This window comes from Ochotona curzoniae, unplaced genomic scaffold (assembly GCF_017591425.1).
Source record: "Ochotona curzoniae isolate NIBS_2020 unplaced genomic scaffold, NIBS_Ocur_1.0 contig_1302, whole genome shotgun sequence".
NCBI classification, from domain to species: Eukaryota; Metazoa; Chordata; class Mammalia; order Lagomorpha; family Ochotonidae; genus Ochotona; species Ochotona curzoniae.
Genome location: NW_024465035.1, coordinates 8,063,970 through 8,352,327, shown reverse-complemented (window position 1 = coordinate 8,352,327; position 288,358 = coordinate 8,063,970). Strand labels below are relative to the sequence as shown.

At 43.3% G+C, this 288,358-nt stretch overlaps 5 protein-coding genes across 13 annotated transcripts; 3 read left to right on the top strand and 2 right to left on the bottom strand.

The window, feature by feature from the left end:
- Positions 1 to 102,498: 102,498 nt before the first annotated feature.
- On the top strand, positions 102,499 to 117,418 carry SGO1 (shugoshin 1). Of its 3 annotated transcripts, none has more exons than XM_040963568.1 (8): positions 102,499 to 102,587; positions 104,853 to 105,001; positions 105,084 to 105,280; positions 108,480 to 108,556; positions 110,099 to 110,166; positions 111,325 to 112,164; positions 116,078 to 116,267; positions 116,479 to 117,418. In XM_040963568.1, the coding sequence occupies exons 2-8, from the start codon at positions 104,860 to 104,862 to the stop codon at positions 116,591 to 116,593; spliced, it is 1,629 nt and encodes a 542-aa protein (XP_040819502.1). In that variant the 5' UTR covers positions 102,499 to 102,587; positions 104,853 to 104,859; the 3' UTR covers positions 116,594 to 117,418. The 3 variants fall into 3 exon arrangements, with proteins under 3 accessions (XP_040819502.1, XP_040819511.1, XP_040819494.1); XM_040963577.1 differs by lacking the exon at positions 102,499 to 102,587 and adding an exon at positions 103,057 to 103,466 and having other exon boundaries at positions 111,502 to 112,164; XM_040963560.1 differs by lacking the exon at positions 102,499 to 102,587 and adding an exon at positions 103,057 to 103,466.
- A 1,806-nt stretch (positions 117,419 to 119,224) lies between these two features.
- Positions 119,225 to 202,314, bottom strand: KAT2B (lysine acetyltransferase 2B). Of its 5 annotated transcripts, none has more exons than XM_040963518.1 (18): positions 201,956 to 202,314; positions 178,306 to 178,432; positions 163,727 to 163,872; positions 158,840 to 158,932; positions 157,382 to 157,563; positions 154,847 to 155,038; positions 151,548 to 151,654; positions 147,093 to 147,218; positions 140,641 to 140,777; positions 139,380 to 139,588; positions 137,788 to 137,914; positions 134,095 to 134,205; positions 132,224 to 132,367; positions 128,490 to 128,604; positions 126,366 to 126,402; positions 126,089 to 126,152; positions 125,903 to 125,987; positions 119,225 to 121,569 (listed from the first exon to the last, which is right to left on the bottom strand). In XM_040963518.1, exons 1-18 carry the CDS (start codon positions 202,223 to 202,225, stop codon positions 121,376 to 121,378), a joined length of 2,466 nt encoding a protein of 821 aa, XP_040819452.1. In that variant the 5' UTR covers positions 202,226 to 202,314; the 3' UTR covers positions 119,225 to 121,375. The 5 variants fall into 5 exon arrangements, 4 of the variants coding, with proteins under 4 accessions (XP_040819452.1, XP_040819476.1, XP_040819469.1 ...); XM_040963542.1 differs by lacking the exon at positions 201,956 to 202,314 and adding an exon at positions 182,090 to 182,474; XM_040963535.1 differs by lacking the exon at positions 132,224 to 132,367 and having other exon boundaries at positions 201,956 to 202,240.
- A 17,333-nt stretch (positions 202,315 to 219,647) lies between these two features.
- Positions 219,648 to 228,182, top strand: PP2D1 (protein phosphatase 2C like domain containing 1). The gene is made up of 3 exons (XM_041003865.1): positions 219,648 to 219,828; positions 221,957 to 223,020; positions 227,338 to 228,182. The coding sequence occupies exons 1-3, from the start codon at positions 219,806 to 219,808 to the stop codon at positions 228,180 to 228,182; spliced, it is 1,932 nt and encodes a 643-aa protein (XP_040859799.1). The 5' UTR covers positions 219,648 to 219,805.
- A 135-nt stretch (positions 228,183 to 228,317) lies between these two features.
- On the bottom strand, positions 228,318 to 244,562 carry RAB5A (RAB5A, member RAS oncogene family). Of its 3 annotated transcripts, XM_040963500.1 has the most exons (6): positions 244,259 to 244,562; positions 239,965 to 240,214; positions 234,140 to 234,291; positions 232,538 to 232,660; positions 231,543 to 231,636; positions 228,318 to 229,710 (listed from the first exon to the last, which is right to left on the bottom strand). In XM_040963500.1, exons 2-6 carry the CDS (start codon positions 240,125 to 240,127, stop codon positions 229,595 to 229,597), a joined length of 648 nt encoding a protein of 215 aa, XP_040819434.1. In that variant the 5' UTR covers positions 240,128 to 240,214; positions 244,259 to 244,562; the 3' UTR covers positions 228,318 to 229,594. The 3 variants fall into 3 exon arrangements, with proteins under 3 accessions (XP_040819434.1, XP_040819427.1, XP_040819443.1); XM_040963493.1 differs by lacking the exon at positions 244,259 to 244,562 and having other exon boundaries at positions 231,543 to 231,683; positions 232,534 to 232,660; positions 239,965 to 241,077; XM_040963509.1 differs by lacking the exon at positions 244,259 to 244,562 and having other exon boundaries at positions 239,965 to 241,073.
- Positions 244,563 to 250,066: 5,504 nt separating this feature from the next.
- On the top strand, positions 250,067 to 287,933 carry EFHB (EF-hand domain family member B). Its single transcript, XM_041003854.1, has 13 exons — positions 250,067 to 250,954; positions 259,563 to 259,625; positions 260,075 to 260,218; positions 261,069 to 261,249; positions 264,477 to 264,587; positions 267,276 to 267,405; positions 272,261 to 272,344; positions 272,898 to 272,965; positions 275,819 to 275,973; positions 280,407 to 280,614; positions 284,401 to 284,613; positions 285,995 to 286,176; positions 287,607 to 287,933. Exons 1-13 carry the CDS (start codon positions 250,067 to 250,069, stop codon positions 287,778 to 287,780), a joined length of 2,601 nt encoding a protein of 866 aa, XP_040859788.1. The 3' UTR covers positions 287,781 to 287,933.
- The last annotated feature ends 425 nt before the right edge of the window (positions 287,934 to 288,358 follow it).

The window sequence follows — 288,358 nt, the reverse complement described above, 5'->3', positions numbered from 1 at the left end:
CTGAGAGGCAGCAAATGATACCCCATGCAGTTCCATCCCTGCTACCCACAAGGTAGACACACATTTAGTTTCAAGCTCTTGTTTTCAGTCTTATCCAGCACCAGCTCTTAGAGGCATTTGGGAAGTGAGCCAGCAGATAGGAGACAAGTCTATGTAAGGGTGTGTGTGTGTATGCATTTAAAACAAAACATTTCCTCAAAAGCTGTGAGGAATTTTTCTCGGTAAGAATTGTTACCCGACCACAATTTTGAAACTCCATTTTGCTTTCCCATCACTAAACATCAAATTAAAGCAAATGTTCACTAAATGTCAATCCCAGAGGATAGCTTCATATTATTCATAACAGCCAAGGTCTGAAGACCTTTTTTTGTGAGGCAGATTGTGGAAAAAGTATTTGGAAGAAGCATCAAAAAACTTTCAGATATCTTTATCCTAATAGGTTTTGATTCGCACAGGTGTCTATATAACTCAAAACTGAATGACTGAAAACTTGATCACTATTTTATATATATAATCTCATAATACATAAAATATAATATATAATATTCATACATGTAGAATGTCATAGTCTAATGATGTGCATGATGTGCATACTGAAGATGGATTTGTGTACATATAAATGAATGAATCAATACATATGTAATAAAATAAGGATAATAAACCTTAACTGGAGGTGTAGTGTCTGACGCAAAACAGACGTTCTGGATACACTACCAAGATCTCCTTCCTTAGGCCACTACACTCACTCCCCTCCCTGTACATGCTGTTGACAGCAGCCCAGAGGCCTCTTTCTACAGTGAACCGCCTTGAGCAGAAATCACCTCAACCAAATTACAAAACTCTCTTCAACCACCCCAAGCAGACAGTGGCCAATGCCTAATTCTAGATACAAAAGATAGCACATCAAGGTGGCTCTAACTTCGATGTAATTTGTGCAGAACAAGGACCACAGAGATAAATTTGCAGTCAAGACCACACCTTATCTTGGTTTTCCTCTGCCGCCCTATCCTGTTTCCTTTACTTTCCTTCTCCTAATAATATCTCTCAATGCTCTTGGCACAGAGTCCTCAACTGAGACTCAGCTTCTAAAGAATTCTAATAGGAGACAAAAATAGAGTTGAACTTTGATTGTATCATATGGTATCTTTCCTAGAACAGTTTGGCAGGTACGTGAAGACTGTCTCTTCTGTTGGCTGATCCCATACTATTTCTGGCGCCCTACTTGTCATTGTTTCCCCAGTCTTGTTCCATCTCTCATCTTGTTCATCAGCTTCTCCCCAGGATCAAGGAAGAACTAACCTTTCCTCATTGTCTCTGCAGAATCCACTTCCCCCTAGACTCCTCTTTGTTTAAAAATAGCGTCAAGTTTTCATTCTTTATGAGATGTTCAATTCCAAAAATACGTTTAGTGGGGAAATTTTTATCTTTTTCATGTATGGCAATCCTAAGTGCGGGCTTTGAACTTTTCTGGAAGTAGAAATATCTCCTGGTAAAATCTTTGTCAAGGCAAGCATGGAAGAAAGCGGTCCTTCCATTATTTTTCTCAAATGAGCTTGGGGAAAAAAAAAAAGTCATTCATTTCATTAAGTTAAAATAAGAAAACTAGGGGTAAGTATTTGGCATAACTCTCAGGCCACCACTTGGAATTCCAGGATCCCATGTCAGAGTGCCAGTGGTCACTCCCCCAGCTCTGTTCTCCATTCCAACTTCCTGCTAATGCAATCCCTGGCAACTGGCAGGTGATGGATCAAATATCTGTGTCCTATTACCCACATCAGAGACCTAGACCGAGTTCCTGGTTCCTGACTTGAAGCTGTCCCAGCCTTGGCCACTCTGGGTATTTGGGAGATAATCCAGTCAGGGTACGGGAGATCTCTGTCTCCCTCTCCCTGTCTTCTCCATCCTCTCCTTTCAAACACATAATGTTGAAACAAACAAGGGCACAGCAGGCTAAGTCACACTGCTTCTGAATCCAGCATTCCACATTGTTCAAGTCCCAGATGTCTTGCTTCTAGTCCAACATCTTGTTATTGCATCTGGAAAGGCACTGGAAGATGGACGAGGTACTTGTCCCCTGCCATCCGTGTGGGAAACCAAGGCAGAGCTCCTGGCTAGAGCTTGGTCCAGACCTGACTGTAGAGACACCGGGAGATTTCACTCTCCCTCCCTCCCCTACTACTTTCCTCCTACCCCACAATTTACCAATATTTTAACGCAAAAAAAAAAAATCAAACTGAAGAAATGAATGCAGTCAATCAGAAATCACATTATTTAAAACACTGTAACACTTTGTTAGTGCTTTGACTAGCAAAGCAAAACGATAATTCGTTGGAAGTTATGAAACAGTGTTAACATATCCTATTCAATTCTGGCTAACATTGATGATCCTTTTATTATTAACCACTGTGATTCAAAGTCAAAGGTTCTAAAAGCAGCTTGCTGAAAACATCACAGTCTTGTGGCTCAAAAATATACTTCAGTCTGCTGGAAAACAGTTGAAATACTGAAAACCTCAGATCTTGCTAGTAATAAGTTTCCCTTGGAAACTGATGGGCTAGATTTTACACTTAAAGCAAACATAATATTGAAAGAAAAAATATGATCATGGGGGTTATGACTCAGTGGGGAGGGTCAAGGAAACAAAGAAGAGTAAGGGGGATGCAAAGATAAACTGCAAGTCAGATCCTCTGCCTCCCACAGGGTAATGTACCAAGACCCTTCTTTTCTTCTCCATGCACATCCTGAACACACTGCTCACTAGATTGAGAGACTACATTAATATCTTAAACTGAACCAAGAAATGTCAAAGGGTTGTAATAATTTCTAAAACGACTTTAACATACATTCATTGATAAAATCAAGGGTTAAGTGTCTACAGGTTTAGTCCCAGTTCAAGCCCCTCACAGAGTTTCTGAGGCCCAGTGTCCACAGTTGTAATGAAACAAAGATGTCATGTCACTGAGATTTAAAGTTAACGTATTTTGGTAATTCTATAGTTGCTGTTTTATAAGATCATGAGTACAAAGAAACTGGACCCCAAAGTGACTGGTCCGGACATAAAGAAAGCTTTTTGAGAAAAGCTTTTGTAGAGGTCAGATGCCAAGAACATCTACTGCTGTCAGCTCTAATGAATATTTTAAGCTTAGACATCTAAAAATTTTGAATAAATAGAAATTGCCACAAGGCAATAGTCACATAGCTTATAAAACATTTTCACCTTTTTATGTACCAATTTGGCTACCTCCAGAAGTCATTTTCTTAATGATTTAGAAAGATAGCTATATGAAAGGATGAATACCCTTCACAGAAAAATGTTTTGCCATCTAAAAAACAGGTCTCGTTGTTCCATTGCCAAAATCCAGCCCATTCAGTAAAATTCAACAATGAGAATAGTGCTAATATGTACCTAGCCCCAACTTCAACGATCCAGGTAAATTCTCACATAATTTAACACTTGTTCTTTCCATTTGTGTTTCTCCTAAACAGTATCTGAGTTTACTTATAGTATATAACCTTGTGGAAATACAAGTGAAGGAATATGAGATTCCCAAACTTCCAGTGTTCCTGCCAAATCCTCTGCCCTAAAAATTGTTCTATGTATTTCCGTGAAGGACGCCCACGGCTGATGCAATCATGCACAAGTTCATTACTTCCTTGGATATTTGCAAAGTCATTTTCCCACCTAAGATGCAATCTCAAAGACTCTGGTCAGGGAATACAAGGAATCTTTTCAGTATTTCCCTCCTTGCTGTTTACGTTAATGGTGATGTTCATTAGGTTTGAATTCTGACATAGGATAAAATCCTCCCTGACCTACCTTTGAAAACTATTATTTTGACCTGGAGATCTCAAGAAAGGTATCAATATTAAAATTCTATGCTGATGAACTTATTTTAGAGCCTTTAAAAAATCTCTCAGGGGGCATTCAACCTGGTGGTTAAAGAGTCAGAAAGAAGGTCTTTGTTTCACATCAGCGTGCTGGGGTTCAGTACTTGGTTCCTGACTCTGACTTAAGCTTCTGGACAATTTGGACACCTGGAAGTGCTAGGGCGGGAGCAATTTATCTCCTGGCACTCCATGGGAGACAGAGTTTCAGTTCCTGACTCTGACTACATCCAACTGGTCTCTCTGTAAGCCTCTCAAATTTAATATTAAGCATCTTAAAAGCCTCAAGATCAGTTTTAATTTTTTTTTTAAGTTTGGCAAGGAATTCCAACTCAAATACAGGGCCATCAATCACAAAGCTTAATTGTCCCTCCCCTGATAGCATTAGCCTTCTGGATGAAGACATGCAGTACTACATAGAAATGCTTTAAAGAGAGTCATTAGAATTTAAATACTTATGTGGCAGAGGGTCCGTATTGGACTAGAATAATACCTGGAATAACTTCCCCTTAATATTAGCAAGTACTCAATGATTGTGAGATATAGGGCAAACAATGTTCCTTTCTTTCTCAACATTGTTTATTTTTAATTAATACTTATCACTTTTATAGAACCAATAACATTTAGAAAATAAACACAAAACACAGAGAATACCCAAAGTAAACTATAAGACCAATTAGTGGAAAATGAAAGGTAACCAATAATTAGTTTTGTTATATCTGTGCAGGGGAACATGATGCATCTTTATCCTCCACACATAGGAAACAGGCAACTCCATGGTAAAAACAGCAAAAGAAGTGAGGAGAAGTGAAATCCAACTTGCACAGAAGACTCGAGGCCCAGGGCAGACAAATAGCAGAGACAAGTCATCAGTGACAGCGTTAGAAGTAGAAGAAGCACCTTTCCCAGAGCCCCAAGAAATGTCAGACTGACATGGATTCAGCATCTTCTTATGGCCTGAAAATAGGATCATTCCCTCCTACAGAGCTGTCTCTAGGTACAGGTTTAACAGTAGCTAGAACAGCAAATTAGAAGTTAATGCAACTAGATTCTGCAGGGAAATCTGGCAGATCCTTTACTTTCTGCTGCTATTTCTCTATTCACAAAATGAAGCACCAACCCTCCATCCTGTGGGAAGGGAACTGACAACTTGTGATCTTTGATTTGACATGAGGCCCTGCACTGAACCCCTTACCACATGTGTCATTTCATCCTCACAACATTTCAGTGTGGTAGAATTTGGCCGTGCTTTGTAGATTACTGTGTAAGTTAAAATAGGTTAAGAGCCTTGTACAAGGCCACACATCTGTCCAAAGCCAAAATTCAAAAGCCATCTGTCTGCCTTTGACCTCTGTGTGGCTAAGTAGTTGCCCAGTGGAATAAATGGATCTCCTTTTTACCAGGGTAATATGAATCCAACCCATTAGAAGTAACAGTTATGTATTCAACTGTGATAAAAATTGTGAATCAAAAAAGCCCTCACTGAAATTCCAACATTAAGATTTAATCACTATAATATATAGTCTAGAAATAAATGTTTATGGTAATTTATATTTTAAAACATTTATTTAAAAGGCACAGTTACAGAGTGAGGGGGGAGAAACACACAAACACACACACATGCACACATAATCTTTGATCCACTGGTTCACTCCCAAAGTGGCCTCATTAGCAAGAAGCCAGATTAGAGGTGGAACAGCTGAAGATTGAAGCAACACTCATATATATGGGCAACAGCTTAACTTGCTGTGCCATAACACCAGCCTCAGTAACTTGTATTCTTAAGAATTTCCCTATAGTTACATCCATGAAAAGATAATACACAGAATTAGATAACCTCTGAGATGAATAAAAGACAGAACTGTTATGCCTGGTGGAGAAGCCAAGAGTGATTTTTATGCTTACACATACCAGAGACCACAAGACAGTAATGGCTTGCCCCTGCCATCTCTCCCACCCTCTAGTCATGCCACTCTTCTATAGAAATGAAATCCCTCCCTCCCTGGAAACATTCAAGTTGAGGTAGCAGGAAGCACTGATTAAACTCTTTGATGTGATGAAACTACTGCCGGCTTATTGTTGAAATTCACATTAAGTGCACTGTGGGATGAATGCTGGTTAAGAGTCTCCTGGTGGCTCAAACTGGGTATATTTCTTGAAGTTCTTTGGAATGGTTGGGTATGGCAGAAAGGCCTGGGGAACATTTTAGGTTTTCACTAGGGTCTGCTGTGGAATGAAGGTAGAAAGCTGATGCTGGTGGCTTATATAGGCAAGCTTCACAGCAAATCCTTACACTGAATGGGGCTAGAGCTCAGACCAAATCCTGCCACGATATGCAATAGGACAGAGACTCTATGACAAGTTTATTCACTCTGCAAGCTTTTGTCAGTTAGTTTGGATCAAATCCTTTTTGGGTAAAATACATGAGATAAACTACTTTCTTTAAAATGCGGATTTAAAAGAAAGCAGAAGACAACCACATCACGACACTGTGGATATGGACAGCTTGCAAGGTGTGAACAGGGCACAGAGTACTTTAGTCATGATGAAGAAGATCAGATGTGACTCTCCAGAGACAGTCATCCCGAGGAGTTTAAATTCTCCTTGTACCACTGCACTGCGGTGAACTTAGGCATGGTGCTAAACATCTGCTATCAATTTGCTCATTAGTAAACATGAGATGATAACTGCCTCATAAACTTGCCATCAATGTTATTAGACAAACTATTCTTACTAAAGTGCCATAAGTGTACAGTTAACTTCTAGCCTCGTGTCCACCATCGTCCACACAGAAGTGCTTTAGAAGGGATTTGTTCCTACTGCTCCAAGCATTTGAAAAAAGCGGATCTTATTAGCTCAGCACCTGCAGTTCAATATCATGAAAAACTTAAGTGCTTATTTTTGTTCTAAACCTTACGCATCGCTAAGACACGGACCATAGGATTGTTGAGAACAAAGCTATCACATTCATCTACACAAACCCAGTCAATACACATTGATTTGTGTTCTAATATTCATGAAGCAATGGCTCAGTTCAAAAGCAAGCCTCAGTATTTGGGTCCATTCTATGCTGCAAATGAAGAGCTAACACTCCATGGAATACTACTCAGCTATTAAAAAAAACAAAATGCAGTTCTTTGTGGCTAAATGGGCACAACTGGAAACTATAATGCTAAGGGAAATGAGCGAATCCCAAAAGATTAGATACCACATGTTTGCCTTGATTTAACCTGTAATTTTTTGTTTGGTTGTTTGTTATTTTTTGAACCTGTCATTGATACTGTCTCAACCCAGATGTTTCGAAGAATGGAACTTGCATTATTTTTAACATATTGTTTACCCAATACTATGTCAATTAATTCCATAATGTTGTATATTGATACTGAGGCCTTGTTGGGGCTTTTAACTGACCGGATCTTTACTCTGTTAGACCTATCTTCAGACCATAGAAGGTCTCCCCAAGAGGCCACTGAACTTATCTGGACAATAAGACGCTGAACTTTATGCTAGGCATGTGTTTGCAAGCAATGAATCTCAACTGAACTTGAACTATGGTTATGCAACAAGGTGGAGGAATCCACCATGGGGGGAGGGGTATGGGAGGGGTGGGGGGAATCCCCAGCGCCTATAAAACTGTACTACATAATACAATGTAAGCAACAATAAATTAAAAAAAAAAAAAAGAAATGTAATACAGCAACAAGGTGGAGGAATCCACTATTGGGGGAGGGTACGGGGAAGGGTTGGGGGAATCCCAGAGCCTATGAAACTATGTCACATAATGCAATGTAATTAATAAATATATATATATATATTTAAAAAAAAAAAGAGCTAACAGTTGTAGTTAATGATGGTTGCCTCTGAAAGAACACTAATGCAACAGCCAGATTGATCACAAAGAGCCTTGCAAGAAACAATCCCTGCGGAACCCTGACAGAAATTAATTTTGCCTACCTCTAATATTTTTTTCTGGAACCCACTCTGTTTGTACTACTGAACTGGGTAGAATTGGTAGGTAACAGATTTCATTAAGATTTCTAAACTTGCAACTTTATAATCAACCTAGGTTCACTTCGTAGTCAGACAACCAAGCGGCAGATATCTTTCATTTTTTTTTTTAAAAAAAAAAAGGCAATAAATTTTCTGTTAAAAAGTTAAATTGATTATTTTCTGAAAAAAAATAAATAAAATAAAAACCTGTCACAAATTCTCTGGTTACCATTCCTGTCAGTGGCAGAATGTGTATCATTGCCCACTGAACAGGGTGCGCTTCTCTGACTGTTCCAATCAATGGAATAGGATGGAAGTGGCATTCTGCAATGTCTGCAGCCTGGTCATGAGTTCATATGATTTACCCTGACTCTCTTAGAATTCACATTCTCATAGTACAACAGCTTTCAGTTTCCCAAAGCTTTGACCTTTAATGCCCCGTAAAGAATACTGTATATCATTTGTTGATGAATTTTAAAATGTTACCAATCTGCAAAATAAAGAGTTAAGTGTTAAGTGAAAAATGTGAAACCAAAGTCTTCCTTGGAAGCTTGTTCCTCTAAAAGGAAGTAAAAGTGAACCAGATACGTTTCTATTTTATATTTTTTTAAAGGCATTTGTTCTGATGTCTATTCCATGAATAACCTAATGGGGTTGATTCGGGGGAAACGGGAACATTTTAAATGTCTTGAACTAAATTAGCTAATTAAAAATACGAATGAACAAAGTCCACTGAGGTTAAAAGGAAAATAATCAGCATTTATCACTCACTGGCCTGTCCGGGATTTCAGGATACCTTATTAATGGAGGCAGTTCTCATTTAGATTCATTATGTGATGGAGTGGTTACTGATCCAACAGCTGGCCTCAATCCAAACACAGTGTGACAAGATCATCCCACACAGTGTGCCTGCAGTCCTTGACAGTTGACCAAACAGCTAATCCCTCTTCACTGTCATTCCATTTCTATTGATGCTTCAGACTTCCCAGAGGCTTCTTATCTACTTTATGTCCATTATTTCTGCTTTTCCTCTTTAAAAATTATTTACCATGCTTTCAGAAAGGAAGCTTTAATACCGTCCAAATGTTTGGGGGAGATGAGCTTTTCTTCTGCCCTGACAGGTCCAGTGTACCCAAAACTTAGTGTACGGGTATTCAGAAATTTTTTGGTGTACAGGTGTTCACAAAAAATGTGAATGTCAAAGAAATGGTTAGACCTAGGGACTTATGTACCACTCAAAGAAAGAAAAGGGGGTTGGTCTTAGACTAATAATTGGAGAAGTCAAAAATATATGAAAGAAGCTAATAATAGGTAAGAGTTAATTTAAGAAGGTTTGTCGAAGAAGAATCATCTCAAGGCAAAATCTGATCTCTAAAACGAGATGTTCTTCTCTTCCTAGCTTAGAGTACAAAGGATGCCTTCAAAAAGGTGAATTTATGCTCTGCTTATAGGTGGGAGAGGAGGGGCACTAGAGAAGTCTGTATTTGTTACCATCACTTACCTTCAGCTCAAAATCATCCTACGTCAATCTGCCATATTTTGGAATGCCATATCCTGGCCTCCTTCAAATTCCATGCCTTCATTTTGTCACATCCCAATGACAGTGACTAAAAATGCCTTCTACATCCCCTCTGTAACATAGTAATTTGACAAAGGGGAAAAACCTGGACAGTACATTAGTTGCAAAAGACTAATTTTCAAGAGGAATACAATAGGCATGAAATCAATGGTTTCAGAACGTTTTCTACTAAAAATTCATGTAGTGTCTGAGAGCACTAGGCTTCAGCAATAGCAACACAATGCCAAAACATCTGGAGAGGAAGTGCAAAATACAAGCAATTGTCCACATACTGTGTCTGAACGTCTAGATGTCTGCCAGACCAAACATTTAGATTATAGAATTCCTTCTATTTCTATCTGTGCATGAACAGTTCTCATCTATTCTTATTTTCACAATGAGTCATAGCCTCCCAGCATGGGATGTGAAACAAACGATCCCTCCAACTCCATGTGTTCTTTCTGTGATATGTGTAGATGTTTAAAAATACTAATTAGAGTAAAAATACAGCCTGCTGTTTATGTCATCCCTGAGCAAAGTAAGTGCGGAATGGGGTCGTTTGTATGTTCCTTGCAGCACCTAGCACACCAGGTGCAGTCAATAAACATTAAGCCATCAAATAAATCAGAATTCCAAACTGTGGTCAGAATTGAAGAATACATTACAGTCAGCTGCTTTTGCAGCAGGGCAAATTTCAGAAGAAAAAAAAAAGTTCAATTGATTCATTTTTCTCAAATGTTAATGTTCTCAACAAATTGCCTGTCAATGCTTTTTAAAAAGCATATCCTGATCCAGTAGGTCACAGCTGAGCTCAAGACAAGGTGCTGTTCCCAAAGTGCCAGGATGCACTGAGGTCGGCTTCCAGCTAAGAAGAAAATGGATTGTAGGAGGGAAGATAATCTGCCCCCTTCACCAATTCTAAAGTCTGTCTGTAGAAAACAATAATCCAAAACAATTATCAAAGGAAGCTTTTTGAAATGTAAGCTCTTTTCAAAAGAAAAAAATATATATCCTAATAAAGCCTCTAAAGATACTCTTCTAGTCCAAAAGCAATGCGAAGAGCTCCAGCTGTAGGGTAACTGCCTAGGTTGCCTTGTACCTGGTACACTGCTGGGATTAAACCAGCCAATAGCTGTTTTGGAAATTCTGGGACTAGTTAATGCCAGATTTGTGTTAACTCTACCAGTATTCCAGCACAGTTGCCTGTTGTTTCTTTTTTTAAGAGATGTAAGTAAGACTTGGAATGCTGGGTTCAGGACACAGCACCCCAGTCACTGGGAGAGGTGAGGGTTTATAGAATGCCAGGGGGAGTGGGCTTGGGGGGAGGTGAGGGTTTATAGAATGCCAGGGGGAGTGGGCTTGGAGCTTGGGGTTTGGGAATATTTTGGAGCAGGAGCAGCAAGGGACATTTCACAGGGGAGGAATGACTTCTCAGGGCATCTGGACTGGGCTACTGCACTCACAGGAAGCAAGGAAGCCAAGACAGGATGGTTTAGAGGAAAAACCACATGGCATGTCTGGGTCAGGGAAAGGCATCTACCCACCTAGACATGGGCTGAGCTAAGCAGCACTGCCTGCCATCTGCCAGTGCACACAAAATCTGGGGCTGGGGACAGGCCTAGTTGAGTTAGGCCATTAGTACCCACCTGTGAGTGTCAGGCAGGAGGTGAGCCATATTAAGTTGGGCCTTAGCACCCACCAGAATATGAGAGAACCAGATATGAGGGCAAATTCTGTATGAGACTTGTAGGTCCACCTGTGGCTAGTATGACAGCTGGAGGTTGTGACAGGCTGAGTCAGGCTGGACCACAGAATTCACCTAACACTTGGAGAAGCTAGCCCTGGGAAAAGGCCAGGTTGGCCAGCTATAGCACGCACCAGCATATGCAAAAGCCAGAACTGAGGACAGATCATGCCAAACAGGTCTATGGCACCTGCCACTGTGTGTGAAATCTGGAGCTGGCAGTTGGATGATAAGAAATTTGGGCAACTCCCCTGCTAGGCTATAGCTACCACTAGGGAATATGCAAGTCAGCGTTGGGGGTAGGCCAGACCAGGCAAGGCAAGGCAAAGCTTGAGAACTCATCGCATTTGTAAGAGCCAGGTCTGAGAATTGACCTGACTGGAACACGCCACAGGACCCAATGATACACGAGAGCCAAGAAAGGGTGTGTGGGCCACCCCCAGCTGGGCTACCACTAACCAGCAAGAGATGGCAGGCAAGCCATGCCAGGCTGGGATGAAGCACCAACCAGCACATATGAAATTCACGGCTGGGAACTGGGCTAAGAACATGCCTGGTTGGGGAACTCTGGGGACTACCCTGTGAGGCTACAGCTCCCACTGGTGGTGCTAAAGCCAGAAGCTGCAGGCGTCCACAGCACCCACAGGTCATATGAGAACCATGTCTGATGGTATCCCAGCTGAGCCAAGCTATAGCAACCACCAGTGTAAGCCAGAATGGATATGGGCCATTCAGGTGAGGCCACAATATCTGCTGTGACTGCCAGGACTGGAGACCGGCCCTGTCAGGTTGGCCCACAGTACCCACTTCACACACAAGACCCAAGGTTGGAAATAGGCCTGGTAGGTGAATTTGGAGAACTCCCCTACTAGGTTGTAACTCCTGCTGCTGTTCATGAGAGCTGAGAGATCAGGTCAGGCTGGACAACAGTACTCATCAGCATACATGTGAGCCAGATCTGGGGGCAGGACAGGCCTTGCCAGTCACAGCACACACTGGCATGAGCAAGAGCCAGGATGAAGCATAGGTCAGACAATATCCAGCAGCTCACATGAGGGCTTGTCATGGTCTGGAATAGGTCCTAGACCTGCTGGTGAGGTCTAGGACTAGGAGTTGGCTGGGCTGAGCCATACTGCAGCACCGTTGGTGAACGCCAAGACTGTGGGTCAGGCCATCTAAGACTGGGCAGCAGTACCTACTGGCACATGCAAGACCAGGAACTGACAACAGTCCTGGTCTGGAGCTTCAGGGACTTGCCTAATAGACCATTGCTTCCCTTGGTAGGCATGAAAGCTGACACTGGTAGTGGGTCAGTCAGGGCAGAGCTTAGTGCCCATCAGCTGGAATATGGGCTGGGTCTGCAGGAGGGTCAGGGTGGGATGGGCTGCCATACCTGCAAGTCTGCACAAGAATGGGTGGAAGCCAGTTGGGATAGGCTGCAGCAAGTGCTAGGACTGGGTGTGAAGCAATATCCCATGGTAGGCACAAAATCTGGGAACAGGCCTTGCAAGGGAACTATGGGAACTCCTCCACTGGGCTGCAGCTCCTACTGGTGTATAAGAGAACCAGGGCTGGGAGCAGGCCAGGCTGGTTAAGGTGGCAGCATTCATCAGCTTACATGTGGACCAGGTGTCGGCGTGGGTCTGGGTATGCATGAGAGCCAGATGGGATGCAGACAGACAGGGCTAAGCCATAGCACATTATGGCACACACAAAAATTGGGTCTGGTGGGGATTTCTGGGGGTTACCCCAACTAGGCTGTGGCACCCATTGATAGCCTATGGTGGTTGGGCTGGGCTACAGTACCCATCAGTTCACATGAGAAATAGGGCTGGGGAACAGAACTAACCAGGCAGCTGCATCCACCTCTACGTGCACTGGCTGGTTCAGGGGATGGAAAAACCTGACCCTGCACTGGCTGGCACACACTAGAGTCAGGTCTGAGGTTACCTGGCTATAGTCAGCTTATCTATGCCATCAGAGGATGTCAACTGCCTCATCAGAGGATGGAAAGCAAAATAGGTTGGACAGCTTCCTGGCCAAGCTTTAAGACATGTTCCTGGGTCTGTAAGATGCACTAAAGTGGACTTGATCAGCCAACTGATCCTGGAAAGATTTTTCTCAACTCTGGTAAAATGAAACCAATGACATCTCAGAACTAACAAAATCATTCAAGTAGCATTCTCGATACACTTACCCTGGGATATCAAAAGTCATCAAATGATCTTTCCATATGAGCGGCCCAGGTGCTGCCATACTTTACCAGCAAGCAGCAGCCCCCCTTCCCACATTGTGGACACAAGAGAACTGAAATATTTGTCCCATCTACCTTCCTCCATACCTTGACCATACCATCCTGATTGGAGGCCAACATGGGAATGCATCCCTCTCAATTATATAAATATTAAAAATAAAAGTGAAAATTAAAATAAAAATGTAAATGGATATTTGTCTGGGGTTTGGGGGGACAAACATGGCTTGGGAGAAAAGTTAAGAATTAATATGAAAGGAACAGAAAGATAACTCTTAAGCTAAGTGTTGCTACACATCCTGAAACTACCATGTCATCAAAAATACTTTCAGGTCTACTTGTGACAAAAAAAAAGGAACAATTAATTACATGTTCAAATATAAAGAGTAAATTATAAATATCTGATTTTAATTGGCAGACTGGAACATCTGTTTTAAATATTTGTTTCAATATGATGTAAAGTTATTTTCTAAATTGTTTCCTTCATCACTCTAAATCATCCCGTAGCTCATGACAAACAAAAAGCCATTGATTCAATCAGTGCTGAACAGAATCGCTTCAGGGAAACAGTGCGGAGGCACTCGCTAGGGCTGCAATTCTGACCTGGCATGAGTTCAAGAGCGGCTCATATACAACAGGGCAAAAACATTCCTACGAAAATAAATAGGGAATGTAGTTGAAGTGCTGTAATTTCTATAAGAAATATGCAAATAGTGTGTTTGGAAATTGAACAAAAACATTACGCCTACAGCTAGACAACCATCCCTCTTGAAAGATTCTTGAAATGAAATACCTGGACAGAGTATTTAGTTTTCTGAGAAGACTACTAGGTCCAATAATATAATAATCATGAAAATTTTCTTTTGTGTATCCCTTCAGAATTTAGTCCTAAAAGGATGAAAATCCCAAAATACCACATTTTACGGGCAGCATCCAAAACTCCCCAAGTTAAAACCTTGCAATAATCAGATTTGCAAATCTGCTTCGCAACTAACAATCCACTTTGACAGTGAGATGAGCTCTGATTGACAGTACTGATTGATTTCTACAGCATAAATATTTTGTGATTTATTTCAGGATACTGATATCAGGTCACTGAACCCTGAGCTGGAAAGATATATTCATTATCAGGCCTCATGATGACACTGATATTGACAGGTGAAGAAAGCAGGCTCTGGAGAAAAACTGGATTTGAATTTTGATTTCAAGATTAGTCAGCTATGAAAACTTCAATAGATTACTCACCTATCTTGGTTTCAGTTTCAGCTCTTATCAATAGAAAATATTGTTAAAATCTGTATGTTGTAAGAAATAAATTAACATGGGAATAAAGTATTACTATCACTAAACACTCACTATATCTTTTTCTATTTTTCTTTTATTTGAAGTCATTGCTACATAAACAGACATATCCCCCATTAGCTAGTTCACTTTCCAAATGCAAAAGGTAGATCTGAAGTCATGGGGAAGTCAACAGCTGGGAACTCAACCCATGTCTCCCGTAAGAGTGACAGAGACCAAAGCACTTCTATCGCCATCTGCCCCAAAGGTGTCCATTAGTAGGAAGTCAGAACTGGGATCAGACACAAACCTACGCATTTGGATATGAGATCCAGGTTCCCTAGAGAGATGTCTGTGATAAATGTACTGCCCCAATCACTGTTAACCCAACAGTTCCACTGAAAATCATGAAGTAACTTTCCAATCATAAACTCTGGTCAGGACCTTCCTAAAGTCATATTTCTTATGTTCTGTGTTAGAAACAGTCGCACCAGGCATCACCAGTTTGACACCAAGAACCTAAATCCTAAAATAAACTGATCTTCACAGTCAAGAAATTACTGGTGCTCAGGACCATTCCATGGTCATTCTAAAAGATTTAACAAACACGTCCACTCAGAACTGAATCTAAGAAAACTTCAGACACAAAGTGCTTACAGATGCCACCACTCGCTTGGCATTGGCATGAATTCTATTTCATCTTGGTTTTCAATTACATAATTTATAAACAGACTATGACCTTGAATTACAACTCTTCATCCACACTGCCATTCCTTTAACTTACAGATCGAATCATAAACCACTTTGGGACAGAGTTAGGCACTATGTGTCCCTTCCAATGGCTTTGATAAGTGTTGAATTGAGATAACTTTTTTTTTCCAAAATAAGTTCGATTAATCAATTTCCATAAGAAACAAAATGAGAATGCTTAAGCCAAGATACTGGGGAAATATCACCTCAACTCTTTGGAGAAACATATGGCAGATTAGCATAATAAAACATCTGCAAAGTTTTGCAGCTAAGAAACTGCATTAAAATTGTTCAACCTAAAATGTTCTATGCAAGACACTCCTATTCACAGGGTAGCTATTAATGTTATTATCCAAATCCAGACATTTAGGAGTGTAAAATCTAACTGGAATACTCTCATTAGGAAATAAGCACTAAATTGGGACTATACCATGAAAACATAGAAGTTGTCCTTATGATTATCATCTAGAGATGGATAGAATGATGGAAATAACCACAGCTATTATTATATTGATCAAATTTCAGTCAACAACGCTTAACTTTAATCCCTCATTTTGATGGATGAGGAACATGAGATCTGAGGGCAGCTCAATTATGTTCCATTGACAAGTATTCTAGAACTCAGATGTAGAAGTGTGAGTAAAATTCAACTTTTTGGAAACCTCAAATCAGTTTTGGATCTATCCATTTCTTGAGTCCTGAAATTAGAACTAATTGGATATATTTCCAGGAAGAAAACTATAGATTTGCATGCTTCTCATAGATTATGTTGTGTTGTACCCAACCTGAGCCTCTCCTAAAGAAGTGCAGCCCTGACAGCTCTGCTAAGCAACAAATTTTATTGAGGAGGCAGGAAAACCAACTGGCTGGGGTCAGCTCTCCTTTCCTTCAGAGAGTGACCCTGAGGTGAGGGTGACAAGGGCTTTTATAGAAAGAGAGAGTTCTACAGCCATGAGAACCAGGTGAGTTGGGCAGCCACGGGAGGCTGCCCAGGGAACAATGGGTGGACAATGGGTAGGCCATAGCAACCAAAGGCAGTTGCCATGGGAACAATGGGTAGTCTCAAACAGCCACAGGAGGCAGTCATAGGAGCAACGAGTGAATAAATCATACAGTACTGATTCCTGGAACCCAGGGTTGCTGGCAGGGCTTGTTAGCCTAGTGATCTGGCCCCAAAAAGTAGGAAACTGGGAAAGCATTTTATATAGAAGCATAAAGAACAGGATAGCAAACTGATGCAGGCCTGAACCAAAGTAAATCCATTTTGTGATAGGATTTTACAGTTACTTCACATAGGAAGTACTGACTACATAATAAACTTAAATGTAAATCAGATGTCCAGAATGGACCTCTTATTTCTTTGGGGATTCAGGAAGGCTCATCTCGAGTTTCCAATTCCATGGCCTAGAACAAGGCCAATATTTCCAAAATATATGCAAATTCCCGCTCGTCTACTTCTCATGGCCTCCTCTCCCATCTAGGTTCACATTTGCTTTTTGATATGCTACATCAACCCAGACATAAAAGATTAACACAATTAAGCTCCCCTAAAAATATATGCTTTTGGGCCCAGCATGATAACATAGTGGTTAAGGGCCTCGCATTGCATGCGCCAGGATCCCATATGGTCGTCAGTTCTAAACCCGCCAGCAGCTCCACTTCCCATCTAGCTCCCTGTCTCTGTCCCCGGAAAGCAGTCAAGGATGGCCCAAATCCTTGGGACCCTGCACCCACGGGGAGACCTGGAAGAAGCGCCTGGCTCCTGGATCGGATTGGCTCAACTCCAGCCCTTGCGGACGTTTCCGGAGTGAATCATCAGATGGAAGATCTTCCTCTCTGTATCTCCTCCTCTCTGTATATCTGCCTTTCCAGTAAAAGCAAATAAATCTTAAAAACAAATATGCTCTCAAAATTTCATAAAAGATTTTGAAAACTTAGATTTCTAAGAGGGCAAAAAGACCACATTTACTTCACAGTAATGCAAATAAGAATTATATTTAACAATTGCGTTCTTAACAATGTCAGTGACACTCCATCCTATGATTTTTGCCCGTCTCCCATCTGCTGTTTTTTAATCTCTTCTCCTCCCTTCTTTTTCTTCTATCCTGCCTCCTCATCCCTGCTGTGCTTTTAACAATTGTTTTTCTGCTATGCCAATTCTAAACAATAAGTTTCCCCTTTTCCTGTTGTAAGGAGTGATTCGAACATCCCATCCTGAACACTGCACCATTTCCTCTTCCTCACAGCTCACAAAATTCGCGCAGGTTCCTCCATCCACCAATCAGATATAACCGGCATTTCACCTGAGAATCCCACCCTCAATCTCTCCTGGCCCCGCCACCAACCTCGCCCACTTACCAATCATCCTTAGGCAACCCTCTGTGACAGTCTCAGGAACCAATCCACTGGGGCCTGCCCTCAATCCCTCCCAATTTCCTCCGCTCACACCTTGCGGACTCACCTGAATGACATAAAGGGCCCCCAGGTGCCTGCCCTCTCTCTTGTTGCTCTCCCAACACCTCCTTCCCCTTCCTGCCCCACTAGAATACACTTCCTAAAGTACCTCGTTGTGTCTGGTGTTTTCGGCTCATGGTGAAAAAACTTGGCTGTGGGAATTAGCTGCGTGTAATAACGTAGGAACTTCACGAACTTTAGCTGCGTCTAAATAACTAACACCTGCGGCATTACCCTAACCTTAACTGCGAAGTGACGTGGTACAATGCGGTGTATGTGCTGTGGGTCCACAGCTTCCGTTCCGACCAGTCTTTCAAAGGAGAGCACCATTAAAAGAATCCTAGTGAGAATAATATTCTGTGCCTCATTAAGCAATTCCATAGCTCAAGCAGGAGGTAACTGAATTTAAGAGAAATTACAGTAACTTGGGCTGCGCTGCTCAGCATTGAATGCAGAAACAAACAGGCAGATTTAAGAGACCCTTAGGATTTAGAAGCCACGTGTACTTGGGGTTGAATGAGCAGGCAAGACTGAAGATCAATCAAGTACAGCCCCAAGTTCTGCAGCTTAGGCAGATGGAGAGTTCCTGGCCTCATTTGGAAAGATGGTGAGCCCCAGCAGACAGCAGGACCTGCAAACTGTAGGAAGCAGATTTATAAATGCTGAAGGTGAAATCTCCTCAAAACGACCTCTGCTCGATGCTTTTTAGACAGCTAGATTGGTGTATTTGGCATTCAAGAGAGTGATGTGTGAGGACACCTGTGTCCAAGTCCTAGCTCTCATCTTGATAGGCTGGGGCCTTGAGCAACCTACTTAAGTCTCCATGTCTGTCTTCTCATCTGAACAATCTGGATGATGGCTGTATAGCTAGGTTTGAACAAATCTTGATACCTATGATGACGCAACATGCAGCTACTAGCACAGCTCAATAACAGTAATTCAAAAATATCTCTTCAGTGAAGCCAGAGCTGTGGTATATTAGATTAATCCTCAGCCTCTGGAGCCAGTATCTCATATGAGTACTGGTTTGAATCTTAGCTGCTCCACTTTCAATTCAGCTCCCTGCTAATGGCCCGGGAAAGCAACAGAGGACAGCCCAAGTGAGTGGGCTCTTGCATCAACGTGGGAGACCACAAAGAAGCTCCTGGCTCCTATCTTCAGGCTGGCCTGCCCAATTCCAGCCACTGCAGCCACCTGGGCAGTGAACCAGCAGATGAAGGAACGTCTCTTCTTTGTGTGCAATTCAAATAAAACAATTTTCTTAACAAAAGTCTTTTCAATACCTCATCTTCCAGACACTGTTCTGAGGGCTTTATTTATTTCACATCTCCAGGAATCTTCTATCAGATAGTGTATTATCTCCATTTTACAAATAAGGAAACCAATGTAAATCAGTTTGTAGAATTTATAAGGCAAGAAGTGACAGATTCAAAACCAAGCAGTCTGGCTCCAGACACCCCTTGGGCTTTTTCTTAAAGGTGTTAAATAAAATCTGCTTAAATATAAATTTGGAAGTCACCAGAAAATGACAGGGGAGTGCTGAAGAGTTACTGAATGATAACACTGACCGTAAATTTCGGGGTGATCTCTTTTGAAGCTGAAGAACATTTACCCTACTGATAGAAATGACCTCTCCTCAGCCTCAGCCTGCTAGTGTCACGGTACTAACTGTGATCAGAGATTTACTCCCCAGGAGAAACCAGAAATCTACAAATTGGTGAAAAAGAACTCTCAGTTTCACGGACTGAAAAGTTTTTCCCAAGACAGAACCGTGGGATGTCTTTAAGCATAGAAGTAATAAGATCAATTCTCTATTTTAAAAAGGTTACTTGGGCATTCATAATGTGGACTGACCAATGAGAATTATAGATGCATAACAAGCCTCCTATTACAAGAGGCCGATGCAATTGGACTGTTAAGCTCCAAAGAACCTGATAAAGATGTAAGGTTGCAAAGCAGTTTATGATCGAGAAACATTAAAACAATGAAAGGATTGGTCTTACAAAATGGGCAGGGGCTAATAAACGGAAGAAAGAAGGAGATGTTGGTAACTTTTTTTTTAACTAAGTCACATTATACAAAGTTAACTGCACTCAATTTTAAAAATGTTAATCAGAAAGTATATGAAATATTTAAAAGGTTATTAACCCAATAAAAATAAAAGCATTAAAAACATGTAACGACTTGAAAAAGTAATCTCTCATTAGTAAGTGGGTAAATGACTATAATACGTATCTTTGCTATGATTAAAAGAAGCTCTGTTATACAAATTATATATTCAAAGAATAAAGCTAATTTTTAGACAAGAAAAAAAAATTTTATTTGTTGAAATCACAGAATTTTAGGTGATTTTTCTTTATACCTGTTTTAACATGTTCTAAACACTGTTTTGCTGTGAATAATGAAAAGATAGCCCATGGTTTTTGTGGAATTTAAGAGAAGGTTACCATAAACTAAAGAATTTAGGAAAGGCTTGCTGGAGGAGATAAGGCTGCAGCAAGGCCCTAAAATATTACAAAGCAATTATTGCCTAAAGACAAATGTTTCCCTTTCATTAATATGAAAAAATTGCAGCTATGTCAAGGAACAAAAACCACAGTTCTATTTATACAAAGCCATTCACAACCTTTAAATTAATCTGACTTGTACCTATAAATACACTCCGAATGTTCAACAGATGAACCCATAGCTTTTGTATAAAAATATCATTTGATATAATGGAATTTTTTTTGAAGATTTGGAAATTAGAAAACCTGGATCTACCACAGATAGGACCTTTAATTAGCAGTTGTTAAAACTAAGCTATGCTTTATCTCTGGGCCTTCATTTTTTCTCTTTTAAAGCATGGTAGTTCAATTTTATTTCTTACATTTCTATGTGATAAAATACTTTTTATTTGTTGAGAATATGGTACTCAGACCTCAATAAATCTCAAGAACCTATCAAACTTGCAATTGTGTGTTAGTTTAGGATTGATTAAAGGAAAACACTGAATTAGAAATGAGTTCAGTGCTCAGAGGCAGCCAACCCAAAGGATTAGAACGAGCAGGACTAGCGGGCTAACCCACTGCCTGCAATGCCAGCAACACGTCACACAGACACCAGTTAGAGCCCCAGCTGCTCCACTTCTGATACAGCTCTCTGCTGATGCACCTCAGATGAGAGCAAAGAATGGTCCAACTACTTTGTTTCTGGCACCCATGTAGAAGACCTAGAAAAAGTTCCAGGCTCCTAGCTTCAGACAAGCTATGGCGGCATTTGACATATGGCACTCCGATTTCTAAATGTCTGTGCCCTCCAAAAATGCAAAAGTGTAATCTCCAACCCTCTAAATTACATTATATTGCAAGAAGATGAGGGTCTTTAGATCACAATGGTCAAGTCCTCACAAATGAAATTAGTGTCTTCATAGAAGAGACCTCAGAGATATCCCATCCCTTCCATTTCATGAGGACATACAAGTCTGGGTCCACAAGGAACAGGCCCTTACCAAGCAAAGAAATCTAAAAGAAAGTTTATCTTTGACTTTGACAGCCAGAGAGAACTATTTCCTTTGTTTACAAACCAACTACATTGTGTTACTTTGCTATAGCAGCCCAGATGGACACAGATATTACAAATCCAATAATTGAATACAAAAATCCAAGGACAAAGAAGAAATTGAAATCTCTCCTCTGGTTATTACACTCAACTCTCTTGTATCTGTACCGCCTGTCCCTCAACTCTAGCCTCTAATGGATTATAGGCCATGAACCATACAGGAAGAATCCTCCAAACACAGACACAGTGATAGTCTCATTAAACAGCAGGGTGTAGCTACTGCTTGACTAATTTGGACTCTTCATGACAGCATCAAAGACAGGGGCTATTATGCCAGTCAAATAATCAACCTTGATTATCCTGGGAAGTTAGAATTGCATCTATACAGTGTGAGCTAGCAGAAATATTTTTGAACACAGGAGATTCATTAAAGCATCCCTTAGTACTGCCATGCATGCTAATAAAGGTCACTGGCCAACTGTGACAACCACAACCCATTTACAACATGACAATACAGAGATTAGAATCATCAGAATTAAGGCCTATGTCACCCTACTAGGAAAGCAAAAGGGAAAAGGAAACCTATATTGCACCAGGCAAGAAAGAAATATCAGTAATTAATTAAAAAATAGCCACGGTAGCAGAGACTAACTGCTTTTTACTGACCCTCTCACATTAACTTTTGTAGGAAAATACAACTTGAAGATGACTGGACTTGCAGGTACACTTCTTGGCAAGCTGTGACAGCCTCCTAACAAAAAGTATTGTTCTTGTGCTTCAGTTTGCAATTCAAATGTAATTGTGGGACAAAAAATATAAGTGATGTAAGTGGTGACTTAGACACATTGACCTTTTTTTTTGTATGTTTTCTGATCGTACTGATTGTACTGGCATCTCTTACCTTCCATATCTGTCACTATCCATACTTAGGGAAGACCCATGATTGATTAGTTCCTGAAATCAGCTGGTTACACTACACTCTATCATTCTCCTGAAGCTTTCAGATCTCAATTTGGATGAAATGACATGACATGGAGCACTGGTTTTCACTTGAAATGCTGCTGAAGGTATTGGACAACATAAACCAAGAATGTCTAGGAGGCATCCAATTCCAATATGAGGCAAGCTTTGACCAAAGGTAAGAGATGGTGCCGGGTCCATGAGCCCCAGGAGTCAGGGGGTTTGGCAGGGCCTGGGTTGACTGGCCCAGGTCCATGGCCCACCTGCATGGTAGCTGTTGCATACATGAGCCTCGGGGGGGCTGGGGGACAGAATGGCAGGGCATGGGTTACCTGGCCCAGGTCCTTGACTCACCTATATGGCAGGTGCTTTGTCCATGAGCGCCAGAGATGGGTGGTCTGGCAGGGCCCTGGTCACCTGGCCCAAATGCTTGGCCTACCTGTGTGCTTGGGCCTTGTCCATGAGCCCCAAGGCTAGGGCAGGGTCCAGCAAGGCCCAGATCGCCTTACCGGGGTCCTTTGCCTCCCTATCCATTGGGTGCTGGGTCCAGGAGCCGTAGGGGTGGGGAGTCTGGCAGGGCCCTGGTCACCTGGCTCAGGCCCTTAGTCCACCTGCACAGTGGGCACCGGATCCATGAACCTATGGAGTGGCGGGGCCCACAGGGCCTGCAGGGCCCAGGTCGCCTGGTTAGGGTCCCTGAGCCAACTGCAAGAACTGGTCCTCCTCAGTAGAAAAGACAGAGTAGCAGACAGCTGGCCCAAATCGACACAGAGGATATGGTAGCCTATTGAGCCCTGTAGGGGACATCTATACCATCCCAGAGGCAGGAAGACAGAACAAATCGGAAAATTATCCCAGCTAAACAATGACAGCAAATATCTAGGTGAATGGAGACTCGGAGACTCGGGGGTTGACTATGTCAGCCAGTGGACATTGAAAGGGTCCCCTCATCCTTGGATCAGTGAAATCAACAACATTTCAGAACTACCAAAATCGCCTGGGCAGAACCCTCAGAGTACGTACCATATTGGGCCCCCTGGCTTGATACCGAGAGGCCATTCTTCATCCCTGAGTTCTGGAGCAGGTGGGAAGCTGGGAATGGCTTCTCCCCTTCTCCATTTTCTCCTAACCCCCCCACCCCCGAAACAAGAAGAAACAGAAATTTTGGAAACAATGATCACACCTGCTTTTCCCTAACCCTTGATGCATCGCACTCTAATCAACTATGCTAACATTATCTAAAATTAAAAATAAATGTAAAAAATACTTGATACTGGTAGTGAACAAATATAAACTTTATTTCTCACAATTCTGAGGTTGAGAAGTTCAAAGCAAAAATGGCAAGTGGCACTCTGAATGCTGCATCCTCATGAGCTGTGTGTTCCGCCCTTGCAGAAAGCAGTGGGTTTTGGACAGCCGAGTTCCCTTGAGCGCTTTTATGAGGGCATTAATCCATTCATGAGAGCAGAGCCCTCAGGTTCCATCTCTTGGTACAATCATGTTCCATTAAGTTTGAACATATGAATTTGAGAGGATATTCAGACCATAGCAACCTCACTCACTGCAGTGGCATGTTCTGAATCATAATTGAACTATGTAGTCTGTCCAACCAGGCTGCTGCAGAGGATCTTGCCATCTCTGCAGTTTGCTGTGCGGTATCAGCATGTCACCCTGCACTGCTTACTAACCTCCGCTTGTCTCATTTCCCTTTTCTCTCACTCATGTTGCCCCAGATTTGCTTTCTCTCAGATAAATCATTACCACTCAGCCCCTGTCTCGGATTCTATTTCTAGAGAATCTAAGTTAAACAACTGCATCACCTGCTCCTTTGAAGTTAGATATGCTCATGCAACTAAAGTCTAGCCCTCGGAATATAAGATATTACAACTATACTTTCCAAATTTATTATATAAAAATGTGAATGAACATTCAGTTCTTCTCTCTACCCCACAAATTGTTTTAAACAGTGTCTGTGGTCAGGGTGGGAAGGTGGCAGGAAGTAAACCAAAACACCTAGGAAGTAGATATACTCATATCTCAAAATAGACTTCCAGGCAAAAGCTGTTAAAAAAAAAAAAGAGAGAGAGAGAGAGAAGGCTGAAGGCTGTAGATGATTAAACTGAGGGGTCAGTTTCAACAAGATGTGACTGTTGTAAATGCATATGCACCTAATGCTAAAGCACCCAGTTCAAAAAAAAAATTAATGCAAGTAGAGCAGTGTGAGCAGTCTGCAGGTACAGTTCCAAGAAGACAATGACAGCTTCCTTCACACTCCTGCACCCCTCTCATACTCCTCCCTAACTTTCATCAAATTATGTGACGATCTAGTTATAATCCACTCCATATTTACAGGCTCAATTAGCCACTAATTATAATATGCAAAAAATAAAATTAGGAAGAGCACTTTTGACTGGAGCATAAACATAAGTTAAGAATGACAATAGTATCCCAGAGCGGCCATTTCATCCCTACATGTTTTTGCATACCATAAGCTGCCACATATCAGAAAACATGTTTGTCTTTTTGAGATATGTTTATCTCATGATGAATAAATATCAATTTCAGCATCTTTTTTTCTAGCTCTTAGAAGAATACCACTGGTATTTTGATTGGGATCACATTAAATCAGTAAACTTCTTTGGGTAACATGGACATTTGATTGAATAAATTCTCCACTACAAACACAGGAAAGATTTTTCTATTTTTTGTGTGCCTTCTTCTATTTCTTCAATGCTTTGTAATTTTTGTTGCAGATATCTTTTCACATTCTTGATTAAATTTATTCCAACATATTGTGAGTGGAACTGGTCTTACAGGTTCCGTCTTAGCCGTGCAATTGTCTGTGTATACAAACGCTACTGATTTTTGTGCATTGATTTTATATCACTTTATCAAACTCTTTTATGAGTGAAGAGTATCTCAGTGGAACATTTTGGTCCCACTGTATAAAGAATCACCTGCAAACTGGGATAATTTGACTTGCCTTTTCCCAATTGGTATTTCTTTAGTTTCATTTTATTGCCTAATGATTCTGGCCAGAACTTCTAGAACTATCGAAATTGTAATGATGAAAATAGACATTCTTGCTAGTTCTGAATATTGCTGAAAATGCTTTCAGCTTTCTCCTTTCAGTATGATGCTGTCTGGATTTCTCATATATTGCCTTGATTGTGTTTAGATATATTTCTTCTATATCTGATTTCTAAAGGTTTTTTTTCTTAATCATAAAAGGTTGCTGTAACTTTCAAATGTTTTCTCTGCAACTATGAAGCTAGACATATTTTATCCTTCAGTTTGCTAATGGGATGTCCTACATTTATTGATTTCTACGTATTGGACCAACCCTATATGCCAGTTATTAATCCAGGAAGACACCCAGTTTTATACAATGTATGTTAATAGACTTGAAATACACCTCCAAGTCGGTAATAATGGGTGACTTCAGCATCCATTTTCATCAACGGACAGTTCAGACATTAAAAAAAAAAAAAAGAAGCACCGTCGGCCTACAGTGTAAACCAAATGGACTTGATAGACATCTAAAAATATTACTTTCCACAGCTGCTGCAAAATATAATCTTTCCACCAATACATGGAATATCATCTGCTAGTTTATAGCATATAAAAAGTCTCAACATTAAAAAATGGAATCACATCATATATCCTTTTCTGACCCCAATGAAAAGAAGTCGAAAAGTAACAAAAGAAACTAGAAATTCTATAAACACAGAGATATGAAACAGCATGCCTCTGAATGAGGTGGGCCATAAAACAATCAAAGGAAATAAATCAAAAACTTCCTTGAAATTAATAAAAAAAAAAAATGGAAGTAAGATATTGAAAGCTGTGATACAACAAAAATTTTCTAGCAGTAAAATCCCACAAAACAGAGATGCCAAATAAGCTAACATGCCTGCTCAACAACTAGAGAAACTGTCAAACCCAAAACTGGTAGGAAAATTTTAAAAAATAAATAGGAAATAAAAACCATGCAAGAGCTTAGTGAAGCGTCACATTTTAAAAAAAATAAGCAAAATTGATAAACCATTGTCCCACCTAATGAACAAAACAGGGAGAAGACTCGTATCAATAAAATGAAAAATGAAAACAGATGCCACATTAATACAAAAATAACTAGGAACTGTTATGAAAACTATGTATCAATAAATTGAAAAACTTAGGAAAAATTTATTTTAGGCACATTATTAGTCAAAACTGAAGCACAAAGAGAAATATTGAGCAATATCACTGAGAAAAATGATGCAAGCTGTCCCCACCACCCTCTTGGGACAGTTAACAAAACTTTAGAGTCAAAACATACACCCCTTCCTGCCCGACTATCTTCCACAACGGGAGCTTCAAGTGCGTCACATCAACATTCTTTCTTGCTGAGCAATTCAAGTTATTCTAATTCTTCTATTTTGGTACATTTAATTTCTCCCAAAAAGCCAGTATATGACTATTTCTAATAATTCCCATTCCTCATTCATATTATTCAACACACCAGGCTTACTCAAAGAATCATGAATAACTATCATTTCACAAGCTATTATTTACCTAACTTTTACTCTAAAAATGAACCTATACCCTCCTTGTCCAAAGCCATTCCCTCCAACCAGTATTTCTTTAACTTCCCAACTCCCATGAGAGACACTGCCCAGTGCTAGGCAGGGTGTCTCCTGGCAGAGAGCCTTTAATTTTACTTAACTCAGCACTAAATAAATCCTGGAACCTGATACTGAAAGCTTCATCTAATAAACAATTATTAAGCTCTAAATATATGACATGTCCCCAATCTACAAAAATAGATTTAATGTCAACCTTGAGGAAGGTCAAAGTCTGGCAGTAGAGATAAGTGAATAAACAACTACAATAGATTTTTTTTCCATGTAGACAAGCATACTAGATAAAGTGGCAGCATCAATGAATATAATTGCTTTGATTTCTCAACAGTAGAAGGGAATCTAAGGCTTCCAATGATAATTAAACATTTTACTTTAGCTCTACAGGTGGAACAGCAGTTTGGCAGGCCTATAAATAGAATTAAAGATGCACATGAGAAAAACTGCATGAGACTAAAATGAGTAAAAGGAAGTCAGAAGACATAAGGTTGATGAAGTAGAATATGAAGGTTCTTAATGGTATAAATTTCGAGATTCATCCACTGGAAATAGAAAGTCACTGAAAGCTTTCAAGGATTTGAATTGTATAAAATTGCACTGGAATTCAGTGGTGGCTGACTTTGAAGGTCTTGGGTGAGGCACTGAAAGCAAACCTCGGTAGCCACACGACAGAGGTGGATGCACACAGGGAATAGGCAGACCTGAAGAGAGGCCATGGCAGGGAAGAAACACTGAGATGATCCACAAATGAGTTCATTACCCTGATCTAAACCTTGCAAGAGGACGTTTCTTCCAAGTCACCTCGAGAGTTTCTTGGGAAAAGTCTGGCAGCAGATGACAAATAACAAATGTGTCCTGTGAGCTCTATTAATAATTCCATACAGAATTTCTCCTTTTACTCTCCACCCTAGAACACCCTCAGACTGGCCAGTTTACATGTTTGTGCTAATGATCTCCCAGCCATTTCTTTCTTCCCAATTTTAAGTCCAGCCTTTACTGTTCAACCTCAGGCTCCTTGTTCTAGAAACACAGCCAATTGAATACATTCACCACCTGAATGAAGATGCATATGACACTGACACACAGTTATTACGACAAACCAAAGTTAAAAGTTTAAAAAAAAAAGAGAGCGAGAAAGAGAGAGAGAGATTTACTTGAAAGGCAGACTCACAAAGGGTGTGGGCAATGGAAACTAATCTTGAATCCACTGGTTCATTCTCCAGATGGCCACAATGGCCAGAGTTAGGTCAATCTGAAGCCAAGAGTCAGTGCTTCCTTCTTGGTCTCTCTAGGGTGGATGCAGGTGCTTAAGCACCGGGCTATCTCCCACTGCTCTCCCAGGTACATTAGCAGGTAGCTGGATAGTAGGTGAAACCACCAGGACTCAAACTGGTACCCATCTGGGATGCCAGCACCACAAGTGGCAGCTCTGCCTGCTTCACCACAGCACCGGCCCCACTGAAATCTTACTTGACAAGAAAGAAAGGTTTCTGGGTTGTTAGTTGGGATTTTGGAACTTGGGCAAAAAGCAATTGTGTGTCATAAAATTCTTCATTGCCCAACTGAGACCGAAGGCTATTTAGAAAAATGAACCATTTAACAGTGATCATTCATACACCAGAATTTTTTTCAGTTGGCTGCTCTGAAATTTTGATCATTTTATTTCTAAAGTTTAACAAAAAGTTAGATTGGGCCAAGTACTTTCTATACTTTGTAAGAAAAGCAAGTTCCAAGTGGAAAGCTCATGTATGTATTAGCATATAGAGATTTCAAAAACATCACATAGTTAACTAAGTACGACTGCAATTCTTTACAGCAAATAATTTCAGCATGGAGGCTCGGGTAACATTTGGTGATTTGCCCAGCAGTATACCTGTTGTCATTGTGAAGCTTATATCTGTTTTGGATATTTCCTCTTTCCCTTTCACTGAGCCTCGACCATGTCTGCTCCTTTCCACGTCTCTTCCGGGATTTCCAACTCAGGGGCTGTTTCTACTTCTCCTAAGCTTACATTTCCCTATGGTCAACACCTTTTCCAAAATGCTCCTTAATCTAAAATTGCCCACTCCCCCTTCTCCATTTCCCTCTAAATAAAACCACCAACTACTTCATCTTCTAAGCTAGGTACTAGGATAAAAGCAATCAAATGCTTAATTAAGGGGAGAACCAAGATGGAGCAATAAGGTGAGGACACACTTAAACAGATGGAGAAACTAGATTAGCTAGGGTGAAATAGAGAGTGCACATTCCAGGAAATAAGAGAGGGCAGACGGACAGCAGAGGGGCACCTGGAGACTGATGGACATGCGAAAGCAGGGGATAAAAAGTGCCGTGTTGCAGTGACCAGATATCCCAGCAGCATTCAGTGAGCAGTGATCTGAGATCCGCCACTGGACAGAACTCCACCAGCAACCAGGTGGGAAGGAGAGTTCACCAGGAGCTCAGGAGGTGAACTCAGGCAAAGAACTGCCCATCCTGCTGGTTTGTTTGGTTTGACCAGGAGCACAGACAGAGCAGCAGATCCCAAACAGGCAGTGCGGGAACAGGGTATTTCACAGCTCAGACACCCACTAGAGCTGAATCAGGGATCATTTTGCAAAGGGAGACAAAGGCTATGGGACAGAACTGTGCAAGTCTAACATAAGAGTCCAGATCTGAGAATCACTAGATGGAGTGGCACAAATGAATATAGCGAAAGAACCAGGTACCAAACACAATAGGTAAAATCAAATTGTAGACCTGTGGGTGACACAGCTTAGAAACTTACCCCCAAGGAGAAGAATCTGCTAACTAGAAGTACATTGACCAAGAGCAAATGAAAAGACAAAGGCACAATGAATGTTACTGAAGACTCCCCTGCAAAGGAGCAAAACCCTATCCCAACCTCAGAGTTAACTGAAGAATACACTGAAAAAAAATGGGGGATACAGAATTCAGAAAACTCATTATAAAGGTTTTTATCAAAAATAAGAAACACATACAAGAGTTCAAGGAATTTAAGGAGCATGTCACACAGGAAATAGCAACGCTGAAACAAAATTAAGCCAAATTACTGGAAATGAAGGACACAACAGAGGAAATATAAAAATTCCGTGGAAAGTCTCCATAACAGAATTAAGGAGACAGAAGAAAGATTCTCAGAATTGGAAGATATTTCTTATCACACTGGGGAAATAATCAAACAGCTGGAAGCAGAACTGGGTCAAGATAAAAAAAAAGTGTTCAAGAATTAAGAGACACAATCAAAAGGTCAATATAAGAGTTATGGGAATTCCAGAAGGTGCAGAAAGTGAAGCTGGGTTTAAAAATATTTAATGAAATAATAAGAGAAATTTTCCCTAATCTGGAGAAAGAATTAGGAAACAGCATCCAGGATGAACACAGAACTCCCAACAGGGTTGATCAAAAGCAATCTTCACCACAAAACGATAATCAAGCTCTCTTCAATCGAAAATAAGAAAAAAAATCCTTAAACGTGCACATGAAAAAAGTCAATCGACATATAGAGAAATGGCAATTACATTCACAGCTGACCTCTCGCAAGAACCTCTACAGGCCAAAAGAGAATAGAGGAACATATTCCAGATTCTAAATGCAAAAAGTTGTCAGCCCAGAAAAATGTACAGCAAAGCTTTCCTTTGTCTTTGAAAATGAAACAAAATTCTTCCACAATAAGGAAGACACCTCTTCCAAACCTGCCCTATAAATGATACTTAAAGATGTTCTCTTGACAGAGAAAAGGAATAGCACCCACCAAAATTAAAGGTAAATGTGAAGAACATCCCAGTAAAATAACAATAGAAGACTAAATCAATGACAACCTATTGCTAAAATGGCAGAACCAAATGCCACCTATTCATATTAACCCTGACTGTAAATGGCTTAAACTCATCATTCAAACATAGAGTAGGAGACTGGATTTAAAAAGATAAAACTTATATATTTGTTGCCTACAGGAGACACATCTCACAAACAAAGATCATGAATTTTTATGCTTTTGTTTTAGTTTAATTTCTTCAAACAGTTTTTTTCCATTAAATTCTTCACTGACACATAGGTCATACAGTAGCATTATTTTCTTCAAGAAGGTTTTTGATTTTCTTTTTCATTTCTTCAGTTACATATTAGTCATATAGTTGCATGTTATTTAACTTCATGGTGTTGTAAATTTCCTTTTTTCTTCCTGTTGTTGATTTTGTTTTGTGGCTCTTCATTTAAGAGGATGTATAGTAACTGTGTAATGGATACTACCATATCCAAATGTATGGCACAATGCAATATGCATCTCTACTTTCAGATCAAAGAGGGACTCCCAATGAAACTGTTTACTGTATCTTGACAATAGCATACTGGACTCTGCCATTGTCCATGCCCACAATGATGGACTTATGACTGTTTATGAAGAATTAAACTACTGTAATAATATAGGGAAAATCAGTGGAGAGGGAAATTGGAGAGGCAGTAAAGGAAATCCCAGGGCTTATAGAACTGTATCATAAAATGATAATAATAATAATAACAGTGATGATGAAAAATGCTTAATTATGCCAATTCACACTAAGGCATAAATTATAGGCTTAACTTTCATGGCCGTTTTTAGAAAACCCTGTTATTCCAAGTGGATTCTTGATTGGAGGGATGCAAGTATTACTTTTGAGGTATACAGTTTCATTTCCCTTTTGTGTTCATGTTAAAAACCAGAGCTGTTATTTTCAATTTTCCTTTCCAACAGAATTATTTCTGAAGTAAAGCCAACGCATGCCAAAGTGCTAAGTCAATAGATCATAGATAAACAAGCTTAACAGAGAAGCTGGCTTGGTTTTCCAGGTCGTACACTCTGTAGTGGAATTCCTTCTCTAGAGCCATGTGTACACATTTAAAATTCGACTAGATAGGCTTTTACAACTTCTAGTAAAGATAATAGCTATTGACTTTCTGTGGCATTTTTATCTTTTTTCAAATACCTAAGTACACAGCTGGGGAAGCAATATTAGATAAAAAATAGTAGCAGGATAGTGGTCAGAATGGATATTCTTGGTGAAATAGAAAAATCACAAGCATGGACATTGCTTGGCTCACCACGGCTCTACATTATAACATCAACTCACTGCATATGGACAGATGTGACCACAGAAAATCACTGACTTCACCATTACAACGGAGTTGGGAAACACTCCTGTAGTCAGTTCTGCCTCCAGTTTTGGTCCAGATTGCTATTTGCTCAGTGTGTAAGTCACATGGCCTCGTGTTCTGTATTGAAAGGCTGCAATGTAAGAAACCTGCTGGGATCCCAGCGCCAAGCACAGTGAGAAGAACTCCCATAGGTCAAGTGTCTGCACAGGGGACACTGACTGCTTGAGAAATCCCCAATTCACAGTATCTCTAAACTAGAGAGGCAGAGCACGAAGGGATGACGAAACAGAAGAGACTGTCCCTCCTGCGTGGCGTGGCAGAACTCAGCTCTCACACCTGATGTCCTGAGGCCCGACCTGTGCTACATCCTTGCTGCAAAAACTGAAGAGCAAGTCCAAAACTCACAACAGTCCCCCTGGAAAATCAGATCTGGTATATAAAGCAAAGTTCCACTACCTTATTCTCTCAGCAAATCCTTACTGTGCTACATCTCTGAGCTGGGCATTAAATAGGCTCAGGTAATACAAAAGTGAACCATGAGGAGTGTAGACAATGCTTATGTGGATAAGCATGATGCCTCCTCTTTAAATTTTAAATAATCCAGCATGGAGAGTGAGTGGTTAGCCTAGCAGTTAAGACACCGCGTCCCACATCAGAGTCCCGCAGTTCTAGCTACCCACCAACACAGTCACTATGAGAAAGTAAGTTATGGTTCAGGTAACTGGATTTCCGGTACTCAGGTGGGAGATAGGTACTGTGTTCCCAATCCCATGCTTTGTTCCCTGGCCCAGACCTGTATGCGATGGGTATCTGGCAAATGAATTAGAGGACAGGGTTTCTGTCTCTTTCTGCCTCTGAAAGGAAACTTAAAAAGCAACCCTCAACCCTCTAGTATGCTTCCTAAAAGACAGGAAATTTTCTTCTATAACCTACAAGTAACAAAATAAGGAAACTAAAGCCCAAATAGTACTACTATTGTATCTATAGATCTTGGTCAAAGTTCACCGACCATCCTAACGGACGTTTCACAGCAGAAGAAATGCCAAGGTCAAGGAGGGCATTTGGTGTGACAGCTGAGCTGCCACTCGGAATGAAAACATCACATGCCACAGTGTCTGTATTTGAATCCCAGTCCTGCGTAGGATCTCAGCTTTGTGTGGCAGGAACTAATGGCTTATCTCAAGGAGCTGAGCAACCCACGTGGGAGACCCAGACGAAGCTCTAAGCTCCTGGCTTTGGCCCAGCCCATCCATGGCTGATGCTGTCTTTCGGGGAATAAAACAGTAGACAGGAGATGTGTGTACTACATGCATGAAATAAAAATTAAATGAATTATCCACACCAAACACTGAATTCAGTTGTCACCACTCTCTTTTAGTCTATCATGTGCAACAGTTCTAGATTGTGTTTCTCTGCCATGACCTTAACAGTTTGTTTATAACCTTTCAATAGAAAGTCTGATATTTGTCTGATGTTACCTTATTGGCAGGAAAGTAGAAGTTTTATGCAGAAATACTAGAGGTAATATGTTCTTTGACACGAGTTTTGAAGAAGGAAGTCTGCATAACCTATTGCCATAGTAATTTAGTTGTACATGCAGATTTAGGAGGATGAAACATAAAAGCAAGGAGACCAACTCCAATATCATTGGGCAATACTTGTCCCAGGAACTGTTCTAACACATTGCACACAAGTAAATTCACCATCGTCACCACACCCTCGGTGCAACTCTTCTCATTTTTGAGGTGACGAAGAGGCACAAAAAAGATGCAGCTGCCATGTGGAACAGTCAAATTCAAATTCAAGTGGACTATAATAAGGTGTGTAACCTCACCCTTGTCAAAATGGTTATCATGCAAAAATCAAAATTCAAGTGGACTTTTTTGAGCATTCTATCAACAGAAAAAAATGGCAAAGGCAAATGCTTAAAACAAAGAAAAGAAAAGAAGCGAAAGGAAAAGAAAAGAAAGGAAAAGAAAAGGTTCAGCACTTCAGAACCTGTGCCTATAACAGCGTGCAACTAACCCAATCAACTACTACTGAGAGGTTGAGGCTCACGGCTGTGGTGCTCCCGCCCTCTGCTGGCTGCAGCCACTTACTGCATACTTCGGCTGACTTGTTCAACTGTAGAGAAACGGTGCAAAGGAAACCTCCATGCAGAGCAATGGCCAGAGACATTTCTGCATAATTCCTGAGCTGGGCCTGACTTACAAGCCTGCAGCAGAAAGAATTTGGTCCTCCGTGTTGCTCTCTGTGCCCCCATTCCACCACATTCTAAAAAAAAAAATGCCGGCAAAATAAACCCTTAGCCCTGTTTCACTGACTTCTTTTATGAAACTTCCCAGGGGATTTTTTTTTTTTTTCATTTTAAACCATGATATATCTGGAATCCACTGAAGCAGTAAGAAGCAAAAGCTGAATTAATCAGAATAGAATCCCCAGACAAGACAATCACTGCAGCTGAGGAAACCTGTGGGGATGATGTTTGTCCTTGGAAAATATTTGAAAAGAATCCGGCAGAGCTGAAGCAAAGTCATCTCACAGCGCGCGCTGAAGGGCCAGGTAAGATTAAATCACTACGCAAATATGATGATGGAAAGCAAAATTTTCTCCGAATGAATCATAAGTAGCCTCTGTTTTCAACCAAATCCCCTTCTCTTTGCAGGTAAAAACCTGCGCCTCTGAGACTCCGAGCCCCGCAGCGTCCGATCACTGTTTGCCCTAGCGAAGGGGAGAAGAGAAAGCAGAACCGTTAGATGAGGGATACTGGCTCATCTCAGTACACCAAGGACAGACTTGATAACGTGGAAAGAGGTTCTTAGAATTTCTAGATTATACTTCTATGGGCAGTTTTGGTTCATTCTGTCTACTGACATATGAGCAAGTCCGTAACTAATATTAAGCCACTCCTGATGTCCCAGGCGGCAAGCTCCTCGCTGAGGGTTTTGCGAAAGCTGACTCAAGAAGGACCTGTGTGCACTAAGCTGCTAACCTCTTGGTGGTTATCTGTGTGCCAGGTTGAGACAATCACACGCATATTTGCATGCCACCACTGTCACAAAAGGGTTGAAACCTGTGTCCTCATATCCCGTTATCTAGGTAGATAAGTTTCTCCTTGGAAGTGTCTGGCCCAAGCAAACCAGTCACACCAGTCACTTCAGGGGATCATTTATTTCAATAAAGCATCGAGAGGTACCTGAAGCATTTGTCAGCTATCCACAGCTTTGCTCAGACAGGAACTAGTTGCCTGTATCAGTTATCTGTTGCCCTGAAGATTCCACATAACAAAAGCACAAGTCACCCGTGGGGCGCAGCATCAAATAAACATCACCCACACTCCTGGCCCGTCCCCTGAGGGGCTCTGCGGATGTCACCTGGACTGCCATGGCTTGGGGTTGTGAGGCTGAGACTCTCAACCAGCAAGCTGGGCCAGGAACGGCATGAGGGCGACTCCTTCACAGATCAAGACGAAGCACACATCTTCTTGGGCCTCGGCTGGGAAATGGCGTGCTATTTACGTCATATTCCATCCACCAGAGCAATTCCCAAAGCAAGCCGAGATTAGAGGAAACTGACTGTCTTCTGGAAGACATGAAGCCACAGGCAAAGAGTACGGATAGAGAGACGGGGAAGAATCAGGTGTAACCCCTGGGATCCATCGCAGGCCCAGAAAGCCGATAAAATCACTTTCCCACATACTAGAAACACTCTTAATGGTTGATACACAAACACAGGCCTCCAGAGTATCCTGGCAAGACTTCAGAGAACGTTCTTGAACCTGAAGGACAGCTTTTGTTCCTGAGTCCTCGAACACTCCAGCCATCTGAAGCATTGCACCAGAGCCCTCAGATCTGGTACAAATTGCCATCCATCGCCATTAGCCTCACCCAAACTTCATTCCAGAACACTGAATAGCTTAAGAAAACAAAACATTTCCTTAATTTTTTTCTCTATTTCAATCTTTAGTCAAGAAATACATATTCATTTGTTTTCTTAATTTTATTGTGTACAATGAAGTTTTTAAAATTAGGTTTCCACAGGCTAATCTCTTGATCAGCTGCAATAGGAATTTTCCTAGCAAAACTTAAAATACACATTATCTGGAAATTCTTTTAATTTTAAGAAGAAGCTCCAGAACATTTCATTGGTTTGTGACTGACCATACCAAATTATCTTACATCAACTTGTTTATATCATGACTGCACAATTCTCCAATGACAGTATTTCAACAACCTCATTATATGACCTGCCTTCGCAGACTTTTTCCTTGTTTTCCATTCCAAAAACATTCTAATACCTCCCTAGAAAGAGTATATAGGTAGAATATATTACAAGACACTTCTTTGCTCAGTTTGTAAATCTATAAATGTAGTTCAGGGGAGAGAACTAATATTTTATTATCTTTCCTTTGTTCTACCCCAAATAATATGCAAAGAATAAGTGTAAAATTGAACCTCGGCCTGGGACAAAAGAGCCTGGTTGCTAAAGTCGTCACCTTGCATGCACCGGATCCCATACAGACACTCGTTTGTGTCTCGGCTGCTCCACTTCCCATCCAACTCCCTGCTTGTGGCCTGGGGAAGAAGTAGAGGACAGCCCAAGGCCTTGGGTCCCTGCACCCACATATACTTCTTTTGGAGACCCAAAAGCAGCTTCTGGCTCCTGGCTTCAGATTGGCTCTGCTCTAGCTGTGGCAGCCACTGGGGGAATGAACCAGGGGACAGATCTTTGTCTCTCCTTCTCTCTGTTAATCTGACTTTCCCATAAAAACAATAAATAGATAAATCTTTTTAAAAATCTTGTTTTTTTTCACCTTTCTAATCTAAAACTAGAGCCGCATCATGGTAATGTACAAGGACTGGTCATGCAGTCCAATCCTCCCCAAAAGAAAGGGACACATTCAAAATATTAGTTCCTTAAACAAAGGCAAATGTAAAAGCACTTTCAGATCTTGCATCTCCTTCTAAACCTACTCAATCTCTAAATAGAGCCTTTTAACCAGCAATCATCTCATTTCACTGTAAGCTTCCACTGTATCTGACAACCTACTTTGCTTGTATACTGGAATGTAGACAACAGTTTCAAGAAATAAAGCCACCTCCTGTAAGTTAGCTCTGCTTTACCTGTCACACTGATTGCTTGAACTTTGCTAAGTCTGCCAACCAGACGGTGTGTAAGGTTTGGGGATTAAACGTGCTGACTTCTTTCCTACCTCAAATTTAAATTCTAACTATCCAGAATGAAATGTGCAGACCCTCACGCTGTCCCCACTTTGCATTACTCTGACATTTGGACACCACTTATTGATGGAATTTTTAGCTGCTGTCATTCAAAGACAACCAGCTTCAGCTGGAGTGGCGTTGGAATGGCAGACTCCCAAGGGCCTGAAAATGACCCTATTTGACATGAATGTCTCCTCTTTCTGTGGAAATAAATGAACTCAACTAGGTCATCAATTTAACTGAAAGCTCTCATCCAGTTGGGATCACACAAACAAGAGGATAGGTTTAGTAACTGACTCAGTCAGAGGTAGGGACTCTTTACTTTTCAACAGAAGAATCCTTTAGCTCATTTCCAACTATTTTGGGTGTGAAATGCATTGACTAAAATCCATTGCTAACATGTTGATCAGTTGTTTGTCTTGTAGTGCAGAATCTGTATGCATGAGCATAACTCCCCAAAATCATCACAAAAAAAATTTAAATAATGCCCGTGGCAGGGGGGAGGGAATAATCTGCCAAATCTGATTATGATTCTTAAAGTAACGTTGGCTGCATATAAATTGAGTTCTTCTAGCTTGCAATTAAAAGAATTTATTTTTCGAAAAAAAAAAAAGCAAAGCACTTTTAAAATGTCAAATGGTATTGAAATTAAACACATTGCTTAACTCGGGCAGCATATCTGCTCCTCATTCATGACCTCCAAGGTTAATGCCAACTCTTCCACTTCTCAACCACTGAGCGAGTCACTCCTACCTGATCACCTGCACAGACAGATAGAGGTTACAAATACCTCCACTGATGGAAACGATCACTGAACACACCGACCCCTATACCACTCAGACGATGACACTTTCATCACAACACTTAGCTGGATTCAGTTTCATGTGTATTGCTAATCTAAGACACTACCTTCTATTAACTTTGAATGGTTTTTCCCACTGACATGCAAGACTAAGTTGTATATTACAAATCTCAACCTTTATACCCAAAACACAGCTACGGTAGTTAAGTTGTGGGCCACTTTTATTGTGGTGTTACTACTGTGTTTGGAAGAGCATTCCCATTGTACATTAAAATGAGAATGTAGAGAACAGAACCAATACTTTCTGCCATGAAGGAAGAATTCATCTTCCATGACCAGTGGTGACAGGTGTAATCTACTAACATTGGCTCAAGAGTTATCTGCTTCTCTTCCCAACTCTGTGTTCAGTGACATCATGTCAGGAACTTTAAACAGATCACAATGAAAGCATAGGACGAAACCCTATGGACTGCGTTTTCTGAGATCCCAAAGCAAATCCCATTGCTGCTTCTTGGCAATTCTCTTCTTAAGGTTTGGAGTTAAAACTACAAGAAAGCTGTCAAGTCTCCTAGTTCATCTCTTCTACAGCCCTGGGAGCTGTATTCCTGCTATGCCGTATGCTACTCACAGATGTCCAATTTAAGGAGTTTCTGCTTATAGCACCAGCTGTTTATGAAAACGGCAGAGACCAATTCCTTTCTCTCAGTTTCACTCTCTCTAGCCCTCACACTTTTCAGCAGAATACACTAAGAACACACACGGTGAACCAAAATAACCCCCTCTGTGCAAGTTCATATACATTACAAATGTAGAAGCTGAATGACTTTCTTTCCCAGAAGGGAGATGGTATAAAGAGACATTTCTCCATGTGTGAATACATCCATTTGAACAGATGAGACACCCAGGAATTCCCATCACAGGAGTAACCGATTTCTTAGAAGCTTCTCTAAGCATGTTTTAATTTGGGTTGAACTAACGAACAATAAAAGGCATCACACTTTCTCCTGTTCTTGTTGCAGCCCTCTTCACTCATACAAGTAAAATGGAATTCAGGAGACCATTCTAGAAAACAATCTTGAGGGAACTGGTATAAGGGACAAGGTTAGTCCTCAAGACGGAAATAGAGCTAAAGGGGTATGTAATTGATTCAAGGGAAACTGCAAAACAGAAGAAATGCAGGGGGTCTACTTTCAAGGCTTCTGAGTTCACTTCTAATCTGATATTTCCTTCTTTTCTAAGACAGACTTCATTTATTTCTAATTGCATGGTTAGGAAATCAGGAGATATTTTATTGAAAGAAGTATCAAACTGTCCTTTTACCAGATCAAGGGCATTTTTAACTACAGGGTAAAGAACTTCTTGACTAAGGAAGAATTCCTTACCTTTCTTCAATGAACAGGTGCTTAAATCTAAGCTCAAAGCAAAGCGTTGGATAAATAAACGTGTAATATTTACTGTTTCCACTATGGATTGTTTGTATACTTTAAACCTAAATTGGCCTCGAATAATCCTATTAGTGGTTCAAACAAAGGATGTGTGTTCAAAATACAAATTAACTTTAAGGTTAACCTGGAACAAAATATCTGGAAATGTTCAGATGAATTGTTTCCTTCACATGAAAACAAGCTAAAAATTTCTAATATGCTCCTTAATATTTTTACAAACCCCATCTCTCTGCTGTGCAGGAAATTGAAAATTGACTTACTTGTCAAACATTATTCATACTCCCAAACCTCAGAAAGAGAGGTAAAACTGAGACTAATGACCTGTCTATAAATTAATAAAGATTTAGATGATTTCACCCTACACATACTCTATACCAAGAAGCCCCCAATTTTTCTCTTTTCCTTTTTCATTCTCCCATACCATTTTTTTTATACCATGTATATTCATGAAGTCTTATAGCCACTTCTTTGTTATACCTTGCTAATCTTTAAATGATACATACTTAAAACAGAGAGGAAGGAGCCAAACACAGTAGCCTGATTCCTAAAGTGCTTGCTTTGCATCCACTGGGATCCCACATGGGCGCCGGTTCGTATCTTGGCTGCTCCATTTTTCATTCAGCTCCCTGCTTGTGACTTGGGAAAGCAGTCAAGTATGGCCCAAAGCCTTGGGACCCTGCACCAGCACGGGAGACCTAGCAAAAGCTCCTGGTTTCAAGTTGGCTCAGCTCCAGCTATTGAGACCGCTTAGGGAGTGAACCAGCAAATGGAAGATCTTTCTCTCTGTCTTGTCTTCTTTCTGTAAATCTGATTTTCCAATATAAATAAATAAGTAAACAGAGAGGAAAAGTTGACACAGAAACTGAGGGTTTACATGGGTTCCATTAACCATCATTTACAATCACAGCGACAAAACACAACTGTCCTGATCCACAAAAGATAACGACAACGACAGAATTGGATACCAAATGCTAAAGTTTCAAAGTTCATGCATTAAATTCCATGAACCAGAGATTTCCTTGAAAATTGTAATTCCAACAAAAGAACTCAGAAAGTATAAGATGGCAGAAGTTTCTCATTCTAATGAGATCCAAATGTCAACTAAGCTTCCCCTAAGAACTATTCATTACAATTATCAGCTCTTGCTAGCTTACAAATAGGTTAAAGAGGAAATTAGCTGAAGTAGATTTTAATCACTTAAATGGCTTTTTTTCTCCCTTCAACAGGTGATTTGTTTCACCAAAAGCAAATCCTGCCAGGGGAATTAGATAAATAAGCAACCTGTAATTGAATGGCTCTTATCTAGTCTTCTTTGGAAGTTAGCAAAATTGGACTCACAGTCTCTGTCCCTTTAGCTATGGAAAAAGTTAATATTTCAACTATACAGAAAAGAAAGCAAGCTAATAGTGGAATTTTTCTTTCTTCTATCTTCACTATGTGCAACTTTTTTTTTAATAACATTGTATTATGTGACACAGTTTTATAGGTACTGGGATTCCCATTATCCCTCCTATAACCCTCCCCACATGGTGGATTCCTCCACCTTGTTGCATAACCACAGTTCAAGTTCAGTTGAGATTCCTCCATTGCAAGCATATACCAAGCATAGAGACCAGCATCTTATTGTCCAGATAAGTTCAACGGCTTTTTGGGGAGACCTTCTCTGGTCTGAAGGTAGAGCCAACAGAATAAAAACCCAATCAAAAGCCCCAACATATCATCGGCAACAATATACAATGTTATGGTATTAATTGATGTAATATTGAGTAAACAATCTATTAAAAATAATGCAAGTTCTTAACCGCATCCTGTGACTACTCCATTGACATTTCAGCAATTGAGGTGTATAACAGTTATATTAGGGGTGAAGCACAAGGTTTTGAAAGTATAGTAGGTTTTATAATTTTTCAAAACACATGGGTTGAGACAGTATTAATTACAGGTTCAAAAAGAAGAAGAAAAAATTACAGGTTAAATTAAGGCAAACATGTGGTATCTAACCTTTTGGGATTGGCTCATTTCCCTTAGCATTATGGTTTCCAGTTGGGCCCATTTGGCTACAAAGAACTGCATTTTGTTTTTTTCAATAGCTGAGCAGTATTCCATGGAGTAGATGAACCATAGCTTTCTTATCCAGTGTTCTGCTGATGGACATTTTGGTTGCTTCTATGTTTTTGCAATTACTGATTGTGCTGCTATGAACATAGGGGTGCATGTTGGTTTGTCGTGAAACAGGTGTTTTGGATATATTCCTAGGAGTGCTATTGCTGGATCATACGGTATGCAGATTTTCAGTTGTTTGAGTGTTCTCCATACTGGTTTCCATAGAGGCTATACCAACCTGCAGCCCCACCAGATCTTCATAGGGTGCTAGGTACGTTATTAAACAGACGAGAGCTGTGCTGCCATGACTTACTGCTGCTGCTGAAGCCAAAATACCATTCTTGCAGCTGGCTTTTTAATTTCTTAAAAATACATAGTCCATCACTGCCTACTAGCCTTGTATCTAATATACACTGCATTAATAATTGGTTTATTTCTTTTATCACTGTTTATATGTAAAAAAAATACAGAAACCTAAATATCTAAAAATGGTATTACTATCAAATTGTGGTAGTGCAATGCACGGTAGCAAGGCACCCTATAATTGCTGTCTATGAAAAGGTACTTCAAAGGTACTTAACGAGATACTTTATAAAGTTCATGGGCTGGCACTGTGACACAGCAATTTAGCCACCGCTTGTGCGGGTATCCATATCAGAGTCCCAGTTCAAATTCCAGCTGCTCTATTTCCACTTCAATTCCCTACTGACGTGCCTAGGAAAGCAACAAATAACAGCCCAAGTGCTTGGGTCCCTGCCACAATGTGACAGTTTCAGATGGAACTTCTCGCTTTAGGTTGGCTTGGGCCCAGTCATTGTAGGCATTTGGGGAGTGAACCAACACATGAAAGATCTCGACTTTTCCAAGCTTCATTTAAACCTATTGATTGATTCCACTCTGTTCTGAGTGAGCAGGAGAAATAAACAGGGAAGGTTTGCCCATCAAAAAGCCACAGTAGTCATAACCTTGAAAACTCTGATGACTCAGTGAGAATTCTCATTGAAGATAAAGATGTGGAGCAAATACTCAGTCAATATGACAAGTACTTTGATGCATCAATGTGCACAATAACACCATCAACCCAGCTGGAGAGGTACCACATAACCTTACATTCACATGATCATTGTCAGGCCCGTTAGGTCACACCGATGATGTACAAGACATATTTCCTGCAGATTTTGGTCATGGCCCTCAAGCCAAGGTCTTCTGATGCTTCAGCCTGTTCACGGCCAACTCCTGACCAAGGATGACATACAGATCCTCTCCTCCATGGCTACATTACAAGTGAGACCTCTTCCTTTGAGGATCCTCCAGCTTCCTCTTTCCATTTGCCTAGTTGTTTTGGGCTCAATGAACTGCACTAAATCCACAATGAAAGACTGACTATTGCCCTTGGGAAACTGAGACTGGAGAGGAAGTCATGACCTTGCCCTTAGTAAAGATGTCTTCTGAATCCATAGACATCTTCCTATCCCTGTTGCATTGTGCAGTTATCCAACTGAGCCATGAAAAAAAAAATTTGTCTCTCTCCCTATCGCCCTACCTTTCTTAAATTTTCATCTGAAAAACCTATTTGGAAAAAATATTTTTTTAAAATCCACATGTATGCATTTCATGATATACATTTTCCAAAAATGTTTCAAGGTACCATATTAACTTTAAAAACATAAATTTAGATAATATGCTAGATATAGATTTATATGTGAAAAACAGCACAAACAAAATTTGCTATATGACATTCTATATCCCATTTTTGAAAAGGTTTTGAGCAAATCCACACCTGTATGAATAGTCCTTGAGAATACATGCTGAAGATCCAGCACAAGACATATTCCCTCAAAGTTATGTTTTCGATTAACCTCTGACTCTCATTAAGAATTATGTGGTAGTGAATGGAACATTAAATTGGTAAGCTCGGGCAGCAACACTCTAAATAAATCTTCATTTGGAAAAAAAGAATAGTTCAGAGCACAAATGTCACAGTCAACAGAGGACGAGGTGACAGAACCAACAGAAAATTGCCTACTGGAAACATGAGGCTTCCGGTACATTTAACAGTCTGGGTTTGGAACAAACCAGTTTGGAGTGACTGAGGTCTTTTTTCTGATCCCAAGTGTGAAAGAAAAACTCAGAGTAGCCAATATCCCATCCCTGTCTTGCTATGTGTTAGCATTACAATGGTTCCATGAATATCCTTGCTTTACTAAGCTTCTTCGAGTTTTCCCAGGCTCTTCTGTCTGGAAAACCCTCCCATACTTGTCTGAAAAATCATTCAATGTCAACTCAAAGTGACCTTTTGAACAAAAATTCCCTTCATTCTCCCAGCAGAAGTTAGGTTTTCTTGTCTGGGGACTGTCAACATCCCACTATTCTACGGTAACACAACTCTCCTTATCTTGATTTCCCCTGGGAAATGGTATATTCAAGATGAAGCTTTCATCTGCTATCCCCTACACTTAGCAAACTGCAGGCATTGATTATTTTATGAATAAATGGAGCAACAAATGAAGTTGTGTGATAGAATGAAATATATTTTGCTTTAGATTATGAAGTTATAGGGCCATGGTACTTTGGGATGCCTAATTCCTAATAATCAGTAATACTCCCAAATTTAAAAACAAATTTAATCAGTAATACTCCAAATTTAAAAACAATTAAAAAATACAGTGACTACTAAAGTAACTTTCTTTATAAAGTATGAAAAATGAAACAAATAATCCTTAATTACAAGAAATGGTAAATAAATTAACACCAATTTTCACCTAACAGACTGGCAAAACAAGACTTTTACAATTGTGTAATGGTTGCAGTCCTATGAGGAGCATGAAAAATTCGATATCATGTAAAACTACATTTCTGTACAAACAGATTAAACACCTAACAGCTTAAACCAAAAGATTCATCTTTAGAAACCAATCCTACTGAAATATCTATACATGTTTAAAATGGCATAATGAATAATATCAACTGTGAGGCTGGTGTTGTGATAGCTGGTTAAGCCACCATGCATGATGCCAGAATCCCATATGGATGCCAGTTCATGTCCCTGCTGCTCCGTTTCCATTCTGAATGTCTGATAATGGCCTGGGAAAGCAGGAGATGGTTCGGTGCTTGGACCCTTTCTAGCATTTGGAAGACTCAGCAGAAGATCTTGGCTTCTGGCTTTGGCTTGGCCCATCACTATGACCTCTTGGGGAGTGAACCAGAAGACAGACAATTCTCTTTCTCTCTGACTCTCCCTCTCCCTTTAACTCTGCCTTCCAAATGCCTTTCAAAGTCTTCAAAAAGATCAGTTTCTGCACAGTTGGATGCCTGAAGAGGTTGGAAAAATCACTGCCATCTTTTTTGTAATATCCCTAAATACATTTGACAGGCAGAGAGATACAGAATGAATTCCCATCACTAATTGCCCAAATGCTCACAACTGTCCAGCCTAAGCCAGGCTCAAGGTGGGCACCAGGGATGAAGTCCAGGCCTCCCACATTGGGGGTGAGGGAGAACCTAAGCTCTTGAGCTGTCACTGCTAACTCCTGGGGCACACATCAGCAGAAGTTGTAATCAGGAGCCAGACACCGTGATGTGCGACACCAGCCTTATCTGCTAAGCCAAATGCCCACCATTCCACGGTCCACAACAGATAAAATATGTCATGGTCCACCTAGAGCCAAGGTTCCAAAGATGACTTGTTAGAAATACCAATTCATATACCCTACCCCAGACTCTGCATATGACACTTGGAGCTAGAACTCCAGCAGTTTGTATTTCAGTAAGCCCTGCAGATAGATGTGCATATCTGATAACTGGAAAAACGGTGTGCAAAACAAGGAAGACCTCTGCAGCTTAAAGGAAAACGAGCAAGAGCTCTATGTGGCATGAAGAGAAGAGCATTTGTGAGCGAAAAGAACAAGCCATAGAAGAGTATCTGTAAGATGCTACCCTTCCTGTTGGAAGGAAGAGAAAAGGAATCACATTTTTGTTGGACCTTACGCAAATTTCTTCAAACTCCTAAAATCTGAGAATGAAAAAAATTACAGAGATTTACCTATGGCTCCAGCTATTTGGGAGACAGGAAGCAAGGAACAGCAGAACTGTTATACTCTGATTTTTTAAAAAAAAATATGCCCATAGCAACTATGCTAGACTGCCTCTTCTCCATGTATATTTCTGATACAGTTTCTAGAAAAGATTACTTGAACTAACTTCTTCCAACTGCCTTTCTTCAAGACACTGCCAAGTTGTAAGTAGTTATGATTTTTTTTCTATGAGCTGCTGCTGGATTGTAATAAAGTCACGTAAATAAGACACAGGCCCACAAAAGGTCCAGTTGCAGCATTAACTAGGGAACTTATTTCCCAGTGATGTCACCAATTACACAAACTGCCTACCTGGACTTGAGCAATCACTTACATACATAATAAGGATTCTTAGCAAGGTAGCATGATAATAACTAAAGCATGCATCTACTGTATGGTTTGTTATCCCATAAAATGAGTAAATTCCAATGTATCACAACAAGCTCAAATCAAGAAGTGTTTTGTGGCTCTTATACAAACTGTGCAAATAAACTACTGTGGTTAATTTGATGTGTGAATCTCAACAATGACTAAGAAATCCATGTGTCCTTTTCTATTTAAAAAAAACTCACTGGAATGTGTTAAGAATTAGGGATTTTTAAATTTGACAATATTTTTAGCTCTTCAGTTCCAGACATTATACAAAAAGCAAATAGCCTTGTCATAAACGGCTTACTATTTTGTCCTATTTTCAGTAGAGTGACAGTCAGTGAAGTCCCGAGATGCTTCCCTGCTGCCAAACTTCCAAATGGAATCAACAGCAATGACCTCACCTCAATCTCCAGAAGGACTGGAAAATTCCAAGTCCAGGTGGCTCTTTCAGGGGTATGTCCTCAGGAGACCTTTAAAGGCCGTGCACTCCGGAACCTGAGCCCGGCACTTGGCATATTTACTGTGCCACTCGCTTTGATCTGAATCTGCTTCCAATAAGTACCTTTGAAGTCTGCAGATTTCCCAAGACTACTGCCCTGCAGATGCCCAAAATGAGACATGAGAACCATTAAACTGTGTCTTGACCTGCTGTAGAAGCTCCAATGAACCATCAGTAATAGGATGTAAGGAAGCATGGAAGATCAGAGCACTGATAGGTGCAACTGCTATCAAGGTACTTCTTATCTATTTCACAGACAGGCTGTAAAACTTCAGAAAATGTTTGCCAAGTGCTTTTAGTCCTATAGGAAAATACACACACACACGAAAGAACAGAGGGATAATGGAAATTCAATTCTGCAAATGCTTGCTGAGAACCCACCAAGTGCTGATACCTGGGTTTAGTTCCTGTGAGGTAGTTACGGGACAAGGCCTGGAAAGAGCATGGGAGGACATATTTCGCAGCAACAAAGTAGGTTGAAATGAATTTCATCCAAGAATTGACCCTGTTGTTTTCTGTGGTTTTTATTTTAGTCCCTAGTGACTACTGTTGCGCTTCACACTCTGCTCAGTAATACAGGAAGATATGTGTGAGCAAATGTTCATGATCAGGGAGAAAGAAGCTTGTTTCTCATGTCCTGTCTCAGTTGGTCCTCCTTTCTGCTCATTCCCCAGCCTGTGACTTTAAAACTCCATTTATCACTTAAACAGTGTGTGCCTTATAGAAGCATTATTCTGGTTTTATTTAAATAAACTTGAAAGGGGGAGAAACGTTTAATAAATTGAAGAGGGAGAAAGAGCTTCCACCTAGTGGTCCTCTCCAAATGGCCACAACAGCCAGAAACGGGCCAGGCAAAACCAGATTCTAGAATTCAAGCCAGATATCTCTCACTGCCAAAGACAGTCACCCACTGCCTCCAGGCTGCACCAGAGACACAGAAGCTGAATAAGCAGGCAATGCAAGGTAGGATGTAGACCATCTGAGTGGCATTTTGAACACTGCCCTAAGCCTGCCCCAAAAGGCATTATTTGCAGGGTTAATCTTATTCATGCTGATCCAATGGTGTAATGTAGGTAAGCTGCTGCTAGCAATGCCAACACCCCATGTCTGAGAACCAATCCAATTCCCAATTACTTTGCTCTCAAGCCAGTTCCCTCTCTGGGAGGGCAGAAGATGATCCAAGTATTTGGGTCGTTGCTGTTCATGTGGAAGGTCTGGATGGAATTTATTTCTCCTGGCTTCAGACTTACCTTGACCTGGCTTGGTGGCCATTTGGGAGCATCTGATAGAAAAATCAGTGTGTACCTGTCACTCTGCATTTCAAATAAATCAATCTTTTATATAACATTATTATTAGTTGAAAACTCTCACTATTACCTGGCCACCTTCAGCAAAGGGAGATGCTTGGAACCAATTCTAAAATAATTGGTTTCACGTTAAGAGTAAGAAATTCCCTGTTCTATTTTGCCCTAGAATTTTCCCCAATTCAGCAGTGAAATCCTGCATTATAAGATACATAGTTCAAGGAAAATTGGGATGGTTGGTCACCATAATTAGGGACTTCCTACAAACTTTTCCTTAAGTATTCTCCCTATAGTTTAGTGTCAGAAAATTAAAAACTTCAGGTCAACTTTCTTGAATATAGATTAGCAATTTCCCTTTTATAATACTTGAAACTCTTCCTCTCATTTCCCTTCAAAACGGTCACACATTTTCACTATCTGATTCCTATAGCTCTCACTCACAAGGATATCTTCCTAGTTGTAATAAAAGTTCTACAGTTAAAATAGACTAAGGAGTTTACTAACCTAGTTACTATAAAACATTTTTTGTTCATTTGAAAAGCAGAGTTAGAGAGGTCTTTCATCCACTGGTTCATCTCCCAATGCCCACAGTGCCAGGAACTGCATCAAGACGGCAAGGATGCAAGGACTTGGACCATCCTCCACTGCTTTCTCAAGCAGATTAACAAGAAACTGGATCAGAAGTGGAGCATCCAAAACTCAAACCGGCACCCACATAGGATACTGGCATCACAGGCAGTGGCATTAGTCACCATGCCACAATGCCGGTCCCCCTCATCCACTTTCTATAAGTTAAGGAAATTTGAGTCCTTAGTGACTAGCTAAAGTTGAGTCTTTGAGTGATTAGGTAAAGCTATACAACTTTTTAGCCAAGAGAAGAAAGCAAGTGCTTCAATTCTCCCAGTTTCTAACTTGGGACTATTTTTCTTACAGGTAGCTATTAAAAATTATTCTTTATGCTTAGTAAGTTGAAATTAAATTTTACATCTAATGCAGACCCATACTAGGATACTTTGAAACATTCATGACAGAACAAATTATATGAAATATTTTTAAATCTAGGCAGTTTTTTTATAATGGACTTTTTCCATGAATTTTTTGGAGATCCTTTCTTAATTCTTTCTGAATTTCAGTTTCTAACAAAATCCTTCAAATGTTTGAAGTCAAAATCTTTTAAATGCTTGAGATCAATTTATAGCATGACCAATGACACCCTCATTTTAAGCACAAAATTTAGCTAATGGAAATTCAAGAGAAGCAGAAGTTCTTCCATTCACAATTGTAAAAACCCTTTATTCTTTCAATGAAGCAGGAACTTTTAAAAGCACATTTCCATTTTGTTGGTGAGCAAGTGCGTTCTTCTGCTTGCCAGAGCCCATTACAGCCTGCTGGGTTTCATGATCTAATAAAATTAAGACTAACTCCCACAGCATCAGCTTTTAGAAACCATGTCGGGCACTGGTAGAGGATTACTTGTTCCTATAGATTATAGTTAGAGAAATAAATTTCCCTGTGAGACATGTTCCCCCCCAAAAAATATTCAAAGCTAATTAAAGATCACAATTGTGCAAGAAGAAAGCTGAAAGATACTTGGCAGTCAAGGTCACTTGACATCTTAGAAGCTGTCAGAGACATTTGCCTATTCAAAGTAGAAGAGCCCTTAAGAGGAAAAGGGTACCCAAGACCACTCCTATCCTGTTAAACCATTAAACCATGAAATCAGATGCCACTATTTGGATCCTATTCCCATTCAGCATTATGACTTAGGCTTTTTTACCTAATAAAAGTTTGTTAGGGTAGGCCAGGCGTGGTAGCCTAGTGGTTAGATCCTTGCCCTGCATGCGCCAGGATCCCATGTGGATGCCAGCTCACATCCTGGCTGTTCTATTTCCTGTGCAGATCCCTGCTTGCAACCTGGGATGGCAGTGGAGGACATCCCAGGGCCTTGGGACCCTGCACCCAAGTGGGAGACTGGAAGAAGTGCCTGGCCTGGCTTCTGATCGGCTTAGCTCTGGCTGTTGCAGCCACTTAGGGAGTAGGCCAATGGACAGAGGGTCTTTCTCTCTGTCTCTTCTCTCTGTGGATCTTCCTTTCCAACAAAAATAGAAACATCTTTAAAATAAAAGAGCTTGTTAGGGCAACTTACATAAGGAATTCCAGATCAGGGTGGGATTCCACGAGACAAATGGGCAACGTGGGCATTGCATGTAACAAGGTTTACTCCTGAGCAGGGCAGCATAAGAGGTGAGGTTTTATACAATCAGTAAGGATTCAGATAGTATTATCCTATTATATAACCTCCCTTGTACTGTTTTTAGCAGTTAGTCCCTCAGGCATACTGCTGGTTTTGCAGGCCTCATCAGCCATGCATGTGATAACAACAGTTGCAACTTTATGATTAGAGTGCCACAAGCTAGGCTGGCAGTGTGCCAATCAACATCATTCTGAGACTGGAAATAGAGCAGGGATACTCAAGATGGTGGCTCTGAGATTTGCCACACACCTAACTCATAGTAAATACTCAGTTATTAAGACTGAGTTTGAAACAGAATTGAGGATATTTCTTATCATATATTTTTCAGCTGAATCTCAGATAGCTTTTGTCTTTATTATAAATTTACCATTATTGACAGATCTTAATAAAGGTCTGGAATCCTGGTTTTCTTTTGTATTTTCTTCAGTAAAGCTGTGGATTTAACTTAAAAGTCTTTGTTTTCCTTGGATGAAATACTTGTACCTCCGTGATTATTTCAGCTTAATTCACAATAGCCAAGCTATGGAATCAAACAAGATGTCTATCAACTGATGATGTGATAAAGAAAATGTACTATATGGACACAACAGACTACTCAGCCACAGAATAGAAAGAATTCTGTCCTTTGTAACAAAACGGATGCAACTGGAGACCATTAGGCTTGGGGAAATAAGTCGATCCCAAACCTTTTTTTCTATGATATGTGGCAATTAATACAGAACACAAAAAGACACATAGAAATGAAATGGACATTTTGTGATATTACTTCCTTTTAGCCCTCGTTTACATTCCTGTGTAACTGTGGTCATCTACCTTTTATTTGTTCATTCTAGTTAGTGCTGAGTTAAGCCTGTGATTATAGAGTGGATTAAAGTATGTCTTTGCAAAAACTAATGGAAGGAGGATACAGAAGCAGGAGGGAGGCAGGGAGGGGTGTACTTCAGTACCCCTATGCATGAAATCTGTTCTCTTTATATTAAAAATGATTTTAAAAAATCATCATCAAAAGTCTTTACTTTTCACTTTCAGTGTCAGAGTTATTTCTTCCCAGGAAACAGTCTCACAAGACAATGGTGTATTCAATTATTCAACCCGAGAAGTTTTCTGTGTTCTTCTTTATGCCTGAATTCAGGAAGTGACACCATAAACTCAAGAATGATACATAAGGCAGAATGTCCTGTCTCAATGCACAGTATAACTACATGTTTCTGCCAGCATGGAGTTCGTGTTTCCTTTATTTAAAAAATCTGTGTGAGAAAGTAAGTTGCCAGGGTGTAGAGGTGCTCACTGGTGGTATATGAGCAGTATGCTAAGAGAATGGGGGTGGAGTGGCTGTGCATTTCAAACACTAGCTTGCAGTGGACACAGCCTGTACTGGAGGAACAGGCAAGCAGCTCCCGCGCTAACAAGGACAGAATGTGGTGGTAGGGGTAGGTCAGCTGGAGAGGAACCCAGGATGAGGTTAGCTGCCATGCAACCAACAGTCACTGTGTTCCAGGAACAGTAAAAGCATTCATTTGTCAGTCTAACATCTCGCCTCTACAAACTGTAGACCTAACCATCTGTCTTTAGAATCCACATTTTTCCTTTTTATGAAAAGTAGAATGCATCTTTCATTTATCATGCAATGATAAAATTTCTTCAATTGCAAAGTGGGGAATAAAACAATTTTGAACACCTAGAATATGTCAGTGACTTCAGCTAAGTCTGAAGTCTTCAATGTATCTATTGAGCTGTTTGAGGTATCAGAATGCATCTCTCAAGCAGTAATCTCAATATACGCAGACGGCAGTTCATTTCATTTATTTAACAAACACTTAATGGCTCCCTATCACGAGCTCACGTGGCATTTCTTCTGTGCCGCTGAAGAGCGCAAGCACTGGAGTAGGCCACCTAGAGAGTGTTGACCATCACCGCACTGTGTAGGACAAAATTCGTAAATCTCAGCACCAAAGACATCCAGATTTAATGATTCAGCTACTTGGCAGTCATGTGGCAATGTGCAAATTACTGAACTTCTCCAGGACACACACTTTGAATCTACCAAACGGAACCAATATCAGTCACTTTAATGGGTTGCTGGAAGGCGTTAACCAAAAAAAAAAAATCCATATTAAGTGCCTGATCTATGTGGATTCTCAATTCCCATTTGACCTTTAGGTGATCTGATCCATAAACTACAGGACTGTGCTGCACCCCTTTTTCAAAGCCAAGATGAAGTGCAAAATTCTAAACATAGCATTTACTTTTTTTTTTAAAGATTTATTTTTATTATTTTTTTATTGGAAAGGCAGATATACAGAGAGGAGAGACAGAGAGGAAGATCTTCCGTCTGATGATTCACTCCCCAAGTGACCACAACGGCCGATGCTATGCCAATCCGAAGCCAGGAGCCTCTTCCGGGTCTCCCACGCAGGCGCAGGGTCCCAAAGCTTTGGGCCGTCCTCGACTGCTTTCCCAGGCCACAGGCAGGGAGCTGGAAGGGAAGCGGGGCCGCCAGGATTAGAACCGGCGCCCATATGGGATCCGGGCGTGCAAGGCGAGGACCTTAACCACTGCACCACTGCGCCGGGCCCATAGCATTTACTTTTTTCCCTACTCTTGAAATATAGAATTTTGCTTATACACTGTTTAAAGTAGAGGGGGAAAGCATATCAAAAAAGACCAGATAGAAAATGGTTTCCCAATAAAGAGGAATTTTACAACAATGAAAACCTAGCAGGCCACAAAAGAGAACTAGCACTAATGTCAACAGGGCAATGATCAGTTACTTGAATTTTTCCGGCACTGTTAATCACTGAACTTAAGTTTTTCCTTGAATTCCACGCAGATCTCACACTATAGAACAATTTAACTATAAAATATCAGCTTTCTAAACATGTTGTAGGACAAGCCACCACCAGAAACAAATCAACACAAACATGTTGGGTTGAACAGTTGCAAGAGCAGGTAATACATATTATGAAGCATTCTAATAAAGGGATTGAGTAAGCTGTGAGCAAAGCAAATTAGGAGAGTCGGGGAATTAGATATTTTAAATATCAATAATATGGGACACAGCCCCTATTCAAATCCCAGAGACATGGGCAAGTTGCCAAGAAGAGCTGTTTGATTAAAAAACAGGACATATTTCATTCCTTCAGAAAAAAGACACAGGAATTTCAGGAGCAATTAGAAAAAATCAAGGGAAATACTCAATGGAAATAAAGCTTTGCAACTCAACTGTCTCAGAGCTGGAACACTTGCTGTTCATCCAAGCCATGATGTCCCTTCTCAGCAGGAAAGTCATTAAACAATGACACTACTTTTCACATACTCCCCGAGTCCAAAGCCGAGGACTGAGGACTTGAGCAGCCCCAGAAGACCTGTGACAGCAGGTTCACAAGGTCCTAAATTCTGACTCAAACAGAAAATTTCCTGTCATGTCATCTTTTGCATTTTGTCTTTGCGGGGCAGGGTTAAAGATGTGTTGATTTTTATCAGAAAGGCAGATTTATAGAGAGGAGAGACAGAGAGAAGAATCCTGCACCCACTGGTTCAATACCCAAATGGCCGTAACAGCCGGAGCTGAGTCAATCGAAGGCAGGGACTAGCAGCTTCCCTCCTGGTCTCATACTCAGATATGCAGTTCCCACAGCTTTGGGCTATTGTCCACTGCTTTCTCAGACCACCAGCAGGGAGCTGGATGGGAAGTGGAGCAACCAGGACATGAACCAGCAGCCAAATCATATCCTGGCACTTGCAATGGAAGGATTAGCCAATTGAGCTGTCACACCAGGCCCTACCTTTTATACTTTGGAATATAGAAAGTTTAAAAACTCAAGGCATTTATTTGTCTAAATGTATTCTGCCAAAATTTCACATTAGCTTAAAATTTGATTCGGTCTTTACATTTCTCTGAGGTCCCCGATCTCAGAATATTTCACAAAAACACTTTCTCCCGCAGTTAGGGTGACCAGCATCCACACAGCAGGAGCCCCATGGGAAGCCAAATAGATGTTAATACTACTCTGCTACAAGATAAAAGCTCTTAGCCCAAACTTACTGGAAAAGAAGTGAAACTTCTGGCAAATGCACAATTTCCTAAGAAGTACTTTGTGCTTATGAAAAGAAATCAGTGAGAACTCTAAAGCTGTAAAAATGAAGAACTTTAGAGGGAAGTACGTGATTTGCAGTGAAGAATTCAGATGACGCTCTTATGGTCCAGTTATTAAGACTCTCGCTCTCCTTGTGGGCCCTCATTAATTAGGTGTCAAAAGCCTTCATCTGGGCCCAATGTGGTTGCCTATCGGCTAAAGTCCTCACCTTGTGTGTGCTAGGATCCCAAACGGTGGCCACTTGGGGAGTGAATCAGCGGACGGAAGATCTTCCTCTCTGTCTCTCCTCCTCTCTATATATCTGAGTTTGCAATAAAATAAATAAGTATCTTCATCAGACTCAATAGCAGAGACTCGCTGACCCAGGTCAATATGTCATGTCAGCTTAAGTTACCACAGTGACTGACGTCACATATCCATTACTGCCTTCTTCCGCTCTCTGTGGAACAGGCATAGCAGCCCACACCCAGCTCCACCTCCATCTTCTCACCCCACCCCACCCCGAAACATGGCATTTAAAATCATGGGACAAGTCATTTTCACGTGTTTGGAAGCATCACTGGGCACTTCACAAATATGCATAGTTTTTTATGCCAGCTAAAAATCAAGGAAAAGTAATGCGATTTTATACATAAATTTGTGTCAAAAAAAATCATTTTTAGAGTCTACTGAGAGACTACAAACCCACAATCCTAGTCTCATTTTTCTTGCTGTTGTAATCAGTCCCAGTGAGCTCCATCTTCTCTGTCCACACACTGACATGTGTAATCATAGGGTTGCTCTGTGTAACCAGAGGATATGGTCAAAGTGACGCTGTGGGACTTCTCAAGTTAGGTCCTGAATATTGTGACTCCTGCATCCCTCTAATTAGATCACTTAGGATGTGTGGCAGACAGCTGGCCCATGCTGAGGACATTCTTACTAATCTATGGAGAAATCTCCACAGCAAAGATGGACTCTTCTGCCAAAAAACAGCACTGAGAGGGCTGGTATGATTACGTGGCTTAAGCCACTGTCTGCAATGCTACTTTTCCATAGAGGAAGCAGTTCAACACCCTGCTGCACCACTTCTGATCTAATCTGCTAAAGAGCCTGGGGAAGCTGCAAGAGCTGGCCCAAACCCTTGGGCACCTGCACCCGAATGCAGTTCCAAACTCATGGCTTGAGCCTGGCCTACTCCTGGTCATGGCATCCTTTGGGGGGAGAGAATGCGTGGCTGTGACAGTTTTCACTCTTCCCCACATATCCCTCTCCCTGCCTCTGCTTTCCCTTTTCTTGCCACCCACTGTTGCACAAACCTACTGCTCAAATAATTTTTAATCTTTTTTCTTTAAGAAAAAAAAAGCCATTTGCTATCCACATGGCAGTGGACCCTCTAGTAACATTATGGCATTTAACCCAACAAACACCAAGACTGCAACCTCAAGAGAAACCCTGGTCAGCAGAGAACCACCAAGCTAAGCTACTCCCTATGTGGAATAAGAAATTTTTGGTAAGTGTTGGGGCAAAATTGCTTTGTGCCAATAGATAGCTAGAAGACATGTAACCGACCACATATGGAGCCAATAACTGGTAGCCAAATGTTTTCCAAGGCTCAAACATGATACAAAGACCTGTTTTCATTTTCTAACACATCTCAGAAGTTTACTTTGCAGGTACTTGTTTCTGCTTTTTTTCCCCTCTTTGGTTTATAAAAGTGCCAGCATGATCAAAGGTGGTTCTACTACAAAAAACCAGAAGTGCTTCAGAAGAGCTAACCTCAAACTTTTAATTCATTATCATTCCAGCAAACAAGACAGAAAATTAGTTCTTAGCTTTAGGAAGTTCAAAAGATACAGTGTACACAATTATTGCACTACAAACATAAGACAATCCACCAACAGGCAACTGCTTCCTTTGTGCAGGCAAAACCATGCACTTGGTTCCACAACCACTTACTACATTGCAATACTATCTAACCTACAGAGACAAAAATTAAACAAGTCACAGAGTTTGTCTTTATGAAAGATGGATATCAAAAATTAAAATTAAAGAACCTGAGAACTGGGATGGCATATTACAGTACGAAATAAATGAGCAAAATTTTGTAAGAAAATTTATCTCCTTAGCTAAATTTAATATACATTAAGTGCTAAAAAATTAAACTCATAATTCTCAAATTCTATTACTCTTTTATACTTTGAAGCCCTCAATATTGCATATTTCATACCGATATTCATCCATCCATACACACACACCCGCTCTTCCATAACAAAATTTAAATAGTTGAAAGAACGAAGTGAGAATTCAAATTGTTTTTGTTATTAGTATGCTGAATGAAAAGCAAACTGTAAGTTAAACTTAAGTTAAAATCTACATCCCCAACTGCAAAGACCGCAAGTAGATCTTATTTTAGTTCTCACAAAAGACTTTCAATCCCTTTGGTGCCTGCTAAACTGGTTTCTACATTTATAGAACTGGTTGTTTATTTCTACCCATCCCAGGAGGATTAGCAAATCTGGTACCTGCTATTTACACAGCCATATTCCCATCACTGTGCCACAAGAGACCCGAGCCACTTTAGAGAATTTTTCCTACAAACTCTCCCATTGCACAGCAAAACCAGGTTCTTCACTCATAGGTGTGAAATTTCTACTCTGTGATTATTTTTATGAAATTACAGCCCACTGGCCCAGCACGGTAGCCTAGCGGCTAAAGTCCTCACCTTACAGCACACACCAGGGTCCCATATGGGTGCTGGTTCTAATCCCAGTGGTCCCACTTCCCATCCAGCTCCTTGCTTTGTGGCCTGGGAAAGCAGTCAAGGACAGCTAAAGCCTTAGGATCCTGCACCTGTGTGGGAGACCCAGAAGAGGCTCCTGCTCCTGGCTTTGGATCAGCTCATCTCTGGCAGATGGGGTCACTTGGGGAATGATTCAGCAGACAGATCTTACTCTCTGTCTCCTCTCTGTACATCTGACTTTCCAATGAAAATAAAATAGATCTTCAGAAAAAAAAGAGAAATTATAGCTCACGCCGGTTCATGTCCTGGCTACTCTACTTCCCATCCAGCTCTCTGCTTGTGGCCTGGGAAAGCAGTTGAGGATGGTCCAAAGCTTTGGGAACCTGCACCTGCATGGGAGACCAGGAAGAAGCTCTGGCTCCTGGCTTCAGATTGGCTCAGCTCTGGCCATTGTAGCCACTTGAGGAGTGAACCAGCAGATGGAAGATCTTCCTCTCTGTCTCTCATATTCTCTGCATGTCTGATTTTCCAATAAAAATAAATAAATCTTTCAGAAATAAATAAATTAAATATTTTAATGGGGGAAAAAAAGGTGAAGGCAATTCTGTCTTAGCATCTGCAGGTCTTTGAGAAAGAACATGATGCATCATGTGGCTATGAGAGTAGCAGTTAGCTTGTGCCGGAAAGAGAATGAAGGCAAACAAAGCACCTGTGGAAAGGACCAAGCAGCCGCCAGCACCTCAGAAACACGCCACTGCAGCAGCCCAGTGTTTCCCATCAAGCCACTCTGCCCACACTCCAGTAACTTCATAGTTACGGCAGGCTTTTCCCAAAGACAGGTGAACCAGAAGCATCCTCTGTCCTGAGCCAAGTGGGAGACATCTCACCAATTGTAAAACCAGCCAGCCCTTTGTTGGTGCACACGGAAGAGGAGAAAAGGGAGGTGACTGGAGGAACTAGGCCTCCCCTCCGTTATAAGCCCGTCTGAACGCAGCCTGCACTGTCAGCTCTCTGACTGGACGCTGCCATGTGACTCAGAAGGTGCTCAGCACGCTCTCCGTCTCATGTCTGAATCCTTCCTTACGGGAACACAAACGCCTCCCAGCAGTCATCTCTGCCACCATCATTAGAGGTACTTTATTTTCATTTCAAGTTTATTTATTCTTTCTCTAGTGAGTTTTACTTGATAGGCCTATTTTCAAAAATTTTGAGATAATTTCCAAGTTATTTGTTTGGTTCCCTACCACTCTGAGCAATAGCCCTGAAATGATGGTATCCACGTCCCATCCTGCCCACACATACAATAAAGCCGTCATGTAGCACTGTTGTCTAAGTTGCACACGGTTAGGTCTTTCAGGATAAAATCTGATTGAGCAAATTGCCTTTTTAGACGTTTTATCTTGCCATAATGAAATCTGAAACTGAAGCAATGTTAAAGTGAAGGACATTACGTCAGAGAATCAATGAGGTCTCTGGACTTTCTGCTAAATGTGTTGTTCTCTTTTAAGAAATTTTACCTTTTCATTTCATTTTTAATCAAAACAGGTCCAAAAGGTCCAGTAGTTTCTGAAATAGAATTGTGGGAAACTAGGCCACACTAATAGCAATGCAGCATAATTTGATGCTCCCAAAATACGAACATTCACATTTCCCATACTCTGTTAAAAATAACTATGTTAATGGGGCAGTGATTCTTGGAGCCCATGGCATTCATAATACTGTTCAAATACAGAAGCAATAAAATACAGGAAAATGTTAAAACCGCTTTTCAGGTTCTCTCACCCTGGGTTCAAACGCTTGCATGCTCAAACTCATAAAGTAGTGTCCTTCCTTGATATTTTATCAGTGAAAGTCCAACTCTAGTACCAATCAGTGTCCCAAATTCTTAGTCCCAAATTCTGCCCGAGGGATACGCCTCACACTGTCTACCAGAAGCACCTGGACAACTCAGAACACAGACTGCTGGGCTCCACTGTCCAACCTCCCAGGAAGCCTACGGTTGGAAAACACGTTGATAAGAAACGCTGCTGGTGCACCTGGGAGCAACAGCAGCCACAGGGAACGGGGCCCGAACACAGCTTTATGGGGTATTCCACAGAGTCTAGTAGGGCTCAACTACTGCTAAGCACAAGAATATGTGTGATGTGCTAGTCAGCATTTCATCTGACTAACAGAGAAAAGCAACTTCAGAAGAAAGAACGTTCATGTCGACTTGGGAGTTGGGAGTTTGGAGAGTCCAAGGTCAGATGGCCCCACAGGTCTGGTAGAAAGCAAGGACCACACAGCCACCCAGGCAGCGGTCAGAGCTTCCATGGCCAACCCCCTTGTATAAGCAGCTCTCTCACGAGAACTACAAACTGCTGCTTAAATGCATATCCCAGTTAGCCATAGCCTAACGAACTAAAAACCCCCAGCTGAGCCCACCTTCCAACTGCCACGATTAGGCCAATCCGGTCTTCCATGCTTAATCACTAAACTTTAATACAAAATGTTAGGGATTAAGCCCCCAACATATGGATTTCTGTGGACCCCTAAACTATTACCCAAACCATAACACCTGAGCTTTTTAAATTCAACGCATGCCATGACCCAGACCACTACAATCCTAACTGGTGAGGGCCAGCCCAACTATCAATTGCTTTTAAAGGTCCTCAGGTGATTTCAATTTGCACTCCAAGCTGAAAAACAGTGAAGGTCCTGCAACAATGATTCTCACTCTTAAAAGCACACTGAAATTATCAGGGTAAAGGTTTAATGTACTGAAGACCTCCAAGCTCAGACATTCCAAGAACCAAGACAGTATAAGTTCCTAGGTGATTCTAATATGCAACCAAGTTTGGGAAGCACTAGATTTTAACTTACTCAAATTCTCACAATTCTCACCACTAATGTTAAGAAGTCATCAAGTTAAATTATTGATGTATTTTTTATTTTTAATTGAAACTTTTTAATGTGAAAAATAGAGAGAAACAGACATGTATCTCACCCACCAGTTCATTTTGTAAAATGCAACAGCTGGAGCAGTGACAGACAAAAACTGGGAACACAAAACTGAATTTTTGTCTTCCATGTGTATGACAGGGATCCAATTACTCCAGCCATCACCCGTGCCACTCAGGGTGAGCTAGCAGGAAGCTGAAAACCGGATCAGATCCAGGATTTAAATCCAGAAACTGAGTTAGGATGAAGGTGTTTGGAGGGAGAAGCTATAGGACTTCTGTGGGTCAGACATGGGCACCAGCCCATGTGGGAGATCTGAGCTGGCTAGTTAGCATGGATTACAGCTATGCATAGGAGACCCAGATGAGACCAAGTGGCTAAAGTCCCTACCTTGCACTCCCCGGGATCCCATATGGGTACCAGTTTGCATCCCGGCGGCCCCGCTTCCCATCCAGCTCCCTGCTTCTGGCCTCAGAAAACAGTAGAGGATGGCCCAAAGCCTCAGGACCCTGCAGCCATGTGGAAGACCCTGAAGAGGCTCCTGGATCCTGGTTTCGGATCAGTTCAGCTCTAGCCATTGCGGCCACTTGGGAAGTGACTCAGTGCATGGAAGATCTTTCTCTCTGTCTCTCCTCCTCTCTGTATATCTGATTTTTCAATAAAATTAAATAAATCTTAAAAAAAAAAACTTTTTTCTTCAGCATATTAATGCTATTACATTTAACACTTCTTTTTTTTAAATTTTTTTATTGTTATTAACATTGTATTATGTGACACAGTTTTATAGGCACTGGGGATTCCCCCCACCCCTCCCACAACCTTCCCCCCATAGTGGATTCCTCCACCTTGCTGCATAACCACAGTTAAAGTTCAGTTGAGATTCCTTCATTGCAAGCATATACCTAGCATAAAGTCCAGCATCTTATTGTCCAGATAAGTTCAGTGGTCTCTTGGGGAGACCTTCTCTGGTCTGAAGGTAGAGCTAAAGTTATACTGCTTTGCCTATGTCAGTATATATTCAAATGCAGGTCATAACAAAAATAAAAGACAAGAAACATTTTTACATAAATATCCATAACATTAGTAAAAAGAGCTTAAAATTTAAAAAAGCATCAATTGACAAGTGGTAAACATAAACATGGCCTAACCTACATGATTTGACCAGCTACAATGACAACATCCATGAGTTTCCATTCCCAGACTCACGTAAAGGCCCTGGGCAGAGTTCCTTGTTCAAAACGAGAGTCTCCAGCCGCTCCTCCTGCCATCCCTCAACGCGCCACGCACAGCGACAAGAAAAACAGCACTGGAACTCACGGGTGTGGACTGTCTCATGTCATCTTGCATTTAAAATTACTACAAAGTGTGATGTTGATTTCCAATCTGTTTATGCTATAGCTGATTTACAACAAATCCTGTTCCCTTGAATCCTTGGGAAATCCAGGATTAAGGAAACAGGTGAAAATCTGAAGTATATCTAAATTCCTTAAACAGTGACCAGAAAGAAAAGATCCCTAACAGGAAAGTGATTTTAAGGAGAATGAGGGGACAAGTATCATTAGGTAGGGAGCCTCAGGACCATTTAATTAACAAAAGGAAATGTGAGACAATTAGTAGACACTCTCCCAAAGAATGTGGGTAACAAACACGTGGTTTTAGGGACTGTCTTCTCTGCAGATCATCAACAAGGACAGCCAAAAAATTAATGCCTACATGAGGTCATAAACAAAGTGGCGGATGATAGGCTTTCGAGATGCACAGCAATAAACTTTTTTAAATTAAAACTTGATTTTTTTAAAGGTTTATTTATTTTTATTAGACAGATATAGAGAGAGGAGGAGAGACAGAGAGGAAGATCTTCCGTCCGACGATTCACTCCCCAAGTTAGCACAATGGCCGGTGCTGTGCCAATCCAAAGCCAGGAGCCAGAAACCTCCTTCAGATCTCCCACGTGGGTGCAGGGTCCCAAGGCTTTGGGCTGTTCTCGACTGCTTTCTCAGACCACAAGCAGGCCAGGATTAGAACCAGCATCCACATGGGATCCCAGCGTATTCAAGGCGAGGACTTTAGCCGCTAGGCCACCGCACCGGGCCCTAAAATTTTATTTTTAAAGTCAAATATCTATATAATGGTCTGCTCATAAAACTGCATGTAGGAGACATTTTATATTGAATGTCTACACCTATACTTGCTTGTGAGTACAAAGTTGATTTCCACCATGCAATTGACCATTTTCCCCATAAGAAAGCTTTAGATATTTCTGCTTTTTTTTCATTATGTTGCAGAATTTGACAGACACTACTTTTGATTAGAATGCCAGTATTAAATAGGGGTGCTAAGCAAAGCTGTTTTCCTACTCAGAGTTTAATGCAAACAAAACTATTTCTGACTTCCTGCTCAAGTAAGAAAATGTAGTACGTCCAGAAAACGCTGCAGAAGCAGGACTAGGAATCTAAACACTCCTGACGAAACTCACTCCTCCTTCACCCACTCAGGTCTCGGCTCCCAAGGTTAGGGCCTGGCCAGCTACTCTCTCTTCAGTTTCTAAACAGCCTCTCTTCCATCACCCTCCTTCTCTGAAAAAAAAAATTATCGATTCTATACATGTTAGTAAAGATGAACTGAGACAAATTTTTGCTTTAGAGATTAGGATGAGAATTTTGCCAAAGTCCTTCAGATAATTAGAAGCACCAGGGAGGGTTAGCATGAGGACACGCTGCCTGAACCACATTCTCAGCCAACAGCAGACATATGGTACAGGGGGCTGCTTCTTAGCAGGAAGCTGCTGTCAACAAGCTCAAAGGGACTGTCATCAGGGCCCTGCACAGGAGGTGACATAATGGGCGATAATGCCTGGTTACATTTTCCCAAGAGAAAATAGAGGGTAATTCCTATGCCCTCTTACAACAATCCTGCATGTTAAACAAATGCAAAGGATACTCCACTTAGGAAGTTAACATGAAGACATCAAAAATGAAACTACATTAGCTCTGTACTCAAAAGTCAACAGATAGCCAGTTAACATCGAAACATTGACGTCTAGGAAAATGGAAGCCTCTTAGGAAAAATCAGGGATGGAATTTCTAAATCTAGACACATTCATTTTATTAATTGAAAGGACAACACATCACATGTTTTGTGGCACCAATAGTTTTACTATGAAATAAAAACGAAAAATCTGTGGATTTAATAGCGTCTGGGACCTCAGTGTACAGAGTTGAGTGGATGCAACTGACAATCGCCAGCACACTCTAAGTTTGATGTCAATAAACCTGTCACTTCCGTGAATTAAAAGAGGGTGTTTGTTCCTGTGCACCGGTGTACATAAACACAATATGGATATTGCTCTTGGTGGGTACAGTAATAAAAGTCTACCTGTAAATAATGGGAGCAGGCATGTGTTGGGAGCAATTTTAAAACAGCAACCTGAGTTCTTTGCTCAAGTAGGGACGAAGCGCATTTGACACAGTTCTCACAGTAGTCAGGAGAAATTAAAGTTAACCCGCACAGGTGGATTGAAGGTATGAAGGGTCTGGACTTCATTTTTTTTTAAACAAAAAATAAATGCATCCTTCAATTCCATATCTCATAAACTTTTTGCGGTCCCCTCATATTTTTAATCTCAATGAAATTCCTCCTTTCCAAAGTTGTAGCCTCATTCTTCATACACGCCTGGAAACCTGAAGTAACTTTTTTGGTAATAAACGAAAGTAATACCTTGTCATTTCTCAAACTAAGCTATAAAAAAATGACTTCCTACCGGCATTTTGTTTCCCGGGCCGTGCCCTGAGGACACTCCAGCAGGACTGTGGGGCAAGTCCATGAAGGGAAACACCTCACAGCCACGAGAAGCCGGCAGCCTCATGAGTAACACACCCTGCAAGTGTCTTCGCTCTGCCCGTGCCTCGGATGAAAGCAGAAAAGGGCATCTTTATGCCAACTTCATGAGAGATCCCAGTCAGAATTACTGAACTCATCGCCCGCAGGAAGAGCCGAAGAGCCATTACTATTTAAGTCAGTAACTGGGGGAGTCATTTCTTACACAATGACAAATAAATAAAAAGCAGATATTTGGTTAACATGTTGAAGGATCAGCGTTTTTAGACACTGAGTGTCGATGTGCCTCCAACACTGCGCGCCCTTGCTCGCGGCCACCACACGTCCACTCCACACTGACGGGCTGAAGCAGAGATGCTCACAGCCAGCCTAAATACTCTCCGGAAATGCAGCCCCCAAATTAACGCAAATGGAGCATATCCTCAAGAAAGGAACTCAATTATTGTCCTCTGATTATTGAACACTTTAACTACCTGTAAATTAATGTTTTAATAATAGTGGGTGAAGTATGAGATATCACTCTAATTAAGTCTCATAATGTGTCCTCCAATTACCTTCAGGATAAATACAAGATTTAGCATAATACTGAAGATACTCATGACTTATCTGCAAAGAAAGCTTTATTCTCCATCATGCCTCTCCTCATCAGCTATACATCACAGAAATGATTACTTAACTTCTTTGCACACACACAAAAAAGGGTCAGCAAAACTAGTAACTGGTACTAAAGGACTATACTACTGTAATAACAGGGAGGGAGATGGTGGGAAGGAAAGCTGGTAATGCAAAAAGAGAAGGGAGGGCCCAGTGTGGTAGCCTAGTGGCTAAAATCTTCGCCTAGCACGCGTCAGGATCCCATATGGGTGCTGGTTTGTATCCCAGCAGCCCGGCTTCCCATCCAGCTCCCTGCCTGTGGCCTGGGAAAGCAGTTGAGGACAGCCCAAGGCCTTGGGACCCTGCAGCCACGTGGGAGACCCGGAGGAGGCTCCTGGCTCCTGCTTCAGATTGGTTCAGCTCCAGCTGTTGCAGCTGCTTGGGGAATGAATCATCGGACGGAAGAGCTTCCTCTCTGTCTCTCCTCCTCTCTGTACATCTGACTTTGTAATAAAAATAAATCTTACCAAAAAAAAAGATAGACTTGAAAATAACCTTCAAAGTAGATGACGATTGAGCTCAAATTCGTTACACGACTAGCACTGTCACAGGTCAGGAAAGTTTGGAGGATCCTTTGGTTTTTTTTATTTTTCTTGTTGCTAGTATTGTTCTCAACATACAGCTTTCATTAATGCACTTGGGTCAATCTAAAATAACCACTACAGTAGCTTAATTTTATTTTGCATTCCACAGTTTTTGATAAACGCAAATTAATTTCTATAGCTGCATTTGATAAAAAATGCACTGATGGAAGTCATATTTCACATCATTGACTATAATGAGCTATTTTATCAAACTGTCCCTATGACAGCATTACAGAGAAAATGATAAATTTACTAATTTATTCACTTGAGATTCCATCTGAAACTTTAAAAGGAAAAGATCAATGAAGTCAGGTAATTAGACTTTCCCGAATCACGTCCGGGTCTATGCAGAACAACTGCTCTAACCACTCCTGATCTTAATGAAATTCTAACATTAAACAAAGGTTGATTAATAATTGTTGTTCATAAAATCTGCAATAAAAAAATAGGAAGCTACGCAATTTCTTATCAAGAACACACATGCAAGATGTTCACTAATAATCATTTGCCACTGCCATGATAAAGAATTCACTTCTTCTTTCATTTCAACCAGACATTTCATTTTTATTTAGTTTTTAATTTAGATATCAGTATGTAGGTAAATCAATTAATACATTAGTTATCAATAATTTTTGCAGAACCTTAAAAAAAAAACCATTGCAGTAACTGCACGTTGTACCCGTTTCTGGGATTCTGAATCGCCCACTGAGGGCAGAGCGCTGTGGAAGCGGATGGAACCCACCCAGCTGGGGATATTATCTTGTCACATCTCATGCTCTGCAGCACTTACGCTCTCCGAACTCCAAAAACAGTATTAACCTGGAGCAGCTGAGACTGTCTGATGGCCTGGATAAATGAAATCCAACCATTATGGGACTATGACATTTTGTTTTAGAAACTTTCATGGGTAGGAAAAGAATTCATTATTTTTTCCACTTACAAACCATCAACAATAGAAATCATTGCAGTAACAAATTATTTAACATGGCCTCTTCCTTAGGACTTCATTCTTCCATCAATGTCTTCAAAACAACACATAAATACAGTAAGATGACCTTCAGCGACAGCTGTGTTCTCCACGAGCGTTCACGGGGAGCCCATGGACGCTGTCCCAGGCGCACGCTCCTGCCTTCCTCACCGCCCTACTGCGGAAGCTTCCCATCACTTGTCCCTCAATGCAACCCGCAAGTACTTCCCTAAATTGAACCTTATGAATCCTAAAAGTAACCTTTCAAATTATAACAACATGACATTCCTAAGAGAATTTGATTCAGGAACAAGGAAATTACAATTCCTGGGGGCGGGGGAGAAAACTCCATTAAATAAATAATTAAGAACAGTTTGAGTTGAGAAACGAATGCGGAGTGCCCATATTCTCTAAGGCTATCAGAGTTGAGAAAAAAGTCTTTCAAAAATAAACTGCTGAGCCTGGCACGATGGCCCAGGAGCTAAAATCATCGCCTTAAATGCTCCAGCCACTTGGGGAGTGAAAGAGCAGATGGACGATCGTTCTTTCTGTCTCTCCTTCTCTCTGTAAATCTGCCTTTCAAATAAAAAATAGATAAATCCCAAACCAATCTGAATATGAGGCTTTTGATTCCATCATGGCATCTAATAAAATCTGAGTACTCGCTGTTGTTCACTTCAAACTCTAGGAAGTGATGAGATTGGCACTACGGCTCAGTTAGTTACTGCTCTGCTGGCATTCCATAGGAGCCCCGGTTCGCGTCCCACCTGCCCCCTTCCCATCCGGTTCCCTGTTGTGGCTTTAAAAAGCAGCAGAGGATGACTCAATATCTGGGGACCCTACAACCATGTAGAAGGCCCAGCAGATGCAGCCGTTGTGGCCACTTGGGGAGTAGATCCATGGACAGATGATCTTCCTTTCTGTCTCTTCTCTTCTCTTCTCTGCATATCTGACTTTGCAATAAAAATAAATCATTTTTTAAAATGGCAGTTTTATGGAGCAGGAGGAAAACAGAGAGCTCTTCCACCTTCTGCTTCACTCTCCACAGTGGACAAGAATGGACCAGGTCAAAGCTGGGAGATTCAACTACGTTTCCTACTAGTTCATGGGCCAGAAACTTGGGCCATCTTCTGCCACTTTCCCAGGCACAGGAGTAGAGAGCTGGGTCAGAAGAGGAACACCCAGTACACCAATAAGTGTGCATTTGTGATGCTGGCATCACAAGCCACCTCTTAACCCACTACACCACAACACCAGCCCCAGAATGCTGATGTCTTAACCAGTAACTTAACCACTATGCCAGATGCATGCCTTATAATTGCACCCTTCATCTTCCTGTCAGTGAACAAAGCAATACAGTTATTAAAAAGCTGAATTATCTACTAGAAAGGAGCACTTACAGAGCAAGCAGGAGACACAGAAAGAGAGATCTCAGATGTATGGGCTCCCCGTACAAGACTACAGTGCGCAGGGCTGGGCAAGGCAGCAACCAGAAGCCGAGGAGCTTCATTGGTGTCCCAGGTGGGTGGCAGAGGCTCGGGTACTTGAGCCACTTTTGCTGCTTTCCCAGGAACATTAACAGGGAACGGGGTCAGAAGTGGAAGAGTGGACGTTTCAATGAGATGCTGGCACTGCAAGCGACAGCTTAACCTATCATACCACAGTACTGGACCCAACAACAAAGATCTGCTTTTCTTTTTTAACAGAGATCTTAATGAAATGATTCACACCAGAATCCCTTGCAATCCAAGACACACTAACGAGGAGAAATAATGAGATTCAATTTTTTAAAAATCTGTAAATAATATTTAGCAGACTAGGTAAGGAAATGTCTTTCTCTTTCCCATGAAAAGACAGAATTTTGGCAATCATATGTGAGCAAGGCATGGACTTGAGCTACAACGCCGTGGCCCAGATGCTATTCTTACTGTCCTGACTGTATTTTTGGTGTTCTTTTATAATAAGCTGCAGGAGTAGGCATCTGGCTAAGATGCTGCTTGGGCTGGATACATCCCACATCAAAGTGCACAGTTCAGGTGGCTCCACTCTCGATGCCAGCTTCCCGCCAACATGAGCCAGGGGAGACAGCAGGTGATGGCACAGGTTCCTGTATGGGAGGCGTGGCTTGGATTCTCAGCTCACAGCGTTAGTCCCAGTTAGAGGCTGTCCAGACGTCTGGAGAGTGAGCCAGCAGATGGAAACAACTTCCTACCATCTCTCTCTCTCTCTCCCTCTTAAACAAATACCTTATTCTATACGTAATGGCATTGTGTCATATGCAGACAGTTAGAAAGGTTACGGTAACGAAGCAAATCAACAATTCCATCATCTCATCTCCCTTTCCCTTTCCCTCAGAGTCAAGCGTTTTGAAGAAATCGTCCAATCCAATGTTTCCATATGCTGATCCGTAGGCCCTACTCAGTGTCTCTCGCCCACATTTCTGTCGTTTCTCTGTAGACTCTAGTCACAGGAGGATAACAGAAGCCTGTGGACGAGCGCAGTAAGACTCCTTTCTTACCTGCTGGATATCTCCATGTGCCTGAAATCCCTGCTTTCTCCATCAAAATGTGCTCTCTTCTGGGATTCAGTCACCCTCTGCTCTCCAGGTGCCCTCCATCTAATCGGCTCCTTTCTAGCCGTATGTTTTAGTCCTTCTATAGTAAGAAGAACAATTCTACACAGATAATATTCATCAACTAGGAGAAAATGCATAATTGGAGAGAGACCGAGAGAGATCATCCATCTGCTGGTTCATTCCACATACAACTGCAAAGCCCTGAGTTGGACCAGGCTGTAGCCAGTAGCCTGGAGCTCCATCAGAGTCTCCGATACAAGTGGCAGGTGACCAAGCACCTGGTTCATCTTTTGCTTTCTCGGGTGCTTTTTCAGGATGCTAAATCAGAAATGGGGCAAATATGGCTGAGACGGGCAGCATTGTGAGATATCTATGTTATAGGAGGCCGCTTAACTCACTGTGTCACATTGCCCACCCCTTGCCCATTACTAGGACTTGGTCACCAACAGACCTTGGGAAAATTTGCTGAACTCTGGTGCAATGAAGTTAATGACACCTCAGAGCTATCAGGATTTTTTTTAAAGAGTTATCTATTTTTATTGGAAAGCCTCAAGCAACACTTTCAGAACACTCTTCCCCACATCAGGGTCTCTGAGGCATCAAATGGCCACCCAACATCCCTGGGTGCTGATATAGTTTGGTAGCAAGGACGCCCCACCTCCCCTTCCCCTACCCCGAACACAGGAGAACAACAAAACTGAGGCATTTGTCCCACACACCTTCGTCCATATCTCCACCCTTCCCACCCACATGGGCATGCATCCCTCTCAGCTACATAAACAGCATTTAATTTTTTTTTAATTTTCAGATACTACTTTACAATAAGATAATAAACTTTTGCTACTTTTATAATTGTAGGAAAAGTTACATTTAAAAAAAGAAAAAAGAATATATCAGAATCAATATGATCCGCCATTGAACGTACTGTAAAGATAATTCCTGGGCAGGCATTTGGCAGAGTGACTGGGATGCAGCTTGGGGTGCTGGAAACCCATTATCAGAGTCCTTGGGTTCAAATCTTGGGTCCACTTCCACTTCAACGCACCCTGGGAGACAAGTAGTGAAGGCCTCAACTCTCAAAGGGGAGACCTGAATGAATCCCCAGCCATGGCAGCGGGGGAACCAGTATAAGGGAGCTTGCTTGTTCTCTCCCTTTTAAATGAAGAAGTATACCAGTAAATATTAAAAGTAAAAGATAATGTTATACATTTGGTTTCTGTCAGGGTGACTTATGCTTAGATATGGCTTGAGTTATATTTTTCTCTTTATGATAAAGATAGTGGAATGATAGTCCACATAAGCATGTTACAGAATTCTTCAAGGAGATAACTGCTTGTTTCTTTATTGAAAAAAGAAGCAATTGGCCTTTACTTAAAATTGCAATCAATAACATCTAGAAAATGCATGTATGTCTCAGATACAGTCTTTTGTCATTTAAGTGAATTTTCCATTGTTTTAGCCCATTTTACATTTTAGAATTTAGATTATAGGAGGTAACCCAACTCTGCACAGAAAACACCCCATCTTCTTTAACACATCAATTTGCCTTTATAAGCTTATGCATGTATAGTAGATCATTGCTCTTCTACTACTTAAAACTATTTTTGAAAGTATATAAAGGAATAGACGTTCAATGTAAAAGCCACATATATGATACCAAAAACTACCAGATCAAGCTCTAAGGTCAGAGTACAATCCGATGTTTTGCAAGCATTCTAGATAACGCAGCAGAATAAAAACCCTGGAAAGGGGAGGGAATCTTATTGGGAAAAAAAATTACAACAATTAGATAATTTTTCCATTATTCAGTGGAGCCAGTGACATTCAAAATTAAAGCATTTTACCATAATTATTGATCCTGTCTGTGTTTTACAGAACATAAGCACTGGAATAAACAGGCATTTATAGAAAGAAATAGACTTGATTATATTGAGCTAAACATATAGATTGATATTGTTAACAAAAGCTGTCTGAAAATTATGGCTTGGATGTCTACAGTCTTAATTAAAATTCCAGGAAACCTGATGAGGCAAGGAAGCTAAGAAAAAAAAAACCAATAATAATTCCAACTCCTGGCCAGCTCCCAAACACCAATGTTCTTCCTAGGAGATTATGAAGCAGGTGTAAGATTTATTGGACACCACACTATTAGAACTTGTGCCCTTTCTCATTTTGCAACCTCCCCCCCTCCTACTGATGAACCCAATTAGGAGGGTAGGCTGCCAAAGTCCTAAGAAAGTTCCTTATAGGTTGTATTTTCTACCTACTTCGCCATGGTAGATACCTTTGGGCAAACTTTTCCCACACACCTAACAAAAAGAGCTGAAGTTCCGATCTCAGATCTATATGGCACATTTACCTTAGTTTCCTAATTTCCACAATCTATCTTTTCTTACTAAATACCTACTTCTCCCTTCTATTTCTGATTTTCTACAAAGTCTTCCCTTTCTATCTCAAAGAGATAGACGTTAATCTTGTCTGACAACTATTTGTTAATAAATTACTCTAAAAGTTTTTCAGATGCCTTATCCTGCAGGGCTGACTGCTCAAGTTTACTTCTCTTGTAAATTACTGCAATATGACAGATGTGGGCATGACAACTGGAGACTCAGAGCTCAAAGCCAGGTTTTCCCATAATACTTCTAAATAACTGAATATATCTACATTTACTATAGTTTAGTGCACTTATAGAAAACTCACATACCAACAGTACAGATAGCTTTAAAAAGTGGAAGTGAGTTGAAGGAAAATTTTCAGTATCACCTTCATTTAACCGCTTCCAAGACCGTCTTTGCTTTCTTCTTTTCTATTCTGCTAGTAACCTATAAGCTTGCTAGGATCTTAGTCACAAAATAATTAACACAAGAACACTGGTCAGTTCCTACAAAGGATGTCCTGAACCATTCTCAGAACGATTTCAGGCAGTAGATCATAAATTATTCTCTAATCAAGAATTGCTGAGTCTTAAAGGCCAAGTTAAATATCCTTGGCAGAAAGGTAAGGTGAACATTCATCTGCAATATGCCAAGATGCGTGCAGGCTGGCGCTTCCTATAGCCTGGCACGCATGTGAGCACTGCTCAGGAGCTATTAGCCCTTAATGTCATTTTACTAGCCTACTTCTTTAGCAGGAGACAACGGGAAAACATATCTCTCTACGACATTACTATCCATTAAGTATAAATTACAAAAATCCTCAGACAAGACGGCCAACATACTGAGTAATATTAATGTAGTTGAGTCAACAAAACAATGACTACTGACAGGCAAGTTCAAGCAGTAACATGATGATGATTAGCTAAATGTTTCATGGCTGCCAACACAACGTGGATAAGGCCAGCATATAATGGCAATCCTCTTCCTGTGCGTGTACTGCACCTTTGGGCTGGGGCTGGGAGCCCCTGATACTCACCTCTTCACAGCCTATGTTCTTACACTAGTTAAGAGCTATAAAATCTTCCAAACTCTGTAATTGCAAGCAAATTTATTACAAGTTTAGGTAATACATACTTGATCAATAAATATGCAGATTTGTCTGCTTGTTGTTAGTAACTTTATATTATTACATTAACATACTAATTTCAAGTACATTTAACCAATCTTAAAATGAATGGTAATGACCGTATTTGAACCTTCCTGAGAATTTATTGTCTTTTTGCTAAGAAGTTTTAAGCCATCTGTTAGTTTCCTTCATCAGATTAAATAATGATCTGTACTTTTTCTTATTGATATTGAAAAGGTTCTTATATATTAAGGAATTTAATTCTTACTACAAAATACTTTTAGCACCTGCCACTTACTTTGTATATATTTTGAGTAGTCATATTTATCAAATACATTGTTTCTCATTGAAATAAAAATTGATTAAATTAAATAGACCTATATTCTTCTAGGCTGAAAAAAATCTACACATCAAGTTTAAGACAAAAAAAATAAAAGGAAAATATTTTTCAGTGGAAGACTATATCTTGAATAAAATATATCTGAATAAGAAAGCTGCAGACATAAACAGAAAAAGGCTAAAGGACTAAGCAATTTACAGTAAAAGGACATATATTATAAATATATTTTAAAGACAGCCTAATGAATATATAATTCGTCCATATATTTTAATATCTTTCATGGGTCTTTTAATATTTAAATCTTTAGGACCCAGAGCGATAGCCTAGCAACTAAAGTCCTCGCCTTGCACGTTCCAGGATCCCATATGGTCGGCGACCCCACTTCCCATCTGGCTCCCTGCCTGTGGCCTGAGAAAGCAGTCGAGGACGGCCCAAATCCTTGGGACCCTGCACCCCGTGGGTGACCCGAAGAGGATCTGGGCTCCTGCCTTCGGATCAGCGCAGCACCAGCCGTTGCAGTCACTTGGGGAGTGAATCATCGGACGGAAGGTCTTCCTCTCTGTCTCTCCTCCTCTCTGTGTATCTGCCTTTCCAATAAGGATAAATAAATCTTTTAAAAATATATTTAAATCTTTATCTAGAAATTGATTGTGATGTAAACTATGATGCAGTAAACCAATTATATTTCCCAAGTGATGAAACTCGTGTTCTTTTTATTTCCTAATTAAATTACAGAACTGCATATTGTCTTTTCAATATACTATTGAAAGATAGCCATAATAAAAGTTATTTCCGTATTAATAAAAAGACTAAAGAGGTGAGAGCTATGTAGGACTTCAGATACCTACCCTGTTACTTTCTTGCTAAAGACACAGACGCCAGACTAAGCGACAAAGACATGCACCTGCTTCATGATCAAATTAGAAGCTGTAATCCGCAATTTCCATACTTTTTATTTAGTAAGAACAGGCTTCCAATTAGTCTTTTGCTAAATCTAAGATAAGTGAACTAGTAAGCCTAAAGACTGTGCAAAAGTGAATCAAACATTAGACAAAATATTTTCAACAACTTTTGCGGGATATCTAACTGACGTCTCTACTAAAATAGCCCATATATTATTTACAAAATTGGCATAGAAAGAGAGATTCTATTAAGAATTGTCCCCCGTCAAACATTTTCTCTTGCTATATTTCATGCAATAGCATACAGGAGCACAATAAGGTTTAAGATGATCAGATCTGTGTAGCAAACTAATGATGCTGGAGAAACCTACAAGGAAACTGTGCTTTGTCAAGCCTTTGTGAATCCTAACACTGCAATAAACTAAAACCTCTCTGAAATTTGAATTGCACTCAACACTGATGAAATATAAAGCAGATTTTCCGAGAGCAGGCATTGAAAGGCCTATCATAGTCCAAAGTATTTCTTGAGTAATCTCTTTTTACAAAATTAACAATTTGAGGAAAAGCCAAATTAATTTTAGTTCTCAAAAAGCATTGAGGCTAAGATAATACCTGGCTAGTAGTATCGTACAAAGACTTACCCAATTGCCTTTTAAAATGTTCACAAAACATAGAAAGACAGAAACACAAAGCAATACTAGACTGGATGAATATTAGTTACTACAAAATCTGTATCCAGAATTCATAACCATAATACAAAAAGTGCTGCAGTGTTACAGTCTCTGTATAATTTTCTCCAGACAAAGAAGAGTAAAGAAAATTTGGAAAAGAAGCTAGATAAATCAATGGCCCCACATTGCTTTCCTCTGGTCATGGATCCATGTTTGTATTAAACATAGAGCTATGACACTGATCTAAGCAGTCACTTGAGAACCGTATTCTCCCTCATATTTAGACATATATTCTAAGCAGAACAAAAACCAAAGAGTTGATCGTTTGAGAAGCTGATCACCCAAAAATCTATCAGTCATCTTCACTATTTCTCAACCCCCTCATGCTTTCACTTGTCCCTTTACTTAAGTCATGCTGTGAATTTCTATAATCACCCTTTATCCTTTTACTTTATTTTATCATCTGGAAAATTCCAACCATGAGTACATGTGCTACACATAGCTTGTGTTCCTGGACACTGATAGAGAAAAATCACTGATTAGACTTAACTTCTCACCAACTGCACCTAGGCAATCCTTCATAGCATGCATTAATAATGCCTCACACCCACAGTTCGCTCAGGCACCTGGCTTCCTACTCAACTGTATGCCTTCTGTCCTCTCCTCAAATCACCCACATCTTCCCCATGATTATTCTTGGCTAAAACACAGAAGGAATTAAAGACAACTTCCATCAACTGTACCCAACACATCTGTCCATCAATCAACACCCACGCCCATTACGCTCTGCCTTCCTCAAACCCAACCAATGGCCAATCCATTGAACTATATTTGACACCACCGTGGGAAATGGTTCTTTCAACTGCCATGCTCTTTTCTGCAGCTACTTTCCTCTACCTGATTATTTCTCAGCTCCCATTTTCATATATTTCTTACACTGTAAAAAAAGTTTCTCCTCATATTCATTCGTATCATCTAACTAAAACCATTCTCTTCTGCCCTCAACACTGGAAAATTCCTGGGGATGCTGTCTTTGCTCGGTATCTCTGAGCTCTTTCCTGTCACCTCCTTAGAGAGCACTCTTCACAACACCACTCCAAGCACTCCACCAGAATTTCACCTATTGCCTCCATACTATTAAATGCAGACCATAATTCTATTTCCTCTTCTTTCTTGAACTACAAAAACAATAATACACAAAGCCTGTTCCTGCTTGTCTCGTCTCTTCACTTCTCCTAAAAAAGCATCACAGTCTCAGGTCCTCCTCTTGCTTCATAGGATTGAAGAATGATTAAGTAGGGCATTATAAGATCACCAATATTAGCTTCTTTTGTCTTAGAAGTTTTAAGCAAGGCAATAAAATATAATAACGATATAAATATATGCAAATAGAGAAAATGTACAGAAAAATTACCTATGCAAAAAAATGTCAAGGGAATAGGAAAAAGAAAAAAAGAGTTGAAACTGATCAAAGGAGACAGTACTGCAGTAGAGCGAGTTGATGCACAGCCCGGGACCTCCACATCTTGTGTTGGAGTGCTGGTCCAAGCCAAATGCCAGCTGCTTCTCTTCAGAAACAGCTCCCTGCTGATGCACCTAGGATCAAGGAATGATGGCTTAAGCGCTTGAGTTTCTGCTGCCATCTGGGGGATCTGAAAGGAGTTTCTGGCTCCTGGTTTAACCTCACCCAGTCCCAGCTGTTACGGTCAATTGAAGAGTAAAACGGCAGATTGAAGGTGTGTGTGTGTGTGTGCGTGTGTGTGTGTGTGTGTTCACTCTGCCCTTCAGCTAGAAAACTGGCAAGAGTTCAGTAAAGTGAAATACAAAATAAGTACATAAAAATCAACAGCTTTTCTATATTCCATAAATAACCATTTTTAAATATGTTAAAGTGGTATTATTATTATTATTATTGGATATTCTAAGATACAAAGAAAGAAGAGATGGAGAGAGACCTCAGATCTTCTAAACACTAGTTCACTCCTCAGGTAGCCACAACAACCAGAGCTTCACCAGTGTGAAGGCAAGAGCCAGAGCTTCTTTCAACTCCCCAAGTGGAATAAGAGCCCATGGACTTGGGTCATCCTCCACTGCTTTCCCAGGTCGTAAGCAGGGAGTTGAACTGAAAGTGGAGCAGCCAGGACATGAACCCACGATGATACAGATTCCGACTCTATAGGCAGAGGCTTAACCTACTATACCACCACACCAGCATCCAATGCATAGTTCTTAAATGACAAGAACTGAAGGACATGAAGAGATCATATGGTAAAACTAAAGGATGTAATTCCATACCAAAAATGAGAAGTGTAAAGCTTATGGCAAGTTTGTAGCCTGTAACTGACAACCTTCATTACAAAGATAGATATCATGGTCTTAGATTAATACGCTCGGTATCAGAGATGTCAATGTTGACAGATAATCTTACATGCTTAATAAAATGCTAATCAACATCTAAACATGACACTTTCTACGAAGTACCAATAATGGTTTTAAGTGCTGTGTGTTATGCAAACCTGACATTATATAGCACTGAATGCTAGGATGTGACAGCATTTTGCTTATACAAGAATACTTCAAAAAGCAGAAAATAGAATTAAAAACTAAGTTTTAAGTACAAAAAAAGCTGAAATCATGCACAGTTTTTCATTTGTCATTCATGAAAATGCATATTTTTTGTATTTTCATGAATTCTTTAAGGCCCTTGTATGCATCAATTTTAAACATTACTTGTATTCACTTGAAAGATGGATTTACACAGAGAGAGAGAAAGGAGAAAAGAGAAAGAGAGAGCGATCCTTTAACCATGTTTCACTCCCCAAAAGGCCAAGGGCCCTGCCGAGGTTTTGCACACGGGTGGCAGCCCTGGCCATCCTCTGCTGCTCTCCCACACACATTAGCAGGGAGCTGAAACGGCAGACCACATGGGATGTGAGCGTCACAGGAGGCAGCGTAACCCACTGCGCCACAATGCCAGCCCCTCCACAAGCTTCTCCATGTATGTCCCGTTTCATCCCCTCTGATTATCACACAGAAAGCTGCAAATGTCAATTCTTGCTAGCTGAAATTGCTTTTTTAATGTATCGAGCTCTGAATCGATCAGATAAGCAGGTGGAATAATAAAAAGTAACAGCAGATGTTTATATTGCCTTGCGACATGCCAGGTGTCATTCTGAGCATTTTTCGTGTATTTTATTTTAACTGCCTTTAAGAATTCCGTAAGGCCAGTACAACTCCCGTTCTATACATTTAACAATTGAGAAACAGTGAAACTTGGTAACTCGGTCAGGGTCACACAACCAGCAACAGAGCAAGGATATGAACTCTGCTGCCTGCTGACCAGGCTCCTGACGACCATTTCAAGATTCAACGAGTCTAAAAGGAGAGAGTGCAAAAAGTGAGGACTCCATGCTCTACTCCCAGACTTCTGTTCATCTCCCTTCTCAAGAGACAACCTCCACCAAGATGCCTGTAAACCAGTCTAGAACTCTCCCACACATACAACAAGCAAATAAAGAGAAGCCTGTTGGGATGAACATGCACTAAAAATGGCACATTACCTACACAATACACTCTGCTTCACATAAAATCGATCGCAGAATTGTAGTGGCTCTATAACATTCTATTGAATAGATGTGACATGAGTCTGCTAACCACTACTGGGGAATACTTATTACAGTCTTTTGTTACATCAGAGTTTCAATAAATAACCCTATTAAATGGGCTATTTGCCAGTCTTAAGAAGAACAAAACATAATTCCAGAAGTGCAATTTCTAAGTAAAGGGAATGGGCATTTTTAATGTATTTTGATAAAGGCAGGATATTCCTCAGACAGTCTTCCACAAGCCATAGAGTTCAACGAGACTTTTGTAACAATTTGTTCTCACAAATTTTCCCTTTCAGGGAAGGTTATCTCTACTTACAATTAGTTATACTAGTGTTCCATTCACAAAAATTGTATAAAAGTTTTGGCATTAGTGCTGAGATGAGACAAGTTTTTCAAATATTTAAAATGGTGTGCAAAGATCATACTTGAATAACTGATACAGAACAACTTCTAATGACCGACAGCAGTCTCCTTGGACTGCCTAGGACAAGAGACAACAAGCATTTAAAAATTCCTGCAGATACGTCTCTTCACTTTCAGTATTTCAAACACATAGTTCCACGATGACAAGAACAGGTGCTTCCACTCTGGATGTGTTCCACCTGGTCCTTAGACATTCCTTGCAACTAGAACAATTTTAGCCTTATTCAAAATAACAACATGTCAAGTGTCTCTACATGATTTCACTCTCACTCATTAACTATGGTGACTTTTAATTGTACCTCAGACTAACCAGCTTCCTTCCCTAATGCTTAACCATCTATTCAATAAGTGTTCACTACAAACATGTTTATTCAAGCTTCTCCCACCTGATTTAATGATTTAATTCTATCTATAGACATGTTGCATGGGTTCCTTTACAAACATTGCTGGGCCTGTAATTTGGCTGCCATTTCACATTTACTGGAGCACTCTTAAGTTCAACTATGCTGCCATATCTAATATATGTTTATTCTGCTTAAGATGCCCTTAGAAAACACACACAGACACAGACACACACACACACCTACACACACACAATGGAATGCAACAGAATACACACACCAAAAATAATCCCCACATATTTGAAGACAACTGTTTCTTAACAAAGCAGCATAGAATATACAATAGAGACAGGTCAGCCTTTTCAATAAAGAACTGAGAATGCTGGAGAGCCACACGTAAAAGAATAAAACTGGGCCCGGCGCGGTGGAGCAAGTGGTTAAAGGTCCTCGCCTTGCATGCCCGGGATCCCATATGGGCACCGGTTCTAATCCCGGCAGCCCCGCTTCCCTTCCAGCTCCCTGCCTGTGGCCTGGGAAAGCAGTCGAGGACAGCCCAAAGCTTTGGGAGCCTGCACCCGCGTGGGAGACCCGGAAGAGGCTCCTGGCTTCGGATTGGCATAGCATCGGCTGTTGCGCTCACTTGGGGAGTGAATCATCGGACGGAGGATCTTCCTCTCTGTCTCTCCTCTCTGTATATCCGCCTTTCCAATGAAAAAAAAATAATAATAATAATAAAAAAATAAATCTTAAAAGAATAAAACTAATCTGATCCCTTGTTCACCCCAACCCTCCATCTCTCATCACACAGAAATATCAGCTCAAATGTTTCAGAACTTTGGCCTGGGCAAAGGTTTTTTTTTTTTTTTATATTATTCCAAATGCACAGACCAATAATAATTAATTGTGACAAATAGGATCATATCGAATGAAAACCCTCTACACAACAAAGGAAACCATCAACAAGCTAAACAGTCTACAGAATGGAAGAAAATATTTGAAAATTACAACTGACAAAGAGATTAATATCCAGAATTAAGATATGTAAAGGATAGAAAAAGGTAGCAAAAAAACAAGATCAAAGATATGAATACGCAGCTCTCAAAAGATACACTACTAGCCGACAGAAGGAAAAATGCACAGCATCATTCACTGCAATTCAAAACCACAATAAGATACAACCTCATCCCAGTCATTTACAGTAACTGATACACAAATAAAAAGTAAAAAATGCTAGTAAGGATATACAGAAACAGACTCTTTTTTTTTTAAAGATTTATTTCTTTTTATTGCAAAGTCAGATGTAAATTATATACCACTCTGTATTCATATATATATTTATATAAGATATATGTAAGATATAAAATTAATGAACACAAATTGATGGCATTAGTGTACATAAATAATTCCATGCTGAGAACGAAACTGTAAGTGTAGTCCCCTTTAAAATAGTGGAGAGGAATCTTAAATTAATCTAACCAAATGATGATGAAAACTATAAAACATTAAAGAAATAGAAGTTATTTTTAAAAAATAGAGAAACTTACCTTGCTCCTGGATCAACATCAGCAAAATGTCCATATTACCAAAATTAATACACAGATTCAATGTAATCCCAATCAAAATCCCAACAACATTCTTCTCAGAAATAGAAAAGATACAAAAGTTTATCTGGAAACACAAGAAACCACGCATAGACAAAGCTATCCTGAAGAACAAAAACCGACCTGGAGGAATCACAATTTCAGACCTCAAGACATACTTCAGAGCAGTGGTCATCCTGGCACATTTAGGGCGAGGATTTTTTAGCCCCTAGGCTATTGTGCCAGACCCCCAGATGCGTTTCTTAGTGGTGTTTCTTGGGCTAGGCTGTTTTTAGATCCATCGACTAGTTCAGACCTAGATGTGCCAGCATGCACAGTATTTTATTGAGGGCTTCAACTGAGTTCATCTGTCATGAGAGTCACCATATCCCACTGTGTTCAGTTTTCTGTGGTACATTTCAGAGCCCACGAAGTTGTTACAGAGGCGCAAAGGTGATGCAAATCATTGGAGTGGCAAAGGAAAAGGCTGGTAACCGCAGAGGCATCCTCTGCGGCGAAGATCTAGCAAATTCTTGAAAATCCAAAATTGTATGTAAAGTTTCTGCTAGTTAAATATCAACAACTAAAACAATTATGCCAATGCCTGCTATTTCTTTTGACATTTATATAAGACATTTTTTAGAGAAACCACTTCTTCATCTACAGACTGTGTTGAAATAAATTGGGAGGAAAGCATTCAAACCAAGATGTTGTTCCAGCATAATCTTTATTTTTTTAATTTTTAGTACCGCCTTGCATTTGCCCAATCCAGTATGGGTGCTGGTTCCTGTCTTGGCTGTTCCACTTCCCATCCAGCTACCTGCCTGTGGACTGGGAAAGCAGTAAAGGATGGCCCAAAACCTTGGGACCCTGCACCCAGGTGAGAGACTCAGAAGAGACTCCTGGCTCCTGGCTTTAGATTGGCTCAGGTCTAGCTGCTGTGGCCACTCAAGGAGTGAAACTGTGGATGGAAGATCTGTCTGTCTCTCCTTCTCTCTGTAAACCCGACTTTCCAATAAAAATAAATAAATAAATCTTTTTAAAAAGCACATTAATTCTACCTTTGGCTCTACAATCTGTGAAAGTATCAACAACCAGATTAAGAAACCTTAAAAACGTAGCTTTTCAGAATGCCAAAAACAACTTTGTTTTTCCAAAAATCTAGAAATCCTTGACTGAAGACCGTCTCTCTCTGTTTACCCTATAACTAATTGGTCATCAACAGCCAAGAAAACTGTAGCATGCAGGCTCCAAAGCTGCGCCCAGGAAACAACAGGAAATCCCTAACTCTAACCCTACACCTGAAAATGTGCAGAGTCCCTCCCCAAAATAAAAGAATGATATAAAAAGAAATTTGCAAACAAAAAGTATTCTCATCTGTTTATTTGACACCATTTGTGAAATAAAACACGTTAGTAAACGGTAATCTTCTATAACCCTGCACAGACAGAATTTCATCTTAAGCTTCAACATGATGCAAAACCACCAAGATCAAACAGTATTTGGTCTAATTACAAAAGCAGCTTTCCTTCACGCTGCCAGCGATTAAAGGCTTAGTTTCCGTTCAGGTCCTGCCCACCTTCAACAGGCACTTACATTAATCCACGCTACACTGCTGACACAAACAGTCGTGATGCACTGTTAGGTATTTTTATCTCACCCAAGAGTCTGCTCTTACGAATGATTCTAATCTAATTAAAGCCATTAATGTTTATTCTTTTGGGAAATGTAGTTATTCACAGACATCAGAATCTCTTTCCTTATGTTTTTCCATCTATTACATATTTTATACTTTGGTTTTCACTTCTGAGACTCCTCAGGAGTTATTTTCCTGCCATCCTAAAATAGAAATGTACCCTGCGGCAATGTTTTCAATATAGCTACTTGCAGTTAAATTGAATAAAAAAAATGAATAATGTGTTTATTAAGAGTATCAGGAGCAGAGATGCAACTTTTCTCATTATGGTATGCTACTGTTTCTGCTGAGCTACATGATATTAATAATTTTATAACATAAATAGTAGATTAAGCTTTGAAAAGTCATAACATCAATAGGAAAATACCTGGAGTGGAAATCTTTCCACATCTTGGCAATATTCTTTAAATCAAAGTGAAATATAAACATGATACAAACTTTTAAACTTCATCTTGCTGGCAAATGTTCTCATTTTTTAAAACTAGAATGTATTTTACATTAACATCCTAATATTCCCATAAACATATGCCTCAGAATACCTAGAGGATCCTTATCAAAATAACATAAGTATCAGAAAAGTAGTAATAAAAACATTTTTTATTCATGAGCATCACACGTACCACCATTCCATCACAGGAAAAGCAAGTATAAATGTTAGTGCACACTAATTTAATGCCTTTATTCTCTCATTAAATCCTTACACCTGATGAGCGTTAGCCTGCTCAACAGGAAGGTTAAGCAGCTAGCTAAAAGTCAACCAACTAGTGAATGCTGGAACTGCAGTCTGACTCGGGGTGCCAACTTCCACTCTTTCCTGTTCTCTAATTAAAGCTACTCTCTTTACAAAGCTGTGGATATTCAAGGGCCGAGTGTAGACCTTGAAACTACGACAATATTGTAACACGACTTTTAAATGATATGGTTGGACACCATCCCTACCACTTAGACACTGCATGGATCTAACTTTGACATTTGCCACTCTAAACTCCCATTTCTTCATTCATAAAATGACAATACCTCATGAAGCTGTTTTCAATTATTCTTAAAAAAAAATTTAAAGGAGTACTTGTAAAGTGATTAGCTAAGTTTAGCAATTCATCTGTGTAGACTACTACTGCTCAGGTTTGAATGTTCAAGGACATGCAAAAAACATACTTTATTAGGGAGTTGGGAAGATTTCCCTGAATTACCAAAAAACACAATATTCTGTCTGATACAGGCCTTTTTTGTTTGGTTTTGTTTCTTTAAACAATAACATGGATATACTCATTGAAATGTTACTGTTCAACTTGTTGCTAGCGTTGAAAATCTTCCTGAAAGAGTAAGTCTACAAATTGAGAAACAGAAAAGTAGCTATATCTTTTAAGCTAAATCTTTTTAAAGGGATGGTTTCTAATATAGAAATGCATAATGTGGCATACAGAATGATAGGGAGTCAGGAAAAGTTATAACAATTTTGTAAATTTTGTGATGCCAGCATTCGGTAACAACAAACGTTAACTCAGAAAACAATACATGAAATTACTATCACGTGTAGTGGCTTCCTTGGCTTCCTCCCAAATATTTTTAAAAATATTTTTACCAAAATTTGCAATCCCTTGGGTCCTTCCCAAATATCCTTACTGCCTTTGGTCTCCAATTTCTTTTTTTATACGTTCTTATAAATTTTATTTTTGATAATGTTTACATAGTTGACTAAGGTGGGGAGGGTCAAGGACTAGGAGAAAGTGGGTGAGAATATTGTCTCTGATTTTCCTTCTTCCTGTGTTTCTGGGGGAAGAGGGCAGAGGTGAGAAGCCGCACCCAAACTCCCAACTGCCTGATTATCTGGGGATGGGCAAGCCGATGACATCCCAGGGTCCCCGATGTAGAGATGCTCCAAGGGTTATCAACAAGGTTTCGATAATTCTGAAATACTGTCGGTCTTGCTGATCCACGAATGAAGACATCCTTCCAAGGTCCACTGCCTGACACAGTCGACCTTAAGAGAGCTTCCATTCGCCCAGATATTTGCTGTCAATGCTTGGCCGGGGTTGTTAACCAACGTTCCAAGCCCTGTCCTCCAGTATAGCAGGCCAACATGCTAACATAGGTCTCTCCTCTCTCCTCTCCCTACCCTGCCCAGGTCCAAGGAAGTGGGGTAAGCCCCAGGTTCGCTCCTCCCACCCCTAGGATCCCCACACACCCCTACCAGCTCCATCCCACGTGGATGCAGAAAGGTGGTGGGTTGCCTTCCACGCCATGCTGAAAGGTGGCCTTCCAACTTTTTAATGGCCCTGAAGACAACAGCAATTTTAACAAAAGGAGGAACATCATTAGTAGAAAGATCTTAACAAAGTAAAATGATCATAGTGCTAATGGAGTTTATCTTTTAGGGACCTTAATTTGCATGGAACCCTTCTGGGAGCTTGGGATGTTGGCAGAAAGATAAATGGAGTCCAAGCCACATGTTGCTCACAGTCAACTCTCTGCACAGTAAAATTATTGGTGGCTCTCTTGCTACAGAAACAGAGTCCAAGAATATTTCTAACCTTCTCTTTGGTAACTTATCCACCACTGTTTTGCAATAGAAACCACAGTTATATCACTGTAGGTACAAATCTATGGCATTCCACATTGAAATTATATGGGTAGTGGAGAAGAAATGAGATTACAATTTACAAAGTCCAAAGTTTGCCTTTGGGAATGTATTATCGGGACATGTTGACATTTCATTAATGAAATTATTACTTATCTCTGTTTTTTAGATGCTTAAGGGTTTTTTCAGCTTTTATAAATTTTCCATTTGCCATTTTGTCTAATAATAAACAAATATAGATTTTTTTTTTGGCCCGATTTGCTTTGTTATTTTCCATCCCCTTAAATAAAAGAGCCTCAAACATAAAGGGCTTCAAAATCAAGTCGCACAAAAACTGCATCCACACTGACCATGATGTGTGATAGAAGAGTGATTCACCTATTACCACATTTCTCACTGGACAGTCACCTTAAGTGTGCAAGTTTTTCTGACTGTGAAGAAGCAAGCCTTCTGAGGCACATGGCTTGGCCTGGAGGTGGAGATGCTTGCATCCCATAGAAGAGAGCCTGGGATCAAGCCTGTACTGGACCACAATCCCACTGTGCACTGGGAAGGCAGCACGTAGTTGCCCCAACCCTTACATCCCTGCCACTCACATGAGAGACTATTTTCAATTTCCAGCTCGTGGGTTTGGCCTGGCTCAACCCTGGCTATGTGGGCATTTGTGAAGTGAGCCAGCAGATGGGAGCCTAATCCCTGTTTCTCTTTCATTCAAATAAAAAAATATTGGAAGGAAATTGTACTGTAAATGGAATTCTTGGTGAAAGAGTAGATTTAAGCAACTCTTCCCAAAGAACAAAAGGGGGAAGTAACTGTGAGATGGTGCATATGCCAATTCATTTTATTATAGTGATCTTTACTATTATCTATCCCATAATGCCAATTACATGCATAAATTTTATTTCTAAAATGTTTTGTTTATTTACTTATTTTAGGGCAAGGCGGTACACATACACCCACAGCAACAGAAGGTCCCATTCTCTGGATCATTCTTCAAAAGCCTACAATGGCCTTTAGCTGGAGCCAAAGCCAGGAAGCAGGAACACGAACCAGGTCTCCCGCGTGGGTGGTAAAGAGCCAACCACCACATCACTTTCCAAGGGTACACACGTCATCAGGAGAGGAGCCAGGACTCAGACCAGGCGATCTGACATGGAAACAATAACAAGTAACATCTTAGCCCCTAAGTCACACGCCTACTCCTAAAATTTACTTTAAAAGACAATAAGAAAGCAAGGATACTAGATAAGAATGGAGCATCAAGCAAATTAGGATTCTTTCACTCATGTAACAAGTTTTCCTGGAAAAAAGAGGAAAGCATTGTGCAAGGCAAGGGTAGAAGGCAGGCACTGAGAGTTAAGATCTGAGCACCCTGTTGGAACACCTGCAGTGTTGAGTTTAGAAGTGGCACACAGCAGCAAGAACAATCCAGAGCTCTCCTGCCTTCAGGAAGGGCTGAACCCACATGGAGGTTACTAAATGCCAAGTGAACAAATTGCTTTGGAGGGTTGTGGTTTCAGGGGGTCAGGTCAGCTTAACATGCTTTGCATGAAGGACTAGCTTCCCAAGAGGCTCAATGCTACAGATTCAAGGAATAAGTAGCTTCTGGTTAAATCTCACAGATAAAGTTTTAACACAGTAAGAAACGACATCTTTCTTTAAAGATTCCAGTCATTCTAAGAGGCAAGTGGAGCCTTCCACTTATACAGCTACCAAAAATGTTGTGACTTTGTGCGAAAAATAAAGATATTCTGACATAGTTGGCCAAATGTTATTTACTAATTTCTTGGTCGATGAAGTACATGCTGGGAATGCCGTCATTATTCCTCGTTAATCCAGCAGGAAGATATGACACTCCATTGTGAATTCTTTCATTAAGAACTTTATTCTTCTGAACACTAAAAGAAACACAGGGGCTGCAAATGAGAAGAGTAAATCTGGGGCAGGTATCTGGTCTAGTGATTAAGCTGTGCCAGTTAAGACACCAAGGCCCCAGGCGCAGTACCTAGTGGCTAAAGTCCTTGCCTTGCATGTGCTGGGATCCCACATGGGCACCAGTTCCAAACCCAGTGGCCCTACTTCCCATTCAGCTCCCTGCTTGTGGCCTGGGAAAGCTATCAAGGCCTTGGGATCCTGCACCTGCGCAGCAGACCTGCAAGAAGCTCCCAACTCCTGGCTTGGGATTGGCTCAGCTCAGGCCGTTGTGGCCGCTTGGGGAGTAAACCAATGGATGGAAGATCTTCCTCTCTGTCTCGCCTCCTCTCTGTATATCTCACTTTCCAATAAAAAATAAATAAATCTTAAAAAAAAAAAAAGATATCAAGGCCCACATGAGAGGACTCATATCTTGTTTGTTCAAGCTTCCGATTCCGGCCATCTGCCAATGCAGACCCCAGGAAGCAGAGTTCATGGCACAAGTGTTTGTTCCTTACACCATGTGTGAGACCACAAGTCAGTTCTTGGCTCCCTGCTCTGGCACTGGACCAACTCTGGCCTTTACAGGCATTTAGGAGAACCAATAGATGGAACATCTCTCTCTCTCTCTCTTTTTCCCTTCTCCCCCCACAAATATACACACACACATACATACATACATATTTTCCATTAAAAAAAGCTGAGAGCAGCAAGTAAAAATTTAAAAACATCAATCTTCTCTGTATAAAATAAGATAAATATATAAGTGTAATAGAAACAAAGGCAAAATAAGAAATCACCAATACTCCTCAATTATTTTTTTTCATATTTCCACAAAATGGCCCCTTATGTACTTTAATTTTGCTATTCCAGTCACACTGTTATAATTTGTCTTAGCCCAGATGTCTTCACTATTTAAAGTATTTAGCTAATTTTAGAACTAGTCTTTTGGGGGCCAGTACTTTGATATACTGGGTATAGTCACCCTCTATGGCACCAGCATCCTCTATAGGCACAAGTTGGATTCCTGGTTGTGCGCCCCCCCGCCCCCCCCACCACCACCACCAATCTAGCTCCCTGCTTGTGGCCTGGGAAAGCAGCGGGTGATGGCTCAATTGCTTGGGTCCCTACACCCACATGGGGTACTCCTGGCTTCAGACTGGCCCAGCTCCTGTCACTGCAGCCATTTTGGGAATGAACCACCAGATAGAAGATTTCTCTCTCTGTAAATCTGCCTTTCAAGTAATAAATAAATCTTTAAAACATCAGTCTTTTTGGAATACATCCATTACCTAAAAGGAAAGGTTGACAAAATTTAATCCTGATAAGATACAAAAGTACAAGCACCAATCACATAAACATAAATGTAAAAAAATCTCTCATCAACTTTTCAAAACCGGAAAAATTAAAGAAAGTTTCTAACTTAGATTATTCCAGAATAGTTCAGTTCATTCCAGGAAGTGATTGCTCAAGTCAACAATAGCCTTCAATTAACAGTTACCCTAAAACTTCATCACTATGTTTAGAATGGCCCTAAAATCTCCAAGCTGCCTAGAGAATTCCAAAGATATTCATCCACAACTACTGGGTAATGTCAATTTTGTTCTAGGTATCTTGAGCTACTTAAAAGCCCTTCCTGATTTTATAGCAGCTGGCATGACAAAGGAAGTGATCATAAAGTCCTGTGCCACATGAAATATGCTGCAATGTCACTGAGTCAGTAGATAATACATTCATTTAACTAATCCTGCTGGGGATAGGAGGAACAGAGGGTTCATAGTATTTAGTTCAGCATGAATAAAAGATTTATTTACTGACTGCAACAGACAAAAGAACTTTATGCCAAAAAGTCTGGTATTTACTCACAACATGACATAACAGTAAAGAAATCCACAAAAACAGGCTCCCCAAATACTACATCTTCTGATATTTGGCAAGTAGGAGCATTAGTCTTAAAATCTGCTATGAAACTATCAAAAATAAAATCTGCTGAAAGAGTATATTGGAATTATATAGTATTCTAGCTCCACCAAGTGACAGTTTTAAATTGTTGCTCTATTGCTGCCTCCCGTCTGCCAACCCCTCAGGAGTATATGCATAAAGCTATATGTTCTTTCTACAGGGTGCTCAGCCAGCGGGGCAAGCTCAAGAAGACTGCTTTCTGTCCATTCAGGACTCGAAAATAAATAAATAAATTGCATTTTGACTTCCAAAATTCTTTCATTCTTTCTAAACCACACACTTGAAATTTAAAAATCATAGAGAATTTCTTGCAATTCATTATGCTGCATTCCATTCTGTGTTAACGATAACTTTTGTTCAAGACACACTGAGTATAATTTAATCATTTCTACATATTTGTGCTTTATAAATTAAAGTTCATAACGTTCACAGGATGTTGGCATTATGGCACAGCCGGTGAGGCTGTCTCTTGCAAAGAGGACATCTTATGGCGGTGCTGGCTTCAGTTCTGGATACTCTGCTCTCAATCTAGCTCCCTGTTTATGTGTCTGGAAAAGCAGCCAGAGATGGTACAAGTACTCAGGCCCCTGCCAATCATGTGAAAGACCCAGACGGACCTGGTCAGCCCAGCCCTGCTCATTGCAGACAACTTTTTAAAGATTTAATTATTATTTGAAATATCTACAGAAAAAAAAGAGGCAAAGCCAGAGAGAGATCTCCCATCCACCAGCCCACTGCCCAGATGGCCACAAAGCTGTGCCAAGCCAAATCAGGAGCCAGGAATTTCATCTCATCTGGATGGTAAGGGCTAAAACATGTGCCTTTGGGATATCTTTTGTTGCTTAATCAAGCGTTAGAAGAGAGATGGACTGTTGGGGTCCGTGCAGTGGATGTGGGGGACACGAAGGTTTGAAGAGTATTGTTCCATTGCAGGCAGGGCCACAAGGAACTTCCCGCTGTTTGGCAGGGACCGGTGGACGTCTCTACAACCACCTGAATGCAGCTCCACCTTCCTTGGCATGGACACTGGACCACCCTGCGGAAGAATGCTAACCCATCCAGGCATTGTTTGCTAGTGTGGGGCTGGCCTTTTACTCAATGTGAGCTTGGAGGTTAATGTCAATAACAATGTCTTGCAAAAGGGCCTTCTATTATTCCTACTGTCTTGGCTGTCCCCATTGACCTTATGCTAATCAAGGGACCTATATTTAGAGTTTCATTCTTTCCTCATTCTTTAGGTTTCCCTTTTCTTTGTGATACAAGATTGAGTTGTAGGATAAGAATTGTAGCAGGAACTTCTACTTTTTTTAGGTAAAACAAATGGCAGGATTATCCTTAGAAACAGCCACCTGACCATGACGTAAAAAGTCTGAGCCAGAGTTTGACTGATTTTGTATAAATAAAGTGGACAGCTTTCGTGCATTGTCCATTATGATCATGAAATCCTAGGGGTCCATCTTTCTTTCCTCTTTGCGCCTCACCCACGCCTCCTTCGCGAGTTCCGAACTCAGCTGGAGCTGGACTCCAGCAATGGACTGAAAGTGGAACCAGACAAGAACCAGAATATGGGATACCAGCATCACAGTTTGTGGCTTTATCTACTATGTGCATTGTCATTCCCAGTAGCCACCATCTGGGAAGTGAGCCAGTGGGTGGAAGATCTCTCTGTCTCTCTCTGCAAATCTGCATTTGAAATAAATAAACAACATTGTTGAAATTCCTGTTTATAAGTTGCAGAATATGAAGGACTGACCTTCTGTCCAATACAAAGTTTTAATATATTTATTAATAAAAACAGATTCTTAAAAATAAACAATTCATGGCAAGGATATATATTTTAAAGAACAAAAATTAAAGACCATTCACAATTTCTCCATCATACAGTCTAAGGCATAATACCAAAATATTTGCTATACATGTTGTGCATTCATATTACATAATACAAGTTATTTTGCATTATATTTTTTCTTGGTGCCCATTACAATGTATAAAACTATTTTGTATAAATTCATAGTGTTCCAGTGTGTGGTTACATTATGCTTTCTATACCCAATATCCTATTATTAAACTTGGATGCCAACAAATCCTAAATGCATCATTTTTCAGATAATAACTAAATCAATAACTGACAAAATAATCCAGCATTGCTACAAAAAATGAGCACCTTCATTATTAAAAGGTCCATTTCATCAAAATCATGCAAAGTTAAGGGTTGTAAAGCATTATTTTAGATGTTCAGAAGCAAAAGTGACAGAATCAAAAGATATTGACACCATACAAAGAATGTATATTAGCTATCATACATATGTGAAAATCTATGATGAATTTTTGCATGCTATTGGTTACTGCTATATTAGATTTGAAGTTCCTACAAAAAAATTGTTAAGAAAGTAGAAAACTTAGACAATATAATTAACAAGTTTGCTTAAAGTAAAAAGGATACTTACCAATGAAAAATTATCTATACTTTTTAATCACTGCACAAAATGCCCTCCCTGGAAATTATCCACAGCTTTTGAAAACATGAAAATGTATATGAAAAGTTTACTATTTGGTATCATTCAAGCAAAATTTAATATTTGCTTTGATATTAAAATGAAATATTAAAATCATTTATAATTTTTAAAATACATGTGGATATTTGAAAAATTTCTAAATAACCAAGATGAAAATAAAATGGCAAATGCACATGGAATTGAACTATAAGAAAAATTTCTACCTATTAAAGTTTAATTGTTTATGTTAGAAAAAACAAAGCTGAACCTCTGCCCACACTGAAATGCAAGGTGGCTAATTCAGCTAAGACACACAGGCCATCTCTGCCTCCAAGCCCACCTTCATCCTCAGCCCTGTGTCAGAAATGGTACTCCTCTGGAAGACACAGCCCAAGAACAGATGAAGCATTTCTAGAATAAGAATGGAAGTTCAAACTGCCATGTGGTCATAACACTATCAGCAGTTGGCCTCATCCCACGGCAGTATCCATTTACCAAGAAGGCACTGTTGAATGCAACTGCCTTTTTAGTTTGCCTGCCCTTCTATTCCCCGGAAACTCTAATTCTTATTTGAAACTCTGAAGTCCCTGTGTGGAGGGTCTGTGCTGACCTACACATCTAAGTCTGTACCCAACCTTGCCCCCATGCATCACACCTAGAATGGCATCTGGTACTGAGTGTGAGCCTTGGAAAAGACCCATTTCCCTAGCTATACCAATCTGGAGTGGTCATCTTGGTTCTTACTGTGCTGTCCTGTGTAGGGCTGGCACCTTTATAAAGAGATGAAGTTCCTACTATCATCTTCCTACAAATCATTATGCTGATTTATATTCTTACTTGTTATCTCCAGCCAGAGCAGAGTTGTGGTTTGTTTGGACCCCTCTGTGCACTCAGGTCCCTGTGGAACTCAGCAGCAACAGAGTAACTTACACAACCACAGCAGTACAAAAGGATCCAGTTTACCTGCTTGTTCTAAAGATGGAGTGGCAGCAAAAACTTGGCTTTTGTGCCCACAGAAAAGCTTAGTCTGCGCTCGGAGCCATTATTCTCTCCCCATGTTGGGTTTTAATACATTCTGAGGGTCAGATTTTGGCTCCTTCTTTCTGAGAAAGTGGAAACAACATCAGTGCCATGGCCTGCACTCTGGGGACTAAGGGGGAGGCTTTGGGGGCCACTGCCTCTAAAAGGACAATCTGTTCATTAGTCAGAACCCAGAGCCTTCTGCTTCCACAGAGTGTGACTAAAACAAGAAATAGGAGCTGCAGCAGATGCTACAGAGAAATGGCTTGTATTTCAAACATGTTTAAGTCCAAAGTTTGGAGCTATAAATAGGAACATTAGAGACACAAAACATCTCATAGCATGGGACACCATACATGAACTAAATTGTTACTAATAAGCCCACTGAACCTAACCTGAAAGTATTGTTTACCAGGGAAAATTAATGCCAACTTCCACCCCAAAACGCCTCAGTCCTTGTTTTCCCTGATGTAGGTTTAAGAAAGGGAAAGAGAACTTCTCCCTATTTACTATCCTAATGGGAAAGAGTCTAGCGGCTCCAAAGTCACCAGGAAGGTAATTCAGGAAATAAAGAAGTATCCCATGGTTAGCGCCTCCCCTATCGTCCAGCCCAGCTACATCTCCAGCTAGACAATCTCAGCACCAGTGAAGTGAGGAAGACTCCTGATGAAGGTAGAAGCCACAATGCCTTGTGAAGAAGACTTCTCTTGCAAAGTTTCCTATGATAACTTCTTGAGTGCGGTACTCAATCAAAGGCTGTGTGAACTGTAGCAAATAACTTTGAATAAGAGTTCAGGGGATAACAAGAAACTCCCTCACCTGAAGCAGGAAGAGACCAACAACACATTACTGGTCCAGGGAGGCCCACTGGCCCGTCATTCACAGCACAGGATTGTGGGTAGGTAAATGGACTTCCTGTGAAGGCTCCACAACACCCATAAGAGACAAATGGGCAACATGTACCTTTCCTCTCAGTTTTCATCAGAAAGAAATGAAACCCAAGAAGTGTAAATGGCACAGTTCCAGAAAGTTTTTCAGTAAGAAACCAACCTTCCAGAGCGAGCCACTTCTCTTTTGAGGTGAAGAGGCTTGCATCAAGTGCGAATATTTCATGTTGGGCTTGAAACAACAGCATAGTGGCAAAAATCCTTGCCTTGCAATTGCTAGGATCCCATATGGGTGCCAGTTCATGTCCTTGCTGCTCTACTTCCCTCCCAGCTCCCTGCTTGTGGCCTGGGAAACCAATAGAGGACTGCCCAAAGCCTTGGGACACTGTACCCATGTAGGAGGCATGGAGAAAGCTCCTGGCTCCTGGCTTTGGATGAGCGTACTCCAGCTCTGGCTATTGCAGCAATTGGAGAGTAAACTAGTGGATGGAAAATTTTCCTCTCTCTCTTTCTCTAAATCTGCCTTTCCAAAAAAATAAATAAATCTTTTAAAATATGTATTTCAGGCTGACATTTGCTAAAAAGTCTACTGGGATTCATTGATAAAGTATTGCTCAGCTCTCATGGGGAACAAAACTTACAACTGTGATATTTTTGCAAATGTTTCAACCCTCTGCATCCTAATTACGCCACCCAAGGCTTTTTCTGCACATTCCTTGACTATCAGAATTAGTGATGAATTACTTGGCATATTTCTTGTGATTATGCATGAAATCAAATGCTCTTTCTGCTAGTATTTCCTAATCTGTTCCTAATTATCTGGAGTCCTCAGAAAGAGTATTGATATTGATAAGTACTAGCATGAGTAACAACTAGATGTTATGGCATTTTTACGCATACATGCGGATTTCTCTATCCTGGAAAACAGAGTCTAGTGGTCCTCTTTATAGGTAATTTCAAATTAACTGTGTGCATTATATTTTATTATGTAAATCCGCCTTTCCATCACAAACAGTACTTCACAAAAGTCTTTTTGAGCTGAAAAAAGTTAACAGGTATTATTAGCACTTGGTTTTGAAGATAAAAGAATGGCAAATACACAACACAGAAAAGAGAAGAAAGGAACAGGAGAGCAGCAAGGCACGCCTCTTACTCTTTGGTTGCTGATGCCACACTTCGATCTGAGCTCTCCAAGTTCTTTGTTGGTGCTCATGTCGGTCTCTTCCAAATTGTCCATCCTACAGAAAGGAGAAGTGTGTGCTTCAGAAGGGTTCATTTCTAAGACAGAAGACGTTGGCCCTCTTTCATTCACTTGGCAACCAAGTTTAGATCCCCAGTGCTGTCTTCTCAGATAATTAGCTAGATAAGTCATTTAAAAACAACACAAATGTCAAGGAACAGGCAGCAGCACTGCCTATGTTCTCTTCGACTGATGCCCTGATGTCTCCGCTGGCCCTCGGACTGTGTGGACCATGCTGGGAGATGGATGGGAAAGCCACAGGTGGTTGCACAGTCACAATGGCCAGCGGCAGGACAATGCAGCAGGGAGAGAAAGCTAGACCAGGGAACAAGAAAGGAGCTAGAAGCAAAACTGACATTTTTTCCCATTAACTATGAGAATCCGTGCTTCTCTCTTCCCACTATGACTCACGACCCCCTCCCCCTCAAATCTGAAAACAATATTCAAAATAAAAAATAAATTTTGGTCTGGAATCATTTGGCCATCAACCAAAGGGAAGGTCATCCTTGGAGTCAGGGCCTGCAGCTTCTCACAGCTGTACTCACTCCCCTATGTGAGAGAGAGCTAGTTACCGACACATGCCAGGTCCGTGGGTAGCAGCCTATGCTTGGGATAACCTTAGACACAGCTGGCGAGAGCTTCTCTATACCAAAAACCGGGGAGAAGAGACAGTGGTAGCACAGGCGGTTTCTGCTTGCAAGGATTTCATTTCAGCAGTAAGTGAGGCCTGATTCCTTCAGCTTCTCTACTGTAGCAGGTCATGTGTATGTGTGTGACCACACACGACAAACGAACAGAGGGTCAGCAACTCCCTAATTTTGCTCAAACTTTTCCTGATACAGTATCATAAAATCATTCAGGCTGGGCCTGCCACTGTAGCCTAGTCGCTAAAGTCCATGCCTTGCACTCTGGGGATCCCATATGGATGCCGGTTCTAATCCCGGCAGCCCCGCTTCCCTTCCAGCTCCCTGCCTGTGGCCCGGGAAAGCAGTCAAGGACGGCCCAAGGCTTTGGGACCCTGCACCCACACGGGAGACCCAGAAGAAGCTCCTGGCTTCGGATCAGCTCAGCTCCAGCCACTGGAGCCACTCGGGGAATGAATCAGTAGATAGAAGATCTTCTTCTGTCTCTCTTTCTGTCTCTCTCTATATATATGCCTTTCCAATAAATGTTTAAAAAAAAACCTCAAGAGATATAACCATATCAAAGAATGTGAAGAGATGAACACACTATATTGTTAGAAACAGTATATTGCAAAGTCCACAGAATATCATTGTATTATGTTGCTATTTTAGCTCATTTTTACACTCATTCATTCCTCCAAGTATTTATTAGGCATCTAGCATATTCCACTAACTATAAGGCTCACAAAGATCCTTTGCCTTTGAAACTTATGTGATAAAGTTGGAAAAAAGTATGAGATTAAATAATTAGTAAAGTACATTATATAGGGTATGAGAAAAATCCTCAGCTCTGTCAAGAAAGGCAGGCTAAGGGCGGCCTCTGGGTGGTGGGGTAGGCAGGCTAAGGGCGGCCTCTGGGTGGTGGGGTAGGCAGGCTAAGGGCGGCCTCTGGGTGGTGGGGTAGGCAGGCTAAGGACGGACTTTGGGCAGTGTGTCATCCGTGAAGATACAATGTGGAAGTTGTAAACAGATGGTCAGGAGAGGTAGTGTTTAGAAGATGAGGCTTGAGCAAAAACCAGACAGTGAGGCAGGATTTGAAGAGACTGGCAGCATAAAGACCTGACTGGGCCTGGCATGCACGGGCAGCAGCAAGGAGGTGAGTGTGGCTAAGGCATGGGAAGTAGTAGGAGGAAAAAAAAAATCAGAGATGGATCCAGGAAACTGGATGAATGCATCATTATAGCTCTCCTTAATTGTTCACTCATAGTGGTAGCGACTGTATTGCTGGGAACAGGCACTCAGCGTTCACTGAACTAAAAGGTGGAGGCGGGAATCGGCCGGGGACTCACTAGCTTTGGGAGCAGGTGCCTCAGTTGACCCGACTAACCTTGCGAGGAATCCTGCGCTGACAGGCAGCAGCTGTGACATGCCCAGGCTCTGCTGAGGCTGACCTTGGCCTTCTCCACTGTGGGGATGGAGGCTGTGCCTTGCGAGAGGTGTGCTCATTGCCAGCGGGGAAGCATGGAGTAAGGGCTGCTGCGATAACTTATATTTATCCTACGATTTTATTAAAATCCTTACAACTTCTTTTCCTCACACAGAAAAGAACAAAGACGACATAAATGGTATGGAATCTTGCAGCTCTACAAACAACAACAAAAAGTCTAACTTCCTTTAACCCTGCTTATACCTTTCTCAAATTTATATGGAAAAATAATACAAATGTCTGAAAAAGGTACATATTATAACCAGATCAGAGAATTCAAGAAAATCAAGAATAGCAAAATGGATTCATAAATAGCTCCAAAATAAATTTATTTTATAACTCAATCCATTGAATTCCACGAAGCACAATTCATTTGCATCTCCATGGCTATGAATCATTTGCATTATTATCATTATAATATCAACATGTCAACTAGTGAAATGTCTGTAAAACTAAGTGCCAAAACTAGCTGAAAGATCTGTCTAAAGGAAAATTAGTCATGTTTAACATATTTCAAGCTTTTTCATAATTTAATCTGCCACAGCTATATTTTTCTGTGTATTATAACAAATATGAAAGTTATTGATTTTTCATAATGTCAACAAAGCCTGCCTGTGGGAAGGATCATAGTCTAATCTTCCACAGGTTTTAAATACAAAAAGATCTCCTACAAATTATTTGACCTTTGAAAAAGCAAAAAAAACTTTATATTCCATAGTATATCCTAATTTTTTAGAAAAAATAACTTGAAATATTGAGAAATAATCTGCCACAGCAGTTCACTTAATACTCCGCTTATCACCTAGAAAGTTTTACAACTACTGGGATTTTTTTAAAGATTCATTCACCTTTATTCAAAAGGCAGATTTTACATAAACAGAAGTAGAGATAGAGAAAGAAGGTCTTCCATTGCTGGGTCACTCTCCAAATGTCGATACTGGCCAAAGCAGAGCTGATCCGAAGTGGGGAGCCAGGAGCTTCCTCTGGGTCTCTCACATGGATACAGGAGTCCAAGGGCTTGGACCATCCTTTGCTGCTTTCCCAGGTCATAAGCAGAGGGCTGTATGGGGAGTGGAGAAGCTGGGACACAAACCGATACTCATATGGGATGCCAGTGCCACAGGATGGAGGACTAAACTGCTATGCCACCACACCAGGAGATTTTTTTTTTTTTTATTGGAAAGGCAGATATACAGAGAGGAGGAGAGACAGAGAGAAAGATCTATCCGATGACTCACTCCCCAAGCGGCCGCAACAGCTGGAGCTAAACTAATTTGACGCCAGGAGCCAGCAGCTCTTCCAGGTCTCCCACATGAGTGCAAGGTCCCAAGGCTTTGGGCTGTCCTTAACTGCTTTCCCAGGCGATCCTGGCACTCGCAAGGTGAGGACTTAAGCCACAATGATACTGTGCCAGGCCCAACAGGAGGTTTTTTTAAGATTTTTAAATTGGTTTGCAAGACCTAGTGGTCACTCTCTAACTGGGTACAACAGCCGGGCATGGGCCAGGCCAACCCCGGTTTCCAGGAACTCTAACGTGCTCTCCCCCATGACCGACAGGAAGCCGAGGATCAGGGCCACTTCTCACTGCCTTCCATTAGCAAGGAGACGGATGCGAAGCAGAGTGACCAGACTCTAACAATACACAAATACAAAATGCCAACGTCACAAACTATAGCTTAGTCCAATGCACCACAACTCTGGTCCCTGTAGAGGTTATTTCTAAAGTGGATAAAAGACACTCTTATTGGTGCTGCCCACAAATAACGAAGATCTAACCCTCACTGTACCTACATTGGGGCCCTGAATCGCACGAATGAACACACAACAAATGACAGTCTCCTGCGTGGTTGGGAGACGCTCGGCTGGCAGCAGACGGACCTGGGAACACTCACGAAAGACACACACTGTGAGACTGCAGCGGGGAACAAAGAGGGGAGGAGACATGGGGGGAGAGCCCGATGCCAACTAAAGTGTGTCAAAAAACAATTAAAAAATAGATAGAAATGTAATTCAAGCCATTATTTCCCCACACTTCTCCAAGAAATATAATCATAAAGATTATTATGCTTTTTGTCTTTATTATAATAATTTGCTTTCATGTCCACATGATAGCTTTTCTCATTATACTCAAGAAAGCAGCTAATTGCCAATTAATAGTTGTCCTTCAGGGGAAAAAAAAAACTGAAGTTTTTCAAAAATAATACTGTCCCTAAAATATTTGATTAAAAACTTCAAGACATAATTTGGTAATCAGAGCTCTTATTTACTTCTTTTTTCTAAGATTTTTTTTTAAGTGGAAAGGCAGATACACAGAGAGGAGGAAAGACAGAGAAAGAGCTTGTATCTGACGGTTCACTCCCCAAGCCGCCGCAACAGCTGGAGCTGAGCCAATCCAAAGCCAGGAGCATGGAGCCTCTTCCCGGTATCCGAACAGAGGCAGGGTCCCAAGGCTTTGGGCCGTCCTGTATTGCTATCCCAGGCCACAAGCAGGGAGCTGGATGGGAAGCGGGGCTCCAGGATTGGAACCGGTGCCCATACGGGATCCCAGAGTGTGCAAGGCGAGGACTTTAGCAGCTAGGCTACCACACTGGGCCCACAGGTTGTTAACAACCTATCAGCTAGATGACATAAAACGTTCCTCCACAGTACTATGCCAATACAATTAAACCACGAATTATCGAGGAACTAGGCTGCACATAATAAAATAGGTCACAGTGAACAGTTTAATCGTTAATAGCAAGGACCCTGCAGCCAACAACAGTCTACTCCTAGTACTGTGACCTGGAGAAGGTTACCTAAACTTATCTCACATCGAGTTTGTACTCACAGTACAAACCTGACATGGTTTTGGTGAAAAAATGTTAAAAGGTTGTATAGGAAATTCTTACAAAATACACAGTAAGGGCACAGTGCAATGGCTCAGTGGTTAAATCCTCACCCTGCACACGCCAGGATCCCAGCTGCTCCACTTCCCATCCAGCTCCCTTCCGGTGGCCTGGGAAAGCAGTCAAGGAAAGCCCAAAAGCTTGGCGCCCGGAAGAAGCTCCTGGCTTAGTATTGGCTCAGCTCCAACCATTGCAGCTACTTGGGGAGTGATCCAACAGATGGAAGATCTTTCTCTGTCTCTCCTCTCGATAAAACTGCCTTTCCAATATAAAGAACTTGGAGCGCTTTATGTAACTTAAGCAGCTATTTGTTTTCTTGATTCTGATCTGCTTCAAATTGCAGAGAGCAAGCCACACCATTAGAATCACTTGTTTGAAAAAGCAGAAGCTAGATGTGCCTAGACGCATCTCAAATGTGCTAAAGACACAAGAGTCCAGCAAGGGCTGCACTCAACAGCATTATTTGCAAGTTTACACAGGGGCAAGCATTTGGTTAAGACGCGTCGGGGGATGCGCACACCCTATGACAGAGTACAGACCTGAGTGCAAGCCCTACTTCCCGCTCCAGGTGCCTGCTAAGGACCACATGGGGGTGGGAGTGATGGGTGATGGGTGAAGTCGTTTGGCCTCTGTCACCCACACTGGAAACACACACTGAATTGGCTCCTGGCTCCCTTCTAACCATCCCTGGCTGGTAGGGGCATCTTGGAACTAAATCAGTCAATAGAAGATCTCCTACGCTCTCTCCTTCTGATTTTCAATTAAGTAAAGAAGTTTATTCAAAAAGTACTCCTGGGATTAGCTTCTGCCTTCTTTACTCCCATGGTTGAAAGGTTGTGTCTGTTTTTCCAAGTCCTTCAATAGCTTTTTATTTATTATCTACTACTCAGCAGATCTCATCAGGTTAAGAAAACAGACTCCAAGTTCAGCTTTTAATTGCTGTACCAGCTTAATAACAGAACTTCCTTTTCCTCATAACATCAACGTTAGGTCCAGCTGAATAATTTCTAGTGTTGAAATGAACATTTATTTTAAAGAACATGGATTCACAGCCAGTACTGAGGCCCAGCACGTAAGCTGTCTCCCGCCACTCAGGAATTCCGTATGAGAGCCCTGGTTCAAGTCCAAGTGCTCTGCTTCCAATCCAGATAATCCGGGAAAGCAGAAAGCCGTGGGCCACACCGTAGGGTCCTCCACCTCTAGGGGAGACGAGGGTGGAGTGTTTGCCTCCCGCCCGCAGCTCGGCCCCACCCTAGCCAGGGCAGCCATTTGGAAAATGTGCAGAATTGAAATGAAAACGGGATGACCATGGCTCACTCATAATGTAACACTTGTTATTGTTGTAACTCCTGCTTTGCTGGCTTGGCTATAAAACTGAATGAGACTGTGAAGGCTCCGAGGCCGAGCCTCCCGTGGGACCTTCAGCACGAATGGTTCCCAGTTGCCAGGGATTCAGGTCCAAGGCCGGTTATCTCACGGATGTTGTCCAGGCCTGAGTCTGGTTATCTGCACTGCCGGACCGAGGGAGACGGGCACGGGATGCCCAGCTGACACAGGCAGGGAACGCACGATGCCTCCTCTCCTGCTACACTATGCAAGTCATTGCAAACCGCCCTTATATGAACCCTGTAAATGTGCTGTCGGGGGCCGCACTCCGGCAGGGGTGTTGGTCAGACAGTCGGTCGGACGGTTGCTGTGCCTCCCGCTGTAATTATAGCCTGTTGTGTCTGTCTCTGGTGTAATATTCTGTTTAAGCAGCCGAGTAGTCGACAGACCAACTTAATGAAAACCAGCTGTTAAAGGGAAATGTTGGTGCTAGAGATCGCTCCCTCGTCTCTGACTCCTCAACTTCTTTCGTTTGTCCTGACTGTCCCTCTGATCCCATAGTACTTAGAGAGCTGTGCCGCAAAAGACAGTAGACCACGTAAGTTAGCTGAGTTTGTAACTTGCGGTTCTTTAAGCCCATTTTTCAACGGTGAGCCAAAGAAAATGTCCCTCCGTTGCCACCTGTTAATGATACCAGAGCAAGAGAAAGATCCCTATATGGGCACCAGGTGGAGTTTCCAGTCCTTGGCAACCCGCCACTTCCCAATCTAAGGCTCACCTGCTTGTGGCCCATGAGGGGGAAAAAACAGTCCAATGGACAGATGCCACTCAATAGGGTGCCTCGGGGAATCCTGCTGGGTGTACAAGGTGTGGAGACGGAGGATGCACGGCTCCTTGGCTCCTGCATCAGATACGGACTGTGAGGAGCTTACTTGGGGAGTGCGTGGGCTTCAGCTCAGGGGGAGGGAATTAAGTGCGGAGTGATCAGACAGATAAGGTGTATGTATTCCATAGATCTTGTGAACAAATTTAAATAAGTAGCTCTGCCACTATAGATGATCTAGATGAAGAGATATACGCAAATAGAAAAAGAATGGGGGGAGAACAAAAAGCTAGTGGTTAATAGGAAAGAGAATGATAAATTACAAGAAATGCAACAGCAGGAGGAAAGAAGGCACTGCCAGCTGGGAGAAATGAAGGAAGGTTAGCTGACTGAAGACTGATGAATTTTGAGTAGCATACTAGACAGCAAAGATACAGAAAGGGGAAAACTTCGGCTGTTGGCACGTGGTAATACTCTCGACGGTATGTCAAATGTTTGAGAGAGGAGAGCCGCCGGCAGCAATGAAATGCTAGGGTAACCAATCAGGCTGCCTATAGGAATGAGAAATGTAGCACTGATAAAACAAGGCAGTTATTCCCTGAAAGAGGATGCTTCTCTTTTCCGCTCAGACCCTTGGACTTAAGGGTTCAAGGTAAAACGCCACCTGTAATCCAGTGTGTATTAATCTATCGAGTTTCTATGCAACTGTCCCAGTGGTGTAGTGTAAGAATTCATCACGAGACGATCTGCTAAGCTGCTAATGAAGGGGGACAGATTTAACCAGGAACGACACGGATGCGATTCCCCCCTTGTGCTTCCGAATGGCAAGGCACACACAGGGCAAAGGGCGTGGCACTAAGGCAACACACAGAAGCTTTCCAGCGGGGCTTTGGGACAGTCCGCCGCCGCCGGGGGACCTTCAGGCTACGAACAGGAGCGAGTCGTGCTCAACCGGGCCGCCAGATTCGAGAAAATGCAGACAAGGCCGAAGAGCCGTGAGCTCCTCAAGCAGCCGCCTCTTGGATGCAGCAGGGACAATCTCCGGGTGTGGCCACAGCGGCCAGCACGACCCTCCGCTTGCAGCGGGGCTGAGGTGGCCTGAAAAAGCTGCCTCGTTCGGGGACCGCTTTTTCCTTAACGAGCTTGTCTTGACAACGCCAAGCGTGCGCCGTGCCTGGCTTTAAATTCTAGAATTTACCTCTCGGAGACCTGCCGCCGGGACTGCCGGCGCCCGCCACCGCCACGGAGCTTCCCCTCACAAGAGGGAGCCCTCGCACTCAGCAGCGCTCGCTCGCGGCCTCCGGAGCGGCCTGGGCGCCTCGGACAGCAGCCCGCCTCCCGCGTCACCCCGCCGCACGCCACGCCCCGCCGCCGGGCGCGGCCACCCGCTGGCTCCGCCCCCCGGAAGGCGCGTCACGCGGCCCCGCCCAGCGGAGGGCGGGCTCGGCCGGCGCCTCCGCCTCACGTGACGCCCTGGGCGTCAGCGAATGACAGAGCGTGCTGGGGAATTTCGAATGTAGTCGCGCGGGTGGCGGGCGGCTGGAGCTCCGCGCGGGGAGTCGGGGCGCCCCGGAGCGCGGGGAGCGCGCGCGGCAGCGGCGGCGGCGGAGCTCGGGGCGTCCTGGGATGTGAGGAGCTTGCTTAGCTGCGGCACAGGCAGCGGCCAAGGTACCGTCTGGGACGCCGCGCGAGCCGAGGGCCCCTTGGGCCTACCTCCGGCAGCCCTGTTCCTTCCGGAGAAGGAGGCCTCAGGGTCTTCTAAGAATCGCACAGGGTCAAGTTTCTAACTCATGGTCTTAAGATCGTCCTAAATAGGGTGGGAGGCCTGAAGCTCTGACTGCTCTTTCGTGTAAAATGGGACACGACCCCCGTTCCTCGCGGAAAAACAAACAAGAAAGAAAAATGCTTTTATTTCTTTAACGATGTGTTATAGCAGCGTTTGCGGTCGTTTGCCGCGCGACGCCCCGACATCTTGGGCTTGTCAAGGCTTGTCCCTTGCTCTCCGGGACTGTGCAGAGAGAGCAGTGGAGACCAGGCCCCGCCTGGCTGCCCCGGCGCCAGAAGAAGAGAATTGTAGACAAAGATCAAAGCCTTGAATTCAGACCCCTTACCCAAAGCCTAGGTGGGCACGGAGACCGATCGTCCCCGTGTCACCCTGGTCTCTGCCTTCATTCCTTCTTACCACACCCCCTGGACGGATAGCAAACTTCTCATACCACCACGTTTCTTCTGTGACGTTAATTTGGTTAACTGTCCCGAAGCAAACTGAGCAAGTCTTTGTATTTAAAATATCCTGGTCTGAGTTAACTTAATCTGCTGGCGTCCAAAAACATCTCAAAGTGAACTTTCCAAACTTCAGGGTGGTGGGCACCTCCCACCAGTGCTTTCAAAAACAGCTGCACTTGCTCTGCCGTAATTGCCCCTGGGGATGGCGGCTATCCACGGATAGCAAGACAATATGGAAGTCAGAGCTGCAGCCTGCATTTGAGACCCAAGACACTGACTGCCTTCAGGAAAACAGAGGCCGGGAAAAATAACCAAGAACATGTAAGATTTACAAAAACGAGGAGTGGAGATATATATACATATTTTGTGAGGAAATGGTATGCATAAATGTTATGCAAAAGATGTTTTTAATGTTCAGAACTGCCAAGATGCAATGTAAGGTAACAATATTCCTTCTTGGCATGCTGAGGTTCTTGGAGCTACAGCAGTGAAGGATGAAGTTACTTACATATTAATAGTGTCATGACACGCTTGCCTGCTTTTAACTGTACATACAGTAATTATGCAACATCTGTGTGCCTTGCTCATAATTCACAGGGACACAAAAGGCTGTTGTGTTCCTGCTCTTTTTCAGTTGCCTGTCCAAATCCTGTAGAGATACTAGCTGATCTCAGGATCTCCTTGACTTTCTGGAGAATGTGTGACCGTGCGTTAGGAGAACAGAAAGAGAGGGTGTGGTACAGTGAATGAGAAGAAACACATGGGACAAAGCAGTAGCATTCTGAATGTGCATGTTATTTAGGTAAGAGAACTGGATTTAAAGAAACTAGAATTTTCCTCAGGCCGAAGTTGCCAGATCAATTCTTTGTGGAGACAGCCAGGAAGGACCTGGACATCACTGGCCTTTCCACAGTATGAGAGTAAATAACCTGATCTGATAAATGTTTGACTGTAGGAGAGCCTGAAAGCAAAACCCAGATACATGGTACCTTAAAAATAATGCTGTAGGTACCAATGTTGTAGTACAGTGGATTCTGCCTCCAGCATCCTATCTGGCCGTCAGTCCTAGCTGCTCCAGTTCCAGGCTGTCTCCCTGCTGATTCCTGCAGTAGAAGGTGGCCTGCGTCCTAGGGCCCCTGCACCCACGTGAGAGGTCCAGAAGATAGGGCCACCTCCCTGGCTTCTACCTAGCCCGGCTGCAGCCGCTGCCACCATTTGGGAAGCGACCCAGTGGATGGAAGATTCTGTCTTCTCTCTGTAACTCTGACTTTTAAGAGTAATACTAATTTTAAAACCTTGGCAATACTAAAACAAACAAAAAATGCTATAAGCCCAGACATTGAAAGTTGGTCATAAATGTTGTCTGTTAGAAAATTCTATAATAACGTCAACTGGAATAAGGATTTCCCATAGTGTCTGCCATATCGTAAGCCCCCAGTGAATAGTGGTGAAAGAATCAGCATGTGGCATAGTGTGAATCATTGGGTTGGAGCTCTGTGCAGTAAAGGTTTCCGGTAAGGCACCGGAGTAGGCTCAGTATAGCAGAAATATTAGTGAGAATTTAAAACTGCAAAATGAAAGTTCATTCCAGGTAAGCCTGTATATAACCCATGCTTTATAAACCTGTGTTTCCTGAATCTTACATTTTATATCTGATAGCACTATCTCTCCATACGATGAAATATGTTTGTTGTTTTAAATTCGTAGACAGAAAATGGCAAAGGAAAGATCCCTGAAGAAATCTTTTCAAGATAGTCTTGAAGACATTAAGAAGCGAATGAAAGAGAAAAGGAATAAGAATTTGGCGGAGCTCGGCAAGCGCAGGTCTTTCACAGTCGCGCCATGCCAGATGAGCAGTAAGAGATTTTTTTATGTTGGCCTTTCACATCACTTTTTTTAAGGTTTAAAACTGATAGATTTTTTTTAATCTCCTTTTAGGCAACGCTTCTACAATGCTGAAAAATTACCAAGATAACAATAGGATGTTAGTTTTGGCTTTGGAAAATGAAAAATGCAAGGTAAAAGAAGCCCAAGAAACCATCCTGGAGTTGAGAAAACAGTGTTACTACCTTACCTATCAACTGTATGCCTTGAAAGAAAAACTCAGTTCACAGCAAACCAAAGAATCTACTCAGGTATTTTCATTACAGAAACTCAAGTTGTGGTCCAGGATTTTTATTTAGTGCTTCTTAACTTTTCTGAGTAATTAAACTATGTCCAGTTGAGCATGGAAGTATTCAAATGTTTTTAGAGAATAATTGTTGTGTACTAGTGTTGGCTAAATAGGAAAGACTGTGTCTTAGTTCCCAGGCAAAAAATATTCAGAATAGTTTGCTGACTAAAATTTTAATTGGGTTCTGTATGTGTACAAGGCTGTAAGGAATGGATTTGGCTGTGGTTCTGGTCAAAATGGAATATGTATACAGAAGGCTTGCTTTAAGATAGTGGCTGTATATTAATCTTGAGAAGAATAATATTGCCAGTTTCCAGGAATGTTATATAGGGCAAGAAAAGAAGAGCAAGGGCCCAGTGTTGATCAAGTGCTAGGATTCTAGGATTCCTTATGGGTGCCAGTTTGTGTCCCTGCAGCCCCATTTCCCATCCAGCTCCCTGGGGAAGCAGTTAAGGATGGCCCAAAGCCTTGGGACCCTGTACCTATGTGGTAGACCTCATAGAAGCTGCTGGTTCCTAGCTTCGTAATGGCTCAGCTCCAGCTGTTGCGGTCACTTGGGAAATGAATCAGTGGACAGAAGCTCTTTCTCCTTCTTCGTATATCTGCCTTTCCAATAAAAGTAAATAACTCTTAAAAAAATTCCTTATCCCAGGAACGACAGTTGTATTAGCAGTTAGTACAGACGGCCAGATAAGCAATCCAGACCATCATGATTGGAGAAGAGATTGAAGGGGAATTTGAAAAAGAAATTAAAGTTACCTTTCCATTTACAGAAGTCGATGGAAGGTTCTTACTTCCCTGTAACCAACAATGATTCCTTATCTTAACTGAAAAAGACATGTGCAACATGTATGTGCTGGAATTGTCTTCAGAAGCTTCAAGGAAAAGATAGGTAAAAACTATACATGGGCTGCAAAAAAAAATTTAGCATCAAAAAATCTGCCCTTCGGTTCTACTTGTGCATGAACCTGCAGCATGTGCACATGCAGTGTAGTTGAGAATTGCCCCATAAATGTGAGTGCTTCAGCTTCATATGAGAGTAGACTATTTCTAAACAAATTTTTTAAAGAAAATAAAAAATTTTTAAGATTTATTTATTTTTATTGGAAAGGCAGATTTTAAAGAGGAGAAACAAATAGAGATCTTCTGTCTACCCGTTCCTTCCCCAGATGGCCACAGTGACTGGAGCTGAGCTGACCCAAAGCTGGGAACCAGCAGCTTCTTGCTGGTCTCCCCTGTGGCTGCCGGGGCCCTAAGACACGGTCATCCCCTGTTGCTTCCCCGGCCATAGCAGAGAAGTGGATCAGAAGTGGAGCAGCCAGGAAACGAACTCGTGCCCAGATGGGATGCCAGCGCTAGCACGTGGAGGATTAACCTGCTAGTGTCCTCACTAGCACTAAGAAAGTAGTCTTTGCCAACTTTTTTTCCTTATTCAGTCAACTCTTAAGGGAGAAATAATCCCGCCAAAGGCGTTTAAGTCTTCCTCCTCCTTTCCCTATTTTTCATTGATACCACATGGAAATAGTATGAAATGAATATTCAATGATATCATTAGAAAAATCCTATTCTTACAAACCCTGTAACATTCATTAGTGACGTTTGAATATTAAAACGTATTGTTTGGGGTGGATTTTTAGCCTAGCTATTAAGACAGCACTTAAGGAGATCAAACCAGTGCAGCTAAGCAATTGGTCAAAGAAAAAGTGGAGAAAGAAGCAAAACAACAAAAAGATTAGAAATGTGAAAGCTGGAGATGGTGGAAAGTATGCTGTTCAAAAGCAGGCTGAGCTCGTGCAGGAGCCACGCTTGATGTCCCAGATTGCCAGCGCAGGCTGCAGGCCGCCGCACCGACCTGCCGCACGTCCTGGAAGGTGAGGAAGACTCGGAAGAAGCTGGACAATGTCAAGAAGCACGTGTGGCACTGGACTCGGTCAAGCTGGAAGCCTGACACTGGCCTGCAATCAAAGCTTGGAGCTTCTTCTGGGTCTCCCACACAGGTGCAGGATACCAAGAACTTGGGTTGTCCTCTACTGCTTTAAGAGGCCATAAGCAGGGAGCCAGATGGGAAGTAGAGCCGCCAGCACACAAACCAGTGTCTGTGTGGGATGCTGACATTATGAGCAGAAGATTAGCCATTGAGCCATCACACCAGACCTCTAATAGATCTTAAAATAGATTATAGGGCCTGGCGCGGTGGCACAGTGGTTAAGGTCCTCGCTTTGCACGCCCGGGATCCCATATGGGCGCTGATTCTAAGCCCGGCAGCCCCGCTTCCCTTCCAGCTCCCTGCCTGTGGCCTGGGAAAGCAGTCGAGGACGGCCCAAAGCTTTGGGACAATGCACCCACGTGGGAGACCCGGAAGAGGCTCCTGGCTTCGGATCAGCATAGCATCAGCCCTTGCGCTCACTTGAGGAGTGAATCATCGGACGGAAGATCTTCTTCTCTGTCTCTCCTCTCTGTATATCCACCTTTCCAATGAAAAAAAATAATAAAAATAAATCTTTAAAAAAAAAATAGATTATAAAAGACATGTTACAGAGTGAGGCAGAAAGATCTTCCGTCTGCTGGTTCATTTCCCAGATGGCCACAAGCCAGAGCTGAGCCTGTCTGAAGCCGTAAGTGCAGGATCTTAAGTGCTGTGAGCCATCCTCCGCTGTTCTCCCAGGCCATAAACAATGATGAGAAGTGGAGCAACTGGGACACAAACTGACGCCCCTATGGGATCGCAGCACTTGTAGGCAGAGGATTAGCTAGTTGAGCCACCGTGCAGGGTCCCTCACACATTACTTAATGCACATTTCCCATGAAGTTTTTTGAAGATACTTCATGTACTCGCACCTTGTTCTTTTCCCAATTTTCTCTCCTATTCTAGTAGATAATAAGAGCATGCAAGTTAGTTTGTTTTTTGACTGTGTAGTCTCAGTTCCTACATTAGTGCCTGGAACCATGATGAATGCAGTGTATAGAAGGATACATTAAAAAATCATGGAAAACAGAATTAAAAGGTAAGCTACCAGCAGTGCCAAAAAAAAAAAACAAACTATGAATTTCAATTTCAAACTTTTTCCCAAATTAATAAACTTACCTCTTAATTTCATTTTTTTTTTTTTTTCCAAATTAAATGAATGCTTTGTAACTGTTTTGTTTGACTGCACTAACAGGCCCAGGAACTGTGTCCCTCTGGAATGGACCCCGGTGGCGATGAGAGCTGCAAGGATTTGTTTCCGAAGGATTTACCGTTAGTACCAAATCATTATTGAGTATGAATACTAAGGTTGATTTCTGTGGCTCATTTATGACCAAATTATCACTATACGTAATCATATTTGAAGTCTCATGCTGTCTGGAGAATGTATTCAAGAAGTTTATGTGTTGGAATTATAAATAACCATGTGAAAGTTTTGTTTTTCTTGCATTTAGTTACTTCCTAGATGTCTAGGACTTATATTCCTTATAAATTTTACCAAAATTCTTGAATTCTCTTTAGTTAGCTTTTTCTCTAACATGCTTTTATTACAAGAAGGATTGCTTATTAAAATTATGATATTTTTGTCATTCCTACAAATAGTTTGATTTATAGAAAAATACACAATAAGACATCAAATTTAGTATAGCTGCAAACAGGTAGTGATCTGGTTGCTTTTCCCATCAGATCCATATACTGTCTCCTTTTGGATCAGGTATACTTTGTTTGCTTACAAATTATTGGGATTTAATTACATACTTTAAAATACATGTGTCTTAGTTCCACAGTTCAATGAATTTGACTCATACATGCAGCTGTTGAACCAACGTATCTGTTAAGACAGACATTCCCTCCTGTAGCCCAGGATGTCTCGGTCTTGGCACTGTTGATCTTGCGCAGCAAATAATGCTTGTGGAGGGCTGGTCTGTATGTTATGGGATGTTTAGCCACATCCTTGGCCTCTGCCAGTGACATTCCTGTCCCTAACTTCTGAGAGAGAAAAATAACTGCAGACGTGGCTAAGTGTCTCTTGGGAAAGAAGCATAGTTGTGCTGGTTTAGAATTACTGCTATAGGCAATTCTCTTACCCCCTTCTCCTTGCAGAAGCAACCACTGATTTAATTTCTGTCGCTATAGATTATTTTTACTCATTAGCAGTTTTCAAACAGTGAACTTTAAGCTGTTTATGTTATGGACGAAAAATAAAATGAGATAATCAAGTTCTTGAAAGATTTCTAAAGTAGTTAAGTCCCACTCGTGCGTGTTACCTGAATCGATGTTCAGTTTTGGATGTCAAGAGCACAAAGTCTCCATGGAAAATAAAATTGTCTTTAGAATGAAACTACCAATAATAAAATTACAGCATAAAGAAAATTTGTTTTGTGAGCCAACAAAGATTTTAAAGGAAAATGAACAGTGTTTAACAACTTCAGAAAAGTGTGATAAACACCATAAAGACATGTATTACCAATCATCATAGCTGTGCTAGTGATGAAGCGAGCTAAAAAGCTGAGGAATGAAACTACATGTTTTTAAAATGTTAATTCTGATTGGTTGTTCTTCCAGTCATATGAAATTGATTTTTTTTAATGTTGGAACTATTCAACTTGATTTTTTAGTTCTTCCGATAGGAGTTGACTGTCAGTCACCGAATCAGCCTTGCTATAGTTAGCCCATAATTGTTTGGTTTCCTTTGATACGTAACTAATGTATTCATTTGAAATAGAATTATAAATAATACTAAAGGACAGATTAAAAACAATTGATTCTATTTTGTAGTTTCTAAATTCTTCTCTTTCTTTGATATTTTCTAAGGGATGTGGCTCTTCAAGAAATTGACCTTCCAGGACAAAAAGAATCATTTCAAATTGGAGGAAATCAAGGTAAAAAAAAATTAAATATTATCAAGGGCAAGATCTTTAGGAGAACAAGTAGTATAGTTAAATTTCTGTTTTTTCTTATTATTATTTAATTTTTAACATCTGTACACCCATTCTATTAAAAGCAATTTGGTCATTTTTACTTATAATAATAATTTAAAATTACATCTATCCATTTTGTCATGAGCTCTACGATGGATTAAACTTTGATATTTTATGCACAGTATCTCATTTCACACTCAGAATAATCTTAAGAGATGGTGCATTCACAATTTATATAAAATCAAAATCTTCCTGCCTCTCTAAAAATACAGGTTGTACTTCATACTAAAAAGTTTCTCAGTTATCCAAATATTACTCTCTTTTTTTTTTCCAAAGAGTAGCCTAGCTCTGCTCTCAATATATTTATCCCACATTGAAATATGAGATGCTTTTCCTCTTGAACCTGTACCCACAGTTACATAGATACTATTCAATTTTGTTTTCTTTTTTTTTTTTAAGATTTATTTTTAATGGAAAGGCAGATTTACAGAGAGAAAGCCCTTCCATCTGCTGATTCACTTCCCAAGTGCAGACAGCAGACTGGAGCTGAGCCGACCTGAAGTCAGGAGCCAGGAGCATCTTCCAGGTCTTCCATGCGGGTACAGGGTCCTAAAGCCTTTGATCCATCCTTGACTGTTTTCCCAGGACACAAGCAGGGAGCTGAATGGGAAGTGGAGCAACCAGGACAGGAACTGGTGCCCATGTGGGATCCCAGCAGGTGCTAGCACTTGGAGGCAGAAGGTCAGCCAGTTCAGCCATGGTGCCTGGTTGAATACTATTCACATTTATTTTAAAGCTTGATTTCTTTTTCTTGGAAAGTCAGACTTACAGAGAGAAAAGATCTGCAGCTGGTTCACGCCCCCAAGTGGCCGTAACAGCTGGAGCTGAGCCCATCCAAAACCAGGAGCTGCTTCTGGGTCTCCCACATGGGTGCGGGGTCCCAAGGCTTTGGGCCATTCTGCTGCTTTCCTAGGCCACAAGCAGGGAGCTGGATGGGAAGTGGAGCAGCTAGGATATAAATACGACTCTTCAGTTGTGTTTTTAATGCTGAATTCTAAAACTTTTTAAAATCACTTTTCCAGCAAGTGAAACTGTTTCATTTATTTTTTGGCTTCTCAGAACAAGTGCCTGCTGTTCCTCAGGACACACTGGGAACTGATTTTGACTCAAGTGAAACAAAATCTAGTGATAATGTCTTACCTAAAACTGTATCTCTGCGTCGCCATTTGAAAAAGCATTCTAATAGTCAAAGTTACGATGATCGCTTGGATGACTTTGGAACCCATCTTTTGGCAGACAGTGCTTCTGAGATGGAAGGAGTTAGATATGTGGATCAACTAGCCAACCATCACAAGCCTGAAAAGGTAAAACAAGATGTGTGGAACAGGGACGAGATGAATGCATCGCCAAAGCCGATTCTCCTGGGAAAGTTCACCAAAGTACAAGAAGTCGCTTCGGAACCTAAATCTAAACATACAGAAAGTAAGCACAGAGATACGCAGAGGGGGCAAAAAGAAGAAAAGAGGAAAGCCAAAAGAAGGAGAAAATCAAAATCTTTTTTAAAGTATAAAGGACTAGGGTGTAAGCATAAAAGTAAAAAACCTGTTTGCAACAAAGAATTAAGTAAGTCTGTCGGTTCTGGTGACGCTTACAATTTCAGTTTGGAAGAGGGCATTCATCTGACTCCTTTCCGACAGAAAACAAGCAGTGATTCAAATCGCGAAGAAAACAGCGGGAAGGTTGACGTGAACGGCTGCGATTCGAGTCTTTCTGGAGATGACTCCGATGACCTGTACTTGCCCCCCGGCAAGTCGGTTCAAAATCTCTCTGATGAGTCAGACAGAATCACGAGACCTCGATCTAAGAAAGCATTAAAGTATGCTGATGAAAAAGAAACGGAGGCTTCCAAGGATGAAAAGGAGAAAGAGGATTCTGTGCCAGCAGAGAGTCCTCCTGCCAGTAAGTGATCTTGTTGGCCTGCGTTTTTAATGTTGATGATGAATGACCGCTGCCAGGGCTTCCACACTGTGCTTGCCGGCTGCTTCTCCGGGGGTGGTTAGAGACCCGCCATCTGCCCCTGGGGAAGTTACACTGACGAAATGGCGAGGCTGTGGGGGAGGGGGTCCCACTTGTTCCTCTGACCTACTTCAAGCTGATTTCAATCCTCTTTCACAACAAATACTACCTGCAGTAGGGACAGCAAATTTCCATTTTCAGTAAATGGATGGTTAAATAAGATTATTTACACCCAAACCTGAAACATACTCCTGAAAATGAAATTGTACTTGACTCCAGTGACTGACCCTTTTAATGTTTTCAGTTTCTGTTTGATAGAAACCATGATTTGAAATAATTATCTAGTTAAGGAAGGTAGCCTAAGAGGAACTAGAAGCTATTTCCTCAATTAACAAAAAGTATTATGTTTTTTGTAAAACATCCCTAAGACATCTAAAAATGGTGGCTCAGAAAATCTTTTTATTGTGCTGAAAATAGGTATAATCCAAATGTTGGTAATTCAACATTCACCTGTCCACAATCTCATCTGAGACTCTTAGTTGGTAAAGCCATGCTCCGTCAGATGGTATCATTCACACGATTCTCACGTTATTCCATTTGGTTCTCAGAACAACTCTGTGGGGGCAAGTGTTGTGGTGCCCCAGGTGAAGCCACCACGTGAAGCCCCTCTGTCATATTGAAGTGCCTGGGATAAAGCGCTGCTTCTTCCAGGCTGGCATCCTGCCAGTGTATGCTCTGGGAGGCCGCGGGTATCTAAGTGCTTGCATCCCTTTGACGGAGTTTTTAGTTCCTAACGTCAACCAAGCCCTGCCTTGCCTCAAACAACCATTTGGCTCTATGGACCAGAGATGAAAGACACTCTCTCACTCACTCATTCTCTCTCTCTCTCTCTCTCTCCTCTCCCTTTCAAATACATAAACTTCCTTTTTCTGTGAAGTATTAGGAATCATCATGCTTGTTTTGTTATAAGAAAACTTAAGCCTAAAAAAGTGAAGAACTTTCTGTTTTATTTATTGTGTGAAAGACAGAGAGAGAATCCCCATTTGCTGACCCATTGCCCACAGCAGCCCACGCCAGGCAAAACGAAGGAAATCCATCCAGGTCTCAGTGGCAGAAACTCACCCACTTGAGCCTCACCTGCTGCCTCCGGGTTAGACATGAGCTGGGAACTAGAACTCAGAGCTGTGTGCTGTCGTGTGGGGTGAGGCCTGCCAAGCAGTGTCCTGACCACTAGGCCAAGCATCCGGCCTTGATTTCAGCAGCTTCCTAAGTTGGCCAGTTAAGCAAGAGGAACATTTCTTTAAACGTAGTACAGTGATAGGATAAATCAAACACAATTAGCAAAATAGCTTTATTGAAGCTGAGTAACAGGATTCATTACATGTTATGGCCATTTTTATGTGCATTTAGAAGTATTGTTTAGTGATTTTTTTTAAAGATTTATTTTTTTATTTTATTGCAAAGTCAGATATACAGAGAGGAAAATTTTCCATCCAATGATTCACTCCCCAAGTTTCCACAATGGCCAGAGAGCTGCGCTGATCCGAAGCCAGGAGCCAGGAACTTCCTCCAGGTCTCACACGTGGCTGCAGGATCCCAAGGCTTTGGCCGTCCTCAACTGCTCTTCCAGCCCACAAGCAGGGAGCTGGATGGGAAGTGGAGCTGCCGGGATTAGAACCGGCGCCCATATAGGATCCCAGCACTTTACTTTGATTTACTTTTATTAGAAAGGTAGATTTTTACACAGAGAGGGCAGACAGAGAGAGATTGTCTGTCTGCTGGGTCCCTTCCCAAAAGACTACAATGACCAGAGCTGAGCTGATCTGAAGCTGGGGTGCCAGGAGCTTCTTCCCAGCCTACCGCATGGTATTAGGAGCCAAAGGCCTTGGACTATCTTCCACTGCTCTCGCAGCTCATAAGCAGGGACTGGATCAGGATTGGAGCAGCCAGAGCACAAATCAGCAAGCACCCTTACGGGATGCCAGCGCTTGCAGATGGATGATTAGCCTGTTACACCAACATGCTGCTTCCATATTAAGTTTTTTTTTTTTTTTTTTAAAGATTTATTTTTATTATTTTTTCATTGGAAAGGCGGATATACAGAGAGGAGAGACAGAGAGGAAGATCTTCCGTCCGATGATTCACTCCCCAAGTGAGCGCAACGGGCCGATACTATGCCGATCCGAAGCCAGGAGCCTCTTGCGGGTCTCCCACGCGGGTGCAGGTTCCCAAAGCGTTGGGCCATCCTCGACTGCTTTCCCAGGCCACAGGCAGGGAGCTGGAAGGGAAGCGGGGCTGCCGGGATTAGAACCGGCGCCCATATGGGATCCCGGGCGTGCAAGGCGAGGACCTTTAACCACTTGCGCCACCGCGCCGGGCCCTATATTAAGTTTTTAAAAGAAGACGCTCAAAAGTAGTGTTCGTCAGAGTTTGGTTCCTAGGACCAGTTTTGGCGTCACCTGCCAGCTACACAGAAATGTGGACTCGGGCCATACCTCATTCCCGGAAATCAAAGTCCACATTCTCTCTGGATTCATATTCTCACTAAAGCTTGGAAACATTATTCTGGAATATAACAGTGGAGCTGATATTATATATCTGGCAACAACAAAACACTATTGGAAACCCAGATAACACTGGATCATATGGCTGGTTAACATAAAATAATTTCAAACTTATCATTTTCTAGTATAGTTTTCTTTCTAAAGCTCCTTAGATTATGTTGCAGTGTCCTCACTTGGGCACCTCCTCCTAATGTAAACGAAGTTACAAAACTGAGTAACTTAGATGTTTATGATAGGTAACGTTTCAATATATTAGCTTTACTGGGATTCATCCTGTTCATAGAAAGGCTATGACTTAGAGTTTCTTTAATAAGGTGAATGTAACTGCCTTTAAAAGACCTTAAGGAGCCATGTGTATGGCTGGGGTGGTGTCATAGTGGGTTCAACTGATATCCTTATGGGCACTGATTTGAGTCCCAACGGCTCCACATCCAAACCAGCTTCCTGTTAATGACCTGGGGAAGCAGTGGTGGATGGCCCAAGACCTAAGCTCCCTGCCACCTATGGAGTCCCAAAAGAAACTCTTGGCCCCAGCTTCCGGCCAGCCTAACGCTGGCTATCACAGCCATTTGGGGAGTAAGCAAGTGGGTGGAATATTTCTCTCTGTGTCTCTCCCTGTCTGTGTAGCTCAGACTATAAAGCAAAATAAATCTTCAGGGAAATTAAATGTTTTTGAAAAGCCACTGGCCATAAATGTAGTTATTGAAGGAGACTTCTTGGTAATTTTAAATGTCAAAGCGAAACTAAAATGAAATTCTTAAGACAGGCGTTTGGTGGAGCAGTTCAGTGGTCCTTGGGATACCAATATCCCATGTCAGAACTGCCGAGTTCAAGTCCCAGTTCTGCTGCGCTCCATCTTCCTGCTGTTTCACACTCGGGGAGCGGCAGGTGAGTGAGTCTGCCACTCACAAAGGAGACCCGGATGAGGTTTGCAGCTCCTGGCCTTCTCCTGGCCCAGCCCCCGTGGCACTGGGCAAGGGAGCCAGCAGGTGGAGTACCAGTCAGTTCTCTCTGCCTTTTAGATAGGTAATAGTTTTCAATGAAATTTTTTATTTACTCAACTATGCCCAAGCTTTCGCAGAATTTTTAGTATTCTGTTAGTTCTTTGTGTCTATCATAGTTAATATTTCAACATTATTTAGTTGGAAAAGTAAAGAAAAAAAGTGAAAATGTTTAAATAACCTGGTATTAAATACCAGATTTTGTGTCCATATAGGATATATAACTAAGTACAATTTTAGTTTTGGTTCTTGTTTGTTTTTTAGCCATATTCAGTGAAAGGTGTTTTGTAGGTACACCACCGGAAACTCACCAGTTACCTCTTTTGGGCCTGAAGGATATCACCAATACCCCTCTGAATCCTGTAGTGAGAATCAGAAGATTTTCTTTGTCTCCAGAAATGAATACAGAAAGCCCAGCCGTGTCCCTGCCCAAGCGCAGGTGCACAAGCAACGTGAACTACAAGGAGCCCACGCTCGGCTCGTAAGTGTTCACTTTGTAGGAGCTCGTTTTCAACGGTGGGAGGGAGGGAGGTCACAGCTTTGTTCAAGATATGTCTTCTTTGAGGTAAAGAAGCTTAAAAACTCAAGTGAGAACATCAAGTTTGGCATAGTTTATGGTGACTTCATACTGAAAAATTAGTATTGGGCTACATATAATTTATTATGCCTCACGCCTCTCTTTGTTATTGTAGGAAACTGAGAAGAGGGGACCCTTTTACAGACTTGTTTCTCTTGAATTCTCCTATTTTCAAGCAGAAGAAGGATTCAGGACATTCTAAGAAAAAAAGTGGGAGACAAACACGGTGAGAGTTGGGGTGGATGCTCCCCGAGTCCGTCCCCGACCCCTTTCCATTGTTCCAAGTCAGAGGCCATCAGCACACAGACGAGCTGAGCTCGTCACGAAGTATGCTCTTCACAGGACCGTCATTTATTCATGTTCCTCAACGATGCATTTCAGATGTGGTGTTTTATCTTAGCCTTATGAAATTTAATTTTCCTTTTGCCTAGGAACTGGACTTGAGCACTAATATTGTTTAGATTTCTTATGCTAACACCTTGATTTTATTAAATGCATATGCCACATTTTTGAAATTAATAATTATTCAAATTAAGAAGTTTTAATTATAGTCTCCGGCACCTGTTCTTCCTGTTAGGTTGAGGAGATAGGAGATATATTTTTTAAGGCACGATAAATATTGTTTAAAAACCCTTATATAGTTTTGAGAAAACAAGTCTTGGCATTCAGAGCAGACACATTCCAGGTTGCTTTTGGAGTCCTAGTTGATTCCAGCTGTTGAGTGTCATTATTGAGATGAAATGTGCGAAGGATCTTGATTAGTGGATTGATGATTGTTCAGTCTAAGAGACCAGGTAAGTGACTTTCTGACTGAGTTCTGGGTGTATGTTGTTCAAAACGATTCTACAACAAACACACAAAGTACTACGTCATGGGCTTTCAGGATTGCTCTTCAGTCAGAAATCTCCAAAGTTCTGAGGGACTTCCCTGCAGTTTGACCAGCTAATGGAACATTAGCTCAGAAGGCTTGACATCTGCAAGAATACTTGTACACACCTCTGGAGCTTCTAAATCCATAGATTGTCCAGGTTTTTAAAGTAATAAAAGTTTCTGTAAGATAGCACCTTTGTTCCTTTAGTTCTTTAAATATCAAGAGAGCGTCTGCCTCGCTGTTTTCGTTCCTAGCCTGTGTGATTTTACCAAATTTTTTTGACTACATACCTTTGAATGATCCCTATCATCACAGCCAGAATCCTCTGTAGATTTGGAGCCACATCCAGCATGGATGGTTTGCAAGCTAAGCATGGTTTGTATGTTTTTAAATAGTTTAAAAAAAAAAAAGCAGACACTTGAAATAAATTTTGATGGTATGAAACACTGTGAAACCCAATAATAAACTGCTTATATAAATCTTTGGTCTTGCCTCTTTGGCTATAAAACCTATTTTGCCAATTCTGGTTCTAAAACGTTGACCGTTTTCATCATTGCTTTGTAAATCATGTTCTTGTGACACATTCTCTCACTTTCTTCTTCACCTTCTTCCCCTGCATCCACAGCATCATCCATTATCTTAAAATCGATGTTAACATTTTTGTATTTCCAGTGTGTCTGTACCTGTAGTGTGTATCCTTCAACTTGTTCTGTATTGTATCTTTGTGTATGGGTATTATATTGTACATACAATATATCTTAACTGTTTTTGAGATTTATCCATGTTGGTAGATGTAATTATTCTCATAAATGTACAATATTTTTGTTATATAAATAAAACAGTTCTTTTTAAATATTTCCATTTTTAAATTTTTTTAACAGAAAGGTAGATTTTACAGAGAAGGAAAGACAGAAAGATCTTCTGTCCAATGGTTCACTCCCCAAGTAGCCACAATGACTGAAGCTGAGACAATCCAAAGCCAGGAGCTCAGAGTCTCTTCTGGGTCTCCCACATGGGTGCAGGGTCCCAAGGCCTTGGGCCCTGCTCAACTGCTTTCCCAGGCCACAGGCAGGGAGCTAGATGGGAAGTGGGGCTGCCGGGACAGGAACTGGTGACCATATGTGATCCCAGTATCTGACAGGGATGGGCTAGCTGATTGAGCCATCACACTGGGCCCTGCTTTTTAATTGCATACGAATTAATGTTGCAATATATGCTGTGCATATTACTTTATAGAGTTGACACCTACAAGTCAACTTACCAGCTCCAAGGTGTACTGAGCTCTAAATTTACTGTGGGTTAGCAAATTCTCCACAGTGTTTCTTTCACAAAGAGGGTGTCACTCTCCCAATGACAATTTACACATTACAGGGTCCCCACACATTGCTAATCTCTTGGTGTTATTAGATATTAAAATTCACCAAGCTGGGATAGGGTTTCAGACTTGCGATGAAGACACCTGTTACACATCAGCAGTGGTTGGAAATGTGCAGCCATGGCTCTGCACTACCCCATGGCCATGGGCCCCAACAAGGACCTCAGGTGACCAAGAAAGTGAGCAAACCAGGGCACAGCCACCATTACATCACAGGCACCTGACCAAGCACACCAAGTTCCTGCTGGGCATGATCTGGGAGGTGTGTGACTTTGCCCCCTCCTAGCACCGCGCCAGTGAGCTGCTCAAGGCCTTCAAAGACAAGCTGGTCCTCAAGTTCATCAAGAAGAGAGTGGCACCCACATCCAGGCCAAGAGAAACCAGGAGGAGCTAAGCGGCCCCCTGACCACCATGAGGAAGGCTGCTGCCAGGAAAGACTGAGCCACCCCTTTGCAGTTAACCTTTCTGGGCCCTCAAAAAAAGGAAAAAAAAAAAAAAAAAACCCAGACATCCTTCTAAATGGGCACATCCTCCTGTATGGGAGTACTTAATCTGGAACTACAACGTCCTGTGAGTACACACCTGAAACACAGCAGTGATGGCTCAAGTACTTGAGTTCCTGCCAACTGAGTGGTTTATTAATAATAACTAATAAGTATTAATAAGCCAGTGCCACCTGGCTTTACCATATCATCACTGAAACATAGAAAAGCGAGTAAGAGAGAGAATGCATCTCCTGGCACATTCCCCAAACGGCCACAATGGCTAGAGATGGATTTCTACAATACTCCTCACAAACACAGCTGTTCTAAATACCTTCAATAAAATACTGCTGAAGCGCCAAGGATTAAAGTTATACAGCCATTAGGCATCACCCAAATCACATCTTTGCCCTGTTCCCCTCCGTCGGCTAGAAAAAAAACACCACCAGATTGGGAACTTTTTAAAATATAATTTAAAACTATTTTGTACCAGTACAATATATTAATTTTACAAATGTAAAATTTTATCAGCTGTTAAAGCATTTGCAAAACCACATTCTACTTCAGCTTTATTGCACAATATCTATAAGAAAATATTAATTTTTAAATTAGAAAACATAAAAATGCTTTCGATATAGAAGAGACAATCTCATTTTAAAGACAATATTCTTTAAGAATGTCTACTGAGAAAATAACCAACTTTCACAGGATCCCAAGCTGGACAGGTGCTTCGGCAGATCCGGAACCAAGTACGGTTAAAAACCAGTCCACAATAACTTAATCCAAACTGTGTCATCATTCTTCATAGAATCTAGACACGGCTGAAGATAGTTGCTTATACTTATAAAAAGTGAGGCATTTTTCCATGTGAGCATTCTGTATATTTTGTTTGTATCAAAAACAACACTTCCAACTTCACAGCCATTTGTAGAGGGTTTTTTTTCCCCTTAACATAGACTGTTAATGGTGATTATTTTAAATGATGATTATTTGTCATTTTTATTTCTTTATGCCGATAGAAAACATCGAGACAAATGCATTTTTAAAACTCTGTCCTTTAAAAAAAATCAGTTTATAAATTTGCATCATAAAAATTAGTGTCGAGACCATCAAGATGGCCGGCATGTCTATGGTTGGGTAATAGTTGGTTTTCCCAGATTTGGAATGGCAGAATTCCCACTTTCTTTGTAGTGTCATTAGGAAATCGAAGACAAGTTAATAACAGGTTGTAAATTGATTTTAGTCATGTGACATTAGATCTATTTAGCAATGTACATATTACAATTTTGTAAGGAAACCTTGGTTGAAATTTAATTCACCTCTGATGATAAAGATCGGGAGATGAAAATGAAAATTCATAGATATTTTAGCGATGGACTTGTGCACATTAAAGAAATAAATCCTTATTTATTAGAAAAGGATTCATCATATTAACATGTGTAAACATTACATCTTTCCCTATTAAAATATGTGGAATAAATCTCAAGTGTTTTCAAATTTATGCCTTGGTGGCCTGGGAAATTATCTTATGGAACTTATGGCCTGCATAAGAACAGTCAAATACTAATATTAAACATCTGTGTAGAGAAAATAATTATTAAAATAGTGGTTATGAATTCACAAGCTTGCAGTAGGTAGACAGAATTATCAAAAGTCCAGACGCTTACAAAAATTTTGCATTATTTAGAATTTCTTCTTCAGGAATACAAGCAATTAGTTGCTTCTGTGGAGCTGCATTTTTCAGAACTGCTCAGAGCACCTCATTTAAATGAGTGTTTTTAAAATATATTAAGTCTACAGTGAGACTTCAAATGCATTTCACCTTTTACAGGTTTTTTTTTAAAGTTATGTATCCCTTCCTTTAAAGTCCTTCACAATAAAATAAAAATAGACTCTCACATTCCATTAGAAAAAAATGGAAACATTCATGGTCTGAAAATCTCCTAGACTCCCCCAGTCCTCCTACAATGTGCAAGTTCCTCACACACATGTTTGAGGAAACCCCTGACCATTTACCTGGTAATAGTTGTCTAGTGAACATGCCATAGAAAATTTACATTAATAGTAGTAAATAGATTAAAATCTATTCCATAAAATAAAAATGTTCTATGTCAATTTAAATATATATCTGAACAGCTAAAAGGAGGTTTTTTTGTTTGTTTTTCAAAAGTGCTAATTATCACATTTACAAGTCTTTTCGATACATTTTGCCCAATTTTTTGTAAAACGAAATGCCCTCGCACTAGGCACACTGCTTGATTTCTAAGAAGCAGAGGAGGAAAGATCACTTGTCTATTAACCCAGCTTCCTTAATTTTACTGAAGAAGAACTTCTCCAGGATATTGGCACATTTGTAGTATTCGCTCTCAGGGGGGTTGTACTCTTTGCAGTTGGTGAAGACTCGCTGCAAGTCCGCCATGAATAATTTCTTAGACACGTAGTACCTATTCTTAAGGCGTTCACTCATGGTTTTCAGATCTGCACAGGAAAACAAAGGCATGAGAAATCTTTAACTGTTACATACTAACCGATGCAAGAGTTACTGGGAGGAAATCGATGTTGGTCAGATTACATTTTTATCATTCCAACGCCTTTTTAGAGAAATCTTTACGATAAAGAAAAACAGTTAACAAACCCTTAAGGTTTATTCTTCTGTTAGGTTTTTTTCCCCCTTTCTTTCTTTCTTTCTTTAGTTCTTTCTTGCTTTCTCCCCTGCGCAACCGACCCCCATCTCCCCACTCTCTTGGTAAAATCACAGCCATTATGACATTAAAGCATTAAAGGGACCATTATTAGTCATCTAGTCCAATCCTCTATTCAGCACAAGGAAGCTAAGTAGATTAGCAAAGATAAGTATGATGCACTGACTGCTCTTAGCTATTCATTCAGAACTGCACAGAGGGCTCGAGCTCATGGAGCAGAGCAGGTGGGACACTTGCACTTGGTCATTTAATTATTTAAAACAATCACTGAGTTCATTCCACTAAATCCACTATTTTGCTGTAGTACAGACAGAGCTAAAGTAGGAAAAAATCATAAAGACATCTGCAAATGTACCAGCAACCTCACATAAAATATTTCCAATGAATATTTTCATGTACTATCAGTGAAATAAGAATAAAAAACTTTACTTAATAATCTATTCTCTATAGCGAGTAAGCTTTGTGTGTTTCAAAATATGTCTACTTGTCTTAAGTTGCATTGCTTTTCAAGCGAAAACGTTACTTCAGCTAAATCAGATTACACTGAGATTTCTTCAATCTGCATTTTCTGGATGAAATTTTCAAATTTCAAACAGATTAGAAGATGCTATCATCTATCTTTATGGGTTTCTGGATATCCTAAAGTTTCATTCAATTATTAAGAATTATCATTGTGGGCCCGGCGCGGTGGCGCAAGTGGTTAAAGGTCCTCGCCTTGCACGCCCGGGATCCCATATGGGCACCGGTTCTAATCCCGGCAACCCTGCTTCCCTTCCAGCTCCCTGCCTGTGGCCTGGGAAAGCAGTCGAGGACGGCCCAAAGCTTTGGGACCCTGCACCCGCGTGGGAGACCCTGAAGAGGCTCCTGGCTTCGGACTGGCATAGTATTGGCCCGTTGCGCTCACTTGGGGAGTGAATCATTGGACGGAAGATCTTCCTCTCTGTCTCTCCTCTCTGTATATCCGCCTTTCCAATGAAAAAATAATAAAAATAAATCTTTAAAAAAAAAAAAAAAAGAATTATCATTGTACCAACTAGGCATGGAGAAATAAAGCAAAACAGCTAAAAAAAAAATACTTCTTACCACTAGTCTCCCAACTGTCCACTGTATTAATACATTTTATCAGTATCCCTAATTTTCACTATATTATTATATTTTAAATCAAATCCACTAGGAATTTCCTTTAGTAACTAAATTTACGAACAATACCCTAAGAAATTCATATGCATCAAAATCCCAAACCCAACAAAAAACACAAAAGAAAAAAAATAAACCAGAAAATACCTGCTTCTGCCCATTTCTTAACTAAGCCCTATTGTGCTTAGACTGTGTGTGTCTTAACATATTACTAAGTTCAGCTTCCAAGTTTTTCTTTGACTATAGGACAAGATGCAAGGCGAGAAAAATACTCAAAGTGTTAGCATCCCTAAGACTCGGCAAATCCCCCAGTCCACGTCTCTGTGCAAGTATGACCAAGCAGATCAAAATGTTCTCTGAGGAAGAAGAAACCCTGAGACTGTGCCTCTGTGAGAACATTCCTTCTCTCTAAATGCCTACCACTTCGGGTACGCTGGCTGATTTATTTGTGAATGTTTTAGAAGGAAGAGACTGGCAAACAAAATAAGAGAAGGAGAGAGAAGAAAAGTACGGGAGAAAAGAATGCAGGTTGACACAAAGGAGTTGGTATAAATGCTTTTCAAACACTTCTTGGAAGAGAAAGGCTAAGAAGAGGAGATGGGGAGAAAGTACAATGGAACGGAAACTAAGCAAAAGGATTACAGAAGTGGCTGAATTTGCCTGAATAATTATAATATATATATTTTTAAATTATAATATATTTTGAATACTTTTTAATATTTCCTTTATATTCCTTTTTTCTTAATATATTTACTTTTATTGCAAAGCCAGATATATAGAAAGGAGGAAAGACAGAGAGAAAGATCTTCCATCTGCTGGTTCACTCCCCAAATGACCGCAACAGCCATTGCTGTGCCAATCCAAAGCCAGGAGCCTGGAAGCTCCTCCAGGTCTCCCACGCGGGTGCAGGGTCCCAAGGCTTTGGGCTGTCCTCGACTGCTCTCCCAGGCCACAAACAGAGAGCTGAATGGGAAGCAGGGCTGCTGGGATTAGAACTGGCACCTATATGGGATCCCAGCACATGCAAAGCAAGGACTTTAGCCACTAGGCACCACGCCAGACCATAATGTTTCCTTTGTATTCTAAAGCTAGGCACAGCATCATTATTACACTAACCTTAGATTATTTGAAGTGACCATTCTGCATGGGTAAAAAAGTGACTAGGACCAGATCACTTCAACCAACCTAGCCGTTGAAATATCTGCATTCGGGTCCAGCACGATAGGGTAGCGGTTCAAGTCAACTGTCTTTTCACAAGCTATGCAGACCAGTGGTATCCAATGAGAGAAGTCACGTGCTTCTCGGGTCAAACCAATCAAGACACTTGAGGAAAAGAGTGATCAGTCACTGACAAACTGGATCTGATGGTCGTGCAAATGGACAAAGACTGAAGGGGAATTACTTTCCCAGATTCATTCAACTTTCCATGATGGTTTCCCAAGAGCTAAATACTTGAAAAGCAGAATGCAAAAACCCGCTAATTAAAAGATGGATACGTGGAGGGCTTTAACATTTTTTCCACATTGTGGATTAATTGGTTCCCAAATTCCCTTTCTGTCGGTCAACCACCCCTGTGATTCTTGAGCTGGATCATGAGCAGCAAGCAGACAGAAGAGGGATAGAAGGCAAACAGATTTAGCCCACATTAAAGACCCATGTGGGTCTTCAGGATGTTCATTAGAGTGCATATTATAAAACACTACTTTGTGATTTCAAATTTTGCACCAATGTAAACAACTTTTAATTGTATTTTCTATGAGCTTGCTGAAGTAACCAAGTATACACAGCATTCTTGTGAAAATGGATGCCATAGGGAAGGCCCACAGATAACTGTCAGTTGTAAGGAGCTAACCAGGTTCATTCGTCCTCCTTTTTTTCACATTTAACACCTACAGCGGATTACAAGTTGAGAAAGGACAGAAGAGGAATCCTCTCAATGAAAGGGTGCAACTAACCAAAAAGGAAACATTTCAGCCAGTTTTCTGTCATCTGCACATTGCCAAGTTGGCTTACTTGGAGTGTTCTTGTTGATTTAATAAATAGTTCCATTTAGCATGGTTTTGCACAGTGGCAAATCATATAATTTTATATTTAAAAAAATGTTATTTCTTTATTTGCAAGGCAGAATTACAGAGAGAGATACAACTCTTCCATCCATTGATTCACTCCCCCAAATGGCTGCAGTGGCCAGGGCTGGGCTGATCCAAAGTCAGGAACCAGGAGCTTTTTCTGGGTCTCCCGTGTAGGTGATGGGGCCCAAGGACGTTGGCCATCATCGACTACTTTCCCAGTAGCATTAGCAGCGAGTTGAGCAGGATCCGAACCTGAACCATAGGGGACGCTGGCATTGCAGACAGCAGCTTAACCAGCATGCCACAACACTGGCCCCATAATTCTACTTTGTGAAAGCATCTTATTTGGTTTGTGATGTAAGGACTGGATTCTAGTGACAGAATTAATTAAGAACATGGCAAATCAACATTTGTCTAAAATAGAATTTCTCCCTCTAAAACGACAGTCGTCAAGCGGCTTAATGTAGCATCTCATATTACTATAAAAAAGTTTTAAAAGAAATAACCATTTATGATAAATGAACTCAGAACATATCAAGAAGACAGCCTGACTTTTTTTCCCCATTTGCAACACACAGAATACAAGCAAGACTGTGTAAACATGCACCTGCGATCTCACACTATTGGGGCTTCCCACCTGGACATCCTGCCCCTGCTGGTCCTGATGAGAGTGGACTCTACAGCATGGCTGCAGAGCGTCTGTGTGGGTGCAGGAAGCCACTGTGACCCCATTCTTCTCTGCCACCACTGGCCCTTTTGGTCCCCGAGTCCCCCACCAAGCACACACTCCCTACCCTACGACCAAGGAATATAAGCAAATGTCAGTAACTCCTTATCCCCCTCCCATAATAGTCTCCAGAGAGCCTTAAATTTATAGTTAGGAAATACGAATGGCCTTACCCATGGGAAACCTTATAACATCATAATATCCCGGAGCTTCTGTCCTCTTCACAGGTTCCATGAATGGCCAAGCGCTTTGATGATTCTTGGGTTAAAAAAAAAAAAAGTAAGGCATCTCATATGCATATTTAATTCAATATGGAAAATCATTTCAAAACATCTCCATGAGATGAACAGAGCACCCACCTTCACCTGCTGAAGGATGCTCTTCAGCGTGCTGTAAAGCTGGTCGGGGTCTTTGGGCTCCTTACTTGAAAAGAGTAAACAAAAGGAACGATTAGTTCTGTGTTTGCCACCTGGTTACTGCGCAGGGGATGCTCACACAAGCCTAGTGTGGGAAACGTTCATTCTTTTAGAAAAGTGCAAACGAGTAAATGTTAGGTAAGTGATGACAACAGGCTTGCCCCTTCTCTAAATTCCAGGGAGGGGATTCGAACCACAATCACACCCAAGCTCTACTCACCTTTTCTCCTTTCCACTCGGCTTCCAGCCCGTCTCTCCTGTACATCAACAAAATTAAACACTGAGTGAGAACTGCTTATAAGCAAGAGCACAACATAGTTAATACATGCCAAAAGCACACTAAGTTACAGCCATGCCTCAATAAATTTCTGGGGAAAAACAAGTCCTTCTATAGCTAAGAAATCAACATATTACAGTCAGTGTTGCCCTTATGTGTCAGTGTTCTGCAAAGCAGGAACTGCAACCTCCCAGAGAAAAACATAAAAGCACAATCCAGTCCTGTCCGCAAGTTTATGTTAAACTATACATCAGTTATTTATGTATGTATGATTTTCATTTATTTGCTACCACCACGTGAGAGGGCAGAACCAGCTCCGCCGTGAAATGGCCTAGCCGAGCAGTTACAGAGCTCGCCTCAGAGTCCAAGGGCCTGGCTGATTGCTGCTCTCCCCTGGCAGGTTCACTTACTCTAAGTAAGCAATTTAACTTCTTGCCTCTCAATCTGGTTCATCTACAAACCCTACAGGTCAGCTGATGGGGCTGGTGTGGGGGTGTGGCGAGTTAAAGTGCCAACTATAGCAGCCAGACGGGTGCCAGTGTGTCCCAGCTCTTCCACTTCTGAGCCAGCTCCCTGCTTATGGCCTCAGAAGGCAGCAGAGAACCGCGCAAGCTTCGGGGCCTCTGCACCCACGCGGGAGATCTGGAGGAAGTTCGTGCCTTCTGCTCTCGGACTGGCTCAGCTCCAGCCGCTGCAGCCATGTGGGGAGCAGGCCGGGGATCAAAGCTCCCTGTCATTCTCTCATTATCTCCTTCTCCCTGTGCAACCCTGCCTTTTAACTAAATAAATAAATTTTTAAAAAATAAAACGATGGACATTAGGAGATGCTATCTATGTCTTCAGAAATAACTGACACATGTGAGAAAATGGGAGCATATTCAACACAGGCAGCCATTATGGATATGTCTATTACCATTAATAATGCCAACAAATGTAAGCTCTCATACACACTAAATAAAATGAAGTCATATACCTTGCCCAAACAATGTATTTTTCTGGAGAATTTTACCTTGATCTTGCTTAATTAAATCTTTAGTATACTAGAAAAACATGAATTTGAACTAAATAATATCGCTGAGTGATCTTTAACAACACTTGATCTATAGTTATTTTGTACAGCTTATTCAAATACAACAAATCTTTGACTTATAGAAAAGAATCTCTCAAAAAAATAACTAACATGGGGAACTTGGAAATAAATTATTATTCTGGGCCCAGTGTGGTAGCCTAACAGCTAAAGTCCTCGCCTTGCGTGCTCCAGAACCCATTCGGGCGCCAGGTTCTAATCCTGGCAGCCTCACTTCTCATCCAGCTCCCTGCTTGTGGTCTGGGAAAGCAGTCAAGCACAGCCCAAAGCCTTGGGACCCTGCACCAGTGTGGGAGACCCGGAAAAGGATCCAGGCTCCTGATTTCGGATCAGCGCAGCACTGGCCGTTGCAGTCATTTGGGGAGTGAACCATCGGACGGGAGATCTTCCTCTCTGTCTCTTCTCTCTGTATATCTGACTTTCCAATAAAAAATAAAATAAATCTTAGAAATAAAAAGTTTAGAGTGTACTTAAAAAGGAAGAAGAAATGATTATTTGATCACATCTTGCAAATAGTCTTTCTCAGATTAGGAGAACTTATTTAGCCAAGCAAAAATGTGTGTAGGCTACAGTTAGGACGACAATTGGACATCGTGCAAACTGAAATGCTTCAAGGTCACAACTGGGTGGCGTGTAATTCTATTACCGGATAGTCACCATGCAAGTTTGATATTAAATGATAGTCATTCTGTAAAAGTTTTTTTTTTTCCCCCACTTGTAAAAGCCTCGTGCCCAGGACTGCGCTATGGAAATGGCAGCCGGTGGCGGAGTGGCTGCTAACAACCCCAACGGGGAGACAGGGAAGCTCCCCTTGGTTTGTCTGAACCGAGTGGCAGAGAACAAGACAGAGAGAAAAGCATTTTCAACTTTCTTAAAAGACTAGAAATAACAAAAAATATCAGACAGAGGGGGAAAAAAGGACTTTGCCAATTCCGGCAGCCTGGAAATTGGTTCGCATGTAAAAGAAGGTCAATACATACTAATTCCAGGAACGCTCTCCACAGGAATCTGTCCAACTCCATCTTTAAAACATGAAAGTCCAGGGTAAACTTTGCGAATCTGGGCCTGCTTTCTTTCTATCAGCTTTTTGATTATCTGCAAAACACAAGAAGAAAACAGGTTTAGCGGAAGAAGTCTGTGCACACAGCCCATGTCAGCCAATCCGCATAAACCCTGTCCAACAAAATTCCAAAAAAACTTTAATGGCACAAAATTGGAGAGATGAGTGAGTGAATGCTACTTGAGAGACCGAGACGAACAAATCCTGCTACATGAGGCCCGCGCAGCGCCACCCACACCATCGGCCCTCACGGCCTCTCGCTGCCGCCCGGCCAGGAAGGACGCTGCGGAGAGCACACGCTGGCCTAGGGCCCACGCGCCTTCCTTAGCCTAACAGCCAGGTACTTTTTTGTCCTGTTGTCCTCAGGAGCCTCTGCAAGAATTACAAGAAAGCAGGCTAGCACTGCTCCCCAGCCACGCGACGGAGCCCCTTCCAATCCTGTGTCTCCTTTAGGCTGAAGGGGCTCACGAGGCACCCCAGCCTGCGACCGTCTGCGAGAACCTTTCCATTGGTCAAACCCTTCAACCGATTCAGTCCAGGTCAAGAATCAGCTGTAAGTGTTAGCCACAGCTCCACCGCGACCTGGGAGGGGCCGGGGGGGGGGGAGGGCTAATTTGCATACAGTCATCTTGATTTGTTTCATAAAATAATCCCCAATGTACTGCGGTAACTACGAGAGTTCAGTCCCCTGCGCTTCTCCTGACTGAAGAACTTCAAAAACCCCCATTCTAAAATCATCCATCTCATAACCAGATTTGGGGAAAGAAAAAACAAATCAGAAGCCATTAATTGAACTCATAAAGAAAAATAAAAAATGCTTCCTCTGAATCCATTTCAAGCACATGTCAAATGGAAACTGCAGCAAGAATAAGCAACTCTAACAGCGAAACAGAACTTCATAAAGTGAGGGAACTAGCACAGGTATTCCTATGAAATCTGCATCGGGCTTCTTCCATAGAAACACAAGGTGAGTCGTTCATATAATTAAAAATTTTCAGTTAGCCATATTTAAAATAAAAGTTAAAGCAAAATTGGTGAGACTGCTTTTAATAATATATTTCAACCCATTCTATCAAAAATATGAATGTAACAGAGTCTAGTATGAAAAAGAATATTTTATCTTTCACAGAATAGAAATATCACAGAATACATTCAGCCCCTGCCCGCCCCGCTAGTGTACCAGGGCAGGTCAGTCACGGCTGTCAGTAGCAGAAATGGCAAGGACACAGGTACACTTGGACAGCAGCGACACAGAGTTAAACATCACGTCATGAGCGCTGACTCTAAGAAAAGGGGATGCATAGGGTCCTCGTTCACCGAGAGTGGCTTCTTGGGGGAATTTGTTTTGTACTGGACAGCCTGGGAATAGAATAAACATGAGAAAAGTCCAATAGTCGGGAAGTGGAAGTAGATTTGTATGGGCGCAGGAACAGGGAGGATCCCAAGTATGGGAATGATGGAAAGTAGGGAAATTAACAAGGCCACCAGCAGGTGGATCTGCGTGTTTATGCGCCTCTACGTGTACAGGTGCATACAACGGATGCTGAGAATCCACGTGCTTCTCCCCTTAAGGAAACAGACTCCACGGCACGCTGGTCATTCTGGATCGTTCGGGACATTTCAGTCTTTGAATTAGGGCTGCTCATTGAGTTTCAAATGCTAACAACACTGAATCCAAGAGAAAAAAAATCTTCGAAATCTGAAACACTGCGAGTCGCAAACATTTTAATAAAGGATACTCGGGCTGTAAATGAATCCAAATATACCATTCTGATGATTTCATATTTCTTTTCGAAGGACTAGGTTAACAGATCCAAACTGCCATAATCCATTCAGAAAAGGCTGGAGGCGAAGACGGAGGGTGGCAGGGGGAGAAGAAATCTGAGAAGAAGAGGGAAAAAAGGCGGGGAGGCAGCCCAGTCTTGTGCAAAGCTCACTGCTTTGTTAGCCATCTAAAACAGCTCTGCGCGCTGCTTTCCCCTCGGGAGGGCCGACACATCGCGTGCGCTGCTTCAGCTAACGCCGTGGGCTGAACTGGTGGCGCGGGGAGGAGGCATGGGCAAGGGGCAGGCGACACCCAGCGAGGGCTTCAGCTGGCCAGCAGCGTCCAACGCGGAACAAAGCGCTGGTGAATCCAGACCCTAGGAGAATCCAGCGCCAAGTAGAACAACGGGCAACGCCAGCTCCTCAGAAAGACAGAAGCACACACAGGCGCCTGCACTTTATTAACTCCATGTGCGATTCTCTCCTAGGCTGACGTCTTTGACCAAGAAGCAACAAAGCTTGTTTTTTTATTTCCTAATTTAAAAAAGAAAAAAAAAAAGCTTTTCGCTCACTTCCATGGAAGCATGAGGACAAGTCGGAACCACTTTAAAAGAAAAAAGGCTTAATGAGTAACTTCTACGCACCAGACAGCGTGAGGAGTTTTCCGGCTAGACGGTAACATCTGACAAGTGGCTAAGCCCGGGACTGTGGTGCTTAACCAGGAAACAAAGATGGCTTCAGGAGAAACATCTCCCTTGGGAAAAGCGCGGAGCAAGCAGGATTTCTGCAGAATGACCCAGCTGCAGACTCCCGGTTTGTGCGAGGAAGGAGTGACCCCGGGCTTCAGTCACAAAGGCCCTTCATTTAATACAGAGCCAACACGAACCCTCCAATTACGCTCTTTTTAGGAGGTTTTTTTCTGCCTTAGAAAAATGTAAAATGATTATACAGTCAAATTTGTCACCCTGACCTTCTGCTGCTCGACTTTTATAACATTTGTTTTTTTAAATTTTTATTGGAAAGTCTGATACACAGAGAAGAGGAGAGACAGAGATGAAGAACTTCCGTCCCTTGATTCACTCACTACCCTAGTGGCCGCAATGACTGGAGCTGAGCCAATCTGAAGCCAGGAGCCAGGAGCCTCCTCCCGGTCTCCCACACAGGTATGCTCAGTCCCAAAGTGCTGTGCTGTCCCTGACTTCTTTCCCAGGCCACATGCAGGGAGCTGCATGAGAAGTGAGGCCACTGGGATTAGAACTAGCTTACATATGAGATCCCAGCACGTTCAAGGGTAGGACTTTAGCCACTAGGCTACTGCACCAGGTCCTCCAACTGCTTGTCTTTCCATACACAGAGTCACGTCGTATCAGATGATAAACCATTGAGTGCCTAGACGTGGGAGCTTTCAGGACGAATGCACACGGAGATAAATGTCTATGAGGAATGATGAAGTGAAATTCAAATAGGTGGATCAAATCGGCGCTCAGGAAGCTCAAATGACGGCGGTGGCAGCAGCTGGAATGGCATGATTTACATGTGTGTTGAGCGAGAGGGATGGGTAGCAGGTGAGGAAATCAGGCGAGAAGGCTGGCACGTCAGTGATGGCCTTCGGAGGTCAGGGCGGAGACGGCGGTGAGGGCTCTCGCCGGGCAGGGGCACAGTGAGAATACTGTCACTGCGCTTCACGTGTGGCGTGACTTTACAAAGGACCAAGCATCTCGGGACTGGCGGCTTAGGGAGGAGACAGGTTCAGCAAGTCCTTAAGGAAGAAACGGAAGGCAAGCAAAGCAAACGGCCACTACGGCATGCCATCAGCCGCGCGCAGCACCCGGAGCACACGGCCAGTTACTGCCAGGACAAGCGTGTGACAAAGGCCACGCCACCTCTTACCTCTTTCTGCTTTTTAATGATGACAGAAAATTCTGTATACGGGATCTGAGGATTCAGCTCGCACCCCATTAAAGTGGCTCCTTCATAATCCTTGATGTAGCCAACATATTTGGCTTTAGGTATTTTAATTTCTTTGGAGAAACCCTGTAAATACAGTAACAAATCCATTCACGTGGACAAGCATGCATCAAACCCCTCCCGATGACCGTGCGCCAGGCAGAGCCATCAAAACATGCTTTTTTCAAAGCCTCCTCTCCACGAATCTGCCAAGATGACCTTCATGCATGAAGTTAAAAACATCAGTAAACAAACTTTGCAAACAGCAAGCAAGACAACATAAGAAATAATCAAACAAAAATAATTCTTTTAAGTTTAAAATTGAATCCAGTATCAAGATTGTCTCTAGGGCCTGGCAACATAGCCTGGTAGCTAAATCTTCGTCTTGCATGTGCTAGAATCCCACATGGACGCCAGTTCATGTCCTGATGACTGCTCCACATCCCATCCAGCTCCCTGCTTGTGGCCTGGGAATGCAGTGGAGGACGGCCAAAGCCTCGGGCCCCTGCTCTCATGCAGGAGACCTGGAAGAAGCTCCCCGCTCCTGGGTGTGGATGAGCTCAGCTCTGGCCATTGCAGCCACTTGGGGAGTGAACCAGCAGATGGAAGATCTTTCTCTCTGTTTCTCCTTCTGTCTGTAAATCTGCCTTTCCAACAAAAGTAAAACAAATCTTTAAAGAAAAAGATTGGGTTTAATTTTACATAATTACATAACAAATAAGGAGAATGAAAATTTGCCACCCCAAAATTAGTAGGGGGTTGCTAAGAGATTGAGAGAAAGATCTCCCATTTACTGATTGACTCCCCAAATGTCTGAAATGACCTGAAGCCGGGAGCCTGACCTCTCCCACGCGGCAGGGACTCAGACACCCGAGCCGTCCACCTGCTGGAGCCTCCCTGGGGGCCTCGGCAGGAAGCCCGACTGGAGGCGGAGGGGCGAGCCCGGAGCCAGTGCTCAGCACCCAGTGCCAGCCCTGCGAGGGGCAGCTCAACCACTGCCTGGTCCCTGGAACTTTCTTCAATTCTAAACAATCAGTAACTGACATTTATCTACACACTGAAAGAAAAGACTGTCAAAAACATTGCAATCGGAACCTTGACGTTAAGGAAGGGAAAGCTCTTCCCTGCAGGCAAAAGCTGTCACAACATTGTGGCTGTTTCGGCGACATTAACATCTTACAATATACTCATTAACACAGTTGAATCTGAAACAGCAGAGTACGACAGGATACGGAACACGTTACCATATGCCATGTACATTATCATGGAACAAATCACCACCAGTGAGGGTCACCCACACTCACACACAGGTGCACAAGTACACTTAAACACTAGAAACACACATTCAAAAATATGCTATTGGTTCAATAAATTGCTCTCTATATGAAATTGTAAGATACTCTAAAAATATGTGAAATAATGATAACAATACTCAGTGAAAAAGAGCTTGCAGCCACGTGACACACCCAACCTGAGCCACATGAGAGAAAGTATTAGAAATCGATCTATCAAAAGGTTAACAATAAAATGTTCTGGGTGACACAACTCCAAGCAACTTTTCTGTGTTTCATGTGATACATATTCCAAAATTTTCAAACGTCAAGAAGCCAACTTCCACTTCACTTGTAGATGGCAGCCGCTCAACAGTTACTTCCTATGACGGGCCTGTTACACGCTTTAATCCAATCTCAAGCGTATTTCTGGCATAAGATTTACCAAATAAATAGATCCTTCTTGAAAATAAACAACACTGGGAGGAAGCATTTGCTTGCGCGAAGGCTACGGCAGCGCATGGCAAATAAGCAAAGACCCACCTGCTTCTTGAAGTACCCAATGGCGTATTCATCCGCGTACGTGAGGAAGTTCAAGACGTCATGTTTTATGTGATACTCTTTCAAGTGGTTCATCAGATGAGTTCCATAGCCCTGTGTGGAAGTTAGTATATGAAACAATACATTACTTCTGGAGGAAAGGATTACTACAAAGTCGTCAGGAATGCTGGCAAATTTAGCAGTTTATGATCACACTTTATGATGTATTACAGTTTATCATGTATCACTTGTTCGTGCATCACTGTTTTTTAAGTTGTTTTTTTTTTTTTACTGCCACTTGAAGGATTCTTTCCCAAATCTATTCTGTGACTTCAGCTTTTATTTAAATATTGGAGCCAGCACTATCGCACAGTAGGCTAAGCTTCCAACTGTGGTGCTGGCATCTAACACGGGCACAAGTTTTTGTCTTAGCTGTTCCACTTTTGATTCAACTCGCTGCTTGTGACCTGGGAAAGCAGCAGAGGATGGTTCAAGTTCTTGGGCCTCTGTACCCTTGTGGGAAAACCCAAAAGAAGCTCCTGGCTCTTGGCTTAAAATCATCTCTCCCTCTCCTTTCTGTAACTCTGTTTTTCAAATAAATATAGGAACCTTAATGAAAACGTAAGTTTGTTTAAAAGAAAAAGCTTGACACTCAAAATGACTGGGTACAAATTCTAAAGCAGTATTTAGTCAAGCCTTTTAATATAGCAAATAAAGCATTAAAGCCTCTAACATCTGCCTTTCCAATAAAAATGAATAGGTCTTTTTAAAAAATAAAAAAACCAGATAAATTTTTTATTAAATTAAAAAAAATAATAAAAAAAATCTTTACAAAATATATATGAGTACATTAAAAGGTTGTGGAAACTGGAATAAAAGACTAAGGTTTAAGGAACGAGCGTTTCGTCTATTGGTTAAGACGTCTGCTTCCAGCTCCCGACTCCAACTTCCTGCCAGCGAGGGCTCCGGCTGCGAGTCAGTGGTGATGGACCAAGCAGCTGAGGTCCTGGACGCACCAGGGCGGCCTGCATTGCCTTCCCGGCTCCTGGCTGAAGCCCAGCCCATCCTACCCATGCAGGCATTCAGGAGTGAATTAGCAGCTAACATTTTGTTCAGAAATAAGCTAAATCTTTTAAAAAGTCTTTAAAACATTCTTATTTTCATTTAAACTATTTTGAAATTCATGTGTAACTTTTTCATAAAATGCATTTTCAAGAAATTTTTTTTGGAGACGTCTCATACTCCAGGGTTTCCAAAGTCTTTGCGCTTCCCTTTGCATATCACTTTCACTGAATCTTTCCAAGGACTCACAAAAATGAATTTTATCAAACCCATCCATTCTATTCAGTCTTGAACGACTTTAATCTTCACTCTATCAAACAGAAATTTTAAGTCACAAGAAGTTATTATTTTTTCTAGTTCTTTTGAGTTCTATTGACTTTGTGATGTTTGGCTACCTTCCTTCAAGTCTCTAGAAAATTACACAGCTAGAGGGAAAAAAATAATTACCCTTCTGGGAAGTAATAAGACAAAGTTTGCAATTCACAGTAAATAACTTTGGTTTCCTGCAGTGTCCCTAGACGCGTCCAAGCCAACCTCATTCAACCTTTCCGAACAAATAGCCTGGTGTCGCGATCGGGAAAACAGAAAACCATGTCATTTTTTTCCATGAAATTACAAAGCGATGACTTATTTCCCAAACCGCCACTTCTTGAAAAGTCAAACGAAATTTTCCCTTAGGTAAGTTTGATTTTTTTTTCCTTTAATTAGGGTCCTAAACACTCTATATTGGGACACTTTCATTTTGATTAGGGAGGGAAAAAAAATGATAAATACAGCAACAGCACCATCTAAAGACATACAGTCAGAATTCCGCAAGAAAGGGCAGCACACACACACACACACACAGCACACCCACGCACAGCCAGTGTGGGTCTTCACTCCTCAGTCAGAAAGAAAAATAGAAGGCCGCTGAGTGGCAGGTGCCTTTTGGTACTTCAAGCTAGACATCGAAGACAAAAAGCTCCACTTACGCTTTGGAGGAAAAAATCCCCGCTCGCCCCTGCCCCTGCAGCGGTACCTGGCGCCGAGACTCCAAGAACGCCAGCAGTGACAGCAGGCAACACAGAGGCATCGGCCGTCACCCTCAGGACAGGCTAATTCCATCCAGTGACTTATTTTTGGCTTATGTAAGTGGCATTGCTTCTTCGGAGACGATGTGTCCCTGGTGTCCCTAAAGACCACCCTGCTCCCATCCGAGTGACTCCGGTCCCCAGAGCCACCGGAGCAGCTCAGGTGTGGCAGAGCCAAACCCAAAGGTACCACGGCTCTGAAGCCTTCACTTGATTCGACAGGCTTAGCACTGAGCAAAAACTGTGAGGAGTCTTCATGGATCCTTCATGATACTGACTCCCTGGGGCAATTCCAATACTTGGGATATACTATCGGATAAAATAAAACACTTAAAAATTAAATTCATTTCTTTCCACGTGCCTGTTTTTAAAAAATGTAGCTACTAGAAAAGTTCAAAAGCACATACATGGCTCCAGCATACAGGCTTATTCTATTTCTACTGTACAATTCCGCCTTATGCTTTCCAAGAAAAGTTTTCAGTAATTACCTAATTCTGCCTCCCTTCCTACCATGCATCCAAGATTCAGGTGCATATTTGTTAGGGCTGCAAAAATACTCAATAAATGATACTCTAAGGATATACTTTCTGAAGCTCTTTATGAGCCTAGGAAGAGTGAAACAGGGCAACGTCCAGATGACAATTCTTGGAGCCAATCGGGAACCCAGACTACTGAGGCCAGAGTGCACTACCTACTCCGGCACCAACAAACCGCCGGCGATGTTGGGGTACAGCACATCAAGCCCTGCCGCGACATGAGCGTGGGGACTCACGTCCCAGCTGACTGTGCTGTGGTCCGGGAAGGCAGTTAACGATGGTTTGGGCCTCTTTCACCCACGTGAGCGACAAAGGTGGACATTCACGTCCCTCCCTGGCTTCCGCCTCCCAAAGGCCCAGCTGTTGAGGCCATGTGGAGAGAAAGCCCATAGATGAAAGACGTGTGTGTGTGTGTGTGTGTGTGTGTGTGTGTGCGAGAGAGAGCCAGACTCAACCTTTCAAATAATCGTAAGGGAAAAAAAAATTCAAATCACAGCTACAGCTCCCAGAAGGAAGGGGCTCACTCCAGAAACTACTTGGAAGGTAAATTGTAACAAACACACACACACACACACACAAAGAGAGAAAAAGAAATTTTGAAAAATTCTAACACATGCCAAAATCTCCACAAATATTTCTAAAAATTAGTCAGTAACTTACGCAACTTTTTCACAATTCCCTTTTAAGGGCAAGGGACAAAGTCCCACTAAATGTCTTGGAAGTGTGAGCTGACACAGCATTAGCCGAATGCACAGCAACAGGCCCGTTCTGATGACTCAGTGCGACCAGCTGTGCGTGAACTGACTTGGGTGAAGAAGTGTCCCTGTACCTTGCTGCACGTATCAACACAACTATGGGACAACTTTACTTGCTGATATGTGGAGACACACACACACACACACACACACACACACACTGGGAGTGAAAGAGCCTTTTCTGGACAAGGCCCAGAGAGATCTTCCCAAGCTCTGCAGCTTCAGCAAGGAGGCGCCCATTCGCTGTCCCTGGAAGACCTGGCTCACCCTTACCTTGACTTGCTCATTGGAGGTCACGGCACAGAACACAATCTCCGTGAATCCCTGCGACGGGAACATGCGGAAGCAGATGCCGCCGATGACGCGGCCATCTTTAATTAAAGCGAGGGTTTTGTGTTTCCTGAAACAACCAGAGGACGTTAACGTTCTACTATCTTCACTGTATAAAAGAACCAAGCAAGAAAGGCACTATCTGGCTAAACCACACTTTCCCCTGGCTTCCTTAGCTACAGCTCACCCGCACAAGGCTATCAGAGCTCCCATCACCTAGGCACGGCCTGAAGCTCACACACAGAAGGCAGGGTATTCCTGCAGGAGAGCTGGGACCGCTGTGCCCCAGGCAAAGGCCCCCAGGCCTGCGAGTCGGAGGTGGGAATGAAGTAATGGTCAAACATAACACATGTCCCCAACAAGTACAGTCTTAGCCAGAAATATCACAGAAACGATACAGAAGACACTATGAAATGTACACGTGCAGTGTGCCAGACCCTGTGTACTTGCAACGCTGTCAGCATCACTCGGAACTGTTAGGCAGAGTCCAAATGTGCTGCTGCAGTATTTTCTTAAAACAGAGAAATTTGGAGATTTGAGTTTCTGAAAGTTAAAAAAAAAAAAAAAAAAACACAGCTTTTCAAAGTTAATCTCAGTTACCTGTCAATAATGTTCCCAGTTGCTATTCCTGTGGGCAACAAGGAAACCTCATAGTCTTCTGACTATTCAAAAAAAGGGGACATCTGAGAAGATGTATAATTCTGTTTAATAAATGAAGCACAGCATAGTTGCCCAACACCTTCAAACACAAATCTGCAGGGATCAGCATGGTGGCACATCAGGCCAAACCTATGCCTACAGTGCCAACATGCCATGTGGATGCTGGCTCACACACTCGCTGCTCCACCTCCATGCAGCTCCCTGTGCTACGGCCTGTGACAGCAGAGCACCCAATGGGAGACCAAGGAGAAGCTCCTGGCTTCCAGCTTCACACTGACTCAGCTCCGTCTGCTACAACTATCCTGGGAGAAAACCAGCACACGGAAGAGATATCTGTCTCTCATTCTCTCTCTGTAACTCTTGCAAATAAAAAGAAAAATAAATAAACCTTTCGAATACACACACACACACAGCTTCATGAACAAGAAATGTGCAGGGACTGGTATTGCAGCACAGTGCCTTAACCCACTGGCTGTGACACTGGCCTCTCGGACGGGATTGCTCCTGAGAGCCCTGGCTGCTCCACTGGCCGCCGGAATGACTGAGAAACAGAAGATGGCCACACCTGGGCGGAGTTCTACAAAATGAACCAACATTCATGGCCACCTGGGGACTCAACCAGTGATGGAAGATTCTGTCTCTTTTTCTTTTTCCCCATTGCTCTGCCTCTCTGCCTTTCAAAAAAAAAAAAAAATATTAAAAAAGAAAAACGAATAACTTGTGGGGAAATCATTACAACTTTGGAGATGACTCAGCTGTGATCCGTGTCACTCCGGATGAGCGCAGCCTGCGAGCGGAGTCGGCCTGCAGCGTCTGAGCCGCGTGTCGGCCACGGGAAAGGAACAGAGAAGCAGGAAGAGCAAGGCGGCACTTACGGGTCGAACACCAGGCGCGTGATGTACTCCTTGGGCATGCGCGGAAGCTGGTGGGAGAAGACGTTCTGCAGGCCGACCAGCCACATCAGGATCCTCTTGTTGGGTTTCTGGTTCAGGGAATTGCCAACCACGTGAAATTCAATGACGCCCCTGCGCTCCTCAAGCCTGGCTGCCTCGTCCCGGGCTGAATGGGCTGACAGGAAATTGGTCTGCAACGCACAAGACAGGGAAAACAAAAAATGATCAGGACCAATTGTCCTAAACCAGCGTGAAACAGAGTGCATCAACCCTCCTCGTTGTAATCAAATATCTATTTGGGGATTTTCTGGGTCCTATGCATACACCCTTACATGTACTCACATGGGTGTACACACACACACACACACACAATCTATGAAGACAGAAGAGATAGGCAAAGCATTTTGAGAAACTAGACCACTGTATGTGTGTGTACATGGATCAAATCTGGTGCAAAAACAAGGGTCAGAAAACATACCAAAGGGCCCAGGGCGATAGCCTAGTAGCTAAAGTCCTCATCTTGAATGTGCCGGGATCCCGTATGGGCACCGGTTCTAATCCTGGCAGCCCCGCTTCCCATCCAGCTCCCTGCTTGTGGCCTGGGAAAGCAATAGAGGATGGCCCAAAGCCTTGGGACCCTGCACCCGTGTGGGAGACCCAGAAGAAGCGCCAGGCTCCTGGCTTCGGATCAGCGCAGGTCCAGCTGTTGCAGCCACTTGGGGAGTGAATCATTGGACAGAATATCCTTCTGTCTCTCCTCCTCTCTGTATATCTGACTTTCCAATGGAAATAAATAAATCTTTTTTTTAAAGTTCATTTATTTGTACTCCAGAGTTAACAGAGAGTAAGTGAGAAGGAGAGAAGGATCTTCTATCCACTGATTCACTTCCCAAGTGGTGGCACGGCCAGAGCTGGACCAGCCAAAGCCAGGAGCCAGGTGCTTCCTTCAGACCTCCATGCGGGTGCAAGCACCTAAAAGACCGGGCCATCCTCTGCCACAGTCCCAAATGCACCAGCAGGGATCAGAAGAGAAGCAGCCAATATTACAACAGTTACTCATAAGGGATACCGACGCAGCCGGCAGCAGCCCAAGCTACTACACTGTCACACTGTCCTGGAAATTTCTCCTTCTTCAGATGTTTCTGCCCTCCCCATCTGGACCACACCCATTCAACACCTCAATGGCAGGAGGGTCAAGGAGACCCACCAGCTGGCCACCCGGGTCTGCCCTGCGACTGCTCACCTCTGGTCCGAGCATCGCTGCGGGGTCCGTAATGGTGGACATCACCTCATGGATTAATTCCATTGGAATATCGCCCATGACTCGAGGTTTCTTGGCCTCCTCCAAGACATGAGAATCATTCATTTTCCTCTTTTCTCCTAGAGTGAGCGAAACAAAAGGGAGAAAACAGGTGATTTTAAACACGGATGTGTAGTACATGCTAATGAAAACCACAGTTTTTCTAATTGCACTGGCAAATGCAGAGTTTAACTCTCCCTTTACCAAGGAGAGGGGTCTGCACGGAAGGGGGGGTGCAGAGCGAGGAAGTCACAGCAACTTTGTATTTTTTCAATTTTCTGTAATGATTTTAGTAGGATACATGAATTACTGAAACACGGGCTTTTGCTGACAAATGCAATGAGCGATTCTCCTTGCTGTTGGCCGTAATCCTCTAACACAGCAGCTCCGCAGTCCGAGAATGTTATCCACGACTCCCGGTGCCCGCAGTTTGAGACTTGCTCTATGTCTATAACGAAATCAGCTTTGCAAATATGTAGTGCATTGTCTTCTGGAAAAGAATTGTGCATTTTGCAATGTTGAGGATCAAGCTTTCTATACCTCCATTAGCTTAAGCTTGTTGGCTTCTGTGTACTTAATGATGTGTTTTCTCCTTCCTTACTGATTTTTTTTGGTCTACTTGTGCATGAATTTTTCAGTAATTAAAATATACTAGTGAAGTGCTTTATATTTAATAAATAAAACGGAGAATTTAATTTTCACTTTAAATGACCACCTTATTTAAAACCATGAATTCATTTACATGAATATTTGTTTTTTAAAAGTTCTATATATTTCCACCCTTCATTTGAAAGGAAAGAGGAAAAACAGAAAGGAATCCTTCCCAGCTACCGGCTCACCTCCTAGGCCCACCCCAGCTCACCTCCTAGGCCCATACCAGCTCACCTCCTAGGCCCACACTATCTCCCCTCCTAGGCCCACACTAGCTCCCCTCCTAGGCCCACACTAGCCAGGGCTGAGCGAGGCCATTCCAGTAACCTGGAACCCAGTGTTGGCTTCCGACACGGGTGACAGACCCATGTAGCCTGAGTTATCAGCTACTGCCTCCCAGGCCGCACACTCTCAGACAGCTGGGTTGGAAGCAGAGCAGACACTCAAAACAAGACCTTTTGCTCTGGGATGTGAGCATCTCAAACAGCGACTTAACTGCTGGACCAAACGGCCGTCCCAAAGTGATCTGAGTAAGACGCCCACAGCCCATCTCTGGAGTGCCATGGCTCTGGTGCCCACCAGCTTCCTGCCAACACAAACCCTGTAGGCAACAAGGATGGCTCAGCTGTTCGAGTTTCTGACACTCTCATGGAAGTCCTGGGCTGAATTCCTGGCTCCTGGCTCCGCTCCAGCCCAGCCCAGCCCAGCCCAGTCCAGTTGCTGTAGGCACTGGGAGGTAAGCTAGCATAGGAACGGTATTCTCTCTCTCTCTCTCTCCTCTCCCTTCCTTCTTCCCTCCCGTTTTACTCCCTCCGTCCCTCCCTCTCTCACTCTACGTGTGTTAATGTCACTCCCCCTTTCAGTTATAAATTGTTAAAAAAAAATTTTCTGGAATGTTTAAAACTAATGTACTCTTAAGGGGTGTTCCAATCGAGAATGCTTCCATTAAAAATTGAATCTTTTGTCAAAAAGGAACACGGCAACATAAAGTATCTTTTCTACAGAAGATATTTTCATAAGTATTACATATTACTAAATGGTTTTTGTTGAATATTAATTTTTATGTCACCTCTTGTAGCTTTTAGAAGTCAATGAGAATATTTCCAGACATTTGCCTAATAAATCTTAAAATTAAACAGGCCTGATGATGCAAGCCACCGACTTCTCTCCTCCTCCAACACTGCTTTCAAAAGGTGCTCATAGGAACAAACCAAGAGTCCACATTATACTGCATGGGGAAAAACGGAAAGCATTTCCTCACAGTTCTGGCATAAGAAACACGTCTACTCTCTCTACTATTATTCAATTTAGAACTGAAAGTTTTAGCAAGAGCAATTAAGAGATGAAAAAGAAGTCAAAAGCAACAAAATTAGCAAACAGGAATTCAAACTGTTGATGTTTGTGGATGACAGGCTGTTGTCCATGGAAAAACCTAAACAGCACACCAGACAGCTCTTAGAATTGATATGCCAGTTCAGTAAAAGTCGTAGGTCACAAAATAAACGTACATGAACCAACAGCTTTTTCATCATGCTAATGACGAACTCGCTGGAGAGAAGTCAAGTAAGAAATCAAATTCATAATCACAAAAACCCACGAACACTAGGAATGAATTTAACCAAAGAAATGAAAGATCTCCACAATGAAAATTACCCAATCAGTAAACACCGATACAAGAAATCACCAAGGACATACAAAAATGCAAGCTATTCCTTGTTAATGGCTTGGGAGAATTAATATCATCAAATGTCTATGCTAACCTAAAGCAACCCAAAAATTCAATGCAATCCCTACCAAAATAATAATGATATTCCCCACGGAACTAAAAAAAAAAAAAAAAAAAAATCCCAAGATTACAGGATCACAGAAGAGCCCAAGGAGCAAAGCCGAGCTCGAGGCGTCGCAACACCTGACTGCCTCAATGCCTTGCACACAGCAGGAGTATCTACAGCTCCTTGGTACTGGCGTAAAGGCGGATCCACAGATCAGTGGAACAAAACAGACAGCCCAGAAATGAATCCTCATACACACAGCAGACTGACCTTTGACAAAAAGTGCTCAGGCCGTAACGATGCAGCCAGGATAATCTCTGCAACGAACAGTGTTGGTAAAACTGGATACACAGATGTAGAGGAACGAAGCTCCATGCACGCCTCTCACCACACACAAAAACCCACTCAGGATAGACCAGAGATCCACACTGAAGTCCGAGAGTATGAAGCTGCTGGCAGGAAGTGCAGAGACAACACTCCAGGCAGGACTCTGGTGTGGGGCACGACTTACTGGACAACACCCCTAAGGCACCCGCGATCAAGGCAAAACTGAACAAATGGGACCACGTCAAGCTCAGAAGCCGTATCAGCAAACACCGAAAAGACATCCAATAAAATGGGAAAAAAATATTTGCAAGTCAACTATCCATCAAGGAATCAATATTTCGAATACAGCAGCAACTAAAAAGCTCAACAACACAGTTCTCAACAGACAGGTTTCAAATATATATATATATATATATTTATTTACATGTCCAACAAATATATGAAAATGTGCTATCAGGAAAAGGCAAATGAAAACCACAGTGACATAGCACCTCACCACGTCAGAATGACTAAAACCCAACACCGAGAGAGGAACAAATGCAGGGCAGGATGTAGAGAAATGAAATCACCTCCACACTGTTGGTGCAGCCATGTGGAAAACAGTGTGGAGAGTTCTTAGCACTTAGAAATAGACTTGCCACAGGCTGCAGCAGCCCCACTGCCGGCTACGTACCTAAACAGACACGAGCAGACCTCATCAGACCTGCACCACCACACCTAAAGCCACACTTGCCACAACTGTCAAAATTTGCACTCAACCAAGGTGTCCGTTATCAGATGAATGGATAGAAAATATACGATATACATACACAGCAGAATGTTAGTCAACCATTAAAAAAAGAGTGAAATTCTACCATTTGCAGGTTAGTGAACAAACTGCAAGCCATCATATTGAGTGAAATAAGCCAAATAATATATTTTCCCTTACACATCGGGAGCTAAAATTTAGGGAAAAAAAAAAACAGAAAGAAAAGCATAACTGTGCAATAGGGCCTGGCACAATGGCTCAAGGGCAAATTCCCAACTTTCATGTGTGGGATCCCATATGGGCGCCAGTTCATATCCTGGCTGCTCCACTTCCCATCCAGCTCCCTGCCTGTGGCTTGGAAAAGCAGTCGAGGACAGCCCAAGGCCTTGGCTTCCCGAACCCCGCAGGAAACCCAAAGGAAGCGCCTGGTTTTTCGCTTCGAATCAGCTCAGCTCTGGCCACTGCGGTCATTTGGGGAGTGAACCAGCAGATGGAAGATTTCTCTTTCTCTCTCTCTCTGTAAATCTGACTTTCCAACAAAATAATATGTATTTTTAAAGAAGAAGGAAAAAAGAGGACATCAACAGATACTGTCTCCATACCTTGAACACCCAGCCTCCAAAATCAGGAGCCAAATCAAACTCGATTCCTTATACATGACCCATTCTTTTGAATTCAACCAATGAAAGAGAAAAAAAGACATCCTATCTATGGAACAAATATGCAAAAATGTGATCATATCTAAGATTTTTTTGAAGATTTATTTATTTATATTACAAAGTCAGATATACAGAGAGAAGGAGAGAGAGGAAGATCTTCCGTCCAATGATTCATTCCCCAAGTGACCACAATGGCTGGTGCTGCACCGATCCGAAGCCAGGAGCCAGGAACTTCCTCCAGGTCTCCCACGCGGGTGCAGGGTCCCAAAGCTCTGGGCTGTCCTCGACTGCTTTCCCAGACCACAAGCAGGGAGCTGGATGGGAAGTGGAACCACCAGGATTAGAACCAGCGTCCATATGGGATCCTGGTGCATGCAAGGCGAGGACTTTAGCAGCTAGGCTACTGCACTGGGCCCATATCTAAGATTTGTTTTATATTTAGCCTGTTCAAAGATTCTCTGACTAGGAAGTGACTCTTGCCATTATGGCAGCTTACACTGGCTAAATTATTTTCATTATTATTATTTTTTGGATAGTCAGATATACAAGAGGAAGATCTTTCATCCAATGATTCACTCCCCAAATGGCTGCAAAGGCCAGAGCTGAGCTAATCCGAAGCCAGGAGCCAGAAGCCTCTTCCAGGTCTCCGATGTGGGTGCAGGGTCCCAAGGCTTTGGGCCGCCCTCGACTGCTTTCCCAGGCCACAAGCAGGGAACTGGATGGGAGGCGAGGCTGCTGGGATTAGAACCGGCATCCATATGGGATCCCAGTGCATATGAGGTGTGCTAGGCTACAGCGTAGGGGCCAAAACTGGCTAAATTCTTCAGCCCTGGGTACCCACACTCTGAGGTGTCACATCCAGGAGTAAACTGCGCTTCAGAACTCCTCTACCCCTTGTCTCCAAGTTCAAGCATGTGACTTGCTTTGGAAAACAGAACCAGTTCTAAGTCCAAGCTGTCAGACACTGTGAATTCCCATCTCTGCCATGATTATAAACAGCACATACTCTGCTTATCCCAATGGATCCAGGACGGTGGTGGGAAGCATGTAGAACAGGGAGTTGCTTCAGTTTAAGCCCAGAACTGGGGCTCCATATAATGGGTAAATGCACGAGCAAGCTCAGCCACGACTTGATGAGACTAGCTGAGATCAGCCATCTTCCAGCAACACACCAAATGGGTGAGCTGTGGTAATAAGCTACTATAGTTTTAAGGCACCAGTTAAAAACACCTGGTTCATTCAAAGTGCCTGAGTTCAATGCTTGCCTTCAGATTCTGTTTCCAGCTTTCTGCTAACGCACACCTTGGCAGGCTGCAGCGATGGCTCATGCAACAGGTCCCATCAACCAGTACGGGAGCCCTACACTGCAGGTAGCTACAGAGCAAGCCAACAAGTAGAGCTTCCCTTTCTCCCTCTCACTTCTCTCTCTCTCTCTCTCTCTCTCTCTCTCTCTCTCTCTCTCTCAATGCCTCTCAAATCCAATAATCCACTTTGTCTAAGTTTCCAACGGCTTAAGAGAACTCCTAAGGCCCATGCTGGGGTGCACCTGTGGCACTGGCATCCCATATGGGTGTTGGTTCTAGTCCTGACTGCTCTACTTCAGACCTAGCCCCCTCTCAGTGACCTGAGAAGGCAGCAGAGAATGACCCAAGGCCTTTTGGAGGAGGGCGGGTAGGGGGTCTTAACCCACGAGGGAGGCTTGGAAGAAGTTTCTGGCTCACAGCTTCAGACTGGCTCGGATCTGGCAGTTGGGGTTATCTGGGGTGTGAACCAGTGAATGGAAGATCTCTTTGTGTTTCTATCTCTGTGCAACTCTTTCAACTAAAATACACAAATCTTGAAAAAAAAAAAAACCTAGTACAGTAGCCTAGAGGCTAAAGTCCTCATCTTGCAAGCCCAGGATCCCATATGGTAACTGGCTCTAATCCCAGCAGCCCTGCTTTCCATCCAGCTCCCTGCTTGTGGCCTGGGAAAGCAGTTGAGGATGGCCCAAAGCCTTGGGACCCTGCACCCACGTGGAAGACCCAGAAGACGATCCTGGCTCCTGGCTTCGGATCAGTTCAGCTGCTGCTGTGGCAGCCACTTGCAGAGTAAACCAGCAGAAGGAAGATCTTTCTGTCTCTCCTTCTCTCTGCAAATCTGACTTTCCAATAAAAATAAACAAGCTTTTTGACAAAACTGGAGCTCCTCGGGCAAGTCGGAATCTTGTCTGGTCTCCCTGTTTGGAGGGAGGCTTACCTGGGTTTGCCTCTAGCCCAGAAGCAGCTTTGCAGGCAGGACTGCCATTCCCTCCATTAGGCTGCTCAAGGGAAGGTGAGTTTGAATTGTAGGAAAGTGTCCTGGCCACAGGAGGCGGATTGATAACTGACCAAAGAGAAGGAAAAGAAAGCATTAGGAGATTTCTTTCTTAGGTCCAAGGAACCAAGAGCACATGAGACCATCCTATTCCTGCTCCCAAATCACAGAGAAATCATCTTTAAAATAAACAGGGGATCAAGACAGTGTGAAAAGACAGTAATGGATCACAATTAATTACATAAAATAAGGCTACTGAGTCTGGACTGATAGTAAACAAATAGCAAATAAATAAGGAAAAGGCACAGATGTTCCTTACAGAGGCCAATAAACCAGCAGGCAGGGAACAGTAAAAGCTAGTTGCTTGGTCAGGAGAAGCCGTAAGACATGAGCCAATTGCTTGGGCTCCTGCCATCCACATGGGAAACAAGGGTGGAGCTCCTAGCCCACTTCCAGGCACTGCAGCCATTTGGGAAGTGACCCAGAAGACAGAAGGTCTTTTTCCCTCTCTGCCTCTCCATACGTATATGTAACCCTGCTTTTCAAATAAGTAACAAAACAATCATTGGCGGCCTGTGCTGAGATGCAGTGCGTAGGCTGCTACCCGTGATGTGCCAGCTTATATCCTGACTTCTTCACTTCCAATCCAGCTTGTGCTAATGGCTTGGGAAAAGCAGAGGGAGATGGCCCATGCTTGGGGGCCCTCTCTCTAACCATGCAGGAGGGGCCTGATGATGTCCCCGACGGCTTTGGCCTAGGACAGCCTGGCTAGTGCAGCCACAGGCAGACTGAAGTCTGTCTCTCCCTCTCTCTAATCACTACTTGCCAACCATCGATTAGCAACTGACTCAGGGATGGTCATTCATTAGGCTATACCTAGTGAGTTTAATTTTTATGAAGACAGGAGGTATAAAGTCTCAAAGCATCTCCTCACAAACATATTTTTTTTATTACAAAGGAGAAAGTGAAGAGAGTTGATGAGTAAGTTAACCAGATGATCAAACTCCACGCTGACAAGGAGGAACCAGGCCAACAGCCTAGGCTTCTAAGTGCCATAAATCATATTAATGAAACAAGAGGCAGAAACAGAAAAGCCCATAAATTATACAATATTACATCAAGGTTGAACTCTCAGATTTCTCAGAAGTCACACACAACTCAATCTGCAGACGATGTGGGGTGGCGTAAGTGATTGAGGGAGACATAACCCACAGCACTGACTGAAAAGCCGTTAGTCTCTGAAGAACAGGAAACAATCCAGGCACCTCCAAAGGTCCATGGAAAAATGAAATGAAAAGGGAAGTTTACTTTGCTACCAAAACTTAGATTTAAAATCCATATCATAGGAGGTGTTCAAAAACCTTGTGGAAGTGTATATTATTTTTAAAGATGTACAGATCTGAAAAGTTTGGAGCACAAAATAAATGACCTTCTAATTGCATTTTTCCACACTAACAAAGTGTCAGTCTGCTGGGTGCTTTTCCCAGCACCCAGCGCTACAGCACTTGCAAGCACCCTGAACTGATTCTGAGTAAAGCAGCAGCTGTGGGGACTGGGAAGCCACGTGCACACCTTGCACAAGTTCAGAGCCATGATCATGAACGTCATGTCCTCCAGCGAGATGGCGATGCAGGCATGCCCACGGAGGAGATGATCTCACTCTTCCTCCCCACCTCCCCGGAGAATACATGGCAATTACAGCAAGAACAGCAGAAGAAAGCTCACTTCTGACAGCTGAAGGGAAGACTACAGTGTACAATCCAGCTTACCCGGGGAGTACCAGGGGCTACAGAAATACGTGTGCAATTCCCACAGGGAAGAGACAACTCCTGCCTTCTCCATCCTCCGCGGCAACAGATGACAATGTGGCCAAAAGTTAAGCAGAGTGTCACAACTCTGAGTAGGCCAAAATCCTGGGGAGTGTTTTTCTTTATTTCTCTCTCTCTCTCTGTCACATACACACACAGAGAGAACAAAGCTGATCTTGTTGAAGAGCTTTAATGTCACCCAGCCTGGGGGGGCACTGAGTGTGCTGCACGCCGGCAGTGCCCTCTGAGACAGTCCAGCCAGGTGCTCAGTGCCCTGGCCCTCAGTGCAGGCCCGCAACTACAAATCAGCCCAGCCCACGTGCCCAGGCAGCTCCGCCCTTACACGCTCCCACCTCAGACAACGTGTCGCTCCACCGACCCTCCACTCACACAACCTTACATAGGGCATGTACTTCCAAGAGGAGGCCTCGAAACAGGACAAAAATTTCACAGACAAACACTATTGAAGGCATCAGTTATTAAAACTGAGCCTCTGACCCTAAAGCAGTTGCACGCACAGGAGAGAAGACACGCGAAGACGAGGTGGATGTTGTGCACGGTGCCTAAGTGGCTGCTTGGGTCATTCGCATCCTGAATCACAGTCCCAGGGTCCAACTTCTGGCCCTGCTCCCCACCCCAGCTCCCTAGTAACGTTCACCCAGGGAGGCAGCAGGTGAATGTTCAAGAGCTGCCTGCCCTCCATGTGGGAGCTCAGATGGAGTTCTAGAATCCTGGCTTCAGCCCTTGCCCACACTGGATTGGCTTTTCCTGGCATCCAGCAATTGAATCAATGACTGGAAATCTATCTCCTTTTCAAATGAATTAAATGGATCTTTTTCCCCCCGTTTTTTGGTAAAGAAGGAAAGATATGCAGGAAAAACGGGACTCAGCACAAGCTGTTATCATACGCCATAGTTCTCAATTATTGCTTCACAGGACAGTCACGTGAGGAGCTCGTGAAAGTCTCAACATCCAGACTACGCCCTAGGCCAACCACATTCCACTCTACTCCTTAGAGAATCCGTGATTCCAGACCTCCGTGGGTAACTTCAGCGTGCAGCCATGTGTGAGTGCCAAGCCGAAGACCCACGTAAGGTTTTGGGGGAGCTTGAAAGTAAGGAGAGTTCTTGCTGAAGGGAACAAGGGGCAATAGGAAAGTGTGCAGGAGCTGCTGTTTGGACGCTAGGTGAGGCCCGGTGCTGAGCGAGCAACGCAGAGGACGTGCCAGTGCCGCAGAAAACACATCTAGTACATGTTCCACTCCTGAGCGTGCAGGCAGCATAACCCAGGCTCAGACAGGTGCCAACAAAACAACAACCACCACCGCGGGATTATGAATCAGAGACACATGGATTCATCAGCTAAAGCAAAAACAAACACAAAGTCATTTCTGACCAAAAAGAGTTTTGTCTAAATCGAAATACATCATTTCCTATGTGCTCAACTTGGTAGGGTTTCAATCACATTTCCACCCAAACATGAGCTCTAAATAAAATGGTTCTCTTCGAAAATAAATCTTCTCAAATACATTATGATAAATGAAAGCCACTACATTAAAAAAAAAAAAAAAAAAGTCGTAGGACAAAGTATAAGAGGTAAAGTTACAAAAACAAAGATTGGTGGCTACCAGGACTAGAGGTGGACAACGACCAGACCACAAAAGGGCCCAAGGCAACCTGCTCACAGTATATCTTGATGGTAAGCAAAAGTTACCAAACTTACTTACATAGATTTATCAAAAAACACAGCACACACACCACAAAAAAAGTTTATTTACCTCAGTTGTCTTAGAGCAGGAATAAAATCACCTTTGCTGGAGGCAATATTCACAAGCCCCTGCATCACACACTAGGTTACAACTCTGCCAAAAAGCACTGACACCAAAACTGAGCTCTGTCTTTCCCCATGGCCACATTGAAATTGCTGCTTTGGCATTCACGGTCAAACTTCTCTGCTGGTCTTCCTACTACCAAAAGCAGGAATTCAGATTCTCTTTTTAGAGTCACTGTGACTTCAATAGTTATTTGTCTTCCTGCCTAAAATGCCTACTAATATCATGGTCTGACCCAGGACGACGATGGTCGCCCAGGTCCCAATAGAAAATACTGTAGATCCTTCAAGACCGCCCTCCTCTCATCACTTCCAGGACTCACGTCCTCCCATTACTCCTCGTAGTAACTTTGTGTGCAAAACAAGTATCACAGGTTGAAAAGCCGACTGACACCTGACTCCTGGGCATTAGCCATGCACTGGAGCTATCAGTGTCTAAAAAGAGCCAGCAGTGACTGCAGAGCGAAGCTGCCTGGGACTTCACACCACCCATTAGATGGTAATGTGAAGGCGAAGTTGTTTTAGCCATTCGGTTTGCACCTGCACACATTAATAAAGACATGGTTATAAGATTTTGGTCTGTACCTGTATTTTCCTCATTAATAGAGTCGCCAGATGGATGATATGCCAGCGTGTTTGCTTTTTTGCTGACTAGCTTTAAATTTCCTGCTGAAAAATAAAAATAACCTGCAAGGCAAGCTACCCTTACTTCAGGTTGGGTTTCCGGGTTATTCTCTGATTTATGTAAGAAGAAATTTACCTGTTTGGATTCCTAGTTGGTTGATTCTGGAAGACGCTGAGAGAAAATCTTGATCCCAGATAGGAGAGTTTTGGCTATAAACTTCTTCTTCTAACATGGACAGAAATCTAGATATAAGAAGAAAAAGGAAAGTAAGATATAAAAAAAAATAATAAAACCTAATGTGCTTGGTCAGGGATGGCAGTACCAAGCATTTATGGCTTCTACCTTCACATCGGTGTCTCGCCTTCACCTCAAACTCTAGAGAGTTATGACTCAAATTATGATTCAACTGGCCAGCCCTAGGATAGAGAAATATAGAAGTGAATCCTCTTTTGACCCTATGTACGGTCTTATTGGATCCTCAAATCAAGTCTAAGAGTATATTCATTTATTTTTTTTTTATTCATCACGCACACATATACATAGCTCTTTGTATGTAACAGGCTGTGTTTTAAGTGGTTATTACATATAAACTTACCTGATCTTTATAATGACCCTCAAAGTTAGGATCCACTGCTTGCCCCGTTTTTACCGACGAAAACCACAAGACAAAGAGAGGCTAAAGAACTTGCTCAAATTCCCCATCTAATAATTAGCAGAGCCAGCAGTTGATCCAGTCATTATGCAACATGTTAACTGTCCCATCATGCCATAATGCAGATGGATCTGAGGCTTGGAGCCCACGGAAATCAGTGGCCAGCTAACTGGGTAGAAATGCAGGTATTCTTATCCCACCTGGGCTTACAGGATTTTTTTTTCCATTGAGAAAAAAAATTGTAAAAATCTAAAACACTGAAAGAATAATTTAGCAGAGTGCAGAGGCTATGGGCAACGCTTTATCTTTTTGTTTCTCTGAACCCAATTTCTTTCAACATGTACATTTCTCATTTTTAGAACAAAACATAAATACTTCACTTTATAAAAATCTCATTAAAACATTGGAGGGGAGGGTGAAAACTGGAAGCGAGTGGAAGCAAAGACAGTGGAGAATCAGGGAGGCAGGCTTGGAGACTGCATCTAAGTAGCAGGCAAGACCCCTGGGGAAGCAAAAGGCCAGCTCTAGTTCTCTGATGTGGTGGGATCCAGGACTCAAATAAAGCCTCAGATTTCAACAGAGCTTGATTTTGTTGCCAAAACTGTAGGGACAAATCCCTAACTGCCTGAAATGTTGTTACAGTTGATGAAAAGGGATTTAAAGGGAGAAGTGGGTGGCAGTTTTACCCTACCATTAGTAACAGAGAAGAAAAGAAAGTAGCATTAATTTTTTAGCTCGGCGACATAAGCATGCCAGAACTACGGGCGAAAGGAACAAAACACGCTATAATTAGCAAATATCTGCAAAAACCAAAATGAATTTTCCATGAAGAAAAACTGTAACTATGCAAAATCATTAAAATTTTTTTATAAGCCATAGCAGGTGTGTCTGTCTCTGGCTTAAAGGCAAAAATAATAACTATCAGCTGAAAACATAAAACGTTGCTTGTATGACAAGTCTAATAGATAAATAAAATGAAACTACATTTATCTCTAAAGAAAGACGCTCAGATCAGTTATAAGGAAGAGATAAGTGAGCATGCCCAGACTCTGCAACCTACTTTAGGGTTCCAACTACATCTATGCTTTGGCATCTTCCTTTCAGAGGACACCACGGTGTTCACAGCATGCCTCAGCCATGGATGCTGCTTCTCATAAGGAAACTGATAAACAGGATGCCAGGATATTGTGCAAACAGTCGATGTTCAGCTGAAGCCAATCCAAGTTATCAATGCCATCCTGAACCTAAACTTTAGGATCTGAGTTTTTGGCCCAACGATTCTCAGTCTATTTCTAGCACAAAATCATTTTTGTTACTGTTGTTGTCTTGGTCTTATTCTTACCGACTAAAGCTACTTTTTGTGAGGCACAAATGAGTGATCCAAAAGTATATCTTCATAATAAAAACCTAATTTTTTGACCAATTAAGGGCTTTTAGCAATCTGATAATATAATTTCACACCTGGAAAAGTAACCTAGTGGCTAAAGTCCTCACCTTGCAAGCCCAGGATCCCATACGGTTGCTGGTTCTAATCCCGGTGACCCTGCTTCCCATCCAGCTTCCTGCTTGTGGCTTGGGAAAGCAGTTGAGGACAGCCCAAAGCCTTGGGACCCTGCACCTGCATGGGAGACCCAGAAGAAGCTCCTGGCTTCAGATCAGCTCAGCTCCAGCTGTTGAGGTCACTTAGGGATTCTATCAACAGATGGAAGATCTTCCTCTCTGTATATCTGACTTTCCAATAAAAATAAATAAATCTAAAAAAAAAAAAAAAACTATGGAAAGAGGGCTGGCACTGTGACGTGGTGGGGAAAGCCACCACCTACAATGCCTGTCCCCCAAATAAAAAAAAAAATTAAGAATAAATAAATAATTTATTCTCAAATTCTAGTCTCTGTAGCAGCACTTCCCACTGACATGGGGAGAGAAAGCTATGTAATACCTAGACAACCTTCTCAAATTACACCTTTTACTTCCCCCATGATGAGCTGGTCCAGACAGAATGACAACCACAAAATGAACCGTCTCATTCATGACCTGCTCACACAGCTCTGTGACAAATCATCAGTCAGACCCTCAATCCTTCATGGCAGTAGCCAACCTTTCAGCTTAAGCTTTTGGTTCTTGGCACTGAAAAAGATTTTCAAGTCCAATGGTAGAATACTACCACTTCCCAATTGCTTCAACACATTTCTTTCACTTGAAAATCTTTAAATGATTAGAGCTCTGAGGTACAGAAAGTCAAGAACATTCTACAAGAAACTGAGCGTTACAAAGGCCAAGCTGAAGGAGTCCTCTGCTACTGTCCGGCTCTGTTGCAGTCTGGCTTCCAAAAAATGGGGAAGACACAAACCTCCAGCCGAGTCAGAGGGGTGCACCAGCACTCAGCAAGGGTTGGAGTGCTGGAACGGACAAAAAAAATCATCTCTCAACTTTCTTGCACCACTCCTGAAAGCAGGGAAGTGTGTCTCCATGCTCTCTCCCCTCCTCTAACTCACTGGCAGCTGGATTCACAAAACACTGCCCCGCTCTATGCAACTCCGAGACAACAGCGCAGGTAGAAGGCAGAGCAAAGGCTGCAGACAGCATCAAGACAAGCTAAGAATGAACACAATGAAAGACACCCAAGGAGACCCCCACAGGGAACTCGGGCACCTTTCTGCCTTCTCCCAGAGATGCGGGGATGCATTCCCTGTCACTCCTGATTTTGTTGTTTACACAGGCTTGGGCATATACTCAACAACCTCAGGCCCTGGGCCAAAGACCAGCAAGCACTCTCCCTTACTTTGGAAAATGGGTGAGGATCAGAGTTCGTTTCTCAAGAGGCAGTTTGTCCTTTTCCTGTCTTGCTTGTTCCAGGAGTTGTCTCCTCATCACGGTGAACACTGAGCGCAGCAACGTCCTCCCAAACACCTGCGTGGTTTCATAGCGAGGTAGACTGTCACAGAACTGTGGCACATTGCAGTAACAGAGCCACCTGCCACAGAAGGAGATAAGCACCGTCAGCATCCTGTGAACCCCCAGGGCATCTGAAACATCCAAGACCAGTAGCGCACAGGAAGCGAAGTCTGCAATGACAAGCCACCGCATCACCACTAGTTCCTGCAGCTGAGGAATCAGACGCCACGACCTTACACCACTACTTGGATCCAATTCTGTGAAAACCGCCTTGTTTTAAGCATGATGCAGTAAGTTCCAGAGTCTGAAAGCCCTGGAATCTAATGCCTCCTTTGCCACCCACTGGCAGCATAACTGTGGAAATAGAGTCATGTTTCTCAGTCTCCATTTCCTTATCTGTAAAATAGGGACAACAATAATTACATCAAAGGATTCTGCAAGCGCTCAATGAGATTGTGGTCTGTAAAGTGGACAGCATAATTCAAATGTATGGCACACAGACAGCAGTTTAGATAAAAGAAAAAATTAAAAGAGATGCCGAGGAAGCCTCTTTTGAACCAATCCAAAATTTACCACCTGAGGAAAAATTGAAAATTTCTTTAAAATGCCTACACACCACTCACAGAACAGCACAGCTTTGGTGAGAAGATAAAAGATCTTGACAACTATTCAAAACTCAGTCAAAACACAGGAAGTAATGAGCTTCCACTGTCATCTCAACACACTTCCCAGTGACTCGGTCTCAATCAAAAAGGCACTTCAGCATTGCACTCGGCCAGGGCAGGGCCTGGGCCAGAGGGGGCCAGCGTTTCTTCAGATCTGGCCACAGTTCGAAGGCATGCTCACTACACAAGTCATCCAATCAAGAAAGAGACCCAGAAGAAGCTCTGGGCTCCTGGCTTCAGATCAGCTCAGCTCCAGCCATTGTGGGCACGTGGGGATTGAATCAAAGGATGGAAGATCTCCCTCTCTGTCTCTCCTTCTCTCTGTATATCTCACTTTCGAATAAAATAAATAAATATATAAAAAAAAGAAAGAACATTAGGGTCAATCAACTCAATGGATCATAATGTAAGTTATAGGAACTTTTCATAAGATGTTAAGTGGGGGAATAAGAAAGATATAAAACCCATGTCTTTTTATCTAAGCAGTGTAAAATATTTACAGGGCAAAATTAAAAGTTAATATTTAAAAAATGATATCATTTTGTCATAGTGTTGGAACTGAGGTCACCTTATCTTTTTTTTTTTTGAAGATTTATTTTATCTTTATTGGAAAGTGAGGTATACAGAGAGAAGGAGAGACAGAGGGGAGGAGCTCCAGTCTGTTAATTCACTCTCCAAGCAGCCACAACAGCCGGAGCCGCGCCAATCCAAAGCCAGCGGGATGCCGGCACCTTCAAGATGAGGACTTTAGCCATTATAGACTACCATGCCAATCCTACCTTTTCTTCAAAAAAAAAAACCCTGCTCATTCTTTGATAATAACAAGCATCACTTTTTTCCATTAATTACAGAGTTAACAGTATAGTTATTTAGCTAATGATCTACAGCAGAAAAGCAAGGGATGAGCATTTGATGGAGCAGTTGAGATGCTGCTAGGATGCCAACATCCCATACTGATGAGCCAGCATTCAAGTCCGGGGTCTTCCTAATTCCAGTCTCCTGCTTACCTGAGCCCTGGGAGGGGCAGGTGATACCCCAGGGACTTGGGCTCCTGTCACTGACGGGAGAGACCTAGGCTGAGTTCCCAACCCCCAGCTCTCCCAGGCCCAGCCAATGTGGGAGTGAACCAGGGAATGGTTGTATGCTCTCTCTCCAATCCCACCACAATACAGATTACATACAAGGGTTCTTTCATGGAAAATTTATATATCATGAAAACACTATGCTTGTATGATTTCAAAACACTGAACCAAGCCAGGCAAATCTTTTAAATGAACTTTTTCAAGTACCCTCACATATATTTTAAATTTTATAATGGCCACATTGGGAAAAAAAATTTATTTTAGTATATTTTATTCAAAATGTCCCAAATTATATCATTTCTTATACGTGAACAATATTTTTAAAAACTACTAATGAACAGATTCTCTGCTCTTGTTATACCACCATAAAAATCTCAATTCCAATCACATTTAAAAGCTTTGTAGCCACATGGCTAATGACTGCCATATTAACCTACGAAGAGCAGTATTTTGCCAGTTAAATTACATAGACATTCCTTTTCAACTGATACAGTCGCAATTATACTCAGGAAGCCTTCTACATTCAGAAGCAAGTATCATTTCCTTGTTGTTGTTTTTTGGTGGGTTTTTTTTTTTCTGTTTTATGTTTTTTTCATCATTTTATTTAACAAGCATGATTTTATGTTGGGCACATGCTCTATGCGGCCCAAGGCCAAGGACCTTCCTTCTGATTACCTGGTATAGTTTTCTTTGTATCCAGAAATATCGTCGTTGGGAGAGCGCAGTCTTCGTTGAGATGGTGCCTCCAGATGCCAATAGTTGATGCGGTTTAGGAACATTTTTGCCAGCTCCACTATGGTTTGCCTTTCTTTAGACGGCAGGTGACTAAATTTGTACTGTACAAAGTTATTCACGCCCTTAAAAGAAGGGAAGACAATTATGTGATCACACTAATTCTGAACACCCACACACAACCTGCGCCATTGGTGGTTATTAACGACAGAACCAACATTCCGCTATTCATAAAAATCTCTTCATTTTCCCCAACGCCCAGAGGGGATCTTGCCTCAGATCATCGCAGATGAAAACAGACAAGAAAGAAAGAGTGGGAGCTCTAATCAGGGCTGGCTGCAACTCGGAAACACTAAACAGAAAATCAAGACCATGAACTGGACAGGTCAAACTCCCTCACTCGACAAAGTCTGACTGCTCTGCAGAACGATTCTTGTTGAAATAACTGCAAAGCATCTCACATGTAATGCAGTTCTTGTTTTTACACTGCAAAAACTGTAATCAAAAAGCCGCCATCATGCCGTCCCCAGAACTACTCCACTACAATTTCAACATTTTTGATTTTAGCAAGCTTACCAAAAAATAAAATTATTCAAAACTATGTGTTTTTTTAAAGAGATATAAACTATTTAGACTTTCCATAGATCACGTTCATTTCATCTAATTTCAAATCAAAGAACAATGAACTGTTTAACAGAGTTGAGGGGCAAAATAAACTTCAGCCTACTGAAAACTGATCAAAATTCATTTACTAGTGAGAATTCTGGTGTTGTGTCTTTTGTAGTCATTCTCATCAAGAAATTCTCTCCAAAGACATTATTTAAGGCAAACAATGAAAGACTAAAACGTGACAAAAGTGAGAGATACTGACAATGGCTGATGGAAAAAAAGTCTATCCATCAGAAAAGATTCCCTGAATACAATGGCTCCTTTCCAGGAATCGCAATGTAGCAGGAAGCAGCTTTCTGGGTACAAAATCTCATTTTTTTCTCTTTTTGCTGGACCTGGAATGTTTCACACATTGCCACTGAATTCCCTCACATCAATAGTCTTTTTCAGACAGTGCCAAAAAAAAAAGGACAAAGACTTAATTTTAAAAGAGCAACAACAAGAGAAAAAGCACATTTCACATTCTTACCAACTACACATTCTGCTTAATTTTATTCTTCTCTAAACACGCAGTGAATTCTGGGTATATAACAACCCGAAACGAAGAAAGCTAAACTGTGTAGGACATTAGGCTGGTGCTTCTGACCCAAATGGCCAAGATGATTCCTACAGACTCAATGAACCTCTCTGAGCTGTGTGTACAGGACAGAAAGATGTATACAGAGATGAGAAAAGAAGATTGAAGGTTTCCATAGGCTTAACCCAATAAAAAAGAGCCTCCTTTCTTTTTACCTGCTCAATACTAGGCTTTTCAAATGGGGGTTTCTTCTCCAAAGAGCCTTCAACTACAGGTTTTCCTCTTTGTAAAATAGATTTTCTCAAGAGCTGCAAAGAAAACATTAAAAAAAAATTAACTTGATGTCTCGATGTCTGTCTGGGCATCTCCCCTCTTCACACACTTCCCTCCTCTCGCTAACACATACTCACACTCAGTTTGTTAGGAAGAGTTCCACAGTCTATCGATTCTATGTAAGCAAATCCTTCAATCAGTGTAACAGGTAACTGTCAGGTAACCCATATCTTCAAGTCCCTGCTCAACACTGCAAGGGCTGACACAGTTCTCTCATCTGGGCATCCCTAAATAAGTGGGAGTGGTAGCCAGGTCCTGATACTTCACTTCCTTTCCCCTTCTCCCCGTTTCTGGCTTCCCACCAAGCCACAGGCCTGATGAACGCACAACCACTGCACGGTGTGCACATGCGCACTTCGGGTCTGCAGGTGTGCTGAAGCTCAGGAGGGTCCTGCTCAAAATCGCTTCAACACCGGGGTTCCACTCTGCACGCATTAGGCTGGAACAGGCAGTAACCACGGCTCTTTACAAGTCCGCAGGGCAGGATGGCACAACGGTTCAGCTGGCTAATTCCGTCTTTGTAGAAGTCTGCAGGGCTCCCAACTGGCAGCCTTCACTATTGCGGTCTTTTTTCATTTCCCCTCTGTCCACAGAACACAAGCCAAGTATTCTGGCATCTCTATGCCCACAAAACAAAAACACTGCTCTTAATTCCCACCCCTGGAATTTAAAGCCTTCAAAGAGCAAATATCAGACAGAAAAGGGAACACAGAGACACTTAACAAGCAAACTGAGCTGAGAACACATGTGACATTTTTTACAGTCAAGCTCTGCTTCAATCTTGTAACCTTCAGACGCAGGTCAGCTGCAAAATGGCCACATATTGATCAAGTCCCATCTTGCCCTTTCTTTTATCCACTTATTGCCTTTTCAGTGGAAATAAAACACAGCAATCGCTGTCTCAGAAGTTAACAAAAATGGATGAACTCCTGAGGCTGAAGATGTCCCTGTGTGACCTCAAAGCCGCCTCACGTACCAACACAAATGATGAGCTTGAGGCATTTGACTGCATTGTGCCCACACCTGCTAAAAGTAAATCTGCAATAAAGACAAATTACAGCGTATGTATTTACGATATATAAATTAAATTACCTATAAAATTATTTACAAAATTGTCAAATCATTCTGGCTATAGTTAAAGCACTTTGAGAACTCAGCAAATTGTAGGTTTCCAGTAGAGACTCATTAATAGTTGAGCAAATGTTCAAACTTAGCTTCTTCAACTACAAAATGATGGAATTTGGATTTTTTTTTTTTATTAATAGCAGCATGCTTTTGCACCCCTATTTTTTCCATTCTATTTTCTCATTTAGTTCTCCCAATATCCTTTTAAAGTAGGTGTTACTGTTGCATATATATACTATTTCCTTATAGATGAGTAAATCAAAGTATAATAACTTGCCAAAGGTTACACTGAGTAGCTGATGGAACCAGGCCTCAGAGCCAGTCAGCGGGGCTCCAGCACCCCATTGGCAGGCACTACAGTTATACTTCAGCTGTAGGAAGCAACTTGATAATGGATTTACATTCAACTACTAAGATTTAACTTTTAATGCTACTAAAATTCCATCTTACAATTTTTGCCACATATGAAATATAGGAGCTGTCTTTCACAAGCTAAGGAAGGGTTAATTTATCACTCATCTGCTCAAAGAATGATTGGAGATGGGGGAAATGCTAAATATTTTGGGTTGTGTCTCCACAAATATATCTGAACTGTTATTCAGAAGGTGGTAGAGAGAGAGAGTGGTGGGTAAAGAAAAAGAGGGGAATGTAGTTGAAAGCAAAGCAAAACTCTCTGACTTTTCTAGTTGGTTCTAAAACAAGAGGAGACTGACAGGAGGAAAACGTTGACACCACCCTAGCTCCCCACAGGGTGCGGGGACCTGGGGGAGCTGCGGGGAGCTGCGGGGAGCTGCGGGGAGCTGCGAGGAGCTCTGCTCCAAGACAAACAGCAGCAGCAGTCAGGAACATCAAAATTTTTTTTTTCAACCAAGATCTTTTTCCAAAGAAGCTCTAAATAGCACAAATCTGCCAAGGTTCCATGTGGATGACTCAGGCCGCATAGCCATGTCAACGAATCGTCACCCAGAGTAGTCCAGCGCGCGCTAACAACTGCAACGAACCCAGCTGTTCCCTGCGACTTCCTCTCCTTCTCTCTCTCCCTTTTAGATTAATATCTCTAATGATGCCCCAAACACATACACATAAATACACATACACGCGCATTTATATAATTCTTCCTTCTCCTTCTTTGTGTCCTATCCATCCAAAATTCAACAACAACAACAAAACATTTCATTAGTTGCAACAGACTAAAATCGGTAAGAAACAAAACAAGAAATTTAAGGATTAAAAAAAGAAAAGCAACAGGAATAAGGTACAAAATTTGCAATGAGACTGCTAGCAGCCACGGCAAAAGGAATGGGAATTTCAGCTTTTAGCTGTCATATTAAAATGAAGTACAGTACCTCTGGAAAGAGGCAAACTTTTCCTTGCAGTAAGTTCTGAGTGTTGTTGGTTTTTTAATGTCCTTGTAAGACAATACGGGGCCTTTGTGATGGTTCTGCTACCTAATCCTCCACCTCCAAGCACCAGCATCCCATTTGGGCACTGGTTCCTGTCCTGGCTGCTCCACTTTCCATGCAGCTCCCTGCCTGTGGCCTGGGAAAAGCAGTACAGGATGGCCCAAAGTCTTGGGACCTTGCACCTATATGGGAGACCCAAAGGAGGTTCCTGGCTCCTGGTTTCAGATCAGCTCAGCTCTGGCCATTGCAGCCATTTGGGGATGGAATATCTTTGTCTCTTCTCTCTATAAATCTGTCTTTCCAAAGGGGGTGAGGGGGAAAGAGTAATACAATACAGCAGAATGTGCAATGCCTTTAACAGCAAGTGTTTTTTTTTTTTTCTTTGCTATTCTTTATGGAGAGTCTTTCATAAAATCAGTTTTTTAACAACTGGAAAGTTTCTATCCTTTCCCACTGCCAATTTCCCCCTACAGTGGTTGTCCCTGGCTAGAATCAGAAAAGAGACATTATGGTAAGACAGTGGAACATGTCAGGTAGAGCCCTGAAGAGGCAGTTGTTGTAGCAATAATCACCACAACAGCCTTGGCAAGTCTGGAGTCCTCCTCCTGAGGCACAGAAGGACTTGGGGTCACATTCCCTCCGCCTTGCTCACAGGGATCCAACCACAGATCTGCTTGCTGTGTCAGTACTGCCTCCAGCTCATCTGCTGCACAACCTGGATGCTTTGTTCATTGTCTCCCTTTTCTGCTGACCTACAGGCTCCTATATTAGTGCCACACAGAGTGGGTGCGCAATAATACACATATTGGGTGTATGGAAGGAAATCTGTAAAGATATATAAGATATTCGACTTTGAGGCAGACATCATGGCACAACGGGTTTAAACGACTGCTTGCCATGTTGGCACCTATCTGAGCACAGTTTAAGTTCAATCAAGCGCTCTACTAATGTACCTGGTAAGGTGGTGGAAGAAGGCCCAGGTAAGGTGCTCCCTACCTCCCACATGAGACACCTGGATGAAATTCTTGGTCAGACTTTGGTCTAAGCAACCATAGTGGCCATTTGGGGGGATGGACCCGCAGATGGAAAAAATCTATCTCTCCCTCTATCACTCTTTCAAATAAATAACTTTCTTTTTTTTTTTAAGATTTTATTTTTATTATTAGAAAGTCAGATATACAGAGAGAGAGAGAGAGAGAGGAAGTTCTTCCGTCCGATGATTCACGCCCTAAGTGAGCGCAATGGGTCGATACTATGCCGATCCGAAGCCAGGAGCCTCTTCCGGATCTCCCACGCGGGTGCAGGGTCCCAAAGCCTTGGGCCGTCCTCGTCTGCTTTCCAGGGCCACAGGCAGGGAGCTGGAAGGGAAGCGGGGCTGCCGGGACTAGAACCGGCGCCCATATGGGATCCCGGGCATGCAAGGCGAGGACCTTAACCACTTGCGCCACCGCACCGGGCCCCCAAATAAATAACTTTCTAAAACAGACATTCCACTTTGCAGGAAGCAGGAATTATTTTTCCCAATCATTATTCTGAGGTATGTAACTATAATAATTAATGGAAACATTTAAAATATAGACTATGCTATTCAAATAAAGTATCAAAGAATCAAATTACTCTTAAAATCCTGGCAGGATTTTATCTTATGTTTCTGGAAGTCAGAAGAAGGCGAAAAACAAAACAAAACAAACAAAACTACGTCTATTTAAGTATAGAGTGGGCAAGTATTTCAAAAGTTGAGAAAAGGTGTGCATGTAGAATTTATTGCAGCTATACAAAAATATCAAAATGCATCAGAATACAATCAGCAAGAAAAGATTCGGGGTTTTTTTTTTTTTCTTTTTTACTAGAAAAATGATACAGACTTCAGATTCATGCAAATACCAGTAAATTATGTCATGAGTGCCGAAGTGAAGCTTAAGGATGACTGCTTCCTAAAATTAAGATCACATTTTGGATTCTGTTTCAAAGCTTTCTCTGAACTTGAAATATTTGCCTAACTAACCACAAAATAAGTCATATATTTAACCTCTCATGGATACAAAGGCTCTCAAGGAAAGTGACATACGTGCTCATTTTAAAGGCCCAACTCTGAAGAAAGGCAATGCTTCAGCAATTCCTGGAGGCAAAAAATGCATCTCGAATCTACAGCCCTCACATCAGCCGGCATATGGATTTGGAAGATATCTGAACAATTAGAGAGGGAAAAAAAAAAAAACCCTTAAAATACTAAAACCTCACCTTAAATAAGTAGAAATAAACTTGTTTTGTATCTGCATCTTCCTCCTTGTGGACACAGGTAAAGAGATACTCCACATCCAACACGATCCCCAGGAGTCTGTTCATTTCTTCTTCGGACACGTTCTCCAGGTGGGAGACGTGAGCGGCTGAAGGCGGGATCAAAAGAGCACAGGTGAGCAGTCAAGTGGCAACCACAGGCGTTCCCTGCTTCAACGCCCATCAATCTAGCAGGCTGTACGATCAACACAGGGAACTTCCTGAGCTCCTGTTAAGACTGAAGCCTTCTCATCAAACACACTTACAACTAAGTTGCGTCTCACCATCTCCATCTAACACTACAAAGATGCCAGTAGCTAAGGCACTCCAAAAAATGCGTATCGAAAGAATTGGAACTTAGAGCACCAAGTCTGCTCATGATACATTCAAATTCTTCTGTTTCCATAGAAACAAATTCTTCACCATACCAAGATGCTTTCTATGGTCCTATGAGTCCTTTTCCTCTTAGGCTCTCTTACCAACACAAAATAAAACCTCACTTCATTATTGGGCCCGGTGCCACGGCTCAGTGGTTAGGTCCTTGCCTTGCATGCGATAAGATCTCATACGGGCACCAGTACCTGTCCCAGCTGCTCCACTTCCCATCCAGCTCCCTACCTGTGGCCTGGAAAAGCAGTACAGAATGGCCCAAAGCCTTGGGACCCTGCACCCACATGAGAAAGCTGGAAGGCACTCCCAGCTTCTGGGTTCAGACCAGCTCTGGCCCAGCCATGGCAGACATTGGGGAGTGAACAAGCAGACAGAATCTTTCTGTAAATCTGCCTGTCCAATAAAGACAAATACATCTAAAACAAAACAAAAACAAAAAAAGCTTTACTTTCCCTACATGAAAGACCCAAGGCCTGTCTTAGCTTGCAATTCAATGTCTCAAGCAAACTCCCAAACCTGCTTTTCTCCTTTTACTCTTGTCGTACTGTAATTTTCATAATCTGTCTGATGATCCTCTCCACGCTCATCCACCTGTCATTTCCCTTCCCCAAATCCAGTCCATCTTTCAAAGTTATCTCATTTAATCCTCTCATAGTTTCAAGGACTAGGCATTAATAATCCCATTTTATAGTTGCAGAAACTGAGGTACAGAGAGGTTAAATACTGTTTCATCAAATACCACCTGCCATCAAGTTACAGGAAGGACCTGAAAGTGAATTTGCTTGATCAAATGCTAAAGGTCTTAAAAATGTACTTTTGTTAACTGCTGAACTTCAAGTCCTTTTTCCCTTGGAATGGAATTTCTAACTGAGCCATGCAATAATTAATCACCGGGCTTGGGAACGAGTCTTTCATTCCTGTTATTTCCAGCACCAGTCACCAAGGCTTACTGTGTAACATTAGCCAGCCCTTCAAGAGCGTTCCTCTTTGGTGTTGTTGAGTGTGCCTGTTTAAAATTGCTGGACACAGAAGTACTTGCTTTGACTATGAAACAAAGACTGAAATATGCAGACAGCAAAGCAATGATCCTCAGCTTTTTAAGGGCTAATTGAATTGGAAGTCACTGAAAAAAAAAAAAAATATATATATATATATATATGCCATAGCCAGGGTAAGGGTCAATCTATTCCAGAGTCGGCAAGTGCGCCTGCCATATGGCCATCGTGCTCTGTCAAAAGCCTAAGACGGAGAGTACTAAAGCACTCCTTACCATAATTTCTTCCCTCCAAGGACCAGCAACTCCTCACCGTAACTTACTCTGCCAGTTACATGTCCCTCAAGAGTAGTCCTCTACCAAAACTACCAAAACTAGTGTAGAAATAATTTCGCTTGCCTGAGGTAAATGTTCTACACTGGATTTCAGTCTTTCCTCAACAGAATTAAATCTCAGTTGCCCATCCTTAGCCATCTTAGTGATTCACCCTTTATCAGCTATCTTTTCCTTACACTTTTTACTTTTACAAAAATGACTGATACATGATTGATGCACGGTGGCCAGCACTGATAGCAGTAAAGTGACTACCTGTAACCAGGACATCCCATATGAGCGCTTTCACATCCCAGCCACTCCTCTTCCCATCCGACTTCCTGCCACCGCTCTGGGAGGTGAGAGGATGGCCCTGCTACCCATGTGGGTTACCTGAATGAAGCTCTTGGCTCCAGAGTCTGGCCTGACCACTCAGTGCTGGCTGTTGTACCCATCCTGGGGAAGGGAGAGGAGGTGAAACAATGGATTTCAGATCTATTTCACTCCCCCAAATGATCAGGAAGGTCAAGGATGGGATAGGATGGAGCCAGAAGCCTGGAACTTCATCCGGGGCTCCCAAATAAGCAGTAGGGTCCCAAGTAACCAGGCCTTTCCCAGGCCAAGAAACAGTGAACAGTGATTCAAGCACTTGACTCCTGCCATGGGAGACCTAGATGGATTTCCTGGCTTCAACAATGACCCGGCAGGTCACGTTCAGGTTGTTTCGGACATGCATCAGCAAATGGAAGATTCTCTCTCTCTTTCCCGACATGTGCATGTGTTTGTATACTTACTCACACACATCACTTTGCCTTTCAATAAATTTTAAGAGGAAAGAAGAATAAAAAGGAAAAGGAGAGATGTCACAAATAAATAATCTCATGCTACATCTAAAGGAAATAGGGGAAAAAAAAGCTAAATTCAAAGCTAATAGAAGAAAGAACATTATCAAATAGAAAAGGGGAGAGTGATTATCTTGTTCAAAGAACATAAATAATTTACATCACAGAAGCATGTATGTATGTGGAAACTTAACAAATACCATCCAAATCTATCATTACTTCATATCTGACTAGATGTGGTTTTGTCATTTTCCAAAAGATACGTGAATTGGGGCTTCATCTGAGGTAGAATTTCTACCTGGTCACTTTTTTTCTTCAGAGGATGCAAAATTCTCCTTGAGGTCAATCTGAACTCTCTGGGAGACAAGCCTCATTCTGTACAAAGCTAGGGCAAAATTTTCACCAGTTTTCACATAAATAGGTTTTAAGAGGATTTATTTATTTGAAAGGTAAAGAAGGACTAAGAGTTCAATCCTCCACACACAGTGGTTCACTTCCTAAGTAAGCACAATGGCTGGGCTTGGGCAAGAGCAAAGCCAAGAACTAGCAACTCTTTCTGGGTCTCCCTCATGTATGCCAGAGGCCGCAGCTCTGGACTACCCTCCTGGCTTTGCCAAGTGCATCAGCAGTGTGCCAGAGTGGAAGCAACAGCCAAAGATCAAGCCTGCACTGTATGAGATGCTAGCAACACAAGTATCGGCGACACCTGTGGTGCCGTAATGCCAGCTCTTTCCTTGGAAAATTTTCATCCGTGTCTAGTGACAACCCATGAAAGCAATCAATATAGAATAGAATGTAAATTCTTTCAGATTCTTCAAGGATGTAAAACTTCAGTTAAGGCATACAGTGGGTCAAACTCAGAAAAGTAGACATGAGCTACTTTTAAAACCAGCTGCTCTGACTGAAACAGAGGTAAAAGCTCCTACTTCTCCTGCCCATGCTAGATTTCCACTTTGAAAGCTGGCGTGTAGAACCATCTGCCTGCGTATTCTGAAGAGCAGACTACATTAACGCTAAGATGCTGAAGTGAACCCAGGGAAGCTCGCTTCCTTCTGACTCTGCCCATAGAGAAAGTGCTGTGAGAAACCTGACTTAGGAAGGGGTAGAGAAGTGGACATGCAGGACTGAAACTGAAGCAGCCAGAATTCCCCAGAAGGGAGGAAGGAAGTTCTGCAGGAAGTTTTGTTTTGTTTTAAATTGGGATCACCCCTTTGTGGTAAAGCAGCAAAGGCAGGGCTGGAGTGGAGGACTGCACATTGAGGGAGGGAGAGGATGTCACAGGAGGAGGGCAAAGCTTCCAGGAATAAATTATGAGGCGAGGGAAGATCAGGTGTCAAGGGAAGGGTGTGGAATAACTGCTTGAGACGGGACAAAAGAACTCTACAAATCCGTGTGAGATGCACAGTAAAAACCACAGGCGTGTGCCCGAGGATGTCCAAGGCGGTCCACCACCGTTGGAAACCAGGGCCTGACTAACGCAGTTCTCAGCCTTTTCTCTCACCATATCCACATCTCCAACAACCTCTCCTCAAACCCCATTCATCCCCACTCCCACTTAGAACCCACGACCACCATAGCACAGGTGCAGCACCATCACACCAGGTTTAGACACTGGAATCAGACTCCTCAGGGCCCTTCTCAAAGGCAGCACCCTCTTGTTACCCTTGCTTCTGTCGCAGGTTCCAGCTCTCCTCCTTCGGCATCCTTCCCCATCAATGCATCATCAGCCACACTCACTCACTTCAGTCGCTGCTCTGCTCTTTCCTAGCTAACATGGTCTTCAAGAGCTCCAGCCTGAAGTACAGAGAGGAGTGACTGTTCTCCTGGCCACCAGGGTAGTCCTACTAAAGCACCATTTTCCTCAAACTACCACACCTCTACCAAATCCAAAGACTGCACCTCACTCTACATACTGACCTCACTTAGTCATTTAATCTTTCCCCGGGTTTAGGAGCTCACCCTTGCCAAAATATGGGGGGTAGCTCATGATTAGTGCAAAGCTAAACTATTTCCCATACTGAAAATCAACCCAAAGAAATGCCTTGTTAGTAGAAGCCTTTATATTTTCTAAAGAAGACTATTTGAAGCGATTGCTTCTGTCTCTTCTCCTCTCAGTATACCTGAATTCGCAACAAAAATAAGTAAATCTTTAAAAAAAAATTCCTTCTTCATTAGTTTTATTCATCTATGCAAGTTTTTATTTATTCCTTTGAAAGGCAGATTGATTTAAAAAAAAAAAAAAAAGAGGAGATTTTTCATCTACTGGTTCACTCACCAAAGGCCAGCAATAGCTAAAAATGAGCCAGCAAAAGCCGAGAACCCAGAATCCCATCCACACTGAGGGCAGAAACCCAAATATCTGGAGCACCATCTGCTGAGTTCCCAGGCGCATTAGCAAGAAGCTGACAGTAAGCCAAAAGGCCACTCTCACAGGACACATAGTGTCCCAAGTCACGACAACCCCACCCATGTTCAAGATGTAAAACACTGCTATGAAATGTGAAAATATGAAAATATCATAAAAGACACAACAGGGAAAAGCCTGAGGAACTAGTCCAGATTTAAGATGAATAAAGAGATGTGACAGCTACAAGCATATGGGATGCTAGACTGGGCGCTTAAAGGATAGGAAAATACACTGAAAAGAACATTTTTGGGTCAACTGTCAAGATCAGAATATATATAATACATGATGTAAGAATTACATGCGTGTTAAACTTACCTCTGTTCTTCAATGAACTGAGGTTATGTGAGAGAGTATCCTGATTTTTAGGAAATATGCTCATGCGTTGGAATATTTAGGGGAAAGGACTGCAGGCTATTTTCATATAGTTTAGGAAAAACAAGTACATGCATAGAAACTCACATATGTATATATGACAATATGCAAATGACAAAGCAAATTGGAGAGATACCAACAAATAAATCTGGGAAACATATTTGAAATATTATTCATTATTCTCTTCATAACTGTTACATAAGGTGCAAATTACCAAAAAAAGTCTTTAAAAAGTAATTTTCCCATCTGATTTTGGCAATCCAATGTAAAGGATCCTGCTTTTATTTCAAACAAGAGCATGCTGCAAAGTGTCAACGTTAACTACCAACACTGGCTAATCCTTGGTGGGCGGGGACAATCCCTGTCTGCTGGGGTCCATCTGGTGAAGGGCAGGCAAGGTTGAAGACGGGCAAGTCAGAGCCTTGGGGAGACTCTGCTCTCTTGACATCTCCCCAGGACAGCGTGCCATGGCCCATTTCACGGCTGCGTCCGACCCACATCCAGCGTGGCGCTCAGGGGCCTGCCTGTGGCTGCTGCCAAGAAGCACACTGCACCTGCTTCTTTACAGCAGGAAGTACACTGAGCCCCGTGCCCCTCGTTAAGCTCTGGCTCCCTGTACCACCAGCCTGCACTTCGCATGCAGACGGCTTGCCGGTCCTCACACACCTGCAGTGTATACATGCAGCAGCTGGGGAGGCAGCCAGCATGTCCCTACACCTGCACAATGGAAACAAACATCACAAACTATGCAAGACTTGTAAGCTGCTCAAATACACTTTTTGCTCATGGGAATTTGGGGTCAAGGCTTAATCAGTGCAGCAGAGCCTGTTGAACCATTGTGTAAAAGGTTTATTATTTAAAGCTGGCTTCATCTTTCATAATCTCAAGTATACAGGGCCCAGTGTGGTAGCCTAGTGGCTAAAGTCCTCGCCTTGCATCCCATATGGGCTCTGGTTTTAATCCTGGCAGCACTGCTTCCCATCCAGCTCCCTGCTTGTGGCCTGGGAAAGCACTGGAGGATGGGTCAAAACCTTGGCACTCTGCACCTGGGTAGGAGACCAGAAGGAGGCTTTGAATGGGCACAACTTGGGCCACTGCGGCCACTTAGGGAGTGAATCATGGGATGGAAGATCTTCCTCTCTTTCTCTCCTCCTCTCTGTATATCTGACTTTGCAATAAAAATAAGTAAATCTTTAAAAACAAAAAGGAGTAAGAGTTCATTAGATGAGTGTTGTCCAACTGAAATGTAATTTAAACCACATATATAAACCAGTAGTTACATTAAGAAGGTAACAGAAACAGATGAAATTAATTAACTTTTATACCAAAGAATTATAATTTAAACATGCACTTAATATCAAAGATGATTAATATATATATTCTTTTGTCATGGTATGTTTCAAAACTGCATTTTATGGTTACAGCACGCCTCAACTCAAGCCAGGCATGTTTCAGGTGCTGGATAGCCAAATGAGGCTACAGGCTACTGGGTAAGACAGTGCAAGTGTCATTACACAATGCGAACACTCCTCCTCAAATAAATGCAGCCACTCCTCTCCTTCGCATTACTGACCGCATCAAACACTTATCAATGAAGGAATAAACTCAATTATGTTCATAGAACTAGACACAGCCATCAAGAGAAAAAGTCAGCGTTGATCACAGTTTAGTACAGAAGACCAACCAGGGTATATCATTATGGTTACATAATAAGGAACATTGCAATAAAGCTGCAAGAAGGCTGCATTCTGTCTGCAATGCCCTGAAGCAGTCAGACCCGAGGCATGAGCTAGATTCCCTGACAGAAAAAAAGGACTCCTGCAGAGGGTGTGGGTCACCCGATCGAAAGCCCAGGTGCAGGGAAGCTCAGAGAGGACCAGAGGGCATGGTTCTGCCTGATGGCCAACACTGAATGCGAATGACGAGGGAAAGGCCGAGAGGCCTCCCTGTCCTCCACGCTCAGCTTCGGACCGGATCACTATGAGGATGGTCGCTCGCTCAGGGACTTCAGCACAGGAACGCGATCCAGACTCCATCACAGCAAGCGGGAAAGCCAGATATGCAACAGTGGACACAGGCATGCCAAGAGTTGCCACACACATGACCAAGGGCAAAAGAGAAAAGGCTAAATTAAAGAAATGTGACAGGGATGCATCTTGTGGGGGAATCAGCAGTCTCATGACAGAGCAAGCTGGATTCACTAAGATCAAGTACAGCAGGGAAAATACTGCTGATGTTAGCTTTTTAAAAAAAATTTTTTATTCATTTTTTTGGTGGAAAGTTAGATCTACAAAGAGAAGGAGAGACAGGAAGATCCTTCATCTGCTGGTTCATTCCCCCAAGTAACTACAGTGGCCAGAGCTGGGCCGAACCAAAGCCAGGAGCCAGGAGCTTCTTCCGGGATTCCTGTGCAGGTGCAGGGTCCCAAGGTTTTGGCCCATCCTCCACTGCTTTCCCAGGGCACAAGCAGGGAACTGGATGAGAAGTGGAGCAGCTGGGATACCATCCAGGGCCCCCAGAGCCCATACTGGATTCCAGCGCATGCAAGGTGAGGACTTTAGCCACTAGGCTACTGCGCCGAACTCCAATGTTAACTTTTAAACTCCTTTGTCCCAGACTCACAGTTCATGACAGCTCAGAAACTGGCACCTAAAAGGTCACATCAGTGAACAAGGGACACCCAGGGCCCAGAGGAATACTGACTGGGTCCAGGTGGCAGAGTACAGGTGTCAGTGGGAACTGAGGGCCAATCCACTAACAAAAGCTGATATTGGACTTCCCTTTTACAGGTTCCCCTCGATGCTCCAACATAAAACCTCAAGTCATGCTTCCAAAATTCTTTTCCTAAATGTCTCCCAATAACATGCTTAAACAATCGGTCTTTTTTTTTTTTTTTAACATCTCTGCCTTTTAGGACTGCCACACTCGGTGGGAACCCCAAGCAGAGACTCTCCTATCACACCACCCAGGCCTGCACAAGAGAAGGAACATGGAGCTGACAGAGCCAAAACAAAGAGAAAAATAAAGACTCACACTGGAACTTGGGTATATGGGAGTCCTTTCAGAAGCAACACACAAGCCCACATTCAAGTCTAACTTAGCAAGGCACCCCGATTCCCTGGTCACTATTTACCGTGCCAGCCATGTCTGCATGCCAGTTTTTTTCCTGTCTAATCCGTAAAGCTTTCCTCACCTCCCAACTGCAGAACCAGACAGAAGATGCTTTTCTCATGCCACCTGACTCTCATGAAGTTGAAATAACCAAGCTTTTCTCGTCCCAGTGGACCTGACTCGTGTAGTGACTGGGCTCGCTGGTCAGCAGGCAAGGACCTTCTAGATCTGAGAGGGCAATTCAATGTTCAGTCTATGCAAATGCAGACGAGACAAAAGAAATGTGTGTTTGATCCAATAACTTGCCTAAGTAATTTTTAAAAAGATTTAATTTAGTTATTGAAACGCAAAGTGATAGAAAAAAATAAATGACAAAAAAAAGAAAGAAATCTATTTACGGGTTCACTCCCCAAGTGGCCATCCTGGTTGGAGGTAAGCCAGGTTTGACAGGAGCCTGTAACATCATTGATTACGCTTAAACAATGGGTTTAATATCGTTGTTTTTCTTATCTGCCTTTGAGGACATGACTGCGCATGCGCAGGAGGAGTCCCGGGTTGACAAGTTCATTTTACACTACCCAGGCATGCGCAAAAGAAAGAACAGAGCATGCGCGCCTGTGTCCCGTGCACGCGCGCGCGCACACACGCACACTATTAAAAACACAGAGTAACTCTGCAATTCTGGATCCTGGGCTCTCTTCTTCCGTCTTCAGAAGCAGGACAGCTGGGATTCCACCTGGCACACCAATATCGGATGCAGGCAACACAAGCAGTGGCTTCTTCTGCTCCACCACCACACTGATCCCTCCCTTAATAACCCACTTTAAACTCATACTACTCCAGAAACAATTTCTAGGGTGATGGTTAAAACTAGTTCTTTGTTCTTCAAATATTTCTATTGGAAACAAAAAAGTAAGCAGAGGTCATAAAAGATCACCAATTTCCACAACTGAACATATTGCTGGGTGTGCACACACACCACTCACACAGGTGATAACATCTAAAAACAGTCAGAAAGTTTCTACATAAAACTGTAAAATAAGTTAGCACTACTGAGAACGAACTGCCCCTACAAAGCCTGCGAAACACTGAAGAGAAAGAACAATCGAGACTTATCTGAGAAGCTTCCAGACTTAGTTATTATTCTTATCTCCCACAGCCAACAGGCGTGCGAGATGGATACACGTGCGAGATGGGTACACGGGGTCTGTTTCAACTCCAACTTCTGCAGTAAACTGTACAGTCCTTTGTTCTTTATGTTCCTTATCTATTTCTAGAAAGGTCTTTATTAAAATTAATAAGTAGCATTCTTTTCAGGGCTTCTGTCTCTAACAATGGCTGTAACCAATCAATGGCCGTAAGTTCACTGTTGCCTACCCAAAGTCCACCATCTGAGGCCAACCCAATGTACATTCACTAGGACATGAGAAGTACATACAAATGCCAACCAGTTCACAGGGCCTGTTTATTTCCATGGATATTGGCAGAATTTCATGGGTATTATTATTTGAAACAGTTCAGGGAAAAGGACTTCAACATGACAATAGAAATTCCAATTGTATTCTGACCCCAAAAGTCTGTGGTTTTCTCTTTTGTCTCTTCCCCTCTCTCTGTCACTCTGTCTTTCAAATAAATAAATACATTATTTAAAAGCAAAAAAAAAAAAAAAAGGAACTTAAAATTTAAGAAACTTAAAATTTAAGAAAGGAAGAAAATAAGGAAAATATTTTTTAAACATCTAGAATTTCATTGCTGTGAGAAGTAACCACAGTCAGCAAGCCAACATCTGTCCTTCTATACCTTGGCTTTTTGATGAAGAGTTATTTATTTGAAAGAGTGACACCTGAGAGGGATGCCAACCCTACAGGTGGCAGCTTAACCCACTGTGCTACAGTGCCAGTCCCTAGACCTCATCTTGATTCTCCTACTTCACCCCACGTATCCCCTCGTCTGGCTGTCCTCTAGCCTTCATAACACCCTTCCCATTGCACCAGCAGATTTAAGTGTTTCCTTGAGTTTCTATGTGCCAGTCCAGAAAATCATCAGAATCAAGACAGTGACCAGGGAACTTTAATCTAGAGAGCGCAGGTCAGAAGCACAGGTGGCAGGGTGGGACTTGCAACTGGCCTCTGAAGAGAGGGCTTTTGTGGAGAGAGTGCACCCTCCAACTGGAACGGAACGGACTGGGTAAGACATTATCTGGTATTCACCAGGCTGGAGAATCCTGGGGACCTCATGACAGAAGGCTTCTATGTTGAGTGAAGGCAGAGAAATAGAGACCTGGCCCTTCCTCTGTCAGATCACATTCGCTGAACCGCTACCGCAGGATTAAGCATGTGAAAGATGAGTGCCGTTCCTCGCTCAGAATCGCTGCACCTGTGAAGGGCCTGTCCTCCACGGCCTCACAAGGTCAAACAAGCCAATCAGATCCCCTCCTCCGGGGATCAAACCCTGCACAAACACTCCGAGGCTGAACCACGCAGGGCCAGCCATTTCCACAGCAGAGACCCAAGGAACAGAACAAAAGCTGCTTTGCCATTGTTAACAAAACCTCATTCCCTTATTGTGTTCAATGCCTCGGAGCTACAGTACCCACTTGTAAACACCATTTTCCCACTTCGAGGGGACAAAGTTTAAAGCTGTTTGGAATCACAGAGCCTTGGCAGTATTGCAGTATTACTAACAATACAGCACAATGGACTTATGTATTGCAGCATTACTAACAATATCGCTTCTCAGCCTTTTGGCCAAGATCAAGTATAGCATTACTACCAACAGAGCACAATGGACTTATGGCTAGGTGTCACTCAAAAATGTCTGCGTGTGCTTGCTCATGTATTATTCCCAATGATTCTAGAAAATAGACAAAAACGGTCACCACACCCTCCCTCATCATGGTCTCCAAACCTTCCCCCCACCCCCGGGGGTCGGCAACGCACAATCACTGATTACAGCAGTCACAGCCCAGACCTGGTGCTGGCGGGAAGTACCAACTCGGCTGCTGACTGCACCCCGAGATGACCTGCCCCAATGTCATAACAAAACTACCGCAGACGGCGGACACCCTCCCGCTGCCATCATGTACCTGATGCCAACTCTACCACTCCCTGTGAGGGGAGAAAACGGGGAGTCAGCGCATCCCTGGGAACCCCTCCCCTTCCCCTAGCGCTCTGCCCAAAGCAGCACCCGTCCTTCTGGGAGATCCTACAGAGACAGGACCCAGACTCTCACAGTCGCACTTCACTCTAACGCATGCACCATCCCCGAGACAAGCATCACTTTGATGATAACTCTTACCCCCCAACTTTTATCCATGTCTCATCCCCAAATCCTTTAGTATGTTGCAGGACTCCATGACCCCCAACTATTTTTCAGAACAGAAAAAAACTGAGGCTCAGGAAGATTACGTCACACTGTCCTATATATACGCGCTGATTTTAGCACTGGGATTTGAAATTAAGCTGGTCAAGCCCTCAATTTAGTACTAAATTATAAAGCTTTGGACCAAATTGCTTTCAGACCCAGGTTCTGTTAATAGTGTAAGAATATTTTGGGGGGTCCAGGACAGTGGTGTAGCAGCCTCACCTTCCACCTGCAGCGCTGGTACTTGTCCCAGCAGCTCCACTTCCCATCCAGCTCCCTGCTAACGGCCTGGGAAAGCAGCAGAATATGGCTCAAGTTCTGGGCCCCTGCACGCACATGGGAGACCCAGAAGCAGCTCCTGACTCCCAGCTTGAGATCAGCCCAGCTCTGGCCATTGTGACTATTTGAAGAGTGAACTACCAAATGAAAAGAATCTGTCTTTCTTCTCTGTGTAACTCTGTCTTTCAAACAAAAATAAATAAATAAACCTTTAAAAAACAAGAAATTTTTGCAATAGAAACCACGTTTTATTTCTCAAATGGTCACACTGGATTTTATAACCGTCTTCAGCCAATTTTTCTCCTACATTTCGATATTTACACTTTCTTAATGTCATAAATAAGGTTACAATAACTGACCTTGTAGCTTAATTTAAGGACATATCTTAATGTGTTTAATAAACCTCTGGCATGGATTTACCAGGTCAAAGAACACGTACTCTTTTCCATTCTTCTGAACTGTGTATTGGCAAATAAAGGTATTTATTTCAAAACTTGTTTAAAAAAAATACAAAAGCAAACAAGGGTGGCTCTTTTTTTTGGCGGGGGGGAGTATTTTTATAGGAAATTCAGATACACAAGAGGAGGAAAGACAGAAAGGAAGAACTTCTGTCTATTGATTCACTCGCCTAGCTGCCGCAACAGCTGGAGCTGTGCCAATCTGAAGCCAGGAGTCAGGAGCCTCTTCCAGGTCTCCCACCCAGGTGTAGAGTCCCAAGGCTTTGGGCTGTCCTTGACTGCTTTCCCAGTCCACAAGCAGGGAGCTGGATGGGAAGTGGGGCTGCGGGGATTAAAACCAGCACCCATATGAGATCCTGGTGCATACAAGGCGAGGACTTTAGCCACTAGGCTACCATTTCAGGCCCAAGGTTGGCTCTCCCTTGTAAAACCTTTTTTTGTGCCCTGGGGAATTCATGTGCTTTTCTATACTCTGAAGAGACAGCCTGCTCAGCTAAGAAAGAAAGAAGATTCTGTTTTAAAATGTTAATTGATGTGGGATAATAGGATTTCCCAATCAACAGCAAATATAGCTCAAGCCCACAGCTTAAGGATTCTTGATCCCAGTTTTTAATTGCATCATATTTTCTGGGGCGAATCTGGGCTTGCAGCTTAACTGTGAAGACAGATAAACAATAAACAAAGACCATTCTAAGACTTCTGGAATCTCTCTTAGTACTGGCTACTTCAAAAGTCAGAGACTGGCTCACTGTAGCTGCTCAGCAACCCAATGATATTTTATCAGTCTGTTTACTTCTTTTCCGCTGGCACTATCTACCAGTACTTCCTGTTTCAAAAAGTTACTCCAGCCCAGTGACTTCCTGGGAAGCCCACATTATTTTTTTTTGCTCTATCAACAGGACAGAAGTGAAACACTCCACCATTGAGAACAAAAAAAAATCCCCACTCCAAATGATTAGGCGGAAGCCCGGGTGCACCAGAGCCATGCCCTTGTGACAAACGAGATGTACAGAGATGGGGTAAGTGAAGGCAGAAAAGTAAAATATTCAAAGACCCTCTATGAACTGCAATTTTAATATACAAAAAAAAAAAACTTGCCACTAACTGTATCTACTCAAAGGCACTTCAAGAGAATAATTTTTAAAAATGTCATCAATTTATTTGTGACAAAGAGAGACAAAGAACTCTCATCCACTGCTTCACTTTCCGAATACCCACAGGGTCAGGCCTGGAGTGAGGAACTGGGACCGTAATTCAAGTCTCCCAAACGAGTGGCAGACACCCAGTCCCTGCGCCTCACTGTTGCTTTGTAGGGTCTGCATCAGCAGGAAGCTGGGGGCCAGAGTCAAGCCCAGGTCCTCCACCGTGTGGTGAAAGCATGCCAACCTCACTGCCAGACCGAAGAGCTACTGCCCCCACCCTGCCCACCCCCCCAAAAAAAATAGTTCTTATCCTGAAACTTGTATCAGAGCACCGAACAACACACCAGTACAGTCCTGCTGAGAAGCTCAAGCACAGGAGCCTGCCATATTGACAAACAATTCCACACACACAGTGAAGAATTTCCAGATACAGGAAACAAATGAGCATGAAGAGAAAATGAAGCATTTCCAAAAAATGTTAAGGAAATCTTAATGATAGTTACTATTTTTAAACAAAGAACAAATCGGTAGAAGTTTCCACCCTGGGTTTAAAGGCCCCAAGATTTCCCGCAGCCTCATCCCACCATCAGAATGAATGCCAGGACACATTAGCAAAATCTACAGCTCAGTTGCCACATTGCACCTTATTTAGCAATCTCAAACCCAACCTATCTCATGTTGAAAAGCAGCATGACACACATAGGGCACCAAAGCAAGCAGTGCCCAGCCTGTCTCTCGCATGAAGCCTTCCCCAGCAAACTTCTGAGCCCAGAGAGGCTCTGAGAGTCGGCTTCGTAGAGAAATAAACCACCTTCAGCTTGGGTGGACCTCAGAATTCAGTCAGCCAGGATTCTGAGCCGACCATGAACTTACCTAGGGCATGGCTACAGCTCCGACAGGACTCTGTCAGGCTGACAATGATGTGCTGCAGGTCGGCTCTCGGGGGGGTGGGCGAGGGGTTGGGGTTCTTCCAGCCGTTACATTTACAGGACTCTTCAGCCTGCCGGAGGAATAGAAAGAGAACATTAGATAGCAGGCACCCAGGGCCTGAATGCATTACATGGGGACAATGTAACTAGCTTTATGATACCTACCTACGCCACAGTGCCAACCTGATCATATATATACATATCAGGGGAAAAAAAAAAAAACAGAGAAGAAGCCAAGGGGGTGTTTAAGTATTTTGGCTTGTGGTTTGTGGTTTTTTCTGCTAGCTGGAATCTGCAGGGTGGTAGCACAGACAGCCACTCCCCACCCCCCACTCCAGCATTGGGCTGTCATTGTGCCCCTGCAGCTGCCCATGGAGTAGTCCGCTCCAACACATCCTGATGCCCTCTCAAGGTTATGCCTCCTGGCTCCAAGCTTCCAGCCACAGCTCCATCCCACAGACCTCAAGAGAAACGCACAGAACTGGAACGGCTAGCATCCTAGGTGATAAACAGGACAGATTCAGCCAAAGCCATGCTTGAATCCCTTCCAAGTCTTCTGTAGGCTCTCAGTGTTAGAAACGGAGCAGACCCCCACTAAAAACAAAACAACAAAAAGAGCGAGAAGCCCTCCCTGTGTAGTCTGATTTCCACCCACCTTACTGGAACGCCTAACCAGACAGCCATCTTCCTAACTTGGTCTATAAAGTCTCCATACTTTACTACCTTTGCAGAAGACTGAACATGACTTCAGTTCATCTTTGCAACAACTTAGGCTACGAAGTGGAAGGCCACACATAAAATGCTGATCAATTATTCTACCAGGGTACCTATCACAGTGGATCCCCGAGTGTGAAAGGCTATCGTGTTGGCATCGAATACCATGGCCATTTACAACTCTGCCCATGCCTACTAGCTGAGTCACTCTATCACCCACACCATTTATTCACTGCTTCAAACCTGTAGTGGTTCGGAAACCAGTAAACAAATCGGTAACGCAATGTACAATGCAGGCTAACACACAGTGACGAGATCCCGTATGGATACTGGTTCTAATCCCTGCAGCCCCACTTCCCATCCAACTCCCATTTGTGGCCTGGGAAAGCAATTGAGGATGGCCCAAAGTGTTGGGACCCTGCAGCCATGTGGGAGATCTGGAGGAGGCTCCTGGCTCCTGGTTTCGGATCAGCTCAGCTCCGGCCATTGTGACCACTTGGGGAGTGAACCAGCAGACGGAAGATCTCTCTTTCTGTATCTCCTTTTCACTGTATATCTGCCTTTCCAAAATAAATAAATAAATCTTAAAAAAAAAAAAAAAGTCTGTGTCTACCATTTAGTTTTCCCATATATTTTATGTTTTCCCACAATTGGCCCCTATAGCAAAGTCCTTTGTCTCATTACTTTTCTGAAAATGTACAGTCCTTTGATGTATTTAATAAACCCAAGTTGAAACCACACTTTCAAGATATTCATCAGGGGAGCTCCCAGGCCTATGCACAAGGAGCATGTTAAATGAACTTTTTTCTATTTTGCTCTTGCTAGTCTGTCTTTTGTTACTTCAGTTTTCAGGGTTTCAGCCAGTGAACAGAGGGCAAAGAGGAAAGTTTTTCTCCTCTACAAAAGTATTCCCAGGATCTTTTTGGAATTGGAGAAAACCAAGTTCATTGTGGACCAACCTCTCCTAGTAGCATACCAGTTAGTTCCAGAGACCCTCAAGTCCTGTAGCTTTTGGAACAGCTGGGGTTTGATCTAAGCTGCCTTCCTGAAAAATCCTTTGGTTTGACAAAGCAAGCACTGACAAAATGATCCCAACAAAGCAGATAAGCATGATGTGATAAACCTAGAAGAAAAAACCAGTCATAGCCAAAAATCTCTGAGTTTGGAGAACTGAATTTCAGGCAAAGGAACTACTAGGCCTATGGATCCATTAATGCAACAATATTCATTATCGGCCTATATAGGCCAGGTCCTTTTGCTTGGTACATAAGAAAATTAATATTCTGGGCCCTGCAATTGAAGTCCTCACCTTGAACGTGCCAGGATCTCATATGGGCACCAGTTCTACTCTCAGCTGCCCTACTTCCCATCCAGCTCCCTGCTTGTGTCCAGTCAAGAACAGCCCAAAGCCTTGGGACCTTGAATCTGCGTGGGAGACCCGGAAGAGCTCCTGGCTCCTGGGTTCGGATTGGCTCAGCACTGTCCGTTGCAGCCACTTGGGGAGTGAATCATCAGACAGAAGATCTTCCTCTCTGTCTCTCCTCTCTGTAAATCTGACTTTGCAATAAAAATAAAATAAATCTTGAAAAAAAAAAAAAGAAAATGAATATACAGCTGTCACAAAGCCCACATTAGGGTGCTGGGACATGGGGCAAGCAACAGGCAGTAAAACATGTAGTATATTAGAAAGTCATAGTACTGAGAGCAGGTTATAGTACACGGGGTGAAAAAAAACTGTGTCACCCACATCTTATCCTGGAGTCCTGGTTCACATTCATACTGCTCTGCTTCCCGTGCAGTTTCCAGCTAAAACGCCTAGAAGGCAACAGATAACAGCCCAGTGCTTGGGTCCCTGCCACCCACACTGGAGACCCAGATGCAGTTCAGCCTGGCCCAGTACCAGCTATGGCAGACAACTAGGGAGTGAGCCAACACATGGTAGCTCGCTCTCTCTTCATCTGTCTCACTGCCTTTCCACCAAGCAAGTTTAACAAAAAAAAAAAAAAAAAGTGAGAGTGCTGTGGGGAAAGGGAGACAGGTACAGTGGAGTCGACAAAGACTGCGCCAGAAGTGCAATTTTAACCAGGCTTTCAGAGAAGGTGGCATTAGAGCAAAAAATCTTGGAAAAGGGAGAGTGGTCTCTAGGGATCTGGTAGAACAGCAACTGACAGAAGCACAGCAAGGGTGCCTGGTTTGCTCCCAAAAGGGCAATCGCATGTGTGGCTAGAGTGCAGTAAGATGGCCAGCTGTGGAAGGTTAGGCATTTTATTCCTAGGCAATTACAAGGATTCGAGATTGGTTATTTGATCTATTCTCTCCCTTTCAAATAAACTCAGGACTTAAAACGGTAGTGGAGAGAAAAGAGGGGAGGCAGTTGGCCGAAAGCCTGAACGTCTGCAAACTCGCCTCTTTCTTCCATCTTTGTTTTTATTTATGTATTTAAATATTGATTTCATTTACAGGAAAGGCAAAGTACAGAAACAAAAGGAGGAAGAGACAGGGAGATCTTCTGTCCCCTCACTTACTCCCCACAATGGCTGCAATACTAGGGCTTGAGACAGGCCAGAGCCAGGCTGAAACCTGGAGCCTGAAACCCACCCACGTCTCCCAGGGGCATGGCAGAGCCCTAAGACCCTGGGCCACCTTCTGCTGCTTTCCTAGGGCATTAGCAGGGAACTGGACTGCAGAGGAGCAGCCAGGATTCCAACCAGCACTCAAATCAGGATGCCAACATGGCAGGTGGTGGCTTATTCTGCCACATCACAACGCTGACCCTCACTTTTTCTTTTAGTTTTTTTAGTTTCTTTTCGTTTTCAGGGCAAGCATCTCTACTTCAGAAGCAGTCATTGAGGCTTCAAGAAAATCTATTTTTCTTTTCTGTCTCTAATTTACATGAACAAATCACCCCATTTTCCTCCTACTTTCAGACCAGCATCAATTATGTATTATTCTGTTACACAAGGCAGCACAACCATCATTCACAGAGCATCTGAACAGAAAAAGAACACCAATACCTTAGAGAAGGTCCACGCAGAAAATAAAGGATTCTCCTCGAATTGCCACAAGATGTCACACGCTTTAGTCAAGGATTTCATTACCCACTAAAACGCTTGATTGATGTTGGGGCCAGGAGTCAGGTGGGTAATGCGCGAAAGTTCAAACCTCCAAGCTATCATGCAATTTGGGAGTCTTCCCTCACTGTCTAGGCAACCATCTGAACTTTCCACAAGCTCAGTGGACTTTGCTCCTGGGCATATTAGCAACCACAGCCCAAGTCTCCTTCTGGGCAGATCATCTGTAAACACGGAGTAGAACTGGCAGGATCAGAATAAAACCAAGCATGGCCAGCAGAAATGGACTTCAAAGAGTCATAGAAAAATGGAACGAAAAGATAAGTGTGCTCTGCTGAAAAAAAAAAAAAAAAAAAAACTTGTTTTTTGAAATCCCTGCTAGTTTTGTCTATAATATGCATCTCACACAAACTCTTTGAAAACCTCTCATATGCATGAATTTCAAGAACTTCTGCACCGAACTTAAGCTCTCTCTTAATGCCATTTTCTGTACACTTTTTGAAGTCCCCACACATTTGTACCTCCAGTGACAGCTGTTCAAACGAAAGACGGGATTTGCATCCTTAACACACTCCACAAACCAGGATTTCAAAAACCCTAAGTTTTATCCCTGTGGAGTTGATTTTATAATGCCCCCTTCCTCACTGAAATTCAAGCCAACAACTAACAAGCTTTTTGTTCTTATGTGACAATATAGGAATTCAGAGATCTAGATCTTGATTTTATTATTGCAACAGACTTAGCACCATCAGCCCAGAAAGAAAACGTAACACAAGAGAGACTAAGGGGCACATTCACGGGGGTCCTAAAGGGGTCAGTCTCCAACGTCACGGCAGGGAGATCTGTTATAAGCGAGTCTTGCATTTCCCCTACTTGATAAAGAGGCTACAACCCAAATACTTTCTTTCGATCTGGATGACAGAATTTGTCCAAATACATAGAAAATTGCCTGAAAACTAAGGACAATGAATAGAGGGAAGGAGTGAACTCATGAAATATAAAAGCCTTCAGTCCCCCAGACCTGTGCCACCTCCACCGCCACCCTGACAGTTTCGGCATAGAATAGTTTCAATATCCTTAAGTGGTCCTAAATTACCCTCCACTGAAATATCTGGGATTCCCTGGAATTTTGCTCATTGGGTTCAGTATTGCTTTGGTAGCACATGAAAAGTACTTCCTACAAATGCCCATTCAGCATGGAACACCTGGGGTCACGCAGGCACCAATATTTTCACTGTGTCTGAGATGTACTCTCCAAGTTACTAAACAGGGCAAATAAGTCCTTTAAAAATCATTCAATGCCATTATCACCATGGGACAGCAACGCATCTTCTGCCAAGTGTTCAAGGGGTGCCGCCACCATGCCCTCCACGTTGGCCTTCATCTCTGCCTCGCAAACGTTCCAGCCTGGCTGCTGTTGCTTGAGATAAGAGGTCTCCCTTCCAGACACCTTTGCTATTTCTCTCTCCTTAATTACGCTTGACAGCTGCTGTCCAAGGGAACTCTCAAGGAGGTTGTCCTTGCAGCTTTAACAAAGTCCCCGCTGAAGGACAATCTTTTACCTGACGCACTGCCAAGCCAATTACTGCAGCAGCAAGCAGCCTGCGGAGGGGAGGGGATGACCTCACCTCCCCCGAGAGCAAGTCTCTGCAGACCTGGCAGAACCACAAAGGAAAAAAGGCCACCACGCTGCTTTCAGCAAACCTGGATGAAGCATGTATCTGTGCCAACAGAATGCATGGTGAAAGGTCAAACGAAGGCAACACACTTAGTACTGCTCCGCAGAGCCCCGGATGGATGGAGGGAAGGACGGACACCTGATAAATCCCGTTTAGACACAGATAAGCCGAGAGGGGAACCCACAGTGAACGTGTGACACATATGTGAGGAGAGTTGGGGGGACAATCAAAGGAAAAAGTCAGCTAAGCAGCTAGTAGGATTCTGCCAAGAACCAAAATTCTGGAAAGTCATGCTGCAGGAAAAGGAATTGGCAACAGGGAGGCCCTACAGGAAGAACATGCCCACAGGAAACGTACGGAGCGCACTGGGAAGCCAACACCTGTTGACACCAAAGAGGAGACAAGTACATGCATGTGTGTTCTTGTCTTACCCTGTGCGCGGAAGGCTTTCATTAGTCCCATTACGGAAAAACGTGAAGCTCCAAGTAGCATGAGACTCAGATGAGATTACGGTCGGCCCTATAGCCATTTAGGAAAGGGGGAGAGTCATTTTATTTAGGACCTCAATGATCCAAACTGGACGAAGGGAACATGCTTGAAGCTAAGAATTAAAATCAAGGGGTTTGGTGCAGCCCACTCCAGTCCCGGCTCCTCCACTCGAGGTCCAGCTTCCTGCTACCCATTCTAGGAGACGGCAGGTGTTAAATGACTCAAGTGCTTCGACCCATAAAAACCACATGGGAAACCCAAATGGAATTCTGGCCTCCTGCTTCAGTCTGGCCCAGCCCCAGCTGTTTCATGCCATTTCATCAGTAGATGAAAGATCTCTCTTTTTCTCCCTCTTGCCCTGCCCTTTGAATAGATAAAAACACATGAAAATTAAAAAAATTTTTTTAAAACAGAATTCCTGGGGATAGCTGTTTGAGTTAGCAGTTTGGACACCACTGGGACACCCGGCTCCGACAGCAGAGTGCCTGGATTCACATACCAGCTCTGGTCCTGACTCCACGGCCTGATGACTCCACTGGGAGGCAGGGTTAGCGTGTCAGGTGTTACGTCCTGCTCACCTACAGAGAACATCTGCTTGACTTCCCAGATACATGAGCAGTGACCAAGCAAATGACAGGCGTCAGTTTCTCTCTGAGTTTCAAATAAATAAACTGCCCTATGATCCTACAATCAGGATATATGTCCAAAAAAATGAAAGCAGGAAGTCAAGAGATATCTGTACATCCATATTCCTCCAGCCTGAGCTCAACGGCCAAAAGGTAGAAACAACCCGAACATTCCCTGAAGATGAATGGATAAAGGAGACATAGTACTCAATTAGGCAAAGGAGTTTTCACCTTAAAAAAAAAAAAAAACGGAAATTAAGGGTATTACAAAACGTGAAATAAGCAAAGAACAAATACTGTTGCAACTCCATTTACACAAGGTATTCAAACTCATAGAGAGAGAACTGGTGGTTGCCAATGGAGTTGGAAGGACAGGGGGAGGGGAGAGAGATTATTGTTTAATGAGTGCAGAGTTTCAGGTTTGCAAGACAGAAACATTCTGTGATAGTTGCACAACAAGGTGAATTTCTTCATGCCACAGAACTACACGCTTAAAAGTGGTTAAATTTTATGCTATAAGCCTTGTGTCACAATTTCTCAAAGTAGCTGCAAATACTTCAACGGCTAAACATAAATTTACCACATTACCTGGCAAATGTATTCAAGAGAAAGAAAAACATGTATGCAAAGGCTGGCAATGCTATTCCTAACAAATAAATAAAACAATCCCTAAAAAAATACTAAAATTATCCCATGTATACAGGCACTAGTTCAAGTCCCGGCTGCTCCACTTCCCATCCAGCTCCCTGCGTGTGGCCTGGGAAAGCAGTCGAGGACGGTCCAGAGCCGTGGGACCCTGCACCTGTGTGAGTCCCAGAGGAAGCTACTAGCTCCTGGCTCCTGGCTCCTGGCTTCAGATCGTCTTAGCTCCAGCCACTGCAGCCCCTCGGTAAGTGAACCAGCAGATGGAAGATCTTTCTCTGTCTCTCCTTTTCTGCATAAAAATAGACCCATTTTCTGATAAAAAATAAATCAATCTTAAGAAAGAAGCCAGCCTTAAAAGACTACATACCCCTTATATGTATATTTCTATTTTTATATAAATGTTCAGAAAAGGCAGATCTATTGAAAGCAGACCAGCGTCATCTGAGGATGGGAGTCATCCTGACTGCAACTGGACACTAGGATCTTATGGAAGTGACAGAGAACTTTACAGAGTAGACTGCGCTGAAAACTATAATGTATAGTTAATTTGTTTTATAAGATTTTATTGGGTGCTGCGCAATAGCCTAGCAACTAAAGTCCTCACCTTGAATGTGTAAGGATCCCTTATGGGCGCTGGTTCTAATCCCGGCTGTCCCACTTCCTATCCACAGCTCCTACTTGTGGCTTGGGAAAGCAGTCGAGAATGGCTCAAGGCCTTGGGACCCTGCACCCACATAGGAGACCCGGAGGAAGTTCCTGGCTCCCCATTTGGGGAGTGAATCATCAGACAGAAGATCTTCCTCTCTGTCTCTCCAATGAAAATAAAATAAATCTGAGATTTATTTAGGTTACAGTGCTGGGCCCTATTTTAAAATTGTATTATGAACACTTAAAACTAGATAATTTGCTTTCCACAGTGGCAGAGGATACAAGCGTGAGGAAGACTGCCGCTGCATGCCCTCCATCACCTCCTACCAGCTGGCCGCCCTCAGGGGCAATGCCTTGCCCAGCACCAAGGACGTCAAGGAGATCCTGACAGTGCGGGCACTGAGGCAGATGATGATGACACTCAACAGGGTCATCAGAGAGCTGCATGGCAAGGACATCAAGGACGTGCCAGCCCAGGGCATCAGCAAGCTGACCAGAGTGCCCGCCTGCAGGCTCCGGGTCCCCGGCTGCCAGGTCTGTCCTGCAGCAGCAGAGAGAAGGAAAAGTCTGAGATGCTGGATGACGACGCGGGGTTCAACCTGTTCCACTACACCCCACGTCCTCCCAATAAAGCCTCTTTAAAAAAAAAAGGCATAATTTTAGGATTTTATAACTCAAAAAGGTTTTTAAACAAGTCAAGAATTTCAAACAATTAACTAGCATTTTCAAAGATGGAGGCTGTGCAGTTTCCCCCAACTTCTGTCCTAGAACTGTTGCTAACATAAGTAAGCTTAATTACTAAGCTACATTTGAAACACGCACACGTGTGGGCACACCAGTACTTAGGAATCTTCCTGTAAGCTCACGGAGCAGTCAACAAAGCAGCTACTGCTTCTGGGTGGCCACACCTTTCCTTTCAGAATCTATCTTAAGAGCAAATGACAAGGGCCATTAAGTAGGTTGCCCTGTTTTTCAAATGAATGGAGACTTTGAGACAATTACAACTTTCTAATAATAAAGAACAAGGTGGCTAGCATTCACTTTCGCCTCTGACTTGCTGACATTCATAGCTTTCTGGTCTTGTCATTAACTTGTTAGGGCCAAGTTGGAGTCTAAGGTGAATTTCAGAATAGTGTATCTAGTGCCCCTCCTTGATTTGCTTTATGAAAAGTCAGACACCCTTCTCCAGAGGGCTTCAGAGGCGAGAACGAGCGTTTCTGGCAATAGTTAGGGAGTGGGGAGCGAAATGGAGGACGAGGATGGACCTAGGGAGCCAGTGTTTACACGTTCACGTGCAAATAAGGAACAGCTCGGATTCTCCTTGCGTACAGGTACCGCCCTGAAGATTATCTTCTCATCTTATTTTAACGCAACAACATCTGGAATCAACTATGTACAGCTTGCAGGACAAGCCAGCAATTGGAATAACACTGCTGTGAGGTGGAGCAGTGTTTCCCAAACCACCTTCCAGGTCACCTTTTACCAGGTAGACCGCCCACACCCCCAGGCCTGTAGATTAGGGTGGGGCTGTGGATTCTGCATTTCTAAAAAGTTCCCTCCTAAGGACCAGTCTTTGAATAGGAAATGTTTGAAAGGATAAAGATAGCATGATGGGTGCAATTCCACTTTCCCCACCCTGGGTTCACTTTAGCTCTTCATATTCAAATGAAGTTCAAAATGGCTAAATAATCCTTTGCTTGGTGTCCACCTTCCAATCCCTCCAGCCCTTTCAGCTCACACAGCAATACAGGCGGGGCCTGCAGACCTCCACAAAGTCATGACTTGCAACTGGAATCTGAGTAGAATAGAGTTGGGGGAGGGAGGGGCAGGGCTCCGTCAGGGGAGCAAAGCTACCGGAAGTGAATCTAAGTGGAACTGGAAGAGGGGGAAAGATCACCAGGGAGATAATTCACTGCAGGAGCATCTCTGAAGACTCCGGAAAGCTGCTGCAGTGGCCAGGCAGAGTCACGGGAAGTGCAGGGATGGGCACGTGCAGCAGCAGCTAAGACTCCACTCGGGACAGCCACACTCCAGAGCAGGAGGCTGGGGTTCGAGTCCTAACTCCACTCCCCATGCAGCCTCTGACAGGAAAGGCAGTGGGTCCCTGCAACTGCTGTGCGAGAAGTGGGTGAGGTTCCTGGTTCCCAGCTTTGGCGATTGCAAGCCAAAGCAAAGGAGGAGGGGAGTGAACCAGTAAATGCAAGCTCTCTCCCTCAAATAATTTTTTTTTAAAAAATAGCCAATTTTAAAAAAGAAAAAAAGACATTAAAAAAAAGAAAATGGCAAAAGAGAATAGAAAGCCTCAGGAAAAAAATGACCAAGGCAAAACAATCCCAGTACAAACACTCTATTCAGAATGCATCCCGCCAGCTCTTCGTGGTTACTGCGACATCCAGCTCACAGGACTCCTGTGGGAAGGGGCTTTTGTGCCTATGAGTAACTAGGGCCAACTCAACATCCTGGAATATTCCCTTCCACTACCAAGTGGCCTAAGGGCTAGCCCGACTCCATGACACCTGAGTCACTTCTTCAGAACCAAGCCCTATCATGTATCACCCCGGGGAGGGCTTTGGGGTGTCCTCAGTGCCCCGGAACTCTAAAAGCAAGATGATTTCTTTTCATACACATACATTCCACCCTGGAAGTTGCCAAGGCAGCCAGTTCGAAACAGCCAGCTCCGTCTTCAACAACAGGGAAGGACGGCTCCAACGGCTTGGCTGGCACTGAACAGCTCAAACACCCAGCTGACTGGCGGTTTTTTTTTTTTTCACCCTTCAGCCTGTGGTTCTGGCATGCACTCCTCGGGGACAAGCAAAACAAACAGTGCCTTCCGTGTTGTTGCTGTGGACAACTCCCGTTCTCGTGGCCCCAGCCATGATCTGGGAGGGTGACAAACACACAGAACCATCTCCACCTGCGAAGCCCAATGAGCAGCCCGTATTCTGACAGCCTGCATCTTGTAGCCCTGGCGTGTACTTCAAGAACCCTTCGGCAACTATCCTGTTTCCCTTACAGACACTGCACTCCTTAAGACTTAACACTTCTGCACTCAAAACCATCATGCAGGGCCATCTTGCTTTTTCAAAGTTTCTCAGATTTATACATTCTCGACTCTCAAGCCAGGGCCCAGTCCAGGCCCTGATTGGCTATTTAGAAGAAATACTCTCTCTCTCTTTCTCTCTCTCCTCTCTTCTAATATCTTCCACTTCCAACCCTCCAGCTAACACCAGCTCATGTCACCCAGCACTTCCACAGCATCAAGCACGGGTGTCTGATACTTCCAACAGCAACTGCAGCGCAAATCATCTTGCTTTTCCCTCCCAACAACTCTGCAGGAACAGTAATTCAATGCTTAGGCGAGGGGTGTGGCCTTCCTGAGCTCACCCAGCTGGCAAAGGAGCCAACACCAAAACAGAACTGTGGAACAGCTTGCGCCTCTTCCTTCTTACCACGCAAAGACACCATTACCAAAAGCATTTCCCTCAAAATTGGTACCTGAAATGCTAGCCCTTGTAAACTGGATTGCTTCATAACCTAACACTACTTCCCACTGATTCTCTTTGGCTGTTTTTCCCCTTTATCTCATTATTAAAACTAATCATTATGGGGCCCGGCGCGGTGGCGCAAGTGGTTAAAGGTCCTCGCCTTGCATGCCCGGGATCCCATATGGGCGCCGGTTCTAATCCCGGCGGCCCCACTTCCCTTCCAGCTCCCTGCCTGTGGCCCGGGAAAGCAGTCGAGGACGGCCCAAAGCTTTGGGACCCTGCACCCGCGTGGGAGACCCGGAAGAGGCTCCTGGCTTCGGATTGGCTCAGCTCCAGCTGCTGCGGCCGCCTGGGGAGTGAATCATCGGACGGAAGATCTTCCTCTCTGTCTCTCCTCTCTGTATATCCGCCTTTCCAATGAAAAAATAATAAAAATAAATCTTTAAAAAAAAAAAAAAACTAATCATTATGAGTTAACACTGCTTTTAACTGTAACAGTAGCTAATATCCCTAAAGCACTTAGAAAAATGTCCCAAACTCTGCATCAAACTGCTAAAAGAATCATCTCATTTTAATCATCAAAATAACACTTCACTATTAACAGGCATATCTACTTAAACATCTCTAAAGAATTCTCACTTCTCTCACTTCTGACTTCTCATCCCAACCTGGCTTCTCTCACAGGTGTCTCCATCTTGGTAAATGGAACAATCAGATTCCCTAAATAATAATGGACACATCATCCTTTATTTCTGTCTTTCCTTGATCTCTTTTCCTACAAGAAATTAAATGCTGCTGCTTCTTGCTTCATAACAACTCCAACTTAGCACTTTTCCTGGCCTTGTACCACCACCAGTTATATCGACATTTCAGTAACTCCGACCTGGTCCTCTTTGTCTACCTCTATTTTTTCCATGGTTTATTCTTCTCGGAGCAGCCAGAGGACTCACTGGAAGACACAAATCTAACTTGCAGCCACTGGAAACAGTGCGGTTGTCCCTACCAGGTGAATGAACAATAAACTGCAGTGCCTCCCTACAGTGGATAGATTGCAAGCATATTATGCTGAGCAAAAGAAGAGTATGCACTTTGTGACACCACTTGTATGAAATCCTAGAATAACAAAAGCTATAGAAACACAAACAAAATCAGGGTTTTCTTCCAGGCAATAACCCAGAAGGTTATTGTCTATAATTTGTTTCTGCTACCAGAAATCAGAAAGCAATCTGCAAGAATAAGAATCCATCTGTCACGGGGTCATCATCTCTCTCTCTCTCTCTCCCACCCCCTAACCCATGACAATCAATGCTAGCCACTTTAAATAACAGTGTTGAGTGATGGGGTGAAAGCAGACATTATTGCCATCTCCATTTTAACAGCCACGAAACCTGAGGCTTCCATGGGTGAATAACCTCCCCATGGTCACGCAGCCAGAACGTGGCACATCAGAAGCCACCTCAGGCAGCCTGGTGCACAGACCCGTGTCCCAACTCAGGCTGAGTCTTGCTCTCTCAGTTTTGCTTCTCTGCTCGGTTTTGCTCTGTTCACTCGCCCTGGCTGGGCGTCCTCTCCACCTGCTTCCACTTCTCTCTGCAATAACTTGAGGCATGAATACTGACTCTAATAGCCTCCTTCCCCTCCAGCGCCGCTGAGCCACCCCAACATCTGTCTTCCGTAGCAAAACACGGAGCTCCTCTGCGGCTTTCGTTTCCTTGAATGCAAGTAGCAAACACCAGCCAGGCACAGACCTGACCAACAGATGTCCATGACGAGGTGCGGTGAGTCAGGTAGTCCTGTGGGTATGTGCAAATCCCGGGTTACATGACTCACTTTGTTATTTCAGAGTATGCTGACCTTGGCTTCCCTGGCATTGTGCCATCCAGTTTCAACACCAGCTTGTTAAAGCCAATGCAAATTAGCACTGCCACCATCAGCAGTGTGCTTTGACTCAGGTCTCCTCCCTGTTCTTCTGGAATCTCCAGCATTCCACAGGAGCCTGGCAAACACCGCCAAACCCAGAGCCTGCCATGTATGGGTTCTGATTAGGACAGCGACAGAGTGGAATCTAATAGAGGCAGTCCCACTTGTCTTGGCTTAGGTCACTGAAGAGATTACTCTAAGCCTCCTGGGAGATTAGGTGATACACCATTCCAGCTGGATCATCGGAGAGCGCTTTCACAAGTCTTCCCAAAATAAACACACTCATCCTGTTTAAGAAAATAACAAGCCCCAACCAAAGAACAGATTATTAAAGAAAAAAATCAGGACTTTACTTAAAAATGGGCAGCAAAGCAAAAAAAAAAAAAAAGTAGTAAGAAACATCTTGATACACATTTTTTTTTTGTCACTCACTAATATAAGACAAATTTGGAGAGTACATGCTAGGAGCTTTTTCTCACTTTATGGGTTTTAACATGTTGCTCTTGAAATGCTACTGACACCTTTGTGAAATTCAACTCTGGCTGATCCTGCCACAGAAGCATGCAAACCATCAAAGAAACGAGGCTCTTCAGCAGGTGCCTAGTGAGCCACCAGGCACTACAGGTGGCTACAGGCAGATGGGGTTCTAGCTGCCATGGAGGGTGCCTCGCTACAGACCTTGTGGGGCATCATCCACCTTCCGTTAGCCTCAGTTCCTGCATTTGCAAAGATAATTTCCTTTTTCCCGATATTAACAAGTGAATATAAAACTACCCTTTATGTAACAGGAATGCATTGCATACCTACTGTGTGGAGACACAGTCTACCTGGGACACAAAGCCAGCCAAGTAATCCCATGGTCCTAGGGGAATCAGGCAAGAACTGAAAGCAGAGGAGCAAGGACGGGACGTCCCGTATCAGTGCTGGATTTGCACTTCTCAGCTCTGGCTCCTGACTCCAGCATCCAGCCAGTGTGCATGCTGGGAGGCAAGGATGGCGTCTCACGTCACTGCTTTCCAGCTACCCAAACCTGGCTAGAGTTCTCAGCTCCTCGCTGGGCCTTGACCCAGCAGAGACCACTGTGTGCATTTAGGAAATGAACCAGTGGATTAAAAAATAAAAATCCCTACTCTCCCACCATCTCTCTACCTCTCAAATTCACAAGTGCAGTAAAATAAACTACAACAGACAAAGATTGTGAAGTGCTGGGTGCGGAGGAGACGAGGAGAGAAGCTGGCATTTGAATCTGAGAACAGACCACAAGGCAGCTTGAGAACAAGACAGATACAGTCAGAGAAGAGTGCACAAAGCAGAGGGTAACCACAGATCTAAGCGACTCCACTCTACAAAGGATGCTTCTTCAGTTGTGTAACCAGGTGTCAAGATACCACACAAGCCCCCCTAGTCGCTCCCTGAACAGGTGTCTTCGGAAGTCGCCCCTGGAATTGCATTTCAATGAAGACCAACTGCAACGGAGAGAACAACCCATGTGTGTGCAAATGCGTACAGACTCTAAAGTGACAGCAGGAAGAAGATCCTATCTGGAATTCATCTGTTACAGAAGACATTTCCTTCGAGATGGAGGGTCCCCAGGAACCCCCCCCCCGAACAAGCTCATCTTTTATAGTCAATCCTAGTTTTCAGGGGGCACAGCTGGTATCAGAGAACTGCAGGAAGGCATGTGGTAATGCGTATATCTCTCATTGCCACTCTGAGGAGGAGGTGGAGTCTGGAGGCCTGAGCAGGTAGTTCTGCCCAGCCTGGGGCTGAGGGATCTCCTCCCAGCACCTCCACCAACCAGGCCAACATCGCACAGGAGGCACCGCCTTCTGACGCAGCCTGGTAAGAAAATGTGCTGTCACTCTCAACAGGTACGCTTCTGGACAGCTGCCTAATACACTGTGAAAATCATTCCAAGCACCTGCCAGAGCCAGTGCCTTCCCAAGGCTATTCTACAGAAAAGACACCAGAACGGACTCGAGGAGGCAGAGGGGAGGAGAAGGATCGTGCCTGGTGGACGTTTCATCCAGTGTGACATCATCTGTGCCCCTCCTCCACACCCCCATCACTCTGCCTCGCCTCCACTCCATTCCTCATCTGCATCACCTTGGTCAATCATGCCTTGACCTCCTGTCCCTACACCTGTTCGGGAGTTCTTCCCACTATACATGAACACCCAACGCCCACCCTTTCTAGACCTAATTAACAGTCTATGAAACCATCCACATCCAGTGAATTTCATTCATCCTGAAAAGAGTTGGCAAATCTTGGGCCCAGCGTGATGGCTCAGTGGCTAAATCCTCATCTTGCACACGCTGGGATCCCATGTGGGCACTGATACGTGTCCCGGCTGTTCCACATCCCTTTCGGCTCCCTCCTTGTAGCCTGGGAAAACAGCCGAGGACTGCCCAAAGCCTTGGGACCCAGCACCTGTGTGGAAGGCCAGGAAGAAGCTCCCGGTCTTGGATTTGGATCAGTTGGGCCCCAGCCCATTGCGGCCACCTTGGGAGCGAACCAGAGGACGGAAGACCTTTCTCTCTGCATATCCTTCTCTCTGTAAATCTGGCTTTCCAACAAAAACAAATCTTTAAAAAAAAAAAAAAAGAGTTGACAATTTTCACTTGTTTTTAAATTTTAAAGCATGTGTCTTTACAACCTAACCCTCCACAGCATGGATGCATCTCACAGACAGAACACTGAGAGAAAGAAGCCAGACACAAATTGTTCATACCATATGATCCCGTTTATAGGAAACTGAAGAGCACACAAGATGACTCTGGTAGTACAAGCCACCGTAAGGCTTGCCAGAGTGGGCAGAGGGCTCCATGAGGAGCACCTGAAACTATGCCCACCCTTTATCTGCAGGGTGGTGGCACAGACACACAAGCATAAGGGCACTTGTAAAAGTTGGTGGAAGATAGAATTAAAAGATGTTTATTTTGGTTCAAGATATTAAAATCTGTGCATATGAAGGATCCTTAAAATTCACAGAAAATGCATATTATGAAAAAACTCCACATGGGATTTCAAAATTCTTCTTTCCATTTCCTTTCCATGCATTCTGGATGTGCTTTTATATGTAAGAATTCACGGAGCTGCAAACGTATTGTTTGAATCATTTAACAATATCTGAAACGCAGAGGCGGACAGAAGAGCACTTCCACATGCTGGTTCAGTCCCCACGTCTGCCACAGGCACTGCTCCCAGGTCCCCCACAAGGGTGGCAAGGACTCAACGACAACAAAAGCCATTCCCTACTGCCCCCAGGACACTCATTCGCCAGGAAGCTGGAATGGAACAATAGAGCTGGGACTCAAGACAGCCTAATATGGGATATGGGAACCCAAGTGGGACCTTTTTTAAAAATAATAATAATAATAACTATTTAATTGGAAAGGTGAAATGACATGAGAGACAGAGATGTTCCCTCTGGTGGTTAACTCCCCACATGGCTGTGATGGCCCAACCCGGGCCAATCTGAAGCTAAGGTAGCCAGGCCGACCTCCCTAGCACTTCAGTCATTCCCTGCTGGTTTTGCAGGTACATTAGCAAGGAGCAGACCGGTCATGCCTCAGTGCTTACATGGGATGCTGGCACACGAGGCAGGGCTTTCCTTAGCAGCTGCAACACAGCCCCAATCCCCAAGCAGAGCTCCTGGAGCTGCACCAAACGCTCGTCTCACACAATCAAGGATCTGACTACAATCATGTGTGTCCTGGGCCAGCCAGACGGGATGCTCGTTTTGTTTACTTCATGGTCTGCAATATACTTCTCAATAGCAGCAAGATCAATGTCAAATAAGAGCAGCAGAAAACTTGAAACAACTGCAATTCTGTGTAGGGACCACCTGGCAGCACAGTGACCCCCTCCACCCAGGAGAGAGCTTTGGCGACTTCACGAACGTGTGTTGTGAGGAGGTTCCCGAGCAACCTCTCCAGCTCGGCCAAACCACCTGACCTCTTGGGTCTCCTCTCCCTGTTGGCCCCTCAACTTGACCCTCCTCTTACCAAGTAGAGGAATCAAACAATGTGAAGTAAAACACTTGGGCAAAACGTAAACTGTCATCAATGAATTGCTTTCCAAATAAGTAAATAAATAAACAGGGCCCGGCATGAGATGGCTACACACGTGCTGGGATCCCATACGGGCGCCGGTTCTTGTCCCAGCAGCTCCACTTTCCATCCAGCTCCCTGCTTGTGGTCTGGGAAAGCAGTTAAGGACGGCCCAGCACTTTGAGACCCTGCACCTGCGTGGGAGACCTGGAAGAAGCTCCTGGCTCCTGGCTTCAGATCAACTCTGGTCCAGCTGTTGTGGCCACTTGGGGTGTGAACCAGCAGATGGAAGATTTTTCTCTCTGAATCTCCTCTCTGTAAATCTGTGTTTCCAATGAAAATAAACAAATCTTAATAATAATAGTAGTAATAATAATAAAGCAGACACTCGTGGAAGGCCCATTTCCAAGAGCTTTCTCATATACTCAATTACTTCACCTCACAGCAACGCAGTGGAGCACCCACCTGACCAAGAGGAAACACAAGCAGAGCAGGCAAGAAGCAGCCCAAGGGTACCCAGCACCCAGCACGGCAGGAGCTACCAAAGAATGCCGGGGGCTGGTCTTCTCCACAAGAGACAGGCAGCTGGTGTACCCGCTGTGCAGTCACCACGCTTCTGCTGGAAAACAACAGCTCCAAGTGGAAACAGCTACCTTTCTCTCAAAAGCCACTGAGCCTGGCAAATCCACCATTTACTGGTCCCACCGTGAGGGTTCACATCTTTCTCCTGAGCAGCACACGGGCTGACCGCGGCAAGGCATCCCATGGGCGGGTGTCTGCTTCACGCTCAATGCTTCCTGTAGCAGGTCAGTCTGTGGACCTACCTGAAAACCACAGCACTAAATCTGGCCAAGATGCATAGGCAACTGAGTTTCAAACTTGGGGGGGGGGGGAGCAGCTAAAAAAAAAACTTTCAACAACGCTGCCCTTCCCCCTACCCCCCAAACCTGTTTACAAGCACAGGCTCCCTAAAACAAAGCAGTCCTCAGCCGATGGGGACTCTGCTCTGCCCTATAAACTACTTTCTCGGTTATATAAAACTACAAATTGTAATCTGAAGGCTTAGCAGGCTTGAATTTCCATCTTCCCTGAAAATTTATGAGGGCACGGAATTAAATTTCACTCTGGTTTTTCTGTATTGTGCCTGCCAGAGGATATATTTTTCCTCTGTGTGCCTGGCTCCATGATACTTAATGCCTTTTAAAGATGTCACCACACATGAAATAATTGTGTCCTATAGATTCATGTGGCTACAGTGAGCCACAGCAAACTAGTCATCAGTGGATACCAATATCACCTTAAAAAGGTATTCGTGGGGCCCAGCAGCGTGGCCTAGCGCCTAAAGTCCTTGCCTTGAACACCCGGGATCCCATACGGGCGCCGGTTCTAATCCCGGCAGCTCCACTTCCCATCCAGCTCCCTGCTTGTGGTTTGGGAAAGCAGTCAAGGATAGCCCAAAGCTTTGGGACCCTGCACCCGCGTGGGAGACCTGGAGGAAGTTCCTGGTTCCCGGCTTCGGATTGGCGCAGCACTGGCAGCTGTGGCCACTTGGGGAGTGAATCATCGGATGGAAGATCTTCCCCTGTCTCTCCTCCTCTCTGTATACCTGACTTTGTAAAATAAAATAAAATAAATCTTTTTTAAAAAAAAAGGCATTCATGGCCTGAGGAAACGTGAGTGGAGTGAGAGATGACAATTGGACAATGGCGATGGACACATAACTACACACATGTACTCAAAAGCATGTGACCACACACTTCAGTTGCTAAGTCTCAGCACAACAGAGCTGTTTTAAAAATTATGCCATGATACACAAAAATTTTCCAGATTTTGGAAGCTACTTAAGTTCACATTAAAAGCATTGATTCTTTTTCCTGTGGTGCAAAGCATTTGTATAACCTTACGGGACAATACAACTTTCTACAGCATGGTTTCTCAATTTCTGCACGACTGGCATTTGAGGCCAGATCATTCTTTGATGTGGGGCGCTGGCCAGTGCAGTGGCGTGTTTAGCAACATCTCCGGCCTAGCCTCACCCAGCTGCCAGCAGCACGCCCTCCCCCAACCACAAGCGACTGAAAATGTCTCTAGACAGCGTCACGTGTCCCCTAGGGGGCTAAAGAGCTCCTGGGTGAGAGCCACCGCTCCAGGAGCTGGCAGCTCTCTGGACAAATAAAAGCCACCCCCGGCACTCTCCCCAGCCAGGCTGCTTCCTCCAGCGCGGGATCCACTATCCTTGCCCAGCAGAATATTTTGCACCTTCCAGTGGCATCTCTGCACATTTTGCAGTGTTCCTTCTACCTCCTAAACTGTCAATTTTTTTTTTAATGGAGAACAATCCCGTACTTCTTTGCCCCAGTGGCCCACAAAGTCTGGTCCCGAATGGAAGCAAGTGGCTTCTCCACAAAGGTTTTGTGGCCACGGTCTCAGACACACACTTAAAGCACCATTTGATTCAGGGCAGCCAGCACTGGCCCAGCGTTTCGGGGGAGTTTTTCCTCTTCTACTTCAAGGCTAAAATTATGCCTACCATTTCACAGATGCAACCATGGAGGCTCATGGAAAAATAAAAATGAAGTGACGTGTGTCCGAGATCCCACAGGGCTGGGATTCCAGACCACGGCCAGAGCCCTTCCTCCCACCGCATCAGCAGCCTCTCCCGTCCCCGAGCTTGCAGGATACCCGGGTCAGCTCATTTTAAAGCCTCACTACTGTGCCACAAGGAGACAGCCTGAATTCACAAAAAAAAAAAGCAGCGGAGGCTGCAGTGGGGGCTAAAATGAGTTCTTGTTCAAGGTCACACCACCAGATACCCACAATTCCAACTCAGGACTCCACACCCGGCGGCCTGAGTTTTAACCACCACACCTCGCTGCCTTGCCTCCAGTTTTTAAGTTAGTAGACAAGTTACATCTTACTCTAAGGAGATCCAGATCTGAGCTCCTCAATGACTTGAGGCTTTTCCCCCCTTTGGTCACACTAAAAACCCAATCCCTCAACACCTGTGGGATACCTCAGCCAAGAGGCAGTCGAGCGAACCTTACACAACGGCCGATTCCTCCCGTCAGTCAACAACCACATCACTCAGCATCTACCAGAGATGCTAAACACATCCGATAGCCACGTTGAACTACAAATTCTGATAGGAGCACCTGGATGGACAATTTCTGACGGGAAGGCTGGCTGGGGGAGTAAAGGAAAGGCAAGGAATCCGAGACCCAAGGGAAGCGCTGGAAGAGAGGGAAGGAGCCGTCCATCTCCGGGGACGGCATGTGCAACAGTCCTGGGGTGGACAGGGCCCTTGTTCTCGGGATCCTGTAGCAGGGTCACACCTGGCAGGAGCCAGGCGGTGGGAGGTCTTGCAGAGGGTCCAACAGAGGGACCTAGCACTGTCACATCCACATTTTTCTCATCACTCTGGCCGTGTCACACACAAGCAACCTTTGCCAGGACACAGTTCAAAGAACTCTACCCCGATCCTGCAAAACAAGTTTCTCCCCGCCCCACCCCCACTCTGCAGGGTGTGGCACTCTGGCTGGGAACCAGGTCCTCTTCTGTGGTGTCTGGGAAGACAAAAGCCTTATCTATTTTCTTTCAATAGCCCCTAGGTGCCACCTCATCCATCCCCTTAACCTCTCTACTCTCTCCCATTTGTCAAGGAGCTGGTAGCAAAAGCAGAGCCAGGAGTCCGGGGGCAGGAACTACATCAAGTGTAGATTCTGCAGCCTTGCACCCCCTGCTACCTAACCAAGCCAAGTTAGAAAAGAGGGAAGCCAAGCTGAGACATTCCCCCGCAGGTTAAGATTCCTGGAATCCCCAGTGCCCCCTTGGCACCCTCCCTCCGCCCCCAGGCCAGTGCCCCCTTGGCACTCTCCTCCCCCAGGCCAGTGGCCCCAGCCAATGGAAGGCTGACTGGGGCTGGCTCAGCTCCAAGTTTTCAGAACTGCTTTCGGTTTCTGCACTAGACTTCACCCCACCCACTCCACTCAGCAAAGGTCTTCAGCAGTCACCGTGAGCTCCTCCAAGGCTTTCCCACCTTCCCTTGCTTCGGCCTTACCAACTGGCCAGCTCTGAGAGCAGGCTTTCCTGAACTTCAGTGCCACTTCTTCATTGCCCCCTGGCACAGGCATGCATCTGACCACACACACACACACAAAAACAAAACGTGCCCAGTACTCAAAAGGGACGAGATCTGGAAGTCCAGGTCCCAGCTCCTCGCCCACTGGCTGGTACTAAGCAGGACTCCTCTAAATATTTACCGAACAGATGCTTCAATAAAATCAGACACCTGCAGAGGCCCCCGCAGCAGGAAGAGAGCATTTAATAAGAGATTTTTGGCTTCCTATAAGTTTGGTTATGAACTGTGACCCGGAAGGTCTGAAATTATCAACACTTCTAGAACAAATTTGAAAGAATCACAACCACAGGGCATGGATGCTGGCAGTCTTAGACCCAAAACTTGGACAAAGTTTTACGATTTTAAGAGAACAGCTTAAAAGTTTCCAACTTTTAAGGAAGTTGGGAAAAGAGGTGGCTAGAGATGCAAACCTAGTAAATAAATCTAAAAACGAAGTCAGGATGAAAACCCTGAGCTGACACCGCTCCTACAGGAGCCCAGCGTGGACGCAGCAGCTGAACCTGCTCTTGGTCTTGCGCACAGCTCACCCCACCTTCCTGCTCACCGCACTCCTGGTGGGCACTCATCAGCCTCCGTAACCAACCGTTTCCCCGCATTCCTTCACCAGAAATACCCAGCACAGGGCATTATACTTTCGCGATTCCCATTCCTCCCTTTCTGAAAACAAAAGGGGGCCAGTAAGCACTCCGGGTCCCCCACCTAGCTCAGGTGGGACAAGCACAGCATCACTCCTGAGCTTGCTAGAAAAGCAGACTTCAGCCCCCCCCCCGCCCCCAACAACACCTGCTGAGCCAGATCCACAGAACTCCTAAACACATCAGAGTTTGAGAAGCACCAGGCCAGCGTCTCCATTCATTCCAGAAACACGGCCTGAACAGTTCAAGACCCACAGTAGACCCTCTACGTAAGCAAGCGGGCAGAGCGTGAGCCCATAATTTCTTGCCAATACTTTAAAAAAAAAAAGTCCCAGACAGGGATTGTAGCAGGATTAAGAATCCTTGTGGGAAAAACCTAGACGTGCCACTGCAGGCAGGAGGGGTGTGGGAATCCGGAAGCGGGGCACTTGACCCTGTTGGAAGCGGGCAGGCGGGAGAGAGAAGGGAGGTGTGTGCGTGTGACTGTGGCTCTGGCGAGCCCGGGCCACAGGCCGCAGCAGAGCTGGCAAGGCCAAGTCCCCGCCCCGCTCAGCTGTCACCCTGTCAAAACAAAGCGGCCGCCGCCAGCGCAGGGCCAGCCTTACCCCGCGGCCGCGGGCAGGCAGTCCCCCCACCCTGCGAGCGCCGCCCCACATCTGGAGCTGCAGCTGGGGGTGCCACAGCTGGCCTGGACAGGGCATGGCAGGAAACGAGCGTCCTCCAAACCGTCGCGCTGGGCTGCCCTCCCCGCCCCCTTGCCAAATCCAATCCCCCGGCCTCCCCCCCCCCCCGCCCCCAGCAGCTGGGACAGCGTTTTAACTAAACAAGTAATAATACCATAATGACAGGGCTGTCACCGCGCGCCTCACCGCCTCCGCCCCTCTGCCTGGGGCGCCAGGCGCCACAGGACCCTCGCCTCCGGCGGTGCCCACCCTGCTCACCCCACAAGTCCCTTTCCGTCAGCTGCCTCCGAGGACCAGGAGTCCGGGAAGCGTCCTCGGGCCCTTCACCCCTGCCCGAACAATCGACTCCTCCCCAGGGCAACACCGGGACATCGGCGAGAGCAGAGGGGACAGATAGCTCCCCCCCAAAAAAAAATGTTCCCCTGGCCGCAGCCGTCGCCTCCTCGGGAGCGCGGCTCCACTCGCGCCAAAGTGTCTCTGGCGAACTCCTACAGAGCCGCTAAACCCCACAGTATCCCGGGAACTCTAGCGGCGCTGAGGGGGTGGGGGCGGCGGGAGGGAACCAAGAGGGGAAGGGTCTCCGAGGTGGCGAGCCCCCCCCCCCCCCCACTCCCCATCCTTCTTGGAGCCGCACAGGCACTCGGGTCCGAGGAGCAGCGACTGGGGCCAGGGCGACAGCAGCACTTCCGCGGTGCAGCGGCCCGGAGCGGGAGGCGGGAGCGGGGGCGGGGCGGGCCGGGGGTCCCCGCCGAGGGGGCCACCCCCCGACCCCTCGCGGCCGCCCCGGGCGCGGGCGAGCGCGCACCCACCTTGCAGGCGGAGTACACTCCGAGTTTCTCCAGTTTCTTGGCCCGCGGAGCGGAGCGCAGCTGCGCCTTCTTGACGGCGATCCGGGCCGAGCCGCCGCCTCCCGGTCCTTCGGCCGTGCCCGCCGCAGCCACGGCCGTCGCCGGCCCGCAGGCCCCCGACGAGCAGCCGTGCGGGGGCGCGGGCGGCGGTGCGGCCGGCTGCGGGGGCAGCGTCCCGGGCCCGTTCCCCGGCCCGCAGCCGCCCTGCCCGGCCCCGCCGGCCTCGGACATGCCGGCCCCGGAGCACCGCAGGAGGCGCGCAGAGGGGCGGGCGCCGCCGCCAGGGTCTCCCTCTTGTCTCGGGCTCTCCGGGTCGTCGGGAGAGAGAGAGAACGCGAGAGAACGAGCGAGAGAGCGAGCGAGAGGGCGAGCGAGACCCTCCCCCAGGCCCTCCCGCCCTGCGCCCACCCCCCTCCCCGCCCTGCCCGCCCGGCTCGCCCCGGCCGCGGCCCGCGCGCTGGCGGCGGCGGCGGCGCAGCTTCCCCCGGGAGGGAGGGAACTAGCGGCTCCCCGGCCGCCGCCACACGCCCTCCCCGGCTCGCTCCCCGCGGCCGCCGCCACGTTCCTGAGGGGAGCGGGGGAGGGGAGGGCAGGGCCGCGCGCCGCCGAGTGCCAGGCGCACCGGGCGAGGGGCGCGGGCCGGCTCTGAGCTGGCGCCCCCCCCCCAACCAAACACCAGCACCACCTCGTCCACCTCCACCTCGTCCTCCACCTCCCAGCCCCGGGCGCCTCCACCGCCAGGGGGCGAAGCGGGTCTCGGGGTGTGGTGAGGGTGAAGCCGAGGGTGGGGACACGGCTTGCGGCCCAGGCACCTGCTGGCCGCCCTCCCCCTAGGCGGGCCCCCGGGCGACCCCAGGGCTCCCGAGCAGGGGCACAGGGCACCGCCCAGTCATCTGTCCTCCCCGCCCGGTTCCTCCCTGGCTCGGAGAGGAGCAGACTTCCTCCGCCTTAGCTGGACCCGGACGCAAAAAACATATATATATATATGTATAAATGCATATATATTTTTTTGAAAAGTACCCGTCCACGCTAGTCGTTTTCTTTGTTAGTAATGCACCGAAATAAAGACAGTGTTTGCCGTTTCTCTTTTAAAATACGTCCTGCTAAACTTTTCTTACAAGTTAACAACATTTTCTTCCTAAGCCAATTTCTGAACCATATCTTCCAGGAAAAAAAAAATAAACAATGAAAAAGACCCTTTGCTGTAATTTTTGTTTTAAAGGTGCAGGTAGTTAAAGCAATAATTGTCTAAAAATCACTGTCAGAATTATAGGCGGTGGTAAAAGTTTGCAAACAAAGTTTATTAGCAGGTTCATCTCTGGATATAGGCTTAAAAATCTGTTGCTGCTTTCCATAATGTTAAAGAATTTTCAAAACTGATCCCACCAGCGTGCATGGGAGTCAGGAAAGAAAGATTCAGCTGAATGCTTAGTCTTGAGAACTGAACCTGGCATCAAACTTTAAAAAAAAAAATTTTTTTTAAGCAGCCCTCATGAGTTTTCAGTGTTAAAAGCTGTTGTTTTCATTGTCGCTGATGGGAGACTGCTGTGTCTGTAGTGGCAGGAGTCACGTGTTTCAGTTTCACATTGCAGGGCTGCACACTCAGGTGGCCTACTTTATCAGCGCCAGTGTCATCAGACGCAATGTGGGCCATGGAGTGCCTGTTATCACATTCCTTGCAAGCTTTATAGCTCGCCTCCAGCGCTCCTTAAGGGCTGTCCTTCCCTTCTCGGGCCATTTTCTCTATCCCTTCCCTGTCTGTTTTTTTTTTTTTTTTTTTGTTCTTTTCACTTTTAATACACAGTGATTTGTAAAATTGGGAAGAAAAATAATCTGTCCATTTAAGCAGTGCAAAAGGAGACACACTCAGCCAGCTGGGGTGGGCTGAGGGCTGAGGCATCGACCCATCCCTCCTATCCGCACGGTTAACCTCCGTGCTGCCTGCTCTTTCTTTCTTTCTTTTCTTCTCTTCTAAAGGATGTGATAGTTATTGGAAGGGTACATTTATGGAGAGAAAGGGAGAGGAGTGAGATTCCCATATCCTCTGCCCTATAGTTCCCTCCCCAAATGGCAACAATGAGCAGGAGCCAGGAACCCCACCCGTGTTTCCCTAAGTGGGTACAGAGGCCCGGGAGCTTGAGCCATGCCCCACTGCTGTCCTGGGCACCTTGGCAGGGCGCTGTACAGAGGAGAGCAGCCAGCGAGCTAGACACCTTTCCCTGACCTGCTGCAATGCTGACTGCGCCCACTGCTTCCTTTCCTAGTTTAGGGTGCTTCTCTCCCTCGTCCCAGCTGTGCTGAAGGTATGTCGCCATCCTCATCTCTGCAGGCTGACAGTCTCCGATCAAACTAAAGCACCGTGACATTAGCAGATACTGATACGGGTTTGGTTTCCATCCTATAGCCGTTTGCCGACATGATGGAGTGGTTAACTTGCAATCTGAGTATTTATTGGGTGCGAACAGGAGCTCAAATATTAAAAAAAAAAAAAAAAATCATAGCCAGTAACTCTGATAAACGGTGCTCACGCTAAAAGTTTTGGGGTGTGGTCATGATGCCTCCAAATGCATCGTACTTCGAGACGTGCTGAAAAATGAGAGAGGTGGGTGTTCCATGCCTGGCAAAAGAGCTCCTGAATAAAGATATGATACAGCAAAGCATAGCGTAATGGTACAGTCTCGGGAGTGGGTTCTGCTTTCTGTAAAACTGGAAAAAATCTCTCAACAAGATGCTGGGGGAAAGCCCGGGGTTTAATATTAACTCGGCCCGCTCCTCCCTTCTCCTCTGGTGCTGGTTAAGGAGGTTTTGAGGCAGAAGTAGCCTACCTCGTTTCAACCTGCCCTGAGAACCCTGGGTGCTGGGTGTCACTGCCTTAGGCTCAAGACCTACAATTTCCAGACCTAGACAGCGTCTGCTGTGAGTGCCAGAAAGGGTGAAGGAATCAGAAGGCTTGCTGACACCCCGTCACCAGGCTGCTGAGACACTGGGTGGGCTCTGCACGGGGCACTGCAGAAGTGAGGACCACGCGGGGGGTCCCAGCCACTGTGCTTCCCATCCAGCGTTTGTGCTGAAACGACCGAGAAAACAGTAAATGGCGGTCCAAGTTCTTGATCCTGGGCCATCCACATGGGAGGCCCAGGTGGGATTCCTGCTTCCTGGCTTTGCCCTGGCCCCCACCCCCTGGCTGCTACAGCTATTCAGAGAGTGAACCTGCAGGTGGAGAAAGATCTTCTCACCTTCTTCCTTTCTCTGTTACTCTGCCTTCCCATCCACAGATAAAAATTGTAAGTGAAAAATCAAGAAAATCAGTTTACAACCTCTCCATCACTTACTTGGGCAAAGAAGCCACGTGAAGAAAATTGCAAAAGCTTCGAAAACAGGAATAGGAGGAAATCAGCAGATCACCAGAGGCTGTATTGGTCATGGTACAGAATATCACGTAGCTGTGAGGAAGAATGGCCTGTATAGAGATCGTGAGAATATTGTTCAGTGAACTCTGGCGCAGTAGGATTTCTTTGTGTTTAGGAGAAACAGTAAAGAGGAGGAGAAGAAAAAGAACAAAACATAAAACTGTAGGAAAGCAGCACAGGCATTTGTTGAAGCAATTAAGGTACCGCTTGGGACAGCGCATCCCGCTGGAGGGACAGCTTTGTGCTTCCCGTCCCTGGCCGTGTGTATCCTGGAACGCAGTAGGTAATGTTTTAAGTGTTTGGGTCCCTGTGAAAAATACTGGCAGATCCAGACTTAGTCCCAACCCCTGCTATCATGCGCATTGGGACATGAACCAAAGGATGGTAGACTTTTCCCCATTAGCCTTTTTTTTAAAAAGATTTATTTATTTTTATTAGAAAGGCAGATACGCAGACAGGAGGAGAGACAGAGAGGAAGATCTTCCATCCCATGATTCACTCCCCTAGCGGCCATAATAGCTGGAGCTCAGCCAATCCAAAGCCAGGAGCCAGGAGCCTCTTCCGGGTCTGCCATGCGGGTGCAGGGTCCCAAGGCTTTGGATCATCCACCAGTGCTTTCCCAGGCCACAAGCAGGGAGCTGGATGGGAAGTGGGGCATCTGGGATAAGAACTGGTGCCCATATGGGATCCTGGGCACGTGCAAGGTGAAGACCTCAGCAGCCAGGCTACAGCACAGGGCCCGTTCGTCTTTTCTTAAAATGAAAATGAAGAAAAAGGAAAACTCACATTTTAAAAATAAGCTGGGCTGGGGCCCGGCGCGGTGGCGCAGTGGTTAAGGTCCTCGCCTTGCACGCCCGGGATCCCATATGGGCGCCGGTTCTAATCCCGGCTGCCCCACTTCCCTTCCAGCTCCCTGCCTGTGGCCCGGGAAAGCAGTCGAGGACAGCCCAAAGCTTTGGGACCCTGCACCCACGTGGGAAACCCAGAAGAGGCTCCTGGCTTCGGATTGGCATAGCATCGGCCGTTGCACTCACTTGGGGAGTGAATCATCGGACAGAAGATCTTCCTCTCTGTCTCTCCTCTCTGTATATCCGCCTTTCCAATAAAAAAATAATAATAATAAAAATAAATCTTTAAAAAAATTTTTTAAAAATAAGTCAACTCACATTAACAGAGGAGTTCAATAATTGCCCAAAAATATGTAAAACTGAAAGATTGAGAGAGACTGCACTTTCTTAAAACTAGTTGCCCTTCTACCAGTTGCTGTCCCAGCTGCTTAACTTGGGCCCTGGTTCCTGCTTGTGGCCTGGGAAAGCAGCAGGGAGAGGAGGGCCTCGGGCTGCTGCCACCAGAAGCTCCTTCTCCTTGCTCGGGATGAACCTGCCTCTGGCCTTTGCAGCCACTTGGAAAGTGAAGTATTGATGAAAGGTATCTTTCTCCTCCTCTCCTCTGTGACTGGCTTTCAAATAAAAATCAAATAAAACAAAAAGAGCAGTTGCCCTTCACTGAGCATCCCTGAGGAAAAAAAACTTGTTCTTCCTGTTTTGGTATTCCCGATTCTTCACACAAAAGTTCTCCGGCCCACCCCATCCCCGCCCCGCCCCTGCCCCACCCCGACCCCTGCCACGCCCACCCGAGTGAGCTGCGGATTGCTGGCTCCCGCTCCCAGCGCCATTCAGAACCGGATGTTCAAGTTATTTGGGGCATAAACCCATGAACCAAAGGATGGAAAATCTCTCCCTCTCTCTCTTTCCCGTTTTTTCCTGTCACTCTTTCAAACACATAAAAACAATTCTCAAAAATAAAATAAAATGTAAGAAAGAATTTCAATGTTGCAGACTTGGAATTGACATCTGAAGTTGTAACAGATTTAACTAAAAAAAAAAAAAAAGAAAAGAAAATTTTTTAGTTCAGTCTGTTCTTGTTCACCTCCACAGACGTTAAAGTTTGCCCGAACTACTAACAACTCCCTTGCTTGTCTGTTTTTCTTTAACCCTTGCTCTAACACAGTGGTCCCTGTGCAATAAGCAGGTTGAAAGCTAAGTGAGAAGCTGACCCCGCAATTCCTTTCCTGAACCCCTCTAATCTCCACCCCGTGACACGAGACGAAGCTGAAAAGGGCCACCACTCTTTCCTGTGCGCGACAGACGCTCTGCAATTTAAGATGATTCCACTTAGATTTTTCAATTTCATGATGGTTTGAAAGCAGACCCAAACGACTGTTCTGTTTTTCAATTTTTGTTGATGACACGTGCTGTATCTGGTGACTGCGTCTGGAGGCCGAGGAAGGTATTCTGGGCGTATTCAAAACAGACTAGACCAAGCTGTGATGCTCATGGTTAGGTCTTATCAGCACATTTGTGAGTTAGAATAATTTCAGTTTGCAATAGGCTGATCAGGACTTAAGCCACTTAGGAGCACTTATGTATTTCAAATAAATTCAGGAAAGTATTTACCCCTGGGTCTACGTCTCAGTAATGAGGTGTGGACACGCTCCCAAACAGCGTGTCTGAGCCCTGTCCGTCTAGTATCACTTGGGGGCATCTATTGTGACTTTTCTAGCAATTTTTGCCATATTCTTTTTTTTTTTTTAATCCTGGAAATGAACACTTCTTAACTTTTGTGTTTTTTTAAATTTTTATTGGAAAGGCAGATTACAGAGAGGAGGAGATGGAGAATCTTGGGTCTGCTGCTTCATTCCCCAAATGGCCACAAAAGCCAGAGCTGCGAGCTGGAGCTTCACAGTCCTTAGTGCACCTGCAGGGGCCCCAGTCCTTGCCGTGTTCTCGCTGACTTCCCAGGACTGCAGGGAGCTGCAACAAAAGTGCAAGAGCCAGAACTCAAACCAGCGACCACAGGAAATGAAGACGGAAGCTTGATTTAGCATGCCACTTAGTACCAGTCTCATCCTATTTTCTACCAACCCTTGGTCATACATGAACGGTGATCCAGTCACCCTGGTCCCTGCGGATAGCATGCATGTATCCCCGTTGAAAGACACAGACTGCAAGGATCCAGTCCAAGCGGTTGCAGTGCAGGTTTTGCCCGGATGTGGCCCACAACTGACACCCTCCCCGTCCCAACCCCCTGCCTAGAGGAACGGAGGTTGGACATGAGTGTCAGACAAAGGGACATGAGACTGATGCCCAACTGGAGCTCCGTAGGCTGCTCTCCGCTAGACGCAGTCACTGTGACTACTGAACGTTTATTTCATTACATTTATTTATTTTTCTAGGAAGAAATAAAAGAAGACAGAGAGGAGGAAAAAGCGAGATCTTTAATCCATTGGGTCACCCCACACAAATGGTTGCAACAGCCAAGGCTGGGCTAGACTGAAGCCGGGAACCTGGGGCTCCACTCAGCTGTCCCACATGGGTAGCAGAAACCCAAGGACTTCATGCATCCTCCACTGCCTCTCACGTACATGAGCTTGGAGCTGGATCGAAAGTGGAACAGACAGGACTCAAACTAGGGTCATGAACTACAGCTTAGCCTGCTGTGCCACAGCACCAGCCCCTAAATATTTATTTTAACAAGCTCTTAAATAATACCTATCATTTCAAGGAAACAGTATTGAAAAATAAATATTGGGCTCAGAATGATGGCTGAAACAGTTAAACCCTCACCTTGCTGGTGCTATGATTCCATGTGGGGGCCAGTTTGTGTCTCCATTGCTCCACTTCCCATCCAGCTCCCTGCTTATGGCCTGAGAAAGCAGTAGAGGATAGCCCAGAGCTATCCTCTGCACCTACATGGGAGACCCGAAGAAAGCTCCAGCCTCAATGGCTCAGCTCCGGCCATTGCAGCCCCTTGGAGAGTGCGCCAGCAGATACAAAATCTTCTCTGTCTCTCCTTCTCTCCATAAACCTGATCTACCTTTCCAATAAAAATAGATAAAGAAATGAATCCTGGAGAGGGGAGATATAAAAACCCACATACACTGCCTTGCCTGCTGTTTATACTGAAAGCACAAAATAAGTAAAATCAATGAAATTTACTTCTGTATACAAGCTATACAACTTGCTATTTTTCTGAAGCATTCCATGAGACTCCACTGCTTTAAGCAACTTCAAAATTACATAAGAAAATCAAATGACCAAAGAACCAAAGCTTGGTGTGGCCTAGATTTTGTAGAACATTCTGAATATCATGAATTTTATTCCTGTTAGTGCTGATTATTGTTAAAATATACATGCAAGGGCTTCCATTTTCCTAACTGTAAAAATGTTCATATATATAATCTCACAAGTTTAAAAAAACACATCGTTCTTGGAACAGGTTTTCTAGTTTAGAGCTTCCTTATAAGGCGAAACGGGCATCCTTAATCTTAGTTCCTCAGCAGCTGAGTGTGTGATCGCTGACATTGTAGGTCTCCATCAGAGCCCAGGCCAGTGGTTTCCAACTGATGAAGTAAGAGCTACCCATCAGCAACCATTTGGGGTAAGAAAAACAAAGGAAAATAGGAAGTGTTCAGTAGAATAATATGATATCCCCCAAACCACAATAATAGTATATATTTGATTTCCATGCTTTTAATAATGTTATGATTATTAAAATTAAATATGCAATGCCACAGGGCCAAATCTTCAATGCCTTTTTGTGGCCATATACACTCATTCCTCCAGGGTATACTCCTGGGGGTTAGTTACTGAACCACAGGGCAAGTGTACCTTCAGCTTTAAGAGAGACGTCAGCTTTGCAAAGAACTTCAGCTCCTATCTCCAGTAGATACTGCAGCCAATCATCATATTTGATATTATCAATGCTTTATTGAATAAACTAAATTACTTGATATATATATATATATATATAGAGAGAGAGAGAGAGTGTGTTCATACATGCTAGGTCACTCCTAAAAAGCCCACAGTGGATGACAGCTGAGCTGTGCTGGTCTGAAGCCGGAAGTGAGAATCACAGCCCACGTGGGGGACAGCTGCCCAGTCGGGTCATCCCCACGGCCTCCCAGGTCTGCATTAACAAAAAGCTGTACCCGGAGCCAGAGCTGAGGCTCAAACCTAGCACTCCAGTGTGGCTGGTAGGCACCTTAGAAGGCATGCTAAGCCGAGTGTCCGACCCGCCCACGTGTTCTTTCAGTTTTATTATTTGTGTTTTTCTTATTTAGGTCTCTGCTGTATTTGGTTCTGTTGTTGAGTAGAGGTAACAGTCCCCATATCCATTTTCTTTTTATGTTGGCTTTTCTTTTACTTAAAATATAGATATTTGAAATGCAGAATTACAGAAAAAAGGAGGGGGCAAGACATTAGACATTTTGCCCAACCCTGTCCACCGCACAATCATCAGTGAGTACAGCAGCCTAGTAGGGACTGTTATTTAAAACAGTTTAGAGTTCTAGTTCATGTGACGTTACGATATTTTACGCGCAGCTAATTCCCGCAACCTGGTTCTTTACCGTGAGCTGAAAACACCAGACCCAACGAGATATCTTAGGAAGTTTATTCCAGTGGGGCAGGAAAAGGGGAAAGGGGGGGGGGGGAAGAGGAGAGGCTGGAAGGAGAGAGTTAGAGAAGAGCAAGGAAGAGACAGAGCCGCACCTGGGGGCCTTTTTGTCTGCCAGGTGTGGGGGGTGGGGATTGGAAGGGACTGAGGGCAGGCCCCAGGGGATTGGTGTCTGCAGGTGAATGCCTAGGGATGAATGGTGAGTGGGCGGGGTTGGGGAAGGGGGTGCGAATTTTGTGAGCTGTGAGGGAGAAGGAATGGCGCCGGGTCCAGGGTGGAATATTGGAATAACTTACAGGGGCAACCCTCAATTATCCCCACCGGGCCTGCTCCCAGCCCTGGTTTCTATGCTTGCCAGTATGTGTAACAGACTGACCCAGTCTGTCCCACATCCCATTCAATGTGTCCTGCTTCACGTCAATGGGCATTGACACCCAGCTCAACCCAGTTGAACCCACTATCCAGCCCACACTCATGCCAATGGGTGCCACCGCCTGTCCGGCCAGGCACAGGCAGCGGCTCTACCTTCTGTGTCATGATGTTGGCCCTTTAATCAGAGTTTTAGGGTTCCACGACCCTTAGACTTGGCAAGAGGAGTCCCTCATCTGAGTGCAGCATTTAGGAAATTCCTCATTGTCATAAACACTCAAAAAAGAAAGAAAGAAACAAAGAAAAAAAACCCAGGCATGTGGGGCATTGGGAGAGCATCTGTCATTTCACAGGATTCGCAGGCAAGGAGACTGGTAGACTTGAACGTTCACTCTTCTGCCTAGCAGCCAAGGAGCCAGACTGCTGCTCGGCTCTCGCCCTAGATTCATCAAACAAAAGGCACCGCAGAGGAATGCTAAGTTTTTGGTGAGAGAGCCACAGCTTTGGAGTGCTGGAGTGACTTGAGTGGCAGGAATGCTTAGGTAAGAGAAAAGACAAATTAATTAACTTGTCAAACTCTCCTCAGCATGAATGCAAAAGATTCTTGCATAACAAAGTGTGGTGTCCCAGAATGCCAAGCAGCCGGGGCTCACTTCTCTTTGTGTCCCAATTCCCGATTCTGAAAAGCCTCATGCTCGGCTCTCTCGCTGCGTCCATTCTCGCTGCTCACAGTGGTGAGGAACGTTTTGTAATATTAATCCATTCTACCCTGAAATGTAGATGTCTAGAGATCTAAACAAAATATATGGGAAGGGTAACTTTGATTCTTTAGGTAAATAGTGGAATGCTAAATCTAAACACGAAACAGTTATATTCAAGTATTTAAGAAGACTTCATTAAATTTTCTAAAAAGGTGATACAAATGGTCACCTTTAATTATTTATTTAATTTGATTGTCATTAAGAACAATTCCAATGTGGCACTTCTTTTTGAATCCTTAACAGAAAGGTAACATTCCTTAAGCCATGTGAAAAGAAGTTTTCTGCTTTATAGAGCTACTGCAATTTATATTTTTTGAGGAAAATATGTCCAATATTTGTACATTTCCCTGTTAAATTTTAAACCACGTATACCTAATAACATCTTCATCGTGTATGTAAGTTAAAATTTATACGGAAAGGGAAACTGGAAGTCCGCAAGAAAAAAATAAAAGTGTTTATCAGCATCGCGTCTGGCTAATTATGCGCATTTCAGTAAGTAATAGGGGCCCCCTTCTGCCACCCACATTCTCCCTGGGTTTAACTTGACAGACATGAGATTAAACGAGTTCCTCTGATCCTTCTCGCATCCTTTACACTCCAACCACAAACATACATATTCTGTTTGGAATTTAGTTGCCTTATGACAACGGGTCTAAAATTGGGAAGGCCAGAGTCTGCAGAACTGATAGATGCTAGAGGAATCTGGTTGAGCTAACTGAGAAGCATTCGGTAGGCGCCCCGTCCCATAAGCCACCTGCTGCTCTGCAGGATTCTGACACAGGTCGTTGGCTGTGCAGTCCCAGGCATTTAGAAAGGCGGGGATGAGGAAGGGAGCTTAACCCCTGTGGGACATTGGGACTTACAATATCGCCGGCGCTCAGCACAAGCAAAGGAATGATTCAGGAAATTATTAGCACTGCTGGTCACATTCACACCCTTGGAAAGTTCTTCAAACACCTACCTTGGGATGTTTTCACAGCTGGAACTCAGTTTCTGGAGTTACTTAGGAGAAAGTCAAATTTGTTATAGCAGTCACCAAAAAAAAAAAAAAAAAGCAGTTTGGAGGCTGCACCGCGTGCCAAGTGCTGTGATAAACGTTTCTTGCGCAGGAGCCTGTGTGACTTTTACCACGACACAAGAAGCTGTTCTCTTCATTTTAGACTCAAATTGAGGCTCAGAAAGTTAAGTAACTTACATGGAAGGTTCTTAACATTTTCACATTCAGCCAAAGACAATTGTGCTATTTTTTTTAAGATCCATTTATTTCTATTGCAATGTCAGTTATAGCTAGAAAAGAGGAGAGACAGAAAGCCAGATTAGAACCGGTGCCCATATGGGATCCTGGTGCATTCCAGATGAGGACTTTAGCCACTAGGCCACCGCACCAGGCACTATGCTATTTCTAAGAGGATACTAAGCTCACACGCCTGGGAAAGCACTGGAAAGTGGTCCAAGTCTTGGATCCCAACTATCGTGTGGAAAACTTGGATGGTGTTCCAGGACCCTGGTTTCAGCCTGGTCCACATCTGGCCACAGGAATCATGTGGGAAATGAGCAAGTTGATGGAACTATGTCCATAAGGGATCCCGGTGCATGCAAGATGAGGACTTTAGCCACTAGGCTACCGTGCCGGGCCCATAAATGAGCCTTCTAAAGAAAAGGTTGGAACACTTGGTTGCCAAGGTCTCAGCAGAGAGTCTGGGAGATTCTGCCACTATACTCTCCTTCCATTGCGCTGGACGACATGCTGGTTCCTAGAACACGGGCTTTTGAACTAAGAGAGTGCTAAGAACTGAGGAGAAGGGAAAAACATCAGAATATTCCTTACTCGCTCACTAACAACTAAATACTTGGAAGGCAGATGTTCGCCCTAGTAGGTAGCCCGCTCACATGCTGTTATTGCAGTGCATGAGTTAGCCCAGCTGTGGCTCCAGGTACAGCTTCCCGCTAATGAACATCTTTGAAGTAGGGTCGATCCTTTGGGTGAATGGGTTCCTGATACTCACCTGGGACTCCTGGATTGGAGCTTTGTCTGGCTTTAGCCAAGCCTAGTCCTGACTCGTTGAGTGAACCAGCCAATGGAAGCACGCTCTCTCTCTCTCTCTCCTTGTGTTTGTCTCTTGAATAAAAAGAAAAAAAACAAACCCTAAACTGATCAACATGTGATTTAACCGCTTAAACACTTCTTTGGTTGCCTCTTTAGTTTATTTGGAGAATATTCATGAAACTTACGCTACATAGCAGACAAACCACGCCTTGAGAGCGAGGTTTAAAGGGCCAGCGGGAAGCTGACTGAGGCCTACGGAACCTCCACTGTCACACACAAACACATCCCAAGCAACGTCACCATAGGCCACGCCTCCTCAGTGGTGCACTTGATACGGAGTAGAAAGTTTGTATGAGGAACTGGGCAACAGCTTTCTGAAGATACCGAAGTCCAGCTTGTGGGAGTTTGATTTTAACTGAAAGATGAAAAGTGAGTTAGAATTAACTGGTTGGCAGTGCAAGGGAAAGCTTTCAAGGTCGCGAGAACAACACGTACAAAACAAAGATGAGCAGAAACTGGGTCCTTGCCACCCACGAAGGAGACTGGATCAGGGGATTTCAAAGAATGGAAGAGTGGGGAATCGGGGGCACTGAGATGCCAGGCTTTGGCAGGCCCTCCGGAGCCTTTTCATCACATCAGGACTTGGAACGTTTATTCTAATAAAAAAAGAGAGAGAGAGATGAGCTATTGAAAGGTTTTAAGCAGATGAGTAACACAATTAGAAATTAAACTAAGAGAGAAATAAATAAATAAAAGACCACGAAAATACTTGGCTTTTGACAAGGGCTTCATTGTTCCATGTTCCTTCCTTCCTTCCTTCTCAGCAGGCAGGCAGGTGACTTGCCCAGGCAGAGAGGCGCAGCTGGCCGCGGAGGCAGTTCCTCCGAGCAGAATAGAAGCACTTGGTCCTGGGCCCGGGGGGATGAATGGAGCTGGGCTCTGCTCTTTCCTGCCATGCGCTGTGTGTTTGCTCTGTGTGTTTCTGCCATTCAATACAGACAGGGGGGTTTGTAAGAACTGTCAGTAAACCACCCACTCCCTTCTCCCTGTCACAGGGCCCTGAAGTCCTCAGATGGTAACAGCCTGTGCCAGACTCTCTGTGCTGCCCAAGAAGACAGTTCCGAAAGGAATACAAAATATGCCCAAGTAACACCAAATATTCTCTTCTGCCAGGCTGGTGCCCACCACCTTGACGTTTGCCATCTTCCTTACGAAACACTTAGGAAACCTGAATTCGACAGGGAGCTTTAAATTAAACAGGGCAGCCTACCGGTCAGGTTCATATTCACGACTGCCCAGTCTTACCAACATTCCATTGATCTGCGTATTGTTTGTTTGTCCTGACCTCGGGAGGATGAGAAGCCAAAAATGTTATTATAGCAGCCAAAAGCAAAAAAGAAGACTGAAAATGAGACTTATGGATGTGTTTGAACATCAGAGGTTCAAATCACATGAAATCAACTTCCCAGGAAAGTGAGCCACTGATTTGCCTGTTTGTCCAAAATACATGTATTTTTTCCACGTTCCTGAAGTAACGAAAAATCACCTGCTTATAGATCAACACTGCTCGGGTTGATTCCCAATCTGCCATGTAGTGCAGCCCAGTTAATACACGTTCCAGAGATGTAGCATTCTCATCTGTAGAATGGGTTATTGACACCTCGTTACAGATGTGAAACATTGTGGGCAAAGCGCTTACATCCACCGCCAGCTTTCTTTTAACTTTTGACATTGCAACTTTGGTTGGCGGATTCTTCTCCTTAGTGCAGATTTCTAAGATGTATTACCTACAGGTCTGCTAGCCGATTTTTATGTCTAATCAGTGACCTGGATTAGGAAGCCGCCAACTGTCCCAGATAAGTACTTTGTCAGTGGTGCTGATCTTGTCTAGACACACAAGACGGCGCCCGGTGGGGCACTGCCAGGGAGCTGGGGCTGCTGGCTTTCTGATGCAGGGACCACACAGATCCTGCAGCACACGAAGCTGGCACTGTCTCCGCGTGGGATCAGCCCAGCGTGACTAGCTGGAAACATGCCCACTCCAGTGTTGGACCCCTGTGCTGCGAGCTCTGACCTGCCACTGGTCTTCCCTGCAGAGTTCACCGCTCCCTTTCCGTTCGTTGCTGGGCCAAATTTCCATCCACTGGTTCAGGATTGGCCGATCCCAGCCTGCCTTCACCTCGCAAGCTCCTGTGCGAACCTACGCTCCCACCTGGCTGCCCCAAGAGTCCATCTGTGGCTGCTGCTGGATCCCTGGTTGTAGCTGGAGTCCGGAATACAGCTCCCTGGCAACTGGTGGGTTTTCTGTTCCCTGTAACACCTCTCCACCTTCTCTGCCTCTTCCTTCTGTCCAGGGGATCTCCAGGTACCCCCCGTGGGCTGCCTGACCCCTATCGTTTCCTGTGATCTGCTCTCTGTGCTTTACCCTAACGATTCATCCCGAACATGTCTGCACCCAAGGCTGCCATCTTGATGCTCCTTATGTCCATAGGGGATGGCAGCATGCCTAGCATGCCATAACACTACTTCCTGTCTCAGTATAAAGTCTGTAGTTCAAATTTGGGGGTGCTTTTTAATTCACTTTTCTGGGGCAGTAAGCTGCCAAACAGAATTCCGAAGTGACTCTGTCGTCTTGTACTCTCATCAGCAAGTATCTGCTTTTACAGTGCCATCTAGAAGCGTTTTCAGTGCCCTAAAAATTACCCTGAAATTCTGGAAGCCACTAATCATTTTATTGTCTCCACAGGACAGCCTTTTCCAGAATGTTCCATACTCGGAATCATATACGTGTAGCCTTTTTAGATTGGTCCTCTTACTTGTTGATGTGCATTTAATGTTCTTTCACATATTTTTGTGGCTTTACAAATAATTTTTCTCATCATTGAATAATACTGCATGTATATGTTTCACTGAATAATAGTGTATGTGTATCCCAGCGTATATAAATTCACCTACATAGGAACTTCTTAGATTTTCCCAAGTTTTGGCAATTATGAGTAAACATTTTTGTACAGGTTTTTGTGTGAATTACGTTTTCAACTCATGCGCCAAAAAAAGTAAGGAGCACAACTGTTAAGACAGCACCAAACATTCTCGCAGTGACTGTTCCATTGGGCATGATCACCAGCAATGAGCGGGGCTTCCCTGGGGTTCCGCATACTTGCACCGGCATTGCCGTTGAACATGTTTGGGATCAGCTGTTCCAAAAGATGTGTAATGCTATCTTATTGCTGCAGTTTGCAATTCTCCAATGAAGTCATGTTCGCATCTGCCACATGCTTGTACGTTGCTTTCTAAAATGATTGCAGCAATATTTCTCCGTCGTTTGTGAGATGCCTGGTAGTTCTCACGGCTTCCCATCCTCACCCACACTGCGATGATCTGACTCAATGCACCTGCCATCGGTGCGGGTGGCAGAAATTCCCTCAGCATGATTTAAACCCGCATCTTCCCAGTTATAAGTAAGGTGTAGTCAGTTTTCATTCATTGTTTAATTAATCGTATTTCGTGAATCTCGAGTTTTGTGCCTCTTAAGGAACACTCGTCTTTCCATTATTTTATATATCTGTATTTTTATGTACTATGGACAAGAGGATTGTCATGCGATGGCCTGAAAATGTCTTTTCTCTAGGCTGGGTTTATTTTCCTCCCTTTGGGGTTGACATCTCTGCAGTATTAAGCTTTGAACTCCAAGAACAAGGCATGTCTCTGCATTTCTTCATATTTTCTTTCATGCTCTTGGTAGTTTTCTTGATATGCATTTTTTTCTTTAAGAAATGTTTTATCTTTGGGCCCAGCGCGGTGGCGCAAGTGGTTAAGGTCCTCGCCTTGCACGCCCGGGATCCCTTATGGCCGCCGGTTCTAACCCCGGCAGCCCCGCTTCCCTTCCAGCTCCCTGCCTGTGGCCCGGGAAGGCAGTCGAGGACGGCCCAAAGCTTTGGGACCCTGCACCCGCATGGGAGACCCGGAAGAGGCTCCTGGCTTCGGACCGGCATAGCATCGGCCATTGCGCTCACTTGGGGAGTAAATCATCAGATGGTAGATCTTCCTCTCTGTCTCTCCTCTCTGTATATCCGCCTTTCCAATAAAAAATAATAATAATAATAAATCTTTAAAAATAAATGTTTTATCTTTAATAAATTATCTCACAATAGCTAATGGCCTAATTTTTTCCTTCATCTTTTCACATTTAAAAAATTTTCTTTTTGATGAAGTTTACATAGTTGAGAAGCACACATGCCCGTGTGGACCACTGGTTAGGGTGGGAAGGGTTAAGGAACAGGGAAAAGTGGATGAGCCGATTTGGTCCCAATTTTCTTTTTCTTCTTCCTGTTTCTGAGGGAAGGAGGGAGAGAAGGGGAGAAGTCACACCCAGCATCCTAACTGCATCAGTGCCCGGGGTTAGGAGGCAGCCACCTGATGTCATCCCAGGGTTCCCCCATTGTGGAGCATGCTCCGGGAGAGCTGCTTAGGTGGCTTTGATAGCTCTGAAATGCTGTTGATTGCATTGCTCCAAGGCTGAGGAAGTCCTGCCAAAGTCCATTGGCTGACATAGTCCACCCTAGAGTCTCCAGTTGCCCAGATACTTGCTGTCAATGCTTGGCTGGGAGAGTTGTCCAGTTTGTTCTGCCTTCCATCCTCTACTGTCTTCTTCAGGCTCCAATAGACTGCCATATTCCCCATGCACATCTGGGCATGCCATATGGACACTGTCATCAACAACTGACTCACACACTCCCTGGTTAGATCACAGATCCTGCAGAGGTTAAGTTGGAGGGGGGGGTTAGTGTGAGAATGGAGGGGGAAGAACCTCATCTGGGGCCCGGCGTGATAGCATAGCAGTTACAATCCTCACCTTGCACATGCCAGGATCCCATATGGGCACTGGTTCTAATCCCAGCTCTCTGCTTCCCATCCAGCTCCCTGCTTGTGGCCTAGGAAAGTAGTCAAGGATGGCCCAAAGCTTTGGGATCCTGTACCCATGTGAGAGACCCAGAAGAAACCCCTGGCTCCTGGCTTCAGGCTGGCTCCTGGCTTCAGACTGGCTCAGCTTCAGCTGTTACAGCCACTTGGGTAGTGCACCAGTGGTTGGAAGATCTTCCTCTCTTTCTCTCCTCCTCTTTGCATATCTGATTTTCCAATAAAAATAAATAAATCTTAAAAAAAAAAAAGAGGATCAATAAAATCTCAGTCTGAGAAATCAGGGATTTCACTGCAGAAGTGTGACTTTAAAGCAAAAGATGTAAAAGTATAGAAGTGTTTGCCCTGTGGATCCTCAGGGAGTTGCCTGTTGGCAGGCCTGGGACTGCTTCTGGTTCCCAGAAGGCCAGCGTGGCAAAGGCAAGTTGAAGCCTGCTAGATGTGTCTACCTTTTTGGGTGAAGCCGTGGGGTGATGACAGCATCCAGATACAATGTCTCCCCAAATTCCATCCAGATTCCCACTTGGCCAACTTTAATGTGGAGCAGTACAGGAAAAGAGATTTGGGGAAATGGAGTTTTCAGCCTAACCAAGTTGATGGTGAAAGAAAATTCTAGAGTATGTCAGCCTGGTTTTCATTACCTATGCCTTTATTGCTTCACAGTCTTCTGAATCATAAAGCGAACCATGACGAAGGTTCCGGGGGAGTGTGTGGACACTGCACATGGGGAGCTGTGCCATCTGGGCATGGGGTCCTGCCATCACCACCATCACCACTCAAGCTGGCAGGACAGGAGCTGGGAAGGGGTTAAAGCAAGAGCAAAGACAACTGGCGTCTGCAAGTTAACATGGAAATAAACAGCGCTCTAAGGTACAGTACTCTCTTTTTTTCAACAAATAGTCAATAAGTACTTGATAATTTATTTTTTAAAAGATGTACTTATTTACTCTAAAGGCAGAGTGAAGATCTTCCATCCGATGATTCACTCCGTAAGTGACCACAACGGCCTCAGCTATGCCAATCCAAAGCCAGGAGCTTCTGGGTCTCCCACGCAGGTGCAGGGTCCCAAGGCTTTGGGCCGTCCTTGATTGCTTTCCCAGGCCACAGGCAGGGAGCTGGATGGGAAGCAGGGTCACCTGGATTAGAACCGGCAGCTATATGGGATCCTGGTGCATGCAAGGCGAGGACTTTAGTTGCTAGGCTATTGTGCCAGGACCCATATAACATGATTATAGCTGTCTTAATATATAACTTACCAAAACATATTAATAAATGCATACTATACAATTATAAAATTATGATCCTCTTCCACTGATGTTCTTTTTTCTTCTTTGTGTTGCATTGAACATCATACTTTGTTTACCTCATGCCAGTAACTACGTGCACTTCTCACACAGCATGCATATCCTGTGTGTGCTATGTACTTTGCTATTTATAGCATTTGATATAAACAACTCTGTGCATTTTACAGATAAGAAACAAGCTATTAGGACGAATTAAAATGTCATCAAATTAAAGTGGTCATTATATGAGGGCATTTTAAAAAATCCAAATTCCAGCCTACATTGTTCACAATATGTACGTGTGTGCGCATGTGTACCAATCTTTATATATCCATGTACATGGAGCTATATGATGTATATGATATATAAGATGGATAGCTGCATGGTGTAGCAAAGACTGAAAATGGTCAATTCTAAAATATATGCAAAATGTGTGAGTCCACGTATGTTTTCTGCAAAAGATCTTGATAGATCTGGAAAGATAGATAGTGTTTAATTATTACTGGAACCAGAATTTGTAAGTTGAAAGGGGATGTGGTCACAGAAAGAACTTTCTTCCAGTTTCCATCTTGTATACTTTGTGCTGAATGTAAAAATAAAATGATTCCACATTGCATGGGTGTTAATGCTCAAACTCCCTTTATCATCATCATCCTCATCATCACACTGTTACTAAATAGGCTCATGTCTTAACACCACCAAGATTCTTAAAGGCCACTTCTGTATCTGGGATGTTTTAAGTCCATGGAGACTTCAGATATTCTTACTGGTATGGACCCTATCTTGCATGACGTCTAATATATTAAAATATAGCAATATCAAGTATAATTTACATATGAATTGACTTGAAGTTGACTAGTTTTCCAAAGGTCGTTTTCACAAATATTTATTCTTTTTTCTTCAATTTTTCAAATACTTCAAAGCTAAACCACTATCATTATTATTTTTAATCTGTTTTATTTGAAAGTCAGAATTATAAAAAGAGAGATAGAGGGAGAGACAGAGATCTTCCATCCATTGGGTTACTCCACAAATGGTCACAATGACCAAAGCTGTGTCAGTTTCAAGCTGGGAGCCAGGAGCTTCTTCTGTGTCTGGCACGTGAGTGCAGGGTCCCAAGGACATGGGCTATCTCTGTTATTTTCCAAACCTTAATCAAAAAGCTGCATCCCGAGGTAGACCAGCCGGGACATAAACTGGTGTCCCTAGGGATGCCAGCACCACGTGAGGAGGATTAGTTTGCTAAGCAGCCGCGCTGGTCCCTAGCACATTCTCTGTCTCAGGTTTCTTTTTGTTCATGATCCCTGGGAAAGATTTCATGCATTAGAGATTGCTCAGAAAAGAAATAAAAATGGTCCCCTGGGCTGTGGACTGTGCTAACTGCTTCTCAGAGAAAGGATTTCACAAAAAGGACCTGCTCTTGTCATCCAGTTCCTCTCCTGCCTTCAGCCCATGCCTCTTCCATACAGTTTTTGAAAATCACGTCCTGACCAGCACTTCTTTCTGTTCTTCTGCTTGGTTTTGGCATGACCTGTTCCATATTCAGTATGTGTTTTGGGGTCCAATCATGGAAAGGAAGATTAGAATATTGACTTCTGGGCCTATGTAAAGTTGTAAGTGGTCAAAGGAAGTTGTAATTTGAAGAGCCCTTTTATAGAAATTTTTATTGTATTACTCCTGGTGTGTAATTATTATTTTTTTTATCCTCTTTGCAGAGTGTTTTGGAAACAAAGGAAGTGGAATTTAAGGAAATCAATATTTGATTCAGATGTGAGTCTTTCGCTCAGGAAAAGGTCTTCTAAAAAGAAAAAAGCCAAACTCTCAAAAAGGAATAAAGATGCCGAGGAGCAGTCGGCCTCCAACCACGTGGTCACATTCCCCTGTTCCACGTGCAAGCAGGAGATTGACATACTGGATGTTTTTGGTCATAAAAAGCAACATGTGGCTCTGGCTACTTTAGGCTTCCAGTGGATGGGTGGAAAGATGCCACGGTTCTCCATGATTGCTAGTCACAGACAGTTTATAATTTCTAAAGTGATGTCCTCTTTTATGTTCAGTGAGAAAATGCTACAGATAATCAATGATGCTTTTGAGCTACTTAGGAAGAAACGAATTCCAGGATACTACAGGATCTTGGAGAGCACAGACAGGAGCTCCACAACCTCTCACAAAGTCTGCCATCTATTAATCAAAGGAGTAGCTATTTGTGAAGACATGAATTTTACATGGAGACATGACATGAATGACAAATTCACTGTGCTGAATAATTTTGGCAAGAAGCCCAATGTGTGTTTTTTTGGGTTGTTTGATGGATGTCATGGTGCCGCAGCAGCAGACTTGGCAGCCACAGAACTCCCAGTTTTGTTTCTCCATCAGCTGTCCAACTTTGATCCTTCCTATCAGATGACACAAGAGCAGCAAAAAATGATCCATTCCTTTCATACCGTGTTTAGGAAAGAATACACAGCCCTTGAGGAGCTCTTCTCTTCCGCTCACAAAAGGACCAGAGGGCTGAAGAGCGACTATGAGAACATACACAAAGCCTTCGCAAAAGCATTTTGGAGAATGGATAGGCTTTTACGTCTTGGCAGGAATGAGGTGTCCAGGGTTCAATGGAGCGGCTGTTCTGCCGTGACCTGTATACTGGAGGGCAGCATTAAGAATCCTCCCGTGAAAAGGAGTTGGAAAGGAACCAGCTACCATGATAAACTGGCTGACAGCTCCCCTTCTCAGATGATGCCACAGGTAGTTTCCGGAGTGTTACACGTTGCCAACACTGGTACGTACATTGAATAGCACTGTATAACGCCTTGCCATTTGCAATTTTTCAATTTATTTTATTTGAAAGGCAGAGAGATATACAGAAAGTGACAGACCACTACGCTATCATGCCGGGCCCTAAGAACTCTCTTAATCTAACAGTGTCTTGATATTGCTAACACTGAATTTACATTGAGAACATGAACACTTGGAAAGGTGCTTGCAAGGTGAAGGATTAGTCAATTGAGCCATCGTGCCAGACCCTGCACCTGTGTGGGAGACCCGGAAGAGGCTCCAGGCTCCTGGCTTCGGATTGGCACAGGTTACTTGGGGGAGTGAATCATCGGTCGGAAGATTTTCCTCTCTATATCTGCCTTTCCAATAAAAATAAATATTTAAAAAATATACATTTCTAAATATACTTGAGTGTGCCAATTGGGTATATATATATTTATAGATGTTGTTTCCTCTTGAAATATTAAAACTCTTTATCATCATATAATGATGTCTTTGATCGCTTTTTACTGCTTTTTCTTTGAATTCTGTCTTATCTCACACAAGCAGGATCACTTCCGCATTGCTCTAGTTCCTATTTGCATGGAGTAGCAAATATCACTCTGTTAGTTTACATGTGATCTTAGAGGGGAACTGAGTTTCTTGTAAATAGCATCTAGTTGAGGTCTTTTGCTTTTTTTCCCTTTTAGAATTTTTTGGCTAAGAATTATTTTTATTGGAAAGGCAGAGTTATAGTGAGTTAGAATGATGTTGCGTCCCCTGGTTTACTCCCTAAATAACTGCAGTGGCAGTAGCTGAGCCTCCTCTGGGTCTCTCACGTGAGTGTAGGGTTCCAAGGCTTTGGGTCATACTCCACTGCTTTCCCAGGTCCAAAACAGGGAGCTGGGTAGGAAGCATCGAAGTCCAAACACGAACCAGTCCCCATATGGGATGCTGGTGCTTGAGGGTGGAGGGTCAGCCCACTGGGCCATGCACAGGCCCCCTAACTCACATTTTGAATTTCACTTTTCAATTGAAAAGCTCTTTCTTGGTTCTGTTTAATGACTTCCCTCTTTCAAACCAATCTCTCTCAGATTGAATTCTCTGTTTTCTTGAATTTTGCTATTTCCTTAAAACAGCTACCTGGAAATCTTCATCTAAGAATTTGGCAGTTTCGTTTCCTAGACGATTGGTTTTTGGCACCTGATTTTGCTCTGTGATTAAGGTTATAGTTCTCTGAAAGTTCTTTTTGCATTTTTTCGAAGATATATTTGTTCATTTATTCAAAATTCAGAGTTACAGAGAGAGGGAGAGGCAGAGAAAGAATTCTGCATCCTCTCATTCACGCTCTAGGTAGCCTCCGTGACCCAGGCTGGGCTAGGCTGAAACCGTGAGCCAGGGGCTTCATCTGGGTCTTCCACCTGGTGTCAGGGACCCAGACATCTGGGCCATCTCACAATGCTTTCCTTAGGCCATTAGCAGGGAGCTTGGATCCGAAGTAGAGCAGCCTGGACCCAAGCTGGTGCTCACACAGAATGCCGTACCCTCTATGTCACAATGCGGTCCCTCCCTGGAAGTTCTCAATTCTTGTTGGTGTACAAGATCCTTTGGTTTTTGAAGCATTAGTCAGAGATCTGTATTTGTGGATGTTCTATGGATACATTTGGTGTTTCAGCAAGACATAGCACCCTAAGCTGCAGTTTGCCCCGGCCCTGTGATCTGTATTTACTGATCAGACCAAGAATACTTCCCAGACACAGCTCTGTCCCAAGTGTACAATGGATTTGTTGAACTCGATATGATCTGGGTTAGTGTCTGAAAAGGGATAGTCCATCCTTAAAAGGCTTTTCCTTGGGTTCAGACTTCTTATCCCATGTCCACGAATTCTACAATGCTAGATCATATCCAGAGGGCTGAGCCCACTAAGACCAGTGCAGCCTGGGCATAGGACCAAAGCTTATCATGCTATGGATGGATTGTCTGTCCACTGCGGAGGTGGCCCTTGGACTCTTATCAGGTGCTGCGGCTAGGCCCAACCCACAGGCTTGCTCCTAAGCTTCCTGTTCCGGCTTCTCTGCAGTTTCACTTTTTGCACGTTATTGGGGTAGGAGATGGAGAGGCTGCTGGCAATGGGAGTTTAAATTCTCCCCCTACACGTCAGTGGACATGCCAGGGCAGAGTGCCGGATAGGGATCAGTTTGGTTTCCAGTCTCCTCTCTTCCATGCACAAGGCATCCTGGTGCCACTCTCCTTAGAGTTGGGGGAGGTGGGCTGAGGCAGCTGTTCTTTTAAATATATGTATTTGTTTAATATAGAAGAAACGGAAAGGTCTTCCATGGGCTGTTTCAACTCCCAAATGGTTGCAATGGCCAAGCTAGTCCAGGGCAAAACCAGGAACCAGGAACTCCACCCAGCTTGCCTTGTGAGTGGCAGGGGTTCAGCCACATGGGCTGTCTGTTGCTTTGCCAGGTGCACGGGATGCTGGTGTTGCAGATGGCAGCTCAACTTGCTGTGACACAATGCCAGACTCGTTCCTTAGGGATATGACAAGGCACTCTGATCTTTCAGCTGGCTTTGTTAACTCTTGTGAAGGTGGCCATCTGTGTATATATTCCTGCTCACATTTCAATCTCTGTGGGGACATTGTCACTGGAGCGTTTCCTCAGCTGCCCTTTCAATTCCACTAATTATTCTTTTCTATGAACATTGTGAAGTGTCATCATTACGGTATTGTTTATACAGTTTAGCAATATCAGTCAGTACAAGCTATTTTAGAGAATGCAAATATTCTATTTCCTTGTTGACATTTTGCTTAGCTATTCAATTTATTATTGAAATAGAATGTGGATGGGGCCTTTACAGTGGTGTAACAGGCATTTCATTAGCCTGCAGCACCATCTCATTTGGCCACCGGTTGGTGTCCTGGCTGCTCTACTTCCAATCCAGCTCCCTGCTATGACCTGAGAAAGCAGCAGAGGACAGTCCCAAGTCCTTGGGAACCTGCTGCACCCAAGAAAGAAATTCCTGGTATCAGATCAACTCAGCTCATTGTTGTGGTCATTCAGTGAGTTAGCAGAAGGAAGACCTTTCTCCGTCTGTTAGGTAAAAATTTGTCTTCCAAATAAAAATATTAATTTTTTAAATTGGAAAGGCAGATATACAGGAAGAGGAGAGATCTTCCATCCACTGATTCACTCCCCAAGTGGCCGCAATGGCCAAATCTGAACTCATCTGAAGCTGAAAGAGCTTCTTCCACATATCCCACGTGCTGCAGGGTTGCGAGGCTTCGGCTGGCCTCTGCTTTCCTAGGCCAAAGCAGGGAGCTGGACGGCAAGTGAAGCAGCTGGTACAGGAACTGGCACCTAAACGGGATACTGGTGCTTGCAATGTGAGGATTTAGCTACCAGGCTATCATGCTGGTGCCAAGAATTTTATTTTTCAAAGATTACCTTCAAACATTACTAACTCCATCTCAGAACAATTACATATTTCTACACCATGAACTAAATACTTTCAGGTCTTCTGAGTTAAAAAAAAAAAACAGGGCCCGGCGCGGTGGCGCAAGTGGTTAAGTCCTCGCCTTGCACGCCCGGGATCCCATATGGGCGCCGGTTCTAATCCCGGCAGCCCCGCTTCCCTTCCAGCTCCCTGCCTGTGGCCTGGGAAAGCAGTTGAGGACGGCCCAAAGCTTTGGGACCCTGCACCCGCGTGGGAAACCCGGAAGAGGCTCCTGGCTTCGGATCGGCATAGTATCGGCCCGTTGCGGCTCACTTGGGGAGTGAATCATCGGATGGAAGATCTTCCTCTCTGTCTCTCCTCTCTGTATATCCGCCTTTCCAATAAAAAATAATAAAAATAAATCTTAAAAAAAAAAAAAAAAAATCCTATATCGAGAAAGTTGTTTAAATATGCTGCTGGCCACAAAGGAAAGTTCAACAATTCACTAATGTATTCAGAGCTAGTTTATTAATTAAACATTGAAATTAATGTAGATGTTATCATCTGTATTTCATATTAAGTACAATACAAATAAACCTCAAAAGTTCACAGAAAATACACAACAAAAATTATGAATTTTTGCCCTAAATCCCATCTCATGTACTTTCTGAAGTAGTCTTGCATTTTCTAAATTGAAAGTTGTTTAACAACATAGAAAAAACTGGTTTCCTAGTTTGAAATCTAGGTCACGATGAACTGGATTACAATTGCACATGTTCCAAAGAGGCACTTCCACATGGCCTGTGCTTTCCTAGCACTGAAACATACAACTACTAAACTGGGTACTTTGATCAAATGTCTGTCAAGTCTTTGGGATAACTTCTTTTCTTAAATAACTTTTTAGGCAATGTGCAAGCAGTCTTATGCAGAAATGGAAAAGGTTTTTGTCTGACCAAAGAACACACTACACGAAACACAAATGAAAGAAGAAGAGTGCTTCAGAATGGAGCAGTGATTACTTCAAATGAACCATACGGGCTCCTAGAAGGAGAAATAGAAATCACTCGAGGACTTGGATTTCATGGAAATCTCAGACTGAAAAAATTTTTTATCCCAGTACCTCAAACTATTTCTGTCCCTGTGGATGATTTGTGTCAATTCCTTATCTTAGCTACTAATGGACTTTGGGAAGTTTTGGATAAAAAGGAAGTCATTGCACTGACAATAACAGAATTCCAGATGTATAAAGACACACACGATTCCACCATGCAAAACAAACCTCAACCAGACATAAAGCCTCTGCTTTTTCCGGTCAGGGCACCCAGCACGACCGCGTCGGAAGGGCACATCCGTGTGTTGTTTGAGTGTAAGCTGGAAACTAAAGAATGTGTGTTGACCACAGATTCAAATGGTTTGTCAGATTTCAAACATTCAGAATATCCCAATCATAATCACGAAAATGGGGAAGTGTTTCCACCAGAGAAGACTAATCCTGAACCTGACAGAGAGAAGGAAGCGGAAAGCTGCAGAGGTGGTCATGACAGTGACAGGCAATCAGGCGCCCAGAGCTTCTACGACAGCGCAGCCGAGCACGTCAGCCGCAAGCTTGTACGCGCCGCTCTAAGCGCGGGTTCCAGGGACAACATCACCGTTATGGTAGTGTTTCTCAATGGGATTAGTGACGATTTCCTACGTAAAGAAGCTCCAATGACCCAGGACAGCATAGCATGCCAGACAAGGATTCAGTGAGCCAGACACTGGGATACTAGATCAACACCACGCCAAGGAGTGCTCAGGAGCACAGTAAAGAAAACCCAACAGCGACTTTTTGGAGTGCCATTTATGTTCACTGCTTTGAACCAAAAAAAGAGAAAAACGCGACCCTTGGCTTTTATACCACTTTATTCCAACCTGAGCACCTCAATATAAAACTAAACACGGTGAACTGTTCCTAATTCTGAATGACTGTAATTTACAAGTTCTGCTAGCAGTCCGACACTTAGATTAAATCATCTGACACATGGTAGATTTCATATAATGAAAATTCCTAAAGTAATTAGTGCAATATACCAAACTGATCAAAATAAAATGAACTTTGGAAAACAAGGTTGCAAGATTGTTACTAACATCGCGATATTTATGTTACAAATTACAGGAATATTGTCTATTATGGTTCTTCTCATGTAAGAACAACTGAAACCCCTTCTTTTCAAAGGGGAAAGACAAGTTAGATATTTTAGTAACTGTACATTTTGTATACTTTAAGCAACTCTTAAATATTACAGAAAAGTAATAAACATATACGGAGACTACATTGCAGTACCCTATTTACAGTACAGCTGAAGATCCAATTTAAAATAATCAAGTTTAAATGTACATAATTGTTAGTGCATTGACTGTATTACGTCCAAGGGACCAAAGGCTCCCTCCCTGCCCCCAAACAGGACTTATGCAGTAGCCAGCAGGCATAAGACAGAAACCACAGACGCCTGGTTTCTTTCTTACGGGACGAGCTCACGCCTGCAGAGAACACTAGCCAGGAAGTTGCACTGATCAGTCTTCATGTCCCTAAAATGAGATGGGGTTCCATTTGACTTTTAAAAACCCACTTTAAAAAATAACAGGACTGGCTATAAATTAGATGCCTCTAAAGATCATCTCCCCTTATCCTCCAGATATTTCTTGTGGTTAATTTATTAAAATGTGCAAGTATACTTTAAGTATAGATAATAAGAAAAGTGACTATTTGCCTGAATACTGTAAGCATAAATATGCCCAGAATCTCCTAAAAATGCTTTCTGAAAAGCCCAAGTAAGCTCTTCATTCTTTTCAGAGTGACGACTGTTAGTTTGGAGAAGCTCGCTGCTTACCTGAGGGCCCAGAGTCATCTGTCTGTTTCTAGGATGAGAAGTCCCCCTGACCTTCCACTGAAACCAGTGCACAGGGCACTCCCCATTCCTTCCTACTGCCGAAACATTAGTCAGAGGAATACATGCATGGTATTAAAAATTAAGTTCAAAAACACTTAAAATCTGAATTAGAAACTCGACACTATCGTAAGTCTCTTCCTTTTGAAGTCATCCTGGGCTGGTTCAACGCTCCATTTCCATTGTTATTTACACATGGGAAGCAGAACGCTCCAGCGAGTTCAGACTGGAGGCTTAGTTACTACAACACTGACTCCTGGTTGGCTGTGTGGGTTCCGTCAGGTCCACTCCTCTTCCTCTAGCAGAATTCGCTCCTGGATTCTGTGGCTCATTCTTTGGCAACTTTTTAGCTATGAGATATTTTAAAAAAATAAACAATCAGAATATTAATACTAAAATTACACTCACATGCTTTTTTATAATTCTTTCTAGTTAGGTTATCCCAAAGTATCACATAACCATGCTTATTCTTTTCAAATATTTATCAAGCAATTAGTAAATGCCAAAACACTGGTTGCTGTCTTAAGAAAAATTTCTTTCCTGGTTGTGTTGCAGAAAGGGTAGCTCAAGACACCTTGCCCTCTATGTTTAACCTAACCACAACCCAGAACAGATTGTACAGCGCTCATTTTCTTCCCAATTCTCACAGCTTTTCCTACGGACTGACATGATTGGCCAATAACAGAGCCTACTAAATAACTGGGCTGATCTTGAAGACCCCACCTTTCAAAACTAATTCTCAATTTTGTTTTCATCAAATTTCTGTGGTTTTCAGAAATGGCCACATTGGCAGTTACTCTGCTAAGTTCTACACAGGGTAATGGTTATGAATCTATCTGCTAGATGTAGCTGATCTGGATCTCCAAGATGGCAGATATGCTGGGTCACTCAGAGCAGAATCACATATGCCCCAGTGGACTGACTCTGAAGTGCACCTGCACACACTGATCGCTCTCAAGCTTGAGGATGACCTACTCTGCTAAGACCGATCTTACTGCCACCTTCAAGCAGGTGACTCAGAGGCCAACTTCTAAGTGACCTCATCAACATATCTGAATTAAAGAGAGAAAATACTGGGGGAAAAAAAGCAATACAATTATGCCTAAATAGTACATTAATATCAGAGTGTATCTTCCTTCTACTGTAGTGTTTCCTTATAGCTTCTTATTTACTGTAAAGACTGACTGTCCTGGGGCTGGGGTTAAACCACTGCCAGTGGTGTCAGCCTCCAATATGGGTACCGGTTCAAGTCCTGGCTGCTCCACTTCTGATCCAGTTCTCTGTTAATGTGCCTTGCAAAGCAGTGAAAGATGGCCCACTTGTTTGCGGCCCAGAAGTTATGTGGGAGGACCAGTTGAAGCTCCAGGTTGTAGTCAAGCCAAGTACCAGTCACTGGAGCCATTTGGGGAGTAAACCAGAAGACGGAGGTGTTCTCTCCCTTAACTGCCTTTCAAATAAACAAATAAATTTAAAAACAAAAAGATGAATTGCCACTGCGCTCATCACTGAGTAACCCTTACCTCACCTATGGCCACTGAAACACACCAATGACGACACTGGCAATTTGGATGTACCACAGAGAAACTACAGCGCTTCCTTTAAATGAAAAGGTCAAAGCTCACTTCATAAGTGAAGACTAAAAAAAAAATCTGGTGTTGAAAATGCTAAGATGTATTGGAAAGCAATCTATGAAACTATGATGGAGGAAAAGGAAATGCATTCTATTTATGTTGCAGCATCTCAGCTCATAGAACTGAAGAGGGCTGGCGTATAATGAACTGCTCACTTAACATGTAAATGGCACCATACAGTCGAGTGCAACTTTGGTTCCAGGTACTCAGAGATCCTGAAATGTATCTTCCCCTCAGATAAGGGAAAGGAGAGGATTACAATAAGCAAAAATCAAATACTTAAATTTCTCTTTCTGTGAAACCTTTGGAAAATGTGCCAGAATTATCATGCCAACATCTGGAAGAAAGTTATCTATATTACTAATATTGCAATTTTACAGGTAATAGTATTTCAAATTTAAAAGCCTTATTTAAAAGTATTGATTGGTGGTAGAGACTTAGAAAAGTAACATAATCACAGAAAAAAATTAATAATTTAAAAATGGATACAATTACATAAATTCCCTACTTTTCTGCTTATATAATTTGAAAGCAAGCATTATTCATCTTACCTATTGCCATGAATATTTCATTTACATTCATTGATGTTTTAGCTGATGTCTCCATGAATAATAAACTATTGTCATCTGCATAGGATTGTGCTTCCTGTTTACAAAACAAAAAGATACGTTCCTTAGAAATATTCAGTTTTACTATACATATTTGCAAATTTTTTGAAGATCTTATTATATGCACAGCTTTCAAAATGTTTTACATCAAGATAAACTCTTAATTTCGCTTTCCATCAAATTTTTGAAGTAGGTTCGTATTATCCCCACTTTATTTCTATAATATTTTACAATTTATCATACCCAATTGTCTTTGATCCACAGAGCTGTTCTGAGGACTATCCAATGGTCTTTCCCATTTGACAAAGAAAACAAATGAGTTTCTTAACCCGTTACGTGTCAGGGTCACTTACAACCGCCATTTAAGTGCTCTAACATTTTATGTTGAAGAGGTGGCTGTCCTGGAGACTGCAAAGGCTAGTAGTATCACCTGGCACATGTATTCCATTGATCACACATTCAATGAAGAGAATGATGCCATCTCTAGTATTACACGCCGAATATTTATAGCCAAACTCCCTAGTGGCTAAATTCTTTCCTTGGCATCCACTGGTATCCCATACAGGCACCAATTCATTCTTGGCAGCTCCACTTCCCTTCCGGGGGGCTTCATAAACCCTTGGAACCATGTTTTATGGATGGGATTTCAATTTTTTTAAAACTAAAATAAATATGTATTTTATTTTTCTATAAGCTTTGGAAAGTGTCCTACAATGTAGAAACACATATGCACTGAAATATACTGGGCAAAGAGCAGAGAGGGGCTGGGAAGGACGCTAACCCGAAGTGTCCGTGGGAAGAAGTGATCACTTCCTGCCTCGTACACTTCTTTACTCTGAACACTTCCTTGTTAAGGTCAAGAAAATAATCAACTTACACAGTACTACTAATATTTACAAAACTTGCATGTCTTCAAATCAACACTTAATTCAACATACCTGGAAATCCACAGCTCTTTTATTTGCTAGGTCAGCCTTGTTTCCTGATAAAGCTATTACAATGTTAGGGCTTGCTTGTCTCTGAAGTTCTTTAACCCAGTTTTTTGCTCTGGAAAAGGATTCCTGTTAAACAAAGAAACAGCTGTTTGACATGGTACCAAAAACTGATTAGCAAGCATCTTTGTGAAGGCTTGAAAGTGTCCAATGTGATTCTAGGATAGAAATTTTTAGGACCACTGTGGTACTTTCAGCTTAAACATTTTCCTTTTACTGTAACAACTGCTATATTAACTGGTTACAGTGAGACATTACAACACATGTACACATGGGTACTGCTGCAATCTAAACTAGTACAGACACAATGGAAAAGAACAGGATGACTTTCCGAAAGGCTTATTTACTCAGAGAAGTCAGAATAACAGATAAAGATATTCCATCTGCTGGTTCTCTCTTCACATGGGAACAACTGACAGCTGGGATGGTCTGAAGCTAGGAGCCAGAAGTTTCTTCCAGATCTCCCATATGCGTGCAGGGGCCCAGAGCTTTGGGCCATCCTCCGGTGTTCTCTCAGGCCATAAGCAGGGAACTGGAAGGGAAGTGGAGCAGCCAGGACCTGAACTGGACCTAATATGAGACTGGGACAGGTAGGTGGAAGATAGACCTGTCACACCACCAACTCAGCCTCAACTTCTTAAAAACTAGGAAAAACTGCCATGATTCAGCAATGCCACCACCGGGCATATATATCCAAAAGACCTGAAGTCATGATATAAAAAAAAAAAAAATACCTAGTCCACTATCTTTACCGCATCACTAGTCATAATAACCAAGATATGTGATCAAGCAAACCAGTGATGAATGGATCAAGACACATGGTCTACAAACGTAACGGAACATTATTCAGTCATAACAGAGATGATCTGCATGAAAATGGATGAAACCAAGACATTTCCGGTGACACCATCATCTCACTTGAGTTCCAGATTGAGTTCTGGCTGCTCCACTTCTCATCCAGCTCCCAGCTAATGTGCCTGGGAAAGTAGTAGAAGGCTGGCCCCATTTGGAGGATCTACACACTGTTGCAGGCTGAGTTGGTCTGATCCATCTCTGGCCATTATGACCACTTTGGGAGTGAATGGAATTTCTCTCGCTATCTAAATCTTACTTCTATATAAACCAATATTTTTGTTTTTTTACAGTGGTGTCAGACACAAAGATACAGAATGTTGCTTCTCTGTTGGAGCTTTAACACACTACCTATCTGAGCATAGAAAAGTGATTCTTAGAGGCTGCGAAGGCCACAGGAATCTGAAACACGTGTATCACTCAAGAGTGTGACAGAAGGAACAACCTCCTGGTACTCTGAACAGCATAGCGGGCGACTACGGTTCAATATCTCCTCTAATATATTTACATGAATCAATGTATAAAGGAAGTTCCAAACCTTCATGGTATTTTTAAAAACACTAACTCACAAGAAAATTGCAATGGCTAGGGAAAAAAAAAAAATAATAAAAGCACTTCAAAAGACTTCACTGAATGAATATTCTCAACAAAACAAAGAGTAAAACTAATTTCACCAGGGAATACCCCAGTACTCACCTCATTCGTGATGTCATACACAACAATGGCTGCTTGTGCTCCTCTGTAGTACATGGGTGCTAGGCTATGGTATCGTTCCTGACCAGCTGTGTCCCATATTTCGAACTTTACTGTCGTGTCATCAAGACACACAGTTTGAGTTAGAAAAGCAGCTGAAAGAATAAAATGCCCATAATAAGTTAATCATGTCCTTCAAGTTTTCATATCACAGAAAACACCTGGAAAATCAAAGTACTGCATACTTAAACCATTAGCAATAGCTTTAAATATTTACAAGACCTGTGATTCAATGCTACCTACATATTAAGATCCTGGTAGTGAGCCACAAACTTACAAATTTTCACTATATTTTAAAGCTTGTTATGGTATTAATTAGAGATTACATTTTAAAATAACATTTAATTTTATTGGAAAGGAAGGAAAAAGATCTTCCATCCCCTGGCTGACTCCTCAAGTGGCTGCAATGACCAGGACTGAGCCAATCCAAGGCCAGGAGCCAAAAGCTTCCTCCACGTCTCTGTAGTAAGTAATAAATAGTTGAGAATATTATTTGAAAGTAACAAGACCATCATAAAAAAAAAAAAACCCAAAGGCATCAGCTAAAAAAAAGTTTAATTCAGCTACAAGAGATTGAAGTCAGTAACTGTCTCATACTAATGGGCTGTCAAAACACATGGTAGAAAGGGAGTGGATTCCAATCAAATTGCTGAAGACAATCATCACCTCCTTCCTCTCTGTGCCCAGGAACCTTTCCTTCATCCCACACCCGCAATGCTTAGCTCTGCTCCCAGGGACCCTGTGCAACAACCCGTGCAATGTCTCACTGGTTTACATATCTTTCTTTTTCTACACTGGAAGGTTCCTTGAAAAATGTACTAAGCAAATACAAACCCTAGTTCATTCAGATGTCTGAAGTTAACAGGACATGGAACCATTCAAGGAGCACTTTAGATAACACTTAAATAGGGAGATACTTTCACAATCAGAAAAAAAAAAGACATGTCATTATTATCAAGGCTGAACCTGAATGAAAACCCAGCATAAATGCGCCAAAACGACAACTTTTTGTGACGCTGACATGCTGTTCCCATGTGGGAAATTCTGTACTGGCATTTGTGATGTACAAGTTAAAGCATCTTCAGGCTGCCTGTGTAAGGGATACATGAAACATGAATGAATTATATTTAGATCTCATTATCTATATTCAAATATGCAAAAAGTATTTTGATCAGACATATTTTAATAAAAATATTCAACCTATACAACTAAAGCACAATCTTAAATAAAAACACCATCAAGATGTTGTCTAAATTGGTAACATTACACTATTGTTCTTGTGATACAGTAAAACAGCCAAACTTGGAGAGGAGAAAGATTAGTTTTAGAGGCTCAGAGACTGAGTTTTTGCCATAAGGATAAAAATATTACTGGAACAAGATAGTATTCTGTTGTTGTTTTAAATTATCTTTATTACAAAGTCAGATATACAGAGAGGAAAAGAGGGGAGACATATCTTCTGTCCGATGATTCACTCCCCAAGTGACCACCATGGCTGGTGCTGTGCCAATCTGAAGCCAGGAACCAGGAACTTTGCAGGGTCCCAAGGTTTTGGGCCATACTCAACTAGTCTCCCAGGCCACAAGCCGGGAGCTGGATGGGAAGTGGAGCTGCTGGGATTAGAACAGGCACCCATATAGGATCCCAGCACATTCAAGACAAGGCCTTTAGCTGCTAGGCCATCATGCCGGGCCCAAGATAATATTTTAAGAAACTGCTAAGTAGAGTATACTGCAAAACTTTCATGACACCAAAGTTCTCAAGTTTCAAATATTATTTAGCGCTGAACTTTATTTCTACAACTCAGTGAAGTAAGACTTTAAGTGAGGCCTAAAAATAAAGGTTCAGTACTCCTTAATATGCATTACTAGTAATTTATGAAGATATAAAACCAGATTCTGCCAAAGTATACGTTACTACACATCAATATTGTATAAATAGTAACTAACCACAAACCTACCTCATCTGCCAAACCACTTTATCCAAAACGTCTATTTTCTGGCTAAGAATCACCACTTAGACCTCTTCATATTCTCTTCCCACTCTTCACACTTCCATCACCAGCACTAGCAGCTGAACTTCTTTCCAGGCCCACATTTCACAAAGAAACAGCCTTTATCACGGTGTACGCGACAACACATAAAGAAAAACAAAGCTGTGTTGGGATGCAGTTGGGATGCAGGTGCTGGCCTGCGTGGCAGCTTAGCCCTGCCCCGACGGCAAGCTTGGCAGAGAGCACGAACCGCAAGACTCCAAACCTGCCTCAGCTGGTGCGGCCAACTAGGAACAGTAGTCAATGCCATGTTAACCCTGAAAGTATCAAAGGCCTACAATGTGCGATATACACTAAGGCACCACCAACACGCCGAAGGGGAAGTGTATTTAGTTGGCACAAAAATTACTTCATTTTAACTGAACAAAAAATTCTATATAAGACTAACAGGTTTGATTATGTAAGAATTTGAGGCTTCAGTTTTGCAAAAAAAATGACCCATACATGAAAAACCAAGGGAAAACAGAATAGAAAATGGATGCAAAGAGTAATCATTTGAATATGTAGAAAGCTCGCACAAATCTTGGGAAAATCCTTAAAATTTTCATGATAAATGTGTAAAGACAATTCAGAAAATTAGCATCACTAATAATTAAGAAAACTACAAAAAAGTTACCTCGTAGCAATATCAATAAAGAGGACACACAAAAAAATCAAACACTTGGGGTTGGCAATAAGCAGGTTAAGCCATTGCTTGCTATGTTGGTATCCCAGTTAAAATCCTAACTCCTTGCTAATGTGCCTAATAAAGTGTGGGCCCGGGGTGGGAGCCTAGTGGTTAAAGTGCTCGCCTTGCACATACCAGGATCCCATAATGTCCTGGTTGTTCCACTTCCTATTCAGCAAGCAAACACACACACACACACACACACACAGGCTTTAAAATATGTCAGCTCTTTAGAAAAATGCAATTTCATCTATAAGAATGCCAGTATTTCACGAGCATAAAAACCCAAGCACATTAAGGTATCAGGCATTACAAAAGGCAATTTGGAAAAATTCTTCATTACAAATATATATATAACCTAGGAATAGGGAAAAGCATATTCACACAGAGAACCATTAGCCAGGGAGAAGCAGGAAGGGCACATTCCAGAAACAGCAGAGGGGCAGCTGGAGACTGACGGACTCGGGAAAGCAGCAGAGACAACGGTGTGGTACAAGCATTTTAAAATGTGCAGATGCGGGCCCGTCGTGGTGGCGCAGTGGTTAAGGTCCTCGCCTTGCATGCCCGGATCCCATGAGCACCGGTTCTAGTCCTGGCAGCCCCGCTTCCCATCCAGCTCCCTGCTTGTGGTCTGGGAAAGCAGTCGAGGACGGCCCAAAGCTTTGGGACCCTGCACCTGTATGGGAGACCTGGAGGAAGTTCCTGGCTCCTGGCTTTGGATCGGCATAACATCAGCCATTGCGCTCACTTGGGGAGTGAATCATTGGATGGAAGATCTTCCTCTCTTTCCCCCTCTCTGTATATCTGACTTTCCAGTAAAAATAAATAAATCTTTAAACAAACAAACAAACAAAAACAACATGCTGAAGCAATTACACTGCTGGATTCCCCCCGAGGACATTATAGTCCCAACTGGGTTCTGAGTCCGGGACTGCAGTTATCCCAGGTGATGAGTCCAGTCGGTTAGGTGTGCCTCATCAGCAAGTGCTAGCACCTGGTCCCAGAGAGCAAGAGCGAGAGACAGGAAATGAGAATCACATGAATATCATGATAGGTTAGGTTATGAGACTGGGTGAGAAACTGAAATTCCTGGATGTGTGTGTTGGGATTGGGTCCAAATGAACTCAGCTTCTGTGTGGGACAGATTCACAAAGGTGAAGGGAACAGAGCCACCAAGGGGTCCATCCACTCCAAACATCCTGAAGGGGAACCAGAGCCTAGACAGACCAGAGGGCAGACCAGAGGCAAAAGCCATGGGTGATTGGTGGAGCACAGTTTAAACCTGAAGGTCACTAAGGTTACTTAGGCAAGTGGCCTTAAGGTGGACAAGGCCTAGGAAATTTAAGGCAGTACTGGGTAAGCAGGCATTCAAGCCACTCAGTCCAAGTTTCTGGATCCCTGTCGCCTATGTGGGAGATCCACATGTAAGTTCCTGGCTCCTGGCTTTGTTCAGTCCAGCCTTGTCTGTTGCTGACATCTGCCAGAGCGAACCAGTCAATGGAAGATCTCGGTCATTCTGCCTTTCAAATAATGAAAAACAAACAAACAAAATATGCACACACACATATATCAGGATAGATGAACACTTACAGGACAGCTACATGCTTTCTGAGGTGTCATCAGAAAAAAATTCAGAATCTATGTGGATCATCCAAAACAAAATGAAAATACAAGTCTTAGGCTCACCCCAGTGTGTCAGGAAGTCAGCGCTACACTACAATATGCACTTCAAAGAATGTTTAATATGCACTGTGACAGGAAAAATGGGAAGCAAACAGCAACCTCCAAACTCATTTTGTCCCAAATGAGCACAGCATGCATATGTTCAAGCAAGTAGGAAGACCCAGTTGTCTTAAAACTCTTCCTACCACACAAGCCACACAGACTTCTGGAAGAGGTCAAAATTTCTTAAGGTAGTATCTGATTACGAAGCAGATAATTTAAAGACACTACACAAGGGATGTGTAATGCATAGTGCATAAACATACCTTGAAACATAAAAAAGCTGTGACTTCAAAACCCCACAGATCACATTTCTGAAGCTCAGTAATATCACACACACACACACAAATCCACAAAAAATGCCACTAAGAAACACTCTAATACGCAAGTCAAAGAAGCCTATAGATCCCCATAACACTGTGGAGTCAACTGAAGGAGAAATCCTCTCAGGGCTTCCTAGCTCATTTCCCTTATTGGAAAGTCAGGACGAGCCCACCGATTTATCTTATTATAAAGGCCTGAGGTTACCAATAGAATTCAAGCACATTTGGTTAAGAACATCTGTTAAATAAAGTTCTGCTTTTTGATAAATTCCAAGTTGTTACACATCAGTGTTTATGTATCTGTTTTATGCATTACAAAAGCTTGCCTTTAAAAAGCATACATTTGTAAATATCCTAACATATAACTACTCAAATACATATGCCTTGCAAAACAAGACTCATCAAGTTCAAAGGTTCCCCTGTTCATTTTGCAGGGGAAACTGAAGTACAAGAGCTCTTGCCCCACGACTTTGCCTCAGTTCCACTTTCTTGGTATGTCTGTTGCCATTAATCACCCATTTTTTCCTTACCCTCGGAGCAGTGCTATGTGTATATCTTGGTAGTAACTAAATTTACTTAACTCGAAGAACTGGCAAGTTAATTTAGAAACAATCCAGATGTAAAGAATTAACATGAAAGCCTAATATTTTCACTATCCATCCTAAATCCAATATAATTTAATACAAGCATGCATTTATTGTATAAGCTTCTATTAATCAAGAAATACATACCTAGTCAAATCTTATTTTTTGGGACACTGATTCCACTCATGTTTGTATGTATATCTTAGCTCGTATATAACCACGGTGGGATTAACAACAAGCAAACAAAAAAATCAAAATGTTAACAGATGTTATCTTAACAAAAAGCAAGGTAGATTTGAAAATCTTTTCTTGACTGTATGACCTGTTTAGGTATCCACAGCCACCCAACTGGAACACAAAAGTATTCTTTGTCAATGTATGATTAGAATAAATGAAGCAGTGAAGAAAGAAAATCTCACCCCCAATGGTACTCTCTTGGAATTCATGAAATTGGCCTTTCACAAAACGAAGCACTAGACTCGATTTGCCAACAGCAGACTCTCCCAGAAGGACTAGTTTGAACTGGCATATTTTATTTCCAGTATTTGGCCCATTGGGTCTCGTTGCTCCTCGATTAGCCATGTCCAAATTTAAAAGTCCCCAATTTCAGATTCTTAAATGAACTGCCAGGATGCAGAGTGTCAATTTTTTTCCTGTAGGTAAAGAAATCTGTAAAGAAACAAATATGCAAATCAGCAAAACAGTTAAATTTAATAGGCATTAAATCTGATCATAGCATATAACTGTAGGATAATTATGATCTATTTGATGCTCAAAGCCATTTATTTAGTTTACTTTACAACCTTTTAAAAAAGTACTTTATTTTGGGGCTGGTGTCGCTGAGTAGCAGGCTAAGCTTCCACCTGTGGCCCCAGCGTCCTATGTGGGCGTCAGCTCCAGTCCCAGCAGCTCCACTTCTGATCCAGCTTCCTGCTAATGGCCTGGGAGGCAGCAGAGGATAGCTCAAGTCTCTGGGCCTCTGCATCTAAGTAGGAGATGCAAGATTTCTCTCCCAAATAAAAATAATCTTTAAAAAAGCCTTACTTTATTTATTTGAAAGAATGACACGAAAAGAGGGAAATAGCTGCCACCTACTGGTTCATACTCCAAATGACTGCAATAGACAGAGCTGCATAGGGCTAATTAAATCTGGAACCCTTTTGGGCCACTTACGCAGTTATGAGGGACCCAATTCCTTGTGCATCACTTGTTGTCTCCTGTGGTATGTATTTTCACGAAGCCAGGTCAGCAAAACAGGGACTCAAGGCCAGGCCCTTCAGTTCAGGATAGCAGCACCCCTAGTGGCAGCTTCCGGCTGCAACACTTGCCCATCACCGTTTTAAGAACATGAGCCTAAAATCACTGTGATTTTCAACCCTAATTCAGCCTCAACTTTATGTCATGAAGGTTTTAAGTACTTCGGCAGAGCCACTCAACAACCTTTATGGTTACTGCTACAAATCAGGTTTTTAAAGTCCTAGCCTTGAATGCGCCAGGATCCCATATGGGCGCCGGTTCTAATCCCGGCAGCCCCACTTCCCATCCAGCTTGTGGTCTGAGAAAGCAGTCAAGGACCGCCCAAAGCCTTGGGATCCTGCACCCACGTGAGAGACCTGGAAGCTCCTGGCTCCTGGCTTTGGATTGGCACAGCTCCAGCTGTTGCAGCCACTTGGAGAGTGAATTAGCGGATGGAAGATCTTCCTTTTTGTATATCTGCCTTTTCAACAAAAGTAAATAAATCTAAAAAAAAAAAAATCCTTACAATAAAGTTTAAAAAAAAAAAAAGAAAGCAAGTTTTAGAGTCAGATTACTTGGCTAGAAACATGGGGTGGTGAGCAACAGGGCAGCACACTAGCATATGTGGCTAATCCTCCAGCTTTCCACTGGCATGTCAGATGGTGTCCAGGTGGTTCCACTTGCAATCCAGCTCCTTGCTTAAGCCCTGGGAAAGCAGCAGAGGATGGCTCAAGTTCTCGGGCCTTCGTGCTCATCTGGGAAACCCAGACGCAGCTCCTGGCTTTACATCAGCTCACCTCTGGCTCATGTGGCTATGTGGAAAGTGAACCAGGAGATGAATGATCACTCCTCTCTATGTAAATCTGCCTTTCAAAAAAAATTTAAATAAATATTAAAAAATCGTTTTGTGTGCCCAGCGCAGCAGCCTATCAGCTACACTCCTCGCCTTGCATGCCCGGATCCCATATGGGCGGCGGTTCAGGTCCCAGCTGCTCCACTTCTTATCCAGCTCCCTGCTTGAGGCCTTGGAAAGCAGTAGAGGACGGCCCAAAGCCTTGGGACCCTGCACTAGGGTGGGAGACCTGGAAGAAGCAAATGGCTCCTGGCTCCAGATCAGCTCAGTTCTGGTTATTACGGCCACCTGGAGAGTGAACCAGCGGATGGAAGATCTTCCTGTCTCTACTTCTCTCTGTAAATCTGACTTTCCAATAATAGATTAAAAAATCTTCAATAAAAAATTATTTTGTGGGAAATTAAGATAATCAAAGGGATGTCCTCAGATTCTACGATTTAGTAATATAGGTAAACTCTGGTTAAATGCCATGTTGCTCAATTAATACTCATTTTAGGGCAAAAAATTTAAGGTCCTCAGTGTTACATGCATAGTGGTTGAAAAACTGAAAAACTACCTTCATCTGCTTCGCAGAAATGCTGCTCTCGTGGTGACTGTCGGCGACCTGTTCACTAACCTCTTTGTCATTTTTGGGGCTCCCAACACCTGCCGTGAATCTCTGCAGAACAATTCATTTTTTTGAAAGGCAGAGTTACAGAGGAGTGACAGAAAGATGTGCCATCTACCGGTTCACCTCCTAGAAGGTGTTAGTGGCCAGAGCTGAGCTGATCCAAAGCCAGGAGCTTCTTCCGGGTCTCCCACACCGGTGCAGGGTCGCAAAGCCTGGGGCTGTCCTCGACTGAGTTCCCAGGCCACAGGCAGGGAGCTGGATGGGAAGCGGAGCAGGAGGGACAGGAACCGGTGTCCATACGGGATCCTGGTGCTTGCAAGGTGAGGATCAGCTAAATTGAGCCATCACACCAGTCCAATAGTAACATATTTAATCCAATGATTCCCGCTCTACAAACGTTGACTATATCCAATGTTTTACCTCATGTAAGGCATTTACCTTCTTTTTAATTTAGTTTATAAGACCTATTCTTGAAACTAATACATTCATGACATGTTATCTCAAGACAATTAAGATCACCTCTTTGCCTTATCCAAAACCCCAACTTGAAAGAGTTCTTAGGTTTTACCAATACAGATGAAACAATGTTTAAGCCACTTCCAAACAACATGGTACATATAAAAAACTGCTTTCCTAGAAGACTGTCTCCAACACATCAAGCCTGGAGATCTAATCCTGGTTACACCAATTTACGAGTGGGCAAATCTTTAAGTTCTGAAGTCCATCTACATACTAGCCAACTTTCACAGCTGCCAGTAGGTACATGATGCAGTATATGCGGATCATTCCTAATACGGTACTCGGCCTGCAGGCTGGACTTGAAGGACAGCTCACACAGCCTCTTGCTATTAATATGAAGCACCAACACAATGCGATATAGACTTAAAATGCACCAATACGCTTTCAGGGGCAAATATCAGTTGAAACACTTCTCAAAGCTGCGGCTCACTTATCAAGGATAACACGGCCCGAGTTCTTACAGCATTTGTCAGCCTTGGGCAAAAGCTTTACTTATCCACAAAGAAAGGCAAGCAAGCTCCTGACTTACTTTTTACCTTCTAAGCTCTAAGGATCTCAACATAGAAAATTAAGCCTAATTGAAAATATAGTTGCTGTAACACCGAAAACACTCGTATTCACTGCTCACTGAAATGCCTCACGCTTTGCCAAACAAGGATTTCACACTACATGCATTTTCCGTATTTTGGAAGGAGTTAGTGCCCCAGAGCGTCTAAGTCCTTTTAGGTGATCTTCAATTTTAAGCAAACAGTAATAGTAATTCCGGGCTCTTCTGTGCCCGGCAGGGTTGCCAAAGCTTGCCTTACAGCCACCCTCGAGCCAAGGCTCTGAGAGTCCCGAAGACAACCAGGGCCATTGATTCAACAGTTCTGTTCCAACTCAGCGAAGCAAATGGAAGCCTGAAGGGTCTGTGGGTGTCACGGGGAGCGGGGTGCTGGCCCTCGTGGACACCATCGGGGCAGGTCCCCCCGCTCAGCCAGCCGGGCAGCTTGGTGGCCTCGCCCCCTCCAGCTCCTCACCCTTCCCATTCCCCATCTTCCCGAGGGAGGCGGAGCTCCTCCGACCCACCTGCTGACCTATCGCAGGCCCCGGCTCTGCTTCCCAGGCCCCGGCCCGCCTCCGAGTCGTTGCCCGAACCCACAGTCCCCGCGCCAGGCCCCCCGACCTCGGGGCCGTCCTGTCACCCCCTCGTCTCGGAAACCTGCCCGCCTCTGCCCTGCCCGGAGGAGCCGGGCGGAACCTCGGCCTCCTCCGGTCCTCTTTCCGCGGCGCCATCTTGAGAAGGGAGGAGGGTGACACCCGTGGCTCCCTCCCCCAAGTGCCTCCACCACCGCGACTCTCCAGGAACCCTCGGCGGCGGGAGGCGTCCCCGGGCCAGCCGCAAGCCGGGCGCGGTGCAGGAGAGACAGCTCCGGGGGGTCCCCCCGAAAAGCAGCGCGCCCGCCCATCCGCGGGGAACCCGGGGTCCGGACGCAGGGGAGGGTGCGCTGGGTACCTGAGGCCGCAGCGGCAGGTGCGGTGCGAGGCACGGGAGACGGGCGGAGGCTGCGGCGGCTCCGAGCGTCGCTCTCCTCACACTGGGCCGTGCGGGGCTGGAGCTGCGGTGCCGCCCCTGTCGGGCTCCGTCCCCGCCTCTCCGCGCTCCGCCTTTCGCTTTCCTTTTCTCCTCCTCCTCCTCCTCGGCCACCGCCGCCGGCCCTCGAATGCCGACGGATCCTTCTTCCTCCTCCTCCTCCCTCCTCCCCTCAGGCCGGCCGCCGGCTCCTTCGCGAACCAAAACACAAACACTCAAGTCTCAACGCGGGAGCCACTTCCGCAGCCGGGTGCCGGCCCCGCCGCCACGTCGCTGCGCGCAGCCAACTGCGCCTCTGCGTCACTTCCGCTCGACGCCCGTCCGCCCTGGGAGTGGAGGGCGGGGCGGGGCACGGATCACGTGATGCCGCGCCCCGCGCCGCCCTCCGTTCACGCCGCGCCCGTCGCGTGCCGTCCCTCCTTGGCAGCTTCTTTGTCATCTAGGGGGAGGTCTCTGGGCTGCGGTGGTTTTGGGGGTACGGGTGAGGAGAAACCCCCAAAGCTCTTGAGTTGGTTGTGAATGTGAGTCGCGGTCCCCTCCACCTCACCCCGCAGCACCCGCAAACCTCGTCATTTACCCCAAGGCGTTTTTCTGAGAAGTTTACCTGGAGCCATGTATGTCCTCTACTCCCTGGCATTCCTCAAAATGTTTAGGTGGCCAAATCTTAAAATTTTAATTTGCATATCTAAAGAACTTGTTTTTTTCCCCCTAGGGTGCTAGCTTTTTTTTTTAAGCTGGCTTTTGTTCCGATTTCCATTAGGAGATAGAGTACTAACCGTTTTACAGGGTTAACTTTTATGCTATCAAGTCGAACTGGGAAACGAGCTTGTTTATGATTGTGTTACTACATTAATGGAGCCTCCCCTTTGCCAACGTATCAAGCATATTGCCAGGCAGCCAACAATCTTGAGGCATGGTTGTGGAATTTGTGACTGGGGCGTGCCTGTTTCACCGGTAAATAATTTGATTGAGTAAGTTGTTCAAGACTGGGAGTTCCTTTTGGAAAAAGATTTTATTTATTTGAAATGCAGAGTGGTCATTGCTACAGCCACTGTTTTTGCTGCAAAGGCATGAACTAGCTGAGGCCAGGAACTTGGTTGTCAGGGGCCAGAGTGCCCGAGCCATCCTCCCTGCTTTGCCAGGCACATCAGCAGGGTTCTGGACTGAAAGCTGAGCAGCCTGGATTCAATGGGATGCCAGCATTGCAAGTTGCAGCTTACTCTGCTGTGTGTGTCTTTACTTCACGTGCCTTTTATGGTGGCCACTGGCCCCAGAATGTCATTTTTTAAAAGTTGTTTTTACGAAAAGATTTGTTTATTTTTATTGGAAAGCCAGATATACAGAGTGTAGGAGAGACGGACAGAGGGATCTTCTGTCCGCTGATTTGCACCCCAAGTGGCTTAGAACTGAGCTGATCCAAAGCCAGGAGCCAGGAGCTGCTTCTGGATCTCCCACGCGGGGGGCAGGGTCCCAAGGCTTTGGGCCGTCCTCAGCAAGTAGGGAGCTGGAAGGGAAGTGGAGCAGCTGGGACATGAGCCAGCACCCAGATGGGAATCTGGTGCATGCAAAGCAAGGACTTAAGCCACTAGGCTACTACGCCGGGCCCAGAATGTCGTTTTTTATGCACAGTTCCAGTGAAAAACAGGCAGCTGACACATTCTCTACCCAAGGTAAGCAGATGCTTTTCAACAGTCTTTCTTTGGTTAAGTCCCACATCATAGGAAACTGCCTGAAAAACTTGTGAACGCTTCCCCTTGGAAACCTTTCGATACTTTTACAGAAGATCATTATGTCGATTTTTCCTTCTCAATAAGGGATACCTTTCAGTTTGTAATTTACAGCTTAGAGTCCTGTTGCGAGGGCAGGAATAGTGTCTTTGGAATGCACCTGGGCTTAGATATCCTGTGAGTACTCAGTTAACATCGTGCAATGAAAATGACTTGAACCTTTGGCTGGCCAAGTAGTCCTTCCGATCAACTCAGCTGCCAGAAGAACATAATATGTCATGTGTAAATGATATCTGTGGCACAATATCCCGAAAGACCTGTTCTCCTATTACATGTTAGTCAAGGCAATAGCTGTAGGATGATCCCCAAAAGAATCAGGAAATAGGATATGGCGCATTGGTTTTGTCATGCCAATAGCATGCCCCAAGCCGAACCTTTTCCACTGTGTGCCTGTTTGCCTTCTGTTTAGTTACTGCCATTAACGATGTCTGTTACCCAGGCTTGGAACTGCAGATTTGTTTCTGATCAACCCTCCCTCTCTTCCTTCTCTCTCTCTCTTATTCCCTTCCCTCCTCATAAGCCTCTGTCCATTCTGTCCCCTCAAATGCTCTAATCCCCGAATTTGAGATTTCAGATGCTTGTGCTGTGGTAGTATTATACAGGGAGTGAGTGTGTGTTCTGTCCTTTTCAATCTATTCTTTACACTTTAGGCACTCATATGGGATCCCAGTGTGTGCAAGGCAAGGATTTTAGCCACCAGGCTACCGTGCCAGGCACAAAATCAGAAAATTTAAGCTCTCACTAAAGGTGTTATATTGCTTTCAAGTAAATATGTTGCCTGACTTACCACTCACAACACCCTGTATCCTTTACCATGTTGGGAAATCTCTCCTCCTTTGTGTGGCAAGGAATGAATCTTTGCATAGGTAATGACTGATATGTTTACTTTTCTTTTTATATATTTATTTTTATCTTAAGGGAATATTTACAGAGAGGAGAGACAGATCTTTCATCTGCTGGTTCCCTTCCCGAAGCCGAGCTGAAGCCCCGAGCCAAAGGCGTGCCCTGGACTTCCCACATGAGTGCAAGAACTTGAGCCATCCCCCGTTGCTTTCTCACATCGTAAGCAGGGAGTTGGATGGGAAGTGGAACAGCCAGGACATGAATTGATGCTCAGATGCGATGCATATGTTGCGGGTGGAGAATTAGCCTACTAGACCACTGTGGTACACTAACGTGCTGACCCAAAATATAGATTTATTTTTTTAAATGGAGACAAACCAAATGATAATTCGCATTTTACCAAGGCAGTGAGAAAAAGACTGTACACTTGACCTCCTCATGTTTCAGAAAAGCTGTGTTTTCAGAGCGGATCATTGAGGCTCAGCTCAAATGTCAGCTACTTAAGGGCCTTTTAAGTCACCAGTTCCAAAATGGTCTCCACATCAAAGCATCTTATTTTTCTTCTGAACGCATCGTGCTTCCTTAAATTATTGATTGGTTTAGTTGATGTTATCTATCCTTACTAAAATAAAAATTCCTTGGGCCCAGTGGCCCTAGCAGCTAAAGTCCTTGCCTTGGGTATGCCGGGATCCCATATGGGCCCCGGTTCTAATCCCGGCAGTCCCGCTTCCCATCCAGCTCCCTGCTTGGGGCCTGGAAACGCAATCAGGATAGCCCAAAGCTTTGGGACCCTGCACCCACGTGGAAGACCTGGGGGAAGTTCTTGGCTTTGGATCGCCTCAGCTCCAGCTGTTGCGGTCACTTGGGGAGTGAATCATCAGACAGAAGATCTTCCTCTCTCTATATCTGATTTTACAATGGAAATAAAATCTTAAAAAAAAAATCCAGAAATTCCTTAAGATAGAGATTGGAACTCAGTATGTGCTGTAGAATGCATGAATTAAGTGAGCTGTACAAGCATATCCTGAATAAAATGTTGTCAAGTCATTAAAAAAAACTTACTAGGTCTAGTGTGATGGCTGATTTGGCTGATCCTCTTTCTTCAAGCACCAGGATCCCATATGGGTGCTGGTTTGCATCCTGGCAGCCCCACTTCCCATCCAGCTCCCTGCTTGTGGCCTGGGAAAGCAGTGGAAAATGGCCCAAAGCCTTGGGACACCTGTACCTACATGGGGGACTATAGGACATTGTGACCCTAGAAGGTCAGGGAGCACAGGATTACAATTGATAGGATAATATTTCTGTGAAAACAACTGGGTGGATGCCATTTGTATGACTGATTGGTTATCATTTGTAAGAGAACACCCAGTAGATACCTTTTGTATAACTGATTGGATATCATTTATGTGAGAACAACTGAGTGTGTACCATTCCTGTAACTCAATGGACATCATTTGTATGAGAATAGTTGAGTGGACCACATGTGAATGAGAACACTTGGTGGGATATACAAAACAAAAAGAGTTCCAAACAAAATCATAGAAACAGATGATAGGCTTTGTTGATAAGCTCAATACCTCCCTATCCTGTATGACCCTCAGTCTATAAAATCTGGCTGTTTTAGCCACTTTGGGAGTGAACCAGCAGACAGAAGATCCTCCTGTGTTTTCTGTCTGTAAATCTGCTTTCCCAATAAAAATAAATGAATCTTATTTAAAAAAAACAAACAAACAAACTTATGAGTGTGTTCATGAGCTAGGAAGTTGCATTTTATAAGTGTGAAACACTATATATATTTTGACACTGGGATCCTATATGTCCCAATTTTTATGCTAGATATCCTAGATAGATCCTTGTGTTTAGAACATGACAAATACTCATCAGATATACTTTCATTAAACTGACCGAAGGGGCCTGTATTGCGATCTGGTAGGTAATACTGCAGCCTCTGAAGTTGATATCCCGTTTTGGTGCCAGTTCAAGTCCCAGTTGCTCTACTTCCAATCCAGCTCTCTGATAATGCACCTGGAAAAGCAGTGGAAGCTGGCCCAAGTGCTTTGGGTGGGTGACCCAGATGAAGTGCTTTGGCCGAGTCTGTGCAAAAAAAGGTATAACCTCAATTTAAACAAATCCCACATTAAAAAAAAAAAAAACAGTAGTTTGTCTCAATATTGTTTAATTTTTTTAAAATTTATTTTTATTGGAAAGACGGGTATACAGAGAGGAGAGACAGGAAGAATTTTCCATCTGATGGTTAACTCCCCAAGCAGCTGTAATGGCTGGAGCTAAGCCAATCCAAAGCCAGTTGCCAGAAGCTCTTCTGGGTCTCCCATGCAGGTGCAGGGTCCCATGGCTTTGGGCTGTCCTTGACTGCTTTCCCAGGCCACAAGCAGGGAGCTGGATGGGAAGTGGGTCTGCTGGGATTAGAACCAGCGCCCATATGGGATCCCAGTGTGTGCAAATCGAAGACTTTAACCACTACACCATTGCGCCGGGCCCTGTCCCAATATTTTTAAAACAGCTTGTATTATTGTGTAACATATCTGAAACTTTTAATATATTCATTTTAAAGCCTAGGTATTAACTTGTAAGTGTTCTCAAGCCTTTGATATTTCTATACAACAGCTGTGAAGTAGAATAACTTTTCAGAGTGTAAAGTAGTTATTTAGTGCTAAAATAACTTACATGCAGAGTGAAGGCACTTGAGCAGAGAAGGTACTTGAAAGAAGTGGTCACCAGTTCTTTATTTGTGATCTGATCACCAGTAATATTAAGAGGTCAATGACCAGGAAGAAGTTGAAGGCTGAACCGCTTACAAGATTGCGTAGCTTGAGAAACCAAGAAAAGGTTGAACATTTCATATTATTCGTCTAGCAGAGGAAGAAACAGAGAGGAGAGCATGAGGGCAGATGGGGCCCACTGAAGGAATGAGGGAAAAGAGAGATGGGCGGGGTCCTGCCACGAGAGGAACTGCAAGCCAGGCCCCGCCCCCGTTTCCCAGGCAACCGAGTAAACACACTCCTTATTCTTTGGTACGTGAACTCCGCCAGGTTACAAGAGGTGGGCAGGAAGCCGCTGGCAGAAGTCCGTCCGGGCAGAGATGTGCTCTTTCGTGAGAGTGGGGTCTCCCAAGGTATTGAAAACTTTCCCAGAGCCCGCCGAAGCAGCTCTCCTCTCAGACAAAAGTGCCCTCGGAGGAACAAAAGTATCTGGATGGAAGTCTGCCCTTGACCCGGAGGTTGGACATGCAAGAGAACGGAACGAGGATTTAGGAAACCAGAGTGTCCTCATGGGAACAAGATCTCCTTTGGGGTTGGGACCTACAGTGGGGTTAGGAAAAGATTCCCGGCGTGGGGAGATCCCAGAGTTGAAGTATGAGGAGAGGGTAGCGTTACCAGGAACACAGCCTCCGCAAAGGCAGAGGTTTGAAACGGGACTAGCCAGACAGACAATTTCAGGGATCCCCTCGGAGAGAGATTGGTTAGGAGCCAACAGGGCCTCGGCCTCATGGGGACCACCGCTTGCTCCATGTACATTAGCAGGAAGAGCGGAGTTAGGGAGAGAGTGTCCTAACGGAAAGCTAACACAGCCTCCCTTGGGCGTGGGCTGTGTTAGTCCGCAGGCCGTGGGGACCAGGAACATTAGCTCTGATGGGATTGAGGCTTTAAAGGCAAATCCACCTGTTTTGGGTAGGGAACAGAGTCAGGAACTGGAGAAAGAGTCCACTTGTGTTATCGCGAAACCCAGCCCGGAACTGAAACCCCCTGTGGAGGTTGATATTGGGCTAGCCCAAGCAGAGGACCTAGATGAAGCCAGGAATGCAGAGCCCCAGATGGGCTTGGTGATCGAACCTCCCCGGTGGCACCTTGGCCCACAAGCTGAAGAGAAAAAGGAGGCTGAGAATACTGAACCAGGAGTGGAACCTCCACATTGGGTCAGACCCATCTACTATGGGAAATTTTTTGATCGGACACCTTGCTGGCCAAGCGTAAGTATATATATATATATATATATATATATTTAATAGTGCTTTCTAGCAACTATGTATGATAGTATCTTTCTAAAAAAGATTTATGTGTTTTTATTGGAAAGGCAGATTTACAGAGGGGAGAGACAGAGAGGAAGATCTTCCGTCCGATGATTCACTCCGTAAGTGACTGTAATGGCTGGAGCTAAGCCAATCTGAAGCCAGGAGCCTGGAGCTTCTCCCGGGTCTCCCACACTGGTGTAGGGTTTCAAAGCTTTGAGCTGTCCCCCCAGGCCACAAGCAAGGAGTTAGGAAGTGGGGCTGCTGGGATTAGAACTGGTGCCCATATGGGATCCGGTGCGTTCAAGGCTAGGACTTTAACCACTACACTATCGCGCCAGGCACATATGATAGTATCTTAATGAAGATGATTTAAAAAAATGATAATTGGGTTTATGGAGAAAAAAAATCACAAATATTGTAGTCCTACTATTGATGACCCCACTGAACTCTTTCCAGGTGTCATGTTGGCTGCCTCAGATTGTCTGGCCCCTTCCGAGATGTCGGCTTTGCTTTCTGAACGTCCTTTTTGACGGTCATTAAATCCCTCAATCTTTGTTTTCTCTAACTTCTCACATGTTGAGACATTTGAAGATACAGGTTGTATTCTAATGTTCTTGTTACTGAATGGAAATATTTCTTTTTCCACTCATTATTTAGTTTATGAGGTGTTTTTCCTACAGCAATGACTGAGTGCGATCTTTGTGCTGGATACAGTGCAATAAAAGACAAAAGGCCCATGACCTCTGCCCTCTGCAGTTAGACTGATGTCTGTGATGGAGACAGAATTAAATCAATATTATATAAATATCCAAACGGTCGGAAAACAATTGTGATCGTTCCATCCTGGAAGATCCTTTCATGTATCCGTGGAGAAGATGGGAAAGGCTTTAACATGGAGGTAAAAGTTGAGCCAACATTTGAAGCTGCCAGTACAGTATTTGGAAGAATGAGATGAAAGCATTTTGGGCGAAGCCAAGCACAATGATAACCAAAACTTCTTGTGTTTTGGGAGACACAGCGGTTCTGGTGTTGAGAAATTCGCATGAAGAAACACATGGACACTTGATCTGAGCCAAAAGACCGAGGAGCGGTCATGGAAGCAACCTTAAGGTGAAGGTTACATGGGGTGAAACATGTGGAAACATGACTAATAGTGGGTGATAATGAGGAAATAAATACATACAATCTTTAGACATATAATTCTGGTAATGCTGATGATGGTGTGCAAGGAGAGAGTGGATGACAGGTAGAAGGTCAGGCCATTGTAAGGGAATAATGTTGTGACATTAACGTAGAAATAAGAAAAACCAGAGCAGACTGGAGGTAGGAAGTGTTGTGCGTCTGTGGGGAGATGGAAGTTGGCAGGATACCCAGGAGTCTCTGCGTCGGCAATGATCTCCTTGGATCTGACAAATGAATGTTCAAGCTCACCTGTCTGCCATCTTGAAATGGACGGAGAAGCAGCCAGGGCGATCGTGGTTAATGTGGGGCGGTGGGATTCCTGAGTGAGGATGGAAAAGAAGATCCAAGCCAGAAACTCAAGACCCTCTACGAGTGAGTCCGTGGGAGAGAGGTCAGCTGAGTGCTTGCAGCAGGCCACAGTGGGATGGCCTCTCAGTGGATAAATTTGTGTTTGGTCAGTGAAGAAAGGCTAACTGATAAAACCTGGGAGAGATCAGCATCCATGGGCCCAGTGCGATAGCTTGGTGGTCCAAATCTTCACCTTGCATCCACTGGGATTCCTTAAGGGTGACAGTTTATGTCCTGGCCGCTCTACTTATCCAGCTCCCTGCTTGTGGCCTGGGAGGGCAGTAGAGGATGGCCCAAAGCCTTGGGACCCTGCACCTGTGTGGGAGACCTGGCAGAAGCACTGGCTCTTGGATTTGGATCAGTTCAGCTTGGGCCATTGCAGCTATTTGGGGGAATGAATCAGCAGATGTAAGAGCTTTGTGTCTTTCCTTCTCTCTGTAAACCTACCTTTCCAATAAAAATAGGTAAATCTTAAAAAAGAAAAAAGTTTCCTTGAGAGTTGAGTTGTGGCATAGCGTGCTAAGCCTCTGCTCAGGACGCCAGCATCACTTATGAACACCAGTTCCAGTCCTGGCTGCTCCACTTCCCACTTCCTACTAATGTTCCCGAGAAACTCGTGGAGGATGAGCCATATGCTTAGACCACTACATCCACATGAGAGACCAGGAAGAAACACTGGGATTCTGCTCTGTCCTGGCATAGCCCTGGCCATTTCAGCAATTTAGAGAGTAAAGCAGCAGTTGGAAGAATATCTGTCTTTCTCTCTCTAGAACTCCGCGCTAAAACAAAAACAAACAAAATATCCGTAGACATTCTGGAAGTAAAGAAATATCTAACGTGCTGAGATGAGGAAAATCTGGTCTGCGAAAGGAGACGCAAGGCTCGTTCTGAACTTTGTGTAATTCTGCCGACTTTTGTTCCGTAGAAACCCTCGTGTCTTTGGCCCACTTTGCTTTCTGGTTCCGTCATTGGATTTCCCCAGCCCCTGTATGTTTACTTGACCAAACCGGCTTCCTGTTTCTACATTGGTTCTGCAGTTTATGGCTTCTAATCTGATCTCATGCAGGTTTGGATTCCAGTTTCGGTTTTCCAAACAGGCAATTCTGACATCTGTGCTTCCTCCCCTTCCTTTTCACACCCTCTTTTCGAAAGAGGACGGGAACTGGGAGAAACGACGGTCAAGGAGAGAGTGTCTAGGAATGGGAAATCTCTGATAAACCGAACAGGACAGTGATGGACTGATTTTGGAGATTAGGAAAATAAGCAGCATTCCAGGATGGCATACTAGAGGGAGAATTTATATTACATAGCCTAAGAGTGAATGGGAGGTTAGAATCGGAGAAAACTGTTATGAATTTTTTTTTCCCTAGGAAGCATGCAAGATGAGGGGATTATGCTTGTCCAGGAAAAAAATCTAGCTTTTAAACTAATGTCTTTAAGGTTTAGTTGAGAGGCAGAAATACGGGACAGGGTTGGAGAGAGAGATAGAGCGAGCGAGACAACGAGAGCAAGCGAGAGGGACAACATGCTTCCCTCACTGGATTGCTCTCCAAGTGCCTGCAGTGACTAGGCTGGGCCAGAGGTCAAACCTGGGACCTAGAAGCTCAGTCCAGGTGTGCAACATGTGGGGCAGGGACCCAACTCCCTGAGCTGCCACCTGCATCCTGCCAGAGTCTGCACTGATGGAAGCCTAAGATCACCAACAAGAGCCAGGAACTGAACCCAGCCTCTTCAGTACAGGATGAAGGTGTCATAGTGTGTTCTTATATAACTTTTTTTTTTTTTCCTTTTAGAACAGCTTTATTTATTTGAAAGGCAGAGTTACAGAGAGAGAAGGAGAGAGAGAGAGAGAGAGATTCATTTGGTGAATGTCTGAAAGGGTTGGAGCTGGGGTGATCTGAAGTCAGGAGCCAGGATCTTCAGGTCCCCCGTATGGATTCTGGGGCCCAAACACTCAGGTCGTCCTATGCTATTTTCCCAGGCCATTATCAGGGAGTTGCATTGAATGAAGCCACTGGAATTTGAACTGTTACCCATGTGGGATGCTAGCACCACAGGTAAAGGCTCAGCTTGCTATGTCATAGTTCAGCCTCCTTAACTGGTGTTTTGACCACCAGACCTGCACTCAGCAATTTTCTTCATGTTAACACATTTATTTTTAATGTAACCGAAATGTTACAGAAAATTATGAAAACAACCGTAGCCTTCAATGCCTATTAGGAGTTTGATGCATTTGTATTAACATCTGTTGTTGGTTGCTGTATCTGCATCGCTACTCATGAATTTTTGCAAGTATTAATTCATTTGATCTCAGAACACTTTTATGAGGTATCCTCTATTAATAAAATCTATTTTACAAATGAGGAAGCAGGCAAATTAATGTAGCAAAATTCATACAACTAAGGCTGATTTGAAATCACAAATTCTATTTATTTTATTTTATTTTTTTAAATAAGGATCTATTTATTTAGAAGGCAGAGTTTCAGAGAGAGAGAGAGACAGACAGACAGATCTCCCATGCTCTGGCATATTCCCCAAACAGCTAGGCCAGGCTGAAGTCAGGATCCAGGAGCTTTACCCAGGTCTCCTACATGACTGCAGGTGATATCCTATCAAACGTGATCCTGTGTTCGTTGTCCTTCTAGAATCACAATGTCCTTCTACACCCAGGTCCATTAGCAAGCAGTGGAATAGCAACTAGGAGCAACTAGGTCACTAAATGGTGCCAGTAGGAAATGTCAGCATTGTAGGCGTGGCTTCACCCACTACAACATAATAGTACCAAATGTATTATTTTTTAAAGATTTACTTTATATTTTTTATTGGAAAGGCAGGCATACAGAGAGGAGGACAGACACAGAGGAAGATCCTCCGTCCGCTGATTCACTCCCCAAGTGGCTGCAACAGCTGGAGCTGAGCTGATCTGAAACCAGGGTCCTAAGACCTTGGGCCGTCTTGGACTGCTTTCCCAGGCTACAAGGAAGGAGCTGAATGGGAAGTGGGGTGCTGGGATTAGATCCGGTGCCCATATGGTCCAAAACCTTGGGACCTTGGCATCCACGTGGGAGACCCAGAAGAACCTCCTGACTCATGACTTTGAATCTGTTCAGCTCTGGGTATTGATGCCATTTGGGGAGTGATGGAAGATCTCTCTCTCACTCTCTTTCTTTCCTTTTTTTTGGTAAATCTACCTTTCCAATATAAATAAAATATTTAAAAATTATTTAGATTTTAATTGATTACTATTCAGTAAGTATGTTGTCATTGCAAACAGTTTATAAATGTTTTAATGGTTAAAAAAACCCCCTTGGTTGTTAGTTAATTGATTCCCTTTATTTGTATTTATTTATTTAAAGATTTTTTTTTTCTTAATTGGAAAGGTAGACCTACAGAGAGAAGGAGGGGCAGAGAGAGAGATCTTGTATCTGTTGTTTTATTTTCCAAATTTCTCCAGTGACTGCAATACTGCATTGTGTGCACCAGATCCATGAACGAATGGGGTGGCCAGGTCTGAACCTCCAAGGTGTAAGCTGAAGTAAAGCTTCCTCCTTCCTAAGGAGGTCTTCTTGGGGATTTTTTGGTTCAAGTAGCAAAAATTGACTAAATTAGCTAAAACTGACTAATATGAATGCTGATTCGCGTGAGTTCATTTACGTCTCAGCGTAGGAAGGAAGTAAATTTGAGCAAGGTTGAAACTGAGAGTCAAGCACAGCCTTGAGGTGTGTTAGATGGGAATTCCTGCTCTTATCAGCCTGAAAAAAATCAATCTCCAAGCACAACCTTATATTGAACTAGTTGCTTGTGATACCCCGCTCTATCTCTGGTTTTTGACTTCAGCTTGTTGATAATGCAGGGTTGAGTTAGTTCCCGGCTCCACGGTTGGAGTTCATTGTTTTCACCCTTCCTCTCATCTCAGCCTGCCTTCTGATGTGGGCACCGTGAGGGTCAACAAGCATCACTCCCCCTCACTCTCTTTCTCCTCCTATCTATGCGTCTCACGTAAGTGTTTAAAAGTTAGGACATACTAAATAAAAAGCAGGTACAAATGGCTTTCATTTTATGTGAAGAATCAAAAGACATGAAAACATAAGAATCTAATTGTAATTGATCCCCAAACAAATTTAATGATTTTATTTATTTGAAAGCCAGTGTTACAGATAGAGAGGGAGAGACACAGTACAAGATCTTCCCTCTACTGATTCACTCTCCAGATGGCTGCAACAACAGAACTGGGCCAGTCTTAAGTCAGGAGGCAGGAGCTTCTTCCAGGTCTCCCACGTGTGTGCAGGGTCCATGGCCTTGGGCCATCCTCAGCTGCTTTCCCAGGCCACAAGCAGGGAGCTGGATAAGAGGTGGAACAGCTGAGACAGGAACCAGTGTCCATATAGGAAGCTGGTGCTGCAAGGCTAAGGATTAGCCAGTTGAACTATTGTACCAACCCCCCACAATTTTTACTAGTATTTATGCGCATAGGAGTTCATAAACAACAAATGATACAGCAGTGGTTAGAACCAGGGACTTATATACCCCTTTATCAAAGGAAAGAGGGTATAGGTGCAAGGAATATAGGGAAGAGATTAGGAAATCCATGGGGGAACTAATGGAAGATAAGAGTTATTTGAGTAAGGTGTGCTTATACCCATGGCTGGCAGGAGGACAATTACCTGTTGCCTCCCAGGGTATGCACCGACAGGAGACTGGAGTTGGAAGCGGAGTCAGGATGCGCACCCAGGCTCTCAGGCTGGAATGCTAGTGTTTCAAGTGCCGTCTTACCTGCTGCATCAAATGTCTTCCTTTACATCCCCTTCCTTTTTTTACCCCAAGTTGCCAGAGCAGATTTTACTCAAAGGTTGGCACTGAAACCATTCTGTTTTTTTCACTGACCAATTTCCTACCTTGGAACCCCAAACCTCTCTTGCTAATTCATGATTTCTACTTGCAGCCCCCTTTTTCTAAATTTATGCTGTCTGCTTGAATCCTTCTAAGCCTATACAATGAGAAGTTCATGTTTCCTCCCTTCCCCTTGGCTGCCTAGCCATTGTCTGCGGACTTTCTTTTTTTTATACCCAAAGATATCATGCGTAGTATCTCTTAAGCATTCGTGGTTTCTCCCTGTAAGGGGAATTTTGCCTGTAATACCTAATAATAATAATAATAATAATAAACCTTTCACTTATCCATCTGCATACATCTGTCTATATGTATGTGTTCATTCATTTATCCTTCTGTTTACTCAATTGATCCACCCTTGCCAGCCACATCTATTCATCCATCTACTGCACTCAATTCTCAATCTCTGATGTTTTCCCTCTCCCATTTCCTACCTTCCCCTGAAGATCCAGAACATTCTTTCTGAGAACAGTTTTCTAATTTTTAAAAAAGTTTACACTGCTCAGACCAGACTAGGCAAGGCTACAATACCTGTGCGCCTCATTGGACTAGATCAGGGAAAAGCCAGGCTGGGCTGATTATTCCCACTGGTGCAAACAAAATTAGAGTGTGTGAGGGTTGTTTGGGCTTAGCCACAGCATCAGCTGGCAGAAGCTGGCACTGGGGGCTAGTTCTGTCATGTCAAACCATAGAACTATCTGGAGAGTGCATAATCTGGGAGTGGGAGAGGCCTGGGAGGGAAATAGTAGGCTCATCCCTCTTGGGTTACCACTTCCATGGGAGGGCATAAAACTAAGACAGTGGCTGGGGTGGAATGGGGTGTGGGACAGACTGGATTACTGCAACACATACTGGCAAACCAGGGTAGGGGGCAGGCCTGGTGGGGGTTATTGCGGGTCGCTCCAACTAGGCTGCAGCTCCCACTGGTTTATGTGAGGGCTGAGTGTGTGCTGGGCAGAACCAGGCTGGACTGCAACACCCGTTGGTTCCAGTGGAAGACAGGAGTGAAAACAGAACCAACCCAGCAATTACAACCACCAGCTGATCAGGGCGATGGATTGTGCCGGGCCCTGTACTTGCTAGCACATACAAGAATCTGGTTTGAGAACACCTCAGACAAAGTTTCTTTGGAGATTTTCCTAATCAAAATGCTGGACTCAGAACCCTAACCAAGAAGAGAGAGAAGACAGAATAGGTCAACCAACCATCTCTGCTATGATGAACTATGTCAATCAGTGGATTTTTCAAAGACCTCATAATGCTTGGAGTGGCAAGATTGGTGGCGATTTATAACTGTTGAAATATCAAAACCACTTGAGCAAGATCCTCAGAGCATGAACTACATCCGGGACCTGGGGAGGGTGGGAAATTGGGTGGGCCTTCTCCCTTAATACCCCCTTTAAACATGAAGGAAACAATATGGAAAAAATACTAGTATTATCCACTTTCCTGTAGCCCTTGAACCTTTTTACCCTAATTAGCTATGTAAAGATTGTCAATAAATAAATAAATAAAAATGCAGGAAAGGAAAAAAAATGTTTACACTGCTTAAAAATCAGCTTCCTTGAAATAGATAAAGAGAAAAAGAAATAATAGTTGCATTTCTGGGAATGACACAATGAACCACTGTAGTCTTCGCCTTGGGTAGAGGAAGGACAGATAAGACCCAAATTAGAATGATGCAGACAAAGCCAAATGAGATTTGGATGCCTCACCAAAGGGGCTGTGCCTGGAGTGTCGAAGCCAGTGTGCTGGAAGGAACACACCCACCCACATTTAGTCATGTTCGATAGTTTCTTGATCTTAGCTCTAATGCCGCTTCATGTCCACTTCACTGATGTTGTAGGTTAATGAGTAATTTTTCTGTGATCTGTGACAACACCACTTCTGAAAGTTGACTCCTTTGTGTCACAGAGGTTCCGTCACTGTATGAATCACTGACAATGCTAATACATGACAAAGGATAGTTAGAATTACAATATATTATAACATTTTGGTTGATATATCTGGATTGCTTTAGATTTGTTATTCCTGCTCTTTTTTGCTGGAAGTGGGTGAAACTTTGTAGCAGCAGAGGCATAGGCCAAGTCTGAAGTAAATTTTATTCTCTTCTCTGACGCTGATCAATGATGACTTCTTTCCTTAGGCCGGGAAAGTGATCCCGATTGGACACAGAGTGGCAGCCTGCCTAACAGAAAAGCTTCCCAGGGTAAGGAGACCAGCGTGCCTCCCCTCCGCAGTTCGAGTTTTGTTTTCCGTGTAACTCAAGAGAGTGACAGTTCTCAACACGCCTTATGAGAACGTGTGATTTTCTTGTGGTGAGGCTGATCTCAGCCTCTGCTTCCTCTTTCTTGGATGAAAATTTTTAGCTCTCCGAAAACTATGAGAAAGTCATTTGATTTCAGTAGGATTAATGAGGTGCTTTCTAACCTGGATAATTCCTAGTCCTTCCCTAAGTGTAACTTTTAAAATATATTCTTGGCTTATACAAATCAATAAATGATTCTTAGGGAAAATCTCATTCTCAGGGGCATTTGTTCCCAATATACTTGCTATGGTTGGACAATCAGTGATGTTTGTTGACCAGTATATTTCTGTTTTGTGAACATTTTGAAAACTGCCCTTAATAATTCTGTTTTCTTGCATCTCTCTTTGTAGCCGATTACTCCGCCTGAAGCAAAAAAGTTTTACAACTTCAGATATCCTCCTCCCGGGGCAGAGAGAGTGTTCTATGGCAAAGCCAGTGATCCCCGGATTGCACCTTACTTGACACACGGAATAAGATCTAAAATTTCAATGCCGGTATTTTTTTCCCCATGTTGTTATTCATATACCAAAGTGAAAATGCACAGATCAGGTGTTCGTGAAATATATCTGTTCCAGGCTCCTTCCTTGCCATTTTTTTTTTACCAGTTTAATTTCTTAAACTATTAATGTTGAAAAGGAAAAAAAAAATTAAGTAGCAGCCGCAAAAGGGGTATAAAGGAATTAGTGGCTTAAGACATAAACTGTGGTGTCTTTAGCTGTTACAAGACAAGTTGCATCCCATTTCTGCACAGTCAAGAGGTTTCCTTAGAGAATGAAAAAGACAGAACCGTTTTTACTCTGAAGGCACTACCTAGGACTTCGGTAGATGCTGAGCACAGGTCCCGTCACAATGTTATTTCTTCTTCCTAGTCTCCTCCTCCTCCTTTTTTCTAGATTTATATTTATGTGAAAGAGAGTTACACAGAAAGGATGAAGGACAGAGAGAGAGAGAACGGGGGGGGGGGGGGTCGAGAAATCTTCCACCTACTGGTTCACTCCCCAGTGGCCCCAACAGCCAAAGCTGAGCCAGGCCAAACCCAGAGCCTAAATCTTCCTTCCATGAGCAGGTGCTCAACACAGGATGCTAAAATAGGATGTGAAATGGGATGCCAGTGCCTCAGACAGACAGGGTACCAAACCCCTCTTAAACCTTTCTGTTTATTGAACTCTTTGGCCCCTTGAAAGCACTGGTTTAAATGTATTTAAGCTTCATAGTCTTGTACTGACAGTTCGTTTGACAGAGAACAAACTGTGTTATTCTCCTCTCATCAGCTATTGACTAAGGGGTCAGTTTTCAACTTTGCCCGTTTTGTTAATACATCTGTGCATTCTGTGGTCTTTTTAGGCAAACACATTGATAAACCCACAGCCTATGACCGCATTTCAACAGATAATTCAAGATAAAAAGGAATCTATATATCTTAGCAAGCAACGAGCACCACTAGGAAAATCATATGATCAAACTCGAGGATTGCCCGGAGGGCTGGATATAAGCAAAACTACATTTGGGACGAGAGTCGTCAGAGGTAGTAAAAGAATAACTGGTGGGAGGTGGTGTTAGAGTAAGTCTTCTTGAAAGGTTGGGTTAAATACAGCGTTAGCATGGGTGTTTGGTGGCGGTATTAATCAGGGTTGGAGACCCCTTTTTCTTCGAAGAGCCATTTAGATATTTATAATATCATTTGTGGCTAGATAAAATGATCAACTTAAAAATTCGACTGTCTCAGATTTGTCGAATTTCCAGTCCAGCCTCTGGCTGCCTTCCTTGGCAGGGCCAGAGCAAATAAATTTGCAGACCTTAAGTGGGCCATGGAACAGGTTCCCCCCATCCCTCCTCCCACCTCCATGTAAACGATGATTCTTGAATGAAAGATGTGATTATAGCAAGAAAGTTGCTTGCCGAACTAAAACCTTTAGAGTTTATACATGTGTTATAATTGGGGCAGTTCGAAGCCAGGAGCCTGGTGCTTCCTCTGGGTCTCCCGTGTGGGTATAGCTGCTCAAGCACTTGTGCCTTCCAGCTGCTTTCACAGGCATATTAGCAGGGAGATGGATTGGAAGTAAAGCAGCAGGGACTTGAGCCAGCGCCCATTTGGAAAGCCGGCACCACAGGCAGAGGCTGAAGCTACCATGCCACAGTGCTGGCCCCTCCACTTTTTTTTTTTTAAAGGCAGAGAGAGAGAGAGTAAGAAAGAGAGGGAAGCATCATTCATTTACTACTTTGCTCCTCAGATGCCCATGCAGCCAGAGGCAGGACTCACTCTAAGTGTCTTGTGCAGGCAGCAGGGATGCAAGCACTTGAACCGTCATCTTGTTAGGCATTGGGGTGAGCTGCATCAGTAGCAGCAGAACCAGTACCCTGTGGTTACACCTTTCTTGGTTTCTCCTCTGTAACTCCTGTCACTGCCTTAATTCCTCCTTCCACATGGTATTACACAGGAGACCACAAATTCCACTTTTTTCAGTTTTGCAGAGAAATTAGTTTTGTTTCGTTTTTCTGTGCCCATTAGGGCTTTGTTCCAGGAGAGGTATCTTTGTCCACTCAAAGACCAATTATTTGCATTAAGGTGGTAAGATCCACTACTGAGATAAATTATACTTTACAATGCTAACTCCAAAGTTATATTTTATTGTAAAATTTATTGAAAATTTGAGACATGGAAAAAGTACTTATTTTCAGAGAGATACTTTTTCCTTTTAATGTTATTAAACATTATTTATAAAAATTAATTTATTCACTTATTTATTTGAAAGGCAGAATGGTAGACGGGGAGAGACAGATATCTTCCAGTGCTTGTTCACTTCCGAAGTGGCCACAGTAGCCACAGCTGGGCCAGGCTGAATCCAGGAGCCAGGACTTCCTCCTAGCCTCCCACAAGGACGTTAGGAGCCAAAGTGCTAGGGTCACCTTCTGTTGCCCCTGTAGGCGCATTAGCAGAAAGCTGGATGGAGGAGCAGAGAGGCTGGGATGCCAACTGGTACTCCAATACGGGATGCTAACTTCCAAAGTGGCAGCTTAACCTGTTGTGCCTCAATACCAGACGAATAAAAAATTGTAATGTGAACTTTGTTAGGCATGGGGTTGCAGCAGTTATTTCATAACTAACTGTTATTTAGGATCAGTTCAGCTAATGTGGAAAAGAGTCTGTAGGTTTGTTTCATTTGCATATTTAAAGAAACAATGCTTGGCATTGTGGCAAATCAGATTAAGCCATGGCTTGCAATGCCAGCATCACCTGTGGGGCTCTGGTTCAACTCCTAGCTGTTCCATTTCCAGTCCAATTCTCTAAGACACCTGAGAAAGCAACAGAAGATGGCTCAAGTTCTTGGGACCCTGCTGCTCGTATGGCAGATGCAAGGGAGTTCCTGGCTTCTGGCTTCATCTTGGCTTGGGCCCAGCTGCTGTGGGGTTACTCATTTGGTGAGTAAACCAATGGGTTGAAGATTTCTCTCTATTGCTCTCACTCTTGCTGTCTATTTATTTAGTTCCCTGACTACTTCTCTCTGAAATTCTGCCTTTCAAATAAATAGTAACTCTTAAAGAAACAGTGCTTTTTTTTTTTAAAGTTTATTTTTTATTGGAAAGGCATCTTTTATAGAGAGAAGGAGACAGAAAGATCTTCCATCTGCTGGTTCACGTTACAAAGTGACTGGAATGGCCACAACTGAGCCTATCCAAAGCCAGGATCCAGGAACTTTTTCTGGGTCTCCCACGTGGGTACAGGGTTCCAAGGGCTTGGGACGTCCTCTACTGCATTCCCAGGCCACAAGTGGGGAGCTAGATAGGGAGTGGAGGAACTGGGACATGAATTGGCACCCATATGGGATGCTGGCATGTACAAGGTAAGGATTTAGCACAGAAACAGTGCTTTCAATGTATGCAGGTCTGTGTATTAGCTGGTGTAACTGTTTATGTATCTACAAAAAATGCTACTTCACTGTGTTTGGAGTGTGATCCCCTTTCTAGTATTCTTTTGTTTTCTTTTCTTCTTTCTTTCTTTTTGTAGTATTCTTGACTATTAAGTTACAGATCTCAATTCTTGTAACAAGGATACAGAGAGAGGAAACATTAATATATACTCTGAGGTAGAAAGGAAGGATGAAATTGTGAACGTGGTTATCTTTTTAAATTATTACATAAAACAATGAAAACAAAATAATTCACTTTACACAAAACTGGGGACCACCGGTTATAGAAAAGCAGCCACTGAACAAACATTTTACCTAGATTTGAGACTAATAGAAAAAAGACTTTTTCCTTCATTTCAGAGCTTTTCCTCAAGCCTTTGGCTTCGTTGAGCCAGTTGGAGATACCAGTGAACATAGACTCATGGTTTGGGCTACAGCCTCTAGCTGCCAAAGCTTGTGCTATGGCTAACCAACACGAATCAGGGTTTGTAATTTATGATTCGGATTTTCCTAGATCATCTTGAGAAGTCCGGAGCAAAGTAGACTAAAAATTGCTTTGAGATTCTTAGGATAGGGAATTTAACTTGTTTTGGGACATGGTTCAGGATAACCTTAATAATTAATCAAAACAGAATTTGGTGTTCTTTAGAAGCCTAGGGAGTGAGCCAGATAGTGTGGGATTCCTTAGCACCCACAGCACCTAGACTCTTCCATTTTCTTGATAATATTTGTATCTATGATGATTCTGCAATGTTTCAGGATAACTTGTTGGTTCTAGTTGATTCAAACACATTATAAACAGATAGAAATACATTAAAACTGATTTCATTAATTCTTTCTTTAGAATTCTCTGCTAGAGATGTAGTGAATCCACCAAAATCCTATGAAGAAGTATGTAAAGAAACAATGGAAGGACATGATTTGTATGTTGTCTCTCACAATGATTATTATGTAGGTAAGTGCCAACCAGTGTGAAATCCGGGACCCTTAGCTTTATGAAGAGATATAAAGAAGATGATATTCAATGCCTGATGTACGTGTTCAAAAATGATAGCATCATGTTACTTATAAGGCCGTAAATCTAAATAGCTGGGGCCACATATACTTACACATTTTATATGTAAAGTATAGAAATATATGTGTGGTTTTATAAAAGATTTACTTGAAAAGAGTCTTAGAGAGATCTTTCATATGCTGGTTGACTTCTGAAATGACTGTGACCAGTGGTGCTGGGCTAGTTCTGCAGCCAGGAGCTTCCTGTGGGTGTCCCAGGTGGATGCAGGATTCCCAGGACGTGGTTTATCTTCTGTTGCTTTTCCAGGTACATTTGCAAAGAGCTGGATCAGAAGTGAAACAACTGGGGCAGGAACCGGTGCCCATATGGGCTGCTGACATTGTAGGTGTTGACTTAACTGGTTATGCCACAATGCCAGTCCCCAAATATATGTATCATTATAATGAAAGAAGGTATTGAGGAGCTGTTATAAGTTGTCTTAGTGGTTTTCAGTTTAAAACATACAGTACTTATTCAGATGTCAGACTTATTCAAAGTGCTTTGTTTTATATGACATATTCTGGGTAATTCAGAGAACAGATCTCTGAATCAGCTCAGGTTCAAATCCTAACTGTTCCATATACTGTCTTCTGGAACTTGGGCGATTTATTTGTCTAATCATCATCTATTATTTTCTTTTAAACGGTTATACTGACAATTCAGTGAGTGTATGCAAAATATTTGATATAGTGCCTTGGGTGGTGTTTATTAGCTTTCACCATTAAGTAATTTTGTCTTACAGTAAATAGCACATCACTAGAATTTTTCTGTAGTACAACTTAATGCCATTATATTTTTGTAGTGTTGGAAAACACAATTTGATTGCCAGAATGTGGATGCTAAATATAGTCTTGTAGAGTATTTGGATTTAGACTAGTATCTGTCACGAGAAACTCCCCAGATTCTGTGCGATTCAAGAACTCTGTCTGTATCATCTAGAACCAAGAGCCATAGCCCAGTACCTCTTCCTTGTCCTTTATTTATTAAAAAAAAACCTTTTTTTCCCGGTAACTTCACTGCCCTCTGACACTGTACTATCTTTTAAACTTTTGATTTTAGCAGGGGCTTGTTGGCTGCCCCTCTTCCACCACTGTCAAATGTCTACAATTCTTGTTTTTCAAATCAATCTCTGCTAGTTCCCCTCCCTCCCTAACTTGTTCCCAGTCCTGATACTGTCTTTACCCTCACATTCAAACCTCCGCTGTGTCTACACTTGGACACCACATTCTTTCACATAACTTGACTGTTCTCCGTATCTCTACCCTTTCTACTTCCGCAGCCCCATCTCTCCCTTTTTCTTTCTCCTTCTCTTAGGAAAATGCTTTATTCATCTTTTGGAAAATGTTAGCATCTATTGAACAGTCTAGTACAGTCCAAAGCCATCATTATTTTAAGAAATACGTTGATAAATATATATACAATCCATTTACACATGTGCATATATACTACTGTAGGCAATCTATAATGAGGTGTCTAAGCATTTAACAGGAAAATTAGGGCAGGTTTGTTTTTTAATATCTCAAGAACTTTAATGGGCCGTAACATGACTGAAATTACCTTCATTTGTCACATTTTCTTTTTCTTTTTTTTTGTTTTGATATTTTCTTATTTTTTTAAAATTTATTTTTAAAAATAATCTTACTTAGTTGATTAGGGTACAGAAGGTCAAGGACTACAGGAAAGTGGGTAATGCCATTGTTTCCACACCAATATCATTTTTTTCCCTGTATCTGGGGTCAGGAGAGAAACAAAGGGAAAAGCCCCACCCAGCCTCCCATCCATCCCAGGTCTCTGATGTGAGGCACGCTTTGAGGGTCCTGCTCAAGCAATTTTGATAGTTCAACAGGTCTGAATTGCTGCCAATCTTGGCGTTCCAATCGCAATGAAACCTATTCAGAATCCACCGGCTGACATAGTGTCTTCATGGTTGGGGTTCTGAGATCAGCAGTTCAGTTGGAGAGATCTCCAAAGAAACTTCATCTGAGATGATCCCAAACCTGATCCTTGTGTGAGTTTGCCAGTACGGAGTCTGGCACAGTCCGTAACCCCAGTCAGCTTATGCACATGCTGGTCATTGCATTTGCTGGGTTCATCCTGTTTCCACCCCTGTCTTCTGCACGAACCAGTGGTTGTGCAACTACAGATATCTTCACTGGCATCTTCACTACCACACTAAATGTCCACCCCCTTATTTAATTTTTGTTCTTATTATAAATAATATTATTTTCATGATTTCCTTTGTAGTTAGGTCATTATTTTTGTATAGAAAGGCCACAGGTTTTATATAGACTGACTGCAAACTGAATTTATTTGTTAATTCTTTTTTTTTCTGCTAGAGTCTTTGGGTTTTTCTTCTTATAATTTTTGAAATATCAACATAAGGATCTCTCTGTGTTGTGTTGTCTTGCACTGGTCTTCCCATTCTTGTGAGCTGAATGTGTCATTTCCTGCACTGTTTCCATCTCATTGTTTGTCCCACTCTCATTTTCAATGCCATTGGGAACAGAATGTGCTTCTTGCAAGATAAGTTTGTTGTGTTACTTAAGTCAGCAATCTTCCTTTCCTCTCCCTTGACCCGTACACCCACAGGAGAAGCAAAGAATCGAAAGTATAACCCATCAAGTTTCCATAGGTTTAACTTGTATGGCGTCCCAACACCGCATTTTAATGATGGACGAGCCATGGCTAAAACTTTACATTGGCTCCATGAACAACAAATGTAAGTTTAATTATATTCCATTCAGGAATAAGTGCTAGATATTTGACTTTTGGATTAAAGAAAAATTTATTTTCTGAATTTATTCTTTTGAAGAGGCCATTTCCTGGGATTCAATAGTAAAATTAGTAGAAGTATAACAGACGTGTGAAATCCATTTCTGTTCAGGTATTTCAAAGATAACCATGAAACTGTTTTTTGGCATATGGCATGCTGAAGTTAATTCATGCCTTTGTAAGTAAAGGTAAACACATTACTGCATATTTAAAATCTATGGGATCAACTCTGTTTGTGTTTCTTAAAAATAATTGGGCTTGCAAATGTCTACCAAGATGATTATGTCACATATGATTAGCCTGACATTTATCTGTCAGCTTTAATAGTTACTTGGGTGCCTGAACATTTCATTTAACTTCTGTGAATTGTGACCTTTTTATGTCTTCATTCCATTTGTGACTTCTTCCCCAGGAAATTAAGATGAGATCCTTAATTCTTCCCCCGTTATGTTTTATATTGAGACATTGCTTAAACATTTTGAGATTTTCTTTTATGCTTTAAAACTCTGATTGTCAATAGTGGTATAGTGATTTTGAAGACTGATGTTACTTTCCCCCCAAGAGTTAAGTCCTGGTCCTTAATTTCAAAACTTATTAATGTTAGTCGGTGCGGGAAAAGGCTCTTTGTAGATGCCATTACATTGCAGACACTGAAGAGACATTCTGGGTGATCTGAGTGGGCCTTAGATACAATGTAAGCATTCTCAGAGGGGGAGAAGAGAGTTGAGACCAAAGAGGGAAGGACATCCGGAAGAGATGGTGCTGTGAACGCAGAGGCATCTCTAGACCGAGGAGCACCAAGGTTTGATGAGAGCTGTCCGAGGTTGGAAGTGAGATGTGGATTCTCCCCAAGAGCTTTCGGGGGAAGCGTGACCTTGTGTGCTATTTCTGGGTTCCAGAGGTATAAAATACATTAATGCTGTAAGCACCAACTTGTGGTAGTTTCTTATCCTCATCACGGGAAATAAGCACGCTGAAAACCTGGGTGGTGATGGTGGGGGTAGATCTGGTCTGCTTTGTTTCCTTCTTAAAAAGAGACGCTGACCATCCAGGTTTCCATTGGGCTCACTGTGCATGCAAAGCTCACAGTCCCATGGGCGTCCAGCCCGTCTCACTCTTGGCCTCTTTGTTCTGGTTCTGTGTTATTTAATGCTGCCAGGACTCTGTTCATTCTTCCTATTTTTCAGATGATGGCCTGGGATTCTGAAGGAGTTAGTCCTTGAATTCTTGAGACCTTACACCTCAGAATGCCTGGAGTAGGAAGGAAACCCAGACAACACAACTCCAGAGGCTTCCCTTAATCACCATGCTGTCATCTGTCGAAAGATAGTGCTAACAGAGAAGGGTTGGTTCATTCCCCAAATAGCCATGATGGCTGGGGCTGAGCCAGGAGCCAGAGATTCCATCTGGGCCTCCCACTTGGGCTGTCTTGTATTACTTTCCCAGGCACATTAACAGGGAGCTAACTAGTAAGTGACATATTTCTTCTATACCTTTGCTTTGAACAATCAGATGTGTGTGTACATGAGTGAGTGAATTCACTGGCATGTGAAGACTTGATCTTGGTTGGTGAATGCTGTGAGGTTGTGTCATGATGGTGTAACTAGTGATATTTGGACCCAATGGGACTTCCTATAAAGAGGCTCCAGTTCTCCCAGAAGCATTAATCTAAGACATTTTAAAATAAAAAAGTCAGGTCTGTTTTACAACCTTTATTCCCATCATCTCTGTATTTTCTTAGTTACTCCTTTTGGAGCTGGTTCATAGTTTTTAACTCTGTTCAAATTATGGTACTTAATCTGCCATTCTTTTATTCTGATTTTGCCCATTTATTTCTTCTTTTTAACAGTAGGAGATGAGTGGAGAAATAAGAGGTGAATCACTTTATATTACTTTTTTTGTTTCTCCACAGAGTGTCACTCTTCTCCAGAAAATTATTCAACTCAGTCTTTGTATAGTACAGGGAATATCTTTAAAAGCAAATGGAATTTAAGATTTTAATGTTCATTATCCTTAGTCTTAGCAAAACAATACAGAATTTATTAATTTTAATGTTATTGAATAGTGCTATTGTAATTTTGTAGTTTTATAAATAAATGTTATTCATTTAATCATAATGATAGCAGTAACAAAATTACATTGCAGAAAATTGGCAAAATAAAATCACCCATAATACTGTCATCTTAATTCAACCATTATTATCATTTTAATGTACGTATTTTTCAAATGTGCCTTCCTGTGTAAATTTTTACATGGTTTTCACTCCATTGCAATTCTGTATTTTACATCTTGATTTTTCACTTAACAGAAAGCAACTATAAATGGATATTGCTGTGTATTTTTCATAACTAACATGTAAGAAATGTGCAGAGCTTCTTGTTAATGAGACCTAACTTAATCACTCCCAGTGTTCATTGCTGAACATTTTGATTATTTTCTGTTTTCCATTGTGATCTATGAGGCTGAAAACATTTTTATGCATACAACTTTTCTATATTTTTAGTTATTATGTGGATTATTGCCTTATTATTGATTCCCAGACGTGGTTAAAAGGGCATAAAGCTTTTTATACTTTTTGAGTCATATTGCTGAACTATAGGAAATTGCATTAGAACTTTGAGTGTTCTACCAGAATTTTTCACAGCTTCAGATTCCTCCTTGTGAAAGCATACACACACACACACACACACACACACACACACACACACACACACACACAAATGTTTGTGTAGATATGTATATTTATTTACTGGGAAAAGCACTTTGTTATGATTTAATTTTGTATTTCTTTTACAGCACATGATAATTTTTCGTATGTTTGGTAACTGGATGTAGGTTATTTTTTTTTAATAGACTTATTTATGTAAAAAGCAAAGTTTTAGAGAGAGAGACAGAGAGAGACACAGAGATCTTTCATCCTGCCTCAGGCTGCAGCCGGGATCTTGTAACTTGTCCCACCTTGTCTCCCATGTGGTTGTGGGGCCTGCTGCTCCCCTGGGCACCTGAGCAGCTGGAACTGCGACCGGCACTCATACAGGATGCTCATTTTACGGGTGGCAGTCAACCTGTGCCGCGGTAGCGGACGCAATTATGACTTTTTGTTGCGCACATGAGAAGCCCTAAATCACGTTGTAGAGATCAGGGGCCATGACTGGAGACCAGCTAGACTAACTCCAGGTTCTTGTCGTTCCACACGTAAGAATACAATTGGGAGATGTAGATGGGGGTGAACAGAAGAGCAGAGTTCATTAAGAGACAGGAATACAGAACTCAGATCTAAGTGCAGATAGCCAGAGAGAACTGCCGACACCTGTGCTGGGAGCATCCTTTATAGGGTGGGGATGGTGCTTAAGCAGGCCCGACTGATAAACACACAAACTTTCTTTTGAGCGTAAGAACTTCTTTTAAAACTAGATCTGTCCTTTGAAGTTACATTACACCACATGTATGTGTAGCAACTGCAAATGTTTTAGGTGCTATATGCTAGACTTTAGGATTTTAGGATTCCAAGAAGGCAAAGAGGCAGTCAATTTAAGTAGGAACGACGAGGCTACTCCATTTTGGATCTAGCATCCCTGTCGATGTGCCTGGGAAAACAGCAGAGGATGCTCCAATTTTGGGCTGCTGAACCCATAGCGAAGACTGGGAGAAAGCTCCGGGCTCCTGGTTTCAGCCTGGCCTGGTCCTGACATTTGGGGAGAATCTCTATGTGACTCTGCCTCTTAAATCAGTCAATCATTCAATCTTAGGGGCTCTATACATTGGCTCAACAGGCTGATCCTCGCCCTTTAAGCACTAACATCTCATGTGGACACCAGCTCATGTCTGGCTGCTCCACTTCCCATCCATGGCCTGGGAAAGTAGCAGAGAGTGGCCCAAAGCCTTGGAACCCTGCACCTGCATAGGAGACACAGAGGAACCTCCTGGCTCCTGGCTTCAGATCAGCTCAGCTCTGGCCGTTCACTTAGGGAGTGAACCAGCATAGGGGAGATCTTTCTGTCTTTCCTTTTCTAAGTATATTTGCCTTTCCAATAAAAATAAATACATCTTTAAAAATAATTGTATAGGTCCATCTTTAAAAAAAAAAAAGAAAAAATTTAGGTGGGGACAGAATGGGTAGCATAAAGGTAGAGGGGGTGGTGAGCCTGCTTGGAGTGTGGGCAGGAGATCTGAAGCCAGGCTGTGTTCCCCCTGGGCAGCAGGCAGTCCAGTAAGCTCCTTGTGGGGAGGTGCAGGGCGACACATGGACCCTGATAAGGTAGGTAGGGGATGTGCCGTGAGCCTCCATGGTGAAGTTTAGAATGTTTGTCTTGGGGCCCGGCGCAGTGGCGCAAGTGGTTAAGGACCTCACCTTGCACGCCCGGGATCTCATATGGGCGCCGGTTCTAATCCCGGCAGCCCCGCTTCCCTTCCAGCTCCCTGCCTGTGGCCCAGGAAAGCAGTCGAGGACGGCCCAAAGCTTTGGGACCCTGCACCCGCGTGGGAGACCCGGAAGAGGCTCCTGGCTTCGGACTGGCATAGTATTGACCCGTTGCGCTCACTTGGGGAGTGAATCATTGGACAGAAGATCTTCCTCTCTGTCTCTTCTCTCTGTATATCCACCTTTCCAAAGAAAAAATAATAAAAATAAATCTTTAAGAAAAAAAAAAAGAATGTTTGTCTTAGTAGTTTGGAATGTCCCAGATGAGGGGCTTTCCTGAGCAATACACGTTCCACTAGGTTTCGCATTTCATTGGGTTTGGTGGTTTAGACCTCAGTGGTCTTACAGGCTCTTGATACTTCATTGTTTTCTAACTTTACAGGAAAAAGGGAGCCAAGATTGTATCCAAGAGAGTTGATGATTTCAATGAAAAATTTCAACATAAACTTGGAAGAGTTTTAGACCCGTAAGTTAATGCTTCTCAGTATCAGTGTATTTGCACCAAATTAAAAAAAAAATGCTCTGGTGGTAAACTTTTGTATGTTCTGTTGGATTCTATTACATAAAACCTATCATTCTTTCGTTGTCCATCAGTAGAACTTCGGTAGTTTCCATTAAGTTTGAGTCCAGGAGAGAGGCGAGTTCTCCAGTAGAGAGGCAGTCTTTGGAGAAGGTGGGACGATTTTGTGTGAGGCTTCATTCTTGGGAAAGCAGAGACTCATCTCATTGTGTTTCTATTTTGCTGTCTTCTCTGTTTCTATCCATCTCTGTATTTCTCTACTTTTGCTCTGAATATGCTCTCTGTCTCTTTTGATAATCTGGACTGTGAAAGCGTCCCGTTGTTGTTTGTGCCAGTTGGAGATCAGACAGAAGATCTGTTGTGAGCGTGTTTGTTTGATCTTCATAGTGTGGCTATAGGAAGAAAATATAGGCTTCTGAGAACATGTGGCAATGTTACTTTACATTCTGGGGATGCCCTGTGCTAGGGAGTTTAACTAACGGATTTGTTTCCTTAACAGCATCGCAGAAACCATGACTGTTCCTCCAGGCCACACATTTGGAGCTTGCCCCCATCCTGAGGAGTATGGTAAATACACAAACTTTCTCCTAAAAGCAAATAAATTCATCAAAATCCTCTCCAAGTTATGCATTCAGGTCCCTGTCTTCTTCTTTCATAGCTTCCAGTGTTAAAGGCTTAATATTTTGCGTTAATGAGAAAGATATGAAATACAAAAAGAAATGTTCAGAATTCTGTTTGAAATTGGTACGCTTTAAAGCCCTGGCAGTGAATACTGAATGTGTAGGGCAGACCTTGGATTTTGTTTAGAAATTAAATGTAGACTGCATTTAACATGTCAACATGAAATGAGACAGCTTTTTAATGAATCCAGATATTGTTATAAGTGCTTGCTACTTCAAGTGTGGTCTGCACATGGGTACTATTGCAGTCCCCTAGGAATTGCTTAGAAATGCAGAAATTTTAGTCCCCAGTCCATACCTATTGAATCAGAAGCAGAATTTTTAGCAATATTCCCAGCTGAATTGTAAGCACATTGAAATCAGAGCAAGCACTCTTTTATGCTCCTCTAGTTCAGAACCACTTTCGCCCCCAGCAGAAACATACCAGGATTCTTATAGTTCTCAGCCGAAGGGGGGTGGCAAATGTGCAACAACATATCAGGACTGGACTGTATGTCAGGGGCTTTCTTTTTCTTTTAAGATATTTATTTATTTGAAAGATAGAGAGAGAGAAAAAAATTCCATTTGGTGGTTTACTCCCTAAAAAGCTGCAAGAGTTGGTGCTGGGCCAGGCTGAAGCCAGTAGTCCTACATACCATCCAAGTATCTTTTCTTTCCTTTCCTTTCCTTTTTCTTTTCTTTTCTTCCTCTCTTTTTCTTTCTTGAAAAGGCAGATTTGCAGAGAGAAGGAGAGACAGAAAGATATTTCATCCATTGATTCACTCCCCATATGGCTGCAGTCGCTGGAATTGAGCTGATCCAAAGCCAGGAGCCAGGAGCTTCCTCTGTATCTCCCATGCTAGTTCAGGATCCCAAGGCTTTCTGGGTCGTCCTCTGCTGCTTTTCCAGGCTACAGGCAGGGAGCTGGATAGGAAGTGGAGCAGCTAGGACATGAACCAGTGCTTACTTGGGATCCCAGTGCTTTCAAGGGGAGCGTTAGCTAGTTGAGCCATCGTGTTGGGCCCATCCAGGTCTTGCTGTGAGTTGCAGGGACTGAGTCATCTTCTGCTATCTTTCCAGACACATTTGGTTGGAACATTTTAGAAGTAGTTCTTGAATGATTTGGCATCAGATTCAGTCCAGAAGAAGGCATCAGCTTGGGTGTTACCTACCAGGCAGTTAAATCTAATGGGGTTGTGGTGGGAAAACCATGAGAATGGGAGAAACAATCATTGAAATGACTTCCCTTACATGTTGTCTGTTAACAAAGGAAGGTACGGAATCACTCAGCCAAAAGCCGTCTGGTGAAAGGGAGAAGACTGTCCTTACCGAAGTAGACACTCCAAGAGGAAGGGGTGTTAAGGAGGAAACGTGCTCATGCCCGTTTTTGTCAGAACTTGTCCCTTGGCAGTGTTGTTCCCATTCCAGGGCCCTTAGATGGCTCCGTTTCAAATGCCCTAGGTCTGGGGCATGTGCCTTACCCCTGGATCCAGCAGTAGTTGTGGGTTCTCGGCAGCTATCCATAGAAGCAAGATTTTTATCAGCACATGCATAATTACCTCTTGATTTAATAATAAATAAGCGACTACAGGAGCTATGAGTACCTATTAAGAGAGTTCCTTGACATGGCCATTAGGAATTAATCATGTCTTATAAAAATAGGTGTAATATTAATTGCCTTGAACTTCAACCAATATTGCAATTTAAATTAATCCATCTGGGCTGGTACTGTGTACGTAGAGATGACACTGCTGTCTGTAGCCTTGGAATCCCGTACGGGAACCACCCTGCTCGTTCTGCTTCTTACCCAGCTCCCAGCTAATGTGTCTGGGAAAGCAGCAGAGAATGGCCCAGGTCCTTGGGGCCCTGCAACAGATCTGGGAGATCCAGAAGTTTCTGACTTTAGGCTGGCCCCACTCTAGTTGTGGCTATTTGGGTAGTGAACCAGTGGACAGGCAATCTCTCTTGGTCTCTCTCCCTCTCTCTCTGTAACCCTGCCTTTCAAATAAATCAATGAGTCTTTATTTATTTATTTATTTAATAATCCATCCAAGGTGTCCCAGCCTCCTGCCATCATGGCCTTGCTCCAGGGAAGCTGAGAGTTGTTGGAGGAAACAGGACCGGGCGTAGGCCAGGGGAAACTAACTGAAGAGAGGTCTCCCCTGGTGCTGGCCACCAGTCCAGCATGCCTGAAGCAGCACGGTCAGCGTTAGGGAGGTGTGTGGTCTCGACCTCTTGAACTGTGGATAAGCCAGGCCTTCAGGGCCGCTGGTCGTTTGGGCAAGCAATACTGAGAAATGGGAACTTGGTGTGCAGGCTCAAGGCCAACCGGAGGGAGTAAGGAACTTGAGTTTAGGTTTTACAAGAGTTCCCTGATGTTTAATCATACACTGAGGGGTCCTCGCGTAGGGTTAGCTCCAGTTGTCATATCCTTGGCGTTGTAGACAAATGTCACCCAAGAAAGAACTTGGCAAGGGCTCATTATCTGAGGAATGGACTGCACACAGCTCAATGGGACCAGTGATGGCTTTGACCATTCAGTTTTTAAGTTTCTTTTAACAAAAAAGTGACATAAAAAATAGAAATATTGATCTTTCTCAATTACTTCCTATACTTTTTCACATACAATAATGTCATTTAGATGTGAATTCATTTTTTTTTTAATTCACAGAAATTGTTAGGTTCCCCTGGCCCCTTAAGTAGAAATAGTATTGACAGCCTTTTAATTCATCTGAAAGGTGTGTTCTCCCCTCTTTGGCAGGAGCTGGTGATCTCATCTGTCGCCGACTGCCAGGTGAATATCTTCGAGGCAAGGACAGACAGCGAGCTCTGATTGCAGCAGTTCGACACCACCTGAAGAAATTTAACTGCCAGCACTTTGACACTTTGCTGGCAGCCTTCAGGCACTATGACAAGGTGAGTGGGAGGGCCCGGGTCGTGGTGTGTGCATGGGCTCATGGTTCCCAACAGGCTTGTGTTAGTCAGGGGCTGCTACCTGTAATCCCAGGTAACGTTAACCTGAACACAACCACGCTGATGTTTCTTTAAGTAAGGCTTGCGGTTGCCTTTGTAAAGCTAAGTGCAGTAGTAGCAGCAAAAACCAGGTAGCCTGCAAATATGTACTCTTTGGGCCTTTACAGGGAAATGTTTACTGAACCCTACTGCAGGTGAGAGGTTGTGTAAGTGTGGTGCTTCTCGCATCGTCTGTGTCACCTGAGCACGTGTTAGCAATGCGCAGTCTAAGGCCCGCCGCAAAGGTGCTGGGTTAGGAACTTTGATTTGGAGTCTGGTGATTTTCTTTTATTTTTTTTTTTTAAAGATTTATTTTTATTATTTTTTCATTGGAAAGGCGGATATACAGAGAGGAGAGACAGAGAGGAAGATCTTCCGTCCGATGATTCACTCCCCAAGTGAGCGCAACGGGCCGATGCTATGCCAATCCGAAGCCAGGAGCCTCTTCCGGGTCTCCCACACGGGCGCAGGGTCCCAAAGCTTTGGGCCATCCTCGACTGTTTTCCCAGGCCACAGGCAGGGAGCTGGAAGGGAAGCGGGGCTGCCGGGATTAGAACCAGTGCCCATATGGGATCCCGGGCATGCTAGGTGAGGACCTTAACCACTTGCGCCACTGCGCCGGGCCCGAGTCTGGTGATTTTCACAAGCACCCCAGGTGAAGTCATGTACACTCAAGTGTGACAAGCACCGTTAGGAGTTTTGAATTGCAGTGTGCTGGGAGAGAGGGGGGTGGAGTGGAGGTAGCATCGTGAATTGGACACAACAACTTACAACTAGATCTGTATACACAGTACTTTTAGGGTAGTGTCAAGTGCAGTGTTCAGTGTTGAGAATGCCAGATAATTCAATTCTGAGTCTACTGTAGATTTTATCATTTGATAAGGTCAGATCAATCTGATGCTGCATCATTATCTCTTGCTCTTTTTAAGAATGTTATCTATCTGTTTGAAAGGCTTAGCTACAGAGGAAGGGAGAGAGAATTCTTACATTCACTAGTCCACTCTCTGGATGACTGCAGTGGTTGGCTGGGGCTGGGCTAAACTGAAGCCAGGAACTGGAACTCAGTCCAGGTCTCCCACACGGCAGGCAGGAGCCCAAGGACTTGAGTCAGCTTCGACTGCTTTCCCAGGAGCATTAGCAGGAGCTGGACTGGAAGTGGAGCAGCCAGGACCGTGACATTCATAGAATGCTGTTGTACTGGGCAGTGTCTTCAACCACTGCACCACAACATTTGCTCCATACATCAGTATCTGATCTCATTTTAGGCTTTCACAAAACTACTTTTATAAATCCTGGGGGTGGCACTGTGGTGTGGCAACACCATTTTCCCTATGGGTGCTGATTTAAGACCAGACTGGCCCACTTCTGATCCAGCTTCATGCTAATGTGACTGGAGAACCAGCAGAGGATGGCTCATGTGCGTTAGCTGTTGTGTCTGCACGGGAGATCTGGAAGATGCTCCTGGTTCCTGGCTGGGACTGTGGCCATTGTGGCCATCTAGGAAGTAAGCCAGTGCATGGAAGATCTCTCTTTTTCTCACTCTATTTCTTTGTAATTCTGCCTTTACAAAAATAAAGAAATTTTTAAAAAGCATAAGGAGGATTGTAGGGAATTTCCATTGAAATGTGGCATTTAAAAATATATTTATTTTTTGCAAAGCAGAGTGATAGAGATGAGGAAGAGGGCCTGGTTAAGTCAGTACTGCAGTGGTAGCGTTCCGTGTCAGAGCGCTGGTTTGAGTCCTATGCATGCCTTTTCTGATCCATCTTTCTGTTGATGTACCTGGGAGGGAGCAGACGATGGCCCAACACCCATGTGCTGCCACCATGTGGTAGATTAGGAGTAGAGCAGCTGGGACTTGATCCAATACCGATATGGAATACTGGCATTACAGATGGCAGCTTAGCGTGCCGTGCCGTGCCACAGTACTCCTCTCTGGATAATTCATTTTAAGGCTAGATGTTTTATTTACTTTTATATTAGGAGCCTGTGCAACTAAAAAGTTGGCTTAACATACCACTTAAGTTTGTACTAGTTATGGGGCTGACTTTGTGGCACTGTCGATTAAGCCACCATTTGTAATGCTGGCATGCTGTAGTAGAGTGTGGGGTTGAGTCCTGGTTGCTCTGCTTCAGATCCACCTTCCTGCTTATGAACATGCCATAGAAGACAATCTAAGACCTTGGCCCCTGTTACCCATGTCAGAGATGTGGGTGGAGTTCTTGGCTTTTGGGGCCTTTAGGAGATCGAACTAGGGAGTGGAAGGTATCTCCCCACCCCTCACTTTCTTTCCTCTGTCTCTGTTGCTCTGCCTTTTAGTTAAACAAACAAACGTGCCTTTGAAGGAATGAACTAGGGAGTGGAAGATATCTCCCCGCCCCTCACTTTCTCTGTCTCTGTTGCTCTGCCTTGTAGTTCAACAAGCAGACAAACAAGCCTTGAGGGACTGGATTTGTGGTGCACTGAGTTGAGCTATGACATGGACATTCCATGTCGGAGTGCTGGTTTGAGTTCCACCTGCTCTACTCCCCACCCAGTTCTGCACTAATGCATCTGGGTCGGCAGCAGTGCAGATGCTTTAGCCGCTGACCCTCCCCGGGAGAGCCGATGCAATCCTGGGCCGGTCCTGGCCTTGGCCGTCGTCTGGGCAGTGGGCCAGGGGATAGCTCTTTTTCTGTTTTCCCATCTCTCCGTGTGACTCTGCCTTTCAAGTAACTAAGTTTTAGATCAAATTATACTAACTATGTAGGAATGGACACCTACACAGCAGGAATGAACTACATTTTCCTCAAAACTGTATTTAAAAAAACTGAAAGTATTTGACTGTTTGGCCTTCAGTAGAGACGAATTTCTGTTTATGGTAGTTTCCAGATAAATCTTCAGAATTAAAACAGGGAAGCTGAGCTAAGAGCATTTCACACTTCACGCCGGCCTGGACACGCCACACACACCATGGTTGAGGAAATTCCCATAGCAGTGACGTGACTAAGAGAACCTGTCACAATATGCAAGGCCTGACTTTTAAAAATCCTTCATTTTAAATGTAATTATAAGAAATATGATTACCTTAATAGTTTCTGATTACCTGAGTAAACCACCAGGCACATTCTTTATGATGAAATTAAACAGGGAGGAAAATTACTTGGAATCATTTAATGTTGATGCCATTTAAACAGTTAAACTGTAATGTGCACAGTGCAATGCTCAGTGTCCTTGAGGAGCTGTTTGCTGAGAAGATGCAATGAGAGTTTAGTGCAGCTGTAGGATGAGTTTTATTTCAATCCTATGTGATTGGAAGTCTGCATTTAATTTGATGGAAAAACATTCTATCAAACTATGATTTCCTAATTGAATCTTCTTGGCTTATAAATTTTCTTCATTGTTTACTGAACTCTCAAAATAACACCATAACGGGGGCTTACGCAGTGGTATAGCAGGCTAGTTCTGTGCCTGCAAGTGCTGGCATTCCATATGGGCACTGGTTTAGTCCCGGCTGTTCCACTTCCCATCCAGCTTCCTGCTTATAGCCTGGGAGAGCAGTGGAGGACGGCCCAAAGCTTTGGGACCCTGCACCCGCGTGGAAGACCTGGGAGAAACTCCGGACTCCTGACTTGAGATCAGCTCCGCTCCAGCGGCCATTTGTGGAGGGAACCAGCAGATGAAAGGCTTCTCGGTTTTTTTCTCCCTGTGAATCTGCCTTTCGAATAAAGTGTAATTAAATCTTTATGAGCGCAGCAACAGGGGCCAGTGTTGAGGTGTGGCGTGTAAGCCTCTGTTGGCAACAGCAGTATCCTGTGGGAGAGCTCTAGGTTGAGTCCCTTCTGCTCTGTTCCCGTCTAGCTCTTTGCAGATGTGCCTGGGAAAGCAGAGGAAGACGGCCCATGTCCCTGAGCCCTTGAAGCCATCTGGGAGGTACGGAAGGCATTCCGAGCTCCTAGCTTTGGTCTGGTGAAGTCCCAGAGATTGCAATCATTTGCGGAGTGAGCCAGCAGACAGAGGCTCTCTCTGTCTGTCCTCCGTTCTTTCTGAATCTGTTTTTCAAATAAACAAATAGATCTTTAAAAGCAGTACATCAAGAATTCTTCTGGAGTTTAACGTCTGCAGCTAGTGCTGTGTGTTATATTAGATTGACACAGTGAAAGTCAATATCACTTAATATTAACTCCTCTACATGAAGATGGAGATAAATTCTTTGAATGTCAATGGTAGACATAATACTTCTCTCCCCTGCCCGCCCTCCCTTTTTTTCTTAAGCTAAGTCGTAGAGATGCTGTCTGTTTTGCTCTGGAAGTCAGCGGTCATTTCATCCTTTCTCTCCCCTGTTTTGTGTCTGACAGAAGGGAGACGGGGTGATAGATAAGGTGGAACTTGGGGAAGCTTGTGAGCAGGCTGGCTTGCATCTGGATGAGAAGCTCCTGGACCAGCTGTTGGACTATTGTGACGTGGATAAGGACGGCCTCATTAACTACCTAGAGTTTGCGAATTTCCTTAACTGGAAGGACAGAATGCTGCTTCAGGAGTGTGAGGAAAGGGTCATTGTTAAAGGTATTTATTTATTTATTTTTGGTATTTAATTTTTGAATGCCTACCAGAGTCTTGATATTTTCACTTCATGTCTGCATGTTTAAAAAGCTTAAATCTTTCCAGCTTTACTGTTGTATAAAAATATGCATATTTATAAATCTGCCTAGTTATTTGCTTGTTTTTGCATGAAATACCTGTGGAAGAATAGGAAGAAACTGGATAATGTTGATTTCTGCTGACTTAATTTTTAATCTGTTTTTTATATCTTTTGAGTTTGGAATTCTGTATTATTCATTTTAAAAAAGCCAGATCATTTATGAGAAAGCTCAAAATATGATGGATAGTTCCTCAAAAAGTTCATGGAAAAATCACTTTAAAAAGTATGTGTATGATGATAGATTTTTGGAATCCATGTGTGGTTTTTTCCTAATATTTGTTTTCCAGAAACTTAACTTGATATGCATGGATTTAACAATTTTTTTTTGCACCAAAATAAGTTTAATTTTTAATTCCAATTTTCCTCAAATCTTTCTAAGTAATTCCTATTTCAAGCATATCTAAGATTACAGTGGGCATATTTTTATCTTTTAAAAAATTGACCTTAAAATTTCTGTTAGTTTGAAGAGATATTTTCCTGCTTTCCATAAACTCTATATTCAGTTCTCTCATGTTGATGTATGAATATTACTTCATTACTCTTTGAAATTTAGGTTATTTCCAGTTTTTAAAAATAGAAATATGGATTATGCTATTATTATCATTGCTGAAAAAGATTTCTAATTATAGTTTCTTTCTTCTGAATGTTGTTATGGTCCCAGAAGTAACTGTCTTTGTTTTCATTACGCCTTTCCCAATGATCCTACCAATTTGCAACTTTTCAGCCCAAGCTGAGCGAAGATTTGATTTCAGTGTTGCTACCGTAGGGTGTTGTTTCAAACATCCTTGTAATTTAGTTGGTGTATAACGAGACCTTGCTTTAATTTTTGTGCCTGAATGATCAGTATTAACTTTTTAAAAAGCTTATGTTTTTATTTTCTCTCGGAAAGTCTTTCCTCTAAAAGCAGAGGGTACCACACTTTTCACTTGGTGTTCCCGGGTCAGGCTTTTCTGCAAGGTGCAATGCAAACTTGATCTTTCTTGTCTGATCTTTATTGAAGTGAGAGCTTAGGTGGAGTATCGGAGCCTTTCCCTTAGCACCACTAGGAAAGTGCTAGAACATTCTTTACCTAATGACACTGTCTTACAGAAGACAACTCAACTCTCCCAGAGTGAAGAAGGGATAATGGCATTTTTGCCACCTTGGTTTTATTCATGAAAGAATAGAAGGAAAGCAGAGACCTGTGGTCAGAGCAATCATGTTTCAGATTTCTTTCTTTCTTTCTTTTTTTTTTTTCTGATTTCTGGATTCCAGCTTTATCAGTCAGTGGAGTTCAGGAGAAATTTTCTTCTTTAAATGTTTGGTTAAAAATGACAAGTTAGTGGCCCTTAGGCAAGTGGACCATGCCAGGCTGGGTTGAAGCATCTGCCAGCATGTGCAAGACCTGGGTCGTGGAGTGGGCCTGGTAGGGGGACTCTGGGAGCTCCCTTGCTGGGCTGCAGTTCTTGCTGGTGAGTGTGAGAGTTGGGCCTGTGGGTGGACCAGGCTGTGCAAGGCTGCAGCACCCATTTGCATGCGTGTGAACTGGGTGTGGGGACATGCCAGGTTGGGCGAGCCTGCTGGACCTGCTGGCACTCATGAGAGCCAGAGTGGGTGTGAATCAACTGAGCTAGGCTGCAGCACCATGTGGCAAGTGCCAGGACTGGGTGCAAGTCATGTCAGGCTGGGTTGCACTACCTCCTGGCAGGCACGAGATCCAGGGCTGGGAACATGCCTGGCAGGGGAACCATGTACAATAGGCTGTATCTATTGCTGGTGAGCACAAGAACCAGGTCTGGGAGTGGGCCAGGCTGGACAAGGTGGCAGCATCTGTTGGCATATATAAGCACCAAGTGTATGGTGGGCTGGGTGGGCTGTGCTGCGGCACCTGTTGGTTTGCACAAGATATGGAGCTGGGGCAGAAATGACCAGGCAGTTGATTCCACATGTTGGCTGGTTCAGGTGACATACCACGTCTGACCCTGCAGTGGTTGGCATACACAAGAGTCAAGTCTGAGGTCACCCCAGACAAAATTTGCGGGGTACTCCCCAACTAGACTACTGGACCGAAACTTGGCCACAGGGAAAAATCACAGGATGTGTGATCTGACCTTGGAGTGCATGTGTTGGGACTGGGCCTTGTTAGTCTCTGATGCCTGTGAAGTGGGCAGCATGCCCAGCTGCACCCGGGGACGTGACAGCCAGTTCACCTGGGCCAGCAGAGGATGTCAGCTGCCTTTTCAGAGGAGGGAAAGCAGAACAGGTTGGACAACTCTCCCGGTCAAGCTTTGCAGCAAGCGTCTGGGTCTGGGTCCACTGATGCACTAGATGGACTTTGTGAACCCATAAACCTTGGAAAGATTTTCTGAACCCTGGAGCAATGAAATCAGCAACTTTTCAGAACTATTGTAACCATTCAAGTAACACCCTGGGGACACTCTTCTCCACGGGGTCGTCAAAGGCTTGTCCTCCGTCCTGTAGATTGACAGCAAGGACCTTTCTCTTCCTCCTCTGTGGACACAGGAGAAGAGACTGAAACGCATCCCACCTACCTTGCTTCGTATCTGAACCTCCCCATCCCAAGAATGTGTGCATACATCCCTCCGAACAATTTAAAACATTTTAAAAGGAAAATAAAAAAAAATTCAGGGAGAGGGAGAGTGTGGGAGAAAGGGAGCATCACTCTTGGAATTGGACCTATGACCTATGACCTGTGTTGAATCTGTTCGAAAAACCCTTAAGTGTAAGAATTAAAAAAAAAAATAACAAAGATCAGTGCAAATCTATCTGTGAGAGAGAACAGTCTTACAATTTCAGTTCTGCTTTGAGGTTTTGTTTGATACCTTAATTACGGAGGGCTACTGAAAATATCCCTTTCTGTTCTCACAGGGAGTTCTGAGAATTTCTTTGGATGTCGCAATGCATGCTTCTTCCACTCCCACCAAATATGTGTGGAATTTTCAACTCCAAATAATGTCTTCTCCAGTCTCTCCCTAGGATACAGCTGGGAATAACATGCGATTCGAGTTAAACATGAAAACAAACCCTAATTAAAGAAGAAGCAAGAGAAGAAAATCAAAATAGCATATTTGTTGCGTTCACTTAGTCTCTCTGATTTGAAAGGTTGTGAACCATTAGGCCATGTTCCTATTTCCTGCTATGTGACATTAGCATGAACTTGCAACTAGCCCACTGCAGGGTGCTGGCATCGGGGCAAGGTTCCCACCAGCTCTGTTTGCACTGAAAAGAAGAAATGTACTGAGAAAACTCATTTTGTAGTTACAGCACCAATTGGTAGTATCTTTTTTTTTTTTTAAAGATTTATTTATTTTTATTGGAAAGATATACAAAGAGGAAGAGAGACAGAGAGAAAGATCTTCCGTCCGATGGTTCACTCCCCAAGTGGCTGGAACTGAGCCAATCCGAAGCCAGGAGCCTATTCTGGGTCTCCCATGCAGGTGCAGGGTCTCAAAGCTTTGGGCCATCCTCGACTGCTTTCCCAGGCTATAAGCAGGGAGCTGGATGGGAAGTGGGGCTGCCGGGATTAGAACCAGCACCCATACGGATCCCAGGGCGTTCAAGGCAAGGACTTTAACCATTATGTTATCATGCTGGGCCCAACTGGTAGTATCTTACTGAACTTTTTTTTTCCTTCTTACTTTTTCTTAAAGGTAGAAAGCCAGATTGTTCAAAGCCCGCTGAGACTAATTTTGAAGAATCAGAACCAACCCTCCTGGTAAAGCCTGAAGATATTGTCTTGAGAGAGCCCGGGAGCTCAGAGAAAACTCTTCGGACACTCCTGAGACCCAGCGACAGGGTCTCTCAGCATTACAGGACAACTTCTTCTGAGATCAATGCTGTGGTCGGAGGCGTTCCTGCTATTTGTAAGGATGCCACACCCATGGACAGGTTTTTAAGTGATCAGTAAACACGGAAACCAAGCGTCCGTAGTCAGTCCTTGCATTTTCTTAGCTTCCTTCTCTGTTAGGCTCATGTTCTCAAGGCCTTGAGTCCCCATTCTAGTGTAATGAATCTTCCCATTCCCGTTAGAATTTGCAATGTTTGATAGAAATATATTTGGAGTTTTCGATGCATGTTAGAATATTCTGGCAATGAAAAAATGCCACATCAAGAAAGGAAATGTGGGAGCAAGCATTTAGCAAGTGATTCAGCCACCACGTAGGACTCCGTGCCTGGGTCGTAGTCTGCGCGTTGCCTTCCGTGCAGCTTGCTGCGAGTGACACGTATCCGAGTGACAGGAAATGACGGCTTTGGCGGTCTCTGCCACCTGGAGAGGGGACCTGAATGGAATTCTGGGCTCCTGATTTCTGCCTCGCCCAGCCCCAGCTACCGCTGGCATCTGGGGAGAGAAGCAGCAGATGGCAGAGCCCTGTCTGTCTCTACCTTTCAAGTACAATAATAGAAATACAGATGGGCATTGGCACAGAGGTTAGCTTGCCATGCGGGATGCCTGCCTCTCCTCCCAGAGTGCCTGTTTCTAGTGCTGTCCACTTCACTTCTGATTCTCTCTCTGTGTCATTCAAATAAAAACAAAAGATAAATATTTAAAAAGATAACGCTTAAAAAGGAAGGGAGGGCCTGGTGCTGTGGTATAGCAAGCTAAGCCTCTACCTGTAGCACTGGCATCCCTTATGGGTACTGGTTTGAGTCCTGGCTGCTCCACTTCTGATCGAGCTCCCTACTAAAGTCCTGGGAAGGCAGCAGAGGATAATTGAAGGGCTTGGGCTCCTGCACGCATGTAGGAGACCTGGAGGAAGCTCCTGGCTCCTGGCCTTGGGCCAGCCCAGTTCTGGCTTTTGTGGCCATTGGGGAAGTGAATCAGCAGGTGGAAGACCTTTCCTTTTCTGCCTGTCCTTTCTTTGTAACTCTGCCTTTCAAGTAATTTATATATATATATATTATATATATATATATAAAATATATATATAATTTAAATATTTTATATATAAATATATATAATATATATATTATATATAAAAATTTATATATTATTATATATAAATTATTATAATAATATTATTATATATTATTATATATAAATCATTATTATATAAATTTATATATTATTATATATATTTTATATATTTTATATATTTATATTTTATATATTTTATATTTTATATTTTATATTTTAATATTTTTATATATTCAGCAGTTTGCAATTCAGACGTAGTTCAAGTATGTAGTCATCTGAGGCGCAGGTGACTGTAACTGCAGAAGGTCTGTCTTCTCCCTTGTCAACAGGTTACCCTATTTGTGGCATACCAACCGTTCGATCTGATATTCCTGCACCCCGAATCCGTCGCATCAGTGACAGAACCAACTACGGAGAAGAGGGCAACGCTTACTCACTGCTCCACCCCACCATCTTCTCCCAGAAAGGGGTGTTTGAAAGAGACCTCTTCAAAACCAGGCCAAAAGAAGAGGTACAGAACATTCTCCAAATGACTGCAGTGGCCAGCGCTGGGTTGATCCAAAGGCAGGAGCCAGTAGCTTCTTCTGGGTCTCCCCCATGGGTGGGCGCAGGGGTCAGAGCATTTAGGTCATCCTCTGCTTCAGGGAGCTGGAACAGAAGTGGAACAGCGGGGGCTTGAACCAAAGCTAGTGCCACAGGCATCATCAGCTTTATCTACAAAGCCGTGGTGCCAGCCCCTCCGGTACTGCTTTTGAAGTAGAATTTGAAAGGAAGCATCTCACTCATGTTATATATTAAGTTCCTTGTATTACAAAGAAATAAACTCAGCACTGTTTTTAGTTGAGAAAAGGCAAAAGGATCAATTGTTTCTTTCTATAAGCTGCTGATGGCTTTGGACCTGCAGAACCCACAAGACAGCATGAGGAAGACCACTCTGCGCCCTGAATGTCTGCTGCTACTACACGCTTTGGATTATCAGCAATGTGTTTTGGTTTACGACACTGTGTCCTGTTGCCACATTCTCTATAGCTACGGTTACTAGTATAGTTTGCAACAGGTCAATTAGATAAAAGAATCCTACTTTAAAGATGATGTTGAAAATGAACATTCAAGGAGCTGGCATTGTGCATAGTAGATTAAACCTCTGTGTGAGGCACTGGCATTACCCATGGGCGCCGTTTCAAGTCCTGGCTGCTCTGCTTCTGGTCCAGCTCCCTGCATGTGGCTTGGGAAAGCAGCAGAGAACAGCTCAAACCCTTGGGCCCCTGCACCCAAGTGGAAAACTTGAAAGAAGTTCCTGCTCCCAGCTTCAGATTAGCTCAGTTCCAGACATTGTGGCCATTTGGGGAGTGAACCAGTGCATGGAAGGTCTCTTTCTCTGTCTCTCCCTCTCTCTGCCTGTAACTTTGCCTTAAATAAGAATAAAATAAATACTTTAAAAAACCCTTTAACACTCAAAAGGTCTATAGGGTTTGTGTAAGATCACAGGGCAAAAGGGAACTGAGATGTAACCCGAATCTCTTAGGTCTTCTAGATTTAGTTCTTTTTACTCGAACCTTGCTTCTCTTTAAAAGGACCAAAAACGCTCAGAATTGAATTTGTGTACTAGCTGGTATAGTTGGATATTATTTATTCCTGAACTGAAAGTTCTGATTTCTGATATTTTTCTTATTTTACATACATGTGTACACACATTTAAAAAACTGTATTCTTAGATATTATAAAATATATTTTTAAAAGATTTATTTTATTTTTATTACAAAGACAGATATACAGAGAGGAGGAGAGATAGAGAGGAAGTGGAGCTGCCGGGATTAGAACCAGCGACCATATGGGATCCCGGCACATTCAAGGCGAGGATCTTACCTGCTAGGCCATGCCACTAGGCCCAAAATACAAATCTTAAAACATAAATATTGGTCTTTAAATGCTTTTTCATAGATTGCTGAGATATTACATAACATTGGTGTTGAGCTCTCTGATGAAGAATTTGAAACTGTATGGAATCTTGCATCGAAAAAACATCACAGAGGAGAAGTTTGTGTGGAGACCGTCAGAGATGTTCTGGATGAATTACAGCACGCAGAACGGATCAAGTGTAAAACAGCCATGTGATATTTTGGACTTCATTAATTTAAGCAAAAGATTTGTTGAATCTGTGTTCATCTAAAACGTTCGACCCATTCTCACTTTTGATGTTCTTTGAGAACTCAGCAGGCAGTAGGGTGGGATGCATATGTCTTTATGTGTTGCTAATAAAATTTGGAATCTAAAATATACTGTTTTCCATCAAATTTCCAAGAACTTGACAAGTGCTTGCGGAGTCAACCCTCATCTTTTGAAAGGCATAGCTCAGGATGGTGTGAGAATTTGGGGAACCTTTAGGAAGTAGGCCTAAGGATTTCATCTATGTTGATTGGTTGTCTCAAATCTGGAGTCTGGATTGTGACGCTAAGTTCATAAAATTTTGCTTCCCACATTTCCTTGTTCTCCTCTCTAGTCTTCACTACGAAATGACTTTAGCTTCACCGGTATTTAGTCTTTGCTGGCATCGTAGGAACACAAACTTAAGGGACAGGATTTAGATAGCAAAAATTAGAAGTCCTGGCAATTATATAAACACCATTGGTTCTACGTAACTGTCTGTGGCCAGAAAAAAACAGCCTTGATCTATCTGAAGAAGCTACGGCTGA

What these genes read in the sequence shown, in the direction of transcription:
- PP2D1 (XM_041003865.1), top strand. Translation starts at nt 219,806, where the DNA reads ATGGAAATAAACAGCGCTCTAAG. An exon ending in GAAATAAACAGCGCTCTAAG is followed by an intron (nt 219,829 to 221,956) that starts GTACAGTACTCT and finishes TCCTCTTTGCAG; the next exon opens with AGTGTTTTGGAAACAAAGGA. An exon ending in GTTACACGTTGCCAACACTG is followed by an intron (nt 223,021 to 227,337) that starts GTACGTACATTG and finishes ATAACTTTTTAG; the next exon opens with GCAATGTGCAAGCAGTCTTA.
- KAT2B (XM_040963518.1), bottom strand. Translation starts at nt 202,225, where the DNA reads ATGTCCGAGGCCGGCGGGGCCGGGCAGGGCGGCTGCGGGCCGGGGAAC. An exon ending in CCAACTAGGAATCCAAACAG is followed by an intron (nt 147,219 to 151,547) that starts GTAAATTTCTTC and finishes CTCTTTGGTCAG; the next exon opens with TTATCAATCCGCCTCCTGTG. An exon ending in GGAGAGCGTTCCTGGAATTA is followed by an intron (nt 126,403 to 128,489) that starts GTATGTATTGAC and finishes GTTGATGTACAG; the next exon opens with GAGAGACGGGCTGGAAGCCG.
- EFHB (XM_041003854.1), top strand. Translation starts at nt 250,067, where the DNA reads ATGTGCTCTTTCGTGAGAGTGGGGTCTCCCAAGGTATTGAAAACTTTC. An exon ending in TGGGACGAGAGTCGTCAGAG is followed by an intron (nt 261,250 to 264,476) that starts GTAGTAAAAGAA and finishes TTCTTTCTTTAG; the next exon opens with AATTCTCTGCTAGAGATGTA. An exon ending in AAACCAGGCCAAAAGAAGAG is followed by an intron (nt 286,177 to 287,606) that starts GTACAGAACATT and finishes GCTTTTTCATAG; the next exon opens with ATTGCTGAGATATTACATAA.
- RAB5A (XM_040963493.1), bottom strand. Translation starts at nt 240,127, where the DNA reads ATGGCTAATCGAGGAGCAACGAGACCCAATGGGCCAAATACTGGAAAT. An exon ending in CCAAGAGAGTACCATTGGGG is followed by an intron (nt 234,292 to 239,964) that starts GTGAGATTTTCT and finishes TTATTCTTTCAG; the next exon opens with CTGCTTTTCTAACTCAAACT. An exon ending in TGTATGACATCACGAATGAG is followed by an intron (nt 232,661 to 234,139) that starts GTGAGTACTGGG and finishes TTTGTTTAACAG; the next exon opens with GAATCCTTTTCCAGAGCAAA.
- SGO1 (XM_040963568.1), top strand. Translation starts at nt 104,860, where the DNA reads ATGGCAAAGGAAAGATCCCTGAAGAAATCTTTTCAAGATAGTCTTGAA. An exon ending in AGCAGAGAGTCCTCCTGCCA is followed by an intron (nt 112,165 to 116,077) that starts GTAAGTGATCTT and finishes GGTGTTTTGTAG; the next exon opens with GTACACCACCGGAAACTCAC. An exon ending in AAGGAGCCCACGCTCGGCTC is followed by an intron (nt 116,268 to 116,478) that starts GTAAGTGTTCAC and finishes TTGTTATTGTAG; the next exon opens with GAAACTGAGAAGAGGGGACC.